Source organism: Erinaceus europaeus, chromosome 9 (genome assembly GCF_950295315.1).
Source record: "Erinaceus europaeus chromosome 9, mEriEur2.1, whole genome shotgun sequence".
NCBI classification, from domain to species: domain Eukaryota; kingdom Metazoa; phylum Chordata; class Mammalia; order Eulipotyphla; family Erinaceidae; genus Erinaceus; species Erinaceus europaeus.
In genome coordinates, this window is record NC_080170.1 from 90,289,721 (window position 1) to 90,578,078 (window position 288,358).

General features: G+C 38.8%; 4 protein-coding genes and 1 long non-coding RNA gene across 7 annotated transcripts; 4 read left to right on the forward strand and 1 right to left on the reverse strand.

The window, feature by feature from the left end:
- The first annotated feature begins 7,526 nt into the window (after window positions 1-7,526).
- Window positions 7,527-66,763, forward strand: CCDC80 (coiled-coil domain containing 80). The gene is made up of 8 exons (XM_007516325.3): window positions 7,527-8,439; window positions 8,805-10,690; window positions 21,821-21,977; window positions 45,034-45,170; window positions 47,267-47,415; window positions 54,963-55,066; window positions 57,549-57,629; window positions 66,260-66,763. The coding sequence occupies exons 2-8, from the start codon at window positions 8,816-8,818 to the stop codon at window positions 66,604-66,606; spliced, it is 2,850 nt and encodes a 949-aa protein (XP_007516387.1). The 5' UTR covers window positions 7,527-8,439; window positions 8,805-8,815; the 3' UTR covers window positions 66,607-66,763.
- LOC132540464 (uncharacterized) lies at window positions 37,158-39,010 on the forward strand. The gene is made up of 2 exons (XR_009551659.1): window positions 37,158-38,851; window positions 38,890-39,010. It is a non-coding gene; the product is annotated as an uncharacterized LOC132540464 (long non-coding RNA).
- A 12,324-nt stretch (window positions 66,764-79,087) lies between the features above and the next one.
- Window positions 79,088-101,982, reverse strand: SLC35A5 (solute carrier family 35 member A5). 2 transcript variants are annotated; one of them, XM_007516326.3, is made up of 7 exons: window positions 101,792-101,982; window positions 100,893-101,039; window positions 96,228-96,326; window positions 94,911-95,041; window positions 91,244-91,311; window positions 83,153-83,933; window positions 79,088-80,410 (listed from the first exon to the last, which is right to left on the reverse strand). In XM_007516326.3, the coding sequence occupies exons 2-7, from the start codon at window positions 101,017-101,019 to the stop codon at window positions 80,342-80,344; spliced, it is 1,275 nt and encodes a 424-aa protein (XP_007516388.1). In that variant the 5' UTR covers window positions 101,020-101,039; window positions 101,792-101,982; the 3' UTR covers window positions 79,088-80,341. The 2 variants fall into 2 exon arrangements, with proteins under 2 accessions (XP_007516388.1, XP_060054356.1); XM_060198373.1 differs by lacking the exon at window positions 101,792-101,982 and adding an exon at window positions 101,570-101,778.
- Window positions 101,983-102,159: 177 nt separating this feature from the next.
- ATG3 (autophagy related 3) lies at window positions 102,160-136,270 on the forward strand. 2 transcript variants are annotated; one of them, XM_016185266.2, is made up of 13 exons: window positions 102,160-102,203; window positions 102,538-102,654; window positions 105,447-105,488; window positions 112,350-112,399; window positions 114,646-114,716; window positions 116,520-116,627; window positions 122,132-122,181; window positions 125,029-125,110; window positions 127,319-127,353; window positions 128,086-128,241; window positions 129,356-129,483; window positions 133,268-133,336; window positions 136,007-136,270. In XM_016185266.2, exons 2-13 carry the CDS (start codon window positions 102,583-102,585, stop codon window positions 136,086-136,088), a joined length of 945 nt encoding a protein of 314 aa, XP_016040752.1. In that variant the 5' UTR covers window positions 102,160-102,203; window positions 102,538-102,582; the 3' UTR covers window positions 136,089-136,270. The 2 variants fall into 2 exon arrangements, with proteins under 2 accessions (XP_016040752.1, XP_060054359.1); XM_060198376.1 differs by having other exon boundaries at window positions 102,166-102,186.
- Window positions 136,271-206,574: 70,304 nt separating this feature from the next.
- Window positions 206,575-243,217, forward strand: BTLA (B and T lymphocyte associated). The gene is made up of 6 exons (XM_060198377.1): window positions 206,575-206,735; window positions 224,870-225,184; window positions 234,757-234,792; window positions 236,137-236,316; window positions 237,777-237,820; window positions 239,769-243,217. Exons 1-6 carry the CDS (start codon window positions 206,666-206,668, stop codon window positions 240,042-240,044), a joined length of 921 nt encoding a protein of 306 aa, XP_060054360.1. The 5' UTR covers window positions 206,575-206,665; the 3' UTR covers window positions 240,045-243,217.
- Window positions 243,218-288,358: the final 45,141 nt, after the last annotated feature.

A 288,358-nucleotide genomic window follows, 5' to 3' on the forward strand; every position in this document is an offset into this window, starting at 1 on the left:
TCAAAACAACTCTATCTTGGTATATTGTAGATATGATAGCTTCATTACTCATTGAAACATAAGGAAAATTCTTATCTTATGCCATTTTATACCACTTTTAAAATTTCCTTTAAAATTTTCTCCAGTTGTTAAATCATGCAAGAAACTTACTTCTTTTGTAGTTATCAGAATTACACCAGTTGATCGCCTATCTTATTCAATAAACTTGCCGCCTAAGGACTTCAGACTATGATTAATACTCAATTTTAACATCAAAGGTAGAAAAATTGACTGAATTAAAAATATGACAGATTCTTTTACATGTACTTTGACAAGGTTACCCTTTGATAATGTAGTAATGTAATAAAAAGTTAGTTACTTGGGGCTGGGTGGTGGCGCACCTGGTTGAGTGCACATGCTACAGTGTACAAGGACCCAGGTTTGAGCCACTGTTCCCCACCTGCAGGGGGAAAGCTTCACAAGTTGTGAAGCAGGGCTGCAGGTGTCTCTCTGTCTCTCTGCTCCTCTGTTACCCCCTTCCCTCTCCATTTCCGGCTGTCTCTATCTAATAAAGTTTTTGTTTTAATTTTTTTTAAAGTTAGTTACTTCATCTTAAATAGCAATAATATATTTCTCTCTTCATTTGTTACTATCTTTTCCTGTATTTCTTCTTCTTTTTTCTAGAATGTTGATTTCCAGTGAAAAGAACTTACTTTTCATGAAAACAGAGACTTCTGCCAGTTGCATTGGATTTAGCTTCATATCCACCTGTGGTCTTTCCTTAGTATGTTTTTCTCTTTATCCTTTAAATTGCCTTCCAGATTCGTGCTCCAGTCCCAGACCTCCTTGCAGTCCAGACTTCTGTACCAACTACCCCGCTCAATTTCTGCATCTCAGTGTCTTAACAGAACTTTTAAATAAAACATTCTCTTTCCTCCCAAACTAATGCTATCTTCAAAAGCTCTATCTTCAAAAGCAATCCTGAAATATTATGCATTTTCTACTATCAAACACCCTCTACACTACTCTCTGGGTAAAGCCTGCTCCAAGAAACAAAAGTTTCTGACAGGAATGGACTCAATGTTCTGAGGAGAAAGTTGAAAGTTCTACTGTGGAGGATATAATTAACTAAAAATATATACATAATAATAATAAAGTTCTTTTTTTCTACTGTGCTATGAGTTTCTAAGGTGAAGAGATCACCTGGTCTGGTTCTCTTTAGTCCCTGTCATAAAGTCTATACTCTTGGCAAACATACAAGGCAAAGGGTAAGAGATGGGAGAAAGAAATTAGATAACCACTTTCTCTTCAGTTGTATCTAAGGGCATGAAAAGCAGCATTTTCCGTTCAGACCTGACTGATAGAAAGTTCTGTATGGGAGCCAGGTGGTGGTGTACCTGGTTGAATGTACTTATTACAATGCAGCAGAAACCTCCTGAAGGGGAGAGGATGGGATACGGAGTTCTGGTGATGGGAACTGTGTGGAGTCGTACCCGTCTTATCCTATGGTTTTGTCAGTGTTTCATATATAAATAAAGAAAGTTTTGTATGCATTAAATGGCCAATGGTTAAAACTCTAAAGCCAGTATTGTCCATTCCTTATCAATCAACAACTCACCTCCTAAGTAGCATATTATTATGCCTACAATTTTATTCCTTTTGCACAGAATAACAGCCAAAGATCAGAACTTCAAATCATTGGAGTTAAATGTTTGAAATGAACCATTAGACTATTCCCATAGTTCTTTAACAACATTCTTCAACTGACTCTTAAGTAAAAGTTTAACACTCCCCCCCACCATTTGTGTCCTTTTTTATTTTTTTTACTTTTATTAATGACTTACTATTGATTTATAAAATTATAAGATAATAGGGGTATAATTCTGCAATATTCTTACCACCAGACTTCTGTATCCCCATTCCCTCCACTGGAGGCTACAATAGTTCAATAGTACAATAGTTCCTAAGGTTTCAGATATGAATTGACTAATATTTCTATAATTATCTAATATTTCTATAATTATCTATCTCTATGTAGACCTCCCCTTTTTTTCTATGTTCCTGCCTTCTTTTCCTTTTTATGTCACACCTACACACCTATTACTACTACTGAATGTCTTTCCTTTTTTCTTCTTACTTCTTTGAGTCCTGATGAAGTTGGAGTTTAGAGCCCTCTGGTCATCTTTCCCTATCATTTCTCTGGGCCAAAATTCTTTTTGGGGTGCAATGGTGGAAGTTTGGGCCTCTGTAACTATTCCTCCTTTGGCCATGGACATTGTCAGGTCAATCCATAGCCCCAGCCTATTTCTATTTTTCCCTACTAGGGCAGGGTTCTAGAGAGGAAGGATCACATTGGTGAGACCATCTACCCAGGAAGTTCAGGAACCATAGTAGCATCTGCAACTTGGTGGCTGAAAGGCAGAAAGATATAAAGCAGGACAAAATGTTTAATGAACAGGAACCAAAAGTGCCCATGAGAATAGGAATCTGAGGGTAAAAAGAAGCTAGGAAGTCTATTTTAGGTATGTTTTTTAAGTGCCTATGACTTTCATAGCTTTTGCTTGAGTTTGATAGCTAGCATTGAGGTGGACAAGCATTTTGAAAATTTTATACTTCTTATATAATTTTCTAGCTGAGAAAAAGAAAACTTCAAGTCCCCCCCCCCCCAAAAAAAAAACAACAAAACTCTAAAGTAGCTGCCAGCAAAGTGGCTCAGTAGGTAGAGTGCAGAACTCCCATGTGCAGGGCTTGCAGATTCAATCCCCAGCACTGCATTTGCTGGAACAGTGCTCTGGTCGCTTTGTCTCTCACCCTCGCTTATCAAAGAAGTATATAGTTGTTTTTTGTTGTTGTTTTTTTTTTCCCTCCAGGGTTATTGCTGGGCTCGGTGCCTGCACCATGAATCCACCGCTCCTGGAGGCAACTTTTCCCCCTTTTTGTTGCCCTAGTTGTTGCAGCCTCGTTGCGGTTATTATTGCCATTGTTGACGTTGTTTTGTTGTTGGATAGGACAGAGAGAAATGGAGAGAGGAGGGGAAGACAGAGAGAGAGGGGAGAGAAAGATAGACACCTGCAGACCTGCTTCACCGCCCGTGAAGCGACTCCCCTGCAGGTGGGGGGGGGGGGGGGCTCCAACCGGGATCCTTATGCCGGTCCCTGCTCTTAGCGCCACGTGCGCTTAACCCACTGAGCCACCGCCCCACTCCATTTTTTTTTTTTAAGAAAGGATAAATTAACAAAACCATAGGGTAGGAGGGGTACAACTCCACACAATTCCCACCACCCAATCTCCATATCCCATTCCCTCCCTGATAGCTTTCCCATTCTCTATCCCTCTGGGAGCATGGACCCAGGGTCTTTGTGGGTTGCAGAAGGTGGAAGGTCTGGCTTCTGTAATTGCTTCCCCACTGAACATGGGCGTTGACTGGTCGGTCCATACTCCCAGTCTGCCTCTCTCTTTCCCTAGTAGGGTGGGTCTCTGGGGAAGCGGAGCTCCAGGACACATTGGTGGGGTCTTCAGTCCAGGGAAGCCTGGCCGGCATCCTGATGGCATCTGGCACCTGGTGGCTGAAAAGAGAGTTAACAAGTATATAGTTTTTTTAAGGAAATGTAAAAGAAACTCTAAAGTCATTTATGATAAATTAAAAGAAATTATTCTCCCCAAAAGCTTTGGTCACTACCCTGACAGGGAACTTTTATTATATTTATTTTTAAAGTATGTACAATTTATGCCTTCAATTTTGGATTAGACATGATGATTTCAGTGCGGTCTTTTGGGGATTAGTCTTTCTCAGAGCATCTTGGGGCTTCAAGAGCAGCCTGCATTGGTAAACATTACTAGTTTTCCACTCAGCCTTACTATTTGTTATTCCCACTATTATTGTATTACTATTGGTGTATTTTTGTAGTTCTTTCAGTAGGTGTTTGGTGTATCTAGATGAGCCTTCATTGGGTGCTTAGATGTTAATAATTGCTAGATCTTCTTGGTTGATTGATCCTCTGATCATTATGTAATGGTCTTGCCTATCTCTTATTACTTTATTTAATTTAAAGTCTCTTGTGTCAGAGATGAGAATGGCTATTCCTGCCCTTTTTTTTTTTTTTTTTTTGTGGTCCATTAGCCTGTGTGATAGTTTTCCATCCTTTCACTTTAAGTCTGTGTTTGTCTTGTTGGGTCAGGTGGGATTCTTGCAAGCAGCATATGGTTGGGTTGTGTTTTCTGACCCTCCCACTCTGTGCCTTTTACTGGGTGAATTTAAGCCATGGACATTTATTGAACTGTTTTTGATTCCATTAGTTTTCACACAGTTTGAGGGAGAGGGTAGTTCTTCATTTGGGAGAATGAACATTTGATTAAGGTCTCAAATGTTAAGAAAAGCATGTAGCAGTATCCTCATTGTGCATTCTGTCTACCACTGTGGTATGAAAAAATAAAGATGCCCATACTATGTTTCTGCTGGGGAGAACTGGCTATCATAAAGCAGAAGTGGTCTTCCTCCAAGACCACAATGAAATGCTTGTGCCTGCCCCCACTTTTTTTTTTTCACATTTCCTTTTGAGAAAATGATTAGACTCAGGTACTACAACAATGTCTGAATCCAGTTCAGTAAAATCCACTGAGTATTTCTCTGAGCAAGGAAATCAGCTACCTGAGAGAAAGCATGGTTTCTGTGCCTGATAAAGCCTGGTGCCTTGAGACTAGATTCCAAATTATTGAAGACTTTGGGCTGGGGATAACTCAGTACATCCCCTGTGGGTTGCCTTCCATTAAATAACTACCCCATCCAGGGTCTCTAGAGTAATTCTGTTTTACACATTTTTTCCTTCCTCCAAATTATCATGTGACTGATCAGGTTATTTGGTATCAGTGAATTTTCAAATTAGCACTTGTAAAATTGACTTTTAAATTATTGCCTTCTCTTACTTAATATCAACCTCTCTTTCAAATCTTTTTCTTTCCTTACTGCTAGTGTCAAATGGTTAATGCTGTTTTCTTAAATTGCAGAAAAGATAGAAAAGTCTAAGGGGAGGTGGCTCTTTTTGATACAGGGGTCCTAAATTATGGATTAAAAACATTCATTACAAATCATTACGGTTTCTCTCCAGACGGGCGGATGCTAACTTGCTTCCTCCTTGCTCTTCTCGGGTATGTGCTTCCTTGGGGGTCTTTTCTGAGGTGCCAGAGTAGGCTTTGGGCATTGAGGCTGAAAAATACTGACCAAGCATGGGGAAATCGTCTGTTTCTGTTTGTGTGCTAACCTACTACAACTACCAAGCTTACGTGAAAGATTTGATAGATTTGAGCTCTTCTATGTGTGTTTGGGGCGCCATCTAGTGTCTGAATTTCACAGAAGGGAAGAAAGCAGGAGTTCAACAGCTCAGGTGTTTTAAGTTTGGCCTCTGTTGTGGGTCACCTCCCACTAATTAAAGTATTTGAGCTTTATCTGCACAGGTGATGAATATTGAGCACATGGTTAGGAGGTTAGTGAAAGCTATGGGGAATTCAGGAGAAAAGATAAAAATAATTTAAAGTTTTATTAAGAAAGACAAAAATACTGTTACATAATTATTCCAGAATCTAGGAAATATATGCATCCCTTGTATTGAATATGGGAAACACAAAGAAGGAATTAAAAGAAAGAAAGGAGGATTCAAAGGAAAGAAAAAAATGTTTGTTCATTTATAAAACAAAAATCATCACACCTATCTCCTAATGATACTGTGACAGTTAAGGGGGAAAATATGAAAATGTCAAGCCTTAAGCCTTAAATGAAAATTTTCATGAGTGTTAGCTGCTATTAGTAAGGATGAAAGAAAAGGAAGACAGAGAAGAGAAGGAAGAAGGACTTTTATGGGACTAAGTGAAACACGTTATGATGAAAAAGGATATAATATTAGAATTTCCCAGCTTAGTACAAAGCATTGGAGCAATTTAATAGGTAAATTCCATGAAAGTAGAAGTCTTCCCTCACTATGGTGGACAATCTCTGTCTGAAGCTCCCTCTGCTACTGTGTTCACAAATGTCTTGACTTCCCTTAGACTTAAACTTGCTAGTCAAGAGCCCTTCACTCAATCCTCTACACGTTTCCAACTTGTTGTTCTCAACTTATCTGAGGGAAAGGCAAATGGCCAGTCGTGACATGGCTGATCAGAAGTAGCAAGTAGGGACCTAGCATTATATGATAAGAAAATCCATTAGCACGGCCTAGTTTGTAAGGAATGTTCTGAGAACCCAAACTCACCACTGTTTGTGATAGCGAATACCAAATGAATGTTCCTAAAGAGTCTAGAAGAAATATTCGCAAAAATCGAACCATCTTCCTTCCCCACAAAAAGTTGACTCCCTGTGGCAGATCCAAGAAGTAGACACACAGAGCTCTTGCAGTCTCCCCCTCTCTGAAGCATGATATGACTATTTCATCCTTTTGTACTTTTGAATTATTTATTTATCATTATTATTATTATAGCACTGGGCCTTCATGAATGTCCAAATCCATTGTTCCCAAGTCAAAAAATTTTAAAAATACTTTTTTGCAGACAAAGAAGGAAAAAAAGAAATAGAAAGACATACACATCACAACACTGCTCCAGCCTCCATGAAGTTCTTTTTTTAAAAATCTTTTTTTATCTTTATTTATTGGATAAATACAGACAGAAATTGAGAGGAAAGAGGATGGTAGGATAGGACAGAGACAGAGAGAGACACCTGCAGCCCAGCTTCCCCACTTGCAAAGCTTTCCCTTGCAGGTGGGGACCGGGGACTCAAACCTAGGTCCTTGAGCACTGTAGCATGTATGTTCAACCAGGTGCACCACCACCCAAACCCCTCCATGAAGTTCTGTGATGACCCCATGTGATGTTGCCATGTGGTGATAGGGCTGGGACCTGAGTCCTCTAGCATGGTAGGGCATGAGATCTAGAGGGTATTGGCATAGCTATTACTAAGGGCAAGTTAAAATGTTCCAGGCAGTTTGAACTTCTGGAGAAATAAATGATGCATCTCTCTCTCTCTCTCTCCCACCTCCCATTCTCTCCTCTCTCCCCTCTCTCTTTATCTCTCTCTCTCCCATCTTCTCTCTCTCTCCCCTCTCTCTCTTTGAAGAATGACTTAGCTGTGATTTCTAGTTAGAGTCCAACACTGGAAATCACAGTATCCTTTCCCTGATGTAATGGTTGACGGCCACACTCTCAAGAAAGCGGCAGCCATTCCCTGCATTTCTAACCTTTTACCAGCTTCCTTCCATGCCAAGGAGAAACTAGGAACAAGAGCACAGTAATATGATCCCCAATTAGCATAAAATAAAAACACCCCAGTCATGTTTTCCATGGGCTTTTCCAAGCTCAAATTGAATGCATGAATCAGAGAGACAGAGATAAAAATACAGCCACGAAACTGTTAAGTATGCATACTGTCTCTGAATGAAAAGCCAAATACCTGACCCAATGAGGATCTGTCTCTAGGAAAACCAAGAGAGCTGATGTAGAAACTTGAGATGATTTTCTTTCTCAAGGGCAGCGTGAGTGAGTACAGATCAGAAAGGAAAGTATCCCGATTAGTCAGAGTGGAAGGGGTTAAATTCTCAGCCATCCTATTCTAAAGTGATTTATGATGACGTGTAGTGTTTCAAAAACTCTCCCCAACCCCAAAAAACAGCACTCTCCCTCCCCACTGGGTCTTTTCTCAACATACTGAAATGGGAAGGAGGCGGTGTTTCGCTGATCTGTTAAATTCTTAGTGAAGTTTCCTTGATTTCCAGTGGTCGCTGTTGTTGGGAGTTTGGTTTGGATCAAAACTGAGGTTGTCCTGGCATTTCTGGGACTGAATCCAGGCAAGAGGAAGAAGAAAAAGAAGGAGATGGAAAAGAGAAGCAAACAAGGTGGGGAGTAATAAAGGGAAGAGAGAAACACAGGAAAAGAGAAAAGGTTCTTTTTCAACATCACATTCCTGTGTTTTCCCTTAGCCTGGAAAACATATTAATCCCAGTGCTTTTAGGCTCGGAGACAAAGGGACTGAGTCAGACTGTGGGAGAAAGGGTGATAAGAAGAATCTTGGAAGTCTAAAAAGAGAAAGAGTGAGGTTCTTAAATAGCTGGGGCTCCACTTAAGGGACATTCTGTGTCAGCACAGGGGCTGGCAAATGCAGACAGACAAGACCTAGTAGAAGCTACAGGCAAATGGAGATGCAAAGACGGAAAAGGACGAGCTAGCTCCTTTCACCTCAGTTTACTTGTCAAGAAGGTAAAAATTCACAGCCAGAAGGAAAAAGAAGTCACTGAACCCTCAGGTCTGGGCAGGCTGTGGCTACTGGGGTGCAGTTTTGGGAGCTGAAGGTGCAGTGCACCCCATTTGGACTGTTTAGCCTCCAGAAGGAGAAAGAGGGTGCTTCTAGGAAATCTGTCCTGGGACCACGCTTCAGATCGCTTTTTAAACCCTCTGCATTCCAGCTCCATGAGCCACAATGTAAGTGTGTAATCTTCTCTGTCTTTGGTGGGTTTGTGTTTCTTTGTTGCTTGTTTGAAGACACGAAATGTTGTTGTCATGATTAATATGTTCTTGTGCCTTCTCTCTGGGGCACCAGGAATTCAGCTGAAACAGTACATGCATGCTTAATGTAACTGTCTCTGCTAAGTACTGACAAATTATAGGGACTTAAAAAGAGGGTCTCCTGCTATTTTCCATTCCCTGACCTCCCTCCTTCTTCCTTAAACACTCCTCCCCACTTCCCCTGGGCCAAGGTAGGGAAAGGGAAAATGCCCAGCTCTGTTTGTAATTAAATTATTTTCTTTGCACCCCCGCTTCCCCCTTGACCCTGCCGTATCCCAAAGAGGATTGCACAATGACATGGAGAATGAGGCTGAGTTTTGCCATACTGCTGGCAATGTGTTTGGTGTGTGGATCTCAACCCCAGCCCCTGGCCAGGAATAAAGGGAGTCACCGAGGTCCGAAAGCCTTGCAAAAGCCAGATCGCTTTCTGAGGCACACGGGGAGATCTCCAGGAAGTGAGAGAACTCTGTTGGAAGAAGCAAACCTTCACCCTCTCCAGAGAAGTGTCGTACCCGTGTTGAGATTAGCTCGAGCAACTGCACTGCCATCTCACAAGGGCATCAATGGGGTCCCAGTCAGACCTGAGCCGAGACCCACAGCCCGGAGGCCACCCCGTGAGATGGTTCGAGATGAGGGGGCTTCAGCTCGGTCGAGAATGTTGCGCTTCCCCTCCGGGTCCAGCTCGCCCAACATCCTGGCCAGCTTTGCAGGCAAGAACCGAGTGTGGGTTATCTCAGCCCCTCACGCCTCGGAAGGCTACTACCGCCTCATGATGAGCCTCCTGAAGGACGACGTGTACTGCGAGCTGGCGGAGAGGCACATCCAGCAGATCGTGCTGTTCCACCAGGCAGGCGAAGAGGGCGGCAAGGTGCGGAGGATCACCAGCGAGGGCCGGGTCCTGGAGCAGCCCCTGGACCCCAGCCTCATCCCCAAGCTGATGAGTTTCTTGAAGTTGGAGAAAGGCAAGTTCAGCATGGTGCTGCTGAAGAAGACGCTGCAGGTGGAGGAGCGCTACCCTTATCCAGTCAGGCTGGAGGCCATGTACGAGATCATCGACCAGGGCCCCATCCGTAAGATAGAGAAGATTCGGCAGAAGGGGTTTGTACAGAAATGTAAGGCATCTGGGGTAGAAGGCCAGGTGATGGAGGAGGGAGACGGCGGCGGGGGGGCAGGAAGGCCAGGCCTGAGCAGTGAGAAGCGGAAAGAAGATGCCAGGAGAGCCCAAGTCCCACCAACCCGAGACAGTCGGGTGAAGGTGGTGAGAAAACCCGCCACCACCATGGCTGCGTCTCCCCCACCTCCTTCAACCCCGAGGGCCACCACCCTGCCACCTGCTCCAGTCACAACAGTGACAAGGGCCACCTCTCGCATGGTGACGGCAGCTGCAAGGCCCACCACCACCACCACGACCATGCCAACCACCCAGAGGCCCTGGACACCCCGGGTGCACCTCTCCTTAGATGTGCACAGGCCACCAACCACAGCTGAAGCCACCACAGCCAGGGGACCCATGGCCTCTGAGAATCTCTATCCTCCACCCAGGAAAGAGCAACAAAGGGAGAGGCCACAGACCACCCGGAGACCCAGCAAGGCTGCCAGCTCTGAGAGCTTCACAGCTGCCCTTCCCACCATTCTCTCGGAGCCCAGCACCAGGGTTGGCAGTAGCCGTTTCCGGGACAACCGCACAGACAGGCGTGAGAATGGCCACCGGGATCCGAATGTGGTGCCAGGACCTCACAAGCCAGCCAAAGGAAAACCTCCCAAAAAGAAGGCCCAGGACAAAATTATTAACAATGAGTATGAGGACAAGTATGACCTCAGCCGGCCCACTGCCTCTCAGCTGGAGGAGGAGTTGCAGGTGGGGAATATCCCCCCTAAAAAAGCAAAGGAATCTAAAAAGCATGAAAAAATTGAGAAGACTGATAAGGAGAAGAAAAAGAAGGCAAAGAATGAGAAAGCAGACAAGTTACACAAGAGTGAAAAGCCAGTGAAAAAAGAGAAGGCAGAGAAAAAGAACAAGCAAGAAAAAGAGAAAAACAAGAAGAAAAAAGCAGGGAAACCAGAGCAGGATGGTTATTTGAAGCCCACCACAAAACTTTTCACTCAGAGTCCTAAGAAGTCAATGACTGACCTGCTGGGCTACTTTGAAGGCAAACGAAGGCTGCTTGTAAGTAATTTCCTTGACATTGTCTGTGGGTAGAGGCAGGCCAAGTTAACATTTGCTTATTTTATTTTATTTTATTTTATTTTAGCCAGAGCACTGCTTAGATTTAGATCCTCCAGAAAGAAGTCTTTTGCATAAGCATTGCCTCTGTTTATTGGTTTTTAAAATTGCTTTGCTGAAAGGAAGACTGTAGCTAAGTCTGCACCATTGTTGAAAAGATTGAGAAGTGTTTCACAAAAGGGCTGCCAGGTCAACAGTCCCTTTTGGTTTAGATGCTCTGTGAATCTACATCCACGTACACTCAATCCCTAGGGCAAAGTTAATGTCCAGTGTAACCTACACACGATCCAAGGAAGCACCAGTCGTCACTTTCTTCCCGTCAGCACCCACCTCCCATCCTTACTTCTCTGATCCACAAGATCATTCTGAACTCAGCCCCTTTCACTAAGTGCAAAGGTAAAAAAAGAAGAAAGAGTTCCTAAAAGGACATGAATTGACTCTTGTCACAACTTAGGAAAACTGTTCCTGCATGAGCTTGGGAACTAAAGGTACATATTGGGGGAAAATGTAAAGGTGGTCCCATCCCCCCTCAAATTAGGTCTTTATCAGCTGTTAGAAGTTGCCTGAGTGGGAAGTAAGACTAGAGTGAAGAAGGGTCAGACAGGGTGATCTTCAAGAATGCCTTTTAGACCAGATAACTAAATTTTTCTCCCATTAAAAATTACATCTCCCATCAATAACCAAATCCGTTAAAGGTGAAAAGGACAAAGTGTGGAGAATTGGACTAGATGCTCCAATTTCCAATATTCTATAGAGAAACATATGAATCTGGAGTCTAGATACCAGTTTCTCCTGAACATTATAAAGTGAACGTATGTGTCACGTGTGTGGGGTGGGTGTGGAGTATGTGGGTGTGATATCTGGGTATATACTATGTCTAAGTGTCATGTACATGTGGGTGTTTGTGGTGTGTGTGGCGTATGAGTATTGTGTTGTGTGTGGTTTGTGCGGTATGTATGTGGTTGTTTTGAGGTGATATATATATATATATATATATATATATATATATATACATATATATTTGTGTATGAAAATGGAGACAAGCAGTTTTTGCTTCATTTTGCCTGCGTTTTTCTTTTTTCCTCACTGGGGGCATTAATGGTTTACAATTCTTAGTAAAATACAGTAGTTGATACATGTGTAACATTTCACATTTTTTCCACATAACACTCTAATCACCCCCCAGCCCCACCTAGGTCCTCCTCCACCATCATGTTCCAGGACTTGAACATCCCCCCACCACCGGAGTCCTTTACTTTGGTGCAATACATCATTGCTTGTGTTTCTTTCTTTCTTATTTATTAAATCTTCTATTTACTTATAGGATAAGAGAAATAAAGAAAAAGAAAGAGAAAAAAAAACACAGAGCATCACTCTGGCACATGAGCCAGCATCTTGATGTGGGACCTCAGGCTTGAGAATCCAATACTCTATCCACTGTCCTACAGCCCAGGTCACTTTTTTTTTTTTTTTATTTAAGAAAGGCTTAATTAACAAAACCATAGGGTAGGAGGGGTACAACTCCACACAATTCCCACCGCCCAATCTCCATATCCCACCCCCTCCCCTGATAGCTTTCCTATTCTCTATCCCTCTGGAAGCATGGACCCAGGGTCATTGAGGGTTGCAGAAGGTGGAAGGTCTGGCTTCTGTAATTGCTTCCCCGCTGAACATGGGCGTTGACTGGTCGGTCCATACTCCCAGTCTGCCTCTCTCTTTCCCTAGTAGGGTGGGGCTCTGGGGAGTCCCAGGTCACTTTTTCTTGTGTTTCTAAGGGCCACAAATTTTGAGTCAGCCCCAGATCCACTAAAGTAGCTCTCTCTCCTTTGGCTATTATTTTCTGCATCCAAAGAATGAAAGAGGAAAGTTTTAGAGAGGAACAAATTTCATTCTAAATAGAAGAATAGTTTCTCAAGGCATCACGAAGATCTCTAGTTTTCCAGTTTGGCCTAAATTTGAATTCATGGTCTGGGTAGAATGTATTTGTTTATCACAAATGAGAAAAATCATGAGAGAGGGTAGTTTCAGTAGTTTGAGAAAGGATCCTGATAGTTAGTAAAAACAAATATTTTTCACATGTGACATAAAAGAGAGAGAAAGAGATGCTAGGGCATCACTTTGATAAATGTAGTGCTAGCAATCAAAATGAGAGCCTCAAGCATCAGTTAAATGCTCTGCTAATAGATCGAATCTCAGACCACAAAAATTTATTTATTTATTTACTTATGTGAAAGAGAGAGAACCAGAACATCCCTGTGGAATATGTATTCCCAGGGATTGAACTCTGGACCTTAAATTTGAGAGTCTAACACTATACCTCCTGCACTACCTCCTAAGCTTCAAAAGTTTAAATGTCTATTTGAAGTGTTATTCAGAGCAGACTCCCTTGTGGTGCTTAACACAGGTGAGACAGCACCAAAATTCTTAGTTGTTCTATTTACAATGTATCTATCTATTAGAAGAAGACCAAAATTGTAGCTAACCCTGCAGATTTATATGCACATTTGAATGCTCATGTGTGCTTGTGTAACTTTTTATATATTTTTCATGCTGTTAAAAATCTTTAACCAGGCGTCCAGGCAGTGGCACACCTGATTAAGCACTCACATTAAAGTATACAAAGACGCAGGTTCAAGCCTCTGGTCCCTGCCTGCAGGGGGGAGCTTCACAGGTCATGAAGAAGGCCTGCAGGTGTTTCTCTGCCTCAGTGCAATAATAAATCAATGAAAATATTAAAAAAATAAACCTAACCAAAACCTTAATGCAACTATGTAAAATTAGGTTAGCAGAGGATAGATTGTTGGATAGAGTAGTTCAATAGATGGCTGGTTATTCCCATAGTGCAATTAGTAGAAATGTTCTAATCAGAATGAAAAGAATCACTAATGTCAAAATAGAACTCTTTGCGATACCTGAATGTTTACTGAGGAACTTCACAGAGACAAACTACTCTGGGGTGTGAGAAAGTGTTAGCGACATGCTTAACAACTCTGCTTGAGTACTGGTGACTTTGTCCAGGGAGCAAAAACTATCACCCAGCCTTGACCAGTCAGTCAACAGAAAGGGAAGAATGTTCTTCATGGTTAGGTTTTAACTAGGGGGCAATAATCATGGTAACTTTTCAGAACTGTAGTTGTGTATCTATCTTGGAAATGTGTTCATTGTTTATGAATCAAGAGAAGGGACTTGGGTAGGGGTAGATAGCATGATGGCTATGCAAAGAGACTTTCATGATTGAGGCTTCAAAGTCCCATGTTCAATCCCCCGCACCACCGTAAGCCAGAGTGGTGCAGTGCTCTAGTAAAATAATAAAAATAGATAAATAAGAAGAAGAAAAAGAAAGGCTTGTTTATGAGCTGCATCCCTGATATTAGTCATGGTTTTAATTTTCCCTTCTCCTCCTTTCAACTCCTTTAGTCAGAGATTTGAGAGCCCACCTGGGTCTTTTCTGCTTTTAACAGTATCCCTGATGACAAATTTATAGTAAATGAAACTCAAATGACAACTTCTGCTGATGGCATGTGAGGCAAAACAAACCAGCTGGAAGTGCCTGTGGCAGTGTTGCTCTTTAGGGTTGGCAAGAGATCCATGCTTACTATGAAAAACTACCAACGAAGGCATTTCAGTCTAGCAATCCCTTATGTACCCACCTGATAATCATATCAGAGGTGCATTTTCTGAAGAGCTAATGATGCCTAAAATAAGAACGGGTTAAAAAAAAGAGACAGTGAAATAATATGATACAATATCAAAAGATGGAGAGAAAACAATCTGTCTCACTGCACACAGAGGGGACATCCCCAGTGTTTATGGGTAGAAAACCTTTTTTTTTTTTTTTTTGCCTCCAAGGTTATTGCTGGGCCTCGGTACCTGCACTACAAATCCACTGCTCCTGGAGGCCATTTCTTCCATTTTTTGCTGCCCTTATTGTTATTGTTGCCATTGCTGTTATTGTATAGGACAGAGAGAAATTTAGAGAGGAGGGGAAGACAGAAAGGGGGAGAAAAAGATAGACACCTGCAGACCTGCTTCACCACTTGTGAAGCAACACCCCTGCAGGTGGGGAGCCCGGGGCTTGAACCAAGATTCTTACCTCAGTCCTTGCGTTTTGCAGCATGTGCACTTAACTCACTGCGCTACTGCCTGGCCCCCGAAAACCTTTTTCTTTTTTTCCACACTGTTTTCCTGCCCAATATAATTGATGCTATTCAGGAAGTTCAGTGATTTGATTAATATTCATTAAGGCTGTTCAAGTATAGCTGATAACATAAACTTCCAGCTGACCTCCACCTAGGACATTGTGTTCAAACGAAATAAGTTTGCTTACCAAGAAATTGTGAAGACCTTTCAGTTCATCTTTTCAGCTTTTCAGTAATGTGGTGTACAAGTACAATTTATCTTAAAAGCACCAGTGCTTTGCGTGCTTTTTAAAAAATCAGTCTTTAGATGTGAAAATGCCACATAACTGCTATTTCAGCCAGCTATGTAGAGAAACACTGACACTAATGTTACAGATTGTAGTTTGATGAACAGTAGAGTCCTTCAGAAGAACTGTAGATGAAACGAGGTGTCTTTTTTTTTTTTTTTTTTTTTAAATCAGAGCACTGCTCAGCTCTGCCTTATGGTGGTATGGGGATTGAACCTGGGACTTTGGAGCCTCAGACATGAACGTCTTTTTGCATAACCATTATGCTATCTCCCTCACCCGAGGTGTCCTATACTTAGGTCAAGGTACTTTGTTGAGACTGTGTGATTTAATTTTTTTTATTTTTATTTGATAGGACAGACAGAAATTAAGAGGGGAAGGGGACACACACACACATACACACACACTCACACATGATTTAATTTTTTTTTAGTTTTTTTTATTAATTTTATTTTTATTTATTTATTTATTTTTATATTTATTCCCTTTTGTTGTCCTTGTTTTATTGTTGTAGTTATTGTTGTTGTTGTTGTTGGATAGGACAGAGAGAAATGGAGAGAAGGGGAAGACAGAGAGGAGGAGAGAAAGATAGACACCTGCAGACCTGCTTCACCGCCTGTGAAGCGACTCCCCTGCAGGTGGGAAGCCGGGGTTTGAACCGGGATCCTTATGCCGGTTCTTGTGCTTTGCGCCACCTGCGCTTAACCCGCTGCGCTACAGCCCAACTCCCATGATTTAATTTTTATAGCAATTCTTGAAGGATGGATTTTTAAATTTTCTCTACAGGTGAGGAGACTGAAACTCAGACAAAACTGAGATGTTTCTCAAGACTGCAGTTACTATGTGGCAGTCAGAGTTAGAACACAGGACTGCTGATTTGAAAGCTTGTGCTTGCTTTCTTCCCCCACCCCACCCCCCTCATTTTGCCTCCCCATGGGCATAAGCTATAAAGTGAAGGAGAAACTGAGAAAGGATCCTATCAGCTAGTAAAAGAAATGCTTTAAATTCATTTCTGACCTTGAGTTACCCAGATAGATGTCATGATTTATCAACATTTTACATTATGAACAAATGTAGAGTTTCTGCTTTTATAAACTAGCTAGTTCTTTGACCTCAATCTCTGGTTTTCCTGGCAGTTAGATGAAAATAATTGGTTGAGTCCCAGCTAACCTAGTCTCTCAGACTGCTTGATGTCAGATTAAGTTGGCAATGGTGAGAATAGATAGTTTTTTTTATCAACAAAGCATTGGACTATTAAGAATGCAAGTAATAAGTCATCATTATGCCCCTGAGAGCTAACTACATGTCAACTAACAAGCAGTCTCATAAGACTGAATTACTTAGATTCAAATTAAAGTTTAAACATTCTTTGGTGACCAGATCTCTGAATCAAGTAGATTAAACTTCTAACCTTGCCTCAAAATGTGGGGATTGGGAACACCAATTAACTTATTTGAGTTAACTCCAGGAAGTGATGTACAGCTCACTTTACTCAGACTACCAGCTTGATTGTGATTTCACAGAATCCTGCAAAAATCTGGTGTTTAAGACTAAAATTATATTCAGGACAATTTAAAACTTAAAATAGCTTTCCCTAGGATCTTCCTATTCCTGTCTGATTCCTTTATTTAGGCAAACTAACTTCTGTATGTCAACACAGCAGAACAGAAACAAAAAAAGAACTACAATCAATTTGTATTTAATATGTATTTATTTTAATGAGAGAATACAGAGAGAAAGATAACACAGAGAGAGACTACAACACTGCTCACCTCTAGTTTATTGTGATTCTGGGGATTGAATCTGGACTTTCAGAGTTTCGGGCATGAAAGTCTTTGCACAATCATTATGCTATCTCCCCAGCCCTACAATCCACTTTTAACTTATATGTCTTGATGTGTTGTTATCAAGCTGGAAAGAGGTCAAGTGCCAAACAATTATGTATATTGAGAAATTCTAGGATGACTTTTTCAAGGAAGATGGAATGGTTACTATTTTGGCAATGTGTGCACTCAACATGTGCACCACCACTTGCCCCCTCAATGGTTACTATTTTAAACACTGAAGTACTACTGCCAAACTAGGTGTAACAAATATGCATGTTTTTGTCTAAGTACAAACAACCCGTGTGTCCACTACTCTCTCTGTTTCTCTTACATGCACACACACACACACACACACACACACACACACACACACACACACACACACATTCTTTTCTCAAATCTTGCTACTTTATGAAGTTGGCAAGGATGTTACCTTATGACAAAGAATCGACAGTAGAGGCTCATAAAGGTTATTTGTCTGAGACTGTAAAATAACTGAGATTACAGTAGGACTAAATGTAAATCTCCAAATCACTCTCCCTTCATGCTTTTAACTTTAGAATTTAGACTAGTCTGGTTACAAGGTGAAGAGATCATGGAAAGGACAAATCAGCAGAAAGTGGCAGGAGAGCCTGAGACCAGGCTGTGGATGGTCCAGGCTAGGAAATGAGTCATGCAAAATAAATGTCACTTCATGGGTGGGTTAAAACATCCTGGAGAAAAGGTCTTGAGGGAAAAATAAATTTCAAAACTATCTATTTATTTAAACTCAACTCCCTCTAGTTTTCTGTGACCTGGAGCTATTGTGTTCAGAGACCCACGGAAGAAGCTTCCAGGGAAGAGAAAATAAGAATCTATGTTATTATAGAAATTCTAAAATTCTCAACTATACACAAGAAGGGAAGAAGACCTGAGGGAGCATTAAAGACTCTTGAAATCCTGTAGCATGATCTGTCCACAGATCTCAAGCATTCATGGAAATCATGAGATGGACTCTACATATAGATTCAAAGTTAGAGAACAGAGAATTATTAGTCATCTAGCATCTGGGGAGCTGTGTTCTGTGGCTTTCTTTGCATATATTCCAAATATGTGTTTATCTTTAGTTTAGAATAGGAACTCCAGAGTCATCAGCAGTACACCTTTTCCTTAGCTTTGTTTTGATTATATCTGTGCTTCAAGCATACTCATTTTATCTGTTCCAAACTGGTGTGCTTATGAGCAAAGGCTAGTCAGAAAGAGAAACCTAAATCACACCATCTGAAAATAAAACCCCAAGATTTGTTCAGCCACCAAAGCCTGAAGAAATGTTTTCAAAAGTCATGTAACTAATGAAAAGTTAATAAAAACCAAAATATCATCATCATCCTTTTTATAGCCACCTTGCATCTTTTTTTTAAATACTATGAATTAATGAATATACTTAGGGAAATTCTGTTATTTATCCTCTTGGAAAAATGTATTTCTAAAACAAACATTTCTCACCTACCCTGTACTTCTGAACAGGCATATAAATGCAAAATTAAAAAATAAACTAAAGTATTTCTATTTTAATTGCAACCTATGAATGAAAAGCTTTATCCCAGGAAACCTTTGTTAATGTTCTACTAAAGGTTATTGAATACATTTTTGGTTTCTGGGAGGGAGAGTATTTTGTCAAGCATAGGGAATTTCTTAGAAGGGAAAGTTGCAGGCAGGGATAAACAAGTCTCTGACAGAAAAACCACAGGATCAAACTGAAACCATATGTATCAATCACTTCCATAAAGTTATTTTTCAGAGTTTAACAGCATGGTGCTTCCCCCCTCTAAAACATGCTAAGCTAATAACAACAAACTTTAGAAATATCTTTTAAGGTTAAATGAGTACATAGAAGGTGATTGATAAATCTGAATGTGGTCAAGTGCAAGAAAAAGTCTGTGAAAAAAATGGTACAGAAACTAGTCTCTGAGTACCACAATGAGTTAGTAGAGTGAACAGACCATACTTGTATACACTGGCATAGTGGACTACCATGGGTCAAAGAGATCAGCAAAAGCCGGGTTATCTTCAAAACAAAACATCTGTTCAGGAAAAATCTAGCAACACTGAAGAAGTGTCAGGAAAGGACAACAGAAATAATCAAGGGAGTGGAAAAAGCTTTTATATTAAGCTAGATAAAAACAGTAAGACAGCTTTAAAAGAGGTTTTTTAAGAGGTTCCATAAACAAAAGGAGTTATCTAGGGGGAGGAAACTAATCACTGTTTATCTGCAGACAGACCTGATCATCCAAGATAGGGTTTCTACTGAAGTCCAAGCAGGGAGCAGCACCCTAAGTGCCTGAAGCTTACTCTCCCCAGAAGCAGCAGAGCTAACTGACTTGGAGCTGAAGCAATTACAGAAGCCAGACTTTCCACCTTCTGCATCTCACAGTGACCCTGGGTCCATAATCCCAGAGGGTTAAAGAATAGGAAAGCCATCAAGGGAGGGGATGGAAAACAGAGTTCTGGTAGTGGAAATTATGTGAAGTTGTACCCCTATTATCGTATGGTTTTGTCAATGTTTCTTTTTTATAAATAAAAAAAATGTTTTTTTTAAGATCTTATTGGCTGCATGTCACTCTCGCTCCCTGAAACCTGGACTTACTATACCTTGCAACACTTAGAGCACTAGCAAAGTGCTAGTCCACACAAAGCAGTTGATAAATTTTAAACACTTAAAAAAGGGGGGCTGTGGGGGTATGTACTGCTGTTTTTCAGTTAGAAGTCTCTACTTCAGTAGTTTGTGAACATCTAAATTTCTAGAACACCGCTGCCTGTTTTATTCTTCAAATATGACATTTTTTTTTCTTTCATTAAGAATGCCTTTTGTTGAGCTGAAATACAGTTTGAGAAGAAAGACAAATTGGAGTTAGTTCTATTCCCTGCCATTTTCTATAATGACAGCAACAAAATAACCTGTGGTTGTTAATCTGTGTATAGAACATTCCAAGTTCATGTGAAAAAATGAAAAAAAAAATAATCCAGTGAAACTCTAACTTCTTACTACTCAGTTTTAAGGACTACCAGTTGACATTCCGAAACATCTTTAACATAATGCCTGAAATCTTCTTCAGAATGACATGAGTGGAGGTAGGGGTGAAATTTAGTTACTATAAATTGATAGCTGTTGGCAGTGGGAGGTGGGTACAAGAGTATTTTTAACCCTATCCTTTCACTCTTTTTTATGTTGAAACTTTTCATAACAAAAAGAAAGTAAGTAAATATTTTTTTTAAATAGAGTTAGCCTCAATTCATCCAAAGTAATGGAGTACATGTTTTCCCAAGTGACTGATTACTAAGACATCCTTTCTATTGCTCTTTCCCAAGTCAGAGGCCTTAAAGTGAAGGAGGAATACACAAGACTCAAATATGTATATTAGAAGTGAATTATAGAGAAAGCTAAATTGAAAGAGAAAAATCCATCTTACTAGAGGACTCTAATATCAAAAGTGTTTCACCACAACCTCTGTGTTGGTTCAGTATGGCAACTGATACATTCTTTGTGAGAAAATAAGCCAAAAAACTATCATAAAAACTTTCTTCTGGGTTGGGGAGACAGCACAATAGTTTTTTCAAAAGATTATTATGCCAGGGAGGGGGGCGTGGGGGGAGAGTGCAGGGGGCGAAGTGAAGATAGTACTAAGTGCATGGACACACGCAAGGATACGGGTTTGAGCCCCCAGCTCCCCACCTGCAAACAGTAAAGCCTATCTGCCGGTGTCTCTCTTCCTCTCCCCCTCTCTATCTATGTCACCTCTTTTCTCAATTTCTCTCTGTCCTATCCAATAAAATGAAAACGGTGGTCACCTGGAGCAGTGGATTCAAAGTACTGGCATTGAGTCCCAGCAATAACCCTGGAGGCAAAAATAAATAAATAAATGAGAAACTTTTAAAAGAAATTGGCAAGTTGACTGATTCTCAACTTACAATGCCTTCCCCCCAAACAAACAAACAAAAAAAACAACAGACTTTCAAGCCCGAGGTTCTGAATTCTCAGGCTCAATCCCCAAGCTGTTGAACAGTGCTGTGAACTTTCATTCTGTGTCTCCTTATTTCTTTTTCTTTTTGTCCTCTTTCTTTTCTTTCTTCCTTTCTTTTTTTTTTTTTTGCCTCCACTGTTATCACTGGGGCTTGAAGCCAGCACTACGAATCTTTGCTTCTGGTGGCCATTTTTGCCATCTTATTGGATAGTACAGAGAGAAATTGAGAGGGGAGGGGAAAGTAGAAAGGGAGAAAGAAAAATAGAGACTCATACAAACCTGCTTCACCGCTTGTGAAGCAACCCCCTTGCAGGTGGGGAGCCAAGGCTCAAAGTGGGATCCTTGCACAGGACCTTGTGCTTAGTAGTATGTGTGCTTAACACTGTATGTATTTTGTTTAATTTTGTCTCATTAGAAAATTAAACAAAATACATTTTTAAAACATTCTTTCATGTTGCCTAGTGAAAATTCTAAGACACAGACTATTTACAGTACCCTAAACCTGGTTGTGAAATGCTCTCACTCCTGTGGAACATGAATTAATAATAGTTTCACTGAATTCATAAATGATTTTGCAATTAGTTGGGATAGTGAAGATCAAAATAGGGGGAGGGAACAAACGAAAAGGGAACACAAGCCTTTTCAAATTCTTTCCTTCCCTCTTACTAGCAGAGCAGTTTGATGATTTAGTCTAGTTGCCGGTCACTGCCAATCTCCTATTTCCAGTGTCTTCAGATTTTGCCTTAATGTAACATTATCACTATGTATGAATGAGTAATTATTAACAAATTAACATTTGTTCTCCTTTGCCCATCTCCAGTTAATCACTGCTCCTAAGGCTGAGAACAACATGTATGTGCAACAGCGAGATGAATATCTAGAAAGTTTCTGCAAGATGGCCACCAGAAAACTTTCTGTGATCACCATTTTCGGCCCTGTCAACAACAGCACCATGAAAATCGACCACTTCCAACTAGGTTCTCTTAAACTTCTAAATTATGTTATTGTTGTTCTTATATCTAAGGTGGGGCAAATTTTGTGCGAGCAGTCAATGTGGAAGCCAATGGAAACTTCACGTGTACAGAAGTGTTTTGTTGTGGTGGCGATAGTAACAGTGGCCACTTTACCTACCTGCTTGCATAACCATCCCTGATAGTTCTGGCTTTAGATTTTGTTTTGGCACTTTTAATTAAAACTATGTAAGCCTTCTGAGATTTGAAAGTCAGTGAGGAGAGAATGAGAGAGAAAGATGGGGGGTAGAGTGGTGAGGGGAGGGGGTGGGGGTAAAACATTGGGAGGAGAACTGAAAAGGTTTCAGACACTTGATTCTGAATCCTGAATCTTCTTGCCTGTGGGTAATGCTATTTGATGTTTTTGTAGTCTGTATGTTGCCGGCAACTCACTCACAGGTAGGAATCTGCAAGATACTTTGAAGTACTTTACTCTGGCAAGGCTGTGGAGGGAATTAACTAGAGTTGAGAGAAGCTGTCAAGCTAAATGAAAAGTTACAGAAAATAGGAGCAAAGTACACCCAGGTCCTTTTGGAGAGTAGGCGAACTTGGCTGAAAGTGCAATTTTCACATTTTTTCATATTAATGATGCATGTGAGACTCATGAGATACACAGCTGAGCACTGCACAGCAGAGACTTAGCTCATTGGAGGTCTCATGGGACTATTGCAAAACTTACTGTATATCTCTTAGTCAGAAGCTCCAAACCTAAGCCACTCCATTCCACTCTGTCTCGTGTGTGTGTGTGTGTGTGTGTGTGTGTGTGTGTGTGTGTGTGTGTGTGTGTGTGTAACTTTCTTTGGGGGGTTGGAAAAATAGCTCACTTGAACAGTGTGCTGCTTTGCCATCTGGACAACCCGGGCTTGAGCCTGGCCCCTGAGACATTGGAGGAAAATTTGGTGCTGAAATTTCTTTCTCTGTCTCTTTATCTCTCTCTCTACCTAAAAGCTGAGCCCAGATCAGTGAAGCCCTAACAGTGGGACAAAAATCCTTTCCTCATATACTTTTTCCTTCTAACTGCAATGAAAATCCTTCATATTTCAGCATTTATATATTCTGCATATTTTTATAAAATATATTTCATCTGAACAAATTTAAAAAGTACATCTTCTCACTACATTAGCACTTTATCTCAGTATATATGTCACATCAACCCATAGACTTTTCTGTTATGTGGCTTTGGAAAATTGAACATTTGTCAGTTATAATTAAGTTACAATAATACCAGTTTGACTTGAATATGGCCTAGTTTCTAAATTGTACTTTTTTATTGTAGTAAAATCACTTAGAATGGAGTGTGTCCACTGAACACATTTTTTTCCCAGAGAGAAATTTAGAGGAGTGAGGAAGGTAGAAAGGGAGAGAGAAAGGTAGACACCCATAAACCTGCTTCACTGGTCGTGAAGTGTCCCTATTGCAAGTGGGAAGCAGGGACTGGAACACCATTCTTTCACATAGTACTATGTACACTTAACTGGGTGTACCACTGCCCAGCCCCTAATATATTTTTAAGTATATGGTATAGTATTTTGAGTTACTGATATAGTGCTGTGTAGCAGATCAGTAGGACTGATTCAGACATAAAGTTTCAATTGTACACTCTGCTTTTATTACTTCACATTTCTCTGAGATAGCTCCAAAAGAAAATAAGTAGCTTCCTTTCCAGTGTTCTTCCATACACCTTTGTGACTCTGATTGAATTGTGCTTCTGGAACCATAAAAGCTATACATTTAGCCAAGGTATTGGTCTCTACATTTTGTGTATGTTTGGAGGGAGAACAACAGCAAAATGTCCTTAACAAAATCAGCAATAAGTGTAGCAAAAAAGACAAAAAGATGTCAAACCTGGTTTAAATTTACAGTAGCAAATTATCTGTTGTGTGGTGCCAGGCTAGCACGGGGGTGCTTCTTCTAGGGAGTGTACTCTCTGGGTTGGAGAGAACATGACTGGAGCCAGCCTGGGCTGCTACTCACTCAGTGACACAAGAGAGATGACCCAGGAACAGAGTTGGTGGTGGCAAGGTGATTCAATTCTTCATTGATCAGAGAGCCAAGGTTTTAAAAAGTTGGACACGGAAGTGGCAAGTTAGAAACAGATATGGCTTGACAATACCATACATGGTTAGGAAAGGGGCAGAGAAAGGCAAAATGGGCTGGGAAAAGTAGGAACTTCCTTAGCAACTGTTACGAGGGTTTCAACTGGTAGGATTAATATACCCTGCAGGCAGGGAGGGTCTTAAGGGTAGAAAGAAGATAGATCAAAGGAAGGGAATGGGTGGGGAAATAGGGAAGATCTTTCAAGCAAAACAATGATTATGTAGATAATAAGGGAGCAGGCCATAGTATCAGGAATGCAGGGTGCTTTGTGAGGCAGGGAGTCTGATGAGACGAGGCAAATCTTGGGGAGTCATGTCCCTCCTCAATTGACCTCTCAGTAGAGAGAGAGAGACTGACAGGATGGACATGCCCCTCAGGTCAAAACCTGCCAAGCTCAACCACATCCTCACAATTTCCCTACAGTGTGGCCTTAAGCAAGTCATATTCAAAGTCTCAGTAAGATACTTATACCTATTTCACAGTTTGTGGTGAGGATGTATTAAATTAATTTATGTGAGGGACCAACGGACCTTGCAGTGGCACACCAAGTTGAATACACACATTCCAATGCCCAAGGACAACCTGAGTTCGTGCCCCAGTCTCCACCTGTGGAGGGGAATCTACCATATTGGTAAAGCAGGGCTACAGATGTCTCTCTTTCTCTCCCTGTCTAGACCCCTCTCTCCTTTCAATTTCTCTATTTTCTATCAAGTAAAAAGAAGATGGGGGAGGAAGAACAGAAAAGAGATAATTTATGTGAATACCTGGCAGGTACTGCCATTGGGATAGCCATCACCATAATTTATTCTGGAACCATGAGTCATCAACAGTGTCCTGAGCTCCTGTAATGGAAAGAAAGCACTTTGATTGTCTTCTGTTAACTACAGAGTGCAGACAGCCAACTCTCACAGCAATTTTTCAGGTTGTATTCCATTTCTGATTATAAAGCTGAATTTAAGTTTAATGCAGATATCTAGAGAAGAAATTGGTATTCAATCCAGAACTGAACTAGTTCTGACTGATTTTGAAATTCCTCTCGCACCAGGTGTTCCTAGTGTCAAATGTGCTACATATCAACTCTTCTAAAAAGAATTCTCATTCCTTGTTTCAGAGGAGTTTGGAAAAATCATTATATCTTCTCTTTTAGCCTTCATAGGGCCATAGCTGTTATAAGTATCTGGTGCTCCCTTGGCAACTTTTTATCATTAATCCTGCTGTTTTTCTTAGACATCTGGATTGAATATGAGCTACAGAGACTGAAATGTTCTTTTCTGCCTTATTGGAAATCAAGTATTGTGAATTGTATGCTTGCCTCATACTGAATGGCACCTTGGACATGGCCTGGAGGATCTTTTTTTTTTTTTTTTTAGAACCTGAACTTTATTTATTTATTTTTTTTTAATTTTTTTTTTATTAAAGAAAGGATTAATTAACAAAACCATAGGGTAGGAGGGGTACAACTCCACACAATTCCCACCGCCCAATCTCCATATCCCACCCCCTCCCCCGATAGCTTTCCCATTCTCTATCCCTCTGGGAGCATGGACCCAGGGTCATTGAGGGTTGCAGAAGGTAGAAGGTCTGGCTTCTGTAATTGCTTCCTCGCTGAACATGGGCGTTGACTGGTCGGTCCATACTCCCAGTCTGCCTCTCTCTTTCCCTAGTAGGATGGGTCTCTGGGGAAGCTGAGCTCCAGGACACATTGGTGGTGTCTTCAATCCAGGGAAGTCTGGCCAGCATCCTGATGACACCTGGAACCTGGTGACTGAAAAGAGAGTTAACATACAAAGCCAAACAAATTGTTGAGCAATCATGGACCCAAAGCTTGGAAAAGTGGAGAGGAAGTATTAGGGAGGTACTCACTGCAAACTCTAGTATACTTCTGCTTTCTTACTTTGGTGCCATACTCCAAACTCAGTCAATTTCTGCTTTGCGTTTCTACTTTTTTTTTTTTACATGCATAACATTCCCTAGATTCCCATTTAGCAATACAACCCCCACTATTTCATTCATCATTTTTCATGGACCTGTATTCTCCCCACCCACCCACCCACCCCAGAGTCTTTTACTTTGGTGTAATACTCCAATTCCATTTCAGGTTCGACTTGTGTTTTCTTTTCTAATCTTGTTTTTCAACTTCGGCCTGAGAGTGAGATCATCCCATATTCATCCTTCTGTTTCTGACTTATTTCACTCAACATGATTTTTTCAAGGTCCATCCAAGATCGGCTGAAAATGGTGAAGTCACCATTTTTTACAGCTGAGTAGTATTCCATTGTGTATATATACGACAACTTGCTCAGCCACTCATCTGTTGTTGGACACCTGGGTTGTTTCCAGGTTTTGGCTATTACAAATTGTGCTGCCAAGAACATATGTGTACACAGATCTTTTTGGATGGATGTGTTGGGTTCCTTAGGATATATCTCCAGGAGGGGAATTGCAGGGTCATAGGGTAGGTCCATTTCTAGCCTTCTGAGAGTTCTCCAGACTGTTCTCCACAGAGGTTGGACCAATTGACATTCCCACCAGCAGTGCAGGAGGGTTCCTTTGACCCCACACCCTCTCCAGCATTTGCTGCTGTTACCTTTTCTGATGTGTGACATTCTCACAGGAGTGAAGTGATATCTCATTGTTGTCTTGATTTGCATTTCTCTGACAATCAGAGACTTGGAGCATTTTTTCATGTGTTTCTCGGCCTTTTGGAACTCTTCTGTGGTGAATATTCTGTCCAATTCCTCCCCCCATTTTTGGATGGGGTTATTTGTTGTCTTGTTGTTGAGTCTGGTAAGCTCTTTATATATGTTGGTTATTAAACTCTTATCTGATGTATGGCATGTAAAGATCTTCTCCCATTCTGTGAGGGGTCTCTTGATTTGGGTAGTGGTTTCTTTTGCTATGAAGAAACTTTTTAATTTGATGTAGTCCCATAGGTTTATACTTGCCTTAGTCTTCCTTGTAATTGGATTCGTTTCATTGAAAATGTCTTTAAAATTTATGCGGAAAAAAGTTCTGCCAATATTTTCCTCTAAGTATCTGATAGTTTCTGGTCTAACATCCAAGTCCTTGATCCACTTGGAATTTACTTTTGTATTTGGTGAAATACAGTGATTCAGCTTCATTCTTCTGCATGTTTCAACCCATTGTTTCCAACACCATTTGTTGAAGAGACTCTGCTTCCCCCATATAATAGTCTGGGCCCCTTTGTCAAAGATTAGATGTCCATAGGTGTGGGGCCTCATTTCTGGGCTCTCAATTCTATTCCACTGGTCAGTGTGTCTGTTCATGTTCCAGTACCAAGCAGTTTTGATGACAATGGCCCTATAATATAGTTTGAGATCTGGCAGTGTGATGCCTCCGGTTCTGTTCTTTTTTCTCAAGATTGTTTTGGCAATTCTAGGTCTTTTCTGGTTCCAGATAAACATTTGTAGCATTTGTTCTATTCTCCTAAAAAATGTGCTTGGGATCTTGATGGGGATAGCATTAAATTTGTAGATGGCTCTGGGTAATATATTCATTTTGATGATGTTAATTCTTCCAACCCATGAGCATGGAATATCTTTCCACTTCTTTGTGTCTTTTTCAATTTCTTTGAATAGTGACTCATAATTTTCAGTATACAAGTCTTTCACTTCTTTGGTTAGGTTTATTCCTAGATATTTTATTGTTTTTGTTGCTATAGAAAAAGGAACTGATTTCTGGATTTCAATTTCTTCTAACTTAGTGTTTGCATAGAGGAATGCCACTGACTTTTGAATGTTAATTTTATAGCCCGACACATTACTGTATTGCCTGATGATTTCCAAAAGCTTCTTGCTAGATTCCTTAGGTTTTTCCATGTATACTATCATGTCATCTGCAAATAAGGAGAGTTTGACTTCTTCTCTTCCAATCTGTATTCCTTTAATTCCTTGCTCCTGCCTGATTGCTATGGCAAGAACTTCCAACACTATGTTGAATAGTAATGGTGATAGTGGGCAGCCCTGTCTAGTACCTGATCTGAGGGGAAATGCTTCCAGTTTTTCACCATTGAGTATGATGTTGGCTGTAGGTTTGCTATATATAGACTCCACTATCTTCAGGAATTTTCCATCTATTCCTATTTTTTGTAGTGTTTTGATCATAAAGGGATGTTGTATTTTGTCAAAGGCTTTCTCTGCATCTATTGATATGACCATGTGGTTTTTGGTCTTGCTTTTGTTGATGTGGTGGATTACATTGATTGATTTACATATATTAAACCAACCTTGCATGCCTGAGATAAACCCCACTTGGTCATGATGAACAATTTTTTTGATATATTGCTGTATCCGGTTGGCTAGAATTTTGTTCAATATTTTCGCATCTATGTTCATCAGAGATATTGGTCTGTAGTTTTCTTTTTTGTTTGTGTCCCTGTCTGCTTTTGGTATCAGGGTGATGTTGGCTTCATAGAAGCTGGAAGGGAGTATTCCAGTGTCTTCAATCTTCTGGAAGACTTTTAAAAGTAGAGGTATTAGTTCTTCTTTGAAAGTTTTGTAGAATTCATTTGTAAAACCATCTGGTCCAGGACTTTTATTTTTGGGAAGATTTTTGATAACTGTTTCAATTTCATTAGCTGTGATGGGCCTGTTCATGTTATCCACTTCCTCTTTACTTAGTTTTGGAAGTTGGTAGGTATCTAGGAAATCATTCATTTCTTCCAGGTTCTCTAACTTGGTGGCATATAGTTGTTCATAGAAGCCTCGCATGATATGTTGAATTTCTGCAGTGTCTGTTGTGATATCTCCTCTTTCATTTACTATCCGATTTATTTGAGTCTTCTCCCTTTTTTGTTTTGTGAGTCTGGCTAAAGGTTTGTCGATTTTGTTTACTCTTTCGAAGAACCAACATTTACTTTCATTGATCTTTTGTATGGTTTTCCTATTCTCAATGTTATTTATTTCTGCCCTAACTTTAGTAATTTCTGTCCTTCTGGTTGCTTTAGGGTTCCTTTGTTGTTCTTCTTCTAGGTCTTTAAGATGTGCAATCAGGCTGTTTATTTGTGCCTTTTCTTGTTTCCTAATGTGTGCTTGTATAGCTATGAACTTCCCTCTTAGGACTGCTTTAGCTGTGTCCCAAATATTTTGATAGCTTGTGTCTTCATTTTCATTGAACTCTCGAAACATTTTGATTTCTTCCTTGATTTCCTCTTTGACCCAGAAGTTGTTAAGAAGTGTACTGTTGAGCTTCCACATTTTGGCACTGTTACTAATCTTTTGTTGATTGTTAAGTGTTAGTTTCATTCCACTGTGGTCTGAGAAGATGCTTGGGATGATTTCAGTGCTCTTGAATAGGCTGATGCTGTCTTTGTGGCCTAACATATGGTCTATCCTTGAGAATGATCCATGTGGATTTGAGTAAAATGTGTATTCCAGTTTCTTGGGATGAATGACTCTGAAAATGTCCAGTAGTTCTAGTTTATCTATCTCTTCATTTAGCTCCCTTATGTCTTTACTGATTTTCTTCCTGGATGATCTGTCAAGTTGAGAGAGTGGGGTGTTGAAGTCCCCTACTATGATTGTGTTACTGTTAATATATTGCTGTAGCTCTTTCAGTAGAAGTTTGATGTATTTAGATGGCTTCTCATTGGGTGCATAGATATTAATAATTGTTAAGTCCTCTTGATTGACTGATCCTCTGAGCATTAAGTAGTGTCCATTCCTATCTTTTTTAATCTTATCTATTTTAAAGTCTATCATGTCAGATATGAAAATAGCTGTTCCTGCCCTTTTTTGTGGGCCATTGGCTTGAATGATAGTTTTCCATCCTTTCACTTTAAGTCTGTGTTTGTCTTGTTGCGTTAGGTGAGTTTCCTGTAGACAACATATTGTTGGGTTGTGTTTTCTGATCCATCTTCCTACTCTGTGTCTTTTAATAGGTGAATTCAGGCCATTCACATTTATTGATATCAAAGATTGAAGATATTTTAACGCCATTCTTGTAGAGTTTTAGAGTGTTTTGATATATGTTCTATTTGTGGTGGTCTGGTTGTTTATAGGAAACCTTTCAGAATTTCTTTCAAGGCAGGCTTGGTGATGGTTGCTTCCTTCAACTGTTGCTTGTCTGAGAAGGTTTTGATGCTTCCATCTAGTCTGAATGACAATCTAGCAGGATATAGTATTCTTGGCTGAAAGCCTTTCTCATTGAGCACTCGATAGATATCTTGCCATTCTCTTCTGGCCTGTAGTGTTTGTATGGAGAAGTCTGCTGCTAATCTTATGGGTTTTCCTTTGTAGGTGACTCTTTGTTTTTCTCTTGCAGCCTTGAGGATCCTTTCTTTATCCTTATTCCTTTCCAATCTAAGTATGACATGTCTTGGTGTCTTTAGGTCTGGGTTAATTCTGTTTGGGACCCTCTGGGCTTCTTGAATCTTTATGTCTTTGGTGTTGTCTAGACTAGAGAAATTTTCAGCTATTATGGCCTGGAGAATGCTTTCTTCCTCCCCTTCTCTTTCTTCCTCTGGTAAGCCAATAATGCGTATATTGTTTCTTTTGAAGTCATCCCATAGGACTCTGTTGTTGTTTTCAGCATCTCTTAATCTCTTTTTGAGATCTCTTACTTCTTTTTTAGTTGTCTCTAATTCATCCTCAATCTTGCTAATTCTGTCTTCAGCCTCATTGATTCTATTCTCTCTGCCCTCTACTGCTTTCTGGAGTTCATCTATTTTGTTGCCCTACTCTGATACTGTTTTAGCTTGTTCAGCTAGTTGCCTTCTTAGCTCAGTGATTTCAGCTTTCAGCTCTCTAATAACCATAAGATTATTAGAATTTTCTTCCATATTCTCATTTGTTGTTCCTGCATTTCTGATTACAATTTTTTCAAATTCTTTACTCACTCCTGTTATTATTTCCTTAGCTAATGTTTGGATGTTGAACTCGTTGTTTTGTGCTTCGCCCTCTGGAGGACTTTTAGCTGGACTCTTGTCCTGGTTCGAGTCTCCATTATTTTTTCTTGTTGTTTTAACCATTTTATATAAGTTAACAGTTTTTTCAATCCCTGAGTTGGAGTTCAGTGGTGTAAAAGCCTTTTTTTTTTTTCCCCTGTAGGCTATGGTAGCCTGAGGGCTTTTAAACTATCAATAGGCTTCTTGGCTTAATCAATGACTCCTGACCAAGAGATAAAGCAGGGTGTGGCAGAGATAATCCAGTGGTTATGCAAAGAGACTTTCACAGCCCTTCAGCTATGCCACGGAGGTATAGGTCTTCTCCTGAGTTTCCCGGTTAGATCTCTGTGCCCTGGTGTCCCTCCCTGTTGCTGCTCCAGATTCTGAGGGTAGTAGCAATGGAGACTCAGAGTTGTACTTGGTGAGTCTCTGGGGAGTCCTTTCCTCCCTTCAGCTGTCCCCTTGTTGGTGGAGCAGACTGGAGGTGGTGTCTCCACTGACAAACTGTCGAACTGTTAGCAGTCACTTAATCTCTCCTTAGGCCCCTCTCTCCTCTCTGTCACCAGCCACGTGTGTTTGTACTCACGGGTGATTTACTGGGTTTCTGTGGTCATTCTAGTCCTGTCTTGTTTCGGTCCGGGTGGTCTCCTTTGGTATTCCTAGTTGATCCAGGAGAGGAGAGGAGAGGAGAGGAGAGAACGCGATCTGCTGCTCGTAGCTCCGCCTCCGGAAGTCGAATCCCCGGATCTTTTTTTTTTTTTGTTCTTCATCTAATTCCTGGAAGGCCTTTCTCTCCCTGTTCATGTTCCATGTTCTCCTTATTATAAGAAAGATTGTAGTATTCTCAGCCAAACCTGGGAATCACCCATGGAAAATTGGCATGCACCATGGTCTCAGTGAACCAAATCCCAGCTTTGACCAATTTTCAACAGAAAATATATCAAATGGCCTTACTTCTCTTAAAAATAAATCATCTTCCAGACTTTTACTGGGCCTTAAAAGCAGTGGCTCACATTCAGCTATAGTGTGGGCTGTACTCATCAGCTGCCACACTTTGCAAAATATATTTGAATCATCGAAGATCAGTCTACAAACATGGAAATTTGGGAGTCGGGCTGTAGCGCAGCGGGTTAAGCGCAGGTGGTGGCGCAAAGCACAAGGACCGGCATGAGGATCCCGGTTCGAACCCCGGCTCCCCACCTGCAGGGGAGTCGCTTCACAGGTGGTGAAGCAGGTCTGCAGGTGTCTATCTTTCTCTCCTCCTCTCTGTCTTCCCCTCCTCTCTCCATTTCTCTCTGTCCTATCCAACAATGATGACAACAACAATAATAACTACAACAACAAAAAAAAAAAGTTAAAAAAAAAAACATGGAAATTTAAAGTTTCAACCATTAGCCTAACAAAAGTCATTTATGTTTGAACCAATTACAATGCAGAATAAACTTATATGGTTTCATTAGTGCATGTTATATGATATGCAAAAATTGAAAGCAGCATAACACATAAAGATATTCTTAGTTATAAGTGGTATTTATAATATTAATCTAGGATAGAGTATTGAGGTCTGTGTTAAGAGAATTGTTTATAGACAAAGTTTGTCAGAGAAGTAGAAGTTTCTGGCTAATGAAAATCCAGGGAAAAATGAAAAAGAAGTGGTTCAGAGGGTGGCACAGTGGATAAAGCATTGGATTCTCAAGCATGAGGTTCTGAGTTCAATCCCTGGCAGCACATGTACCAGAGTGATGTCTGGTTCTTTCTCTCTCTCCTCCTTTCTTTCTCATAAATAAATAAATAAATAAATAAATAATTTTTTTTTAAATGAAAAAGAAGTCAGAGGCAAACATAGCAAATATGTTTCCTTTTTAGTAAAATACAAGGATGAAAGATATTTTGACTTGTGTTTGATCACACATTTTAAGGACTAGAACACACTGGATGTTTTATTAGGCATAGAATGTTCTCTAATAACTTCTTTTGATGGAAGAATAGTTTGAGAGTAATCAAAAGAAAAAGAAGGTGGAAAATTTGATGGACTTGAAAATGTGGTAACAGAGAAAAGTTTTTAATTCCTTTTTTTTATATGAGCAAGAGACTCATAGGAGATTTTTTTTTTTTTAAACAGTGCTTAGCGCCTGTAAGAATTCCACTGTGTTTGGCAGTCACTTTTTTTTTTTCCCACTTTTCTTTCCTTTATTTCTGATCAAGACAGACAGAAGGGGGGGGGAAGGAGAGAAAGAGAGCCACCTGTATAGTGCTACTCCACAGCTTGTAGAACTTCCCCACTGCAGGTGAGCTCCAAAGAACCCAGGTCCTCATGCATGGTAATTTGTGCCACCCCACCTCCTACTCAATAATTAATTAATTAACTCCTACTTAATTAATTAATCAACTAATTAATTAATTAATTTTGCCTCCGAGGTTATCACTGGTGCTCAGTGCCTGCACTATGAATCCACTGCTTCTGAAGGTCATTTTTCCCATTTTGTTGTCTTTGTTCTTGTTGTAATTGTTGTCATTGCTGTTGTTGGATAAGACAAAGAGAAATAAGAGAGGAAGGGAAAACAGAGAGGGAAGAGAAAGATACGGCGACACCCCCCCCCATTGCAGGTGGGGATCTGGGGGCTCCAACCGGCTTCCTTACACAGGTCCTCGCGCTTCACACCACGTGTGCTTAACCTGCTGTGCTACCACCTGGCCCCCTCAGTAGGTGAATTTTAAAATCATTTTTATAATTGAGAAATAATACACCTCAGCCTTAAATATTATTTGTCTTTTATCTTGTGAAAGAGAATTGTTCTTTAGAGACCAGCCTCACAATGCTCAGAATCCATAACACATGCAAATAAAAGGAAAATACTGCAAGAGACTCATAGCCTCTTGGGAGCATTTAAAAAACTGACCCTGTGTCTTTAGTTCTCCTTTTCTCAATGGTGACAATGCCTGGCCAATGCCTTTTGTAGACCCTGCTATTCTGTGCCGGGAGGCAAAGGTATGTGAGTGGTCAGGTATCCAGACACTGGTTGGGGAGTCCTTCTCTGTTGATTGAGTCTTTGATCATCAATCACTCTGTGCCCTAAGGGTCAGAGAGCCTGTTCTCTGGTTTTATTCAGTCACATTCTCCCTCTGCCCCTTACTGCCCTCTAACATCAAATGTATCAGTGTCAAGATCAACCCCAAGACAAACAAGGTATGAAAATTTCCTGAGAAGCCAAATGTGCAAGACAAGTGTTTAAAGAATGTGGTAAATGCTAAGCTCTTCTGGCTGATTGTCAGAGAAGATATTGTAAATATCCAAGAAGGTTGAAAAGTAGGTTGATTTATTAAAAGGACATTGAAAACTCAGTAGATATTTTTGGTAAAGAATAACTCTTTTGTTTCATTTTATGTATATTTTTAGATTTATTCATTTATTTGAAAGAGGGGTAGGGAGAATCACTCTGGCACATGTAGCACCAGGGATTGAATTTAGGACATTTCAAGTCCAGTATCTCATCCATTTTGCTGTCTTCCCACTTGAAATAAGAAGACTTCTACCCACCTTTTTAATTTTATTACCTTTTTAAAATTTATATTTTATTTATTTCTTTTTTTGTTGCCCTTGTTTTTTATTGTTGTTGTAGTTATTGTTGTTGTTGTTATTGATGTCATTGTTACATAGGACAGAGAGAAGGGGAAGGCAGAGGGAGAGAGAGAAAAAAAGACACCTGAAGACCCGCTTCACTGCCTGTGAAGTGACTCCCCTGCAGGTGGGGAGTCTGGGGCTCGAACTAGGATCCTTACACTAGTCCTTGTGCTTCACACCACATGTGCTTAACCCAATGCTTAAAGCCACAAGCCTCAGGCTTGAAAGCCTTTGTGCATATCCACTAGGCTATCTACTAGGACATTATTTAATTTTTTTTTTAAAGAAATGACACATTTAGGGAGCTCCAAATCAAAGCTATGTAAAAAAAAAAGTATAATCTAGCATGTCTGAGATGCATTCCTGAATTTATCACCAAGTTTCTTTCTTTTAGATATTTCTTATGATTGATTGTTGCTTCTTTATGCATGTATACATAGATGCATATACCCACTTCCTTTTGTACAAGAAATAACATATATACTGTTCTGGACTTTGCTTTTCCACTTAGTTATATGGAAATCTTTCCTTGTGAGTATATAGACAACGTCTTTCCTCATTAGAACTTGTGAAATTCTACCTATTTTATTTAAATAGTTTTCTTATTGATGGACACTTGAATTGTTTTTATATTTTGTTATTATAAAAAATTCATACTTAGTAATCTTTATGTATACCTGTGTACTTGGCCATCCTTTGCAATAGACTCTGAGAAGTAGAATTATTAAAATCAAATGGGAAATTAGTGTTGGTAGCTATCACCAGCTTTTGCTTCATGTAGGGTATCACAATATAATACAACTAGCAGTGCATAAGAGTGTCTGTATTCCCATGTCTGCAACTGAGTGTGTAGTCAAACCTTTGGATGTTTTAGCCAATGTAATATGTAAGTGGTATCTTATCATAGTTCTGGTTTGAGTTCCAATTCTTTTTTTCTGTGTGTGTTTGAACATCTCTTCAGACATTTCAGAGGCATTTACATTGTGTTTTTATTATGCTTTGCTCATTTTTCTACTGAGTGTTTGATCTTTTACTTCTCAACTTAGAGATACTTAAAAAAAATTTTTTTTTTCCAGAGCACTGTTCAGCTCTGGATTATGTTAGTGTGGAGGGAATAAACCTGAGACTTAGGAGTCCCAGGCATGAAAAAACCTTTTGCATAACCATTATGCTGCTTCCCCCACTGTAGGTACTTTAAAATAATTCAAATGAAAATTCAGACTTCTAGTTCCAATCCCCTTCCTAAACTACTGACCTAATTTAGGGATAGGGTCCAGAAATATATATATTTATTCTATATTATATTATATTATATTATGCATTTATTTTCCCTTTTGTTGCCCTTGTTTTTTATTGTTGTTGTAGTCATTATTGTTGTTATTATTTATGTCATCATTGTTAGATAGGACAGAGAGAAATGAAGATAGGAGGGGAAGACAGAGATGGGGAGAGAAAGGTAGATACCTGCAGACTTGCTTCACTGCCTGTGAAGTGACTCCCCTGCAGGTGGGGAGCCAGGGGCTCAAACCAGGATCTTTAAGCTGGTCCTTGCACTTCATACTATGTGCACTTAATCTGCTGCGCTACTGCCCGACTCCAGAAATTTATATTTTTAAAGTGTTGTTCAGGTGCTTCTTATTTTTAATTAGGTTTGGTCTAGAGTAGAAGTTTAAGCATTGAATACAGAAAGAAAGCTATAAATAAATATAAGATAGCACCAGATTTTAGAGATTTCAAATACTAGGACAAAGAATTTAAATTCTCTTTAGAATTTAAATTATTTTTTAGAGATTTCAAATACTAGGACAAAGAATTTAAATTCTTTATTTAAAATCTTCCAGCCCAAGAGCTGTTCTTTCTCAGGACCAAGTGATAGCTGTAAATTTGTGATATGGAGTGGTTACTATATTTCTACAGATTCATTTCAACCAATTGCTCATTCCACTATGGGGTGATAAGTGAACCGCCACTTGCTAGACTAAGTGGACCAATTCAAAGTCATTTAGCTAGATCTGCTGCTTCTAATCAAAAGGAAGTAAGTTTCATAGCTGTAGACCTTGGTTACCATTGTGTGTGTGTGTGTGTGTGTGTGTGTGTGTGTGTGTGTGTGTGTGTGTGTGTATAGGGGAGGTAGTTCATCCCTTTGGACACTTTTCTACTTTTTCTAGAAAAGGGACACTTTTCCACATAGAACCAGAGATACAGAGGGAAAGACACTATAGCACCAGCACTGAGGTTTCCCCCAGTGAGTTAGGGCCTGTGTTGGAATCTAAACATTGTCCCAGGAGAGCTATCTCACTGGACATGGACCTGGCCATGGTTATCTTAACCAAATTAATCTACAAGAGAAAGCTGAGCAATCTAGGGATCTTCTAGAGATAAAAACAACTCAATTTTTCTTGGAGGCATATCCTCTAAATTTACTCAAAGCACAGCCTAGAAATTTGGGGCCTGTACTAACTTCTTGACTAGGATATAATATATATATATATATATATATATATATATATATATATATATATATATATATAATATGCCTTATGAATATGCTTTATTTTTGATTCACATTACCCCAGGGCAAGGGTTAATAAGGTATGGCATTGAATGGTGCGATACAGTGAATGCCACTCAAGAGACCAGGATGAATGCTAAAGAAAAATAGAATTCATTGCTTGTGAGTCCCACAAAAGAAATTGCGTCACACCTTGCAGAGGCATTGAAGGAACAGATTTTGATCAGAAACAGGAATGAAATAAGAATATAGACCACTGATTTCACTGGAGTTTTCATGGGCAAAGCAAAGAAAGATAAATAATTTCAGATTGGCTAGTATGAATGTTTTTTTTTTGTTTGTTTTATTTTATCTTATATCTGATAGGACAGAGAAATTGAGAGGGAAGGAGAGGTAGAGACAGAAAGAGAAGGAGAGAAAGAGAGAGAAAGAGACCTGCAATACTGCTTCATCACTCATGAAGCTTTCCCCTTGCAAGTAGGGACTAGAGGCTTGAACCCCAGCCCTTGTGTACAGTAACACTTGTGCTCAGCCAAGTGTGCCACCCACATGTCCCCTTAATGTGAATAATTTAGGTGGACCTTGGTGATAGGTATGTCCTGGTCCCTGGCTCTAGGACATTTAAGATGCAGAGATACGGGGCCAGGTGGTGGCACACCTGGCTAAGCACTCACATAACAGTGTGCAAGGTCCTGGTTTCAAGCACCTGGTCCCCACCTGCAGGGGGAAGGCTTCACAAGTGGTGAAGCAGTGCTGCAGATGTCTCTCTGTCTCCCACACCCCTCTCAATTTCTTTCTGTCTCTATTTAATAATAAAAATAAATAAAAATATAATATGTTATTTAAAAATATGAAAGGATAATATTCTTATGATTCATGGGCCAGATAAGGAAAGTAAAGCTCTGGACTGGTTCATTTGCATTTCAGATATCTGATTCAGACTGAGCCTTTCATTGTTTTCAGAACTGGTTAACCCAAGAAGGGGCAGTCTCTCCTCAGTTAGGTTTCTTAATATATCAAAACATAACATGCAGAAAATAAAATTAGGGAGCAGTGGTGCATTGGGTTAAATGTATATAGTACAAAGTGCTAGGACCAGCACAAGGATCCTTCTTCAAGTTCCTGTCTCCCCTCCTGCAGGCAGTTACCTCACAAGCAGTGAAGCAGGTCTGCAGGTATCTGTCTCTGTATATATCCCCCTCCCCTCTCAATTTCTCTCTGTTCTATTCTATTAAAGAAATAGCTGCCAGGAACAGTGGATTCATAGTGCCAGCACTGAGTCTCAGCAGTATCCATGGAGGCAAGAAAAAAAAGGAAAAATGAGATTAATATAGTTTCAAAACTTCATACATGAAGACCCAAATTCAGAAAATAAATATGTATATGTGATTTAATTTTCAGCTTATTCTTACACTGTATTTCAGAATCACAAGATAATGGGAAATAAAACAAAACTGCCATCTTTCTTCTTGAGAACTCTTTTTTAGCAGAGAATCTCATGATTATCCAGTATATACTAACTACCAGGCTATACAGATATTTTAAAAGAATAAAATTCATCCTATACTGTAGGGCTGCTCATATCTAATGAGAAGAAAGACATGCAAATAAGTGGTATATTGTAAGGTGTTAAGTGTGATGACAGAGAATGTAAATTGGTGGGGCCAGGCGATGGCACACCTGGATAAGTGCTCACAAGGACCCAGGTTCAAGTCCCTGGTCCTTATAGTGTGCAAGGACCCAGGTTCAAGTCCCCGGTCCCAACCTGCAGGGGGATAGTTTCATGAATGGTGAAGCAGGCCTGCAGGTATCTGTCTGTCTCCTTCTCTATGTACCCCTCCCCTCTCAGTTTCTCTCTGTCTCTATCTAATAATAAAATAAAAATAAAAGAATAGAAAATGTAAATTACTAATGATTGTCAAAGAAAGCACGCAGAGGTAAAGATAAGCTACCCAGGAAGTTAGCAATTTGTGTGGACAAGAGCAGAAATGGCATTCCAGAAAGAAAAAGTACACTCTTAGAAACTGAACATAAGCAACTGAATACTAACAGTTGTATCCCTTTCTGAAAATTCCTTTTTTAAATCTGTCTTTCTCTAAGTCATATCCTGTCGGGCTAGTGTGGGGATGCCTCTTCCCGGGCACATACTCTCTGGGTTGGAGAGAACTCACTCAGCAAAGCAAGGGAGCTGATTCATGAATAGAGCTCATGGCGGTGGAGAGGCAATATGATTCTTTATTGATCAGAGAGCCAAGGCTTTTAAAGAGCAGACCTGGAAGTGGCAAGTCGGAAACAGAAATGGCTAGGAAAGGGGCAGAGAAAAGCAAAAGGGGGCTGGGAAGGTAGAAACTTCCTTAGCAACTGTTGCAAGGGTTTTAAAACTGGTAAGATTAACACTACCCTGCAGGCAGGGAGGGTCTTGAGGGTAGAAAGAAGATAGATCAAAGGAATGGAATGGGTGGGGATCTTTCAGGCAAAACAATGATTATGTAGATAAGCCATAGTATCAGGAATTCAGGGTGCTTTGTGAGCCCTGCCTAGCTCAACCGCATCCTCACAATTTCTCGACAATACCCTTTTAAGGGAAGAGTTTGCAATCAATAGCTGATGCAGAAATAAAAAAAAAATGATGCAGGTAATTTAAAATTCTGTCCCTTTTGCCTCAAGGTGAACAACTCTGAAAAGTCAACTCCATTATATAAAAAAAGGAATTTACATGGCTATAAATTCTAAAGTAAATTTAGAGGATTATATCCTGCGCTAAGGCAAATGGCTTGAAGAATGCTTTTTATGATGAGCAAGGGATGCCTTCACACTGTTAATCTTACTTCTAGAAGTTTACCCTGACTTCATATATAAAAATTGTTTTTAGAGATATCTCTTAATCTAGATATTATCATTCTTTAAATACTAATAACAGTGGGCTCTGGTGGTGGTATTCTCGGTTGACTGTACATGTTATAATGTGCAAGGACCCGGATTCAAGTCCCTGGTCCCCATCTGCATGGGGCAAGATCCACGAGTGGTAAAGCAGGGCTACAGGTGTCTTGTTGTCCTCCCTTTCCATTTCAGTTTCTCTCTGTCTCTACCCAGTAAATGAATAAAGAAATATTTTTTTGAAAGAAAGGAAAAGAAACACAGAAGAGTTTAAAAAATACTAGTAACAGTTTATCTGATGACTAGATTAAACCTTAATTCAATATATCAAGATTAGCAGGTATTAGATATTTGCACACAGTAGGTTAATGGAAAGGGCTCTCAAGAACACACTGTACAAAGGGTTAATTTTCAGAGAAAATTTTCATCTACCCATCCCTGTTTTCTTTTTTTTTTTTTTTTGTCTCCAGGGTTATCACTGGGGCTCTGTGCCTGCACTATGAACGCACTACTCCTGGAGACCATTTTTTTCTCTTTTGTTGCCCTTTTTATTTATTGTTGTTGTTGTCATTGCTGTCGTTGTTGTTGGATAGGACAGAGAAATGGAGAGAGGAGGGGAAGGCAGAGAGGGGGAGAGAAAGATAGACACCTGCAGACCTGCTTCACCGCTTATGAAGCAGCCTCCTTACAGGTGGGGAGCTGGGAGCTTGAACCGGGATCTTTATACCAGTTGGTGCGCTTTGCGCCACATACACTTAACCCGCTGCGCTACCGCCCAGAACTCTGTAAATTCTTTATACTTCCGTTTTTTAATTTTGTCATTTCTTCCTGTTAATTTATCTGATGTTAATTTGCTTATTTGTTTAGTTTCAGAAGACCCCAGATAAGTGGGAGAATTTCCTCTGCACCCTGACATTAGATCCATACATCTCAATGATTAATAATAATAATAAGAAGAAGAAGAAGAAAAAAAATATAGTCACAAGCTTGTAAGGTTAAACTGATCTGTACTGGGCTTTAGTAAGATTATTTTTGTGTTTGCAATCAGCTGTAGGTTTTCAAGGAGGTTCTGCTGATTTTAGTTGAACTTGTGCCCATGTTAATGGTCAACAGATTTGTCAGTTGATCTTGAATAATCCTAGCTGTGATGAGACTTAACTAGGCTTACCTTACACTTCAGAAAGCTAGTGAGGGTATATATTCATGACAATGCCAGTGGTAGGAACAATCCAAAATTGCAGGGCCATTTCTAGCCTGCTTGAGTCACTTATGTGAACATCATTTTAAATTGGCTAAAGCAAATCTATAGATCCAATCAGAATCTGAAGAAAGAACAGTTTAATTCATTCATCACAATAGGATGCTGCAGTTACTAGGCAAAAAAATGTGAGCAGAGAAACAGTAAAGATTTGAATCACTTTTGAAAGTTAACTATGCTTACCAAATTCTATCTCAATTGTTCAGTGGTTTTTGCATCTTTAACTGTAGATAGATGACAATGTGCTACTTTTGATTCTAATTAGAACTTGAACCGTGTCCAATTGTTTTTTTTAATCCAGCACCCAGTACAAAATCAGTTCAGGACATGGGTGACAAATATTTTGTTGACAAATAAAAGAAAAATGATCATATGTTGAAAATTAAAAATTAGTAATTGCTAGGTTCAAGATAAAAAAATCTTAAAATGATCACTGTTAAGGACATATAAAGCCAATATTTGTTTATTTATTCATGAGAAAGATAGGAGGAGAGAGAGAAAGAACTAGACATCACTCTGGTACTATACAGCCGGGAACTGAACTCAGGACCTCATGCTTGAGAGTCCAGTGCTTAATCCACTGCGCTATCTCTCAGACCACATAAAACACATTTTAAAATGACTTTCTTATCATTATTAGTGTTAATTTTACTTGTGATTAAAATGTGTTTTTTGTCATAATGTGAAAAACTATATGTATATAATAAACATCTATGAAAGTTTCCACCTCACCTCTTCCTATTTCCCAGAGACCAACATTGCTCTCAGTTATATGTCCTTTAGGACCTTTTCCTATATTTATTCCAGTACGGATATATTTTCTTTTCTTGGTTTCCTTTTTATCAAGGCTAGAGTCGTATTAACACATTTCACAAGTCAGAGATAGGCTAAACAAAAATCAACGAGAACCTAGGAGATATTTTTAATTCATTTATATTTACTTAGTGACAGAGAAAATGCATATTGAAATTATATATATGACATAACTTTTCAGAGAATGCTTATTCTGCAATAGTCTCTCAGCTCCCATGTCTCTGGACCATAAAGAACTGGTGCGATTTAGGGAGGAAAACAGATACTTTCCTTTCTTATTTTTATCTTCTGAGGATAAAGCAAGCTCTTTGTTAATGTACTTTCAATTATTTAAATCAAATAAATTAAAGTAATAGCTAATTTTCAATCAGATTAACCACCCCATTAATCAATAAAATGTAATGGTCTATGTAGTTCCAAGTACGCAAAATCGTAGTGACTTCTTCTTTTAGCGTTTGCCCTTCTTCCGTAGCCAGTCAACAGCGTCAGGTTGAGCCTGATGTAAAGTTTCGAGACCTCCTTTGAATCTGGAGAGGTGGCAGTCGTTGACTATGTGGGTCATAGTCTGTCTGGAGCCGCAGGGGCAGTTCCGGTCATCTCTGGCTCCCCAGCGATGGAACATAACATAGCGGTGCACCGGCCATGGCCTGTTTGATGGCGACTGAGGAGGGCCCAGTCATAATGTGCTAGGTCAAAGCCGGGTTGACGCTTGCAGGGGTCTGTGATGAGGTGTTTGTTCTTTAACTCAGCTGACTGCCAACTCTGTTTCCAAGAGTCTGGAACAGAGAAGTTCAGTGTAGGTGTAGGGGACCAGATTGGGTGACGAGACGCCAAGCGTTGGACAGGGTGGGCGAAGATATCCGCGTATATTGGCAGGTCCGGTCGAGCGTAGACGTGGGAAATGAACTTAAATGATGCCGCATCCCGACGAATATCTGGCGGGGCGATGTTGCTAAGAACTGGCAGCCATGGAACCGGGGTGGAACGGATGGTTCCAGAAATTATCCTCATGGAGGAATATAATTTGGAATCGACCAAGTGGACATGGGTGCTACGGAACCACACTGGGGCACAGTATTCTGCAGTGGAATAGCATAATGCCAGAGATGATGATCATAGTGTGGAAGCGCTCTTGCCCCATGAGGAGCTGGCCAGTCTTGCAATGATGTTATTCCTCGCGCCCACCTTTGCTGCAGATTTTATGAGATGTTTGTGAAATGACAGAGTGTGATCGAGAGTAACGCCAAGATAAACTGGCTGGGCTTCATGCCAGATTCTCGTATCGCCAAGCTGCACATTAAGCTCACGCGAGGCCGAGGCATGGTGTAGATGGAAAACAGATGATACCGTTTTTGCAGAGCTAGGGATTAGTCGCCATTTTTTACAGTAATCAGATATCAGAGACATGTCTTTCGTGAGTGTTTCCTCGAGGATGTCAAACTTGGATGCCTGAGTTGCACAGCAGATGTCATCAGCATAGATGAACTTCCTTGAAGAAGTTTCTGGGAGGTCATTGATGTAAATATTAAATAGCGTAGGAGCCAGAACAGAGCCCTGGGGGAGGCCACTTGAGACAGGTCTCCATCTGCTAGACTTGTCACCCAGATGCACCCAGAATCTTCTGTTTTGGAGAAGAAACGATATAGTGTTGGCCACCCATGGAGGCAGGCATCTTGAGATCTTGACTAGGAGACCATGGTGCCAGACCGTGTCATAGGCTGCTGTGAGATCAACAAAGACAGCACCCGTCTTTAAATTCTTCTGGAATCCATTTTCAATGTAAGTTGAGAGGGCCAGGGCTTGTTCGCAGGTAGATCTTCCTGGGCAGAAACCAGCTTGGGCGGGTGATAGGAATTTCTCTGTAAGAGGAGAAATACGTGACAGAAGCAGCCTCTCAAGGAGAGGCTAATAGTGACGAATACCACAGAACAGTTCATTGTGCTATTAGTTCATTGTGCAGTGCTGATGATAACCAACAGATTCTATTCACTACTGTTTTTGTATTATGTACTTGCTATTTTTTTTTCAACATAGGTAATTGTTTTGCAGATAAAATTTCAATGGGCATAAGGGAAACATTGTAACTTGTATAGGTGGGAAGAATTAAGCAGATGTGTCTTATTTCCAAAATGCTTGCCAGGCACAGAAATTACATACTTCATACTTCCTACTAACCCAGTGAGACCTTTAGGAACTCTTTTAAGTTATAATAATTTACATTAAGAATTAACATTTTAAAGAATACATACCAGCAGATCTAGTAAAATAGCTCACTTGTGTAGTATGCCTACTTTGCCATGCCCATGACACCCAACTTCAACTTCAGGCCCAGCCTCATCCTTTTCTTTTTTTTTTTTTTTTTTGGTGCCAAAATGAATCTGTAACCAGACTTGGACAAAGATTTTAATTTTTTCTCCTAAGAATAACATGATTCACTGAATCTCAAAGTGACTCAATATAACAAAAAGGAGGGTTACAAGTAGATTTTAGGCTTATAAAAATAAGCCAAACTAACTAAAGCAGAAATTTTAAATGGAATAAAACCAAACAAAGTATCTGGGTCTAGCTCCCTGGTGTGTGAGAGTGGTGACTCATGGGAATGAGTTGGCAAGTCTTCCTGTAAGGATGACTTAGTAGCCTTTTTTCTTACTTTGTTCCTTATGATTCACTGGAACCAAGGTGGGCAGAAATGCAAAAGAGTAACTTAGAGAAATAACTTGCAAAATGTGTTTACTTATTCATTTGCTTTTGTATTTATTTGTTCATTCTGTATTTATTTGTTCATTCCATAAACTTTCGTTCAACAAGATGTTATCCAAGTATATGTAACTAATGTTCTATGTAATTCAGGCTAGAGGTCCCAAATGTTCAATCAATCAATCATACCACTGGGTCCTATCTTGCCATATCCAATTTCATTCACATTTCATTTGTCTTAAGATAATGAGAAACCCATGAGAGTGGTGGATGATGAAGACTTGGTAGACCAACATCTTATCAGCGAGCTGAGGAGAGAGTATGGAATGACCTACAATGATTTCTTCATGGTGCTCACAGATGTGGACCTGAGAGTCAAGGTATTGGTTACTTTTGGGGCTGGTGTCCTATTCCTTAGGAAAGTAACTCAAGATTTTGCCAGTGAGTCCATTATATATATGGATAAACATAATTTTTTTTATAAATAGAAAAATTTCAAAATGTCCCAAATATTTCATCTTGTCCTACAGGATTTGTGTGAAGAAATGTGGTCTCTAGGGCAGGGGTAGATAGCATAATGGTTATGCAAACAGACTCTCATGCCTGATGCTCCAAAGTCCTAAATTCGCTCCCCTGAACCAGCATAAGCCAGAGCTGAGCAGTGCTCTGGTAAAAAAAAAAAAAAAAAGAAATGTGGTCTCTGGAAAAGACTGTATTCAGTGTTCTCCCATAGCCTGGATACTTGACTCAGATTAAATTCTTTTCTAACATCAGTAGCATACATTCATTAGACACTTAGTCAGTCATTATTATGTGCAACCATTTTACCCATTTAATTCTGTTACCCATTTAATTCTGGGAATAACAACTAATGAATGTTAAACCTCGGTTTTCATGAAACCCAGGTTTCACACAGGTCTGCTATGGGAGATCTAGAAGGCTACCTCTTGTTTCAATAATAATTAGACAATAGAGTTTTACACCTATTTTCTTCCTGTAATTAATGAAAAATTTCTAAAACGTGAAAAACTGCCATGTAACCACAATAGTTATAACAAAACAGCTAAGTTACTGAGTATTTTCCATAAAGCAGACAACTCAACTGTTTCAATCCTTATCACAAATGTCTACAATAAGTAATAAATCTATTACTTTTATTTTCTCAGAAAAAAAAAATCAGAAAGTCAGGATGATAAGTAACTAGTCTAGTCATCCACTGAGAGCTGGATTTCAGATCCACATGAGCCTAAGAACTCATTGTCTTCTTATTTGGATTTTATTTATTTATTTAATTTTTACTGCCACCAGGGTTATTGCAGAGGCTTGATGCTTACTCAGTGAATCCACTGCTCCTGGTGGTCACTTTTTCCTTTTTTTTTCCCCCCTAAATTTGGTAGAACAGACAGAAATTGAGAAGGTACACGAGACAGAAAGGGAGAGAGACATATGCAGCCTTCCTTCACCATTCATGAATATCCTCCCCTGATGGTGGGGACAAGGAATTTGAACCCAGGTCCTTAAACATTGTGCTGTCAGCTGAGTGTACCATCACCCACCCACAGAACTCACTGTCTTAATGATGATTCTGGTCTACTGAGATATACCAAGTTTACATAAAAAATTACTAAGAAGAAGATTGTTTATGTCTCCAGTGTTGCTAATTCAATTTGCAATATTTGTCTGGATCTGGAGAGAGACTCCTTCATTAATTCATTCCTTACTTGTGTTCTCCCATCTCTAAAGTGGAAGGCTGGACTAGATCATTCCTAATATTTCTACCAGTTTTCACATGCTCTGATACACTCACTGAATTCCCACCAAGGGCACAGACCCAAGCTGTGTTGACATAGCTCTCTTTGCTCAGCCAGTCCCCAAATCCATCTCACGTTGCTATCTTAAGCCCAGGCAGTTATAGTCCCAGAAACTGACTTACTTTCATTATTGGAGTCCAACTTTTCTGAGGACACAGAAGCAAATGCGACCTAGTTTTAAGCGATTTTTTTCAGTCAATAATATTGTCTCTGGGATTCACAAAGTATCTGTGCAGATTCCCAGTGACCACAGGCCTTTATCTTTATAGAAAATTACTTTTATTGCTAAGGTCAGATATCCCAACATGTTTTGTTAATTCCGTGTCTTCATTAGGGATAGTGTTTCTCATTTTCTTTCCAGTTGTATTAATGAGGCATAGGGACATGAACCTGTAATGAAGAAATTATATATCCTTTCCAGTAAGAGGTATGCAGTTAAAAAAAATTGTAAAAGATAAAGGAAAGTTGTTTCATGGGTTAACAAACTCAAAACACCAGCATAGGAATTGTTGCAAGAATGTTTGCAAAACAAAGAACCTTCAAATTTCTGATTTTCTGATCCCCCCTTAACACCCCCACCCCAATCCCTCAGTTCTCTTGTATCCTTTGAACAGAGAGTAGAGGCATGTTTATACATTATGCACTTTCTATTTTTTCTTAAACAGCAATACTATGAGGTGCCTATAGCAATGAAGTCTGTATTCGATTTGGTCGATACTTTCCAGTCCCGAATCAAAGACATGGAAAAGCAGAAGAAGGAAGGCATTGTTTGCAAGGAAGACAAGAAGCAGTCATTAGAGAACTTTCTATCCAGGTACACTATCTTTGAAATTCTTGAAAAGGTATATGGGAATGTGTTCTGAAACGGCTCATGAAAATGCCAACACAAAGCTGCTTCTGTGTGTATACACAGCAAAACATTTCCCTCTGAAAGGCAGAATGCTTCACAGCCCTCTGGTCACAGGTTTAGCCTTGTCCTGTGAGCTAGTGACTTGGGTCATAAGGTTGATTGAGGTGAACTCCATACTTAAATACTGATTTGGAAGTGACTTAATACAGCCTTTTTCTCTCCTCCTCCTCCTTTTTTTTTTTTTTTTTTTGTTTGTTTGTTTGAAGCAAAGAATACAGAATTCTGTGAGGGTTAATTTTATTTAGTTAGTAAATTTAGAAGGCTTTGCTATAGCATTTACATGTTTATGTACTTAGCCTTTGCCAGTTCCAAACAGGGTTCAGAAGACTGGGCTTGATATTTTGATTCCTTCCAACTCTGAAGTAAACAACAAAAACCCTACTAGATTTCAGGAGTAGAAATCCTCTTGACTCAACTCCCCCGTTGGTTCCTCAGAGAATGTGCTTTATTAAAAAAAAACTATGGCAGGGAAATTTCAGAATATACACAAGGAAGAGTACAAAACAAAAATAAAAACAGTTCAGTTCCTCTTTGAATGCTACCCAATGTTCAAGCAAAATTCTGCAGGGCTTTGGAGGTGATAAGAGATGTAAAGTTGCAGAAGTTTCACACACAACAAAACCGTAGTTATTTTAGTATAAACATTATCCAAACATTACCATGTGTCTGAGGGGATCAATAAATACAGCAAGCATTTGTTTGAAAGTGTAGTGTTAATTGTGAAGCACTGGGTAAAACTGCCTTACTTGTGTCCATAACAGCACATTCTCCATATGTGAGAAAGTCAATAGTTAGTAAATAATCTGAATTCCTCTAGATGCAGGAGGCTGAGGGTTGCTAAGAGATAGTATAATGTGTAAAGAGCATAAATTTACCCTTTTTTTTTTCCATACTGAAATTTGGAGGTCTACAGCTTACTGTGTTGATCTTATACTTCTCAATTAATCTGCTGTAAAAACCTCATCCCTGGAGTCGAGTGGTAGCACAGCAGGTTAAGCACAGGTGGTGCCAAGCGCAAGGACTGGCATTAGGATCCCGGTTCAAGCCCCCGGCTCCCCACCTGCAGCGGAGTCGCTTCACAGGTGGTGAAGCAGGTCTACAGGTGTCTATCTTTCTCTCCCCCTCTCAGTCTTCCCCTCCTCTCTCCATTTCTCTCTGTCCTGTCCAACAATAACAATACCAATAACATCAACAATAAAAAAGGGCAACAAAAGGGAATAAAGAAATAAATATTTAAAAAAACAGCCTCATCCCTTGCTGTGTAAACCTGAAAATACATAAATATAACAGTAAACCCAAATTTAGTACTTATCAAAATTTATGATAAATGTTATTTAATAACATATAGCGTCTAGAGGTTTTTAAGTTCTATGAATTCATAGGGCTTAACTTGATTGTCATGGAGTCAATACACTTGCTTTGTATATGATAGGTGTTTAATGTGTGCTTTTTAAAAAACTTATTTGTTTATTTGACAGATTAAGGCAGAGATTAAGAGAGAAAGGGGAGAGAGACAGAGAGACACCTACAGCACTGCTTTACCACTTGTGAAGTTTTTTCTCTGCAGGTGAGGACTAGGGATTTAAACCTAGGTCCTTGTGCATTGTAACATGTGCTCAACCAGGTGCACCATTGCCCAACCCCCAATGTGTACTTGTTGAATGAAAAAAATATCATTTTCTCTGTATATTTTTAATCTAGGTGGCTTTGTAAGCCTAAGGATCACCATTGTTTTGACTTATGGTAACAATAATTAGTCTTACTTATTGTGAATTCATATAAATTGAATAAACACGCACACAAAAAAAACCCCTCATCTTTAAATGAGAATTACAATAGGAAATAACCCTACCTCTATACTATACCATTTTGCAGATGAAACAATTGATGCTGGAAGAGAGTAGGTATCCTTCAACACAGCACTTGTGTCAGTTTTAGGATTCAGTGACATATCCCGGCTTCTCTCTCTCCTTGTTTTGTTTTCTTTTTTTCCCTCAGAGGATTGCTCAGTTCTAATTTAGGGTATTATTGGGGATTGAGCCTGGGATTATTCCTACTTGGGTATAAAAGTCTTTTAGCATAATATTTATGCTATTTCATCACCATGCTTTTTATTAAATATTTTATTTATTTATGAGAAAGGTAAGAGGAGAGAGAGAAAGAACCAGACATCTCTCTGGCACATGTGCTGCCGGGGATCAAACTCACAACCTCATGCTTGAGAGTCCAAAACTTTACCACTACGCCACCTCCCGGGCCACTCATCACCATGTTTTTATGAACCCCATGTTTTTAGCTAATACTTATTTTGAAAATGGGATACATATTTTTAGTTCAAACCCAGAGATTGAAGCAAAAGAATGATATTCCAAAAGGAACAATTTCAAAGCTGAATGGAATGTGATGTTCTTTGTCCAAATTTTCAGTGCAGTACAAGCATCTGGGATGAGAGTGAAAGGTGTATGTTTTTCAAATGATTTAAAATGGCAAAATAACTCACTTGGATACAGCAGCACTTTTCCGTATGTGTGGCCCAAGTTCTAAGAAGTCCAATTCTCATTGCACTGAAGGAAGCTATAATGCTGTTTTTTATCCTCTTTCTGCCTGTCTCTATTTAAAAAAGAAAATTCACATCAGTCTCCACACCATTATTTTGGTCATGGAAGGGTTTTTGAATCCCACTGAGTATTTGACTGTCCAACTATCGAGACCCTGAAACAACTTTTGGGTCAAGAACATTTCACTAGAGGCAAATGATAAGAACTTTTTGCTACCTTTGAAGTGTATTGTGTTTCTTCTCTATATCTTCTTTGTTTTAGGCAGAAAAGATTCTTTTTTAATATATTTATTTGTTATTGGATAGAGACAGAGAGAGAGGGGGTAGAGGGAGAGGGAAGGAAGAGAGAGAGAGAGAGAAAGAGAGAGAGAGAGAGGCCAAGACCTGTGGCACTGCTTCACAGGAAATTTTCCCCCTGCAGGTGGTGACCAGGGGCTTGAACCTGGGTCCCTGTACACTATAGTCCGTGTGCTTAGCCAGGTATGTCACTACCTGGCTCCCAGAAAATATTCTTTATTCTTTATACATATACTTTTTATTTTAATAATTAATGCTAAATATATTCAAATTAAACATTCTAGACCTTAATTCTTTATTAAACTTTTAAGTTAGAATTTTAATTTTCAGTATTCTACTTATACTTAAAAATTTTTAGATATCACTTTTAATCGGCTTTGAATAATGTCTGAACTTGTTTACAAACTCAGTAGTAAATAAACTTTAGTATTATAAACAATCATTTGCTCAAAAGAAGCAAAACCTTTCTGAATCCATGATACATAGGTTTGATAAGTTCATTTTTAAAATGCAGTGAATCCAAGATTTTCTTAGATTCTCAATAATCATATAAATTTAGTATGATGAGATAAATTTAAATATGCACATATAAACCGATTACTTGATTACATATTCTGATTTAAATTTCAAGGTCATTACTTTTAAGTCAAATTCTGGTAAGTCTCATAGTAACTTAAATTCTTTCTGCATAAGTAATACAAACATACTGGTTTGTCAGAAAAGTCATCATATATTTTTGCATAGAAAAACATAGAAACATATGCCATAACTTTTCCAAAAACATATATATATATATATAATTAGTATAATCTTGACAGATTTTTCCTCCTTTGTAATTTATTTTTATTTGATAAGACATAGAAGAATTGAGACAGGAAATGGAGACAGAGAGAAAAAGATAACTGCAGATTTATTTCACTGCTCATGAAGTTCTCCACTGCAGGTAGGGAGCAGGGGTTTGAACACTGGTCTTTGCATATGGTTACCATGTGCTCAAATAGGTGCACCACCACCTCACTTCCAACAGTGTTCTTAATTCAAAGTCTTCTAGTACTAAAAGATTCATACCTATGGCACTCCCTTAATATATTTGGTTGTTCAGCTTCTGAAGCAGACCATCTAGTTCATTGGTATTATTTGTAACCAAGGAACTGGGGCCAGATGTTAAGACTGGCAGCTATGGATAGACTCCCTGGGGAGGGGGGTTATCTTCTCGCTATCTCCAGATAATGTGCTTATTATAATCACTGTGCCATGGGTCTCAAAACTTGAAAGGGAAAGATGATATGTCAACTGTGTTTATGCACAAAGCTCATGTTTCATTCTGGCAGATCACCGATTTGGAAATGACACTTATTTGATTCTCAGATGTGCACATCTTTTCTAATTGAATAGGCATGTGCTAGGTAAGCTATATGGACTCAAATTCATTAATGTTTGAGGAATAGGTTCTTATGGATAGTCAGAATGATGTATAACTATAAACTGAATGTGTCATGGCCAAGTATGACTTGTGGTCACAACTCATGAAATCACTGTGCTGATAAATATCATTGATTTGAAAAACGAAAATGAAATAGCATATTGCTTGAAGGCATAAGTAATAGAGTCCTGAATTTGGTTCCTGGATTCTACATTTACTGTCTGAGTAAACTTAGGCTAATGACCTAGCCTTTTAGGGTTTTGTTTTATCAGTTGCAAAATGGAGATAATAAGTACACCTACTCAACTTAAGATGATTGTGAAAGAGAAATTCAATACTAAAGGTAAGGGGGCTGGAATCTAGCACAGATCAGTAATCAATAAAAGTTGACTATTAGTAGTAATATAATCACTTATTAAACAGCTATCAGAGACATTTTGTCATCAAGGGAGGTAAAAGAGAAGAAGATGCAAGTAAACACATCCAAATTGAAAAGAGTCAAGATGTTGAAAAAATATTCTCTTTTATAATTAACAGTTCTATAAAAAAAAATCAGTAACTGAATGGAAATTTTCCCTTAAGTTTTTTGAGTTGTTGGTAGGTCTGTACAATCTGGTTTAGGCTGACCAGACTCTGAAGCTAGTCTGGTTTTTAGGGATACTAAGGGTATAATTACCTTTCTCTGAAACAGAAGCCCCAGAGGGTAGGCAAATACACATTAATTTGGGAGTGCCAGTTAAGAGAAGCAAACTCGCACACATCTTGTAGAATTTGTTTATTAATTTATTTAATGTTTTTTTCTTAAGATCTTTACTTGTTTACTGGATAGAGACAACCAGAAACTGAGAGGGAAGAGGATGATAGAGAGGAAGAGAGACAGAGAGACACCTGCAGCACTGCTTTAACACTCGCAAAGCTTTCCTGCTGCAGGTGGGCACCGGGGGCTTGAGCCTGGGTCCTTGAGCTTTGTAACATGTGCTCAGCCAGGTGTGCCATCATCCACTCTCCACCCCCACATCTTGTAGAATTTAGAAATTAAAGTAACAGAAACATGGTTCTTGCAAAAAAGAGATGCTGGGCCACATTCACATTCACATTCACATTCACATTTCCTTAGAGTCTGTGGAAGGTATTTCCTCCAGTATCTTAGCTGGTGCCTTAGATGTTATAAGGTCTGTGGAAGCAGGAATCATTACTTGGAAGAAAAAATGACCTTCTCTTAGTTGTGTCTATGTCAGAGAGTTCTCAATCTCACACCTCTCTAACCTGGTCAGCATTCAGTGGTGCATACAGGGTAAACAAGTGAAAATATACCTCTCCCAAAATAGCTTCCTCCTGGATGCCTTGCAGCTCTGTCTGTGTGAGGCCAGGCAGGCTGGCCTTGTGTGGAGTCTGACAGGAGGGCAGCGCTGGTCTGGCAGGCCTCCTAAAGAAGCAGGGAGAGTACAAGAGAAAGTGTTTGTGACCGGCAGCAGTCTCTGTGCCATTTCTCAGGAAACTTGGGGCAGTTACACACTCTCCTCTCCCCTCCTCCATGCTCCATTCATCTTCCTATCCTCAGTGGAAATATTAGTTGTTTTTTTTTTTTTTTCCTTTTGAAGAAAAACAAGCAGAGGAAGTGAATGTAATGTCACAGCAAGCAATTCTTGGCAAGACTAGCTACAGGCATCCATTCAGAGGTTGCGTTTCATCAGCCTATCATTTTCTCTCATTCACCCAAACTGCAATTCCCACAAGAGGCCATTTTGTTTGGGGCTGAAAATTCCCATATTCATTCTGAGGCTAGACGGGGCATGGGGAAGGAAGACATGAATAAAATCAACTGATATCCAGCTCAGTTGAGCGCACTAACATTCAACTGTCACTTTTTCTGAAGACAAAAATAAAACCCTTTATCAACAGAGGGTAGAATTTGAGACAACTGCATTTAACTGTCTCTTGAATGCATACCACTTCTCCTTCAGACTCTCTGAGGGTCCCTGATAGTGACAGCCAAACACCAGCAACTCTGACGGTGGAGGCCTAAGGACTCTAATGGATCAGAATTCAGAGAAATGTGTATTTTGGTACCATTGCTTAGATATACCACTTGGGCAAGCTACTTAACTTGTCTTGGTCTCACATTGTCATCTGTAAAATGATATAATAGGCCAGACCTTCACTGAGCTCTAACAAGGAAAACATTCTGTGATAGTGAAAATGACACACAAGCATAAAGATTAAATAGGTTATCATATAGCATTACGATAGATGAAGGTTTGTTAATGGACAAAATTCTACATCTAGAAAGCTGAAGATTAAAACACTATATCCATGCCATCATGTAGAAACTTGCATTGATGGTTTTAGAGTTTCTTACAATGCTTCTTTGAAGTAGGTGCTAGTTTTGAGTCTAGAGACAAGGAAAAATAGAATCAGGAGAACTGAATGATATGCTCAAGGATACCCAAATATAGCAGTGTCAAAATGTGCACTTAAGTTTTGCAGCCATAAGACAGAGTTATCCCCCCACTACCATATGATTTAGACCTCTATTTGCAGAAGTAAGTTTACTACATATTCTAAAATTTTATGGCTCTAGGTTTGGCCCCTTTCCACATCACAAAGGTCCCCCGTGATTGCTGGTTCCTTCTGATGATACAAGAGGACATTTGAGAATTGGCCTCTGGAAGAACCACTAGTTACATATAAGGCTTTAATTTGCCAAGAAGCTTTTCTTATTCACTGGGATTTTGTCTCCTATTTCTTTGTTTCTGTCATAGTCACCCACTTTTAAACCCAGATTCCTTACTTCCTGCCCATATATGTCTTACTTAACCCCAACAAGCCCTAGGGTTCTATACCAGAATTTGAATTTTTTTTTTCAGGTCTCTTCTAATTTCCCAGTTTCCAGTGCTACAAGCTAACGTATGATTTGGGCCGATCTTTATTATCTCTAAGCAATTACAACTCCCCTGAAGTGACCTCATCAGGCATGGTGACCAGACTCATGCCTGAAGCATCAAGTAGATGCCACAGAGGTTGAAAGAAACGTAGGAATGCAATTTAGTAATGCAATTAAGGAGCTGTGAGATACTATTTGAGGGTCCGTGTTTTTTACTTAGCACAGAGGATACTGACAAACTGTCCCTGCATTCACACACTAGCCTTTAAGGCCTTATGCTTCTTTTCCAGGTTCCGATGGAGGAGGCGGTTGCTTGTGATCTCTGCTCCGAATGATGAAGACTGGGCTTATTCACAGCAGCTCTCTGCCCTCAGTGGTCAGGCATGCAATTTTGGTGAGTGAGAAGTCTCATCATCACTGCTTTCCCATACCACTCTCTCATCCTGGTCAGTCCTGAAATGGAACATGGAAGTTTAGCCTGTCTAAATATCGCCCAGTACAGATCACAGATTCTCAGACACTTACTCATTTATATTGAATATAACATTGCTTTCAGACTGTGGTTTCAGTCAACTGGTGTCTATTTTTTCCCCCAATATTCACCACTCTCGGGCTCTTCTTTAAAGTGTCTTAAGATATCTGTTCCTTTAATTTTTCTTTTTTAAAGTTGTTTCGAGGTCTTAAAACTTAGGTATCATAATTTATTCAGGTAGTACTTACCATTATCAGCATTAGGTATTTCCCTATAAATCGTCACCATTTCTTAATTACAAAGCCATGTTTATGCTAAAGAGAATGTGTAAGTTATGTAAAGCATTAAGAAAGGCTAGGTAAACCTATAAATTATAAATAGATCTCAGTTTTAAAGATGAATTATTTTTTAAAGATTTTATTTATTTATTAATGAGAGAGATAGGAAAGAGAGAAAGCACCAGACATCACTCTAGTACACGTGCTGCCAGGTACCAAACTGAAACTGAAGACCTCATGCTTGAGAATACAGGACTTTATCCACTGTGCCATCTCCCAGACTACAAGATAAATTTATTTATTACATGAGAGACAGAAAAAGGTCAGACTGCCACTTAGTTTTGATATATGCAGTGCCAGGAATAGAACTCAGGGCCTTAGATGGGCAAATCTTGCTCCCTACCTGCTAAGTCGCCTCCTCTGCCACTACATTCTAGTTTTAAGACGTGAAGTCATAACTAAATAACAGTTGGAATTGTGATCAAAAACAAACAAACAAAAAACATAGCTTAAAGGAGAGAAAATTTGTACATTTTAATTTACATTAAATGATAACAATTATAACTTGTTATCAAGTTATAATTGATGACTTTACACCACTATATATAAAATTGGACTTAGCCAGTGATTTAAAGCATATTTTAAATTATTTATAGCTACCAATTGTATGGGGTAAGAAAGAAGATCATAGAGTTAATAACCCCTTATTATAAGAGTAGAAATAAGGTCATAGTTTGTTAAATTTCTTTTTTTTAATTTTTTTAAATTAAAAAATTATTATTGGATAGAGACAGAGAGAAATTGAGAGGGGAGAGGGAGATAGAGATAGATAGGGAGAAAGATCCCCTGTACCACCATAAGCCAGAGCTGAACAGTGCTCTGGTAAAAAAAAAAAATGAGAGGGAGAAAGAAAGACACCTGAAGTCCTGCTTCACCACTCGTGATGCTTTCCTCCTGCAGGTGGGGATTAGGGTCTTGAACCTGGGTCCTTGCGCACTACAACATGAGCACTTAACCAGGTGCGATACTATCTGGCCTCTAGTTTGTTAATTTCCTAGAGAAGTCTTTGCAGTAGTTATTGGGGGATATTTCACTTTTATCCTCTGCACAAAATAGTGTAAGCAAACCAATTTATAATATACAGAAAACTTGAACAAGTAATGTTCTCATTACTTGTTCAATCATTAAATTTATGATCTTCCCTTCTGAAAATCCAACTCAGTATACAGAACAGAATGCTTAGAATGCTTCACTTTTCTGGAAGATCAATGGTCACAAAATTCTTTGGGTGTAAGAAAGGAAGGAACAGCATTTTGCTTGGGTTTCTAGCCCCCCTTAACAACAAAGCTCACTAACTACCATTCTCAGTTTCCACCCCACAGACAACAAGCACCATCAAATAGTCACATTATTTCTGAGTGATTATCCTGACTATACTGATATTTGGACTTAGACCATGAAATCTTGCTATAAGGAATTCTTAGCCTCCTTATTCTCTAAGTTTTGTTCTCCTGATTCCCTGATGTGTGTGCTTCATCTTCAAAAGAATTCCAGGCTACCTATGCATGACATTTTCTCCTTCCCTGAAACTTTAGCTGAGGGTGGGCATGCTACAATTGGAGCCTCTAAATAAGTGCTAAGAACAGGTTTGTAAGCCAACAAACTTTTGTGCAAGGAAACCCAGACTAGTTAGCAATCACAATGAGGGAGCCTGTAATTATTTTCTCTGTGACAAGTCATCCACCTAAACTGCTATAACTTCAGGCAGAACATTTTTTTTCAAAACATTACTCTGTTTAGGCTACCTCAAATATTTTAATGGTCTTACTGCTAATTTTTTGCTTTGCCACATAATCATAGAGTGAGAATTATGGTTTAAAAAGAAGGTTTTATTTCATCATGAATGAAATAATTTTGCTTGGCCTAAAGTCCGTACTTGCTCATTTTCAAGATATTTCTTTTTATGAAAAACTTTAAATTGATTGCATTGCCTAATCAGCTTATCTCCTATAATATTCTTAAATTTAAATATTTGTTTTTTTATGGCTATAACTGGTCTTTGGAAATGAAAGGTGACTTGCTTTGTAGAGTTCTATAGCATCTTCTTTTTTTTTTTTTTCTTTCAGGTCTGCACCATATAACCATTCTGAAGCTTTTAGGTGTTGGAGAGGAAGTTGGAGGAGTTTTAGAATTGTTCTCAATTAATGGTAAAGTTGTTATTTTAAAATCAAATGAGCCACTGTTCACTTCAGTTAAATCATTTGCAGCTGTAGTCTTCACTTATGGCGAAGAAAAGCTCCTGAATTTGGTGTGTGTGTGTGTGTGTGTGTGTGTGTGTATGTCTGTGTGCGCTCATTAGTCAGAAAAGCAGAAAGAAAATTACAAGTAATTAAAAGTTTCAGAAAGTAAACACAGTTCAAAATCAATCTCTTTACATAAGACAAAGTTTTTCTGTCTACCTGGGCCTCACACTTGTGCAATTCCACTGCTTTACCAGCGGATTCTTTTTTGCCTTTCAATCTCAGCCAGAGAAAATCACTTGAATAGTGAAGCCGCTTTGCCATGCAAACACAGGTTCAAATTTGGCTCTCACAACACTGGAGGAAGCTTCATTGTTGTATTCTCTCTCTCTCTCTTTCTCTCTCTCTCTCTCTCTCACACACACACACACACACTTTCTCTCTTTTCTCTCAGTTTCTCTCTCTCTCTCTTTCTCTCTCTCAATCTGCTTCTTTGTCTATCCAGCTATTTATCTGAAAAAGTTATCTCAAAGTGGTGAATCCCTGGTGACAACAGGAAGAGAGAGACAGAGACACAGAGAAAGTGAGACACCATGGCACTGCCGGGATAGCCTGAGGGTACTTCTTCCCGAGCCGGTGCTCTCTGGGTTGGAGAGAACTCAACTGGAGCTGATCTAGGCTGCTGTGTGGGAGAGGGATCAGGAACGCGTGCTGCACCAACTTCCGCAGGAGATACACTCTGGAACTCTCGGAGCCGGAAAGCAATTTCCAAGTGTCTTTAATCAGAAGAGCAGCTGTTTTTATACTCTCCAAGTAGGGTGGAAACAGGATGTGATATAGAGAGGGTGGAGAGAAAAGTGACTGGTGAAAATCAGAGTGTGACAAGGAGGGGGCGGAACAGGCGAGAATCCTATAACTGAACCACCAATGCCCTGGAGTGCTTTATGTAAAAGTGATTTATGTAAATAGACCAAACCTTTGGATCAGTAAATCCCTATATAGGCATATGGATAAGAAGAAGCCAGGGGGAGATGGCAACTACCCAACATCTCCCCCTTTCTTTTTAACTTTTTGCCATAGTATCAGGAGTGTGGGGCACTTTGTGAGGCAGGGAGACTGATAAGAGGCACACCTTTTTTGGGGTTCTACTGTCCCTCCTTGCTCAACCTCTCCGTAGAGAGAGAGACTAACAGGATTGACACACCCCTCAGGCTCAAGCCCTTCCAAGCTCAACCATATCCTCACAATTTCCCAACATCTTCCTCTTACTTAATGGCCATATATAACTGGGTCAATGTCTGTAAAAGGCTTCATCTCTGTCAGGGGAATAGCAGTATAGGGGTGAACGGAAACCTGTTGGGTAGAAAGCAGAATGATAGTGTGTAAGTGTCTTTAAAAAGAACTAGCACAAGACGGAGGGATAAGTAAGAGTAGCAAGAGACAGAGTGAGCCTGATGGGTGGAGGAGTGGGGGCCTGATAAGCCGAGGGGCTAGAGGGGTGATCTGGCATTGCAAAATCCCGAGTCAGCCTGCTACAGTCATTCTTCAAGAAGTCCAGGAGTATAAAAGGAGTGTCCAGCAAGTTCTATAGAAGCATCAGTCCAATGTCAACGGCCAGGAAATAAATGCCACACGTCTATCTTGATGGAGGAGGACGGCCACCGGAACTTTTCTTCTCTGTAGAGAGTGACCTGGAACTGCCAAAACATGATGGGCGAAACAGAAGCAGGAAGAGCAGACACCGATGGTTGAGAGAAAGGCAGTAGGAAAGTCTTGTCCTTCGGAGTCTGTGAATCAGGTTCTCCAGATCGTGTCAGGTCACATCATGGGTTTCTGGGGATGGCTGTAATTGTGGGTGATGTCAGAGGTCAGGGGTCCAAGATGGATTTCTGTGGATTCTATATGAGCAGATGCTTCTTTATGCGAAGGCTTGTCATAGCTGTAGTCAATTACTTATGAAAAAACTTTGTAACAAATTAGAAGTTTACTACAATTGATAACTCAATGATTATAACTGGTTTAGGTATCTTTATAATTTTGTGTAAAGGTCATCTTACGTGACCTCATGTAGCAGTCTTTATATAGCAAAGTTTTCATACCAAGTTTAAGTTACATATATTGATTCTTGACTATTTTTACTAGACTATTTGACTATTGTTACTAGAGTTAACACATTTTAGTGACAATTTTTTTTTTTTGGTACATTTACAATATCAGATTGATGCCAAATTTGTTGTGGATTAATTTCCACAAGATAGCTTACAGGACATTTTTGGGGGCCCTCCAAAAATGTCCTGTATAGAGAATCTGTATTTTAACTTAGGAGATGAAGAATTGTCACATTGAATATTTAGAGTTTTACCTTAAACACTCAGTTACTTAAATGAATTGATTTTACCTCTTCTCGTAAAAATGTAACTTCGAAGTTACAATTTAACTGTTAAGTTAATGTTTACCAAACTTGAAACACGCATATTAAACATATAGTTTATAACACACAGGAGGAGAAAAACTTGTAAATAAGATATATCATTTCAAATGTGAATTTAGAACTACTGTCATAGTTGAACCATCTTTACTCACACAGTTTAAGACTAAACATTTCATATTGGTATCAAGACTTAAAAAAGAAATCAAAAGGGGGAATGAATAATTTATGGACTGTTTCTGGACGTCTCCAGAAACCATGGCTGCATCCAGCCGTTTGATATAAAGTCAGTTAACTTTCAGAGTACTCTGAGCACAATGGGTCATACAAAAATTTTGGTCACTCAATTTTTTTTTTTTTTTCACTCACTCACTCACTCACTCACAAAACACAACTGGCCAGTCATAGCATAAGACATTCATTCGGGGGGGGGAAGTTCTGTGAATCAGATTTTTTTTTTTTTTTGATTCTGCCATGCTGTATTATGGATCCTGGGGTGCATCCTGTAGCCAGTCCTCTTGCAGCCAGTCTTCTTGCAGTGTTTCTTGTTCTTCAGGGATATCAGCACCATCATGTGGGTATTGCCGGACATGGCGGGCAGGAACCCAAACAGGCTTGGAGTAATTTTGTGGAAAAATACATGCGAAACCCCTCCCCATAGTCAACAGGGGGTCAGGTCCTTTCCAAATTTTATCAAGTGGGTCTTTCCATTTGACTTTAATAGCTGGGAGGGTGGGTGGTGTTTGCCAATGAAGAATTATAGGAGGTTGGTTGGAGTTTTTGTAAATATTAAAGAGATTTAATGTAGTTAAGGCTTTTGCCAGCTGGATATTAGGGGGGTACATTTCCCCTTTTTCTTTATTTAATTGAGCCTTAAGAGTTTGATGGGCCCTCTCAACAATGCCTTGTCCCTGTGGATTATACGGAATGCCTGTAGTATGAGTAATGTTCCAGAGGGAACAAAAATCTTTAAATTGTTTGCTGGTAAAAGCAGGTCCATTATCCGTTTTAAGTTGAAGAGGTAAGCCCATTACAGCAAAACAGGAGAGCATATGGCTTATAAGCTTTTTTGAGTTTTCTCCAGTCTGAGCTGTAGCCCACATAAACTTAGAGAAGGTATCAATTGAGACGAACACATATTTTTGTTTGCCAAAGTTAGGTATGTGGGTAACATCAATTTGCCAAAGAGCGTTGGCTTTTAAACCTCGAGGATTAACCCCCAGAGTCTGAATAGCAGGTGTTTTGATTAGACCTGCACAGGAGGAACATGTAGCAAGAATACGTTTTAACTGTGGCAGAGGAATATCAGGAAATCGAGCTCGAAGACCTTTAAGATTAACATGGGTTAGGGAATGAAAGTCAGCAGGATTAGAGACAGAGGCTAGGAGAATTCCTGTGGAGGCAAGGCGGTCAGCTGCAGCATTCCCTTCGGACAGGGGACCAGGAAGAGGGCTGTGGGAACGTAGGTGCTGAACATACAGTGGATGGGTTCGAGAACAGAGCATAGAGGCAATTTGAATTAAAAGAGGAGAAAGTGGGTTGTCATCAATTCTTACATAAGATCGAGCAAGCCATGGAAGTAAGTTAACAGTATACACACTGTCAGAAAAAAGGTTGAAGGATTCTGGTACAGCTTTTAATGCAAGGAAAACAGCATAAAGTTCTTTGTACTGAGGGGAATTATCAGGAAGTTCAGTAAAGAGAGGTTTGGGGTATTTCTGGTCTGGATAATATATAAGGGCAGCAGCTCCCTTTTTTCCACCATCAGTGAACACTGTAGGAGCAGAGGGGATGGGATCTCGAGAGAAAAGTTTAGGTACTAGTAGAGGCAACAGAGGTAAAGAAGCTATCAAATTATTAGAGGGAAAATGATTATCTAATTGTCCTGGAAAACCCATTAAACTTATGGCAAAACGAGAATGGTGGCGTATGAGCCATTCTGTATCAGTGAGAGAAAAGGGAAGAATGATTGAATCTGGTTCCCTTCCTAAGACCTGAACCGATCTGTTTCTTCCTTGGCGAACCATAAATGCTAAGGCATCAATCTCGGTAAGGAGTCTTGGAGCTCCGCCTACTGGCGTATGAAGCCATTCGAGAACGCCATGTTTCTGCCACAATGCCCCCACTACCGTGGGGGTGGAGTTAAAGATTAGAAGATTTACTGGAGAGGAGGGGGAGAATCGAACGAGGTGCATGTCCTGGAGAGCCTGGTTAACTTTTTCCAGAGCCAAGGATGCTTCGGGGGTTAACATACGCTTTGAGGAGGGCTGTTTGTTTCCTTTTAACAGATCGAACAGTGGTTGCAGGCAGCTCGTAGGCAGATAAAGATACTGCCTAAGCCAATTCAAATTTCCAAGAAAACTTTGTAAAGAAGCAAGAGTGAGATTAGAAGGAAAAGTAACACAAGGTTTTAAAGGACGAATCTGCGTTAGGGAAATCTCTGAGCCTAAGAAAGATATTGGAGGGATTAGCTGTATCTTCTCAGGAGCTACATTAAGTCCACTTCTCTTTAAGGCAGGGATTAGAAAATCACGTAGGGCGGAGAGATCTGTATCTAATTCTCCCCATATTAACACGTCATCCATATAATGAAAAACCTTAAGGCCCTTATGAATATATGGAAAAAGGGCAGATTTAACAACCTCTTGACAAATAGTAGGACTATTAGCCATGCCCTGGGGCAGTACCACCCATTCAAATCTATCGGCAGGGCTGGCATTATTAATAGAAGGAACAGAGAAAGCAAAACGTTTACAATCTTGTGGGTGTAAGGGAATAGAGAAAAAACAATCCTGTATATCAATAGCTATGATTGGAATTCCTGTGGGAATTGCGGAAGCAAGAGGCAAACCCCTTTGGGGGGAGCCCCAAACCTGCATGGTTTTATTAACTGCACGAAGATCTTGGAGGAGGCGCCATTTTCCTGAGCGCTTTTTAATTACAAAGACTGGAGTATTCCATGGGCTCCGAGAATGACGAATGTGTCCCAACGATAACTGCTCTTGGACGAGTTTTTTTAAAATTTCTAGCTTCTCCCTAGGCAAAGGCCACTGTTCCACCCAGACAGGCTCATTAGAAAGCCAATCTAAGCGGGGAGTTCTGTTACGAACAGTGGCAGTTAGTATTGGGGGTGCTGGTTGGGTCTAGCAGTCTCACAGGAGTGAGTGTGGTGTCCTGCAGAGGTGTCTGAGGATATCACTACATCTAAAGATTCCAGCAAGTCTCTTCCCAATAAATTGGTGCTTATATCAGCTATTAAAGGCTGAAAGCGTCCGGTAGTCCCTTCTGGATCTTCCCACACAAGGGAATCTCGTGTGCGGAATGCCTGAGTCAATCCTCCAACACCATGTAAGCGTGGTCCTGGGAGGAGTTCCCAACTCTGGGGAACCTCTGCTTGTCTTAATATTGTCTTATCTGCTCCCGTGTCAATCAAACACTTAAAAGGAATATTACCAATCTTTACTGTCATAGTTGGGTGACCCCTTTCTAAAACAGGGGTGGTCCATAAAATCTCAGGCTCTGAATTCGAGCTGTTCTCTTGCTCCAGCCGGTTATTTCTATGCTGGAAGTTCCCACATACCACGGGTTCCTCCTTCTGCTCACCCTCTGTTATTGTTACTTGGCGTGGTGGGTATAGCGACGGATTGGGTCCCAAGCTGGGCTTCTGTTTGTGGAAGAAGGGCACAGCACCAAGCGGGCGACCTGCTTCCTTCCCTCTTGGGGGCGGGGCTAAGGGAAGCCCCATACCTAGTTTAAATCCCTGTTTACATTTGGCAGAGGCGTGCCGTTCCTATGGAACCTTGACCAACAATCTCTCCTCCAGTGAAATCCTTTCTGGCATCTGGGACAAGGCATTCGTGGTCTCTGATTCCCTGTCTGGATGCGGGGTTGCCCTGATTGGAGGCGGGGTTGCCCTGACTGGAGGTGGGGTCGCCCTGACTGGAGGCGGGGTCGCGGTCTATTTTCTGGACATTGGTTACGCCAATGCCCTTGGCGACCGCACTGAAAGCAAGCTCCTTTTTGCTTATGTAAGGTAGCTGCATAGGCCTGTAACATAGGTCCTTGAAAAGAGCTTGATCTGAGATCCTGTGTAGCTAGAATCCAAGTATCTGGGTGTTCATTTTTAAGAGTGATACAGGCCTGTCGAAAATGCGGAAGCATTCCATCCCAGACTATGGATCGCAGTAGGAGAAAACGAGCGTCAGGATTATAAATCTTCCTTTCCAAACTCGACTGGACCCTGGCAATGAATTTAGCGAGGGATTCATCAGGTTCTTGTTGCAGGGAGAGAATGGGGGCTGAGGCTGCTCCCATGGGTGGTGTTAATCGCTCCCATGCTTTTAATGCACACAGGCGTACTTGATCAAAATACCCCGCTGGAAACTTGGCTTCCGCCTGTTGAATCCCTGTTTCTAATTGGCCTGTTCCAAACAATGCATCAAAATTACCCTCTGGCTGATTTTGAATATTTTTCCGCGATTGTTGTAAACATTCATCGTGAAAGAATGCCTCCCATTGCAGGAAGAGGGGGCCTGGGAGCGTAGCACGAGTCACATCTCTCCAATCTTGAGGGGTATTAAGGTTCTGAAGCAGGCCTTGTAAAATGGACCTGGTCCATGGGGCATGGGCACCACTTCATTTCTTATGAAATTTCCATGCTAGTGCCAGGGGCTTGAACACAGGTCCTCCTGCATGCTAAAGTATGCCCTCTACTATGTGAGTTATCTCCCAGTGCCAAGAGGAAATGTTAAATCCTATATACAGTAGAGTGGGGGAGATAACATAATGCTTATGCAAAAGACATTCATGTTTGAGGTTCCAAAGTCCTAGGTTCAGTCCTCTGCACTACTATAAACCAGAGCTGAGCAATGCTCTATAAATAAATAAATAAATAAATAAATAAATAAATAATAAAGCCCTGATACAGTGCCGGACTGAGCAGATACCCACAAAGAGTTAGGATCATCCTCCTTCCTCTTTCACTCTTTTCACTGATCATATGAACATTTATTTATTTATTTATTTAGCCTCTAGGGTAACTGCTGGGGAATCCACTGCTCCTGGAGGCTATTTCCCCCCCCTTTTTTTGCCCTTGTTATTCATTGTTGTTGTTGCTATTATTTTTGTTGTTGCTGTCATTGTTGTTGGACAGGACAGAGAGAAATTGAGAGAGGACTGGAAGACAGAGAGGGGGAAAGATAGACACCTGCAGACCTGCTTTGCTGCTTGTGAAGCAACTCCCCCCGCCCCTGCAGGTGAGGAGCTGGGGGCTTGAACCAGGATCCTTAAGCCGGTCCTTGTGCTTTGCGCCATGTGTACTTAACCTGCTGTGCTACCGCCCAGCCCCAGTGAACTTTTATTTTTATCAGAGTCCAGCTCAGCTTGGTTTATGTTATGTTGGGAATTGAAGCGGGGACCTTTGATGTCTCAAACATGAAAATCTGTTGTTCTATCATTGGTATTCTCTCTCTGGTTTTATACGAATTTAAATATGTTTATCCAGATCTACTTCATTGTTTTTTTCCACCTTCGATAATGAAATAAGCTTTTTGCTAAAAAAGATAATAGTATGAAAAGGTAAACTGTAATGCAAAAATGTAGTGAGCTAATTAAAAGTAAAATTAGACATATAAATAAATTATCGTAGTAACAATGAGGTTGATCTTGCCAGATTAATATTAAAATCAAGGTCCAGGGATAGGTGGTAGCGTGTCTGGTAGTATGCACATACTACAATGTTTAAGGACTTGGATTGATGTACCTGGTGTTCACTTACAGGAGAGCAGGGGCCAGTTTCATAAGTTGTGTGTGGATCAGTGCTACAGGTGTCTCTCTTTTTCGCTCTATTTTCTCCTCCTGTTTCAATACACCTCCGTCTTTATTGAAAATAAATTTATAAAATAAAATGTAAAAAATGAAAATAATAAAATTAAGGGCATGGTTTTATATTTTGTAACAGTTCTATAAGCCATTGCATATGCCAACATTTGACACTAATAATATCTAGAAGAGCAAGAGCATTTAATTTCTAGTAGAAAAAAAACAACAGAAAACCTCTTTGGATTTTGATCAAAGGAGAATAGACACATGGATTCTTCATTTCACAGCAATTTCTTCTCACTTTGATGTTTGCACTCCAACTAACATAGCTTTTCTCCTCCTATTCTAGGAAGTTCTGTTGTTGAGAGAGAAGACATACCAGTCCATTTGGTGAAAGATATACGTAACTATTTTCAAGTGAGCCCAGAATACTTTTCCATGCTTCTAGTTGGAAAGGACGGTAATGTAAAATCCTGGTATCCTTCCCCAATGTGGTCCATGGTGATTGTGTACAATTTGATTGATTCCATGCAACTCCGGAGACAGGAAATGGCCATTCAGCAGTCACTGGGGATGCGTTGCCCAGAAGATGAGTATGCAGGCTATGGTTACCACGGTTACAACCAGGGATATCAGGATGGTTACCAGGATGACTACCGTCATCATGAGAGCTACCACCATGGATACCCTTACTGAACAGAAACATGTAACCTTAGTCCCAGCCAGTCTCCCCTGCAGCTGTTAAGACCACAGGAGGCCAACTACATAAAGGACTTCTTCCACACCGCCTACATTCCTTGCCTTTCTCTACCAGTGTTCCTCCACAATTAAATAAATAGCAAACTTTTGCCTACTCATGACTTATTGAAGCCTTAACATATGAAGAGTTTGAAAGAATTGTTTTTCTGCCTGGAGGGGATCTGATACTGAGTGATAAAACGGAAGATGGAGATTTTCCTTTTTGTACATGATGAGCATGACTTGAAATAATGGAATTGGATAGGTCAATATTTATAACTCTCTTTTACTTTTTAAGTAGTTGCAGGGTGAGAGAGAGAGAGAGAGAGAGAGAGAGAGAGAGAGAGAGTGTGTGTGTGTGTGTGTGTGTGTGTGTGTGTGTGTGTGTATGTGTATGCATATGGGTGTGTGAGTTTTGTGCTGGGGCCTGTGCATGCATGATGTTGCCACCACTGGGTAAACTATCTCATTCCTTTTATGAGAGAGAGGGAGAGAGAGAGAGAGAGAGAGAGAGAGAGAGAGAGGAAGAGAGAAAATCACATCATCTCACCATCCACCCACCATCATGGCATAGAGCTTTTTCCTTTGTGTCATGGTGTTATTATGTGGTACTGGGATTCCAACATGGGAGTTTGTTCATGGGAAGGCATCATATCTAAAGGGTGAGCTATATCTCAGCCTGGTTGCTCATTTTTACTTTTTTCTTTTTAACCAGAGCACTGTTTAGCTCAGACTACTAATAGTGCTAGGGATTGAATCTGAGACCTCAGAAGCTCATGCATGAAAGTTTATTTTGTTAAATACTGTGCTTGTTTACTGGCTACAGATAACTTCTTTTTTAAAAAAAAAAAATCTATTTCCTTTTGTTGCCCTTGTTGTTTTATTGGTGTAGTTATTTTTTATTTTTTTTATTATCTTTATTTATTCGATAGAAACAGCCAGAAATTGAGAGGGAAGGAGGAGACAGAGAGACACCTGCAGCCCTGCTTCACCACTTGCAAAGCTTTCCCCCTGCAGGTGGGGGTCAGGGGCTCGAACCCAGGTCCTTACGCACTGTAACATGTCACTCAACCAGGTGCACCACCACCCGGCCCCTTGTTGTAGTTATTATTGTTGTCATCGTTGTTGCATAGAACAGAGTTATGGAGAGAGGAGGAGAAGACAGAGGCAGGGAGCGAAAGATAGACACCTGCAGACCTGTTTCACCGCCTGTGAAGCGACTCCCCTGTAGGTGAGGAGCCGGGGCTTGAACTGAGATCCTTATGCCTGTCCTTGCTCTTTGTGCCATGTGCGCTTAACCCGCTGTGCTACCGCCCAACTTCCATAGGTAACTTCTTAACTTTTGAAGTCAGTCTACTTTATGTTATATGTTTCTTTCATGAAGTTTAACAGTATAGGAATCCAGTGATATTGTCTATCAAAGCCACGGAAAGCATTAAATTCAACTTAGCTATCACAGCCACTTCTTGCCTTGTTTCTGTGATCCTTAGTTGCTTCTCAGATAGATCAGGGGAGAAGAGTTCTTAAGAATCATTATCAGAATCTGGCGTCCAGAGATCATAATTCTAGGGTTCTAGGAGCAGCCGTGAAACTTCTGAACAACCTTGACTCTTTGCACTTGACTTTGCCTTTATTTGCTAGTGGACCCATTACTATATTAACAACATACAAAAGTGGATTACAGTGAAGGGAATCAAAGTCAGAGTTTCTTTCTATCTAAAAAGGGAAATGTTACTGAGTTTCAGTGGGCAAAAGTACAGAGGGAATGCAAAGTATATATCTGTCTTTGAAAAAGATCATTGAGTTTTTACACATGGCATACCAAATTGCTCTTACTCCCACCCCCTACTCCCCCACCCCCCCCACCCCCCCACCCCCGCCCTGTCTTCTTCCTTTCCTATGCGCTTGTCTGAGGCAGTCAAACCACATTCCTGGGTATTTATCAACCTGACAGTGACAGGATCTACAAATAGGAGACGTTGATTTTTTTTTTTTTGCCACTGTCATTTGTAAACAATTTTCCAAACCTTCTTGGCATTGGTTATTAATTCTAACAACCACACAAATTAATAGCTGCATTATTAGTGCCATAAATATTAGTTATAAACATCCCTGTGCCTATTTGCACAATTTTCTTTTATAATGTAGGAACTTTACTATAAATAATTACAGTAAAAGTTGCACCTGTATTTAAATGACCTAATTGATCCAGTGGACAGGGAAACAGTTTAGCTGGCAGCACACAGGACATGCGTTATACTCCCGGTTTGATTTGCACTATAGTGGTGCACTGATTCCTCTAAATAAATAAATTGCCCCTTTTCCTTAAGGTATCAATTCTGCCACTTAATTAAAAAATCACTTGTTTTGCCCCTTAGACTTCACGGGGAAGACTATTCAAACCTGTTTTGCAAACAACTGAGGTCCAGAAAGTTCAAATGACTTTAGAATACAGTTCTTTCACTGAGTAGACCATGCTCTCACTCTGTCCTCTCCTGCAAGGTAAAGTTTCCCATCTTTCTCTCAGAATAGTCTGGACCAGCCGCTTGAGATATGTGGGTGTGAGACACAGGTCCTGCCTACATGCATTGTTCTTAAATTTTTGCCAAGACAATGCACAGTTTATAACTGCCAATAAAAACTGGCTTCTCTACCCTGTCTCTATAATTCTTCAGAGATAGTTTATAAAAGGCCCAAATAGTGGTCCAAGAGGTGGCGCAGTAGGTAAAGCATTGGACTCACAAACATGAGGTCTTGAGTTTGATCCCTAGCAGTACATGTACCAGAGTGATGTATGGTATCCTCTCTCTCTTCCCTCTTATCTTTCTCATTAATAAATAAATAAATAAATAAATTTATTTATAAAAAGAAAACACTGACAAAACCATAGGATAAGAGGGGTACAACTCCACACAATTCTCACCACCAGAACTCTGTAACCCATCCCCTCCCCTGATAGTTTTCCTATTCTTTAGCCCTCTGGGAGCATGGACCCAATGTCATTGTGGGATGCAGAAGGTGGAAGGTCTGGCTGCTGTAATTGCTTCCCCACTGAACATGGGCGTGGACAGGTCGATCTATATTCCCAGCCTGCCTCTCTCTTTCCCTAGTTGGACGGGGTTCTGGGGAATTGGAGCTCCAGGACACACTGGTGGGGTTGTCTGCCCAGGGAAGTCTGTTTGGCATCATGGTAGCATCTGGAATCTGGTGGCTGAAAAAAGAATTAACATACAAAGCCAAACAAATTGTTGACCAATCATGGATCGTTTTGTAGCTAGCTAGTAGGTATATTTTAGTTGTATTCCAAAGGGCCTGTGGCTATACTAGTTCTTTTTGTTCCCTTTGAGCCTGAAGTCTGATATGTAGGTGGATTCAAGTTATTGTCCAAGTTATTGTTAAATATATATATATATATATATATATATATATATATATATTTAAAAAAAGACCCAAATAGTCTCAATTCCAGGAAATATAGTGAGTTTTATTCCCCAGGGAAAATGAATAAGGATGTTAGAAAAATTACTTACAAAGTAATATAAGGTTCTAGTTCCTACTCCCCAAAAGAGCAGCATTTTCTCATAACCTGAGATTACTTTTCCAAGCACTCTTCTGCTTTCACTGGCACTGGGATAATAGTAGCGTGGTTGAACTCTCCTTCCTCTAATGAATGACTGGAGAAGTCATGGATCACATTGGAAGTCCTGGAGAATAGTCTATAACTTAATAAAGAAACTAAAATATAGATGAAGGTGCTAGTGGTAAATAACCCTAAGTCCTATATTAGAAATGCAAAGTATATCTCGATAAATGAGGGATCTGGACACTCAGGTAACCTGAGTCTATGTCTTCAGGGGGTAAGAGCAGGTACTTAAGAAATGAGGGTAGTATTTTTCTATAAAACATTTTCTTCCAAGTACCTACATCAAAAGCTATGAAACAGTGATCTGGCCTGAGAGCAGTTAAGAGTATACACATATATTGCATGCATGAGATCTCGGGTTTGATCTCTAACACTGCATATGACCTAGCAGTGCTCTGGTCTTTCTTTTACACATACATAAAATTAATATTAAAAAGCATATACAGGGAGGGCAGAGGCAGATAGCATAATGGTTATGCAAACAGACTCTCATGCCTGAGGCTCTAAAGTCCCAGGTTCAGTCCCCTGCACCACCATAAACCAGAGCTGAGCAGTGTTCTGGTAATAAATAAAGTAATAAATAAATAAATTAATTAATTAAAAAAAACATATACAGGGGCTAGGTGGTGGTGCACCTGATTAAGCACACATGTCACCATGCACAAGGACCCAAGTTCAAGTCCTTACTCCTCATCTGGATTCATAGTGTTAATCCTAAGCCCCCGTGATAAACCTGGGGGTAATAAAAATAAATAAACAACAAAAAATAACTGTTGTTAAAATTTCGGAGGCTCTAGCCGGGCGGATTGGCTTCACGGGCGGGTAACAGAGACGCGGAGACAACGGCTGGGCAGGGAAGCTGTATTTCTTTATTCAGGAACAACGATTCATAAACTAAGACAAACTAATCACCAAACAGAACTCGGCTGTCTCTTTGCGGCAGCGCAAGCACTCTCTCTTACTCTTGAACTCAGGAACTCAGGAACTCTGTCACTCTGGAACTCTGGAGGGTTTCCTTGGGGCGGGGCCAAGCGGGCCGAGAAATTAACAGGAATGATCCAATTCTCTTGGCGGGGGAGAACTAGAACCCAATGTAAAGCATACAACAAATAACAAAGCATATACAGGAATGTCAAAATAACTCACTTGGATAATGTGCTGCTTTGCCATCTGCATGATCCAGGTTCAAGCCCAGCCCCTACCCTATTAAAGGGAACTGTGATACTGTGGTCCTTTTCACTCTCTCTAGAAATATATTTTTCTCTCTAAAAAAAAAAAAATCATAGTCTTATAAACCAACTGTGTCTCAATTTTAAAAAAGGAAAGTACCAATTTTTTTTTCTTTTGGAAGATTGTGAAATAGTGGGTATTTAGAAGAAAAACACCCACAGAATTACAGGAATCTGGGAGATTTTGATAAGAATATATCTAGTTGTCAAGGTTGCTAGTTACAATTCCCTTCCATGCATTTTTTTCATATTTATTTATTTATTCCCTTTTGTTGCCCTTGTTTTATTGTTTTTGTTATTGGATAGGGCAGAGAGAAATGGAGAGAGGAAAGGAAGATAGAGGGGAGAGAAAGACACCTGCAGACCTGCTTCACAGCCTGTGAAGAGACTCCCCTACATGTGGGGAGCTGGGGGCTCAAACCGGGATCTGTACACTGGGTCCTTGCGCTTTGCGCTACATGCACTTAACCCGCTGTGCTACAGCCGGACTCCCTCCTTCCATGCATTTCTAAGAATCATGTTTCACTGGAGATTCCAAGGACTTCTAAGTGGTTATTGATTCAGGAGAAAGATCTGGTGCTACAGAGCCAGGTGGCCTCCAGATGCTGAGGAGTTCAAGCCTAGCTGGTCTGTCTGGAGAGCTGTTAACAATGAAGGTCACACCTTCTCAACTTTTAGAGTCTTGAAGATTAAAATAGTTCAAGTCAGGGTGACCAGTAACTGCAGGGGGCCACTGACAGATCATATCAATGTCTAGTAATATATGAAGATTGCAATAACAGAGAAATCTTTTGAAAAGAATCTCTGATCATTTCTTTGTCATCAATTCCTCTCCAGGCAGATTGTCAGCTTATCCTCTTTTCTCCACCGTGGCTGCTCTGTACTTGATTATTTAGATGTGTACATAGTGGAGTGTGGTTCGTGAGTACTCGGGTGTATAATGAGGTGAAACACTATTCTTCTTTAATTCTGAGTTTGTGCAAAGCTCCCAATGGCTGATTTTTTTTTCTTAATTTTTACTTCTGATTAGGAATTAAACAATCCAGGTCAGCATCGTGTTTCCCATTAACATAATGATACTATGTGTTAGAAATACCTGGAGGAAGTCACCTGGCTCCATACTACTTATGGAATACCCCCTCCCCCTACCACCAGGCAAAGACACACATAGACAACCTTTAAGGTTCTTATGATTTCAAGATACAGCTCTCTTACAAGCTTCAGGGAACACTGAAGAAACAAGGTTTACTATTACATAACGTACTTGACATATTAAGGTCACAGGGACTGGGTAAGGGGAGAGGTGAGGGGGAGATATGGAGGGAGAGGAGGAAGGAAAGAAAGAGAATGGCAGGGAAAGAAAAAAGAGGGAAGGAGAGAAAGGGAGAGGGAGAGAGAGAGGAAGAGAGGGGGGATGGAGGTGAAGGAGGAGGCTGAGGGAGAGGGGGAGAAAGAATCTGGGGTTTTTCCCTTATTGTGGTCAATGGTGGAGAGGCTTAGGTTACATGTTTTTTTTTGTTTTTTTTTCCTCCAGGGTTATCTATGGGGCTTGGTGCCTGCACAACGAATCCACTGCTCCTGGAGGTCATTTTTCCCACGTTTGTTGTCCTTGTTATTGTTGTTATAGCTATTGTTGTCTTTGTTGGATAGGACAGAGAGAAATCACGAGAGGAGGGGAAGACAGATGGGGAGAGAAAGATAAGACACCTGCAAAGCTGCTTCACCACTTGTGAAGTGATGCCTTCTTCATGGCGTGTGCACTTAACCCACTGTGCTACCGCCAGGCCCCCCATGGCAAATTTGAAATACAAGAGTGGGAATTAGACAGTGGGAAGGGAAATGTGAGTTCACTCAGGTAGTCAGGTATCTAGGTCACAGAGGCCTTTCTAAAAGGGAAACTTCTTATAGCCAGTTGAGACCATGCTTTTCTTCCTGTAGGGCCCTGTTGTGTGCAACAACTCACCCTGCTTGCTTCTACAGGTTGCCCTAAGGGTCTTTGAAGACAGCCTCCCAATGAATGTTCATTTTATGCCTGACTAACCTGCTCTTCCCAATCTTGGACTCTATCTAGACTTGTATGTGAGGTGCTTTTGGAAAGCCTCAGGGCATGAGGGGAGGAGGGCAAGATCCACACTGGCCAAGTCATCATGGCTATACACAAAGCTGCAGAACAAGGAACATGTAATTGAGGTCCTGAGCAGGACCAAATTCAAGTTCCCTGGTTACCAGAAGATCCATTATCTCCAGGAAGTGGGGCCTTAACAAGTTTAATGTGTATTAATTAGAGGATATGGTGTCTGAGAAGCAACTCATGCCAGATGACTATGGGGTCACATATATCCCTAACCTTGGTGCCATGGACAAGAGGTAGGCCCTGCATTCCTGAGAGCTTCAGAGCTGCCCCCTTTTTAATCATATCCAATAAATCTACATCCCATCCAAAATAAACAAATACATGGGATTCTATAACTGGTGTGGTTTAGTTCTAGGGCACTGTGTAATGGACAATAGAGAGGAGCAATGTCTTTGAAAAGGATGACTCAGCAATCAGAAACTTAAAAGTTGAAACTTTACATTAGGATCAAAAAGCTAATTGTCAAGTATAAGGATTATAAGGGGGGAAAAATGTCAATTTCAATAGCATTTCATGAGTATCAAGAAAAAGAAAGTCACCAGGCTTGAGAAAACTACTTACTCCATTATGTACTCTCTTACATGACCTGTGTGGATCATTTTCCCTCTGGGACTCAATGTTTCTTATCTCCAAATGAGAGAATGGGATTAAGCCAAATTTATAACTCTGTGAAATTTATTTCTCATCTTTCAAGCTTTAAAAAGTATGCTTTAATTTTATTTTACGTATTTATCATGAGAAAAAAAGACAGAGACCAGAGTACTGCTCATCTCTGGCAATAAGGTGATGTCAGGGATTTAACTTGTGGCCTTTGGGGCTTCAGGCCTGCAGGCTATTTTTCTAACAGGAAAAAAAAGTAACAAAAACTGTCTCCCCAGCCTGCTTGGATTTGAAGGAATAAAACATTAAGCTCAGAGACATTTTATTATAGAATGATATTGAGTTATCAGAGAATTCAGACTTCATAGTTTAGAATCCAGTTCCAGATTTTTTGGGGAATGGGGCAATTAGGTGACTTCATTGCATTCTTTCCAGTACAGAGTAGCTGCAGCTGAGACTCAAATAAATGAGATTATTGTCTCTAACATACAAGACTTCATCATTTCCTCAGAGTAGAGCTTCTAGGGATAGCTCGAAGACCCCTCCAACAAAGTATATATGATTGTTATTCAACTCATTTTCTCATTTGGTGACCGCATATATTGTTCTTTAATATCCTGAAGTTTGAAACAGCTGAGCAAGCAGTTGCTGAAGGGAATGCAGAGACCTGAATATTTATATCTTCCTTCTAGAAAGTAAAAAAAAAAAAAAAAAAAAAAAGATTCTCTATTCTTCAGTCCATGGGTTGATACAAGTGCTATAGGGGGCTGGAGGTGGAGAAAGTTGATTGTATTGGTAGTTTTAAATAATTAAAACTAAGTATGGACAAAATTTCCTGTGGTCCACCATTCCTTCATAAGCATCTTTCCTTCTTTCCAAGTTGTTTCCCCCTTTACAAGTCTCCTCTCCCATAATTCAGCCCAACTGACAGATGTCCACAACTGATTAGAGGTGCAACCCTTCCCTAGGATATCTACAATGCCAAAGGAAATTCTTGAAGGGTGGAGGTAGGAAATGGTTTAGCAAAAAGGTTTTTGAAAGACTGAAATCCCTGGAAATAAAGGCCCCTCTCTTTGGTCCAAAATAATGAGTAAATTTCTCTTGCAGCTTCACCACTTCTCTTCTCTTTTCTTTTTTTAAATTCAGTTTGCCCTTTTCTAGTAGATTTGGAGGATAAACAAAGACAAACAAGAAACAACCCAGAACTTAATTTGCAGAAAAAGTGGAGTTGGGAGGGAATTCCTCACTTTTCTGTGAAGAGTCAATGGCTGTATTTTAATTTTGAACTTGGTAAATTTATATGTAATTCTAAATCTGTTTTCAAAAATATAAAATTAATTAGCAACAATGAAACTGATTAGGTATGTAAGTGGAATAGATCTCAGAAGTTACGTTTTCAGACTGGTCATAATTTTGAGCCAACAAAACTTTATCAAGAAAACCTATTAAATACTAAAAAGCAAGTCAAGCTGTACCTAATAAGTCAATAAAAGCATCAAGATAACAACAGGAGGAATATTCATCTCAATTTCTAAGCAAATATATGAAAAGTAGAAAATGACAGATGACTATAAACTTCAGTCACACTATTCTTGACCCAAAACAGATTAAGTTAGAAAATGGAGGTGGGGGGGAGTTGGGTGGTAGTGCAGTGGGTTAAGCACACATGGCGCAAAGAACAAGGACTGGTGTAAGGATCCTGGTTTGAGCCCCCGGCTCCCTACCTGCAAGGGAGTTGCTTCAGTCGGGTGTCTATCTTTTTCTTCCTCTCTCTGTCTTCCCCTCCTCTCTCGGTTTCTCTTTGTCCTATCCAATGACGACATGAATAATTACAACAACAATAAAAAAAAACCAAGGGCAACAAAAGGGAAAATAAATATATTTTAAAAATTAAAAAAAAAAAAGAAAGTGGAGGGGGCAGGCGATAGCACACCAGGTTAAGTGCACATAGTATGAAACTCAAGGACCAGCACAAAGATCCTAATTTGAGCCCCTGGCTCCCCACCTGCAGGGTGGTCACCTCATAAGTATTGAAGCAAGTCTGCAAGTATCTATCTTTCTCTCTTCCTTTCTTTCTTCTTCCCCTCCCCTCTCAGCTTCTCTCTGTCCTACCCAATAAATAGAAAAAAATGGTCACCAGGAGCAGTGGCTTTGTAGTGCATCCACTGAGCCCAGCAGTAACCCTGGAAGCAAAAGAAAAAAAAAAGTTAGAAAATGGTGACAACTATGATGCTGTATTTTAATAAGCCTTTGGGGATTGTCTAAAGTGTACTCATTCTAGGAAATGTTTTCACAAGTAAGAAGCATGCTCATTAACAAACAAGAAAGAAAATAAATGAATTTCAAATAGATAACATGGAAAAAGAACATAAAACAGAAAAACCGTCTAAGACGTAATAAGGTCAAAATTCATGGAAAACTGATATTTTTATTTATAAAAACAAGTCATTCATACTCAAAATTAAAAGTGAGAAAGAAAACAGAAGCACAATTTAAGACATTAAAAGAATTATGAGAGTGATTCATCCCTATGCTTATAAATGGGAGGGTCTAGACGGTTACGTTTTCAGCAGCATGACCAAGAGTGAACCAATAAGGCAAGGAGGAAGATAAGGAGAATGTGCTGAGAAAATACGCACTGCTCAAATACATTCAAGGTCTAGTCAGTGAGTACTTTTGCAACTTAAGAGAACACATACAGCTGACATTTAAAAAAATCACTCCAGAGCACTGAGGCCAGAGAGAATTGGCAGCTTGACCCATATCACATTCGTGTGATAGTTAGGAACATATGTTTATGAAATGCAGCAGAATCAAATGACTGACTAGCAACGCCACCAGGTTGCAGTTATTTTGTTAAAAGACAGGATGGTGCTCAAAGGAAGGAAAATCGCAAGCGATGGTAGAAGCTATCAAGTTTCTTTGGGTATTTATTGCTATTCTATTTGAACAAAACATGTGAATTCAAAATTAAAAGTTCATAAATTAAACTCAGTTGGTGTTTTGTGGCTTCTGTAGGCAATACTTTTGCACATAATATTGGGGAGACAGCCCAACTGTTATTCAAATCATGCTCCTTTCCAGACTGAAGCACAGTGCTCAGGTTTGACCCCTAGCACCGTTATAAACCAGAGCTGAGTAGTACTCAAACAACTGATAAACCTGTATTTCTAATAAACCTGTATTTATTATATGTCTGATAAACCTGTATTTCTAATCTGTAGACTTACTTTGATTTTCATACACAAAATACTAACTCTGTTTATACTTCATATTGTATTTATAGGTATTTACATAAGATTAAAATAGAAAGGTGCATGCTGAGTTCTGGACATGTTTTCCTTTAAAGGAGGGATGCATATTACTCAGCTTAGAAAAATCACCTTTCCCTTTGAGTTAGACTTTACCTATTTTCTGCACTGGAACAGTAATAATTCATGGAAAAACTCAGGGACATAAAAGGTAAAACTACCCAGGAACACCTGGGCTGTATTTTGTCAAACCTGTAGGGTCTATAGCGAAGAGGCAGAATTGCTTGTCATCCCATGTAGTCTAGTCCTGGCCATAAACAGGACTTCTACATGGGGAATAAGAGGGAAAAGGCCTTAGGTATAAAGCAAAGTAATTTTGCCTTGAGTAATTCTCCTCTTGCTTCTTTTTTATTACCTCCAGGCACTGCTGCCTGTGGTCACTTTTTTCCTCTATTTTTATTTGAGAGAGAAATTGAGAGGGGTGGGGGAAGATAATAAGAAAGACACCTGCAGACCTTCTTCACTGCTTGTGAAGCATCTCTCAATGCAGGTGGGGGCCAGGGGCTCAAACCTGGGTCCTTAAGTATTGTAACATGTACATCACCGTATAAATTGCACTTGGTTTTTTAGAATTGGGAATAAGTCTGAATTCTTTTGCTACATGACAACTGTTCTTTCCCCTGGGGCTATACAAGGCACATAAAATGGAAAGATGTGGTTTCTAGACTCTCAGTTTTCAGTTAATCTATTCATTAAAAATCACTGGAGTCTACAAAATGCCCCAACAAATTGACATCAGAATTTCACATTCTAGTGTTATTGCTCACTAGCTCTCTTATTATCAAGACAAGTAAATCTTACTCCGGGCAACATGTGCTTTCTGAAAAGGAGGGTGAAGAATATATATATATATATATTCACTATGAACTCGTGAAATCTGCTACTACTAAGCATCTTCTGTAGGTAATATTTTTGCAAATAATATTGCTGTCCTATGTTTTATAAGTCATACTTTCTTTTTTAAAATATTTTATTCATCCCTTTTGTTGCCCTTGTTGTTTTATTATTATTATTATTATTTTGTTGTTGTTGTTTTATTATTGTAGTTATTATTGATGTTGTTGTTGTTGGATAGGACAGAGAGAAATGGAGAGAGGAGAGGAAGACAGAGAGGGGGAAAGAAACAGACACCTGCAGACCTTCTTCACCCTTGTGAAGTGACTCCCCTGCAGGTGGGAAGGGGGGGGGGTGTTGAACCAGGATTCTTATACGGGTCCTTGCACTTTACGCCAAGTGTGCTTAACCCGCTGCACTACCACCCGACTCCCTATAAGTCATACTTTCTACAGTCTTCCTACACATGATTCTCTGTGTTTAAAATAAATTAGCATAATGCAAATCTCCTGTTTCATATAGCTAATTGTAATATTTCTTCAGAGAAGAGTCTTTCTATTTTTAGAAGTCAAAATCTACTGAAAGGTAACATTTTAAAAGTTGTTTAGGTTTTTGCCCAACTCCATATTTCAAAATTAAAAGTACTTTGCATCCCACCTACATGACAGAGTGATATAAACACAAGATCTAGGTTTACCAGTTATTTTATTTTTAAATTTCCACCAACTCTTACCAGTCATATTATTTTATATTTATCTGTATAAAGTTTAGGGAAAAGAAAAAATGTATAATGTATATAAAACAGTGTAATACTTTGTAAACACACAGACTAGCTAAAGTTGACACTCTATCACCAAGTTTTATGACCTTGGGCAAGTCACTTAGGTTTTCTTATTTTTTACTTATTACCTGGATTTCTACCTTACAGAGCCAACTGGCTCCATGTAAAAATACTCAGAAAAATATCATGCACTTGATAAGGGATGCATTATTACTATAAAGTGCTTTATAAGTGCCTTTCTCTTTTTAGACTAATACTATTCAGCAAATGTCATCTGCCTGGAAAAAAAGACCTTTTTTTAGATCACTTTATTGGTGAAATGCTAATTTACAAGACTTGCGTTGAAAACTAACCCTTTCAAAAGAAACTTTTAGGCATCTTTCTTACAGTTTGATATAATTCTGAATCCAGTGTCTCAACTCTTATGGAAATGGCAGGATACAAAGATATATGAATGGAAATAACTGTGGTGGCATAGAACTAACCTTCAGCTAAATTCAAGTTTATTTTTGTAAAAAAAAATTCTACAAATCAAGTTTCCCATACATTTCTAAAAATTAAAATTCTGATGTATTATGTTTTTGAATCTTTTTTCTTGCAAAGTATGTTACATTCAGATCAGTGTTGTAGACAGATATTAAGGTCCATCAATAAAATATTTTAGAGTCATGGTATAAAATGAGTATCTCCAGGGCCTCAAAATTTAAGGGACAAGGCAGATGATATTTATAATGATTAAAAAGGGGGAAACTTGGGCATGTATAGCAGAACTACTAATTCATAATTATGAATATCTGGTCAAATGATCTCTATTTGCCCATTTATAAGCTATAGCCAGCATGATTATAACAAGCTTTATGGAAGCTTAGAGAAAAAGGAAAACAACATGCAAATACATTTTTCTATCATCAAATACACTGACATAAAATGAAGTTTCCATACTTCTACTCCTATGTTGACTACTTAAAACACTTTAACCTTGGGGCATTGTGCAGTCTTGGAGATATGCAAAAACAAAAAACAAAACAAAAACAACAACAACAACAACAACCAAAACCTATGCTTTATCAATGTCCTTGTTTTATCAAGTGAAAAATTCACATATAATTGCCTAAAATGTGAAAATAAAGTTTGTGAGAGCTGACAACTATTTCGGCACCATTAGAAAGTATCTTCATCTGATTCAATATCACTCTTTGGTTTAGTAAGTCTCTCCAGTTCCTCTCCATCCTAAAAGAAAATATGAAATCAGTAATTAATTAGAAATATGGTATTTTTATGATTACTAAAGGGACACTTTACAAACTATCAATATGGGCTTCATTTTATTTAACTATAAATGGAGTACAGTCAAATGAAAATAAATATTTAAGGATCTGTATACTTAATTTTAGTGAAAGGCAAAATATTTATGCAATCTGAAGCAAAATCAAGAGTAACATTTAATTTTAGATGTATAATGAGATAAAAATTGCACTTCAATACTTAACTTTCAGTTAATAGAAAAAGAAAGGAGCAAGGATGACAGAAGACCTAGTGGGGGTTATATTGTTATGTGGAAAACTGAGACATGTAATGTACAAACTATTGTATTTACTGTCAAATGTAAAACATTAATCCCCCAATAAAGAAATTAAAAAATTAAAAAAAGTTGAATGTAAAACATTAATCCCCCAATAATTAAAAAGTTTTAAAAAAAGACTAAAGAAAAAGAAAGGAGCACCCTCTGTTGGTCTGAATGGAAAATAACTACAGATTGGAGAAATAAGTATCAACTAGGTTTTGTCATCTAATTTAATTTTCTTTTATCTAAAAAGTAAGTCAAATAGTGCTATCACATTGTTGGAAAGAGAATACAGTTCTTCTGAATCTATAATGCATGAGATCAGGGAATGTGGGACCAATCTTCTAATTTTTTTCGCCTCAAGAGTCTGTTCTGCTATCAATTCAGAAGCAGTACTTGAGGAAGCTTTGCCCTGACCGCTAGTAAGAGATTAATTTCTCCAAATAGTGAAATTTTCACTGGAAAAAATAGGTCATAACTTGTGTGTCTAAGTAAATTTTAAATGTAAATCTAGATAGAAGAGTCTATTTCATCTTTTACTTACAAACCTAACTCGTTGTAAGAGCTTCCAAAAGGTCACTATCAATTTGCTAAAAATATGAGTAGCAGACACTCCTAAACTAACAAGCAACTGACAGAATAACTGCAAAATATTTTTATTGTGTTCTTATATTTTATTAGTGATTTACAAGATCATAAGATAATAAGAGATTTCTATACTACTTCCACCACCAAAGTTCTGTGTCTTCACCTCCCTCCAGCAGTAGCCTCCACAGCTCTTTCAAGGCCATAGATACGGTTTGACTACTTTTCAAGTTCATGTGTTTCAATTCTCTATAGTCCATATATGAGTGAAATCATCCAGCAGTTATCCCACACTTCCTTACTTATTCACTGAGCATAATCACTGCTAGTGCCATCCATTTTGTTCCAAAGGACACAATATTATTTAATAAGTATTTTTTCCCAAAAATATTTTTCTCTTACTTAGAAAAATATGGTCATAGCAATGCTTTAGGTTTTGTTTGTTTTTTAGCGGTGATAATCCAAATCTGCCTTTCTGGAACACTGGTTTGCAGTAACCATAGGGAAAAAATGAAGGAGTTGGGGGCCAGGCGGTGGTACACCTAATTACATGCACACATTACAGTGCACGAGGACGCAGCCTCAAACCCCTGGTCGCCTGGGGGAAAGCTTTACGAGTGGTGAAGCAGTGCTGCAGGTGGCTGTCTCTCTCTCTCCCCTCTCAATTTCTGTCTCTATTCAATAATAAAATTAAAATATATATATTTTTGCAATGAAGAAGTTAAACTTTCTATTAAAGTTAACAAGACTTGCTATTTTTCAGAGTCATTTAGATGATCAACTTTTCTTATAAATGAGACTTATTTCCTTAACTATTGTGGAATGGAAAGAGTAGTAAACTAGGAGTCAGACGTCAGGGGTTTAATACCAGTTTTTTTTCACTTAATTTTCTGTAAACCATCTAGTCTTTTAAATACTTTATTTTTAAGGTTTTCTTAAAAATATTTATTTATTCCCTTTTGTTGTCCATGTTTTATTGTTGTAGTTATTATTGTTACTGATGTCATCATTGTTGGATTGGACAGAGAGAAATGGAGAAAGAAAGGGAAGAGAGAGGGGGGAGAGAAAGATAAGACACCTGCAGACCTGCTTCACTGCTTGTGAAGCGACTCTCCTGCAGGTGGGGAGCCGGGGGCTAGAACCGGGATCCTTATGCTGGTCCTTAACCCATTGCGCTACCACCCTACTCCCTTAAGATTTTTCTTTTTTATATATAGAGGCAGACATAAATCAAGAGGGAACTGGAGGAGAGAGAGAGAGAGACAAAGACAGACCTGGAGCACTGCTTCACCATTGTGAAGTTTTCCCTCCCTTCTAGTGCTTGAACTAGGTTTCTTGCACATTACTAACATGTGTGCTTTACCAGATGCCCCACTGCCTGGCTCCATCACCTAGTCCTTTCAAGAATGTTCATTCAGGGAGTGGTGTGAACTACACCCCTATGATCTTATAACTTTGTAAATCACTATAAAACTAATAAAAATAAATAAATAAATAAATAAATAAGTAAACAGAAAGAAAAGAGTTCAGATATGCAGACAGAAAAAAAGTTCATTTGTAAAACTAGGGAGACTGGATCAAATAATTTGTGGGGTTTCTTTCTACTGTGACTCTAATACATTTTATAATACAAGTAAAACAAATCCATGAGACTATGTGTTTTAACTTTATCCCTGGAACCATTATCATGAGTCTTTCTATATATACAGGATCCAATATTTGCTGGCTTTTAAATCAAAGAGACATATCCTTTGAAAAATCAATATATCTCTTTCTTAGAATTCAAGCACAATAGGCAAAAAGCAATATCCTCATAAACTTACCCCACTGGAGCGCTCCCAAAGATTGCCACTCAGATCTCGGATCCTTTCCTGCCTTGGTGCATATTCTAGATCGTGAGGCTTGCTAGCATTATAAATAAAAATGGAGAGAAGAACTGATGGAGCTTCTAAGAAAAACTCCAGAGAGGGTCTGAAGTCAAATACCAGAACAGACACTGTTGTGATGATGACAGTAGTGATCTGAGCCATCAAGACATGGAACATATTATCCAGGAACTTCAAAATGAAAGCCACGGAGAGACCCTGGAAGGCAGTTACAAATATAAGGGCTATGGAAAATGCATTGTGGCCATAAAAAAATCCACAGTTCTTAATCTGATAACGGTTACTGCTCTGAAGGCCCAGGGTGAGTCCATTAAAAAGAATGCCAAAGAAATAGAGCTTGCTATTCTGTATGAAGATGCTTTCAGTAAGCTGGTTCCCTTCCTTCAATATCTTTTCATTGTAGATGTTGGCCATTGAAGAAATAAAGCACTGAACTATAATAAGAACGTGGCCCAAGCCAAGACGAATATGACTAAAAACCCTGGCTGTGGAATTCCACTTAGCTTCAGAAAATGTCCACTCCTTTGTTGTGCAATTATGTTTGCTAGGGCACTTGCTTCTGAAAAGAAGGCAGGAATTAGATGGGCTGAAGAAAGCATCATGATGGAATCCATGTCCTGCCACATTGTGCTGTGAAGTTTCAGTCCCAGCAGTGAGGGCCACAATAGACAAAAATAGAATTAGAAGGGAAGCCCACTGTATCCAGTTTAGATGCCTCCTGTTCAGAGATGAAAAACAAGATTTTACTGGTTTTTTTTTCCTCCTTCTCCCATTATCAGCTATTTCACTGAAAACTTAAGACACTGCTTTGCTAGCATTCCTAGTATTTCAAGTTCAGAGAAGACTTGCTGGTGTCTCTGCATATTAGACTTGTCATTTGCTCATTTTCATATTACAGCTATTACTTATGGTTATTAGTCATTTCTACTTATTTTAGGTTTACCTAATCCTCCTTTCTGGTCCCCTAGAGCTGATGCATTGGCAGAATGACTTTTTATCTTGCTGGAATGTAAGTTATACCAGAGACTCTCATTCTGGTTTCGATGAACCAGAAATGTGGTGAGCTTTTCAGTCCTTTAAGTATGCTAAATATTCTCCTCCCCACCCCCCCAGAGTTATTGCTGGGTCTTGGTGCCTGCACTATGAATCCACTGCTCCTGGAGGCTGTTTTTTCCCTTTTGTTGCCCTTGTTGTTTATCATTGTTGTAGTTATTACTATTGCCATTGCTGTCGTTGTTGTTGAACAGGGCAGAGAGAATTCGAGAGAGGAGGAGAAGACAGAGAGGGGGAGATGTGGGCTCTCGCTCCGGGTCCTCTGCCTCCCTGGCCACTGGTGGTGAAGGTCACAGAGGCCACCTGGGAGTCCTGGGGTGGCTCCACGTGTTGAGGGGTGATGTGTGTGGAGAGACAAGTGGACAGTCAGCTCCAGGAGAGCCTCAGAGAGTCATCTCGTTTATTGAGAGAGAAAGCAAGCAAATATTCCCATTGTCCAGGGGGAAGGTTGAGGTAATCATTAACCCAAACACTGCATCTTGACCTACAAACTATTTGATCACAAGTGGAAAGTTACCATACAAGGCTTGATCATGAGTTTACAATGCATATATCTCTGGGGGTAAATTACAGGCACTTTAGGGCAGGGGAGAAGGGAGCAGTTGAGTAACAGGATGTTAACGGCAGGCAGTTTTCAAGTTTGGTCATACACAATGTACAGTAATTTATGGCCTTTGTTGTAAGGGGGAAGAGGGGCATGTGCAGAAAGACGCCCACGTCCAGGGATCCATCCATCATTAGTTCATGAGGTCGGGGGTACCTGCCATTTTCTCAACCCAGAGGGGAGAGAGCTTGGGGTCTACCCCCTCAGATTCTCATGGAAACAATGGCCTGGACATTCTGGACAGTGCACCCCCACTTCCCAACAGGGAGAGAAAGGTAGACACCTGCAGACTTGCTTCACCGCCTGTGAAACAATCCCCTTGCAGGTGGTGGGAGCCAGGGGCTGGAACCAGTGGCTGGAACCGGGATCCTTACACTTCCATCCATGGGCTTCGCGCCAACCCACTGCGCTACCACCCAGCCCTCGCCAAATATTCTGTATAAGTAAATTCCTGGCCCTCCTTCTGCTTCAGGAGACCCTTTAAAGCCTTGTCAAAATTTAAAGATATTCATCATGCAAAAATTTCAAGAAGCTAGTTCCCAGATCCATGGCCTAATCATAAAGCATCCATCATACATATAGTAAACATGTTTTGTTTTTTTTTATGTCGAAGATATGTATTTTTAGGGTTGTAGTTTACAAAGTCCAGGTGGTAGCACAGTGGGCTAAACACAAGGACCATCGTAAGGATCCCGGTTTGAGCCCCCGGCTCCCCACCAATAGGTCAGTTGCTTCACAAGTGGTGAAGCAGGTCTGCAGATGACTATCTTTCTCTCCCCCTCCTCTCTCGATTTCTCTGTCCTATCCAATAACAATGACAAGCAGCAGCAACAACAATAATAAAACAATGATAAACAACAGGGAAAAAACAGTCTTCAGGAGCAGTGGATTCGTAGTGCAGGCACCGAGCCCCAGCAATAACCCTGGAGGCAAAAACCCCCAAACAAACAAAAAAAACCCACTGCTCTAATTTTTTAAAACTTAATTTGTCTAATAATAAACAAGTGAGTTATAGAGGTCATGTACTATTGTTTCATTTTGCTGATTCTTTCATTTTAACAGAAACATGAGTCAGTTACTATGTACCAAGCACCACAGGGAGTAGGATTTGATTTTCATCCCCAAGTAATCTATATTTTAATATAGCATGAAATTAATTGATGGTAATATAATATATGGACTGACTGGTGTTCATTAAGGAAAGACCACTTGACTATAAGGCCATCAGTATTGTTTCAAAGAGGAAAAGACACTTGAGTTGAAAGAGGAAACATCAATTGAAGTTCACTGTCTGAAAAGGGCTGGTGATATATTCAGGCAGTGAAAAGAATCTATACAAAGAAAACAGGTACGCTGACTAAAGAGAAAGAGGTTGGGGCAGACAGGTAGTCTTCATGGTAGAATAAAAAATTTAAGTTTGAAGATTAGATGAAGAGGGACATAAAAAAAAAAAGAATAACATAAGCAAAGGTGGAAGTGTAAATCAACAGGTGAGAACTACAAGCTTTAAGAATGCTGGGGAGTCGGGTGGTAGCGCAGGGGTTAGGTGCAGGTGGCACAAACCACAAGGACCGGAGTTAAGGATCTCGGTTCGAGTCCCCAGCTCCCCACCTGCAGGGGAGTCACTTCACAAGCGGTGAAGCAGGTCTGCAGGTGTCTATCTTTCTCTTCCCCTCTTTGTCTTCCCCTCCTCTCTCCATTTCTCTCTGTCCTATTCAACCACGACGACATCAATTACAACAATAAAACAAGGGCAACAAAAGGGAGTGAATAAACAAAATATAAAAAAAATTTTAAAAAAAAGAATGTTTATATAGGGGTTTGCATTGTTATGTGGAAAACTGAGAAACGTTATGCATGTACAAACTATCATATTTACTACTGAATGTAAAACATTAATCCTCCAATAAAGAAATTTTTAAAAAGAACGTTTATATAATTGGAAAGCTTACTGAACATTTATTATGCACCTACAATTCCTTTTTTCTTTTTTAGCCAGAGCACACTACTCAATTCTGGCTTATGGTAGTGCTGGGGATTGAACCTGAGACCTTTGATGTGGTGTCTAAAGAACTTAAATCTAAAGAAATACAACCTTAGACAAAACAATATATACTACAATTACTCATTTAAGATAATGCACTAAGATAAAAATGATCAAGGATTTAGGAGAAATTATAGATTTTTCAACAAAGAAAATAAAAGAAACTGCTTTTTTCCACCTTACTAGAGCACTACTCAGCTCTGGCTTATAGTGGTGCTGGTGATTGGACCTGATACATAGACCTAAGGCATGAGAATCTGTTTGTATAACTATTGTGGTATGTCCTCCACCCAGAATCTGTTATTACAAATAATAATTTATGTTGCATGAAGTTTGTTCCTCATAGTTTAGTCAGTGCAACTTAGAAGCTTATCTAATTGGGGCCGGGTGGTAGCACACCTGGTTGAGCATACAAGTTACAGTGCACAAGCACCCAGGTTTGAGCCCCCAAGCCCCATCTGCAGGGGGAAAGCTTCACAAGTGGTGAAGCAATGCTGCAGGTGTGTTTCTGTCTCTCATCCTCTCTATCCCTCCCTTCCCTCTCGACTTCTGACTGTCTCTATCCAATAAATAAAAAAATAAAAAAAATAAAAAAGAGAAGTAAAAAAAAAAAAAGAAGCATATCTCATTAACTGTTGGCTACACTGGTCAAATGTTCAGATTAGTGCTCCAGGCTGAATTCTTTAGACCTGAAGGTTTCATAGGAAGTTATATGCACTGTCCATATGTAATACATATTAAGATGTTGCATATCTTAAGTTCAATTGTTTTTAAGTATGAATTTTCCAAGGACAGAGACAGATGTTAATTCTATGGACGATGGAGTGGTGCTTTAGTGCCTTTCCCTCTCCCTCCTAGTCTCCGAAAAATATAAAATAAAAACTAGGTCAGGGAGATGAACTGTAGAGTGCATCCATCAGGCTTGAATCAACACTGACACTCCTAAAAAGGACATTTTATAAAAGTGATTTCCCCAGCGGGTTAAGCGCAGGTGGCACAAAGCACAAGGACCAGTGTAAGGATCCAGGTTTGAGCCCCTGGCTCCCTACTTGCAGGGGGTTCACTTCACAGGTGGTGAAGCAGATCTGCGGGTGTCTTTCTTTCCCCGTCTTCCCCTCCTCTCTCCATTTCTCTCTGTCCTAGCCAACAACAACAACATCAACAACAATTAAAAAAAATTAACAAGGGCAACAAGAGGGAAAATAAATAATAATTTTTTTTTAAAGTGATTTCCCACTTTGAATTTTCCTAGTAACAATTGGCTCAAACTGTGTCAGATAAAAGCATCTCTACAATATTTGGTGCTAGTAAACCAGGCATGCTTGAAAATAAGTGAAGAAGACTGATATACTTGTTTTTCACAAAACCATACATGATATGTTTCCTAAGTAACACAGAATGATCATGAAAAGATTTATAATGAGAAATAAAAAAAAAATAGGTAGGCGAATGATTTTGGAAAAAAATACCTGATCTGCTGAATGGTATTGTCACTTTTCTGCTAGTTTGTAGCACAAACTTTATTTTACTTGCAATATACCCCTCATATTTTAAAATGCAGTTTTTACAACTTTCCCCACAGTTTCTGTTTATGAATCAGAAAATTAACAAGTATACTAGGTAAAACTATATGCTGGTCTTGTGTTTCTTTGACTCCTAAAACTCAGTGTTTCAAATGGTATTAAGAAACCCTAAATGGGGAGTTGGGCGGTGGTGTAGTGGGTTAAGCGCAGGTGGCACAAAGCGCAGCAACCGGCGTAAGGATCCCGGTTCGAGCCCCCGGCTCCCCACCTGCAGGGGAGTCGCTTCACGGGCAGTGAAGCAGGTCTGCAGGTGTCTATCTTTCTCTCCCCCTCTCTCTGTCTTCCCCTCCTCTCTCCATCTCTCTCTGTCCTATCCAACAACAAAGCAACGTCAACAATGGCAATAATAACCACAACGAGGCTGCAACAAAAAGGGGAAAAAATGGCCTCTAGGAGCAGTGGATTCATGGTGCAGGCACCGAGCCCAGCAATAACCCTGGAGGAAAAAAATAAATAAAGAAACCCTAAATGTACCTAAAATATTTTATTATTATAGTTCAACTCTAATACCATTTTGTGGGTTGATGAAATTAAGATACATCATAGAAACTAAATTAGTGCATATGGAAGAGTGATTTTTTTTAACTTTAATATAAATTACTCCCAAGAATTTAAAACAGATAGTAGCAAACAAGCAGACGTATGTCTAAGAATCAATATAACTGCTCTGGATATTAAGAGGAGGTAAGTAAGGGGCTAGGAAGCTATTATAGTGTTAATGAAAATACTTTTTGTTTTTTATTGCCACCAGTATTCTGTTGAGGTTCAGTTTCTGCTTACAAATTCACCACTTCTGGCAGCTTTCCCCCACGTCTTCTTTTTTGTTTTAATTAGACAGGACAGAGAAGTTGAGTGGAGGAGGAGATAGGGAAGGGTGCAGTGGGGATTCACGGCATTTATTCCACCACTTATGAATCTTTCCCCTGCAGGTAGGGATCAAGGGGTCCAAAGTGGGTCCTTTGCAGATGGTAATATATGTGCTCAATTGGATGCCTCACTGCCAGGCCCCATGAAAAAGACTTTTACGACTGAGGTTCCAAGGTCCCAGGTTCAATCTCAAGCACCATCAAAAAATCAAAGCCGAGGTAGAGACTTTCCAAGTGGCCATTCATCTTGGCCTCGCAGTGAAGGCTCTGGAGTCATGATAAAGAAACAACTAGGGACTCAGCTAGAGCCAATGGCAAATTTCAAGTCAGGCAATACGTACTTTATAACTTCTTAGGTAAAGGCAGTTTTAAATTTTGGCATAATGTTATATAACATATACACCATGTATACACATGCTAATTTCACAAGAAAATTATTTTACTTGAAAAAGGCTCTGCCTAAGACATCTGCTTTTAAAAAATATTTATTTATTTATTCCCTTTTGTTGCCCTTGTTTTTTATTGTTGTAGCTACTATTGCTGTTGTTAATGATGTCACCGTTGTTGGATAGGGTAGATAGAAATGGAAAGAGAAGGGGAAGACAGAGAGGGGGAGAGAAAGATAGATAGCTTCAGACCTACTTCACAGCCTGTGAAGCGACCCCTGCAGGTGGGGAGCCGGGGCTTGAACCCAGATCCTTACTCGGGTCCTTGCGCTTTGCACCACCTGTGCTTAACCCACTGCGCTTTTTAATGTATCCAAGTTGACATAATTTCCCAGGAGCTAACTTTTTAATCCTACAAGATCAGTTTCACGTTTATTTTTTAAAGAGTTTGAAATGTTTTTTGGCATAGCATTCTTGAACTTGCTCTGAATTATTTTCATAATTCACAGATAAATTACAAAAGTAAATTTCCATGTACTCGAGCATTTCAGCTGAAAGAACAGACTATGACACAGCACATCAAGAAACAAGAAAATAAAAGGGAGAAGTGAACGTAAGACAGAAACAACAATAACAAAAAATAGTGTCTGCAAATTCAAGTTAACTTTATTTTTATCATCATTATCATCATCAACAACAAAGAACACTAGAGTTAAAGTTGCCAGCTGCTATATCAATCCCCAACCTTAGAAAATTCAGGTCTTAGCTTTGTAGTGGAGTAGAGTCTATTGGTCATCCTGGAGAAAGAATTTTTGAAAGGATTTCAAAAAGTTTAAAATTTACTTACTTTTAAAATATTTTATTTTTCTATTGACTAGAAAGAGAAATAATTCAAGAGTAGGAGGAGGACTGAGAAGAAGACAGAAAAAGAGATGCCTGCCACCACTGCTTCACTGCTTGTGAAGCTTCCTCCAAAAGATGGGGAAAGGAGTTGAACTCAGGTCCTTGTGTAAGATTTATAATTAATAATTATAATTATGACTACTCTTTATACAAATCATCAGTGAGTTAGACCTTAAGTCATGCACCTATCTCAAGTTGTTTAATGATACGCCACTCAAACTTCAAATAACACACATATTAACAGCCTAGAGAACCTTTTCATTCCCTACTAGTACACAGCAATCTCCGGGAAATAAAGGCTCATAAATTCTTAGTTGAAAATTTGAAACCAAAAACCAAAGAACTAATTATAACCCAGCCAGTTATTTTTTTATTTTGAGTTGCTAAGGAAAAAATAATTCACATGCTGAATCTGAGGGTTCTGATAGTCTAGAACTGGGGCTGCTATTTAGATGAGTTAAGCAATATGTCTGAACAAAGTCAATCAGGAATAACTGGATTCAGAGGGTTTAGTGCTCTGGGTATATCATCTGAAACAAGATTACGCCCTTTTATAGTAGGTTATATGCTCTCACAGCAAGTTACTTACTTCAAAATTATCCTGAATAGAAGAGCTGTTGTTATAATGCTAAAATTTGAGAAGATAACAGCCATGGCCTAGAAAAAGAGAAGATAGAGTTACAATCCAAACAAAGTACTGACTTCAGAAATTTCCCAGCTTGGAGGTTCACCTACTTAAAAAAAAAAAAAAAGGCTTTTTTTTTTTTTTTTTGGTTAAAAGCCAGAAGGGTTATTAGGGCAGCTATTTCACTACAGGACTGAATTGCATTTTTATTGCTTGTTAAGTATATGTAGATATGATCAATTTATTATACTACTTTGACAATGTGTTGAAATTCAGCAAGTGCCTATGTAAATCATCTATGTGCAAAGATCTGGAAATACTTATAAACTCTTAAGGTATTTAATACTAGAAATAATATATCTAAGATTCATAAATACATTGTGAAGCATAATTTATTTAAACTCTCAAAGGGGCTTGTGGATTTTTTTTAATTCTGTTTCTCTAAGTAGAGAGAAGGCATGTTCTGACAGGTTCATTTACATTTAGAAAATAGAGGTATATATTTTTAATATCTTTATGTTCTAAGAACTGAATCAACTTTCCTAGTAAAACTGAACTAACTCAACGCCAAACTCACATTTGATTTGTCTTCTGCACTTATTCCCATTATTATAGACACTTAGATACATTAGTCAGATCTTATCAAGTTTTTTCTTTGTGAATTTAGTCATGATTCACACGAGAACATTAATTTTAAAATGTATTTTGGTTCAGAAAGTAGGAACTTTCTTTATTGTTCTTTATAGTTGAATCTGATAATTTTAATAATGAAAAAAGAAAAGATATTTCTATTAATTTCATTCACTCTGTCTTTGTAGCTGCCACTCTAAGTTGAATAAGCTCCAAAGAGTATCAATTCTCTTATATAACCATCAAATATGTCTAGTATTCAACGGAATTAAATCAGAACAAATCCAATAAAAACTAGCAAAATTCCAAGAATGAAACATTGTTGTTTCTCTATTGAAATTCAGTGGGAACTACTATTTCAAGATTTTCTCAATATTCTCTGCAGAATAGGGGGCTGGGGGATCTGTATCTTCTGCTGGAGGAAGATGGCGCTTTGGTGGCTAGTGGGGTATGCTAACATACTTTGGGAAGATATGAAATTACACTCCTGAGACAACAACTATCTTGTGAAACAACACCCCCCCAAAAAAAAAATTATCATGAACCCTTAGGAGAAGAATGAGAGGAAACAAGGATATTAAGTAACTGGTATAAGCGAGAAAGTGGTAGCCATGAACATTCACAATAGTGATTGTGTAAATACACCTCACCAAACAGCCAGGCAGGTTTTATGAAACTGGAAACCCTTTACTTTCAACAGAATAAATAAAACATCACAGCTCTTTGTTTCCAAACTTCCATGTACCTGTACTGAATTCTTTACAACTAGACTTGGACCTTGCTAGCAAAATATGCACATATTTGACATTGTAATCACTGTGGTTGTACATAACCAGGAAGCATGAGCAAAGCAGTAAGCTGGAAGGAGAAAAAGGAAGTTGTAATCTTGTTTTAGCTTAGCTTGGGGGATGTAGGAAAGACAGAAACTTAAAAGATGATATGTTGGAAACAAATAAAATACTATAAAATATGTACTTATTAATGTGAATTAATTGTGTTATTGGGCAGAGAGATTCTGAGACCTGAAAAAACAAAGTAGGAGCAAGAATTTCGAAGAAAGCAATTTTAGACATTAGGATCACAGTGGATCACATGGCCATGGGCCCTGACTTTGGTCTGTTCTGACATCATTACCCAGTTTTACAAACCAACAAATGAAACTTAAAGCAGTTGGACTTTGTTTAGTTACATGGCTTCTAACTAGTGGAAAGGAATCAAATCTTTCTAACACAAAGTTTCACTCATCTCTCCCTATTATCCTACTTTAAAACTGATTTGCCAATATTTTAGGGGTCTCACATAGGAAGCACTAGTGCCAACAGAAATGTAATTTATACTAAAAAATGTTTGGACTTCTTTTTATTATCTTTATTTATTTATTGGATAGACAGCCAGAAACTGAGAGGGAAAGGGGGGAATAGGGAGAAAGAAAGACACCTGCAGCCTGCTTCACCACTTGCAAAGCTCTCCCCCTGCAGGTGGGGTCTAGGTCTTTGCATATTGTATCAGGTGCGCTCAACCAGGTGCGCCAGTACCTGGCCCCTGAACTTCTTTTAAAGAAATTTAAAACAAAACTTGGCAACAATAACAATAGAAAACATCATTTTATAAAATATGGGAAAACATACATGTACTAAATCAAGAAATATGTAAAAGCAGAGAAACAAGACCTCATCAAGACAGTTAATAAGGATGGAAAACATCAAGAGAAATGAGATATTCTTAGTATTACCAGTTACAACTAGTACTTACAATTAATTAGATGGATATGATCTCTCTCCCAACAGAACTTCCTGGTTAAATAATATGACTAAGAAAAAGGAAATCATAGAAATAGAATACATGTAAACTATATTAGAGCATATATAAGAAAGACCAGGAGAAATGACTACTAAACTGAGTATATAATTTTCCTAGATAGTCATGAAAGTCTCCTTGGAAAGTCCTAGATGTTGAAGTTAGCATTAGAGGCAGGAGGTCGGAGCACAGCTCAGAAAAGATAGGCCAGACTGGGAGTATGGACCGACCAGTCAACACCCATGTTCAGCGGGGAAGCAATTACAGAAGCCAGACCTTCTACCTTCTGCAACCCATAATGATCCTGGGTCCATGCTCCCAGAGGGCTAGAGAATGGGAAAGCTATCAGGGGAGGGGGTGGGTCATGGAGATTGGGTGGTGGGAATTGTGTGGAGTTGTACCCCTCCTACCTTATGTTTTTGTTCATTAATCCTTTCTTAAATAAAAAAAAAAAAAAAAAAAAAAAAAAGATAGGCCATTTAAGTTTCACTAAGAGGGATGGCTGCAAATACAAATCTATTTTACAGGAAACTACCCTCCCGCTTCCCAAATAGCCAACATAAGTTTGATATAGTATTCTTCCACCCCTCCCTTTTTTTTTTTTTGATTACTTGTTTATTTATTTAAACTAGAGCAATGCTCAGCTCTAGCTTATGGTAATTCTGGAGACTGAACCTGGGAACTTTGGTACCACAGGCAAGAGAGTTTCTTATATAAATAAACCATCGCGCCATTTCCTCTGTTAAGCATTCTCCTTTTTCTTTTTTCCTGTTGTGCTACATGATCACACTGCGTCCAGGTCTAGATTTTTTTTGTTTTCTTTCTATCAGAGAGAGAGAGGGATAGAGACAGAGAGAGGAGGAGAGATACCACAGTACTGCTCCAGATCCAGGGAACATACTCTGAAGGTGCAGCCCATGGTGGTTCCCAAGCTTACACCTAGGTCCTTGTGCACAAGGTATGTTCAACTGAGTTCAATTCCAGGTGAGCTAGATCCCAGCCCTAATACAGTGATCTTCAACACTGAAAGAATCTGCCAAGTAGATTGGTAATTCAGTATTCAGAGGATTCTGAAAACATTTCACACAGGCTAGTAAAGAGAATAAGAAACTGACAATGTCAATGAAAATAATTAAAGATTCTTGATTCTGATATTCTAACTCTGTATTTATCCAATGAGATTTCCTTTGTCATATTTACTTACAGGCTGAAGGTAGGAAAGAACATAGAAGACAATCAAATTATCCAGGAAATAAAGAAAGGCAGGAATGGACCACTTCATAAAATTAGAAAATTCTTTCCCAGAAGTACATTTCAAGCTTCTGCTTTGATGATCTTCAAAAGAAAGAAATACAGTCATAAGTAAATGATCCTAGAGAAGACTCCTACATTTTTAGAGACAATACACTGTGCTTAGTTATAGATACAATTCTTTCAAAGAGACTTTATCAGCTTGCTTCCATAAGTAACTATTATTAGGCTGAGGAAATCAAAGACAAATTGGGAGTTTTGTCTTTAATTCTTCATCATGCCTCTTCACTGATAACCAGCAATACCCTTAAGAATACTGATTCTCCTAATTCCTGTAAAACCTGACATAGAAGTATCATTGAAGACAATCTGAAATATAATTATGGTTTCTTTTAATACTTTAAGAGCCTAAGGAGTAGAGATTGAGCCACAAGTACAAGTGGAAAACCCCAGCATATATGCTGTGATATTTTCTCTTTGGGGGTTAAGGGGAAAAAATACAAGATGGAAAAAACAAATATATATACATGGAAGTAGTGAAATTAACATTTATTAATAGGATCATAACCTCTATGAGTTATTATTCCACAGTCAGCAGCAATACCACTCTTGGCATATAGCCAAAGGATATGGAAGCACGAATCTAAAAGGATATATGCACCCCTATGTTCACAGTTGCACAATTTACAATAATCAAAATATGGAAGCAATGTAAAATGACAGATGACTGGGTAAGAGTTTTGGGATATATATTTAATGGAACACTGCTCCTCCGCAAAAAAAAAAAAAAAAAAAAAAAGCACAGTGGGTTAGGTGCATGTGGCGCAAAGTGCAAGGACCAGCATAAGGATCCTGCTTTGAGCCCCCGGCTCCCCACCTGCAGGGGAGTCGCTTCACAAGCGGTGAAGCAGGTCTGCAGGTGTCTATCTTTCTCTCTCCCTCTATGTCTTCCCCTCCTCTCTCCATTTCTCTCTGTCCTATCCAATAACAATGACATTAGTAACAACAACAATAACAACTACAACAATGAAACAAGGGCAACAAAAAGGAATAAATATTAATAAAAAATTAAGAAAAACAAAAGGAAACTATTACTTGGAACAAAATGGATATGGAAGTGATTATGTTAAGTAAAAAATAAAAAGGTAAAGGACAACTACTAGATAGTTTTGCTCATGTATGGTATAATAGATGATTAAAACAAATGAATTTACAAAAAGAATGGTAGTCAAACTGTCTCTTGGGCTTTGTGAGAATTGTGGTGACTCACCTTTCTTTATAACCCAAAATGAAATGAGTACACAGAAAACCAACTTCACCAGCTCTGAGCATACATTCACAGTAGTTGGAAGGTAATCATATTTATTCTCTGAAATGCAATAAAAGTTTTTTTAAAAAAAATATAAATTTCATTCAACATAATGCTTATGCACATTTAACTTACAGTTGTTTTAAACCCGAGAATGGATTTTTAAAAATTTTCATTGTATTAAACATAACCTAGGAGGCTTTGTTCTTTTGGATTTTGGTAAACATTCTAGTCTTGCTTTTGTGGTATTGTATTTAGAGTGACTAATTGCACTATTCTATATTTCTCTACTAATTTTTCTAAGACTTATTTATTATGAGATAATGACAGAACAGGGTGAAAGACAGTGAGACCAGGGCACTACTCAGCTCTGATATACGGTGATGCTGCTGACTGCACCCGAGGCCTCATGCACACATGAGGCTGGTGCTCTAACAGGCTGAGATATCTTCCAGGCCCTGGGTTTTAAAATTGTTATCAGTCCACCATGTATATCAGCTATTCCCTACCCTACCCGGCATTTTATTCTCCTTGATCTTTATAAACTGACCTCTCACATTTTCATACAGGTTGCTGATGAATATAATGAGGAGACCCAAGACAAAGAAAGCTCTGGGCATGGCACTAGAAAGCACTCTGCAGACTGATAAAAAATTAATACACAGAGTCTGACTCATAGTTCTGAATTAACCTAGCTGAATTATTACCCTGCTCACTCTTCCTTTCGTGTCACCTGCCTTGCTAAGAACAAATTATATTCAGTCTATAATATTCCCTTAACTCAGTTTTCTCATTTCATGTGATGCGCACATGTAGAAAATAGTTTTTGTTTCATACTCAGGTATAAAAATGCATTGGGGTTAAAAGAAAAGTTACTTAAAGCGAGAAGCAACTAGCCTAGGGCTCTGAATAACATCTGGGCTGAGAGGAAATACTCAGATACATCCAAACCCAAATTGAGAGGCTATGTCTAACTTCCAGATCAATTAGGAAATGAGGTGTGTTTAGCATGCATTTGTTATGACCTCTGTCATTTTTGAATGCTTGCCAACAACTTACTTTATAATTCGCCCAGGACAAACATCAACTTTACTAGGTCTTATTTTGAGGAATTCACTACCTCTCACCAACCCTACCCCCTATTTTGACATTTAGTTGTTTCCCTTGGCCATTGAATTAAAATGAAAACTGGCCAAATATAGAGGAAAAAATGCCAGTCTGACATTCTTTCTACTCAGAGAACCTTTTCTTCTCTGTGATTTCCTCTGACCTCCTCAATCTAAGCATAATCAATTCTCTGTTCATAAGGTAGGGGTAGATAGCATATTGGTTATGCAAACAGACTCTCATGTCTGAGGCTCCAAAGTCCCAGGTTCAATCCCCTGCACCAGCATAAGCCAGAGCCGAGCAGTGCTCTGGTAAAAAAAATAAAATAAAATAAACAAACAAAAAAATACATTCTCAGTTCATCTCTGATCCTGAGAAAGGATTATGACTGTACAATCACTGGCTCTCCCCTTTAACATCCCTTTTCTTCAGGAGTTTTGTGCCAATAAAACTTCATCTAACTTCAGCCTATTTTTCCCCCCACTTCTTGCCAGGTATTTACAACTCTGAGCCAAATTTCAGATAAAGACAGAGGGAAATAAAAATCATAGAACTGAAGCTTCCTCTAGTGCAGTGGGGTTGGGTTGGCACTTGGGTTGTGTGCATAACAGGTGTACTATGCAGGGGAGCTATCTTGTAAGGCCCAGTATATCTTCATTGTCTTTCTAATGACTATTTCATTACTCTTGGTATGATAAATATGCTCAAAATTCTTATGGAAAACTCTTATGGATACTATCTTATTTAGCCACCATTCTTTCTGTCTCTTCCTAAAACAGTGTCAATATCTCCCATTTAATCACTTTTTTCATTTAGGTCTTATATCTAAATAACTTGATTTTCATCTACCACTTATTCAAATGTCACGGTCTCTGAGATCACCTAATAACTTCTAATTAATAGTTCAAGAGGACATGTTTTATTCATTTTAGGATGTCTCAATTTTCTCAGATTTCTTCCAATCTGTTCCTTCATCTCTGAGCCACGTAATTTAGTTCTTTCATCTCTCTTCATGTCCTTCTGAGTGTCAGTATGCCTGCTAAATGCTGACTTTCCTTGGAACTCTGTGACTATTATTTCCTCCACCTACTGACCCTGAGTGAGCTGGCTCTTTGCAACTAGGTTTTTAGGTGCTAATTTAATATTAAAGTCTCAAAATCTGTTATCTGGAACGTCAATTTAATGCTCACTGAACACCTCCATAAAAATAACTGCAAGGATGGGCATAAGGATCCCAGTTCCAGGCCTTGGCTCCCCACCTGTAGGGGGGGTCGCTTCACAAGAGGTGAAGCAGGTCTGCAGATGTCTATCTTTCTTTTCCCATCTCTATCTTCCCCTCCACTCTCAATTTCTCTGTCCTATCCAACAATGACAGCAATAACAACAATAATAACTATAGCAAGATAAAACAAGGGTAACAAAAGGGAAAAAATGGTCTCCAGGAGCAGTGGATTCGTAGTGCAAGCACCAAGTCCCAGTGATATCCCTGGAGGCAATAAATAAATAAATAAATAAATAACTCCCTTTGAGCTGGGGAAGACAGTGCCAGTGGCAGTGCAACAGATTGTCAGGTCTGAGGCTCGAAGGCTCCAGGTTCAATGCAGTACCACCACAGGCCAACACTAAGCAGTACTTAGGGGTAAAAAAAAGAGAATCTATTTCAGGTGGGGGAGACAGCACAATGGTTATGCAAACAGACTCTCATGCCTGAGGCTCCAAAGTCCCAGGTTCAATCCCCTGTACCACCATAAATAAGCTAGAGCTGAGCAGTGCTTTGGTGTTTCTCTCTGCAGCTCTCTCAAAAATATTTAAAAAATATATTATAGACCAATATTCCTTCCTCCACATTTTTAAACTTTGTGCTCATCAATTCTGAACTGCAAGCTCTTAGAAGATATTCTGCCTTTATGTCTATTCATTTTATTTTATTTTATTTATTTACTTTTTCCCTCCAGGGTTATTGCTGGGCTCGATGCCTGCACCATGAATCCACCGCTCCTGGAGGCTATTTTCCCCCCATTTGTTGCCCTTGTTGTTGTAGCCTCCTTGTGGTTATTATTATTGCCATTGTTGATGTTGTTCGTTGTTGGGTAGGACAGAGAGAAATGGAGAGAGGAGGGGAAGACAGAGAGGAGGAGAGAAAGATAGACACCTGCAGACCTGCTTCACCGCCTGTGAAGCGACTCCCCTGCAGGTGGGGAGCCGGGGCTCGAACCAGGATCCTTATGCCGGTCCTTGCGCTCTGCGCCACCATGCGCTTAACCCACAGCGCCACCGCCCGACCCCCTATGTCTATTCATTATAACAGGAAAGGACCTTTTTTTTTTTTTTTTAATACTTCTTCCTACCTTTGTCTTTTTGTGGAACAACTGTTAGTTAACGTGATTCCTTTTGACTACATTATCATCCTCTCCCTGGTGGACTATATCTCTTTCTAAACTACCATCTCTGGTATAGTGTAGCATTTATTATACTGCATTTTATTTTTAATAAAGACTTATTAATTACTGAGAGAGAACCAGGACATCACTCTGACATACGAGGTGCTGGAGAGTGACCTCTGGACCATGGGCTTGCAAGTCCAATGCTCTATTGTTATGTCGTTTGCCAGGCTGCAATACACTTTATATTTTTCACGATGCATTTACATGCATGTTTCCTTTAATAAACTGAGTTTTCCAAGAGCAACATATATATATATGTATATATATATATATATACATATATATATATAAAATGCACAATGAATCCTGTTACTAATAATAATACCACAGTATTTGGTAGATAAATGTTAGAGTTTACATATACATCATATCATGATTTTAAGGTATCTTTTTTTTTTTTAATGAGGTTCTTCATATAGCTTTGTAGTATTCAAGTTATTTGTTTAAATGCAATTCTTTTGCACTTAAAATTATTTCATGAGGACTGTGGGGGTGGAGGGGGTGTTAACACAGAACAAGCAGAACAGATTTTCAGGCTGAGGCTGTAAAGGGTTACTGGTTTAACGCCCCCCCCCCACATACACTCCCACCCCCACCACCATATGCCAGAGATGAGCATTGCACTGAGAAATAAAACAAAATATTTAAAAATCAATTTTCTTCTTGAGCATGTAATCATCAAAACTGGTATCTGTACTGTCCCATTGCACTTAAATTGAGTACTTGACATATACCAAGTAACCAAACATATAAATCCTCACGTCAAAACACACTCTAATCATACATACTACTACAGGCCGAACAACATCTGCTTACTGAAGGAGTAAGTCACATGGTCTCTGTTCTGTAAAGGGCTAGATCAAACCCAGTTCTTGACACATACCGACTATGCATCAAATTTTTCTCTCCCTACGGAATGAAAGTCTATAAAGACTCAAGTTTAAACATGCTTCATCAGCCACATCAAGCAAAGTACCTGAAAGAACATTATACTCATTTTACACACGAGGGCATCAAAGATAGCAGAAATATGTGATTATATAGCCGTACTTGCTTAAGGTAAGTCTTGACTTACCTTCATTGGCTGAGTATTTTACCAGTAGGATGCGACTTGAACTTAAAGCTATGAATATGGTCCCTAGTAGGAATGTATACATTGTTGAAAAGGAGCAAAACAGAGGACCACCGTACTTGTTTTCCATTGCACTGTTCTTTTAATTGCCTTAAAGAGAAAAATGCTTTCATCACCATCTCTACTGGCAGATTAAGTATACTGTAAATTATTTTGATTTGTAATAGAAAAGCATTCTTTTCGACATCTTGCTGCGACTCCCATCAAAACCAAGAAAACTGAGGAGTATTTGGAAAGCTATGGAAAAGTAAATGAGAAAGTCGAAATTTGAGGAGGGAACTCTAGGCAGAAAAGGCAGAGGAACGACATGCCGACAAAGGCAAGGAGTGAGTGACACACTGGGGCGATGGACAAGCAATTCTTAAGCTTTCACTTTTATTGGCAACTTTGATCTCTAAGAAGAGACTTCAAATTTTTCCTCCCCTCAATAGCTCTCCTTTGGGAGGAAAAAAAAAAAAAGTTGGCTGAGAAATATTTCATTACAGAAATGACCAAAATGGGAATATCTGAAACACCTGCTGTTGAATGTTAATGATCCAGTAGTTGCAAATCAAAGGGATTTTAGAAATCAGATTCTATGGTCTTCTTTTGATATACTGAGGCCGGGGTAAGTAACTTGCCCGAAGTCTACCAGCGAAGAGCAGGTGGACAGATGCCAGACGGACTTAAAATGCCAACACCCACAGCTCCACTGGGCGCAAGTTCACAGAGGTCGGAGACACTTCCCCCCGAAGGTTTCCCTTCACTCATGCCTTCTACACATGCGCAGTAAGGAGGACTCGCAGCACGCGCGCCCACTGCCTTTAGGCACGCGCGATCCTTTGCCTGCGGGGCGCGGTTACCTCGGCTCCTCCGGTGAACTTCTACTGGAAGAGCGCACATAGTAGAGTCAAGGCAGTAGCTTTTCAGCTCCGCAGTAGTATCTGTAGCTTTTAGGGTCCATAAGTGGGCCTGGGTCTGGGAGGGAAAGAAAAGCGAAAAAGGTCCTACGCCCAAGCCTCTTAATTCCGGAACCAATTACACCCCACCTCCCCGCCAAGGAGAGAACGGATCTGGTATCCATTGCGCAGGCGCGCTCAGCCTCACGCTTCCGGAGGGAGGGGAGAGGCGGTCTGGTCCCGCCCCGCTCCCGGCCTTTCTCGCGTCACGTGTTGAGAGAGTCCTGTGTCACGTGAGGCCGGGGTGGTGCCTGGGCTACGGCGAGAGAGTGAGGAAAGGAAGGGGAAGCCGGAAAGCGGTGCGAGTGAAGCTGAGGTGTGGGGGTGGAGGGGGAGAAGATAGCTCGCGAGGCGGACGCGGGGAGCGTGTGCGTCCGCTTCTCTCGCCAACTTTCTTCCTGGCTGGCCGGCTGCCTCGCCCCGCGGCCAGGTGGCAGCTGGGCCGGGCAGGCGGCGGCGCGCTGAGGCGCGGAGGGCGCGCGCCCTGGCTGCGCGCGCGGCGCCGGCCGCCCCTCCTCCTCCCTCCCTCCCTCCCCCCTCGTCCCGTCCGTCCCGTCGCGGCCCGTCCCCTCGGGTGTCGCTGGCCGGCTGTCTCTGCCCGTCAGCGGCTGTAGGGCTATCTGCTGACTTTTCGGCCCCTGTCCCGGCAGCCCTTCCCATCCCGCCGCGGGGCCGGTGCTTAGTCCGGCCCCAGGATGCAGAATGTGATTAACACGGTGAAGGGAAAGGCACTGGAAGTGGCTGAGTACCTGACCCCGGTCCTCAAGGTAAGCCGGACAGGGCTGGCCGGCAGCCTCGGCACAAGCTCAGCGGCCCGGGCCCGGGACCGGACGCCAGCGGGACCGACCCCCTGCACCCGCCGCACCCCTGTTCCCTGTGGTCGGGTGGGACTCGGGGACCCCTGCAGCCCGCGCTCTTCTCCGGAGCTGTCGGGCGACGGTGACGCGCAGGTGCCGTCCTCTGCAGCTCCACTAGCCAGAGCTCGGTGTGTTTAGACACCCCCCACCCCACCTCTTGAACTTTTTGAAGCAAGGATCTTCTTATCTTCCAATAATAATAATAATAATAACGGAATCGATTTTGGGGGGTTACTGAACGGACATATGTCACCTTTTCCACGTTTCCTAGAAAGTCGCTTCGAAGTCTTTTGATCTAAGCTGTTAGCGAGTTTCAGCTTGTTAAACTGCAGAGGAGCAGAGCGATATTGGCAACGACACCTCTGTCAGTACCACTGGACCCAACTAAAAAGCAAAACCTCTCTTCCCAGGTTCAGAAAGTAGCCAGAATAAAATAAAATAAAATAAAACCAGAAGATGTGAATCTTGGATGCCAGTGATACTAGAGAGTGGCTTGTCCCTCTTGCATATGTAATTTTTACACGGGCAAGAATCAAGCATTTAAGAATTGTGGCACGTCAACTGCGAAAGCAGTAACTGACTGGCTGTTTTCTTCACAGAGATGTTTATTTTTTTTTTAATCTTTATTGGATAGAGACAGCCAGAAATCTAGAGGGAAGGGGGTTGATAGAGACACCTGCAGCCCTGCTTACCACTCGCAAAACTTTCCCCCTGCAGGTGGGGGCTGGGGTCACAGATGAATTTTGGCAAGTGAATTCAGCATTTTATTTTAGGACGCTTGTAGAATTAACTTGTAACATTTCTTTTTTCTTTCTGAAGAGTGAACAGAGGTCATGAATGAATGAATGCCAGATTCTTGCTGAGCAGTGTTAATTTAGTGGTATCTATGGTATTTTATGTATTTAGTAATAAGGAAAGCAGAATGAGGACCTTTTTCTCGATACCCCCCCCCCCAAACTAACTGTCGGTTAACGGAGAAAATCCTTATAATATTTCTACTTGACTTTGGAAGGCAAGGAGAAAAAAAGCTAAATCCATTGGAAACAATGTCTTCTCCCAGCAAATATAAATATATATTTATATAACATATATTTATCCATAATATATAGTGTATATAACTATAACTATATATATATATATATAGTTGTCTTAAAGTCCTTACAGAGGACTTTAAGCTTAGCAGAGTATTTCACTGACTGCTCTTTGGCTTGCTCACTTTTGCTTAAGCCAGCCTTACCTCCCCTCCACAATGCGCACTTTTGTCCGGTATTTTACACGCTTACCTCGAAATGCTGCCCCCCCACCCAACTTAACGGCAGCCCTGGGCCTCTGCCCAGTAGTTAATTTTATTCTGCTACTGTTTTCAATAGGCATCTCTCATTTTGCTCTCACCAGTTTCATCTCTACCTGAATTTTCTTTGCCCGATTTGAATTTAATCTTAGGATAAGGATGAATTTGGTCTATTCTGTTACTCTGTGACTTTATTTCCTGCCCGTGGTCACATTGCTTTAAATGGTGTCTAGCAGATAGAAGTTATTTGGTAAGTAGTTGTTGCGTGACTATTCATAAATTAATCTTGTAATTTTTCGTTGATTACTATAAAAATCTTACATGTAATTTAAAATACAGAAAAATTTAGTAACAACCTTGCTTTTAAAAATCATGTGTCAGGGCTGGGCGGTGGCGCAGTGGGTTAAGCTCCCGTGGCGTGAAGCGCAAGGACTAGCCTAAGAGATCTGGGTTCGAGCCCCCGGCTTCCCACCTGCAGGGGAGTCGCTTCACAGGCAGTGAAGCAGGTCTGCAGGTGTCTATCTTTCTCTCCCCCTCTCTGCCTTCCCATCCTCTCTCCGTTTCTCTCTGTCCTATTCAACAATAACAAGGAGGATAAACAACACGGGAAACAAAAAGGGAAAAAAAAAATAGCCTCCAGGAGCAGTGGATTCGTAGTGCAGGCATTGAGCCCTAGAGATAACCCTGGAGGAAAATAAATAGAAAAAAAAAAAAAAACGTGTCATGGAGCCAGGTAGTGGCGCACCTGGTTAAGCGCTCACACTACAGTGCGCCAGGACTCAGGTTCAAGCCCCTGGTCTCCACCTGCCGGGGGAAAGCTTCACCAGTGGTGAAGCAGGGCTATAGGTGTCTCTCTGTCTCTCTATCCCTCTCAATTGCTTTCTGTCTCTATCCAATAATAAGTAAAACTATTTAAAATAAAAGCCACGTTATTGGTAAAAATTAGAGTAATGGGAAAACATTGAATGATTTTTGACTTCTCATTACCTTGGTAGAGATTAGAATAATGGAAAAGCACTACATAATTTTTGACTTCTTGATTTGGTTTTGTTATTACTTAAGTAAGACATTTACTGAATTAAAAGATACCTGAGTAAGAAACTGTCTTTTCAAAAATAAAGATATTTGGTCATTTCACAAGGTCATAGTAAGATTTAATGTTTATATACAATTTTAAATGCTTTTCTAAAAAGTGCTGTTTGCTTATAGTACTGATTAAATTGTACTGTAATTTTCATACAAGTTTCCACTACTAGGCTTATAATATTCCTTGAAGTCCTGTAATAGTACAGAGTTCTTTTTTTTTTAGTGTACTGTGTCGCTGAGAAGCATTTCAGGCAAATAATTGCTCTATAAACATTTCCTAGTTTGAAAATTATAGTGTAATACTGTTTTTTTCCCGTTCCTTTAGGAATCAAAGTTTAAGGAAACAGGTGTTATCACTCCAGAAGAGGTGCGTGTTGAAGATAGTCTAAAGAAAAAATCTAGAACGTTAGTCTTTCTTTGAGTAACATAAGATTGTTGGACTGTATTTGCAATTTTATAGTGATTTCTACTTTCCGTAGACTAGATGTAACTTCCTTCTCAACTTGCTACTTCTCATATTTCTCTTATAGTTCCCCTTTATTTATAAATGAGGGTTGGGGGAGTGGGCAGTAGCACCATGAGTTAAGCGCAAAGCGCAAGGACCTGTGTAAGGATCTGGGTTCCAGCCCTAGGCTTCACACCTGCAGGAGGTGTCATTTCACAAGCCTTGAAGCTGTCTTTCTCTGTCTTTCCCTCCTCTCTTGGTTTCTCTGTCTTATCCATCAACAATAATAACAACAATGACAAGCAACAAGGGCAACAAAAGGGGGAAAAATAGCCTCTAGGCACCAAGCCCCAGTGGTAATCCTGGAGGCAAAAAAAAAAAAAAAAAAAAAAAAGAGGGTGAGCACGGGAATGGGAAGAGTTCACTTATCTTTTGGTCATATTTATGTTATATGAACTGTGCAGTGGGTTCTTATGTTTGTATATCACATCTGTAATGAAGTGTGATTTCATAGCTTTTTTTTTTTTTGAAGCACGGCTCTGTTTGGATATTAAAGTTTTGCATAATATTCAATGCATATAATTATAACATATATAGTTATATGCTTCATACAGACTTATTCCTCAACATTACCTACTTTTTCTACTGACCAAGTAATATTAGATCTGCTTTTTGCTGAAACTAATGACTGTCTTATAAACCAGTGTGCTTTATTGAACTTTTAACATAATTATATGTTTTGAGGAATCATTTTAGTTGTCTGCCAACTGTAAATAATGAAAAGATTCTCTTTTCTTTAGGTAGTTTATTTTGTTGTACTTAAGAGGAGTAAATACTGCTCTAAAAAAATCATTTAGCTTCCAGTTTTATGAATAGGTATGGTTACATCAGACTTATTTACAGTCTTAATAAATGACAAAGAATTTAAGATTGACCTTTAGCTCTTATTAAAGTACCACATAGTGGCAGTAGAATTTTAATTGTTTTGAAAGAAACATTTTCAAATGAGCCAGGTTATAAAATCAGACTGTTACTCTATGTTCTCAGATTTTGTAGAATGAGGAGTTTGCACTGGACATTCTCTAATGGATCCATTGTATCATAGGCATCATGAATTGCATACGTAGGGCCTCACACATGCATGATTTCACCACTCCCTAGCCTCTTTTCTTCATCCAGATGGGGATGTGGGGGTGGTGTGATGTGTGGTGTGATCACCACCCCTGTAGTTGTGGGGCTTGAAGCTAGATCATGCAGTTAGCAAGGCATGTACCCCACCCAGTGAGTTATCTCATGACCCAATACATTGAATTCTTGAATGCCAGTGAGAACTTTGTCTTTCGTTTTTAATCCAGTGTCAGGCTGCCTCCCTGCTATATGCTGTATGCGGGATAGCTCTGATTGGTCTTCTTGGCCTGTTACTCTATATTACCAAAGAGAGAGCAAGCACCATTCTCTTGTCCTTGACATCCCCCTCCCCACCCTCTGTGCTATCTCTAGTTGTCCTTTGTGGTGCTGGGGATTGAACCCAGGGATACCTGCGTGGTAGGGCATGCACATTAAACACTTGGTCATCTTCCAGGCCCTACTGTTTGATCTTAAGGATATTATTAACTTTCTTGCCAAACAAAAGTATAATTTAGGCATGGCTGCTGAAACTAAGTACCTGAAATTCAGAGAGGAGATAAAACTAAGCTGTTCTAGTTCTCTGATTTATCTCCTGCGTGAAGTTAGCTAATTCAAAAATAGACCATTAGAATTAAGAGATGGAAGTTTTTCACCATTACATAGAATATAGCTAACTTTTAAAGCAGCTACTAATCTTAGGGCAAATAACTATTAGATGAACTTTTATTGTTAAGTGATTTCTGATTTTTTTTTTGTTTGTTTAATACAGAGCAAAACTAATTCAACTGTGTACCAGTTACATAATATCAAATTGGGCTAGAGCACTACTACAAGATTGAATTAGAGTAGAATGAGAAGGCATGATTTGCTTTTAATACATGTTGAGTTGCTTTGTTTGTTCATTAGTTTTCCATTGCTGTTTTGGGGTTTTGGGCTGTCAGCCTTCAGCTGCCTTCTTGTTGTCATTGAGTAATGTGGATGGGTACTGTCTTAAAAAAAAAGAGAGAGAGAGAGGTGCAGGTATTTAACATAGGACTGTCTGACTAAAATCTGTTAATATTACATGGAAGGTAGCTCATCAGAATGTTCATGTCGATTCCTTCTAAGTGGAGTCATTCAGTATTATGTAATACTTAATCACTGAAAGTAACTACTTAAATTTAGAAATCTGAGTCCATATCTTATATTTATATTTTTATTTGAACACATGAAATATGTAACAGTGGCTAATGAGGGCAGATGTACATATGTACTAATTGTCAGAACTAATTCTTTGTTCTTTTATAACTCTCCTTACCTCCCAGTGTTTTTCAGTTTTTTAAATAGCACCAGAAGTTTCATGGAGTAATCTCCAGGCATATGATTACTTTAAAAGAAAAAGTCTTTGTTTTACCTGTATTTTCCTAAATTAGCATTCTTGTTTGATGATCACTTTGTTCCTTATAACTACAGAGTTAAATGTAGCATTTGGTTGCAGCAAGGGTTAAAAAAACCTAGAGGGCATGGCGGCTGGCTGGGGAGAGAAAATTGTTTTCTTTTCCACTTGTCTCTTTACCTCTAACCAATGTAAATAATGAAAAGTTGTATGTGTGTATTTTTCTGTTTGAGACTAGAAGAAAAGTATTATGTGTAAAGTTGTCATTGAGAGTGTGTTTAAAGTCTTAACTTTTTAATATATCTTCTTTTTTTATATTTATTTTCCCTTTTTGTTGCCCTTGTTTTTCATTGTTGTTGTAGTTATTGTTGTTGATGTCGTCGTTGTTAGATAAGACAGAGAGAAATGGAGAGAGGAGGGGAAGACAGAGGGAGAGAAAAAGACACCTGCAGACCTGCTTCACCACCTGTGAAGCGACTCCCCTACAGGTGGGGAGCCGGGGGCTCAAACTGGGATCCTTACACCAGTTCTTGTGCTTTGCACCACGTGCGCTTAACCTGCTGCACTGCCGCCCGACTCCCCTTAATATATTTCTTAAAGGAAAATATTTCCAGAGTTCTTTATTTATACCATTTCACTTTCATTTCTGAATAGTAGACATACATACTTTTATTAGAAAAACATGAGAATATTAAAGATATAATTTTGCTGACAAATCCATTAATAGTATATATTTTAAAGTTAGAACTTTTGTTTTTTTAATTTATTTCTTTATTGGGGAATTAATTTTTTACATTCAACAGTAAATACAATAGTTTGTACATGCATAACATTCCCCAGTTTTGGGAGTCGGGCTGTAGCACAGCGGGTTAAGCGCAGGTGGCGCAAAGCACAAGGACCGGCATAAGAATCCCGGTTTGAGCCCCGGCTCCCCACCTGCAGGGGAGTCGCTTCACAGGCGGTGAAGCAACTCTGCACGTGTCTTTCTCTCCTCCTCTCTGTCTTCCCCTCCTCTCTCCATTTCTCTCTGTCCTATCCAACAATGACAACAACAATAATAACTACAACAATAAAATAACAAGGGCAACAAAGGGAATAGATAAATAAAATAAATATTTAAAAAAAAACATTTCCCAGTTTAAAGTTAGAACTTTTATGAAATAGATTAGGAAAATTCTAAGTACATATTGCTTTGTTTGAGACATTAAAACTAGTGCTTACTAGACTGACTTACCTCTATCTCTATCTGTTTCTTTTTTCTTTTTTTTTTTAATTTATTTTTTATTTAAGAAAGGATAAATTAACAAAACCATAGGGTAGAAGGTGTACAACTCCACACAATTCCCACCACCCAATCTCCATATCCCACCCCCTCCCCCTATTAGCTTTCCCATTCTCTATCCCTCTGGAGCATGGACCCAGGGTCATTGTGGGTTGCAGAAGGTGGAAGGTCTGGCTTCTGTAATTGCTTCCCCGCTGAACATGGGCATTGACTGGTCGGTCCATACTCCCAGTCTGCCTCTCTCTCTCCCTAGTAGGGTGGGTCTCTGGGGAAGCAGAGCTCCAGGACACATTGGTGGGGTGTTCAGTCCAGGGAAGCCTGGCCGGCATCCTGATGACATCTGGAACCTGGTGACTGAAAAGAGAGTTAACATACGAAGCCAAACAAATTGTTGAGCAATCATGGACCCAAAGCTTGGAATAGTGGAGAGGAAATGTTGGGGGGATACTCACTGCAAACTCTAGTGTACTTCTGCTTTCAGGTATATATTTTGCAGTAGTTTACGGATACGTGTGAACATCTGCTCTCTCTCACAGAACCTGGTGTATATCTAGGTTTTGGGACTTTGTTAGAAAGTGAACTACCTGAGATGGAATTAGAGTATACTATGAAAGGAAAGGTCTCACCTGAGTAATGAAGCTGAAGGGTTGTCATTCCACACGTGAAGTCTCTGGACACAGTCTGAGCTGAAGCATGTTGAGGTGGCAATCGTTGCGTTGATTAGGTTGCGAACGGCTGATGCAATATTATTTGATATCGATTGGGAGAGGCATGCGGGAAAGTGAGCCCTATCCTAAGGTTCTAGGACTGGTGGAAATATAGTGGAGATATGAGGTTCCTGTTATCTTAGGATTCAAAAAGACAATGGATAATTGTTATCATCACATTATTTGGTAATTGGGTTAACTTTGAAAAATCCTTTTGTTAGGGTTTGCTGTACAGTACCCAGTATCTTGTAAATAGCTGCGCCACTGGTTGCCTCTTCTATCTCTGTTTCTATCTTCTTGCCACCAGGGTTATCACGGGCTGGTACCCACATGACAAATCTACCGCTCCTGGTGACCTTTACCCTTCTCTTCTCTCTTCTCCTCCCTCCCCCCCTTTTAAAAAATTTTTTTTTATGTTTATTTATTTTCTCTTTTGTTGCCAATGTTGTTTTTCATTGTTGTTGTAGTTATTACTGTTGTTGTTATTGATGTCATTGTTATTGGATAGGACAGAGAGAAATGGAGAGAGGAGCGGAGACAGAGAGGGAAAGAAAGACAACTGCAGACCTGCTTCACCGCCTGTGAAGCGACTCTCCTGCAGGTGGGGAGCTGGGGGCTCGAACTGGGATCCTTACACCTGGTCTTTGTGCTTTGCGCCTGGTGAGCTTAACCACTGCACTACCGCCCGACTCCCTACTTCCTCCCCTTTTCCTTCTCTTTTTCTCCTCATTTTCCTTCTTCTTTGAATAGACACAGATAGAAATTATGAGGGAAAGGGGAAGGTAGAGAGGGAGAGACACCTGCAGCACTCCTGAAGCTTCTCCCCTACAGGTGAGGATGGTGGGGTTGAAGTGAGTACATTACCCTGTGTGACGTGTGTGCACTCTACTGGGCGGACCACCACCCATCCCCACTGGACTTGTTTTTTACTTTCAATAATAGGCAATATTCCTGTCTTATAGTGAGATTGATGTATAAGTGGAGAATTTTAAAAGGTTAAGTATTTCTTCTTCCATTTTCTTTTTTTAGTTTCTGGAAACAAGACTTACATGATGGTCAATGTGCCTAGAAAGAGGATTCAGTTTCTACTCCACTGTCTTGTTGGTTTCCAAACCAACAAAAGCTTCAAGCTTTTTTCATTACTGATCTAAAATTTTCACTCTTGTGATTCATTTCGGAACAAAAACTTTTTGAAAATTGACTTCACTATTTTTTTTTAATTTCTACTTTATCCTCTTATTTTATCCATCCTATTCTTTTAGATAGGGGCAGAGAAGAAGGCAGGGAGAGAAAGGGAAACACACACGCATATGCACACGCACAGCAGGGAGAGAAAGGGAAACACTACACACACACACATATACACACACATACACACACATACACACACATACACACACATACACACACACACACACACACACACACACACACACACACACCCCTACCCACCCACTGAAGCCATCTTCAGTTCAGTGGGGGGCCAGGCTGGAACCTCAGTCATGCACTTGGTAAAGCAACTACAGTTTTTTTAAAAGAAAGAAATTTGTGCATTGTGATATAGTAAACTATTCTTACTCATAGAACTATATCTATTTGGTAAGTTCTGATAGATTTTCAACCATTAGCAGGAATATCTACATTTTATTTATCATAAAATGGTTTTGGGCATTTTAAATAAAACACTATTGTTATATTTATTCATTTTGTGATATGTATGCTTTTAGTATTATTTAAGTCAGTGATAAAACTGAATTAAAAGTCATTTATTTCTTCCAGAGTTAATTTGACTGTTTTAGTGGGTATTAAATGGGGTATTATTTGGGGGCTGGAGAGGGAGAGAGAACTTACAGGGAAGGTATAGCATATGGCTTGCCTTACAATGTTTGTGAGCCCAGGTTTGAGTCTCACCATTACAAGGGGGTGTTGTGCCATCCGAGGAAGTTCTGGTGTTGTGGTGTCTCTGTTCTCTCTTCTTAATCATCATCATCATCATCATCTTTCTCTCCCCTCTCTTCTCTCTCTCGATGAAAATATGAGCTGGAGTGGTGAAATTGTATGTTTATGAGGCTTTGACTGCTTAAAAAAATAAAAGAATTTTACAGCTTTAACATTAATGAAACATAAATCTTCAGACCAGTAGGACAAGTTTGGTGCTGTTTGCATCCTAATTGATTATTTAGTATCAAGTTTCCACAGCATGATCACTTTGGTACATTTTTTTTTTGATACTTTATATTGTGATGTTCAATTTTGCCCCCTTTTTCATGTTCCTTTTAAATCTTGAATAGTTTGTGGCAGCTGGAGATCACTTAGTCCACCACTGTCCAACATGGCAATGGTAAGTAATCTTGGGTGAAGAATAGAAAAACTGAAGGTATAATTTTCATAATTATGACAATTTGCATAGTAGGTTAGTGGGTGCCATTTCAAATGACCAATTTGGAAGACCATAGGTTTTCCTACTATGCTAAATGTAAAGGGAGAAAGATCTTACTTTACTATGCTCTTGTAAGAGATGGCTATGTTTATGAGATAGATGTTTTATACTTCCTTTGCTAATAATGCCTTTATACTGTCTAGGTCTGATCTTGTTATATAACTTTTGAAAAATTCAGTGCTTGAGAGGTTTATACATTTCATCAGCTCAGATTTTTTAATCAAAAACTAGTCAATGAGAGTATTTTTATGACGTAAGTGCAAGAATTTTGCAGAATTTTGGGTTCTTTAGTTGTAACACCTTGTATTAAGGTTCTTTTTTTATGAACTAGCTCAAAAGTGAAGTTCTCAGTGCTGATTAAGGTTTTAATTGAAAGTCTGCCTGTTCATTAACTTTTTTTTAATTATAAGAGTAATTTAGACATCTTAAGAATTATATAGCATTTATTTTAAGCATTCTGAGTAATAAAAATGTTTCAGAACAGTTTCCTGTCTACTTTCAAGTGTTTACGGCAAATGCCAGCTAATAGTAGTAGAAAAAGTGTTCTTTAATAAAAAAGTTTTTTGTTTTTTTTTTTTAAATTCCCTTAGCTGTAGTTTATGCTTGGGGGATTGAACTTGGGACCTTGCAGCCTTGGGCAGGGGAGTCTGTTTGCATAACCATTATGCTATTTCCTTGGCCCAGAAAAAGTATTCTTAATGCTAGCATAAATATTTTGTTTGAAATTACTTTTATTTTTTAAGTCTAAGTAGTTCAGCTTGTTATATCATCCCCCTCTCACAGTTTTTCAGTTGCAGTTGAGAGGTACAAAATTTGAGTAGAGGTTCTAGAATTAGCAAGGTTTTAACTGATAATGGCTTCCTTAGTATATAAAGAACTTTAAATAATTCAACTATTTTGAACCAGAGTTGAAACTCTATTTCTTTCTTTCTTTTTTTTTTTGAACAGTGACTTTTAATTTGTATTTATTTATTTTGTATAGAGGCAGAGAGAAATTGAAAGGGGAAGGGGAAATAGGAAGAGAAAGAGACAGAGACACACCCACAGCATTGGTTCACCACTCATGAAATGTTCCCCTTGCAGATGGGGATCACGGGCTTGAACCTCGGTCCTTGTGTAAGAGTAATTTAGACATTTTAGTAATTTAGGCATGCTCAACCAAGTGTGCTACCACTTGACCCCTGAACCCTATTTTATCTATCATATTCTCTCTTATTTTTATATTTAACACATATCCAAAATAACTTGCTTCTGATTTTTATCAGTTGCTCTTTCAGATGATTATTATTATGTACCAAGTGAAGCCAAACTGTCAGGTCTATTTATTTTTATTTTTGTTCCATATTTAAAATTTAGTTTCTGTCATAGAAATGCTCTAATTTAGTAATGGTGATTAACTTTTTTCTCTTTTTCAAATTGCCCTTTAAAACTCTTGTTAGGTTCAGGTTTATACTTTACATATGTGTTCATATTTCAATTCATAAGGTCATATGAAGTATAAAACTTTGTTTTTTTTTTAAAAATAATTAGTTTAGAATTTCAACCATTGTGCTAGACAGACATTTTCTTTACATGATTACTTTATCATGGCCCTTTACTTTCTGATTAGTTTAAGCTATATGATTTCTATGATCTATACTTTTGTTAATGGAGTCCGTATACATAATAAATAGACTCTTAGTGGATGGTAGTTTATAGCTTTACTTTATGAATTGTAATGCTATAAATGTTAGGTTTGTGTTACCATTTCATTTTAGCTTAGAATTTAGTTATATCTTGTTCAAATGTTTTTATTCTGGCTAAACTGCTACTGCGAATATAACCATTCATTAAAAATTAAAAATAATTATTATTGACTTAACATTGCTTTACAAAAGTAAAAGATTTCAGGGGTATAGTTTCACAGTTACATACATGTAGGTACAATTTACCTTGTATTCTTGGATTCTTGGTACATTTCACTTAATAGTGTTATGCTTTCCCATGCCCTCACATATATTTCTTAATGGCATCCTTACTATAAAGCAATCCTTAATGACACCTGTACTGTTACTACTACGAAACAGTAGTATAGATTGTATAGTTTGAATTTTACATAGGTAGCATTAGCTCTTTGTCTTTTGAAATATATTTTTATATTTTAAAAGGGCTGCAGGGGAAGAATTAAAGGTGAAGGCATACCTACCACCTGGCAAACAATTTCTGGTCACGAAAAATGGTAAGAATCATTTTGTATATAATGTATATATAGAGGGGGGGGGAGTGTGTGTGTGTCTATGTCTGTGTTTTAAATAATAAAACCTTTATGATATGGAAGAAAAGAAACCTAGATAAAGTTTGACATCTAATTTGATTTTTCAGATTGACATAATATAATCTTTTAGCTATTGATTTCAGTCTTAAAAATTTCTCAGGGAGCCAGGCATTGGCACACCTAGTAGAGCATACATACTACCTTTTGTACGGATCCGGGTTCAAGCCCTTGATGCACAGTGTGGGAAGCTTCTTCACAAGCAAAACAGTGCTGTAGGTCTCTCTCTTGCTCCTTCTCTATCTTCTTTCCTTCTCAGTTCTCTCTGTCTCAGTGAAAAAAGAAAAAGAAAACATTGTCCTGTAGGAGTAATGGATTCATTCATTGTGCAGGTATTGGATTCTAGTGACAACTCTGGTGACACATTCTTTTTTTTTATTGCAAATGACTTAATGCTACCTTTGACAACTAAAAATTCACCTAAAGATTTTATACTCCTTTATGCTACTGATTGATTGCCTATACATATAAAATATTTCTTTTTATGAAATATTATGGGGTTAATTTGAAAACATCAAAATATTCCAGTACCTCCTTACTATATAATAATACATTAATTTCTATTTTAAATTACCCATTATAAGAAAGGGAAAAATACATGCATCACTTTTTTCTTCCTACAGAAAGTCAGGAGATTGAAAAGTTTATTGATCCTACATAATATTTTTCTATTATGATTATCAGTTTTAGGCTCATATAAATAATACCTGTTGGTAGACATATTTTATAAAATACTTTTTATAAAAGATTGCATATATAATTAGAGCCAGGCAATGACACACCAGTTAAGTGCACATAGTACTAGTCAAAGGACCTGTGCAAGGATCCTGGTTCAAACCCCTGCTCCCCATCTGCAGCATTGGCACTTGATAAGCAGTGAAGCTGGTCTGTAGATGTCTGTTTTTCTCTGTCCCTCTCTCTGTCTTTCCCTCGCCTCTCAAATTTTCTGTCCTATCCAATAAAATAAAATAAAAGGAAAAAATAGCTGCCAAGAGTGGTGGACTCATAATGCCAGCACAAAGCCCCAGTGACTAGAGGCAAAAAAAGAGATTGAAATAAACAGTGGAATGAATTTTACACTGCTTTATCCATTATGAATATGAATTAATTCATTTTGAAAGTCACTTTTGTATTCTCCCACCTCAGTAAGTGGTGCTTCTGTCTCCTGAAAGTAGAAGCATTAAAATAAGATATTATTAATTAACCTGAGGTTGAATGTCCTCTTATATTTTAACCTGTTATGTTCTTCAGACCATTATAGGAAATATATAGGATCCAGTAGAGTCTACTTTTCTTCTGAGATTTGTATATTTTTTATTGTAATTGGGGTTTCATTGCTAAAGGATGTCTTTTTCAAATGGAAAGAGGGAGAGTAAGAACAACACCACAAAGCTAAAGCTTTCCCTAGCAGAGTAGGGACAGAGGTGGGGGACAGGCTTGAATACCCCTGGGTGGTCGTCATGGCAGAGCAGGCAGCCTCCCCAGGTGAGCTCTCTCACCAGCTCTGAGAAAGCTTTCTAGGAAAGACAAATGTAGTCAAATAACTGTACGTCTGTGAGTTGAGACTTAACTTTTCAATCATTTTCTTTAGAAATAAAATACAATATATTCACTTAATTCTTGGTGGTAGTTGTACCATATAGTATAATTAACTTTTCTAATGGATTTGTAGAAAGCAGAGTATGTGCTAATAACTATTTGCATTTTTAGTGCCATGTTATAAGCGATGCAAACAGATGGAATATTCAGATGAATTGGAAGCTATCATTGAGGAAGATGATGGTGATGGAGGGTGGGTAGATACTTATCATAACACAGGTAAGAGCAGACTAGAATAGTATTCTTTTATTGTAAATCATTTTATACTCTTTTACATTATTTTATAACATCCTTGATTAACTCTACCTCCAACACCCCCCCCCAAAAAAAAAAAAAAAAAAAAATCCAGAGACTACATAAGGCACAGTTTTGTCCCAGTAGACTTTTATCTGAAAAGCAAGAACACATGTTGGGGATGGGGATAAAAAGAAAATATGCCTTTGGAGTATGCCAATTTTCTGCTGTTACTTCAGAAACAATTTAGAAATGTCAGTATTTTCTTTATTTCTTTTTTTTAAAAAGCCACGTAGAAATACTGAATATGCCTACTCCGCTGCTGCTGTTACTTCAGAAACAATTTAGAAATGTCAGTATTTTCTTTATTTCTTTTTTTTTAAAAAGCCACGTAGAAATACTGAATATGCCTACTCCGCTGTATGCTGCAATTCCTTGTGTATCATTCCATTGCTGGATGGCAAGCTGTACAGGAGCTATGCTGTCTTCATCTTTATTTCACTCAAAGACATGGTATTTAAAATACCTAGTACTTGTTTGTTGAATGACTATTAGATCAGCCACAAAGATGGGAGTCGGGTAGTAATGCAGCAGGTTAATATGGCGCTAAGAGCAAAGACTGGTGTAAGGATCTCGGTTTGAGCCCCCGGCTCCCCACCTGCAGGGGAGTCACTTCACAGGCAGTGAAGCAGGTCTGCAGGTGTCTGTCTTTTTCTCCCCCTCTGTCTTCCCCTCCTCTCTCCATTTCTCTGTATGGTGACATCAATAACAACAATAAAAAACAACAAGGGCAACAAAAGGAAAAATAAATAAATATAAAATTAAAAAAAAAAAAGCTGGGAGTCAGGCAGTAGCATAGCCGGTTAAGGGCAGGCCACACAGAGGGCATGGGTCAGCCTAAGGACCTGGTTCAAGCTCCTGGCTCCCCATTTGCAGGGGTGTTGCTTCACAAACAGTGAAGCTAGTCTGCAGGTGTCTATCTTTCTCTCCCCCTCTCTGTCTTCCCCTCCTCTCTCTATTTCTCTTTGTCCTATCCAACAACAAGGACATCAATAATAACTACAACAATAAAACAACAGGGGTAACAAGAGGGAATAAATAAATATTTTTAAAAAAGAAGCCATAAAGATGGAGATTCATAGTTAAATTCTCAATAGCTATCATACTTTTTTTTGATACTAAAGTTGTTCAGTAGTTCTTTGTTAAATTGACTCAAGCCTTTAACAAATGCATGTTTGTGTATATTATTTGGAACTCTGAATATGATTTCTTATCCAAGTTCTAACATATTTTACTGTTATATTTACATGACAGTATAAATGTATATTATATATTGTTGTAGCTAAACTACCATTTTTATCTAGTTTAAATGTGGATACATTGAGTTTGTTAACATACTATAAACAGGTTTTCTCTTATGTCCTAGAAATTAAAATGCATATCAAAAACTGCAGTGGAGCAAGGTTTCTCAACCTCAGCACTAATAATGTTTGGGCCTGACTAATTCTTTCTCATAGCATTCATTTTTTGTGCATTGCAGAATGACTAACACAGAACTCTTGAGTTCAAGCCACTTGATGATTGTAGCATTTTGGCTGTAATATGAAAAATGTCTCATATGTTCCCAAATATTCTATTGGTTAAGAATCACTGACTTCATTTGATAAACACTTTAAGGGACAGAGAACTCAAATAGTAATTTTTCTTGGAGACAAAATATCTTGTTAGTCCAACTTCTTGGGAAAAAAAAAATGAGAGAGACTATCATCTGTTTCTTTATAGTGATAACAGGCACAGATTTAGAAACTTGGGCTTTTTTTTTTCTTTATTAAGGTAATATTTGTTTGCAAAAGTGTGTTTTAGGAGAATATGCCTGTTCAAATTATATTACATCTCTTCTACCACTAGAGAGTCAGCATCCCTTTACCACAGACTTTTGTTCCTCCATTTTTTTCTTCTTCTCTTTGGTAATCTCAGATATGTAGTCAGAGATTAAGGGTTTATGTGAGATTATCTGGCATTTGCCTTTTATTTCATTTAGCTTGATATCACCTACTTCCATTCATGTTGTAGCAGAAAGTCAAGATATTATTTTTTATAACTAGTATTCTATTGTCTATGTATGACATAATTTTCCTCATCCTTTCTTCTGTCACTGAACTTTTGGGTTGTTTCCAAATCAGTTATATTGTAAGCAGCACCTCAGTGAACATAGGTAGGTAATGCATATTTCTATCCTTTCAAATTAGTATTGACGTGTTTGCTGGATCATTTGACAAGTCTGTTACTCATACTTTGAAAAGAATTTATGTTTTCTACAGAGGCTGGCCAGTTTACATTCTCATCAGCATTGTATGAGTCTCTTTTCCTCCACATCCTTACTAACATTTGTTTCTAGTCTTTTTGAAGTAGATCATTCTTAAAGGCATGAGATGGTATCTCAGTGTTGTCCTGAATCACATTTCTGTAGTAATTAGTAATGTTCAGCTTTTTTTTCTTTTTAACAAAGCATATTCTTACATGTTTTAAATTAAATCCACACACATATCATTTTCCCAATAAATTACCTGCCAAACAACACAAAGCAAATAGCATGAAAATTACTTTACTACAGAGCTTAATACTTAATAACATTTTGAAGATTTCTAAGACATCATGCCACATGACTCATACCTTACACTTACCACATGTTCTGGACTCCTTTTTTCTGCCTTTGATATTATCAATATAATTCTATGAAGTAACAATCTCAGAAACACTCTAATTCCTAAGTTTTGAGCTCATAATTCACTCTAGTCTCCATATATGATTTTTTTTTTAATTGGGGGGTTAGTGGTTTACAGTGTAGTTTTAACACATAGGCATATCCTCTCATTTCTTCTTGATTTGTGTCTAGGCTATACACCAGGATCCCAGTGTTCCTCTTCCTGTCCCTATCCCTTCATTCCCATAGTGCTTTGCTTTGGTGCAACACAGCATACCCAGTCCAAGTTTCACCTTATGTTTTTCCCTGATTGTCCTTTATTCTTTAGTTCTACATGTAAGTAAGAGATCACTCAGTATTGGTCACTCTCAGGCTTGTCTCACTCAACAAGATATCTTTGTTCTGACCAGTGGAAGAGGAGATAGTACAATAGTCATGCAAAAAACTTTCATGCCCGAGGGTACAGAGTTCTAGGTTCAATCCCTGGCACTACCATGAGCTAGAGCAAACGCTAGAAGAAGAAGAAGTGCTGCTTAAAAAAAAAAAAAAAAAAAAAGTTGGGAGTCAGGTGGTAGCACAGCGGGATAAGCACACACCGTGCGAAGCGCAGGGTCCAGCATAAGGATCCCGGTTCGAGCCCCCAGCTCCCCACCTGCAGGGGAGTCACTTCACAGACGGTGAAGCAGGTCTGCAGGTATCTGTCTTTCTCTCCCCCTCTGTCTTCCCCTCCTCTCTTCCCTATCTAACAGCGATGACAATAATAGCTACAACAACAATAAAAACAAGGGCAACAAAAGGGAAAATAAATAAAATTAAAAAAAAAAAGAAAAATTGAAAAAAAAGTCCTGTCAAGTTCTGATCAGACTATTGTAAAATAGATGACCTCATTATTTCTAACTTCTGTGTGTACTTCATGTGTATATGTACCACAATTTGCTTATGTCGGGCATCTGAGTTGCTTCCAAATTTGGGCTTTTAGAAATTGTGATGCTTTAAACATAGGTGTGCCTAGGTCTTTTTGGATAGGGTTTTTTGTTTCCCCCTTATTAAATCCCAGGAGAGGCATTGCTGAGTTATATGGTAGGTCTATTTCTAGTATTCTGATGAATTTCTGACTTTTCCTTAGGAGTTGCATTCCCATCAACAATGTAGGAAAGTCCCTTTCCCCCTAAAGCCTCTCCAACAGTTTCTGTCTTTCTTAATATGTGACATTCTCAAAGGTGCAAAGTATTAACTCATTGTTTTTATTTGCATTTCCCTGACCATCAGTGACTTTTGCTTTATTCTGCCTATATCTTGAGTGGGGTGGTTTATCTTTCTGCTGTTGAGTTTGTTGAAGTTTTTTGTTTTGGTGAGCTTTTTTTTTTTTCCTCTTTAATGTATTTTAGCTATTCTCTATCCAGTGTGTGGCAAATAAAAAATTTCTCCCACTCCTTGGGGCATCTCTCTGTTATGGAGGTGGATCCCTTTCCTATGCAAAAGCTTTTCAGTTTGCTGTGATCCCCTCACTGGTCTTTTTTTTTTTTTTTGGTGAAGATGTTATAAAAATTTATGTGGAAAAGAGTTCTGCCTATGTTTTCCTCAAAGAATTTGATGGTTTCTAGTCTAACTTTTAAACTTTGACCCATTTTAAATTTACATATATATATATATACATATATATATATATATGACATATAAAGGATATATGATAGAGAATAATTGAGAAGGAAGAGGGAAATAGATACTTGCAGCACTGCTTCACTACTGATGAAGTTTTACCCACTGTAGGTGGTGATCTGGGGCTAGAACACAGGTCCTTGTGCATATGGTCCCATACGCTTTGCTAGCAACATACCACCTGGACTCATGATCAGCTTTTTCTCGTGCTTGCTGGCCATCTTGTATGTTGAGTGTCTGATAGATGCATAGATGCATACAAGGATGGATGGATGGATAGAGTAGAGAAAGCATTGAGTTAAAAGTCATCACATGTAGATTAGAATCTCATTTTCTCCACTTTAAGACTCAAATATGTTACTTCTCTGTAGACTATTCATTGGGAAAAATTATTAGTGTATGTAATGATTACATAAGGTGTGGCTACAAGAAGATAGAAGTATGTTATTACTACTTCTGATGTCCTGGATTACTAAAGCAGGTAGCATATTAATGTACTATTAACTATATCAGAATGATTATAATTGTATCTGTACCATGCTGAAAAAAATTTTTTATTTAGGGGTTGGGGGGTGGGGCACCTGGTTGAGTGCACAGTACAGTGCTCAAGGACCCAGGTTTGAACCCCCGGCCCCCAGCTGCAGGGGGAAAAAATTGCAAGTGGTGAAGCAGTTGCAATTCTCTCTCTCTCTCTATCTCTCTCTTTCTGCCTCTCCTTCTATGCCACCTCCTTCCTTCTTGATTTCTGGCTGATAAAGATAACAAAATTTAAAAAATGTTTTATTTATATGTAAATAAAATGTAAGACTGAATCTTACAGTCTCTTAATCTGTTCATTTCAAGAGAATTGATAATGTATCTTGACAGGATTTATGCCAGGAAAGTAAGTATAAGAAATTATTGAAGAGTGGTAGAGTAAGGGGGTAACTCTGACAGATTTGACAGATGCCTTTTGGATTATTATGAGTTACTTTTCAAAATTTCTGTTAATTAATATCACCTCCTCCTTTGAGAAAAACTATGAGAATTCATTTAAAATATTTTCATATTGCCTGAATCAGTTAAGTGGAGGATGTTTACAAGTATTACTACAAATAGTTACTATTTTCTGCTGAATTTTAAACAGGTATTACAGGAGTAACTGAAGCAGTAAAGGAAATTACACTGGAAAGCAAGGTACTGGTTAATTAGCTAAATTCTTTTAAATTTAATGATCTAGTTATTTGCAACCCTCCCCCACACACGTGTCAACATATCAACACACTACTGTTTCCCAGTTGTGTGTTTTTTATTTTCCTTAAAAGATTGTATAGTTAAGTTTTTTTTTCTTTTATGACTGATTGATGATTACTGGTTCTCGTGTACAGGTAAGAGTTCTAAGCTAGTTTTTTAAAAAATGGCTTTTTATTTTTAAGTGCTAAATTTTCTGTAATTAGAAGTTTTTAAGTTTTTCTTTTCCTTGTTCATACTAATAGTATATTGAATTTTTTTTAAGTTTTTACTTATTTAGGAAAGAAATTGAAAAGGGAGAGGGAGATAGAGAGTGAAAGAAACAGACACCTGCAGCCCTACTTTACTACTCAAGAAGCTTTCTCCTTGCAGGTGGTGACCAGGGGCTTGAATCCAGGTCCTTGCACACTGTAATGTGTGTACTTAACCTCATGCACAACTGTCTGACCCCTTATTTAAATTTTTTTATTTAAATATTGTTATAAGCAGTTTGCTTATAACCTTTGTAGTGTCTTAATTTTCTACTAATTTTAATAGCCTTTTATTGATTTTGAATTCAAGTGTAAACTTTAGTATTTCCCGAAATCACACATTTTGAATGAATAGAAACTAAATATTATATTTCTTTGGTTGACTTATTCTGGAGGGAAGGTAAAAATGGGGTGATTTGCTTTCTTTATTACATTAGCTTTTCAAAATTATTTTGTTAGTAGTCCTATTTCAAAGAATTGACTATTTGGACAGAAAATCGTTTTCCTTTTGTCTTATGAAACATTTTTAGTAACATGCTGTTAGATACGATTTTATTTACAATTTGGTAAATTCCTCCTGGGGTCTTTTTTGTCAGTAGGGTCTCTTGAGATCCATTAGTACGATGTAACACAAAGGGAAACTAAATTTTCTAATTTATTTTCCTTTCTTTAAAAAAATATATATATATTTATTATTGGATAGAGACAGATATTGAAAGGGGAGAAGGGCTAGATAGAGGAGAGAGACAGAATGACACCTGTAGCACTGCTTCACCACTAGTGAAGTTTTCCTCTTTCAGGGGGGACCAGGAGCTTGAACCTGGGTCCTTGCACACTGTAATGTGTGAGCTTAACCAAGTGTACCACCACCTAAGTTTTTGTTGTTTTTTTTTCATTGTACAATTTTATGCTAGCTTTAGGAGCTGGGGATGGAAGTTTCACTAAGGTTCATCCTTGTGAAATTTTTTTTGAAGAATTTGACCAACTATAAATCAAAATCAGACCATTTTTACTTTATTAGTGTACATGTTTCAAACTTTGATAATACTAAATAGCCGTGTAGTGTGAATGAACAGTACTTTTTTTAAAGTTTCATGGAAGTATTTGGGGGCCCCTTTCTCTTTTGTTAGTAATTTATTTATAAAATAAAAAATATCAACAAGACCATAGAATAAGAGGGGTACAGTTCTACACAATTCCCACCGCCAGAGTTCTATATCCCATTCCTCTCTTGAAAACTCTCCTCTAGGAACAGTACTTTTTATAGACTTACAGTATTCAGTAATTTTTAGCATATAGAAAAATAGTTAATAAGGCACTTGGATAATATGCTTAACATATTTATGTCCTACCAAAGAATAAATAGTCAGCCTTCTATATCTATTGATTCAGCCAGCAGTGGATCAAAAATATATTGTGTTGTTAGAGCTAAGTGGTTGCTCCGAGAATGAACATGTAGACTTTGTTCATTGTCATTCTGTAAATATTAGTGTAACAGCTACTTATGTAGCCTTTCTATTTGATGTTGCAAATAATCTAGAGAGGACTATAGGTGACAGGGTATGTGGGTGAGTTTTGAGAACCTGTCCCCTTTGAATACTGATGGACAGCTACACTTAGAATATATCTTTACTGTCATTTCTGTTTAATATAGAATTTATTTTTAAATAATTTAGTATGTAGACTATTTGACATTTATATAAAGTTAGAAATATTTGTTAGTTTCTATTTATGCTATATCCTGTATGCACATTGCCAGTGTTTTTAAGATTTCTCTTCATCTGATAAATTTGTCAGATACTGACTTATTTATTAACAGTAATCCTCTGGTTTCACATTTGAGTTCTAATAATGATATATTTGATAAAAATTTCTAATGATAAGTAAGTTCTCTAAAATTCTAAAATACTACTTTGACTTTAGACTTAGAATATTAATTTGTAAAAATGATAATTACATATTGGGCTTGTATTTGGTTAACCTTATTTTTATTGTAGTGATAGTATACTTAAGAAATTAAACTTTTATAATAAAGCATAGTAAGTATAAAGTTTGATAACTTATATCCTTTACCTAATTTGGTCAGGGAATTATTAATAAATTAGAATAGCATGATTTGAGAACCCGTCTTCCTCAGGTAGTTAGAAATTTAATTTGCACATATATTGTGGTTATAAATGGATACCCTTTTTTCCTATAAGTTATTTGTGCAAATTAACATAAATGAGCATTTTTTAAAAATAGTGAGTTATGGCTACTGTGTTTTTAACTTTAGCTGGCTATTTTAGAGGATTCTTGGTACTCTGCTACTTGTTTGTTTGTTTTAAATTTCATATATTATTTTTATTTATTTATTTATTTTACCAGAGCTCTACTCAGCTCTGGCTTTAGGTGGTGTCAGGGTTTGAACCTGGAACCTTAAAACTTCAGATATGAGACTCTTTCACATAATCATTATGCTGTAATTCTGCTGGCATATTGATGCTAAGTGTTTGAACTATTAAACAAATTTTAGTAACTTTAAGTAAAATTAATTTCAAAGGACAGTATAAAACTCCAAGATCATTCAGCATCATGTGAGGAGGAGGATGAGGAAGATGAAGGAGAAGCTGCAGATATGGAAGGTATTTATATTCTAGATTTGCTTTAATCACACTAATATATTGACTTTGAGTTGTTTATAATTCACATAAATTATGTAACTCTGCCTAACTTAGCACCAACTTACATGCCTATAGGCCCAGAGGTCACAGGTTCAATGCCTGACACTTTAGGACAGAGCTGAGTAGTGCTTTGGTCCTTTCTCCTCTCTCATAATGTTTGTTTGTTTGTTTGTTTGTTTTTAAATATATTTATTGTATAAAGACTGAGAGAGAAGAGGAGATAGAGAAAGAGAGAGACAGAGAAACACCTGCAGTCCTGCTTCACCACTCATGAAGCTTTCCCCCTGCAGGTAGGGACCAGGGGCTTGAACCTGCTCTCTTGTGCACTGCAATGTGTGCATTTTAACCAGGTATGCCACTGCCTGGCCTTCTCTCATAATGTTTTACTTACTTACTTACTTATTTACTTAGATTATGTTCCACTGAGCTTTAAGGTTTAACATTTGACATTCCAGAGATGATTTTAATAGCCTAAATTGGATTGAATTTAATCAGTTCAGAATTTATCTTGATATTAGATGCTTCTACTGTATTAACTTTGTAATTAAAAAATATTTCATTGGGAGCCGGGTGGTGGTGCAGTGGGTTAAGCACACATGGTGGAAAGCGCACTGACCAACATCAGGACCCAGGTTCGAGCCCCCAGCTCGCCACCTGCAGGGGAGTCACTTCACAAGTTGTGAGGCAGGTCTGCAGGTGTCTGTCTTTCTCTCCCCCTCTGTCTTCTCTCCTCTCTCCATTTCTCTCTGTCCTATCCAACAACAGTGACAGCAATAACAATAATGATGACAACAATAAACAAAGGCAACAAAAGGGAAAAATAATAAAGTTTCTTTAAAAATACTTTATTGATTTGTTTAAATAGAGAGGAATTGAGGGGGGATAGAGAGAGATATATATATACTGTTTCACCTCTCATAAAGCTTTCCCCCTGCAGGTAGGGATCAGGGTTCAGGGTTTTGAACCCAGATTTTTGTGCACTGTTTTGCATGTGCCACTGCCCAGCTCCCAATATTGTGATCCCCCCACCCCCCACCCATGTGCAGTACTGAGCACAGGTCTAAGATACAGTTTCTTAATATAATTCCTAGACTATCTCAGAACAGAACAAAGTTTGGTCATGTATTTGCCTTTTTTGTTTGTTTCTCCAATTAATAACATCTTAGTACAAAAACCAATAGATAATAATAGTATAAAAAGCTAATAATTGTTTTTCACATTCTGACTTATTTTGCTTAGCAGAGGACATCTTACGAAGTTATACAAATCAGATATACTGTGGAGTCATTCAGAAATGTATAGGATCATTATTCCGAGTGTTAGTACTAATAGACTAGCATAAACCAAACTTTAACTTTCTTTGGCTCTGTCAGGTAAAGCTGCTTGGAAGTATAGAATCACCTACTTGGTATTGTTCTATATTGTCAATTAAAAATCATGCCAGGAAATAATTCGTCTGGTAGAGTATACAAACCTTGTATGTGTTTGTTACCTTAGGTCTGACCCCTGGCACCATTTGGCAGCACTGTGGATGGTATCATGGGCGCTCCATGATGGTGGAGCAGTGCTCTTGTATGTCTCCCTCTCCTTCTAAAATAATGAACATACTGTCCTGGGGAGATCACTCCGTTGTGATATTGCTCAGGTGTGAAGTCTTCGTTCCTTTGCAGCATACTGAAAGGAAAAAAAAGCAAGGCAGAGTGGCTAGGGAGGTGACTCAGAAGGTAGAGTACTTTCCTTCTGCATATAGGAGAGCAATAAAGACAAAGTGAGTAGAACTTCTATGAATAGTAGAATGGATGTGTGACATCCTGAGTTTGATCTCTAGCTCTACATTAAAAAAGAAAAAGTTTTTGAATAATACTCTTAAAAATGTATAGTTTATATATACCAGGTGGTGGTGTACCAGGTAGAACACACACCATGCATAACACCTCGGTTTAAGTCCCTGGTCCCCACTGGTAGGGGCCACAGTTCTGAGCAGAAGAGCAGTGCTATAGTTGCCTGTCTTTCTCTGTCTCTTTCTTCCTCCTTTGGCTCCTCTCTCTTCTATATCCCATCCTCTATCAAAAGCCAAGCAAAAAAAAAAAAAAAAAAACCATATATATATATATATATAATTTAATGAGTTTTCTTGAACTTGATCATCTTTTGTTTTTTTTGCAACAGAATATGAAGAAAGTGGATTGTTGGAAACAGATGAGGTTTGTAAATTGAATTTTCTTTCATTTTCAATGTTAACATGGGAGCTTTTTTTGGTACAATTTTTTATTGCCTTTTTTTATTTATTGGATAGAAACAGTCAGAAATTTAGAGGGAAGGGGGTGATAGGGAGGGAGACAGAAAGACACATGCAACACTAATTTAGCACTTGGAAAGCTTTTTTTCTCCCTGCATGTGGGGGCCAGGGTCTCAAACCTGGGTCCCAGTACATTGTAACATGTGTGCTCAACCAGATGTGCCCAGTCACCAGGAGTTGGTATTTTTTTTTTTTAATTTTATTTTTAAGAAAGGATTAATGAACAAAAACATAAGGTAGGAGGGGTACAACTCCACACAATTCCCACCACCCAATCTCCACAACCCACCCCCTCCCCTGATAGCTTTCCCATTCTCTAGCCCTCTGGGAGCATGGACCCAGGGTTGTTGAGGGTTGCAGAAAGTAGAAGGTCTGGCTTCTGTAATTGCTTCCCCGCTGAACATGGGTGTTGACTGGTCGGTCCATAAGGAGTTGGTATTTTTATATCTTAACCTTTCAAGCAAATTTTTATTTTTATGTTGGTTATGGCATGTAACACATAGCTTTTGTTTTTTTAGCTTTTAGTTTTGATTTATGTTTGCTTATGAAATAGGAAGGTAGGGTGGGAAGATAATGTTTCCTAACATGTTATGTTTGTATTGATTTTAAAGATAGTAAATGTTCCTCTTATTGACAGGCTACCCTTGACACAAGGAAAATAGTAGAATCTTGTAAAGCCAAAGCTGATACTGGAGGTGAAGATTCTATTTTACAAACCAGAACTTATGACCTTTATATCACTTACGATAAATATTACCAGACACCACGACTATGGTTGTTTGGCTATGATGAGGTAAAACATTTATATATTTTAATGTAAATATTTTAAATTGTTGGCATTGGTCCATTAGCCTCATAGGTATATATTACGGTCTTTCAATTGCAGGAATTATTAGCTTCACAATTTTGTAATAATAGTTTTTTTGGGAGGAAAGGAACTATGAATTACTAAGCGTGACAAAAACTGCTAAGAATTTAGAAGTCACATTACATAATTGTTACTTTGCCATAAACTTGGTTTGTATTAAGCTTTAATTTTTCTTTAGGGAGTGCGGGGAGGCTGAGAGAGAGTTCACTCAGTAGAGCAGGTGTCTTATCATACACAAGGACAGAGGTTTGATCCTTGATTTCACATGGTTATCCCACATACTAGGGGAAGCTCCAGAGAGTGGAGTGGTGGTATGGTATTTCTCTTTCCCTCCTCCCTGCAACCCATCTTCTCTCCCCCCTTATCTGAATTTTCTTTCAAAAGAATGAAAAAGTTGGCCCAGAAACAGTGAAATTAGGCCTCAGTGCTACCAATAAGTTGTTCTACCATATATTATGTACATATGCGTATATATGTATGTATATATCCATATATACACACAGAATGATTGTGCTACTTGTAACATGAATTTTTATTTAATTATCTAGCTAATTAAAAATTACCTGAAATAAAATGTGCCTATAGGGGGCCAGGTGATGGCACACCAGGTTAAGGGCACATAGTACAAAGTGCAAGGACCTGCTCAAGGATCCTGGTTTCCTGGTTCAAGGCCCCGGGCTTCCCACCTGCAGTGGGGGCTGCTTCACAAGGGGTGAATCAGGTCTGCAGGTGTCTTGTCTTTCCTCTCTGTCTTCCCCTCCCCTCTCAGTTTCTCTCTGGAGGCCTAAAAAACTGCCCTTTTTGGGAATATTTTTATTGCATTAGGAAGTGGCTGATGTTACACTGTCTCACATACAGACCTCCCTCTCTCTTTTCTGGTGTAACTGAATTATAAACCTTTTTCAAAATAATCCAGTAGTTTTGTATATTGCAGAATTTTAAATTACAATTCATGGTGACATAGTAATAAGTAAAGCACTATAAGATTAGGCCTCAAAGTTTTTATGCAGTAATTTTAAAAACCTTCTTATGGTTTCAGCAACGGCAGCCTTTAACAGTTGAGCACATGTATGAAGATATCAGTCAAGATCATGTGAAGAAAACAGTGACCATTGAAAATCACCCTCATCTCCCACCACCTCCTATGTGTTCAGTTCACCCATGCAGGTAGAGTGTGCATGTGTATTTGATAAGTGTAATGCTTGGAAAATCATAGTGATAATGCCCTGAAAAATTATATAGTAAGCAAATAAAATTATCCTTTGTCTTCCTTAGAAATGTTCTTATCTTTGAGGCTAAAGAGAGAGCTCACCAGATAGTGCTCTGGTGTCTCTCTCCTTGATCTCTCAGTCTGAAAGAAAAAATGACCTGGGAGTGGTGAAATTGCACATGTTTAAGGGAGAAAAGCCCTGGTTCTACAGGAAAATGAAAAATGTTTTTGTGCATAAGAAAGGAAAAAATATTTTAAAATTTTCAGTGCACTTATAGACCTTTCTGATTTCATTCTCCCACTGCCCCCTTTTAGCTTAAGAATAGTTGTGGAATATCCTTTTTTTAGATTGAAAAAATAATCATTAACTAGACATGGCTTAATCTATTGATAAGTATCTTTCTATGATTGTGGAAGATAAAGTTAACTGTTTGCTTTTTCTAGGTAACCTGCTCTTCTCCCTTTGTTGATTATAAAAGGATAGATGTATGCAATACTTCTATTCTTTATGCTTCTGTTAAGAGACTTTCAGACTGGCCAAATCAAGTGTGTTTTCCAATTTGAATTTGTATTTTTGTGGGGCCAAATATGTGAGGCTGTATATATGAGCAAGATTTGTTCAGAATTTTCTTTAGAATAAAAGATATTACATGCAATAAAAGATATTACATGCAATTTAGTTGGGTTAGTTGTGGATTTTATTTTTATTTTTCATTTCTTTCTGTTGACACCAAGTTATAGCTGGGGGCTCAGTGGCTGCATGACAGATGCACTGCTCCTGGTGGCAATCCTCCCACCCCATCCTTTTCTCTCTTTCTCTCTCCCCCCTTCTTTTTATTTGATAGGACAGAGCAAAATTGAAAGGGGATGGTGAGATAAAAGGAGAGACATTTGTATACTTGCTTTACTGCTTGTGAAGCTTCCTCCCCTGCAGGTGGGTTTTGGGGGTTAAAACCTGGATTCTTGAGCATGGTAATGTATGTGCTTAGCCAGGTGTGCCACCTCCCAACCGCCTCTTTGGATTAGTTGTTAATGACTACTTTCACAAAACATCTAGAAATTCTAGTAAGAAATTTCGTCAGATGAAAACGGTTACCTTACTGGACTACTAAATGCAACATTCAAGTTTTTCAAAGTCCTTTCACTGGCCAGAGTAGTAGAACACCAGCTTTGCGTGCCTGAGTCCTTAGATGTCCCAGGTCCAACCTCAGTACTACCATACCACAGCTGAGCAGTACTCTAGTCTCTCTCTTTTTGTTATTTGTATACACTGTTTACCTCATAAAAATAAATAAATATATATATATTTTTTTTTTTTTAATTTTTTATTTAAGAAAGGATTAGTGAACAAAAGCATAAGGTAGGAGGGGTACAACTCCACACAATTCCCAACACCCAATCCCCATAACCCACCCCCTCCCCTGATAGCTTTCCCATTCTCTATCCCTCTGGGAGCATGGACTCAGGGTCGTTGAGGGATGCAGAAGGTAGAAGGTCTGGCTTCTGTAATTGCTTCCCCGCTGAACATGGGCGTTGACTGGTCGGTCCATACCCCCAGTCTGCCTCTCTCTTTCCCTAGTAGGGTGTGACTCTGGGGAAGCTGAGCTCCAGGACACATTGGTGGGGTCTTCAATCCAGGGAAGCCTAGCCAGCATCCTGGTGGCATCTGGAACCTGGTGATTGAAAAGAGAGTTAACATATGAAGCCAAACAATTTGTTGAGCAATCATGGATCCCAAGCTTGGAATAGTGGAGAGGAAGTATTAGGGAGGTACTCACTGCAAACTCTAGTGTAGTCCTGCTTTCAGGTATATATTTTGCAGTAGTTTATGGATACGTGTGCACATAAGCTCTCTCTCACAGAAACTGGTGTATATCTAGGTTATGGGACTTTGTTGGAAAGTGAACTACCTGAGATGAAATTAGAGTGTACTATTAAAGGAAAGGTCTCACCCGAGTAATGAAGCTGAAGGGTTGTCATTCCACACGTGAAGTCTCTGGATACATTCTGAGGTGAAGCATGTTGAGGTAGCAATCGTTGCTTTGGTTAGGTTGTGATCGGCAGATGCAATGTTATTTGGTTTGGATTGGGAGATGCATACGGGAAAGTGGGCCCTATCCAAGGGTTCCAGGACTGGGGGAAGTAGGGGCTCTATAGTGAAGATGTGAGGTTCCTGCTGTCTTAGGGTTCAAAAAGACAATCGATAGTTAATATTATCATCACATTATTTGTTAATTGGGTTAACTTTGAAAAGTCCCTTTGTTATGGTTTGCTGGACAAGTCTTCACATTTCCTTTTTTTGCAACCTCATTACTCCCAGATTTTATCTCATAGGAAGCCTCGGTTATTTTACCAAGCTTATTTCTGTCAAAGGGTATTATTTTTAGCTGCAAAAAATAATTCAGAAATCATTAGTTTCAGCTTTGAATTATTTACAAGGTTTTAATTTAAGAACTAAGAGCCGTTATGCTGATTCCTTATTTATTTATTTGCTTATTTATTTATATTGCCACCAGGGTTATTGCTGGGGCTTGATGCCTGCACGACGAATCTGCTACTTCTGGTGGCCATTCCCTGCCACCCTTTTTTTTCTGTTTTATTTGATAGGATAGAGAGAAATTGAGGAGGGGCGTGTTTAGAGATAGACAGGATGAGAGAAAGATGGACACCTGCAGACCTGCTTTACTCCTCATGAAGTTGGGGAGTGGTAGCTTGAACCTGAGTTTTTGCTCATAGTATTACATACCCTCAACCTACCCTCTGATTACCTTTATATTTGCGGTTTTAGGATTCAAATGCTTATCAAACTGAAATATGCCTCTTTCTGAGTTGTAAATTTTACTCAGCAAGGGTGGAAATAAAGTAATTTAACTGATAATGTTAAGTATTTTAGTAATTGATTATATATTGAAGTAGGAGGTAAACACCTATATTGAAGTAGGAGATAAATACCATAAACAAGCCAGAGGCCTAGACTTCAAGGACATTTTAGGCCTTTTGTGGACTACAACTTAAATTCAAATTAATGCTTTCCTCTCACATTTTAAGTTGAGTACGTGTAGTCATGGAAGTCACAATTGAAGTGACTTTATTGAAGTTATAAATGAAAGATTCTTTCTTCCTTACATTGTCCCTTTTTCAGTTTATGTGTCCAGGTAACTTTTGGTAATCATTCTTTTTCATAGCTTAAGAGGAGCACTAGTTGAGAGTGAAAAGATTTGTGGCTAGAACAAGAACATCAAATGCTTTTCTTTGTTTAAAACCAAAAAAATTATTTTTAAATAGAATAAAATAAATTTTACAATGTCCATTAATACATGGAATTAATTATGTCAACTTGCTAATGCACATCAGTTAACTTTTCCTTAACTCAATTTTGACTTGTTCTGAGCTAAACAATTTTTCCTTGTCTGATTTTTCTTGTTTCTGAGAGCAGCTTAGTCATCGCTCTTTATTTGTCCCCTGGCATGATATCTTTTTCTGTGACCTTCTGCCCTCTGTAGGAAAGCTCAATAGTGACACTGGGATTAACATATCTTCTCAAAAATTGTCTCCTTCTCCACTACAACTGTATTCATGATTCAGGAGTTTTATTTGTTGGAAATTCAGCTACAATATAACAATTATTTGTGAAGTTAATCCATTGATAAAGCTGATAGCTCTGAAAACAAAGTATCTGTTGGTTTTCTTGTTTTGATTAAATCTATTGCTGATAAGATTTTTGTTTGTTCTTGTTTCTAGGCATGCTGAGGTGATGAAGAAAATTATCGAGACCGTTGCAGAAGGTGGGGGAGAACTTGGTGTTCATATGTATCCTTATCTTTGCATATGATTAGTGGAAAGTAGTTCTTAATGGTCCTCCTTTTGGGGGGAAATTTAGTTGACTTACTAACATAGTTCACTATAAATTGTCTTAGACCATCACATTTTAAATTACTGGTGAAATTTTTTTATGTAGAAATGTTATATTATGGTAGGTAGCACATGTCCTTGTGTATATGTACAAGTTAGCTTTACCCAGTTGCAGAGCCTCAGATCAATATGCATTTCTGGGCAACAACCCATGAATAATTTTGTACATCTCAGATATAAGGGCTCAAAGTGTATGAACACATAAAAATTCCTCTTAATGGAAAAGAAACTCAATAGATTTAGTTTATTCATGAAGGACAATTTTAATTTAGAGGATAAAAACCCGAGTATCTTTCTTAAGTGTATTTTCAACATGTTACCAAAAATGTCCTTTCCCATCAGTTAAAAGAAAAGTTAAGTGATTACCAGTGAAAAGTCTCTCTGAAGGAAATAATACAACTTTAGCAAGTAGATTAATTTAAAAGTAAAGTCTATGAAGTGTATCTTTTTTAAAATATTTATTTATTATTCCCTTTTGTTGCTCTTGTTGTTTTATTGTTGTTGTTACGATTGGTGTTGTCGTTGGATAGGACAGAGAGAAATGCAGAGAGGAGCGGAAGACAGAGAGAAAGATAAAACACCTGCAGACCTGCTTCACCGCCTGTGAAGTGACTCCCCTACAGGTGGGGAGCCAGGGGCTCGAACCAGGATCCTTATGCTTTGTGCCACGTGCACTTAACCTCCCGAAGTGTATCTTAAATATTCTTAAAACACCGTATTTTCATTCCAAACAAGAGCAGCCTCCTTGTTTGTATGTGTTTTTTACTTTTTGGTTCATTTATTTTAGATAGAGTCAGGTAGATGGAATCAAACAGACCACTGTACTGAAAACTTCCTTCTTTCAGAGGAACTTTGAGCGCTGATTGATAAGCTAAGAGCTTTTTATCCAAGTAGGTATAATCTTGAACTCTATTGAACATAATGCATTCACATTGGTAATAAATCATAATAATGTCATTGATTCCCCACAATAAAAATCAAGCTCTAGGGGAGTCAGGCAGTAGCGCAGTAGGTTAAGCGCACGTGGCGCAAAGCTCAAGGACCAGTGTAGGATCCTGGTTCAAGCTCCCTGCTCCCCACCTGCAGGTGGTCGCTTCACAGGCGGTGAAGCAGGTCTGCAGGTGTCTATCTTTTTCTCTCCCTCTCTGTCCTCCTCTCCTCCCTCCATTTCTCTCTGTCCTATCCAATAATGACTACAACAATAAAACAACAAGGGCAACAAAAGGGAATAAACATTTAAAAAAATATCAAGCTCTAGTGTTTCTAAGTGCAGTGAACATAGATAAGAATCCAGGATTCATTAAAGACAGCATAACATTGTTTGACAGTTATTTATCAGTCAGAATTGGTTCTTTTGCTGGAGGATTTCTAATCAATTCTTTATGTACTCTTCCCCCCCCCCTTTTTTTTTTTTTTTTTGCTTCCTGGGTTGTTACTGAGGCTCAGTGCCTGCATGGCAAATCCACCACTCAACAGTGGACATTTTTTTCCTTTTTTAACCAGAGCACTGCTCAGCTCTGGGTTATGGTGGTACTAGAGATTGAACCATTATGCTATCTCCCCAGCCCTCTTTCTTTACATTTCATTGGATAGGAAAAAGAGAAAGAGAGAGGGGAGGAAAGTAAAGTGAAAGATAGGCACCTGAAGACCTGTAGCTGGGGAGTAGAGGTTTGAACCTGGAAACTTGTGCATGGTCTGCCACTACCCAGCCTCCTGTTTTAGTACTTGTTTTTTGTTTATTGGGGGGATTAATGGTTGACAGTCAACACTGAAATACAGTAGTTTGTACATGTATAACATTTTTTGGTTTTTCACATAACAATCTAACCCCCTAGATACTCCTCTGCCATCATGTTCTAAGACCTGGGCCTCCCCACCCCCACCCAGTCTTTTACACTGGTTTGATATACTTCAGTACTTTATTATATTATTTATTCTGTCCCATTTCTTTTTTTTTATATTTATTTATTATTTATTCTCTTTTGTTGCCCTTGTTGTAGTTATGATTGATGTCATTGTTGTTAGATAGGACAGAGAGAAATGCAGAGGAGGGGAAGACAGGGGGAAAGATAGACACCTGCAGACCTGCTTCACCACCTGTGAAGCAACTCCCCTGCAGGTGGGGAGCGGGGGCCTCGAACCAGGATCCTCATGCCACTCCTTCAGCTTTGCGCCACCTGCGCTTAACCTGCTGCGCTACTGCCTGACTCCCTTCTGTCCCATTTCTAATGCCCTCTAGTAAACTTCCAGATAATGAGACCATTTTATGTTATTTAAACATGGGTGACCTTGTTTTTATTTTTATATAACAATAACTGGACTTTCAAACACTCAGACTTATTAAGCATTTTCACTTAATAGGAATGTTGAATCATTTAAAGTTACAGAGACTCAAAAAATTTATAGATTCTTCATGTTGAATAGTTATGTGAGTTTTTTTATGTACTTGATTATTATGTTTCATATATTTTTATTATAAATTATTGCTTAATAAGATAGATCAAGACAATGTTAGCCTAAATCATAGAACGGTTTACCAATTTATTTTCCTTAGCTAGAGACTTTCAGGTATCTTCTAATTTTCTTGAAATTTGTACAAGCTGTCATTCCAACAATAGAATATGACTACACAAGACATTTCACAATGTAATGAAGCAGGCAGAAAAATTATATAATTATTGCTTCTGATTTTTAAAGAATTAACCCCTAGATGTGACTATTCACTATGTTCACCAATATTGTATAATTTCTCTAATAAAGGGACTTATTATGCATTAAACAAAAAGTTCCATTACCAACTTTATTTGTTTAATAAAAATAAGTATAAAGAGACTTTTCTGGGTTTTTTTTAGTCAAAAGGTTATAATTTTTCTGAATAACAACTCTTTAAAGATGTATCCCTAGAATGATACTGTCTTTGTGCCTCTCATTTGTGAGGAACCTATTAAATGTGTGATAGTATGAGAGCTAAGACTACAGAGTACTACAGACTAGACTTACCTTCATGATTTCTTTTTCCTCTTTGTGCTTTTTGTTTTCCTATTACCCTTTTCCTCTCTCCTGTCTACTAATAGTTAATATTTATAAAGAAAACTGTGCCTGGGAGTTTTCCGAGTGTACTGTTAGCTTTGTGGGTTTTTGTTTGTTTTACAGAGTTCAGGAGTATTTCTATTGTGATTGCCTGATTGGTATAATATTAGAATTAAAGTGATTCCTATATTATGAGTTTAAAGGTGCTAATGTAAGGTTTCAGAAAGATTCCTCCTCTTGGGCACAAGCTAAGAGCCAAGGAGTAGTAAACAGGTTCTTTGATGACTCCTTTTATATTTTTCTCATACTTCCAGCCTTTTATTGTCTCATGTCCCTGTTCTTTCGGTTATGCATGTAATCCATTGGCTAACCCTGCCTCTAGGGAAACCTACTTGTTTTTGCTTTTCTTCCTTTCCCAGATCATTCAAAAATATTCTCCTTTAGTTCTCTTTTAATTCCTTCCACATTTTTGCTGTCAGATCATTGTATTATAAGGAGATATCCATAATGAAGAGAATGATTTGCTATTAAAGTGATATTGAAAATGGTATAATACATAGTTATAAACATGGTGTTATCTAATACACTTCAGGTATCCTACTTTTTTTATGAAACTACCAAGTAATTTGCCTTCAGTAATTATTGAAGGATTAAAAAATCTCAATGATAACCAATAGTATTACATTGTCAACATTTCCCCCATCTGAAATTATTTATATAACAGTCATTTATCTCAGTCACCACTAGGTGGCGTGGTTTGATGGTCTTAGTTTTAGAGAGAATTCCCCAACTGCTATCTCTGTATGAGTTCCTAAAATATAAAACAAAACTGAAACAGATATGTGACTATACTATAGATTTGTGAGTAAGTATAGATTTTTAGTACTCATTAAGAACTCCTGAATGATAGGATTATGCCACATGACCCAATGAGTAGAATGCATGCCTTCCATTCAGGAGATCCTGGTTCACAATGTGTGAGGACAACAAAGACAAAAACTTCATGGTTAGTGGAGCAATGCTTTGGTTTCTCACTTGAAGAAAAGGGAAGGGAGAACAGTGGTTTGTTTTGATGAGCCAGGAATTAAGTTTATTTTAGTGAACTTGAAATTCAGCTTATGAAGAATAGCCTTGCAAATTCTGGCATTCAGTTCACTTTTTGAAAAAATTATAGTTTCACTGGTAATTTATGTTTAAGCTTATATTTTGAAGTAATCACAATGGCTATATAAAATATTAACATTAGAAAAGGCTGTTCTAATTTCTTTGTCTTTCATAAATTTTAGAATAAATTTGTCTATATAAAAACTTGCTGGAATTTAAAGTCTATCAAATAAGAATTTACAATTTTTAAATATTCTTCAAATCTGTGAATATGATACATATACACATATACATTTAGATTTATTTTTTTCTTTTCATCCAACACATATTGTGTTAAATTTATACTGATGGGGTCCCCAGGTGGTGGCGCACCTGGTTAAGCACACACATTACAGTGCTCATGGACCCAGGTTCAAGCCCCTAGTCCCGACCTGCAGAGGAAAAGCTGCATGAGTGGTGAGTCAGGGTTGCAAGTATCTCTTATCTCTTTCCCTCTCTATCTCCCCACCCCTCTAAAGTTCTCTGTCTCTATGTAATCAATCAGTAAATAAAATATTAAAAACATTACACTGATGTACTCTTTAGGGGGTTCCTTACTTTCAAATTGCAGCTGTGTATTGCTTATAAATGGGATACAATTTGACTTTTATGTCACTGATCTTCTATTCTGCAGTCTTGTTAAATTCCTTTTCAATTCTTGTAATTTATTACTTATTTTAGATGTTCTACATAAACAGTTATATCATCTGCAATTACAGACTTTTGATTTAAACGTGTCATATTTTTCTTGCCTCACTGAACTGGATCAGGCTTCTACTACTGTATTGAGTAGGAGCAAGAAGCAGCATCTTTGCCTAGTCCTGATCTTTGGGTGAAAGCATTGTTTTCCAACCCCCAAAGTAGAATTGATCCCTTCCTTCCTTCCACATATTTATTTGTTTTGGATAGCGATAGAAATTGAGAGATAAGAAGTAGAAAAAGAGGGTGGTGGGAAGAGGCACCTGTAGCACTGTTCCTCCATTCGTGGAGCTTTTCCCCAACAGCAGGGGGAGACCTGGGGCTTATCCCCAGGTCCTTGCACACTGTAACATATGATTTGAGTTTTTTGGGGGGCAGGGAGAGGCCATACTTGGTCTAACACGTGTAGTTCCACTACTCCCAACAGATTGCATCAGATAGAAGAGACAGCACTACCGAGGCTTCCCCAAACATAGACACCACCTCCAAATAAACACACATGGTCACAGATGCGTTGCCTACTTACTAGGGAAATAAAATGAAACCTCACCTTTAAGATTGACATAGAAAAAAGTCAAAACCAAAAAAGGCTGGTGAGGTTATAGGTGAAAAACTGACATGCTGTTAGTGAAAATGTAAGTTGGTACAGCCTCTGAAAAAACATTGGTTTGGAGGGTCCGTAATGAAACTTCAAAATATTGAATACATTATTCAATAATTTCACCTAAGCATTTACTGAAAATTAGAAAATGATTTTGAAAGAATATATGTATCTCTGTGTTCTTAGGAAAACTATTTACAGTAGTCAAAGCAGGGAACCAACCAAATGCCTATTGATGAATCACTGGATAAAGAAGTTGTGGATGTCTAGATATTTCAGTGGAATATTACTCAGCTAGTAGAAGTGACGAAATGCCTTTTGCAATAACAGAACTTGAGGCAATAATGGTAGGTGGATTAAGTCAGAAAGTGAAATAGGTAGTTTCACATATACATGGAGTTTAAGTAGTCAAAGTAAACAGGCTAACCAAAAAAATAATTCTTGGCCTCTGAAAAATAACAGTTAACTAGAGGGAAAGCAATGTGCGTAGGAGGAATGGACAGAGAATTTGAATAGACATGGCACTAGAACTGGTGGGTACAAAATGACAGAGCTGTGAAACTACAGATGCTAACATGATGTCAACTGGACTTCCCTGGGCAGACGACCTCAACAATGTGTCCTGGAGCCACGATTTCCCAGAGCCCCTGCCCCACAAGGGAAAGAGAGAGATAGACTGGGAGTATGGATCGATCTGTCAATGCCCATGTTCAGCAGGGAAGCAATTACTGAAGCCAGACCTTCCACCTTCTGCACCCCGTAATGACCCTGGGGTCCATACTCCCAGAGGGATAAAGAATAGGAAAGCTATCAGGGGAGGGGATGGGATTACGGAGTTCTGGTAGTGGGAATTGTGTGGAGTTGTACCCCTCTTATCCTATGTTTTTTGTCAGTGTTTCCTTTTTATAAATAAAAATAAAAAGAAACTACTGAAAATGAACAATATTGTAAACTAATTTCTCTCTGTCCTATCTAATAAAAAGGAAAGGAGGGGGAAGAGAAAACGGGGACAGGGGGGACATATACACACCGAGAGTGGTGGATTCATAGTACTGGCACCTAGCCCCAACAATAACCCTGGTGGCAATTAAAAAAACTGTGTCTTGTAGCAGAATTCAGTCTGTTTAAGCGCATTTGTTTCATAAGTAAGTCTGTTGTGAAGCTCCAATATGGAGAAACTCATGCCAGTAATTTAGATTTAAAAGAGCACTTTAGTTCTTGCAATGAAAATCCTGTGTGCCTCACCTGTGAAAGTGGCCTAGACAAATGACAGATGTTGATGATGCTGTAGAGTAAAAGGAACTCTGTTATACTTGGTGGGAATGCAAATTGGCGCAGTCTCTTTGGAAAACCGTATGGAGAGTCCTGAAACAAAGTGAAAATACCTTGTTATCCAGCAATACTACTCGTGCTTTTATTCAAGGACATGAAAACACTAAATTGAAGGGACCTCTGTTCATGCCTGCATTATTCACGATAGTCAGAGTGGAAGCAAACCTAAAGGTCCATAGACAGATGATGGGATAAAGAAGTTATTGGAGGGCTGGGGAGATAGCAGTAGTTATGCCAAGAACCTTCCATATCTGAGGTTTTGGGGTCCCAAGTTCAATTCCCATCACCACCATAAGCCAGAGCTAAGCAGTGCTCTGGTTAAAAAAAATAAAAATAAAAGGAATATTACTTTGCAATGAAAAATGATATTGTTTATTGTGTTCTTGGTGATAAACATAGGTGGAACTGTAGAACTGGAAGTGAATGTGCTTAGCTAATGAGGTGAAACCAAATGGTTTTACTTATGGAATCTAGAGGTCTGAAGCATGAACTTGCAAATATAAGCCAACCGTTAATAGACAAAATGGTGGTTTGGAAGAGGATTACCTACAAAATCTAAAACTGACAGGGAGCTCTTTAGCTTATACAGGGAAGCCTTACAAATGAAAAGAACCCATGGTATTGGTCTGTTGCTGCATAATTGGGTATTCTAAAATGCAGTCAGTGCTTGTTCTGTAATAAATACATCTCTCAAAATGTCTGTGCGTCAGGATCCTAGGAAGTTGCACATTAGTCATGATTGCAGATCATGACTAGGCTTCACTAGAACTTGCAGATTCCCTTGTGAAATAACTTACTCATGTCAATAACTTATTCTCAGGTAATTGGTAACTACTGTTGGCTTTCTCCACTAGGTTCCTTGAGATTTGGTAAAACATGACATCAGACTTCTCCCAGAGTAAGTCATCTATAAGAACAGACATATTTCCTATAGTTTTGATGATCTGATCTCATAATACATGTTGGAGTTCCTCGGGGGGAATGAGCCAGCCCAGCTCCCACTTCTGTGTCTGGCCTGTTGACCACCAGGAGACAGACAGACAGCGGGGATCCTAGGGCTAGCAGAGGCAGGAGTTCACTAAAGGGGTCTTCTAGCGTCCTGTGGTGGTGGACAATACACAAACTTCAAGTTTATAAAGGGGTAGCTGTGCAGCGGAAGTAAACAGCTGGCCAATGAGGTCAATATCTCTATAAGGGAAAGGAGAGCAAGGCAATGAGAAGGTATGGATGGTGATGCAGGAACAGGGAAATAGAAATTTAAGGAAGGCGAAGCCCACCAGAGGGAGGAGGGGTGGGGTGACACGGTGAGGCTGATAGGAAGGTTGGAATTCCCCCACATATGCTGGCCACATCTCACTCTGCCACAGGGCTGGCATGCCAAGGGGAGTCTGATAGACGAGCTTGGGGGGGGGGGGTGTCAACCATCCCTGCCCAAACCACACATCAGACTCACAAACACACATGCTATAATTTTCTCAGTATCCTTTTGGTTGTATAATAAACCCTATTCATTGTGGGAGAGAACTACACAAAGGCATGGGTGCCATGGGGGTATCTTGTAGGGTCGTTACCACAGCCAGAATTGTAATTTAATTTTAAAAGATGCTTCTAATCATGGCTTGATCTTTGTGGTATCCAACCCCCAGGAATCATTCAGGAGCCCACCTAGAATTGCATCCATAGAACAAAAGATGTTCCTATTTCAGGAATTACAGTGGTGTTAGGTGCCCTATGGCAGAAATGCTCAAAGACCAAATATTTCCTAGTGCTCTTTTCACATAGGAAATTGCCAGGGGTTTAGAAGCAATTCACGTAGCAGGCATGGGAGTGAAGGGTTGGCAGTGGGAAAGCAATATGTAGTTATTCACAGTAGACATAGGAGGATTATAATTGCTATAATGCAAGTGCTGGCAGCCATTGGAAGGTATCTGGGTATTTATCATTGATTGGGTTATAAGAAATCAGGGAGTAGATAACACGAAGTACTGATTAGCAGATCATAGAACTCCCAGATCTCAAACTGTATTATAGGGCCATTGTCATCAAAACTGCTTGGTACTGGAACATGAACAGACACACTGACCAGTGGAATAGAATTGAGAGCCCAGAAATGAGGCCCCACACGTATGGACATCTAATCTTTGACAAAGGGGCCCAGACTATTACGTGGGGAAAGCAGAGTCTCTTCAACAAATGGTGTTGGAAACAATGGGTTGAAACATGCAGAAGAATGAAACTGAATCACTGTATTTCACCAAATACAAAAGTAAATTCCAAGTGGATCAAGGACTTGGATGTTAGACCAGAAACTATCAGATACTTAGAGGAAAATATTGGCAGAACTTTTTTCCGCATAAATTTTAAAGACATTTTCAATGAAACGAATCCAATTACAAGGAAGACTAAGGCAAGTATAAACCTATGGGACTACATCAAATTAAAAAGCTTCTTCACAGCAAAAGAAACCACTACCCAAACCAAGAGACCCTTCACAGAATGGGAGAAGATCTTTACATGCCATACATCAGATAAAAGTTTAATAACCAACATATATAAAGAGCTTGCCAGACTCAACAACAAGACAACAAATAACCCCATCCAAAAATGGGGGGAGGACTTGGACAGAATATTCACCACAGAAGAGATCCAAAAGGCCAAGAAACACATGAAAAAATGCTCCAAGTCTCTGATTGTCAGAGAAATGCAAATCAAGACAACAATGAGATACCACTTCACTCCTGTGAGAATGTCATACATCAGAAAAGGTAACAGCAGCAAATGCTGGAGAGGGTGTGTGGTCAAAGGAACCCTCCTGCACTGCTGGTGGGAATGTCAATTGGTCCAACCTCTGTGGAGAACAGTCTGGAGAACTCTCAGAAGGCTAGAAATGGACCTACCCTATGACCCTGCAATTTCCCTCCTGGGGATATATCCTAAGGAACCCAACACATCCATCCAAAAAGATCTGTGTACACATATGTTCTTGGCAGCACAATTTGTAATAGCCAAAACCTGGAAGCAACCCAGGTGTCCAACAACAGATGAGTGGCTGAGCAAGTTGTGGTCTATATACACAATGGAATGCTACACAGCTGTAAAAAATGGTGACTTCACCGTTTTCAGCCGATCTTGGATGGACCTTGAAAAAATCATGTTGAGTGAAATAAGTCAGAAACAGAAGGATGAATATGGGATGATCTCACTCTCAGGCCGAAGTTGAAAAACAAGATTAGAAAAGAAAACACAAGTCGAACCTGAAATGGAATTGGAGTATTACACCAAATAAAAGACTCTGGGGTAGGTGGGTGGTTGGGGAAAATACAGGTCCATGAAAGATGATGAATGACATAGTGGGGGTTGTATTGTTAAATGGGAATCTGGGGAATGTTATGCATGTACAAACTATTGTATTTACTGTTGAATGTAAAACATTAATTCCCCAATAAATAAATTATTTTTAAAAAAAAGGAACTTCTAGTTCTGAGGCCGCAGATATCACACTCATCCAGCAGAGGGCAGTAGAATAGAACAAAATCAAAGTACTTCAGCAAAATTAATTTTCTCTTGAATTTTCTTATTGTAATGGGGGTCAGGGACAGATCATGTTACTGAACCTCCTCGTGTTTAAATCCCATTACCTCATTTACTGAAAAACAATTATGCATATACAGTCATTCAATACTTTAATTGCTAACATCTTTTCTGTACTTTATATCTAACTTTCTATAATAATAGCATTGGATTAAATATTTTGAAGGTAATTGATCAAGTTATACTGTGTTTATTATGGGCCAGGGGAGACTAGAAAAACATTCAAAATCCTCAAAGATAGAAACTGCCAAATAATAGTAGTATGTCTTGCAAGTCTTTTAAGATTCCATATACAAGTGATAACATGTAGTATTAGTTCTGTCTGACTTAGTCTACCAGAGGAACACCCTACAGTTTTATCCAAATTGTTTACATAACATTATTTCTTTTGTGTTTAGTCTGAATAATATTATATTATGCATGTGAAAAATGAAAAAAAGTCACATTTTCTTTACCCTTTAAAGTATATGGGTTCTTTTTATATATTATCACAAATAATGTTGCAATAAGCATATGAGTACAACTATCTCATGAAATACTGACTCTATATCATTTCTATTTTTAATTTCTTTAGTAAAATCCATGTAGTTTTTGTAGTACCTATACCAGTTTACATTCCCTCCTGGTAGTGTTATTGGGTTCCTTTTTTTTTTTTATAACTCTACCCCTATTTGTCTCATCTTATACTTCAAATAGTAACCATCAATGATAAAATGTTTAAGGTAATATCTCATTGTAGTTTTGCTTTACTATTCTATGATGATTAGTCTGATTGAGCACATTCTCATTTAGCCATTTCGACATCTTCCTCGAAAAATATTGAAGTCTTTTACCCCTTTTTATTTTATTATTTTTTAATTTATAAAAAGGAAACACTGACAAAACCATAGGATAAGAGGGGTACAATTCCCACCACCAGAGCTCAATATCCCATCCCCTCCCCTGATAGCTTCCCTATTCTTTATCCCTCTGGGAGTATGGACCCAAGGTCATTATGGGATACAGAAGGTGGAAGATCTGGCTTCTGTAATTGCTTCCCCCACAGAACATGGGCATTGGCAGGTCGATCCATATACTCCCAGCCTGTCTCTCTCTTTCCCTTGTGGGGCGGGGCTCTGGGGAATCAGGGCTCCAGGACATATTGGTGGGGTTGTCTGCCCAGTGAAGTCTGGTTGGCATCATGCTAGCATCTGGAACCTGGTGGCTGAAAAGAGAGTTAACATACAAAGCCAAACAAATTACTGACTAATCATGAAACTAAAGGCTGGAATAGTTCAAATGAGGAGTTGGAGATCATCATTTTATAGATAGCTAGTAGGCCTATTTTAGTTATATTCCAAAGGGCCCATAACTATACTAGGTTTTTTTTTGTGTTTTTTTTTTTTTTTCCCTGAGCCTGAAACCTGATATGCAGGTGGATCCAAGTTATTATCTGTGGAGATGATGTCATGGCTAGAAAAAGGACCAAAAAGCTGGATCAGGGAAGAGAGTAGCTCCCAAATATGGGAAAGCTGTATAAATATTGTTGACTGTAAACCCTATTGATTTGATGTGATCTGGGGCCCATATTCAGCTTAGAAACCTATCTCTGACCTCTGCATCCCTATCTGTGCTCACGTTCTAAGGTCAGAGATAGGCTCCTAAGCTGAATATGAATCCTCCCTTCAGAGGATGGAAACATTCTCTACCATTGTTGATCCAAGTTGAGGGCAAGGTCCTATGGGGATTGACAAAGGGGTCGATTGTGTTGTTCTTGATAGAGATGACTGGTAACATTGAGGAGAGGGATTTATTCGAGGTCTAGGCCCATCATGTCTCTTTGGGAATCTCAGGACTCCCTGACTAGGACCCCAGGTGATGGGGTGTTTTGCCCCATTTTAATGGGAAATACTTGGGTTTTGTTCATGTTTTGCTATGGAGCTGTGAGTCCTTTTTGCTTTTTAAATATTCCTTATTTGGTAAGGAATTATAATACTTTCCCCTGTTACATAGGCTGCCTTTCATTTTGTTGATAGTTTCCTTTGCTATGAAAGAATTTGAGAGAGATTTCTTCTTTATCTGAAGTTTGAGGTTGCAGGTGTATCACAGACTAGTGGGAGGTCTGACAGTGCACAGATGGATTGTTTCTCTGTGTTTTACCCTAAGTGTCCCATTACTGCAATGGCTGGTTTCAACTGCCTGAAATTGCCATGCGGTTTATAGTTTCTGCTTTCCTCTTTCTTTTCTTTCTTTATTTTTTTATTCTTCATTATTATAAAGTTTTGGACACAGTGTTATAATTGGTGGCAAGGGGAAGACAGCAATAGAGATAGCTGAACCATGAAGGTGGGAGGGGCAGGACTGTAGTGAACAGCAACAGTGGAGATGCTCCTGGCTACTGGTGGGCATACTGAATGATAGCAATGGAGGCAGGTGGGCAGCAACAGGCAGAATGGACGGAGGCCCAGGCAGAGGAGAATGGCGGCAACAAAAGCAGTCAGCTGGGCTTGGTGGGTGACAGTGCTGAGAGCTTATTGGGGTGGGGGTGGGGGGTTTGCTGTGGGACATGGTCCTGACTAGGTGGTGTTGAATTGAGTAGGGAACAAATCTTTACTTGTAATGTCAATGTCTATGTCCTTGACACCTGAATTCTAGGCTTTCTTGCTCTTGCTTGTGCTCAAAGTTTGTTTTTATGCTGGATTTTCCATGTATATTGTTTTTTGTTGTGCTGGTGATGGCAAAAGGAAACAGAGCCTGCTAGTCCACAGCCATCTTGGCCAGAATTCTAAGCACTTATTATTCTTTCCTTTCCTTGTGTATTCTTGATTCCTGTGTTGAAAATAAGCCACGATGGTTGAAGTTATTTCTTGACTCTCATTTGTTCTGTTTTATTTTTGGAGTGGTATATGTTTTCTTGATTTCTGTCACTTTAATTCAGGTTGAAATTAGGAATTGTGATATTTCAACTTTCTTCCTTTTCAAGACTGTTTTGGTTATTCTGGCTTTTTATGGTAACGCATGAATTTTAAGATTTTCTGGTTCAGGTTCTGTGAAAAATGTCTTTGGAGTTTTAACAGATTGCTTCAGATCTCCAGATTGTTTTTGGATAGTATGTATATTTTAACAGTGTTCTTCCAATCCACAAATACAAAGATATCTTCCTATTTATTTATGACTGCCTCAATTTCTTCTATCAATTTTTTATAGTTATCAATGTACCCATCTTTTACCTACCTCGTTAAATTTTCTATTGGTTTGATGCTATGGTAAATGACTTTGTTTTCTTAATTTCTTTTTCAAATAGTTCACAGTTATGTAAAAATACAATTGATTTTGCATCCTGTTACTTTAGTAAATACGCTTGTTATTAGTGTGTTTTTTTCTGGTAGAATCTTTAGTTTCTCTATGTGATAACATGGTATCTGCAAACAGACAATTTACCATCATCCTTTCAGATTTTCTTTTTTTTTAATTTTTAAACAATTTTTTAATCTTTATTTGCTGAGTAGAGACAGTCAGAAATTGAGAGGGAAGGGGGTGATAGGGAGAGAGACAGAGAGACACCTGCATCCCTGCTTCACCACTTGTGAAGCTTTCTCCCTGCAAGTGGGGGCCAGGGGCTCGAACCTGGGTCCTTGCGCACTTTAACACGTGCACTCAACCAGGTGCGCCACAACCTGGCCCCTGATTTTCATGTTTTTATTTCCTTTTCTTGATTAATGTTTCTGGCTAAAATTTCATGTATGATGGAAAATAATAAGAATGGACAGTATCATTTTGTTCCAGATTTTAGGGGGAATGTTTTGAGTTGTACCATTCAGAGTATCTGTATTGGACTTGATTATATTGAGGCATATTCCATCTGTACTTAATTTATTAAGAGTTTTTGTCATAAATTAAGTACAGATGGAGTGATGAATTTTGTTTAGTGATTTTTCTGAAAGTTTCATTATTTTTGTATTACATTTGCATAAGATATTTGTTGGTTTACATATATTGAAACATCTTTGCATCTGAGGAATAAATTCCACTGGATTTTGGTAGATTAATTACTCCTTTGTTTTTTAAATATTTTATTTATTTGTTAATGAAAAACATAGGAGGAGAGAGAGAAAGAATCAGACGTTACTCTGTACATGTGCTACTGGGAATTGAACTCAGGACCTTATGTTTGAGAGTCCAATACTTTATCTACTGTACCACCTCCCAGACCACAGATTATTCCTTTAAAGTGTCAATTTACTAGTATTTTGTTACGGAATTTAATACCTCTGCTTATCATAAATATTGGCCTATAACAAGGGCAACAAAAGGGAATAAAAAATATTGGCCTGTAGTTTTTTTGGTTTTTTTTGAAGAGTCTTTGTCTGACTTTGATATCATGATACTGGTTTTAAAATCTTCCCTTCAGTTTTTAGAAGGCTTTGAAAAGGATTTATGTTAATTCTTTAAATATCTTATAGGGAGCCAGGTGGTGGCACAACCAGTTAAGTGAACATAGTACTTTTTGCAAGGACCCAGGTTTGAGCCCCTGCTACCCTACAGCAGAGATTCCTCACAAGTGGTGAAGCAGGTCTTATAGGAGTCTCTTTCTCTCTCTCCCTCTCTGTCTTCTCCTTCCCTCTCATTTTCTTTCTGTCCTATCGAATAAAATAGAAAAAAAAAAAACCTTCTAAAAATAACTTAAAGATTAATTAGAGCTCATCAGTTAAACCAGCTAATCTGAGGCATTTCAGAGATTTTTGAGTATTGATTCAATTGCCAGACTTGTAAGTGATTTTTTTTTAATTTCCTTTTTTTTTATGGTTGCCCTAGTTTTTATTGTTGTTATGTAAGTGATTTCTTAATACTTAATTATTTTTCATATTTCAGTTTTGGTAAGGTATATATATATTCATTTATTATTTGACTTATGATTAATTATTCATAGTGATTTCTTATGATCTGTAGTGTTTCTGTAGTGTCAGTTGTGATTTCTTATTTTGAATCTTTTCTTTTTTTCTTAGCCTAGCTAAAATGTTTTCAGAATCATCATTTAAGAAAAGCTGTTGGTAGGGCACTAGTTCAATCGCACAAGGACTGGCACAAGGATGCCCATTAGAGCCCCCGGCTCCCTACCTACAAGAGAGTCACTTGAGCAGTGAAGCAGGTCTGCAAGGTGTCTTTCTTTTCCCCCTCACTGAATGTGCCAGGGTGATGCTATGGTTTTCACTCTTTCATTAATTAGTAAATTAATCTTTAAAATAAAAAACAGCTATTATTCATAACTTTTATTTGATATTTTTCTCATATGATTTTTGCTATTTCCTTCCTTCTGTTAAATTTCCTAGTTCCTCTTTTTTCTAGGTAGTAGAAATATCACTGGGTGGCCTAGTTGTGATTTTTTTTCTTTTAAAATGTCAACTTACATCATTATAAGCTTCTTTCTTATTATTGTCTCATCTGTATCACTGACTTGGTTTTTGTATATTGTGTTTTCATTTTGTTCAACTGAGATTTTTAAAAAAAAATTTTTTCTTTTGATTTCCTGCATTTCTCAAAATAGGGGAGCTTAGAGAAAGGTCAGCTAAATTGTCAGATTCACAGGGTTAATGAGTATGACAGAGATAATTCTTTAATTTTTAAAAATATTGTATTAGTTATGAATTTATTTTTAAATATAATTCCCTTTTGTTGCCCTTGTTTTATTGTTGTAGTTATTATTGCTGTTGTTACTGATGTCGTTGTTGTTGGATAGAACAGAGAAATGGAGAGAGGAGAGGAAGACAGAGGGGGGAGAAAAAGATAGACACCTGCAGACCTGCTTCACTGCTTGTAAAGCGACTCCCCTGAAGGTGGGGAGACAGGGGCTCGATCCATCATATGCGCTTAACCCACTGCGCTACTGTCTGACTTAAAATATATTTCTTTATTGAATGGAGACAGGAAAATCCAGAGAGAAGGGGAGGTAGAGAGGAAGAAAGAAAGACACCAGCAACACTGCTTCACTACTAGTAAAGCTTCCCCCTTGTAGGTGCGGACTAGGGGCTTGAACCCAGGTCCTTGTGCATTGTTAACATGTGCTCTGATCCAGATGCACCACTGCCCAGACCCTATAGAAACAATTCTTTGTGTTTTCAGGGCCAGGTGGTAGTGCAGCGGGTTAAGCACACATGATGTACAATTCTTTGTGTTTTCTAATATTTAGTTTGATGTTATTTCCTTTCTGGATCTGGCAATTTATTTCCCATCTCCTTTGCAATTGAGTGGGATCATGTCACAATGTTTCTCTAAGAGTGTGAAATGGTAGTTGGGGGGGGGGGGGCTGCATAAGTCTTCAGTCTGAGATGAACAGAAAAAGTCTTAAGTTGTTGAATCACTGCTAACAGTGTGTTTTCTGCAGTTGCCTGGAATTAAAACAGCCACTTAAAAAGTGAAGAATAGACTGTTCAAAGTCACTGAGACTTAGGAATTTGTCATTTATCAAGGCCTAATTAATTCTTACTAAATTTGAAGAAGCCAGAATTTGAACCCAGATATGCTGAACTCTGAAAGTCATTTTTTTTTTAAATACTACTTCTGTTTTCCCCCAAACACAGAATTTAGGATATAGAAGTGCAAAGATGGGAGTCGGGCAGTAGCACAGTGGGTTAAGCACTGGTGGCGCAAAGTGCAAAGACTGGCATAAGGATCCAGATCCCCACTTGCAGGGGAGTGACTTCACAAATGGTGAAGCAGGTCTGCAGGTGTCTGTCTTTCCCCTTCTCTATCTTCTCCTCCTCTCTCCATTTCTCTCTCTCTCCTATCCAACGACTACATCAATAACAACAATAACTACAACAAGGGCAGCAAAAGGAAATAAATTAATTAAATTTTAAAAGAAAAAAGTGCAAAGACATCTTTCATTAGTCAGGATGACTATACTGCATATAAGTACTAGGAATCTATGGAGTTGCTTGTTTTTGAGGCTACACAAAGTCAGTCCTCTTATCTGTTCTGATGGTCAAGTTACTGGAAATTTTGATTTCCTGTGAGGTTTCTCTTAGTTTGCAACCACCTTTTCACTGTGTCCTCACATGATCTTTTCTCTGTGGTATGCAAGAGGTGTGGGAGGGATGAAGAAAACCAGGAGAGAGAGAAAAAAAAGAGAATCTATAAAAATTTCAACCTGCATGTGGGAGATAACAATGGTTATGCATTTTCCATAGCAATGGTTGTGCAAAAAAGACTTTCATACCTCTGACTCCAAAGTCACCAGTTCAATCCCCAACATCACCATAAATCAGAGCTGAACAGTGGTCGGGTTTCTGTCTCTATTTCTCTGTCTCTCTGTGCCTCTCTCCCTCTCTCTATATCTCACTTTAAAGTAAAAGTGAAGTATATTAATTTTTTCTGCTCTTTTTAGTTAACCCCTTGTCCTTTTAACTTGATGTAACCTGTATTATCTCAACAGGCCTTGTCTTGTCTCCAAATACAGTCATATTGACGACTTGGACTTCAACAGATGAATTTTGGGGATTAGTGGGGAGAGAGAAAACACAATTTAGTCAAAATAGGCATTTTCTGGATATATGAATCATGACAGGAAATGGATAATCTCTTTATAGGAAACTTGCTAAAGAGACATGAGTAAAGGAAAATGCCACAGTGTTAGTCTAGGCTGTGGAAGGCTTTTGAAGGAAATGAATCATTCTCATTCATTTATTTGAAAACACAATAATTGGGCGTCTACTCTGTGCTTAGTGTTTTGTTTGGCACAAGGAGCATAAAGATGAATAAAAAATACCATTGGCTTATCTCAGGTCAGTTTAGAAAAGTGGAAATGCTCCCACACAGGAATTTGTACAAGGTGACAGTTAGCCTGAAATTCTGAGTGAGTCATGGATCCTGTTATGTAAGCTGGGGTCTGTGGTTCAGAGTTTGTGTTTTTATTTTAGATTTCCTGTGGTTTTTACCTGCCGTGATTAGAGACAATTAGATGGGCTCAGATAGTTTTGCAGATAATCTATCTTCTTGAAGTTTGTCTTTCCTTGACTAAACCTCTGATTTCAGAAAACAATAAATCACCTCAAAATGTTAGAAGACAGGGAATATTTCCAGGAGAAAGGAAAAAAAAAAAAAAAGCAGTTCTCACTTAGGCAAAGGAATATGGTGGTTTAGTAAGATGCTTTCAAAATCAACTAATAGCTAAGCACCACACAATTGAAAAAATTTTTTTCATGCCTTTTATTTGCTTTCTTGTGTTTTTTTTTTCTTTTATCATTTTTATTGTGGGGGTTAGTGGTTTATAGTACAACTGTTGATTTATGGCACAATTTCTCATCTCCCCATGATAGGTGTCTGTAAAACACTCTCACCTCAAACTTGTTTCTTTTATTTTTATTTTTATTTTTTATCTTTATTTATTGGATAGAGACAGCCAGAAATCGAGAGGGTAGGGAAGATAGGGAGAGAGAGAGAGACACCTGCAGCCCTGCTTCACCACTTGCTAAGCTTTCCCTCTGCAGGTGGGGAACGGGGGCTTCAATCCGGGTCCTTGAGCACTGTAACATGTGTGCTCAACCAGGTGCACCACCACCTGGTCTCACCTCAAACCTAAGTTTCTACCATCATACAAATGAGTCCAAGTTTCACTCTGTGTTTTCCTTTTCTGCCCTTGTCTTTTAAGTTCCACCCATAAGTGAGACTATTCAGTTTTCATCCTCTTTTTGGCCTATCATTATTATTATTATTATTATTATTTTATTACTATTTTACCAGAGCAATGTTCAGCTCTGGCTTGTGGTAAGGGGGCTTGAACCTGGGACTTTGGAGCCTCAGGCATGAGAGTCTGTTTGCATAACCATTATGTTATCTACCCTCCGCAGGTCTTTTTGGTTTATTTTACTTAACATGATTCCTTCAAACTTAGCCATGATGAGGCAAAGGAGGTGACATAATTTTCAACAGTTGGATAGTATTCTATTTGCACAATCTGAACATTTTTTTTTTTTTGCCTCCAGGGTTATTGTTGGGCTTGGTGCCTGCACTATGAATCCACTGCTCCTGGAGGCTATTTTTTGTTGCTCTTGTTATTTATCATTGTTGTTATTATTGTTGTTGCTGTCATTGTAGTTGGGTAGGACAGAGAGAAATTGAGAGAAGAGGGGAAGACCGAGAGGGAGAAAGATAGACACCTGCAGACCTGCTTCACCGCTTGTGAAGCCACCCTCCCCTGCAAGTGGGGAGCCAGGAGCTAGAACTGGAATTCCTACACCAGTCCTTGTGCTTCATGCTACCTGTGCTTAACTCGCTGCGCTACCACTCAACCCCCACAACCTGAACTTCTTATTTTTTTCTTTTTTAAAATTTTTTACTTGTAAAAAGGAAAGAATGACTAAACCATAGGATAAGAGGGGTACAACTCCACACAGGTCCCACCACCAGAACTCAGTATCCCATCCCATCCCCTCCCCTGATAGCTTCCCTATTTTTTAACCCTCTGCGAATATGGACTCAAGGTCATTGTGGGATGCAGAAGGTTGAAGGTCTGGCTTCTGTAATTGCTTCCCTGCTGAACATAGGCATTGACAGGTCAATCCATACTCCCAGCCTGCCTTTCTCTTTCCCTAGTGGGGAAGGGCTCTGGGGAAGTGGAGCTTCAGGACATATTGGTGGGGTTGTCTGTCCAGAGAAGTCTGGTCAGCAACATGCTAGCATCTGAAATCTGGTGGCTGAAAAGAGAGTTAACATACAAAGCCAAACAAATTGTTGACCAATCATGGACCTAAAGGCTCGAATAGCGCAGATGTAGAGTTGGGGGATCCTCCATTTTGTAGCTAGACAGTAGGCATATTTTAGTTATATTCCAAAGGGCCTATGGCTATACTAGTTTTTTTGTTTTTTCTTCCTTTTTCTTTTTTCCCCTGAGCCTGAAATCTGATATGCCAGTGGATCCTATTGTCTGGTGAAATGATGTCATAGCTGCAAAAAGGACCAGAAAGCTGGATCAGAGAAGAGAGGTAGCTCCCTAATATGGGAAAGGTATATAAACATTGTTGACTCTAAATCCCATGGATTTGATGTGATCTGGGGCCCATATTCAGCTTAGGAGCCTGTGTGACCTCTGCATCCCTGTAGATCTGAGCTCACATTCTGTGGTCATGAGTAGGAACATTCCAAGCTGCCCCAATATCGACCCATCTTCCTCAGGTGTAGCATAGAGTATGTTGTTCAGCCTCCCTTCAGAGGATGGGGAACATTCTCTACCATTGTTGATCCAAGTTGAGGGTAAGGTCCTATGGGGAACACAAAAGGGTCTATTGTATTGTTCCTGATAGAAATGACCGGTAACAATGGAGAGAGGGATTTATTTGAGTTCTAGGCCCATCATGTCTGTTTGGGAGTCTCAGGACTCCCTGATTAAAGCCCCAGCCAATCTGAAATTCTGAGACAAAATTAGTAGTCTTACTTTACAGAGAGGGAAGTGTAAGTCCAGGTAAGCTAGGTAACTTACTTCTGGCTATATAGAGCACTACCAGGAATGATATTTGACGTTGGTGCCAATTACTCTTAATGCTACCCAGGTGACTTAAAAATTATTTTTAGGGGCCAAGTGGTGGTGCATCTGGATGAAAATACATATTACCATGTACAAGGACCCTGACTCTAGCTGCCCATCTGCAGAGGAAAAACTTCATGAGTGGTAAAGCAGATCTTCAGGTGTCTCCTTTTTTGTCCCTCTCTATTTCTCCCTTCTCAATTTCTCTGTCCTATTAAATAAAAGTAAAACAAACAAACAAACAATAAGTAGGCACTTGGGGGCCAGGTGGTGGTGCACTGGGTTAAGCACACATAGTAAAAAAAAAGTAGGCACTAAGCCCCAGAGACAACCCTGGCGGCAATAAAAAATAAAATTAAGGGAGTCGAGCGGTGGCGCAGTGGGTTAAGCGCACGTGGCGCCAAGCGCAGGGACCGGCCTAAGGATCCCGGTTTGAGCCCCGGGCTCCCCACCTGCAAGGGAGTCGCTTCACGGGCGGTGAAGCAGGTCTGCAGGTGTCTGTCTTTCTATCCCCCTCTCTGTCTTCCCCTCCTCTCTCCATTTTTCTCTGTCCTATCCAACAACAAAGCAACGTCAACAATGGCAATAATAACCGCAATGAGGCTGCAACAACTAGGGCAACAAAAAGGGGAAAAATGGCCTCCAGGAGCGGTGGATTCAGGGTGCAGGCCCCGAGCCCAGCAATAACCCTGGAGGAATAAATAAATAAATAAATAAATAAATAAAATTAAACCTTAAAATTTTTTTCTTTTTTACATTTGATCAAACTGTAAGTACAGAAATGGAAGGTAAGCTTAGGTTTATAGAAATTTTACTTTTCCACAATATCTGAGGACTTATTTTCGAATTACTTTTTGTAGGTTCTATAACAGTATATTGTTTTAGACTCTGGAAAGAAATGAATCTGATATTTTATCAGCTAGGTTGTAAAGAACTGTTCTACAGTATGCCATCTCTTCACAGGGCATTTTTCAGGGCAAAAGTTGTCACTTTAATCTATTCTGTACTCATGGGGCAGCGTGAACACTGGAAGACATGTAAAGATAACCGAAACTCTCAGTCTGACTGATTGGAAAGACTAATTTTTGTAATTAAAGAGTAAAGGACTTCGCTTTATGAACTTAAAGTGATACTGATGAGATGAACAAATGCCCCAGTATCCCTCTTCATAGACATTCCTTCTCCTTCCCTCACCAAGATCAGCTTCTCCTAAGGATCTACCATTGGTTTCCCTTATTTTCTTTTTTTCCCTTTCTGGACTGACCTTTTATTTTTAGAATTGCTTTTATACACCTGTCACACAAGACTTTATGTCCTCATCAGCGTCACTTTAAGTTTATAAAGAGAAGTCCTTTACTCTTTAATTACGGATATTTCCAATCAGACTCAGAGCTTCAGTTTTCTTTGCTTCCTTTGGGTTTCTCAAATCCCTAACCATTCCTCATTATTAACATTCATCAAAATCCATTTTCATTTAGTCTTCAGAATAATTCTGGCACCTTTCTCTTCCCACTGCCACCTTGGAAGGCCAGCTCTTTTTTTTTTTTTTTTCTGAATATATTTATTTATTTATTATTGCATAGAGACAGAGAGAAATTGAGACGGAAGGGGGAGAGGGAGAGATAGACACCTGCAGCCCTATTTCACCACTCATAAAGCTTTCCACCTGCAGGTGGGGACCAGGGGCTTGAACTTGGGTCCTTGTGCACTGTAATCTGAGTGCTTAACTCAGTGCGCCACCGCCTGAGGGCAGCTCTTGTTTAATGACGCCCATGGCAGCTTCACTGGCTTTCCTGTTTCCCACTTAAAATTCTTCAGTGACCCTCTCTCTTAATATTCGTATTTACATGTATACTCATATCTGAGGCTTGCAAGGGTGCTTTTTTGTAAGAGTCCAAACCATTGTTTGGATGGTAAAAAAACTGTCCTATTTGTGGTATCTAGCTTTGTCTCATCCTCCCCCCCACCCCACACACACAAATCTTGATCATATACCACCTTCTGTTTGAGGCTTCCCTAATTTCCTCCTGCTTTTCAAGTTGTTTCCTACAATTTCCTGTGTTGCATTCCTGTGCAAACTGTTTCCTTAGGCTAGCATTTCCTGTACCTCCTGTCTGCCACTGGCTCTTTAGAAATCAACTCAGACCATACTTTTCTTTCTCATTGTTAGAAACAGTACTTCTGCCCACTGAACTGTGGAATCTTGGTTATGCCTCCAACCTGACACTTATTTCATTCTATGATATTTTGCATTACAATGATTTGTTCCTGTGAAAAATCTTTCCTAGATTATCTGTTTCCTGGATTATCCACTGAGCCAGTACGCCATATTTCACGTAATTGGTATGTTGAAGAAATATATCATATGGATCATAATGAAAATGACTTTACTATATCATTTTTTTGTCATTGCCAGGCTTTTTCAGATAGAGACAGAAAGAAAAAGAGATAGATAGATAGATAGATAACCACAGCACTATAGCTTTTCCCAGTGCTGTGGGAGGTTAGGAACTCGAACTCAGTTCACAGGCATGGCAGTGCAGAGCAAGTGAATTAGCTTGCTGGTTCAATAAAAATATTTTTCTCTTCCATAAATCCTTCAAGTGTATTCAGTAGTAATCTCCCTATAACTCTGGAAAAAGGCTTCAGTAGTCAGACAGAAAGCCTGTCCTTTCATGAGTTGCCGGTTTTCCTGGGAAATCATAAACCTATATTCACTATGCCCAATACAATAGAGAAGACAAAACATGGGACAAACACAGACTTAAAGTGAAAGGATGGAAAACTATCATACAGGCTAACAGACCACAAAAGAAGGCAGGAAGAGCCATTCTCATCCCTGACACCATAGACTTTAAATTAAATAAATGAGTAAAAGATAGGCAAGGCCATTACATAACAATTAGAGGAACAATTGGATCAACCTTCCCGTGGTGCATCCCATGAGTACCCATTCATTGGGGAAACTGACGATCCTTCCTAGCCAACTGAATCCACATGGATCCCAGTCACTTTCAAAGCCAGCAGCAAGCAGCTCCTGACAGCTTTCAAGCTGTTGGTCCTGCTTTTCGAGTCCTCCAACTTAATGTTGAGGGGCTGTCCTTTGCCAAACGCGTTCTTTAGAGGAACAATCAACCAAGAAGATTTAACAATTATTAACATCTATGCACCCAATGAGGGCCCATCTAAATACACCAAACACCTACTGATAGAACTACAAAAATACATCAGTAGTAATAGAACCATAGTGGGAGACTTTAACACCCCACTCACACTTAGATCAACAAAGCAGAGAATCAACAAAGAAACAAAAAAATTAAATGAAGAGATGGACAGATTAGACCTCCTGGGCATTTTCAGAGTCCTTCACCCCCAAAAAACTGGAGTACACATTCTTTTCAAATCCACACAGCACATCCTCAAGGATAAACCACATGTGAGGCCACAAAGATAGTATCAACAAATTCAAGAGCATTGAAATCATACACAAGTATCTTCTCAGACCACAGTGAAGTTAACATTTAACATTAACAGAAAATTACTAAAAGTCACAGAATTTGGAAACTCAACAACATAATGTTTAAGAAACATTGGGTGAGAGAGACACTCAAGCAAAAAATTCAAATGTTCCTGGGAACAAATGAAAATGAAGATGCAAGCTATCAAAAGAAAGTAAGTAGTGGTCTTTGAAGTTTGAAGTAATACAATTAATTATTCCTCCTTTAACATTTTGGCAAAACTAACTGCAAACCAGCAAGTGTTTAGGTCAAATTCTGTACAAAGTTATAATAAGGCAAAAGCACAAAAAGCAGACTAACTTCCCTGTAAACAATGTAAGCATGCCAGAAAGACATGTTCAAAGAAGACACTGAAAAAGTACTAAAAGTACTTAACAAATGGATTGAAAGAGTTGCATGGCCGAGATCAGAAAAACTCAAAATTAAGAGGCAAGTAAAAAAATAATTATAAATTTTAAAAAGAAACTTATTTCATAAAGACTGAACAAGAAGAAACACAAACAGAATTGTGTGCAACAGATAATGCCTTTAGAAAGGTGGCAATGAGACAAGTTTTTTAAATTCAGAAATGTGTAGATAAAAATTATTTAAGGGAAAAGTTGTGGGGGTAAATAGCATAATGGTTATGCAAAGAGACTCTAGTGCCTAAGGCTCCAAAGTCCCAGGTTCAATCCCCACCACCACCATAAGCCAGAGCTGAGCAGTGCTCTGGTAAAAAAAAAAAATAAAGTAAAAAAAATATATAAGGGGAAAAAAAATAAGGGAAAAGTAACAAATGTTGAAAGTAGTCAACAAAGATAAAATATATGGTAATAACCATTTCTGATAAAGAAAATCAGAGATGAAAAAATAACACTAAAAGGTGTCATTTAAAATTATTGTGAGGCCTCCACCCCAAAAAACTGGAATACACCTTCTTTTCAAATCCACATAACACATACTCAAGGATAGACCACATGTTAGGCCACAAAGACAGCATCAATAAATTCAAGAGCATTGAAATCATCCCAAGTATCTTCTCAGACCACAGTGGAGTAAAACTAACATTTAACAACAAACGGAAAATTATTAAAAGACATAGAATTTGGAAACTAAACAACATGCTCCTTAAGAACCACTGGGTCAGAGACTCACTCAAACAGGAAATTCAAATGTTCCTGGAAACTAATGAAAATGAAGACACAACCTATCAAAATATTTGGGACACAGCTAAAGCAGTACTGAGAGGGAAACTTATAGCCATACAATCACATATTAAACACCAAGAAGAAGCCCAAATGAACGACCTTACTGCACACCTCAAGGACTTAGAGGAAGAGGAACAAAGGAACCCTAAAGCAACCAGAAGGACAGAAATCACTAAAGTTCGAGCAGAAATAAACAACATCGAAAATAAAAGAAACATACAAAAGATCAATGAAGCCAAATGTTGGTTCTTTGAAAGATTAAACAAAATTGACAAACCCCTAGCCAGACTCACCAAACAAAAAAGAGAGAAGACTCAAATTAATAGAATTGTAAACGATGCAGGAGATATCACAACTGACACCACAGAAATGCAGAGAATCCTGCGAAATTTCTATAAAGAACTATATGCCACCAAGCTAGAGAATCTGGAAGAAATGGAACAATTCCTAGAAACCTATACACTTCCAAAACTGAACCAAGAAGAACTACAAAATCTAAATGCACCAATCACAGACAAAGAAATTGAAACCGTTACTAAGAATCTCCCCAACAACAAAAGTCCTGGACCAGATGGCTTCACAAACGAATTCTACAAAACTTTCAGGAAACAGTTAATACCCATACTTCTTAAGCTATTCCATAAGATTGAAGAAACAGGAATACTCCCTTCCACCTTTTATGAAGCCAACATCACCCTGATACCAAAAGCTGATAGGGACAGAACAAAAAAGGAAAACTACAGACCAATATCTCTGATGAACATAGATGCCAAAATATTAAACAAGATCTTGGCCAACCGGATACAGCAACGCATCAAAAAGATTGTTCATCATGACCAAGTGGGATTCATCCCAGGAATGCAAGGCTGGTTCAACATCCGTAAGTCAATCAATGTCATTCACCACATCAATAAAAGCAAAGCCAAAAACCACATGATTATCTCAATAGATGCAGAGAAAGCCTTTGACAAAATCCAACACCCATTCATGCTCAAAACTCTACAAAAAATGAAAATAGATGGGAAATTCCTCTAGATAGTGGAGTCTATATATAGCAAACCTACAGCCAACATCATACTCAATGGACAGAAGCTGAAAGCATTCCCCCTCAGATCGGGGACTAGACAGGGCTGTCCACTGTCACTGTTACTCTTCAACATAGTATTGGAAGTTCTTGCCATAGCAATCAGGCAAGAGAAAGAAATCAAAGGGATACAGATTGGAAGGGAAGAAGTCAAGCTCTCACTATTTGCAGATGATATGATAGTATACATAGAAAGACCTAAAGAATCCAGTAGAAAATTACTGGAAGTTATTAGGCAATATAGCAAGGTATCAGGCTACAAAATCAATGTACAAAAATCAGTGGCATTTCTTTATGCAAACACTAAATCTGAAGAAGACATCCAGAAATCACTCCCATTTACTGTTTCAGCAAAATCAATCAAATACCTAGAAATAAAGTTGACCAAAGAAGTGAAAGACTTGTATACTGAAAACTATGAGTCGCTACTCAAGGAGATAGAAACTGATATCAAGAAATGGAAAGATATCCCATGCTCATGGATTGGAAGAATAAATATCATCAAAATGAATATTCTCCCCAGAGCCATATACAAATTTAATGCAATACCCATCAAAGTTCCACCAAGCTTCTTTAAGAGAATAGAACAAACACTACTATCATTTATCTGGAACCTGAAAACACCTAGAATTGCCAAAACCATCTTAAGGAAAAGACACAGAAATGGAAGCATCACACTCCCAGACCTTAAACAATATTATAAAGCCATCATCATCAAAACAGCATGGTACTGGAACAAAAATAGGCACACAGACCAGTGGAACAGAATTGAAATCCCAAAAGTAAATCCCAACACCTATGGGCATCTAATCTTTGATAAGGGGGCCCAAAGGATTAAATGGAAAAAGGAGGCTCTCTTCAATAAATGGTGCTGGGAAAACTGGGTTGAAACATGCAGAAGAATGAAATTGAACCATTTTATCTCAACAGAAACAAAAATCAACTCCAAATGGATCAAAGACCTAGATGTCAGACCAGAAACAATCAAATACTTAGAGGAAAACATTGGTAAAACACTTTCCCACCTACACCTCAAGGACATCTTTGATGAATCAAACCCAATTGCAAGGAAGACTAAAGCAGAAACAAACCAATAGGACTACATCAAATTGAAAAGCTTCTGCACATTCAAAGAAACTATTAAACAAACAGACCCCTCACAGATTGGGAGAAGATCTTCACATGCCAGACATCAGACAAGAAACTAATCACCAAAATATATAAAGAGCTCAGCAAACTTAGCACCAAAAAAGCAAATGACCCCATCCAAAAATGGGCAGAGGAAATGAACAAAACATTCACCACAGAGGAGATCCAAAAGGCTAACAAACATATGAAAAACTGCTCTAGGTCACTGATTGTCAGAGAAATGCAAATTAAGACAACACTAAGATACCACCTCACTCCTGTAAGAATGGCATACATCAAAAAGGACAGCAGCAACAAATGCTGGAGAGGATGTGGGGACAGAGGAACCCTTTTACATTGCTGGTGGGAATGTAAATTGGTACAGCCTCTGTGGAGAGCAGTCTGGAAAACTCTCAGAAGGCTAGACATGGACCTTCCATATGACCCAGTAATTCTTCTCCTGGGGTTATACCCCAAGGACTCCATAACACCCAACCAAAAAGAGGTGTGTACTCCTATGTTTATAGCAGCACAATTCATAATAGCTAAAACCTGGAAGCTACCCAGGTGCCCAACAACAGATGAGTGGCTGAGAAAGCTGTGGTACATATACACAATGGAATACTATACAGCTATCAAGAACAATGAACCCACCTTCTCTGACCCATCTTGGACAGAGCTAGAAGGAATTATGTTAAGTGAACTAAGTCAGAAAGATAAAGATGAGTATGGGATGATCCCACTCATCAACAGAAGCTGACTAAGAAGATCTGAAAGGGAAACTAAAAGCAGGACCTGATCAAATTGTAAGTAGGGCACCAAAGTAAAAACCCAGTGGTGAGGGGTAGACATGTAGCTTCTTGGGCCAGTGGGGGGTGGGAGTGGGCGGGAGGGATGGGTCACAGTCCTTTGGTGGTGGGAATGGTGTTTATGTACACTCCTAGCAAAATGTAGACATATAAATCAGTAGTTAATTAATATGAGGGGGAAATCAATTGTATGTCTCAAAGTTTCTCAAAAGACAAACTGAATCTTTTTAATATATAGGCTATGCATTTGATATGCGGAGTCTCTCAAAAGCCTAGACCAAGTAGATTAGAAGCTTCCAATAGCACAGCTATATACAAAATACTGGATACTGTACAGCAAACCATAACAAAAGGACTTTTCAAAGTTAACCCAATTAACAAATAATGTGATGATAATATTAACTATTGATTGTCTTTTTGAACCCTAAGACAGCAGGAACCTCACATCTTCACTATAGAGCCCCTACTTCCCCCAGTCCTGGAACCCTTGGATAGGGCCCACTTTCCCGTATGCCTCTCCCAATCCAAACCAAATAATATTGCATCCACCGATCACAACCTAACCAAAGCAACGATTGCCACCTCAACATGCTTCACCTCAGAGTGTATCCAGAGATTTCACGTGTGGAATGACAACCCTTCAGCTTCATTACTCGGGTGAGACCTTTCCGTTTATAGTACACTCTAATTTCATCTCAGGTAGTTCACTTTCTAACAAAGTCCCATAACCTAGATATACACCAGTTTCTGTGAGAGAGAGCTTATGTGCACACGTATCCATAAACTACTGCAAAATATATACCTGAAAGCAGAAGTACACTAGAGTTGGCAGTGAGTGCCTCCCTAACACTTCCTCTCCACTATTCCAAGCTTGGGATCCATGATTGCTCAACAAATTGTTTGACTTCATATGTTAACTCTCTTTTCAATCACCAGGTTCCAGATGCCACCAGGATGCTGGCTAGGCTTCCCTGGATTGAAGACCCCACCAATGTGTCCTGGAGCTCAGCTTCCCCAGAGACACACCTTACTAGGGAAAGAGAGAGGCAGACTGGGAGTATGGACTGACCAGTCAACGCCCATGTTCAGTGGGGAAGCAATTACAGAAGCCAGACCTTCTACCTTCTGCAACCCTCAACGACCCTGGGTCCATGCTCCCAGAGGGCTAGAGAATGGGAAAGCTATCATGGGAGGGGGTGGGTTATGGGGATTGGGTGGTGGGAATTGTGTGGAGTTGTACCCCTCCTACCTTATATTTTTGTTCATTAATCCTTTCTTAAATAAAAAATTTAAAATATATATATATAAATAAAATAAAATAAAATTATTGTGAGGATCTTGACATCAAAGAAGTATTTGGAGACTTGCGTGGCAGTCTGCTCTGGGTTCCCCACCTCACCAGCCACTGGGCGATGGAGGGTCAGAGCGCCCCCCCCCAGGGGTCGGGGGCAGCTCAGCATGTCAAGGGCAACATGCACAGGGAGACAAGCAGTCAGCCCTGGGAAAAGCCTTGGAGAGCAATTTGTTTATTTGATAGAGAAAGCAAGTACATATACCTATTTCCCAGGTAGAATGTCAAGGTAATCATTATCCCAAGCACAGAGCAACACAATGCATAGCTGCATTTTTGACCTATAAACTATTTGATCACAAATGAAGAATTACCATACAAGGTTTGATCACAAGCTTCACAATGCATTTTTCCCCAGGGGTAAATTACAGGCACCTCAGGGTAAGTTACAGGCACTTCAGAGGAAGGGGGAGCAGGAGGGGGAAGTTGAGCAAGAACATATGTGGTGGCTTCCAAGTTAGGCCAAACACAGTGTACAGTAATTCATGGCCTTTATTTTAAGGGGAGAGGAGAGGCATCTGCAGAAAGGTAGCCCCCATTCCAGAGAAGCCATCCATCATTAGTTCAAGAGGTCAGGTGTTGAACCTGCCCTCCTCTCGACCTGAAGGGAGAGTTGGGGGTCAACCCGCTTGGACCTAATGGAAACAATGACCTGGACTTCCTGGGACAGTGGGCCCCACTCTCCAACAGAGATTCAACCCCCTGGGCATGGGACATGAAACAAGAGTAAATAAATGAGATCACATGAAACTAAAAAGCTTCTGCACATTGAAATCAAACTACCCACCAATAACCAGGCAACACAGTAATGTGTACACTACACATTTGACAAGCGACTGGTATCAAACATTTGTATGGAATTGGTACAGATCTACAAAAGAAGCAAAAATATCCCAATTAAAAAAAAAGGGAGGGCAAAGAACTAAGTCAACATTTTTCTAAATAAGAGATACACATGAGCCACAGACAAATGAAGAAATGCTCCATTTCCCTTATCATTAGAGAAATGCAAATTAAGACTATATTTCTTCTTCTAGCGTTTGCCCTTCTTCCGTAGCCAGTCAACAGCGTCAGGTCGAGCCTGATGTAAAGTTTCGAGACCTCCTTTGAATTTGGAGAGGTGGCAGTCGTTGACTATGTGGGTCATAGTCTGTCTGTAGACACAGGGGCAGTTCGGGTTGTCTCTGGCTCCCCAGCGATGGAACACAGCGGCGCACTGGCCATGGCCTGTTCGATAGCGATTGAGGAGGGCCCAATCATAACGTGCTAGGTCAAAGCCGGGTTGACGCTTGCAGGGGTCTGTGATGAGGTGTTTGTTCTTTACCTCAGCTGACTGCCAACTCTGTTTCCAAGAGACTGGAACAGAGAAGTTCAGTGTAGGCGTAGGGGACCAGATTGGGTGACGAGACGTCCAGCGTTGAACAGGGTGGGCGAAGATATCCGTGTATATTGGCAGGTCCGGTCGAGCATAGACGTGGGAAATGAACTTAGATGATGCCGCATCCCGATGAATATCTGGCGGGACGATGTTGCTGAGAACTGGCAGCCATGGAACTGGGGTGGAACGGATGGTTCCAGAAATTATCCTCATGGAGGAATATAATTTGGAATCGACCAAGTGGACATGGGGGCTATGGAACCATACTGGGGCACAGTATTCTGCAGTGGAATAGCATAATGCCAGACATGATGATCGTAGTGTGGAAGCGCTCATGCCCCATGAGGAGCTGGCCAGTCTTGCAATGATGTGATTCCTCACGCCCACCTTTGCTGCAGTTTTTATGAGATGTTTGTGAAATGACAGAGTGCGATCGAGAGTAACGCCAAGATAGACTGGCTGGGCTTCATGCCGGATTCTCGTATTCCCAAGCTGCACATTAAGCTCACGCAAAGCCGAGGCATGGTGTAGATGGAAAACAGATGATACTGTTTTTGCAGTGCTAGGGATTAGTTGCCATTTTTTACAGTAATCAGATATCAGAGACATGTCTTTCGTGAGTGTTTCCTTGAGGATGTCGAACTTGGATGCCTGAGTTGCACAGCAGATGTCATTGGCGTAGATGAACTTCCTTGAAGAAGTTTCTGGGAGGTCATTGATGTAAATATTAAATAGCGTAGGAGCCAGAACAGAGCCCTGGGAGAGGCCACTTGAGACAAGTCTCCATCTGCTAGACTTGTCACCCAGATGCACCCGGAATCTTCTGTTTTGGAGAAGAAACGCTATAGTGTTGGCCACCCATGGAGGCAGGCATCTTGAGATCTTGACCAGGAGACCACGGTGCCAGACCGTGTCATAGGCTGCTGTGAGATCAACAAAGACAGCACCCATCTTTAAATTCTTCTGGAATCCATTTTCAATGTAAGTTGAGAGGGCCAGGGCTTGTTCACAGGTAGATCTTCCTGGGCAGAAACCAGCTTGGGTGGGTGACAGGAATTTCTCTGTAAGATGAGAAATACGTGACAGAAGCAGCCTCTCAAGGAGTTTGTAACACATGGAAAGGAGAGATATCATCTCACACATGAGAGAATGGCTTGCATCAACAAACCAGGAACTGACAGGTGTTGGGGAGGTTGTGGAGAAAAGGGGACTCTGCCACACTGCTGGTGGGAATTCAAACTGGTACAGCCTCTTTGGAAGACTGTATGGACATTCCTTAAACAAGTAAAAATGGAGTTAGTTTATGATTCAACAATAGCACTCTTAGGCATTTATCCAGGGAAACCCAACCATTACTTAGAAGGAACATAAGCACCCCTATGTTCATAGCTGTATTATTCAAAATAGCCAAAGAATAGAAGAATCCTAAATGCTCATCATCAGATGACTGGCAAAAGAATGTTTCTTAAAAATTATGTTGTTGAGTTTCCAAATTCTGTGACTTTTAGTAATTTTCTGTTAATGTTAACTTCACACTTGTGTATGATTTCAATGCTCTTGAATTTGTTGATACTCTCTTTGTGGCCTCACATGTGGTCTATCCTTGAGGATGTGCTGTGTGGATTTGAAAAGAATGTGTATTCCAGTTTTTTGGGGTGAAGGACTCTGAAAATGCCCAGGAGGTCTAATCTGTCCATCTCTTCATTTAATTTTTTTGTTTCTTTGTTGATTCTCTGCTTTGTTGATCTAAGTGTGAGTGGAGTGTTAAAGTCTCCCACTATGGTTCTATTACTACTGATGTATTTTTGTAGTTCTATCAGTAGGTGTTTGGTGTATTTAGATGGGCCCTCACTGGGTGCATAGATGTTAATAATTGTTAAATATTCTTGGTTGATTGTTCCTCTAATCGTTATGTAATGGCCTTGCCTATCTTTTATTCATTTATTTAATTTAAAGTCTATGGTGTCAGGGATGAGAATGGCTGTTCCTGCCTTCTTTTGTGGTCTGTTAGCATGTATGATAGTTTTCCATCCTTTCACTTTAAGTCTGTGTTTGTCTTATTGGGTTAGGTGGGATTCTTCCAAGCAGCATATGGTTGGATTGTGTTTTCTGATCCATCCTCCCACTCTGTGCCTTTTAATGAGTGAGTTTATACCATTGACATTTACTAATATTATGGATTGTAGTGATTATAATATTAATGTATTGTAGTGCCATTATTCAACAATTTTTTATTTGCTCTGATATATGGCAAGTATTATGAAGATGTTCTTGTTTATAAGAGGTCTTTTAGAACCTCTTTCAGGACAGGCTTGGTGATGGTTGCCTCCTTTAACTGTTGTCTGTATGAAAAGGTTTTGATCCCTCCATCTAGTTTGAATGAAAGTCTAGCAGGATATATTACACTTGGTTGAAACCCTTTTTCATTCAGGGCTCGATAGATATCTTGCCATTCTTTTCTGGCTTTTAGATTTTGAGTGGAGAAATCTGCTGATAATCTTATGGTTTTTCCCTTATATGTGACATTTTGTTTCTCTCTTGTAGCCTTTAGGATCCTTTCTTAATCCTTACTTCTTTTCATTGTAACTATGATGTGTCTTGGTGTCTTCAGGTCTGGGTTGATTCTGTTTGGGACCCTCTGGGCCTCTTGAATCTTAATGTCCTTTCTGTTGTTTAGATCCAGAAAGTTTTCTTCCATTATTTCCTCTAGAATATTTACTTCCCCTTCCTCTCTTTCTTCCTTTCGTAGGTCAATTATATGAATGTTACTTCTTTTAAGATCATTCCATATGTCTCTGTTGTTGTTTTCATTGTCTTTCAATCTCTTTTTGAGCTTTTTTACCTCTTTCTTTGTTTTCTCTAGCTCATCCTCTGTCTGGATAATTCTGTTTTCTGCTTCTGTTAGCCTGATTTCCCTTCCCTCAGCTTCTTTCTTCAGTTCAGTTATAGTATTAGCTTGTTCTGCTAATTGGCCATATAGCTCAGCTATTTCAGCTTTCAGTTCTCTAATTACCTCAAGGTAGTTTGTATTTTCCTTGGGGGTCTCATATGTTGTTTCCCTAATTATGATAGCCCTATTCCCCATAGTTGTCTTCATTTTTGTGATTATTAGGCTTATAACTGCTTGCATACTTTTTCTAATCTATGGTTCCTTCTGACTGATTTAGAGTTTCTTCTGGGCTCCTGTCCTGATCCATTGTGGCAGCAGTTTTATTTGCTCTTGATTTAGCCATTTTCTTTTTATTGATGTGTTTTTTTATTTTTCTTTTCTGTAGTTCTTCAGTTGTGTTTTGAGTACACGTCATGCTATACTAAATACCTTTATACTATATTTATACATACCTTTATACTATATTTATACTAAATACTTTTATGACAAATGCAGTCACCAACCTCAGAAATTACAACAGTAGTAACTAAAGCAAGGATTGATACAGTTCAACCAATACCAGTTAGCCAAACAACACCTCCAGTCCAAGAAAAAATAGCAACCATCTCCCAAACAAAAAGAAAGAGAAAGGAAAAAAGGGGAAACAAGGATAGACAATTATCCTAATCTACTGTCCACTGTAAATTCTAGGGATAGTAAGAGGAGGAAAGGAAGTAGAGAAGAAAGACACACACACAGAGTCCACTCTGAGTCAGATTTCTTCCCCAAAATAATTCACAAATGAGTATCTGTGAGTTCAGAAAGCAAAAGAAGGAGGGAAAAAAAAAGAACAAGAAAAAAAGAGCAATGAAAGGAAAGAGGTTTTTTTTTGTTTAATTAGCTAGTAGGAGGGAAAAAGGAGAGTGGAGGGAAGAGGTAGAGAGAAACAAGTTCCTCTCACAATGGATAGGACACCCAGTCACCTAGCAATGGTAAAAACAACAACAGTTAATTTTGGTCAGCCTGAACAAGGGGTGGGGGGAGGGACACATGTATATAATAATAGTAATAATAAAATAAAGTAAAAAATCCTAGCAGTCAGTCTGCAGCTTGAACTGCTCCGAATTGGCTGCAGGCAGCCTGAGCAAAGTGAGCCAATTGTAAGAAATACCTGAAAACAAAAACAAAAAACCTCCAGGTAGTCTTTCCCAGGCAGGGTTGAGGCTCTGATTGATCAGGTATTTTGTCACTCAAATAAGGCTCCTGCCACTTAAAAAAAAAAAAAAAGAAGAAGAAGAAGAAGAAGGAGAAGGAGAAGGAGAAGGAGAAGGAGAAGGAGAAGGAGAAGAAGTAGAAGAAGAAAAGGAAAAGGCTTGGAATGATGCCCCTGGTGAGCCAGGAATCTTGGTGAAGAAAACAGCTCAGCAGGAAGCCTGCTAGGAGTGGCTGTGCAGCCACTAGGGGTTGTTTCTGGGATGGGGAAGAGGAATGAGCTCAGAAATAATCAAAACATTTCCTTTCTTTGTCTCTCTGGCCTCCATTTTCCAACCCAAGAGTGAGTTATAAGACTCCTCGTTTGTGTCACCCTGAGAACCCTTTATTAGCCCTCCTGCTGATGGCCTAGTATCCTAAGCTATCCAGAGAATCCCAGGTCAAAAGCTGCTGCTTGTTGGAGCTCACGTCAGCTGCTGCTTCCAAGTCACCATCTTGGCTCCGCCCCCTGATACTCTACTTTCTTTTAAATAATAAAGTTTAAATATATTGTGATCTAATGTTTGAACTCTGCTTTCTTCTCCATTCTTTAAGTGAATCTTTTATTCTCATCTTTGCCACCCCTGTCCTATTATTCTCTGATGCCACTCCTAAAAGGTTAACACTTGTGTGGTCTATAGTTCCTACAGCAATCTCCTGTGATTACTTGCCAATGGAGTGGGTTTTACCTGCTATTATTCATTCAGTCCTGTGTGTGCTCCAGAGAGTTCCCTTGACCATTTTGAGATTCAATCTTCTGCTCTGATGTGCTGATACAGCCCTTTGCCTCCTCCCACACAGGAATAATCTGATTCATATTTGTGCGTATTGTACATTGTCCTCCTCTGCTTGTATTTTGTGGTCTGTGAGGCAGTTAGTTATCCAATTTTTTTACCCCCTTGTAAATGTTATTTTTGAGTTTTGGGTTTTGATCCATATTTGCTCTGTTTTGATATGGGAGTTTGGAAAGATTAAAAAATTTTGCTTCTGCCACTCCTGTGTTCCAAAATGAACAGTAATATTTTTTGTTTGTTTGTTTCTATTGTTGTTTTTGTTGTTTTATTGATTTAATAGTGATCGACCAGTCCATTGGATAAGAGGTCTACAGTTCCACACAATTCTCACCACCAGAGTTCCGCATCCCACCCCCTCCATTGGAAGCTTTCCTATCCTTTATTCCTCTGCGAACATGGATGCAGGATTATTATGGGGTGCAGTAGGTAGATAACCTGGCTTCTGTAATTGCTTCTCCACTGGACATGGGCATTGGCAGGTTGATCCATACTACCAGCCCATTTCTATCTTTTTATTGGGAGATTAATGGCTTACATTGAAGTTGTTAGCATATAGATACAAGTTCTCATCTCACCAAGATAGGTGTCTGCAAAACACTCTTATTCACAAAGTAGGTCTGTCATTCTGTACCGGACCTGAAAGCCATCTCTCTCCCAGACTCTCTTTTTGCCTTCCTTCCCCAGAATCCTTTGCTTTGCTGTAATACACCACCAATCCAAGTTTTATTTTGTGTTCCCCCCTTTATTTATTTTTATTTATAAAAAGGAAACACTGATAAAACCGTAGTATAAGAAGGGTACAATTCCACACACCACCAGAACTCCATATCTCCTCCCCTCCCCTGATAGCTTTCCAATTCTTTAACCCTCTTGTAGTACAGACCCAGGGTCATTATGGGTTGTAGACAGTGGAAGGTCTGGCTTCTGTAATTGCTTCCCCACTTAGCATGGGGATTAGCAGGTTGATCCATACTCCCAGCCTATGAACAGTAATCTTAACTTATGTTAGGAATGTAATATTTTCTAAAATGTATTATTTCCTATAATAAATTTCTTGAAAAGAGATTTCCATTATCTAGAGTTGTCTTTTCTTTTTTATGTAAATATGTATGTATATTTCAGAAATGTGTCTGTCTGGTTTTTAAACTGTGTCCCCCCTCCTTTCTATGAATCTTTTCTTATAAACAGATTTTTTATGTAGACCTTATGCTTTTTTATTCTCTCATGTCCTTCCTCTTTCTAAAACAAAATACATAAAATCTCTGTGATTTCCAGTTATTGTCTTACAGCTCAGTGGAACTGTAGCAGATTCTGTCTGAGCTCCACCTTTATGGCTCCTTGCCATTTTGGTGCAAACTGGCTCCTTACAATTGCTAGAACCTGCACTTCTTTGCCTATGGTTTCCCCCTGATCACCATAACTTGCAAGGCTTACTTGAATATGAGTGTAGAAATGCCAGTGCCTCTCTTGGAATCAATACATAAAATTTCTACATCCCCGTCCCCCAAATCAGACTAAGAAATGGCTCATCCAGTTGGGTGAACACCTCACCTAATCTCGCAAATCTATGAATCTGTAATCTTCCGTGGCAAGAGTGTTTTGCAGATATGGTAAAGTCAGTGACCTTGAGATGAAAGGTTATCCTGGGGTATCCAGGAAGAGTCAATCTTATTACATGATTCTTTTAAAGTGGCAGAGAAATTTGAAGATGACTTTGAAACATAGATTTGAACTCACCAGGGAATACAGGTGACCTCTGAGCCACCTCCCCAGCAGCTGTCACCTGATTTTAGTCAAGTACATCTCTCTCTTTTTTCCCCTTGACTTTTTGGCCTCTAGATATGTAAGATAATAAGTTACTTTAAGGTACCAGATTTGTGACCTTTTGCTCTAGGAACCTTAGGAAACTATTAAGTAAACCAGCATACCAATAGATGCTGTAGCATCCGCAGTCCTTGAGTGGGATGACTCTAGAGCATCTGTTTATAGACTTCACAGTGCCTTACCCACAATAGGAACTTGCTAGAAAACAAGCCACTTAACTGACATCCTTCCCCTTCTTACCATGTTGGGAAAACTTCCAGATAAACTATTTGCATTTAAGTCCTGGAAGGGAAGTTTGCTTTATGGGGGCCATACTCCAAAGCAGAACTCATGATGGTTTTGGACGTAGGCCCTTGCTCAGATTTTCTAGGTTTATACTGAAGGAGAAGAAGGTGTGTTTCTTCTTTCTTTCTTTTATTTTCTTTTTTCTTTCTTTCTTTCTTTCTTTCTTTTTTTTTTTTTTTTTTTGCTAGGTTGCCTTTTATCCTTGTGCTGTGTAAAACCCTTTTAAAATTTGATTTAATCTTATTTTCTCATTCTTACTAGTTTCCCTTACAAATGGACTGAAATCTCCAAATTCATCTCACATGTTATGGTCTTGTTTTCTTCTATGTATTTTGTAGGTTAAGATCAAATATCCAAGCCTTTGATCTCTGATTTTATTTTTGTGGATTGTGTCGAATTCACTTTGTATACAGTGATCTGGTTTCTTTTATTTATTCATTCATTCATTCATTTTTATATTTACTCACAACCATTCAGTTTTCCCAATAGACTGTATTGAAGAGGATATCTTTACTGTGTGGCTTTAGCTCTTTTGTCATATATAAATGTCTATATATATGAAGATTTGTATATATAGTCTCTATTCTATTTAACTGGTCTAAATGCCTGTTTTCCTCCCAGTGTCATATTGTTTTAATCAGCAGTCCTTTGTACTATAGTCTGAAGTTAGGGAGTATAGTAGTTTCCGTTTTCTTCTTTTTCTTTTAGAATCACTTTGTGATACCACACACATTTTATGATTTTTTTCTTATTGTTGTTCAGTGTCCTTGAAGAATACTATTGGGAGTTTTCAAATAGATTTGTCTAACTTAATTAGGGACACACAATGAATAAACACTACTGACTTATGTTAGTGCTGGATATTGACCCTGGGACCTTGGTGCTTCAGGCATACTAGCACTGTGCTCTGACACACTGAGCTCCTTTCCTTGACCTACAATTAGAATTTTAATAGGGGTTTCATTGAGTCTGTAAATTGTTTTAAATGAGATGTAAATTTTAATAATAATCTTCCATCCTTTGAATATGAAGCATGCTTCCATTTCTTTATATCTTATTTTTAACAGTGTCATATGATTTTCATTGTAAAAATCTTTAACCTCCTTTATTAGATTTATTAAAGGTGTTTCAATCTTTTTTTGGTGCAATTATAAATGAGACTGCTTGTTTCACCTCCCTTTCCTATGACTCATTGTGTATAAAAATGCAACTGCTTCATATATATATTGATTTTGCTATTGGGTATTTTGCTTTATGTATATTGACTTTTTATTTATTTTTTTTATTTAAGAAAGGATTAATTAACAAAACCATAGGGTAGGAGGGGTACAACTCCACACAATTCCCACCACCCAATCTCCATAACCTACCCCCTCCCCTATTGACTTTTTTTTTCCAGAGCACTGCTCAGCTGTGGCTCCTGGTGGTCGTGGGGATTGAATTCTCAAGCATGAGAGTTTGTTTGTATAACCACTATGCTCCACAAAAAGTTATATATTGATTTTGTATCCTGTCATTTTACCAAGTGCTCCTTGTTTCTAGTAATTTACTTAATTTTATTTATTTGTTTATTGACAAAGTCTTCAGTATTCATTATCCATCGGAGTTCACTGAGGCCTTGAACCTGGCATCTCACACTAGGCTAGTCATCTCATGACTCCAATAAATTAAGCTTTGAATTAATGAATAGGGTTTTAATGATCAGTTTTGCCTCTTATTAATTTGAATTTTACCCATTTTTTTTCACTTGAGGGAATACCATTTACAATACTCTTCATGTTTGAAAAGTATAGTTCACACCTCTTGAGACATGTTAGCAAACTTATCCACCATCAAAATATCAGTCTCCCTCCACAGCTGGTGTTTTGGCAGCTGGGCTCACTCTCAACCTCTTAGAAACCTCATGTCTTCAGTAGTGAACTAGTGGCTTGTTTCATCTTGTTTGTCTCTTCCTTTGTTTTTTTATGTCCCACATGTAAGTGAAATTATTTTATGTTTAACTTTCTCCCTCCAGCATATTTATTTTAGAATTGTATCCTCTCTGGTTCCATCCATACTATAGCAAAGGGCAAATTCATCATTTCTTGTAGATGACTAGTTTTCCATTAAATATATATCATAACTTTCCTATTCACTCATCTATTGTTGATCATATAGCAGATCAGAGAAGAGGAGAGTATGCTGGCTCTTAAACCGTGGCCTCAGTGAACTCTTACAGATAATTTACATTGAATACTACATTGAAAACAAAAACCTACTATAAACAATTGGTACTCAATAAAATGCCACCACATAGTGTAGCAGTGTTAAGTGAATGCAGTGTTAAGCAGGGGGGATTTAAACCAAATGAAACAGAAGGGGTTTTTAAAAGCATAATTAGAAGATACCAACAATTTCCGCTTTCTTTTTAACTAATGGCCATAGTATCAGGATTGTAGGGTGAACAGAAACCTATATCGTACAGGTGTTTTCAAAAGAACTGGCATAAGACATGGAAAACAAAATAGGCGAGCAGCAATAACCAATGTGATGCCAAGGAGAACGTTACTTGCCTCAAAGGGCAAGACCTAGCAGGTGAAAGGGCATTTCTTGCCTCTGGGAGCACTTCATGCCTCTGGGGGCATCTCTTGCCTCAAAGGGCGTTTCCTACCTCTGTGGGCATAACCTAATAAGGAGGGAGAGTTTTCTGCCTCTGGGGAAGAGCCTGCAGGTGAGGGGACATGGTCTATAAAGTCTCAAGGCAATTGGCTGAAGTTAGCCTTTGAGAAACACAGCAGCGTGTACCAGTAAGTCCGATGGAGGTGTCAGTCCAAAGTAGATGGCCATGGAAGAAAATGCCAGGGGATGAAACACTGCACGTCTGTCTCAATGGGGAATGTCGGCCATCAGAATTCTGCTTTTCTGTAGAGAGTGAGCTTTGGAGTCTGTGAATCTGTTTCTTCAGGTCGTGCCAGGTCTCATCATTGGTTTCCGGGGGCGATGTCAGAGAACAGGGGTCCAAATGGATTTCCAGAAATTTTCATTTGAGTAGATGCTTTTTCATGTGAAGACTTGACAGCTGAAATTCACTTACTTGTCAAACAAAACTTGTAGAAGATTAGAAGTTTACTATAATTGATAACTCCATTATAATTGGAAGTCCTTTCTAGTATGAATTCAAAGTTGTTGAAACAGTTTAAACTCAATAAAATGTGGAAAGGTAAACAGAAGAATCATGGTAGAAGCCTCAGGCATGAGTATAATTAACATAATCATTGCACTATCTGCCCCACCCATAACTCACACCATTTCAGGATTAAACGTTTCAGATTTATGCCAAGATGTAAAAAAAAGAAATCAAAGGAGGAAAAAACAATTTTTTGGATTATTTCTGGATGTCTCTAGAAATCATGGCTGCATCTAGCATATTTTTTTTTAAGTCAATGTCAAACAAAAATTCAGTCATTCAAATCACTCTCTTACGAAACAGATCTCACCATGTAGCATCAAGAGTCCCCGGCGGGCGTCCTAGTCCAAAAAGCTCTTCAAAATTCCATTTAGGGTGCTTCTGACTGTTCCTGCTGGATTGCTTCAGGCACCCATTTTTAAAATTGTCTTCCCATCAAAGAAAGAATCCAATCAGGAGAGTAGAACTAACCACGTGTCTCCATTCTTGGGGACTGCCAGGGTACTGGAGAATGCTCCTCAAATTAGAGTAGTCCTTCTCCATGGGAAACATGCGAGAAGAAGTCCAGAAAGTCCCAGTGGAAATCTCCGTGCATATCCCAAGGTCTATGATCACGGTCATAATGAACCAAATTGTGGCCTGGAGCAAAATGTAGTCCTTTTCCTCGGGAAACATGAGAGAGGGAGTCCAGAAAGTCCAAGGAGAAATCTCCGTGCATCTCTCAAGCTCTATGATCCCGGTCATAAGAAACCAAAGTTCCCGGTCAGGGAACCGAAGTGTGGCCCAGAGTAAAATGTTCCAGAGACAGAGAAACTGTATCATAATGAAACAGTAGAGGCTTTGGCAAACCTCTTCATAAGTAGAAAGGCAACCCATGGTGGATGGGTAGCCAAGTTTATCTAGGCGATGGGTGGGTTAGGTCCCACGTTGATGCGGTCCATGTTTCAGGGCTTATTTCAGTCCCTGTTCGGGCGCCATATGTCGGACTGAGCTTCACTGATGGGAGACAGACGACCAGGGACTCATGGTTGAGCTGTACGCAGTATCTCTTTATTCATGCAGGATGCAACACAATCTATACCAAGCTAGACTAAACTAACAACTAACTAAAACGAACAATGTTGTCTTTATATATACTTCCCAAGTAGGGTGTGAACAGGAAGTGATGCAGAGAGGGTGGAGAGAAAAGTGGTGAAAATCAGGGTGTGACAAGGAGAGGATCAGGGTGTGACAAGGAGAGGGGGTGGAGCAGGTGAGAATTCTACCACTAAATCACCAATGCCCTGGAGGGAAGGTGGTGCTTTATGTAAATGTAAAAGTGATTTATGTAAATAGACGGCAGTGGTTATGTAAATAGAATGCAGTGTTAAGCAGGGGGGATTTAAACCAAATGAAACAGAAGGGGTTTTTAAAAGCAGAATTAGAAGATACCAACAACATAGGAGGAACAGGAAGCAAAAGGGAAGTGTCACAGCAATGGAGTGGTAGTATGGTATCTCTCTTATCACTGTCTCTTCCCCCTTTCACCTTCTATTTGTGAAAAAAAAAATAGAAGTACACCAGACAAGGTGGGATCTTGCAGGCAGAAAATTGTTGGGAGTCGGGTGGTAGTGCAACAGGTCAAGCACAGGTGGTGCAAAGCACAAGGACTGGCATAAGGATCATGGTTCGAGACCCCGGTTCCCCACCTGCAGGGGAGTCGCTTCACAAGCGGTGAAGCAGGTCTGCAGGTGTCTATATCTTTCTCTCCCCCTCTCTGAGAGTCTTCCCTTCCTCTCTCCACTTCTCTCTGTCCTATCCAACAACGAAGACATCAATAACAACAACAATAATAACTACAACAATAAGAAAAAACAATGGCAACAAAAGGAAATAGATAAATATTAAAAAAAAAGAAGATTGTGGGTGAACAAAAAAAAAAGGAAGGAAAGAAAGAAATTTCTATTAAAAATTTTATCCAAAGGAATTGGGAAGGTGCTCATCCAAAAACTTGCACTCAGGCGAGGTGTTTATAGAAGCTTTATGTACAGTTGCCAAAAAATTATAGCAACCAATATTCCTTTTAGTAGGTAAATTGGATAAATGGTACTGCATACAGGCAATGTGGTATTATTCATTCCTAATAAGACACTAGCTACCAAGCCATTTGAAGATGCATCTGAACCTTAAGTGTGTATTCACTTTATAAAAGTGAGTAAAGCTGATGTGAGAAAATTGCATAAAATGATTCCAATTATATGATATTTAATAAAGAAAACGAGACTGTGGAGACAGTGATTAACAGACTCTAGGGGGGAGGGAGTGAGAGATGAATAGACAGAGCACAGTGATTTTCAAGGCAGTGAAAAGACCTTGCCTGATTTTATAACAGTAGACATAGCATTACATATCTGTCAAAACCCACAAAAGGCACAACACCGACAGTGAACTCTGGACTTTGTGTGATAATCATCATCAATGTTGTTGCATCTATTCTAACAATTCACTGCTCTGGCACAGGATGTAGATAGTAGGAGAGGCTGTGGGTGTGGGGAGAGGGTAGTTAGTCTGTGATAACTTTGTACTTTCTGCATAATATGCTGTGAACCCTAAAACAGCTCTAAAAACTAAAATGTACTTTTTAAAAAAAACTTCACTTACCCCCAACAGTGGTGACTGTAAATCTGTAACCTTAGAAGAAGGTTCTGACTTTATAGCTTTTCAAACAAGTCATTTAAGAATTCTTTGCCTAAAGCTGAGTAAGGGCAAGAGACTGGCATACTTTAATGATGACTCTTTAGTCACTATAAGGCTACCCCATCAGCTGGGGCCCTGTTTGGGGAGTACTGAAATTCCCAAACAGACGTGATGGGCCTAGACCTAGAATAAATCCATCTCTCCATTGTTACCAGTCATATCTATCAGGAACAATACAATAGACCCCTTTGTGGACCCCCATAGGATCTTGCCCTCAACTTGAATCAACAACTATAGAAAATGTTCCCCATCCTCTGAAGGGAGGCTGGACAACATACTCTATGCTATGCCTGAGGAAGATGGGTCTTGATATTGGGGCATCTTGGAATGTTCCTCATCATGACCACAGAATGTGAGCTCAGATCTACAGGGATGCAGAGGTCACATAGGCTCCTAAGCTGAATATGGGCCCCAGATAGATCAAATTGATGGGGTTTATAGTCATCAATATTTATATAGCTTTCCCATATTTGGAGCTACTCTCTTCCCTGATGCAGCTTTCTGGTCTTTTTTCCAGCCATGACATCATCTCCCCAGACAATAACTTGGATTCACCCGCATATCAGATGTCAGGCTCAGGAGAAAAAAAAAACAAAAAAAAAACTAGTGTAGCCACAGGCCCTTTGAATAGAACTAAAATAGGCCTACTAGCTATCTACAGAACAGAGACCCCCCCAACTCTTCATCTGCATTACTCCAGCCTTTAAGCTTCATGATTATTTTTTTTTATTGATTCAAAGCAACACATTTATTTAAAGCTAGAAGTAGTATTTTTTTTAAATAATTTATTTCTTTATTGGGGAATTAATGTTTTACATTCAACAGTAAATACAATAGTTTGTACATGCATAACATTCCCCAGATTCCCATTTAACAATACAACCCCCAGTATGTCATTCATCACCTTTCATGGACCTGTATTCTCCCCACCCATCCACCCACCCCAGAGACTTTTACTTTGGTGCAATACTCCAATTCATTTCAGGTTCGACTTGTGTTTCTTTTCTAATCTTGTTTTTCAACTTCGGCCTGAGAGAGAGATCATCCCATATTCATCCTTCTATTCATTCATCTGTTTCTGACTTATTTCACTCAACATGATTTTTTCAAGGTCCATCCAAGATCGGCTGAAAACGGTGAAGTCACCATTTTTTACAGCTGAGTAGTATTCCATTGTGTATATAGACCACAACTTGCTCAGCTACTCATCTGTTGTTGGACACCTGGGTTGCTTCCAGGTTTTGGCTATTACAAATTGTGCTGCCAAGAACATATGTGTACACAGATCTTTTTGGATGGATGTGTTGGGTTCCTTAGGATATATCCCCAGTAGGGGAATTGCAGGGTCATAGGGTAGGTCCATTTCTAGCCTTCTGAGAGTTCTCCAGACTGTTCTCCACAGAGGTTGGACCAATTGACATTCCCACCAGCAGTGCAGGAGGGTTCCTTTGACCCCACACCCTCTCCAGCATTTGCTGCTGTTACCTTTTCTGATGTATGACATTCTCACAGGAGTGAAGTGGTATCTCATTGTTGTCTTGATTTGCATTTCTCTGACAATCAGAGACTTGGAGCATTTTTTCATGTGTTTCTCAGCCTTTTGGATCTCTTCTGTGGTGAATATTCTGTCCAAGTCCTCCCCCCATTTTTGGATGGGGTTATTTGTTGTCTTGTTGTTGAGTCTGGCAAGCTCTTTATATATGTTGGTTATTAAACTCTTATCTGATGTATGGCATGTAAAGATCTTCTCCCATTCTGTGAGGGGTCTCTTGGTTTGGGTAGTGGTTTCTTTTGCTGTGAAGAAGCTTTTTAATTTGATGTAGTCCCATAGGTTTATACTTGCCTTAGTCTTCCTTGTAATTGGATTCGTTTCATTGAAAATGTCTTTAAAATCTATGCGGAAAAAAGTTCTGCCAATATTTTCCTCTAAGTATCTAATAGTTTCTGGTCTAACATCCAAGTCCTTGATCCACTTGGAATTTACTTTTGTATTTGGTGAAATACAGTGATTCAGTTTCATTCTTCTGCATGTTTCAACCTATTGTTTCCAACACCATTTGTTGAAGAGACTCTGCTTTCCCCATGTAATAGTCTGGGCCCCTTTGTCAAAGATTAGATGTCCATAGGTGTGGGGCCTCATTTCTCATTTCAATTCTATTCCACTGGTCAGTGTGTCTGTTCATGTTCCAGTACCAAGCAGTTTTGATGACAATGGCCCTATAATACAGTTTGAGATCTGGGAGTGTGATGCCTCCGGTTCTGTTCTTTTTTCTCAAGATTGTTTTGGCAATTCTAGGTCTTTTCTGGTTCCAGATAAACATTTGTAGCATTTTTTCTATTCTCCTAAAAAATGTGCTTGATCTTGATGGGGATAGCATTACATTTGTAGATGGCTCTGGGTAATATATTCATTTTGATGATGTTAATTCTTCCAACCCATGAACATGGAATATCTTTCCACTTCTTTGTGTCTTTTTCAATTTCTTTGAGTAGCGACTCATAATTTTCAGTATACAAGTCTTTCACTTCTTTGGTTAGGTTTACTCCTAGATATTTTATTGTTTTTGTTGCTATAGAAAAAGGAACTGACTTCTGGATTTCAATTTCTTCTAACTTAGTGTTTGCATAGAGGAATGCCACTGACTTTTGAATGTTAATTTTATAGCCTGACACATTACTGTATTGCCTGATGATTTCCAAAAGCTTCTTGCTGGATTCCGTAGGTTTTTCCATGTATACTATCATGTCATCTGCAAATAAGGAGAGTTTGACTTCTTCTCTTCCAATCTGTATGCCTTTAATTCCTTGCTCCTGCCTGATTGCTATGGCAAGAACTTCCAACACTATGTTGAATAGTAATGGTGATAGTGGGCAGCCCTGTCTAGTACCTGATCTGAGGGGAAATGCTTCCAGTTTTTCACCATTGAGTATGATGTTGGCTGTAGGTTTGCTATATATAGACTCCACTATCTTCAGGAATTTTCCATCTATTCCCATTTTTTGTAGTGTTTTGATCATAAAGGGATGTTGGATTTTGTCAAAGGCTTTCTCTGCATCTATTGATATGACCATGTGGTTTTTGGTCTTGCTTTTGTTGATGTGGTGGATCACATTGATTGATTTACGTATATTAAATCAACCTTGCATGCCTGGGATAAACCCCACTTGGTCATGATGAACAATCTTTTTGATATACTGCTGTATCCAGTTGGCTAGAATTTTGTTCAATATTTTCGCATCTATGTTCATCAGAGATATTGGTCTGTAGTTTTCTTTTTTGGTTGTGTCCCTGTCTGCTTTTGGTATCAGGGTGATGTTGGCTTCATAGAAGCTGGCAGGGAGTATTCCAGTGTCTTCAATCTTCTGGAAGACTTTTAAAAGTAGAGGTATTAGTTCTTCTTTGAAAGTTTTGTAGAATTCATTTGTAAAACCATCTGGTCCAGGACTTTTATTTTTGGGAAGATTTTTGATAACTGTTTCAATTTCATTAGCTGTGATGGGCCTGTTCATGTTCTCCACTTCCTCTTGACTTAGTTTTGGAAGTTGGTAGGTATCTAGGAAACCATTCATTTCTTCCAGGTTCTCTAGCTTGGTGGCATATAGTTGTTCATAGAAGCCTCGCATGATATGTTGAATTTCTGCAGTGTCTGTTGTGATATCTCCTCTTTCATTTACTATCTGATTTATTTGGTTCTTCTCCCTTTTTTGTTTTGTGAGTCTGGCTAAAGGTTTGTCGATTTTGTTTACTCTTTCGAAGAACCAACATTTACTTTCATTGATCTTTTGTATGGTTTTCCTATTCTCAATGTTATTTATTTCTGCCCTAACTTTAGTGATTTCTGTCCTTCTGGTTGCTTTAGGATTCCTTTGTTGTTCTTCTTCTAGGTCTTTAAGATGTGCAATCAGGCTATTTATTTGTGCCTTTTCTTGTTTCCTAATGTGTGCTTGTATAGCTATGAACTTCCCTCTTAGGACTGCTTTAGCTGTGTCCCAAATATTTTGATAGCTTGTGTCTTCATTTTCATTGAACTCTCGAAACATTTTGATTTCTTCCTTGATTTCCTCTTTGACCCAGAAGTTGTTAAGAAGTGTACTGTTGAGCTTCCACATTTTGGCACTGTTACTAATCTTTTGTTGATTGTTAAGTGTTAGTTTCATTCCACTGTGGTCTGAGAAGATGCTTGGGATGATTTCAGTGCTCTTGAATAGGCTGATGCTGTCTTTGTGGCCTAACATATGGTCTATCCTTGAGAATGATCCATGTGGATTTGAGTAAAATGTGTATTCCAGTTTCTTGGGATGAATGACTCTGAAAATGTCCAATAGTTCTAGTTTATCTATCTCTTCATTTAGCTCCCTTATGTCTTTACTGATTTTCTGCCTGGATGATCTGTCAAGTTGAGATAGTGTGGTGTTGAAGTCCCCTACTATGATTGTGTTACTGTTAATATATTGCTGTAGCTCTTTCAGTAGAAGTTTGATGTATTTAGATGGCTTCTCATTGGGTGCATAGATATTAATAATTGTTAAGTCCTCTTGATTGACTGATCCTCTGAGCATTAAGTAGTGTCCATTCCTATCTTTTTTAATCTTATCTATTTTAAAGTCTATCATGTCAGATATGAGAATAGCTGTTCCTGCCATTTTTTGTGGGCCATTGGCTTGTATGATAGTTTTCCATCCTTTCACTTTAAGTCTGTGTTTGTCTTGTTGGGTTAGGTGAGTTTCCTGTAGACAACATATTGTTGGGTTGTGTTTTCTGATCCATCTTCCTACTCTGTGTCTTTTAATAGGTGAATTCAGGCCATTGACATTTATTGATATCAAAGATTGAGGATATTTCAATGCCATTCTTGAAGAGTTTTAGAGTGTTTTGATATATGTCCTATTTGTGGTGGTCTGGTTGTTTATAGGAGACCTTTCAGAACTTCTTTCAGGGCAGGCTTGGTGATGGTTGCTTCCTTCAGCTGTTGCTTGTCTGAGAAGGTTTTGATGCTTCCATCTAGTCTGAATGACAGTCTAGCAGGATATAGTATTCTTGGCTGAAAGCCTTTCTCATTGAGCACTCAATAGATATCTTGCCATTCTCTTCTGGCCTGTAGTGTTTGTATGGAGAAGTCTGCTGCTAATCTTATGGGTTTTCCTTTGTAGGTGACTCTTTGTTTTTCTCTTGCAGCCTTGAGGATCCTTTCTTTATCCTTATTCCTTTCCATTCTAAGTATGACCTGTCTTGGTGTCTTTAAGTCTGGGTTAATTCTGTTTGGGACCCTCTGGGCTTCTTGAATCTTTATGTCTTTGGTGTTGTCTAGACTAGAGAAATTTTCAGCTATTATGGCCTGGAGAATGCTTTCTTCCTCTCCTTCTCTTTCTTCCTCTGGTAAGCCAATAATGCGTATATTGTTTCTTTTGAAGTCATCCCATAGGACTCTGTTGTTGTTTTCAGCAACTCTTAATCTCTTTTTGAGATCTCTTACTTCTTTTTTAGTTGTCTCTAATTCATCCTCAATCTTGCTAATTCTGTTTTCAGCTTCATGGATTCTATTCTCTCTGCCCTCTACTGCTTTCTGGAGTTCATCTATTGTGTTGCCCTGCTCTGATACTGTTTTATCTTGTTCAGCAGTTGCCTTCTTAGCTCAGCGATTTCAGCTTTCAGCTCTCTAATAACCATGAGATAATTAGAATTTTCTTCCATATTCTCATTTGTTGTTCCTGCATTTCTGATTACAATTTTTTCAAATTCTTTACTCACTCCTGTTATTATTTCCTTAGCTAATTTTGGATGTTGAACTCGTTGTTTTGTGCTTCACCCTCTGGAGGACCTTTAGCTGGACTCTTGTCCTGGTTCGAGTCTCCAATATTTTTTCTTGTTGTTTTGACCATTTTATATATTATGTTATGAGTTCCCTTTATCAGTACTTTTCAAATTATTGATCACTATTGCCTGGATTAACTTGTGTCTAAGTAATTTAATTAAAGGGTTTACCATGGTGGAAGTTAACAGTTTTTTCAATCCCTGAGTTGGAGCTCAGTGGTGTAAAAGCCTCTTTTTTTTTCTTCCCTGTAGGCTATGGGAGCCCGAGGGCTTTTAAACTATCAATAGGCTTCTTAGCTTAATCACTGACTCCTGACCAAGAGATAAAGCAGGGTGTGGCAGAGATAATCCAGTGGTTATGCAAAGAGACTTTCACAGCCCCTCAGCTATGCCACCGAGGTATAGGTCTTCTCCTGAGTTTCCCGGTTAGATCTCTCTCCCCTGGTGTCCCTCCCTGTTGCTGCTCCAGATTCTGAGGGTAGTAGCAATGGAGACTCAGAGTTGCACTTGCTGAGTCTCTGGGGAGTCCTTTCCTCCCTTCAGCTGTCCCCTTGTTGTGGAGCAGACTGGAGGTGGTGTCTCCACTGATAAACTGTTGAACTGTTAGCATTCACTTAATGTCTCCTTAGGCCCCTCTCTCCTCTCTGTCACCAGCCACGCGTGTTTGTACTCACGAGTGATTTACTGGGTTCCTGTGGTCATTCTAGTCCTGTCTTGTTTCGGTCCGGGTGGCCTCCTTTGGTATTCCTAGTTGATCCGGGAGAGGACAGGAGAGGAGAGGAGAGGAGAGGAGAGGAGAGGAGAGGAGAGGAGAGGAGAGGAGAGGAGAGAAAGAGATCTGCTGCTCTTAGCTCCGCCTCCGGAAGTCGACTTCTTCATGATTATTTAACAACTTATTTGGCTTTATATGTTAACTTTCTTTTCAGCCACCAAGTTCCAGATGCTAGCATGATGCCAAACAGACTTCCCTGGACAGACAACCCCATCAATGTGTCCTGGAGCTCCAGTGCCCCAGAACCCCACCCCACTAGGGAAAGAGAGAGACAGGCTGGGAGTATGGATCGACCTGTCAATGCCCATGTTTATCGGGGAAGCAATTACAGAAGCCAGACCTTCCACCTTCTGCATCCCACAATGACATTGGGTCCATACTTCCAGAGGGTTAAAGAATAGGAAAGCTATCAGGGGAGGGGAGGGGATATGGAGTTCTGGTGGTGGGAATTGTGTGGAGTTGTACCCCTCTTATCCTATGGTTTTGCCATTGTTTCCTTTTTATTAAAAAACAAAATTATTTGCCTGCAGGCAGTAGTGTAGCGGGTTAAGCACCCACGGCACAAAATGCAAGGACTGGCCTAAGGATCCTGGTTCTAGCCCCCAGCTCCCCACCTGTAGGGAGGTCACTTCATAATCAGTGAAGCAGGTCTGCAGGTGTCTGTCTTCCCCCTCTCTCTCTCAATTTCTCTCTATCCTATCCAACAACAGCAACAATAACAAAGGCAACAAAAATGGGAAAAAATGCCTCCAGGAGCAGTGGATTTAGTGCAGGCCCCAAGCCCTGGTGATAACCTTGGAGGTAAAAAAAAAAAAAAAAGAAGAAAAGAGGAGGAGGAGGAGGAGGAGGAGGAGGAGGAGGAGGAGGAGGAGGAGGAGGAGGAGAAGAAGAAGAAGAAGAAGAAGAAGAAGAAGAAGAAGAAGAAGAAGAAGAAAAGTAGAAGAATAGAAGAAGAGGTAGAAGAAAAGAAGGGGAGTCAGGTGGTAGCATAGTGGGTTAAGCGCATGCGGCGTGAAGCGCAAAGACAGGTGTAAGGATCCTGGCTCAAGCCCCAACTCCCCACCTGCAGGGGAGTCACTTCACAGGCGGTGAAGCGGGTCTGCAGGTGCCTCTATTTCTTTCCCCCTCACTGTCTTCCCTTCCTAGCTCCATTTCTCTCTGTCCTATTCAACAACGACAACATCAGTAACTACAACAATAATAACTACAACAACAATAAAAAAAACAAGGGCAACAAAAGGGAAAATAAATAAATATTGAAGAAGAAGAAGGAGGAGGAGGAGGAGGAGGAGGAGGAGAAGGAGAAGAAGAAGAAGAAGAAGAAAAAGAAAAAGAAGAGGAATACGGAAGCTTCCACTGGAGGGGATGGTGGGACACAGAGCTCTGGTGGTGGGAACTGTGTAGAACTGTACCCCTGTTATCTTAAAATCTTATTAATCATTATTAAACCACTATTAAAAAATTCTTTTTCTGACAAAGGGAGCTATATCACTGATAAAAGATCAGATCAAGATGAGGGGATTATAGTTAGCAAATAAGTTTAAGGGGAGAAAGAAAAACACTGCATGATTTAAGCTATTCATAGTGCATAAAACAAACAACACAGACAAACTATAAATAAAATAAGCTTTCATATTATAGGACAGTTGGGAATGCTGGAGGAAAAGCCTCCACCCCTCTAGATTCTTTTCAAACTGGATTTAAAATCTAAACATCAGAAAAGGAAAACCAGTTCAAATTTTTAATAATATTATATAAAGAAGAAGAAAGTAGAATGTAGGTTTCCATAATGCTGAGAAGCAAGATGTATTTTATACACAAAGTTACACCTTACAGAGTGGGTATAACTGTTATATTCACTGGAATTGACAGAGAGGAAAAAGATCCTTTTGTACAGAAAGGACTATGGCTTGAGGCAGGGAGATAGAGGCCTAGTCAGGAAAATCCAGGGCTTGCCCTGGGCCTGCATTTTTAGCTCAAAATAATCTTCATGCCAAAAAGTGTTTCTTGAAAATAACCAGTTTTGCATGACTTCCTGAGGTCTATTAGTAGCACCTGAAAGATCACATTCAGAGTTGCCAGAAAGAAAGATGAGCAAAAGGTGTCACTTGTATCGTAATGGATGGAATTGGACTCCCATGAGTATTATATACAGATGTTTATTTTGCAATGATGTACATTTGTAGCCGGTAAAATGTCATAATGCAAATAATATTAAGAATTACCCTCTCGCCTAATCTCCTTTCAAATTGTCTTTGGATAGCTATACTTAAAATAAGAGCTGAGGATGGACAGCATAATTTAAAAGCCCTTAAGTCTGAATTAAAAATTCATGACTATCCAAGTTCTTTACTTGTGGTCATTTGTGTGTGAAACTTACTGAGAGGTAATGAAAACCTTTCCTGCTACAACTTTGAGGGAGACTCAAGACTAGATTGTCATAGTCTTAAGACAGGCAAGCAGGAGCTAAGCAGTGATGTGCCTAGTAACATACACTTTACCGTGCACAAGGACCCTGGTTCAGGTCCCTACTCTCAATCTGCAGGGGAGAAGCACTGCCAGTGGTGCTTCAGGTGTTTCTTTTTCTCCTTTCTCTATTCTTCTATGTCTTTATCAGAATAAAGAAAAGGAGGACTAGCTTCTAGGAGCTGCAGAATCATCATATAGGTACTGAGTCCAGCGATTACCCTGGTGGTAAAGAAAGAAAAAGACAAAAATCAGAAAAGGCAAGCCAAATCAAGCAAATGAGGACTAGGAAGAAGAGTCTCATAACTGTTAAGAATACAGAAAGTCACCAGAGTGTATACTGTCTATCTCACCTCAGAGATGGCCTACACTCAGACTATGGAGCATCTGCAGTCACTTAGTCCCTAACTAAATACCTCTCTACTCCTGTTCCTAAGGCAATACCAAGAACTCACCTCAAGCTAGCTGGCAACAGTCTGTAATTTTAAACATCAACACAGCCCATGGACATCAACTTTCTTCCCTTCCCTTCCTTCTTTCCCTCCTTCCTTCCTTCCTTCCTTTCTTCCTTCCTTCCTTCCTTCCTTCCTTCCTTCCTTCCTTCCTTTTTGTTCTTGCTTTTTAAAATTTGTATTGATTTAATTATGATCAACAAGCCCATTGGGTAAGAGATAAGAGATGTACAAATTTGCACAATTCCCATCACCAGAGTTCTGCATCCCATTCCCTCCATTGGAGGCTTTCCTGTTTTTGTTTTTTTTTTTTAATCCCACTGGGAGTATGGACCCAGGATCACTATGAGGTACTTAAGGTGGGAAGTCTGGCTTCTGTAATTGCTTCTCTGTTGGACATGAGCATTGGCAGGTAGATCCATACTCCTAGCCCGTGTCTATCTTTACTTAGTGGGGCAGGGCTCTGGAGAGGTGGTATTCTAAGACACACTGGTGAGGTCATCTGCCTAGGAATTTCAGGTTGGTGTCATTGTAGTATCTGCAACTTGGTGGCTGAAAAGCACTAAGATACAAAACAGAACAAACTGTTTAATAATTAGGAATCTAAAGGTAAGAACAAAGCAGATGAGATTTGGGGACATCAGCTTTCACAAACAGAATGACAGCATACCCCAGAGTCATTCTCTTGATATCTACTTCATCTCCACTCATAAAGGAGCAAGATCAGAGTGGTAGAGGCTATGGTACACCATCCAGATGCCATTCAGTACTGAAGGATTTCTTTCTTTCTTTTTAAAAAATTTAGTAGTTATTTAATATTGATTTACAAAATTACATGTCAACAACGGTGTAATTCCATACTGTTTCCACCACCCATCTAAATCCCCCATCCCTCTATTGCAAGTCACAGCAGTTCTCCTAAGGTTGCAGACATGGGTTAACTATCATCTCTACAACTATCTGTCTACATTTGTACATAATTCCCCCCACTTTTTTTTCCAGGTCCAGTCCTCTCTTCCCCTCTTCCGAGGCACACATAACCCTATTACTACATCCAAATGTCCCTCCATTTTTCCTTCTCTCTCTCTCTGGGTCCTGATGGAACTGGAGTTCAGAGACCTCTTGTCCTCTTCCTCCTACCACTTCGTTCCCACTGCGAGTAGGGATCAAAATAATTTTTGGAGTGCAGAAGGTAGAAGTTCTAGCTTCTGTAATTGCTTCTCTGCTGGACATGGGTGTTGGCAGGCCAATCCATACTCCCAGCAGGTTTCTATCTTTCCCTAGAGAGGCAGAGCTCTGGAGAGGCAAGGTTCCAGGACACATTGGTGAGGTCATCTGTCCTGAGAAGTCAGGATGGAATCATGATAGTATCTGCAACTTGGTGTCTGGAAGGTGGTAGGATATATATGAATTGAGACAAAATAGGAACCAAAGAGTAGGAACAGAGCAGATGAGTTTATGGATCTTAGTGTGGAAGAAAGCTTGGAAGTCCATTTTAGGCGTGTTTCTAGAGGTCCATGGTAGTTTTTGCTTGAGTTTGATAGCTGTCATGATGTTGGATAAAAACATTGTCTGAGAAAGTGGTGTCAGAGTAGAGAGAAGGGTTAGAGAGTAGGATTAAGGTGGAGAGTAGCTCCTATTCTTGAAGATATTCTGTGAATAGAATTAACTATTTCCTCCATCCACCAGGCTCAAGGTCCATATTTGTTTATATTTATATTTGGCACAAGAGCCTGTGCAACCTCTAAGCCCCTATTGGTCTGAACTCGAAGCTCACAGTCACAGCTGGGAACCTTGAAGGCTGCACTCATTTCAGAGACTGGGGCAATCCCTACCATCACTGCTTGAAATACTTAGAGGAAAACGTTGGTAAAACACTTTCCCACCTACGCCTCAAGGACATCTTTGATGAATCAAACCCAATTGCAAGGAAGACTAAAGCAGAAACAAACCAATGGGACTACATCAAATTGAAAAGCTTCTGCACATCCAAAGAAACTATTAAACAAACAGAGAGACCCCTCACAGAATGGGAGAAGATTTTCACATGCCATACATCAGACAAGAAACTAATCACCAAAATATATAAAGAGCTCAGCAAACTTAGCACCAAAAAAGCAAATGACCCCATCCAAAAATGGGCAGAGGATATGAATAAAACATTCACTACAGAGGAGATCCAAAAGACTAACAAACATATGAAAAACTGCTCTAGGTCACTGATTGTCAGAGAAATGCAAATTAAGACAACACTAAGATACCACCTCACTCCTGTAAGAATGGCATACATCAAAAAGGACAGCAGCAACAAATGCTGGAGAGGATGTGGGGACAGAGGAACCCTTTTACATTGCTGGTGGGAATGTAAATTGGTACAGCCTCTGTGGAGAGCAGTCTGGAAAACTCTCAGAAGGCTAGACATGGACCTTCCATATGATCCAGTAATTCCTCTCATGGGTTTATACCCCAAGGACTCCATAACACCCAACCAAAAAGAGGTGTGTACTCCTATGTTCATAGCAGCACAATTCATAATAGCTAAAACCTGGAAGCAACCCAGGTGCCCAACAACAGATGAGTGGCTGAGAAAGCTGTGGTATATATACACAATGGAATACTATGCAGCTATCAAAAACAATGAACCCACCTTCTCTGACCCATCTTGGACAGAGCTAGAAGGAATTATGTTAAGTGAACTAAGTCAGAAAGTTAAAGATGAGTATGGGATGATCCCACTCATCAACAGAAGTTAACTAAGAAGATCTGAAAGGTAAACTAAAATCAGGACCTGATCAAATTGTAAGTAGGGCACCAAAGTAAAAACCCTGTGGTGAGAGGTAGACATGCAGCTTCCTGGGCCAGTGGGGGGTGGGAGTGGGCGGGAGGGATGGGTCACAGTCCTTTGGTGGTGGGAATGGTGTTTATGTACACTCCTAGCCAAATGTAGACATATAAATCAGTAGTTAATTAATATGAGAGGGGGAAATCAATTGTATGTCTCAAAGTTTCTCAAAAGACAAACTGAATCTTTTTAATATATAGGCTATGTATTTGATATGCGGACTCTCTCAAAAGCCTAGACCAAGTAGATTAGAAGCATCCAATAGCACAGCTATATACAAAATACTGGATACTGTACAGCAAACCCTAACAAAAGGACTTTTCAAAGTTAACCCAATTACCAAATAATGTGATGATAACGTTAACTATCGATTGTCTTTTTGAACCCTAAGACAGCAGGAACCTCACATCTCCACTATAGAGCCCCTACTTCCCCCAGTCCTGGAACCCTTGGATAGGACCCATTTTCCCGTATGCCTCTCCCAATCCATACCAAATAATATTGCATCCGCTGATCACAACCTAACCAACGCAACGATTGCCACCTCAACATGCTTCACCTCAGACTGTGTCCAGAGACTTCACGTGTGGAATGACAACCCTTCAGCTTCATTACTCGGGTGAGACCTTTCCTTTTATAGTACACTCTAATTTCATCTCAGGTGGTTCACTTTCTGACAAAGTCCCATAACCTAGATATACACCAATTTCTGTGAGAGAGAGCTTATGTTCACACATTTCCATAAACTACTGCAAAATATATACCTGAAAGCAGAAGTACACTAGAGTTTGCAGTGAGTACCTCCCTAACATTTCCTCTCCACTATTCCAAGCTTTGGGCCCAGGATTGCTCAACAATTTGTTTGGCCTCGTATGTTAACTCTCTTTTCAATCACCAGGTTCCAGATGCCACCAGGATGCTGGCCAGGCTTCCCTGGATTGAAGATCCCATCAATGTGTCCTGGAGCTCAGCTTCCCCAGAGACACACCTTACTAGGGAAAGAGAGAGGCAGACTGGGAGTATGGACTGACCAGTCAACGCCCATGTTCAGCGGGGAAGCAATTACAGAAGCCAGACCTTCTACCTTCTGCAACCCTCAATGACCCTGGGTCCATGCTCCCAGAGGGATAGAGAATGGGAAAGCTATCAGGGGAGGGGGTGGGTTATGGAGATTGGGTGGTGGGAATTGTGTGGAGTTATACCCCTCCTACCTTATGGTTTTGTTAATGAATCCTTTCTTAAATAAAATATAAAAAAAAAAAGTGAGGGCAAGGACCTGGGACCCTCTGCAAGAGGGCTTATGATGATGTGTCTGATGGAAATGACCAGTGGTGGTGGAGAGGGATCCATTAGAGGTCTAGGCCTGAAGGACGTATTTCTCTAGCTTTTGGAAATGTTTCTGTTTGGAAGCCCTCATATGTTAACCATTCCAGGAATTTAATGGTGAGACGTACTTTCACCAAATGATACAGTCTTTGTGACAACATACATGGATTTTTTTTTTTTTTTTTTTTTTTTTTGCCACCAGGGTCATCACTGGGGCTTGGTGTCTGCACTCCCAATCCACTGATCCTGGAGGCCATTTTTTTCCATTTTGTTGCACTTGTTATTGTTGGACAGGACAGAGGGAAATTGAGAACGGAGGCGAGGGCAGAGAGGGGCAGACAAAGATAAACACTTGCAGACCTGCTTTACTGCTTTCCTTAGCACCCCCACTGCAGGTGGGGATCCAGGGCTCAAACTGGAATCCTTACAATCATCCTTGCTCTTGGCACCGTGTATGCTTAACCCACTGGACTACCACACGGCCCTCCATCTAATTCTTAATTTAATTCAAAGTGCAAAGAAGCTTTTGCTACTTAGCAGGGTCCAGGGGGTTGAATTTAAACACATTTTGGATATTGTTATTCTGCCTATCACAGTCACATAGATAACTTGATCAGAAATCCAGAAAGGACAGCCCCCTCCCATTTAAAGTCAAAGAAGTGGCTAGATATAGTCACTTTAAAAAGGCAATTTTTAAAAAAATTTCTTTTTTATTTTTATTTATTCATTCAGTTGCTTTTGCCCCCAGGGTAATTTCTGGGGCTCGGGCCTGCACTACAAATCCACTGCTCCTGGAGACCATTTTTTCCCCTTTGTTGCCCTTGTTGTTTATCGGTGTTGTCGTTACTATTATTGTTGTCGTTGTTGTTGGATAGGACAGAGAAATTGAGAGAGGAGGGGAAGACAGAGAGGGGGAGAGAAAGACACTTGCAGACCTGCTTCACCACCTGTGAAGCAACTGCCCTGCAGGTGGGGAGCCGGGGGCTCGAGCCGGGATCCCTACACCAGTCCTGGTGCTTTGCGCCACCTGCGCTTAGCCCGCTGTGCTACCGCCTGGCTCCCCAAAAGGCAATTTCTACAAAACAACAAACTAATATTAAAATGTAAAAAGCAAAAAAAAACTAAAAATTTTACTAAAAACTAAATTTTACTAAACTAAATTTTACTTAAAATTAAAATTGTCAAACGCTTAATGTGTTCAGTGTATAAAATGTTGCATTAAAAGCGTCGTAAGAAAACTACTGACTACAAATCTTTACCAGCAGTTGATTATGCATGCATAACAATTCACAAATGCTATAACAACCCCAAGTCCATTCATCCACCTCAAGCATAAAAATATAGAATAAATTAAATTTGTTTTATTTTAAAACTATGATGATAACATAAAAATATTACCAGCTTTGGGGCCCGGCGGTAGCGCAGTGGGTTAAGAGCAACATGACACCAAGCGCAAGGACTGGCAAAAGGATCCTGGTTTGAGTCCCTGGCCAAGGGAGCACCTTTCATAGGAGGTGAAGCAGGTCTGCAGGTGTCTATCTTTCTCTTCTCCTCGCTGTCTTCCCCTCCTCTCTCGTCTTCTCTCTGTCCTATCCAACAACAATAATAACAATAGCAATGATAAACAACAAGGGAAACAAAGGAAAAAAATGGTCTCCAGGAGCAGTGGATTAGTGCTGTAGGCACCAAGCTCCAGCCATAACCCTGGAAGCAGAAAAAAAAATTACCAGTGTTAAGGGTATATTATTACTTTAATGGACCTGGATACTGTCATAATTTGCCTCCAGGAAAGTATGCTGATTTCTCTTAGAAGTCATGTAGCACTTGGTATCAAGAGTGCTAAAACTGTAAATAACATCAGTAACTGCATTCTGAGTGCATCATCTAAATGCAGCAGAGGAAAAACAATGCTCATATTTATATGAAAACTGGAAAAACCTAAATGTTTTAAAATAAATAAATAGTGCTCTTGTTATAAACTGGACTATTATCCAGCTGTTTAAATATATATTACTGAGAGTCTTTCTTTCTTTCTTTCTTTCTTTTTTTTTTTTTTTTTGCCTCCTGGGTTATTGCTGGGGCTCAGTGCCTGCACCATGAATCCATGGCTCCTGGAGGCCATTTTTTCCCCTTTTGCTGCCCTTGTTGTGGTTGTTATTGCTATTGTTGATGTTGTTCGTTGTTGGAAAGGACAGAGAGAAATGGAGAGAAGAGGGGAAGATAGATAGGGGGAGAGAAAGATAGACACCTGGAGACCTGCCTCACCGCCTGTGAAGCAACTCCTCTGCAGGTGGGGAGCCGGGGGCTCTAACTGGGATCCTTAGGCTGGTCCTTGCACTTTGTGCCACCTGTGCTTAACCTGCTGTGCTACCGCCCAACTCCCTGAGAATTCACACTTTATCTTGGAGAGATATGAAAGTATACCTCTGTGGCAAAAACAAACTTGTAAAACAACACTTATTTAATAAAGTAATTGGAAAAAAAAGAAAATTCATTAGATTTATGTATGTAAGATTGTTTTCAAGTTATAATCACCATGAACTTTAATTAGAAAAAACAACTCGAGGGTTGGGAGGTAGTGCAGAGGGTTAAGCGCACATGGCACAAAGTGCAAAGACCATCATAAGGATTCAGGTTGGAGGCCCTGGCTCCCCACCTGCAGGGGTGCTGCTTCACAGGTGGTGAAGCAGGTCTGCAGGTGTCTATCTTTCTCTCCCCCTCCTCTCTCCATTTCTCTCTATCATATCCGACAACAACAATAATAACAACAAGGGCAACAAAATGGGAAAATGGCCTCCAGGAGCAGTGGAGCAAATAATAATAATAAATTAAAAAAAAACTCTTAAAACAGTGAATTGTAAAAAATTTGTCTGAGGGGGATTGTGGGAAGATGGCGGCCTGAGAAATCGCTAACAGCGAGTGCTCTGATAGCATCGTCGGCAACGGTAGGATTTTCTGCCTTTAGCAGGCCAGTCAATAAGGGGGGGGCACCAAAGAAGTGATTACAGTTTAATTTGGGTTAACAATTAGAGCAAAGGTGACACGGACTAGCGGGGTGCCAGAATTCCCAGGCGGCGCCAGGCAAGGCGAGTGTGCCGGGCATTGTCCTCCGCCCGCCCGGGAAGGCGGCTCCTCCACCGGTTGCAGAGCGCGAGGGCAGAGGACCCGGAGAGAGCACTTTAGCTCGGGGGCTGCCTCTTGGGAGTCGCCAGGGTCCACCGCGACCCTGAGGGTGGATCCAAAGACTTCTTGAGTATAGCTCTCATTGGATCAAAGGACTTGGAGCTAGTTTTCATTTTTGAGAAATCCTTTAAAAAAGTCTGGAGGGCGGGTTTCCCGGAAGATGGCGGATTGAGAAGCGGCTAGCCTTTGAGCTCCGGACACATCTCGTGTAAACAATAGGATTTTCTGCCTTTAGCAGGCCAGCCAATAAGGGGCCATAACGGTCATACCAAGGATGTGTCTATAACTTAATTTGGGTTAAGAATTAGAGTAGGGGAAAAAATTCTTTTTTCTTCCTTTTAATTTTCAAGCATACATCCTTCCCGCCGCCCCCCCCCCCCCATAAGCAATGCCTGGGACCAGCTACTAGCAGGATACCCCATACCACCAAACAGGGTTTTTTTTTTTTTTTTTTTTTTTTTTTTTTTTTTTTTTAATTCACTGATACACATTTGGGAAGTTCCTCGCACTGCTCTTTAATTACAACTCTTCTTCTTATCTTCTCCTTTTTCTCTCTCTTATCTCTCTCTATCTCTCTCTTTTTTTTTCTTTTCTTTTTTTTTTTTTAATCTTGTCATACACTTCTTTCTTCTTTGCCTTTCTGAATTTGTGAATTACTTTGGGGAAGAAATCTGACCCAGAGTGGACTGTCTATGTGTCTATCTCTGCTCTAGTTCCCTTTACACCCTTGTTACCCTTAGAATATACATTGGATAGTAGATTTACATAACTGTCTATTCTTGCTATCCTCTCTTCCTTTTCTCTTTCTTCACTGGGATTTGGTTACTATTTTTTCACAGACTGGAGAAATTGTTTGGCTAACTGGTAACGATTAAACTCCTTCAATACTTACTTCAGTTGCTACTGTTATTCCGGAGGTTGGTGAGTGCAATTGTCATAAAGGTATTTAGTACAGTGTTACTTGTGCTCAAAACACAACAACTGAGGAACAACAGAGCATTAAAAAAACAAAAGAGAGAGAAACACATAAAAAAAAAAAGGGTAGATTAAAAACAAATAAAACTGCTAACCCAATGAATGAAGACAAGAGCACAGAAGAAACCACAAATCAGTCAGAAGTAACCATAGATAAGAAAAGTATGCAAGCAATAATAAACTTATTAATCACAGAAATGAAAACAACATTGGAGGAAAGAAATGGCAGTATTAGGGAAACAACAGTTGAGACCCCCAAGGAAAATACTGATTATCTTGAGACAATTAGAGAACTGAAAGCTGAAATAGCTGTAATAAAGAAAGAAGCTGAGGCAAGGGAAAGCAGACTAACAGAAGCAGAAAACAGAATTAGTCAGACAGAGGATGAGTTAGAGAAAACTAAGAAAGAGGTGAAAGAGCTTAAAAAGAGATTGAGAGACACTGAAAACAACAACAGAGAAATATGGGATGATCTCAAAAGAAGTAACATTCGTATAATTGGCCTGCCAGAGGAAGAAAGAGAGGAAGGGGAAGCAAACATTCTAGAGGAAATAATACAAGAAAATTTCCCAGACCTGAATAACAGAAAGGATATCAAGGTGCAAGAGGCCCAGAGAGCACCAAACAGAATCAACCCAGACCTGAAAACACCAAGACACATCATAGTCACAATGAGAAGAAGTAAGGATAAAGAAAGGATCCTAAAGGCTGCAAGAGAGAAACAAAAAGTCACATACAGGGGAAAACCCATAAGATTTTCTGCAGATTTCTCAACTCAAACTCTAAAAGCCAGAAGGGAGTGGCAAGATATCTATCGAGCCCTGAATGAAAAAGGGTTTCAACCAAGGATTATATATCCTGCTAGATTTTCATTCAAGCTAGATGGAGGGATCAAAACCTTCTTAGACAAACAACAGTTAAAGGAGGCAACTATCACCAAGCCGGCCCTGAAAGAGGTACTAAAAGACCTCTTATAAACAAGAACATCACTATAATACTTGTAATATATCAGAGTAAACAAATTGTTTTTTAGAACAATGGCACTACAATACATTAAATCCATAATATCAATAAATGTCAATGGCTTAAACTCACCCATTCAAAGGCACAGGGTGGGGGGATGGATCAGAAAACATAACCCAACCATATGCTGCTTGCAAGAATCACATCTGTCACAACAAGATAAACACAGACTTAAAGTGAAAGGATGGAAAACTATCATACAGGCTAACGGTCCACAAAAAAGGGCAGGAACAGCCATTCTCATCTCAGACACGATAGATTTTAAATTAAATAAAGTAATAAAAGATAGGCAAGGACATTACATAATGATTAGAGGATCAATCAGCCAAGAAGACTTAACAATTATTAACATCTATGCACCCAACGAGGGACTATCTAAATACATTAAACACCTATTGAAAGAATTTCAAAAATACATCAATAGTAATACAATAATAGTGGGAGACTTCAATACCCCACTCTCACACTTAGACAGATCAACAAAGCAGAGAACCAATAAAGATACAAGAGAATTGAATGAAGAGATTGACAGACTAGACCTCTTGGACATTTTCAGACTCCTCCACCCCAAAAAACTGGAATACACCTTCTTTTCAAATCCACACAACACATACTCAAGGATAGACCACATGTTAGGCCACAAAGACAGCATCAATAAATTCAAGAGCATTGAAATCATCCCAAGTATCTTCTCAGACCACAGTGGAGTAAAACTAAATTTTAACAACAAACAGAAAATTATTAAAAGACATAGAATTTGGAAACTAAACAACATGCTCCTTAAGAACCACTGGGTCAGAGACTCACTCAAACAGGAAATTCAAATGTTCCTGGAAACTAATGAAAATGAAGACACAACCTATCAAAATATTTGGGACACAGCTAAAGCAGTACTGAGAGGGAAACTTATAGCTATACAATCACATATTAAACACCAAGAAGAAGCCCAAATGAACGAACTTACTACACACCTCAAGGACTTAGAGGAAGAGGAACAAAGGAACCCTAAAGCAACCAGAAGGACAGAAATCACTAAAGTTAGAGCAGAAATAAACAACATCGAAAATAAAAGAACCATACAAAAGATCAATGAAGCCAAATGTTGGTTCTTTGAAAGATTAAACAAAATTGACAAACCCCTAGCCAGACTCACCAAACAAAAAAGAGAGAAGACTCAAATTAATAGAATTGTAAACGATACAGGAGATATCACAACTGACACCACAGAAATCCAGAGAATTCTGAGAAACTTCTATAAAGAACTATATGCCACCAAGCTAGAGAATCTGGAAGAAATGGAACAATTCCTAGAAACCTATGCACTTCCAAAACTGAACCAAGAAGAACTACAAAATCTAAATGCACCAATCACAGACAAAGAAATTGAAACCGTTATTAAGAATCTCCCCAACAACAAAAGTCCTGGACCAGATGGCTTCACAAATGAATTCTACAAAACTTTCAGGAAACAGTTAATACCCATACTTCTTAAGCTATTCCATAAGATTGAAGAAACAGGAATACTCCCTTCCACCTTTTATGAAGCCAACATCACCCTGATACCAAAAGTTGATAGGGACAGAACAAAAAAGGAAAACTACAGACCAATATCTCTGATGAACATAGATGCCAAAATATTAAACAAGATCTTGGCCAACCGGATACAGCAACACATCAAAAAGATTGTTCATCATGACCAAGTGGGATTCATCCCAGGAATGCAAGGCTGGTTCAACATCCGTAAATCAATCAATGTCATTCACCACATCAATAAAAGCAAAGCCAAAAACCACATGATTATCTCAATAGATGCAGAGAAAGCCTTTGACAAAATCCAACACCCATTCATGCTCAAAACTCTACAAAAAATGGGAATAGATGGGAAATTCCTCAAGATAGTGGAGTCTATATATAGCAAACCTACAGCCAACATCATACTCAATGGACAGAAGCTGAAAGCATTCCCCCTCAGATCAGGGACTAGACAGGGCTGCCCACTGTCACCGTTACTCTTCAACATAGTATTGGAAGTTCTTGCCATAGCAATCAGGCAAGAGAAAGAAATCAAAGGGATACAGATTGGAAGGGAAGAAGTCAAGCTCTCACTATTTGCAGATGATATGATAGTATACATAGAAAGACCTAAAGAATCCAGTAGAAAATTACTGGAAGTTGTTAGGCAATATAGCAAGGTATCAGGCTACAAAATCAATGTACAAAAATCAGTGGCATTTCTTTATGCAAACACTAAATCTGAAGAAGACATCCAGAAATCACTCCCATTTACTGTTTCAGCAAAATCAATCAAATACCTAGGAATAAAGTTGACCAAAGAAGTGAAAGACTTGTATACTGAAAACTATGAGTCGCTACTCAAGGAGATAGAAACTGATACCAAGAAATGGAAAGATATCCCATGCTCATGGATTGGAAGAATAAATATCATCAAAATGAACATTCTCCCCAGAGCCATATACAAATTTAATGCAATACCCATCAAAGTTCCACCAAGCTTCTTTAAGAGAATAGAACAAACACTACAATCATTTATCTGGAACCTGAAAACACCTAGAATTGCCAAAACCATCCTAAGGAAAAGAAACAGAAATGGAGGCATCACACTCCCAGACCTTAAACTATATTATAAAGCCATCATCATCAAAACAGCATGGTACTGGAACAAAAATAGGCACACAGACCAGTGGAACAGAATTGAAAGCCCAGAAGTAAATCCCAACACCTATGGGCATCTAATCTTTGATAAGGCGGCCCAAAGGATTAAATGGAAAAAGGAGGCTCTCTTCAATAAATGGTGCTGGGAAAACTGGGTTGAAACATGCAGATGAATGAAATTGAACCACTTTATCTCACCAGAAACAAAAATCAACTCCAAATGGATCAAAGACCTAGATGTCAGACCAGAAACAATCAAATACTTAGAGGAAAACATTGGTAAAACACTTTCCCATCTACACCTCAAGGACATCTTTGATGAATCAAACCCAATTTCAAGGAAGACCAAAGCAGAAACAAACCAATGGGACTACATCAAATTGAAAAGCTTCTGCACATCCAAAGAAACTATTAAACAAACAGAGAGACCCCTCACAGAATGGGAGAAGATCTTCACATGCCAGACATCAGACAAGAAACTAATCACCAAAATATATAAAGAGCTCAGCAAACTTAGCCGCAAAAAAGCAAATGACCCCATCCAAAAATGGGCAGAGGAAATGAACAAAACATTCACCACAGAGGAGATCCAAAAGGCTAACAAACATGAAAAACTGCTCTAGGTCACTGATTGTCAGAGAAATGCAAATTAAGACAACACTAAGATACCACCTCACTCCTGCAAGAATGGCATACATCAAAAAGGACAGCAGCAACAAATGCTGGAGAGGATGTGGGGACAGAGGAACCCTTTTACATTGCTGGTGGGAATGTAAATTGGTACAGCCTCTGTGGAGAGCAGTCTGGAAAACTCTCAGAAGGCTAGACATGGACCTTCCATATGACCCAATAATTCCTCTCCTGGGGTTATACCCCAAGGACTCCATAACACCCAACCAAAAAGAGGTGTGTACTCCTATGTTCATAGCAGCACAATTCATAATAGCTAAAACCTGGAAGCAACCCAGGTGCCCAACAACAGATGAATGGCTGAGAAAGCTGTGGTATATATACACAATGGAATACTATGCAGCTATCAAGAACAATGAACCCACCTTCTCTGACCCATCTTGGACAGAGCTAGAAGGAATTATGTTAAGTGAACTAAGTCAGAAAGTTAAAGATGAGTATGGGATGATCCCACTCATCAACAGAAGCTGACTTAGAAGATCTGAAAGGGAAACTAAAAGCAGGACCGGATCAAATTGTAAGTAGGGCACCAAAGTAAAAACCCAGTGGTGAGGGGTAGACATGTAGCTTCCTGGGCCAGTGGGGGGTGGGAATGGGCGGGAGGGATGGGTCACGGTCCTTTGGTGATGGGAATGGTGTTTATGTACACTCCTAGCAAAATGTAGACATATAAATCAGTAGTTAATTAATATGAGAGGGGGAAATCAATTGTATGTCTCAAAGTTTCTCAAAAGACAAACTGAATCTTTTTAATAGATAGGCTACGTATTTGATATGCGGACTCTCTCAAAAGCCTAGACCAAGTAGATTAGAAGCTTCCAATAGCACAGCTATATACAAGATACTGGGTACTGTACAGCAAACCATAACAAAGGGACTTTTCAAAGTTAACCCAATTAACAAATAATGTGATGATAATATTAACTATTGATTGTCTTTTTGAACCCTAAGACAGCAGGAACCTCACATCTTCACTATAGAGCCCCTACTTCCCCCAGTTCTGGCACCCTTGGATAGGGCTCACTTTCCCGTATGCATCTCCCAATCCATACCAAATAATATTGCATCTGCCGATCACAACCTAACCAAAGCAACGATTGCCATCTCAACATGCTTCACCTCAGAGTGTATCCAGAGACTTCACGTGTGGAATGACAACCCTTCAGCTTCATTACTCGGGTGAGACCTTTCCTTTTATAGTACACTCTAATTTCATCTCAGGTAGTTCACTTTCTAACAAAGTCCCATAATCTAGATATACACCAGTTTCTGTGAGAGAGAGCTTATGTTCACACGTATCCATAAACTACTGCAAAATATATACCTGAAAGCAGAAGTACACTAGAGTTTGCAGTGAGTACCTCCCTAACACTTCCTCTCCACTATTCCAAGCTTGGGATCCATGACTGCTCAACAAATTGTTTGGCCTCATATGTTATCTCTCTTTTCAATCACCAGGTTCCAGATGCCACCAGGATGCTGGCCAGGCTTCCCTGGATTGAAGACCCCACCAATGTGTCCTGGAGCTCTGCTTCCCCAGAGACACACCTTACTAGGGAAAGAGAGAGGCAGACTGGGAGTATGGACCGACCAGTCAATGCCCATGTTCAGCGGGGAAGCAATTACAGGAGCCAGACCTTCTACCTTCTGCAACCCTCAATGACCCTGGGTCCATGCTCCCAGAGGGCTAGAGAATGGGAAAGCTACCATGGGAGGGGGGGGATTATCGGGATTGGGTGGTGGGAATTGTGTGGAGTTGTACCCCTTCTACCTTATGTTTTTGTTCACTAATCCTTTCTTAAATAAAAAATTAAAAAAAAATTTGTCTGAGATAAAGTGTATATGTTTTCTTTCTGGTTTGGGACCATATCCTGGTATCTTTGACTTCTGGCTTATGGTTTTTTCCCTCTCAGACCATTTTAAAGGGGCAATGAGATTTGCTCGGCTGTTACAGGAAGTTTACATTTCACCCTGAGCAGTAGATAGAAGGTTATATAAATGATGCATAAATACTTACTAGGTTATTTATAACCAATGAAAGTTCCAACAAGCTATGTATAGTTGTCCTCTGTTATATTGTAGTACTTGAATGGTATGACTATTCAAATGTCAATAATAAAGACTGATATAAGGAAATTATTGTGCTGGCTGACTGCTTCAAAATTAGGAACAGTGATTCATTCATCTTTATGGATCACACAAATCTGAATCAATGAATACATGATAATTATTGTTTAAGGTCATATACTTAAAACCATTAATATTTGACCTTGAGGGAAAATCATGGGCCAGACAGTGGTGCACCCAGTAAAGCACAAATATTACTAAACTCAAGGACCCAGCTCCAGCTACTGATCTCCACAAGCAAAGGGTATACTTCACAAGCAATGAAGCAGGTCTGCAAGTGTCCTTCTCTCCCTCTCTATCTCACTGTTCTCTCTCAACTTCTCGCTATCCTATCTAATAAAAATTAGAAAGAAGAGAAAGAAAGAAAGAGAGGAAGAAAGAGAGAAAGAAAGAAAGAAAAGAAAGAAAGAGAGAGAGAAAAAAGAAAGTCACTAGTCTTTGGGAGGACTTATAAAATTTATGACCACAAGAGGTCACAAATCTGGATTTCTCATTTGAAATTTCAAATGAACAAATTTAACCAACTTCTGTGATTGCAACTAACTGAACTATTACATGTGGCCTTTAAGAAAATAATCCCACACCAACATAAAATATCTTAAATTTTTCCACTTCTTTATTGTTTCTATTCTATTTAATGCAGACAATAACCACATGAAGAAATTGAAAAATGGAAATTTCCTTTAATTGATATTCAAGTTAGCTTTTAACTCAGAACTTCTCCAGTTAGAGAGGCTATGTACTTAATACTAACAGTGATCTTGTTCCATTGATAATTTTCTATACATTCAAGACAGCTACACATCCCTGTCATCTGCTGAGGAAGTGTTTCCTGTCATTCATTTCCTCCATAGGCCCAGATACATCTCCACTGGTTTAATAACAACAAGAAATCCCCCCACTTTTTATCAGGGGGATTAATTGTCTATAGTTGGTAGTAAAATACAGTAGTTGGTACATGTGTAACATTTCTCATTTTTCCACATAACACTCTAAACTCTCATCTTGGTCCTCGTTCACTATGTTCCATCCATGTTCCAGGACCTGAGTTGTCCCCACCCCCACCTTAGACTCCTTTACTTTGGTGGAATACACCAAGCCCAGTCCAAGTTCTGCTTTAACAAAAAGAATTCTTTAAATGTCAATGGCCTGAATTCACCTATTAAAAGGCACAGAGTAGGATAATGGATCAGAAAACACAACCCAAGAATATGCTGTCTACAGGAAACCCATATAACTCAACAAGACAAACACAGACTCAAAGTGAAGGGATGGAAAACTATCATACAAGCCAATGGCCCACAAAAAGGACAGGAACAGCTATTCTAATATCTGACATGATAGATAGACTTTAAAATAAATAAAATTAAAAAGGGGGTGGAAGTTACTTCATGCTAGGATCAGTCAATCAATAGGACTTAAAAGTTATTAACATCTATGTACCCAAAGGGAAGCCATCTAAATGCATCAAACATCTGCTGAAAGAGTTACAGCAATATATTACCAGCAACACAGTAATAGTAGGGGACTTCAACAACCCACTCATTTCAACTTGACAGATCATCCAGGCAGAAAATCAATGAATGAAGGAGAATCAAAGAAATGAAGGAGCTAAATGAGGAGATAGATAGAACAAGGAATTAAAGGGATACAGATTGGAAGAGAAGAAGCCAAACTCTCCCTATTTACAGATGACATGATAGTATATATAGAAAAACCTAAAGAATCAAGCAAGAAGCTTTTGGAAATCATCAGGCAATACAGTAAGGTGTCAGGCTACAAAATTAACATTCAAGAGTCAGTGTCATTCCTCTATACAAACACTAAGTTAGAAGAAGAAGAAATCCAGAAATCAATTCATTTTACTATAGCAACAAAAACAATGAAGTATCTAGGAGTAAACCTAACCAAAGAAGTGAAAGACGTGTATACTGAAAATTATAAGTCACTACTCAAGTAAATAGAAAAAGACCCAGAGAAGTGGAAAGGGTTGGAAGATGTTCATGGGTTGGAAGAATTATCATAATCAAAATTAATATACTACCCAGAGGCATTTAATGCTATCCCCATCAAGATCCCATCCACATTTTTTAAGACAATAGAACAAATGCTGCACATGCTTATTTGGAACCAAAGACCTAGAATTGCCAAAACAATATTGAGGAGAAAGAACAGAACTGGAGGTATTACACTCCCAGATCTCAAATTGTACTATAGGGCTGTTGTAATAAAAACTGCTTGGTACTTGAACATGAATAGACACACTGACCAGTGGAATAGAATTGAGAGCCCAGAAGTAAGCCCTCACACCTAAGGACATCTAATCTTTGACAAAGGTGCCCAGACTATTAAGTGGGGAAAGCAGAGTCTCTTCAACAAATGGTGTTGGAAAAAATGGGTTGAAACATGCAGAAGAGTGAAATTGAACCACTATATATTTCATCAAATACAAAAGTAAATTCCTTGTGAATCAAAGACTTCAATGTTAGACCAGAAACTATCAGATACTTAGAGGAAAATATTGGCAAAACTCTTTTCTGCGTAAATTTTAAAGACATCTTCAGTGAAATGAATCCAATTATAAAGAAGACTAAGGCAAGTACAAATCTATGGGGCTACATCAAATTAAGAAGCTTCTGCACAGCAAAAGAAACCACTACCCAAACCAAGAGACCCCTTACAGAATGGGAGAAGATCTTTACATATCATACTTCAGATAAGAGTTTAATAACCAAAATATATAAAGAGCTTTCCAAACTCAACAGCAACAAACAAACAAACAAAAACAAATAACCCCATCCAAAAATGGGGAGAGGACATGGACAGAATATTCACCACAGAAGATATCTAAAAGGCCGAGAAACATGAAAAAAATGTTCCACGTCTTTGTTGGTCAGAGAAATGCAAATAAAGACAGCAATGAGATAGCACTTCACTCCTGTGAGAATGTCATACATCAGAAAAAGTAGCAGCAACAAATACTGGAGAGGTTGTGGGGTCAAAGAAACCCTCCTGCACTGCTGGTGGGAATGTAAATTGGTCCAACCTCTGTGGAGAACAGTCTGAATAACTCTCAGAAGGCTAGAAATGGACCTACCCTATGATCCTGCAGTTCCTCTCCTGGGGATTATAACCTAAGGAACCCAACACACCTATCCAAAAAGATTTGTGTATACCTATGTTCGTAGCAGCAAAATTTGTAATAGCCAAAATCTGGAAGCAACCCTGTTGTTAAAATTCCGACGGCTCCTGCCAGGCTAGCTTCACGGGCGGGTAACAGAGACGCGGAGACAACGGCTGGGCAGGGAAGCTGTATTTCTTTATTCAAGAACAACGATTCATAAACTAAGACAAACTAATCACCAAACAGAACTCTGCTGTCTCTTTGCGGCGGCGCAAGCACTCTCTCTTACTCTGTATCTCACGAACTCTGGAACTCTGCAACTCTTCCACTCTGGAACTGTGAAACTCTTCAACTCTGGAACTCAGGAACCCTCTCTCGGGGTTCCTTGGGGCGGGGCCAAGCGGGCCCGTGAAATTAGCAGGACTGATCCAATTCTCTTGGCGGGGGAGAACTAGAACCCAATGTAAAGCATACAACACAACCCAGGTGTCCAACAACTGATAAGTGGCTGAGCAAGTTGTGATATATACACAATAGAATACTACTCAGCTATTAAAAATGGTGACTTCACTGTTTTCAGCTGAACTTGGATGTACCTTGAAAAAAATCATATTAAGTGAAATAAATCAGAAACAGAAGGATGAATATGGGATGATCTCACTCTCAGGCAGAAGTTGAAAAACATGATCAGAAGAGAAAACTGAAGTAGAACCGGAACTGGAGCTGGTGTATTGCACCAAAGTAAAAGACTTGGGGTGGGTGGATGGGGGAGGTACAGGTCCAAGAAGGATGACAGAAAACCTAGTGGGGATTGTATTATTATGTGTTAAACTGAGAAATGTTATATACAACTACTGTATTTACTGTTGAATATAAAACATTAACCCCTCAATAAAGAAATTAAAAAATATATAAAAATTCTTATATTTCCATGACTTGATTATTGAGCAGAAAAGTCTAACGTACTTTAAAGAGAACTTTCATAATCACAGGCTATGAATAGGGAGAAATATGCAATAGCTACTTTTTTTTAAAACTATGAATTTCATGACCTTGAATTGATTAAAATCTCAACCTAAGGACTGCAACAACAGAGATTTTTTTTTTTTAAACAATTTAGTCGTTCATTTTACTGAATCTTAAAAAAACAACCCTCAATGTGGGACAAGAAAGCTGGTAAGCGGAAGGAGAAGTCAAAGACTGAGCTACTTTGCAGATTAGTGCACTTGAAAGTGAACAATTTATGAAGAAGCAAAAACCACAGAACAGGGTACTACGTAATCTTTCTGTTCACTTTGTTTCATAAAACCATTCAGGTTCTGTCTACTGTCCTCTCCCATCTCCTTTTCTTTCTCAATTTATTTCATAGTTCTTTCTGGGATTAAAAAAACTTGTTTCAGCCCTGGAAAACTCACGAGGAAGGGAGAACCTTCCACTTGAGAATTTTCCTCTCTTTGACACATATGGGAAGTAAAGACACTATTTACCATGCATGGAATTGAACAATTGTTTTGGGTTCTCTTCCTAAATCTACAACTGAGCATCTGGAGTATTGATGGTAAGACACCTACTTAATTAATTAATTAATTAATTAATTAATTTTATTACTTAAGGGGCAGGTTGGAGGCAGAAATTTTCCTTGCTGATTTTAGTAGAATGTAGTGTTTATACCAAAAGGACAATGGCAGATGAAACTATATAGTTAGATTTGCCTACAGAAGACAGTATAGGGAACAAAATAAATTAGAATATGCTATTCAAGTTATAGATAAGATGGGGATGCATTCAGGGTGGTATGGCTGAAGACTCAAGTCACCATTAGGATGTTTTTCAAAAATACTGTGATGACAAGATAATGAGGCAATTGTTACTAATAGTTAAGTACAAATTTATTACAACTAGTAGCAGAAATGTTTTTGATGAGATATTGATGGTGGATATATGGCTTGTAGAGTTTTGTAGTGCTCAGCAGGGCAAGATGGATGTCGGATTGCTGGGATTCTATATAGTTACTCAAATAATATTGCTAAATAAACTCTCACAACTTACCTCAGTGGGGAATGTGTTGTGAGAATACCAAATAAGAAAAATCTAAGACATGCAGAATTAGAACAGTTCATTACTGCTTTTGCTACATTGAAAAAGAACAATGGCTCCTGTTATTTAACACAGAAAATGCTTTGGTTCTACTATAGACATAGTAGTTGTTCACTACAGCAAACATTTTGTGAAGGCAAGAAAAACACTTTCTTTGGGTGAGATTCCCTGCCTGAATGTTGTAAAGTGAAAAAAGGCTATGAATAGTTAACACACATTTTTGAGTTTTCTCAGGTATACATCCTGTGTTTTTATCCTCACAAACAAACATCTCCTTATCAGTTTGCATCGTGTTTTAATATCAGAAAGTGTGGTTACTGAAGTGTAGAGTATAATTTTTGTTTTTTTTTTCTAGAACTATGTTGTTTGGACTTTGTCTCTGTGCTGTTGTCTCTGTGATGCCAGGACAGCACACAGTCAGGAACAAAGTGAACATTCCCATCGGTCATCTAAACATTTTCATGTTTGTAAGAGTTTAGTATGATGCAGTTGAGGTGCGCAGATAGCTAACTTTGCCTCCAGAACTTACACATGGCCACAATTAGAGTCAAAGGTTATTAAATAAATTTCTATATCTAGACTATATAAAATGAAGTCACACAGTAAAATTTTTAGTACTATATCATATTGGGATTGAATGATCTTTTGAAAACTTTATTTATTTAATTATCAGAGCACAGCTCAGCTCTGGCTTAAGGTGGTGTTTGGGGGTTATAATTGGGACGTGTGATGTTTTAGGCATCACTGTATTTTTACATAACTATTATGCTATCTCCCTAGCCTCTGGGTAATAATTTTTATTTCTCTTCTCATTGGGTTTATAAAAATGATCTGGAGTGTTAGGATTGGCTCATTTACTGGAGTTACCATTTATTTTTCAACTGTAGTTAAGTTAATTATTCTTTCTTAGCTATGGTTCCTTCATTTGTAGAAGAAATAGAGATGATTATTATACCTAAATTATGGGCCCGTTGCTAAGACTAGAATGGCATTAATATAAATACAGTTCTTTCCATGATTGGCACACATAATTAATGCTTGATTATTTTTAATATTATTTTGCTAATATTATTAATATTATTTTTGCAAGAAATGCCCACAAAATTTAAATAAATGGAGATAAAATTTTATAGTAGGGGCCGGGTGGTGGCACACCTGGTTAAGCATTACATACAGCACACAAGGACCCAGGTTCAAGCCCTTGACCCCCACCTGCAGGGGGAAAGATTCATGATTGTTGAAGCAGGACTGCAAATGTCTCTCTGTCTCTCTTTCTCCTCCTCAACCTCCCCTCCCTTCTCAATTTCCCTCTGTCACTATCAAATAAAGTCTCAAAAATTTATAACATAATCTTAAATCATTAAACTTTAAAAGCTAAAATAAAATAAATAAGTTATACAATATGCTTAACTCAAAATATATTGAGCCAAATTATATGGAAAATAAAATAGAAAGTCTAGGACAAAATGATGGCCAGGTATCATGTATTGTTATTGGTAGCTTATTACTCATGATAAATTAAAGCTACGGGTTAAGATAAGAAATACTTGATGAAATTTATTTTCCATTCCTTAAAGCCACATTAATCCTGAACTTTATTTACTTATTTATTAATTTTTACCAAAGCACTGCTCAGCTCTAGTTTATGGTGGTGCTGGGGATTGAACATGATACCTTAGATGCCTTAGGCATGAAAGTCTTTTTTTTTTTTTTGCATAACTAGTATGCTATCTCCCCAGCCCCATTAATTCTAAACTTTGTATCTTGGGGATTTACTGTGATTTAATTAATCACAATAAATGGTGACTTAAAAATTATACTGGCACAGTTCCAAAGTGTTTAGAGATAATTTTTAAAGATGTTTCCCTTGCACTTCAAAACAATGTTAGATCTGTGTACCTCTTCCCAGGAATGCGAATGCATCTATACTGATATTGAAAATAACTTGGTCCTTCTTTACAATGAAATTATACTTGCTTGACTTGTGTTTCTGTAAGTGTCAGAATTAGAGGATACTCTGTCTCTTGGCATCTGGTCTATGAGTTAGTTCTCTTCTGAGGAAAGTATTAATACCTTTCCTTCTTGCACAGATGGGCTGATCACAACTAAGAGGCAGGTCAGCCTGTCAGTCATCTGTCTCATAGCTGATGAAAAGATCTAGTTGTACCTCCTTCAGTCGCTTGTTCAGTTGAGGATTAACAGAGGAATCTACAGAGAGAGAGGAGAACTGCAATCAATCTGGATACCACTGACTTACTATATAGGATTCAGAATGAAGGCAATAGGAACGAATTTTTTTACTGTTCTCTGAGTTCTCTGAGAGAGAGAAGAGAAGAGAAGAGAAGAGACAGAAAGGGGAGAGACAGAGGAGAGACAACTGCAATACTACTCCACTGCTCATGAAACTTCTTGTGGGATCCAGGGTCATCATGCATGGTGATATGTCTGCTATATTAAGTGTGAGACACCCTCACCTCTATTCCTCCAGTAGGAAATTTTTTATTGGTCACTGTTTATTGTGGTTAAAAAAAATCATATTCTGACCCACTATTAGAGACACATAGTTTGGCTCTTTGGAGAATACAGTGTTGGGGACCAGGTGGTGGTACACCTGGTTAAGTGCACATAGCACTAAGTGAATGGACCCACACAGGGACCTGGGTTTGAGCCCTTGCTCCCCACCTGCAATGAGGATGTTTCACATGTGGTAAAACAGGTCTTCAGGTGTCCATCTTTCTCTCTCCCTCTCTGTTTTCCCCTGCCCACTCAATTTCATTCTTCCCTATAAGATAAAATGAAAAAAAAGAAAGAAAAATGACCATTGGGAGCAGTGGATTTGTAGTGCTTACACAGAGCCCCAGTGATAACCCTGGAGTCAAAAAAGAAAAAAAAAAATACAGTGTTTGGGGTCATATTTCCACCTGTGTTTCCTTTCTCCTTTATTGAGATAGTTCAGTATCTTGTACAGACTGGCATTTTGCCACAAACTAGTCATGTCCTAAGGTCAGAGGAGAAACATTAAGACAGAAAATACTTTGCCTCTATTGTTCCTTGAAGTTCTAGTTTTGTAGCAGAGTCTTTATTGCACTTATTTTTATGATTCTTTTGGCTGTTTGTTCCTATTAAGATATGCACATGTTGTGCCACAGAGAGAGAACTCTGTCTTCTGCCAGATTGCAAGAACTCCTGCCACAAACCATGACTTGCCTGTTATGTAAATGTCTAGGAATGCTGTCAGCAATTGCAGGATTTCCTGAATTAATGAATGAAAATATTTACCCCTTCTTAATGATTACCTTGAGTAGACCTTCCTAACACTCTGAAAATCATTAACTAATTCTTACTTCCTCTAGACCACTTCTAAAACTTAGTAATGAGGTAAAGTATTATTTCTTTTGTTTCACTGGGACTTTCCACCTCCATTTCCATCATTCGTGAGTTTCACCTTTATTTAGAGTTCAGAATCATTGAAAGAAGAATGTTCATAGACATTTGTAATCAGGTCCAAAATTAAACTCAATTTTAATCTTTGTTCCCTGGAGAGGTAGAATTGGAATGACTAATATGGGAGGTTCTACAGCCAACTCTCTAGATTAGTACCCCATTTCTGCCATTATAAATAAATAAATAAATAAATAAATAGTGATTATACTGTTTCTGGTGGTGCCCTTTCTTCAACTAAACAATGAGAAACTGAGGACAATACTTACACTGATCCTATAAGGCTGTTGTATTAACTAAGTAAATTCTGCAGAAACTTGGAATAGTGTCAGATATGTAGTAAGTGCTTTGTAAACTTAGTCCAAAATGTCTTATTTTTTTCATTTAGTCCAAATTTATTTATCCTCATAGTCCCATCAGGATCATTGGAAGGGCCAATACAAATAGCTCTTGGATCATTATCTACTATCCTCTTGAGTATGCTATGTCTGCAGAGTGTATCATATGCAATTTGCTTCACTTTTCTAATGTTCTACTTCCTATTACCTCGAAATAAGTTCAACACCACCCACCTTTCTTGTATCCTCTTAGAGTTATAAACTAATTGCAAGCTCATCTCTGTGGAAGAAATTCTTTGTGTACTTGTACTGGTATCTACACTTGCAGAGACATCATCTTACTATGCTCCGAATCTAAACATGTAATTTGAAGTCCACTCTCATGCAGCCCAACAGAGTATTGCGAGACCATTTCAGCTAGTATTGGGGAAACAGGTTTAGCTGGTAGAGGTAATTTTTCTTTTTCTTTTTCTTGTTATCTGTGTTTACTTTAATCATGACCTAGATATATATTTTAATTTTGATTATTGTTGGGGTTTCACTGATCTTTTATAGATAGAGAAGTAGGTAGAGAAAGGGTGATGGAGAGGTAGAAGGAGAGGGAGAGAGAAAGAGGAGGAGGGGTGGGGGAGGGAGAGGAGGAAGGGGAGAGGGAGAGGGAGAGAGACTATAGCACTGAATCTTCTTTCAGAGCTGTAGTACTCCCATGTGGTGTACAAGGGGCATGAGTTGGCTTTCACACTTGGGTAAGGAGGTTGGTTTCCTCCCTGGCAAGCTATCTAACCAGCATACAGCCTGGAATTTGCATACCTCATGAATATCCCATTATACAGAAGTGATTATAAAGAAGGTTGGGGTATTTGGGATCTAATTGGGTAGGCATGAATAGGTTGTATTCATTTGTTCTGCCTTATTAAAAGAGACTTAGTATTGGGGAAACTAGAAGTTTCTGGCCACAAAGATACTGCTAAGTGTCTTTTAGTGCTTTGAAAATGCCCACGAAACTTGGTGCATTCTCTGTAGTAGGGCATTTTGGGAAGGTGGGAAAATATCTGGGAAAGAAGTAGACATGTAATTTGTTCTTTCTTTCTTTCTTTCTTTCTTTCTTTCTTTATTGGGGGATTAATGTTTTACAGTCAATAGTAAATATATAATAGTTTGTACATGCATAACATTTCTCATTTTTCCACACAACAATACAACCCCCACTAGGTCCTCTGCCATCCTGTTTCAGGACCTGAACTCCCCCCCCCCCATCTCCATAGTCTTTTACTTTGGTGCAATACACCAACTCCAGTCGAAGTTCTGCTTAGTGTTTTTTTTATTCTGATCTTGTTTTTAAACTTCTGCCTGTGAATGAGATCATCCCATATTCATCCTTCTGTTTCTGATTTAGTTCACTTAACATGATTTCTTCAAGCTTCATCCAAGATGGGCTGAAAAGAGTGAAATCACCATTTTTACTCTGAAAATGTCCAGTAGTTCTAGTACATCTATCTTTTAATTCAGCTCCTTTGTTTCTTTGTTGCTTTTCTGTCTGGGATTATCTGTCAAGTTGAGAAAGTGGGGTGTTTAAGTCCCCTACTATTGCTGTGTAGCTGTTAATATATTGCTGTAGCTCTGTAATTTGTTCTTTTAAAATAATACATAGCACACACTATTGTAATTAAAAGTGCATAGCACATAATCACACACCAAAACTATAGTACAACTGGATTTTCCTCATGTTAGGAGAATCTGGGATGGATGTATAACAAGTTATAATGACAGGTACAGTTCACTTGTAGGTAGGTGGCACTGAATGTGAATGTGAGCCAGTAACTATTGAGATGATCTCTCAAACAGGGCAAATTATGTGCTATGTGCTATCTAGCTTGATTATTGGTAAAGCTTTCTGTCCACTCTACTCTTTAATGTCTTAAGGAGAAAAAAAATGGCACTTGGTATGCTTTATAACTATTTGGCAAAGCTATCACAAATATTAAAATGACTGTTAAAAGACAAAACAATTTCAGAATTATCCCAAATAAGATAAGATCAAGATATATATGATTTAAAGTTTAAATTGTTCAGTACACATAGGCTGAAGAACTAGCCTTCAAATTTTCCACTAAGTAGTCATATCACACTATGAGAAATTCCACTCCTAGAAGAAATTGCTTCAAAGTATAGTAGATCAGATTCATATAAAAGCAAACTTAAAGTTACATACCACTGTAAAGAGGTTTTTTATTTTTTTTAAGGAAATTGTATCACAAGATGATTGTTAAATTCTCAATTTTGTGGTCTATTTACTTTTTTAAGTAGTAGAAGTAAATATGTATTCAGAACATGTATTCTTGGTATACCATTCTCTACAGTTCTATTTTGGCAAAAGGAACTTTATATTATGTGAATCCATCTCCCTCCTTCTTTCCTTCTTTTCCTCTTTCCCTCCTTCTCTACCTTCATTTCTCCATTGTTGGTGTGTATATGTGTGCATGTGTGTATATGATGTGTGTGTGTTTAAACAGGGAAAACACACACACACACACACACACACACACACACACACACACACACATATATATATATATATAATCTGAAGACTTTAGTGTAGTCTCCCCACTATGTGTCTAAGGCTTTACTTATTTGTCATCTTTTCATGGGAACTAAACTTATATCCTGGTTGATGTCATAGAAGTTTACTGGTATATCACACCTCTCATATTAATTTTATTTTTCAAAAGTTACTTGTTTACTTTTCCATGCTCAAATCTAATACTGTTTTAAATTGAGATAGCATGTGTCCGTGTCCATTACAGTCACTCTTTTCTTTCAAGGAATGCAACCATTCTGAGCTTTCCATATTTTCTTTTTTATTTTTATTTATTTATTTATTTATTTTATTTTTATTTTTTTAAAAATATTTATTTTATTTATTTATTCCCTTTTGTTGCCCTTGTTGTTTTATTGTTGTAGTTATTATTGTTGTCGTTGTTGGATAGGACAGAGAGAAATGGAGAGAGGAGGGGAAGACAGAGAGGAGGAGAGAAAGATAGACACCTGCAGCCCTGCTTCACCGCCTGTGAAGCGACTCCCCTGCAGGTGGGGAGCCGGGGTTCGAACCGGGATCCCTATGCCGGTCCTTGTGCTCTGCGCCACCTGCGCTTAACCCGCTGCACTACAGCCCAACTCCCGCTTTCCATATTTTCAATAGAGAACAGATAGTAAAACTTGAAAATTTCCTCAAGGGAATAGCTATAATCAAAATATATGATCTTTAAAACTTAGAAATAATTGTATTTTACATAAGGTTCGTAGTCACAAACTTTTTTTTTAAAATAGCAAGTAGGTGTCACAAGTTGCCTTTTCTTTTCAGTTCCTGGTGGTATTTTCATTTGCTGCTATTCTATTCATTTGAGAGGCACTGAATCAGGTGGTGGTCTGTAGCTAACACCTATTTCTGGTTGGCTGACCTAGATATCAGGATGACCATCAAGCGACTTTTGTTAGATTTTTTTTTTGACAAAAATCAAGATTTCCCACAATACATACTTGTATAGTTTTTTTTTTTTTTTAGTGGTTTTAAGTTTACCACTACCAGGTATATTGAGCTGCATATATTCTTCACCTCAAATCCTTTCGTTATACATCTCTCTCTTCTCCTTCTTCCCTTCCTTCCTTCCTCTTTTTCTTTTCCTTGTCATTACTGGAGCTTCATTGCTCCAGCCTTATTTTTTTTTTTTAGATAGAAAGGAAGAATTAGAGATAGAGAGACGCACCACAGTATCAAAATTTTTCTCAGGTTCCCTGGTTTAAACCTTGAAAGCATGTGCATTATCCAGTTAAACTGTTACTAAAGCAGATGATATGATAATACACACACACACACACACACACACACCTAAAGAATACAGCAGGGAACTTCTGGAAATTATTAAGCAATATAGTAAGGTGTTAGGCTACAAAATTAAAATACAAAAGTCAGTGGCATTCCTTTATGCAAACACTAAGAAAAAGAAGAAATTCAGAAATAAGCCCCATTCACTATAGCAGCAAAAACAATAAACTATCTAAGAAAAAAAGTGAATGACTTGTAAACTGAAAATTATGAGTCAATATTCAGGAAATAGAAAAAGATACAAAGAAGTGGAAAGATATCTCATGTTCATGGCTTAGAAGAATTAACAATCAAAACAACTCTTCTTTATTTATTTTTTTTTTAATTTTTTATTTAAGAAAGGATTAGTGAACAAAGGCATAAGGTAGGAGGGGTACAACTCCACACAATTCCCACCACCCAATCCCCATAACCCACCCTCTCCCATGATAAGCCTTCCCATTCTCTAGCCCTCTGGGAGCATGGACCCAGGGTCGTTGAGGGTTGCAGAAGGCAGAGAAATGCAAATTAAGACAACACTAAGATACCACCTCACTCCTGCAAGAATGGCATACATCAAAAAGGACAGCAGCAACAAATGCTGGAGAGGATGTGGGGACAGAGGAACCCTTTTACATTGCTGGTGGGAATGTAAATTGGTACAGCCTCTGTGGAGAGCAGTCTGAAAAACTCTCAGAAGGCTAGACATGGACCTTCCATATGACCCAATAATTCCTCTCCTGGGGTTATACCCCAAGGACTCCATAACACCCAACCAAAAAGAGGTGTGTACTCCTATGTTCATAGCAGCACAATTCATAATAGCTAAAACCTGGAAGCAACCCAGGTGCCCAACAACAGATGAATGGCTGAGAAAGCTGTGGTATATATACACAATGGAATACTATGCAGCTATCAAGAACAATGAACCCACCTTCTCTGACCCATCTTGGACAGAGCTAGAAGGAATTATGTTAAGTGAACTAAGTCAGAAAGTTAAAGATGAGTATGGGATGATCCCACTCATCAACAGAAGCTGACTTAGAAGATCTGAAAGGGAAACTAAAAGCAGGACCTGATGATCCCACTCATCAACAGAAGCTGACTTAGAAGATCTGAAAGGGAAACTAAAAGCAGGACCTGATCAAATTGTAAGTAGGGCACCAAAGTAAAAACCCAGTGGTGAGGGGTAGACATGTAGCTTCCTGGGCCAGTGGGGGGTGGGAGTGGGCGGGAGGGATGGGTCAAAACAACTCTTCTACCCAGAGCCATATACAAATTTAGTGCAATCTCCATCAAAGTCCCACCAATTTTTTTCACTCATCATCATTTAATTTTTATTTTTTAATTTAATTTTTTATTTATAAAAAGGAAATATTGACTAAACCATAGGATAAGAGGAGTACAACTTCACACAATTCCCACCACCAGAACTCTGTATCCCATCCCCTTCCCTGATAGCTTCCCACCAATTTTGTAAGAGAATAGAAAAAAAGCTATAAATTTTTATCTGGAATCAGAAAATACCTAGAATTGTCAAAACAATCAGTGCCATGACACTGACAGAAGCTCTGATACTTTATTGTCTCTCCTACTCTCGGAGGAGAGAGAGAGAGAGAGAGAGAGAGAGAGAGAGGAAAGGAGAGAAAGAAAGAGAGAGAAGTCTGGGAGTAATTAAGTCATATGTATGTGAAGTCCAGGCTTTGCAATATAAAGAAATAAACAATAACAACAACAACAAAAACCTGTCCATGAAATCTGCTTACAAAAATAATGTAACAGTGGCTTTCATAAGAATTTTTAAAAATCGAGAGACTTCCTAAATTTATAGTAACTTAAAAAAAGTATATTATGATTTACTGTCAAATGAAAAACATTAATTCCCCAATAAAGAAAATTTAAAAAAAAAGTATATTATGGAGTCTGGGCAGTGCAGTGGTTAAGGGCATCGAATGAAGTGCAGGGATTGGTGTAAAGATCCTGGTTTGAACCATCAGCTCCCTACCTGGAGCTCGCTTCACAGGCAGTGAAGCAGGTCTGCAAATGTCTATCTTTCTCTCTCCCTCTCTGTCTTCTCCTCTCTCTCTCTCTCTCTCGATTTCTGTCTGTCCTGCCCAACAACAACAATCATAACAACAACAAGGGCAACAAAAATGGAGGGAAAAGAATGGCCTCCAGGAGCAGTGGGTTCGTAGTGCACACACCCAGCTCCAGCAATAACCCTGGAGATAAAAAAAAAAAAGAGAAAAAAAAAAAAGAGTATATTATGTCATATGGAAACCTGGACATGACGGAGGTTTCATCCTTTTCTGTATGATTTTATTTTAATTGTTTTCTACATTATAAACTTTCTAGTATTAGATAAGAAAGCTTCAGAAAAGCAGCAAGGACAGCAACAGCAGACTAACTATTATTATGTAGCTAATATTGATTTCTGGGTTTGCTCTCTTTCAGATGGAGACAGAGAAAAATTGAGAGAGGAGAAGGAGATAGAGAGGGAGAAAGGCAGAGACACCTGTAGCCCTGCTTTACCACTTGTGAAGGTTCCCACCTACAGATGGGGACCAGGGCTTGAACCCACTGCCTGGCCCCTGATTTCTAAACCTCAGTTAAAGGCAGATATGATCTGTCCTTTATTCTTCTTCACAGAATATTCATTTTGTGAGTTGAGTTCAGTTTTTGATGTGATTACACATGATTTTTAAAATGTAGCTAAGCTGTATCAACATGCTTATCACATGGAAAATTTTAAGTGTTCCATTCAACTCAGTGTTTCACTCCTGCACTACAAATGCCAGTTTTAATCTTAAATAGATAAAGATAAAACACTTTATTTTTTTCAAGGAAAAAGTACAGTTGACATGTCTATTTCTTCTTTTGTCAATTGATGTATTTAATGTTTGGTGATACACTTACATTCTTCTCTTTATTTCTCATTCAAGACAGTGTGATAGATGATGCTGGCTACCCCTTTGATAAGAATATGCAGGAACCACAGTGTTGTTTCCATTATCTCATTAAAAATAAATGAAGTGGTCAGAACTAACAACCAGCTCTCTTCTGTACTTCTCCCAAGCAAGTAGTCTTTAAAGAGTGATAGTCCAATAGCTAAATGGAAAGACAACATAATATCATAGAAAGAGGAACCAAAACATGGCTTCGTAATGTATGTAATGCATTGAAGAGGCTGGGAATTGTATACGTGTGTGTGTGTGTGTGTGTGTGTGTGTGTGTGTAGGTAGGTAGGATTGATATTAAGAATTTTCCCATTTTTGGTATCAAATTCTTTCATCATATTTTAAATAAATAGAGAACAAGTTAGAAAGGGTGACTCTTTCAAGTCCACCCAATATGTTAGCATTTAAACAACCATGTTGAAATGAATGTTGTCCCTTCTGGCTTCTCAGTTTTAAAATACTTCTCTTCTGGTCCTTTTTCCAGCCTTGACATTATCTTCACAGACAATAACTTGGATTCACCTGCATATCAGATGTCAGGCTCTGAAAAAAAAAAACAAACTAGTATAGTCATGGACTCTTTGGAATATAACCAAAATAGGCCTACAAAATGGAGACCCCAACTCTTCATCTGCACTCTTCCAGCCTTTAGGTTCAGGATTAGCCAATGATTTGTTTGGCTTTATGCGTTAACACTTTTTTCAGCCACCAGGTTCCAGATGCTAACATGATGCCAACTGGACTTCTCTGGGCAGACAACCCCACCAATGTGTCCTGGAGGCCTGCTTCCCCAGAGCCCAGCCCCCCCCCCCCCCCCAGGGTAAGAGAGAGACAGGTTGGGAGTATGGATCGACCTGTCAACACCTATGTTCATCGGGGAAGCAGTTACAGAAGCCAGACCTTCCACCTTCTGCACCCCATAATGACCCTGGGTCCATACTCCCAGAGGGATAAAGAATAGGAAAGCTATCAGGGGAAGGGATGGGATACAGAGTTCTGGTGGTAGGAATTGTGTGGAGTTGTAACTGTCTTATCCTTTGGTTTTTGTTAGTGTTTCACTTTTATAAATAAAAATAAAAAAAACCACTCTCCTGTATTAAAGGAGGAGGGGGGAGGTTAGGGACTTAGATAAGGGAAGTGATACTATCAACTACTGTGGAGAGAGATTACACCTGGGTGTACAGTGAGGTATGTTAACACGTTCTGAGGAGATGTGAAACTGTACTCAGACAAAATAGTTTTGTAAAACACTACTTCCTTAGTAAAATAAAAAAAAATAAATAATTCTCTTCTATTCACATCTTTCATCTTCAACCAGCTACTAGTTAGTTCTCTAATGTTCTGCTCAAATATAATCTTTCCATTCTTTTCAACCAAAGTGAATCTTTGCACACCCATGCAAAATCTATACAGTGTTATTTCATCTTTGTTTACCATTACAAGGCAATCTCTTTCAAGGGAGGCCTGCCTTATATCTTATTTGTTCCTCTAGGCCATAACAATTTTTTTTTTTTTTTTTTGCTGTAGTGTCTTTCTTTCTTTAATTTTTATTTTAAAAAAGGAAACACTGGGGAGTCGGGCTGTAGCGCAGCGGGTTAAGCGCAGGTGGCGCAAAGCACAAGGACCAGTATAAGGATCACGGTTCAAGCCCTGGCTCCCCACGTGCAGGGGAGTCGCTTCACAGGCAGTGAAGCAGGTCTGCAGGTGTCTATCTTTCTCTCCCCCTCTCTGTCTTCCCCTCCTCTCTCCATTTCTCTCTGTCCTATTCAACAACAATAATGACAACAATAATAACTACAACAATAAAATAACAAGGGCAACAAAAGGGAATAAATAAAATAAATATTTTTAAAAAAAGGAAATACTGACAAGACCATAGGATAAGAGGGGTATAATTCCACATAATTCCCACCACTACCGGAACTCCATATCCTACTCCCTCTCCTGATAGCTTTCCTATCCTTTAGCACTCTGGGAACATGGGCCCAGGGTCATTATGGAGTTCAGAAGATGGAAGGTCTGGCTTCTGTTATTGCTTCCCCGATGAACATGGGCATTGACAGGTCAATCCATACTCCCAGCCTTTCTCTCTTTTTCCCTAAAAGGGTAGGGTTCTGGGGAGGTGTGGCTCCCGAATGATTGGGGTCGTCTGCCCTGGGGGAGTCCGGTTGGCATCACGGTAACATCTGGAACCTGGTGGCTGAAAAAGAGTTAAGATATAAAGCAGAGAAAATTGTTGACTAATCATGACCTTAAATTCAAGAATATTGTGGATGGAGATTTTGGGTCTCTGTTTTGGAAAAAGTTTGTAGGTCTATTTTAGGTATATTCTAAGGGGCCCACGACCCTACTAGTTTTTGCCTGCTTCTGACATCTAATGTGCAGGTGACCTAAGTTATTGTCTGGGGGGATGGTGTCATAGTTGGAAAAAGGACCAACAAGCTGGATCAGGGGAGAGAGTAGCTCCCAAACATAGGAAAAGTATATAAATATTAACAAACTGTAAACCCCATTAATTTGACCTGGGGCCCATGTTCAACACAAGAGCCTCTGTAACCTCTGCATCCCTGTAGGTCTGAACTTATATTCTGTGGTCATGGCTAGGAATATCCCATGCTGTGCCAATTTCAGGACCCAACATGCTTGAGTGATAGGTAGTATACTATCCAACCTCCCTTCGGAGAATGGAACATTCCCTGCCTTTGTTGATGCACATTGAGGGCCAGGTTTGATAGGGGCCTACAAAGGGGTCCATTGTGTTGTTCCTGATGGAGATGACCAGTGACAGTGGTGAGAGGGATCTGTTAGAGGTCTAGGTCCATCATGTCTGTGTGGGAATCTCAGGACTCCCTGACCAGGGCCTCAGGTGATAGGGTGGTCTGGTAGTGACTAAAGAGTCATCATTAAAGTATTCCCATCTTGTGCTCTTATTCAACTTTTGTAGTCCTTACTTTGTCTGACAAAGTTAGTTTTGGAATTGTTGAGGGATGTGCAATAGAAGGTAGGTGAAAAGGGTATCTAGGTCTAAGTAGAAACTATTTCACCAGGTACTTTATGGTGTATTTTTAGGTCTTTTTGCTTGCTTGCTACATTTATTGACTCACTTCAAACTACTGTGCACTTTTGCTTTAAGGTATATTTTCCCCCCCAACTTCTGTATATATGTTCTTATGCCCCATTTCATGGACCCTGGTCTACAAGGTCCTTCTGAGCCTTGCTTTTAGTTTGAGTAAACTTAAAAGAAGATAAGATGGGGGTCGGGCGGCGGCGCAGTGGGTTAAGCGCAGGTGGCGCAAAGCGCAGCGACCGCCGTAAGGATCCCGGTTTGAGCCCCCGGCTCCCCACCTGCAGGGGAGTCACTTCACAGGCGGTGAAGCAGGTCTGCAGGTGTCTATCTTTGTCTCCCCTTCTCTGTCTTCCCCTCCTCTCTCCATTTCTCTCTGTCCTATCCAACAACGAATTGCGTCAACAAGGGCAATAATAATAACCACAACGAAGCTACAACAAGGGCAACAAAAGGGGGAAAAAATGGCCTCCAGGAGCGGTGGATTCATGGTGCAGGCACCGAGCCCAGCAATAACCCCAGAGGAGGAAAAAAAAAAAAAAGAAGATAAGATAACGGTAATGGTAGATACTAAAGAGATATCACAAAAGTAGTTTCATTGTTGCTTAATCCCTGTTGCATCAAATAAATGAGGGTAACACTGTCTACACATTTTCAAACTCCTCAGTTTTCACAACTTTGGCATAGAGATCTAGGCTCCACAATTATTATTGACTTATTCAAATAAACAAAAAGAGAAGCTAGGAGATGGAGGTAGTCTGTTAAAATTAGGGATGTTGAGTCCAATAGACTTTTGGGCACACAGTTTCACTTCAATTTTCTACATCTGGTATGCCCTTTTAGTTTTTGTAAGTCTAGCCACATCCAGGTATTATATTGCTAGGTAGTTCCTTTTAGTAAGTTATCTTGTCCTTTCTCTTCAAGTTTTTGAAAATCTCATCCTTAAAACTTGACTTTCAGTTTGCTTACATTTAAAAAAAATTTTTTTTGGAAGCAATCAAATTTGGAAGTCATAAAGTGAATTTGTTTGAGGTCTCAAATCAGTTACAAGACTTCAGACATTATAGAAATTTTATGCAATTCTCAAAAAATTCTCAGATGTTCTCCTTTGTCTGTTTGCTTTCTGAAAACTCACTCAGATAATTATCCTCAATAGAGGTGATGAGATACAAGCACACTTCTAGAAGAGAAGTTTCTGAGAGTTAGGAAATAGTTACAAATGAGACTTTTCTTGTTGAAAAGGTCAAAGAAATAAAGTGGAAGATTATGCTAAGTACTGCAACATGTTGAACTCAGGACCAAATGTTTTCCCCAGCTCACCATCTGGTTAGTTCTTAGCTTTCTTTGCTTTTTTATTGTTCTAGTTATAGTCTCCATAAGGCTATGCCATTGTAATCTATAGTACTTGTGTCAATTAATAAAATGCTTGAAGATTAATGAAAAGAATTAATAAAGGGATTGGATTTATTTCTGAAAGAGTAGTTCAGGATAGGGTTAAGTTAAAAATAATTATACAGGGGGTCGGGCGGTGGCGCAGTGGGTTAAGCGCATGTGGCGCAAAGCGCAGGGACCTGCGTAAGGATCCTGGTTCGAGCCCCCGGCTCCCCAACTGCAGGGGAGTCGCTTCACAGGCGGTGAAGCAGGTCTGCAGGTGTCTATCTTTGTCTCCCCTTCTCTGTCTTCCCCTCCTCTCTCCATTTCTCTCTGTCCTATCCAACAACGAATTGCGTCAACAAGGGCAATAATAGTAACCACAACGAAGCTACAACAAGGGCAACAAAAAGGGGGAAAAAAATGGCCTCCAGGAGCGGTGGATTCATGGTGCAGGCACCGAGCCCAGCAATAACCCTGGAGGAGGAAAAAATAATAATAATAATTATACAGATATAGAAAAGAAAAATAAATGAGAAAACACTCAACATATTTAGTCTTAATGCTACTAAAAAATTATGACAAAAGGCTCAATTTAATAGAAATTTAGTCTACATTAGTTATCTTGTTTTACCAGAATAACAAGTGAACTCTGTAGAAGTCTGTTTTATTATTTATATAAACTCATAATGTAATTAATGCAAAGAAGTTAATGGTTGCTACAATTTCTTGAGCTTGTCCAAGAGTTAGCAGAGACAGAATAATGTGTACAGTAAATGTATATTCTGAGTAATTGAAGTTCACTCCTAAAAAGTTCAAACATTTTTGACGTAACCATTTCTGATAAAGTTCTTTGTAAAATAGACCAAACTGTTCTTTGTTTAGATAGATTAGACTAAATATAAAGTTTCATTGTTAATTCAATATTGTCATTATGAACATACTCATTATAGTGTTATGTAAAATTATACCCTTGAGATAATTGGATAGTTATAATGGAATTGTAAGAATAATATATTCTAAATCTGAGTTAAAAATAAAAAAAGCGAATTATAACCCAGAATGGTGAAATCATGTATGTGACGCCCTAAATTCACACACACACACACACACACACACACACACACACACACACACACACACACACAATCACACTGCCACATTTTTTTTTTCTTAGAAAATATTCTTTTTCATGTATGTTGGCTCTTAGTTATGTTCCAGGCTTGGGGAGATAGCATAATGGTTATGCAAAAGAACTTTGTTGCCTGGGTCTCTGAGGTTCCAAGTTCAATCCCCATGAACCAGAGCTTAACAGTGCAAAGGTAAAAAAAAAAAAAAAAAAAAAAAAAAACAGATGTTGAGGTTGCTAGGTAGCTAGGTAAATATTTTCATGGTGAATTAAGGCTAACATATTGCTTAGGGAAATGCAGATGATTAAAGAAATTGTTGCACATTTTATATACAGTTGACAATTACTAATTGAAAGTTCATAGAAGACAGATAAATCTATTTTCAGTAGAAGTCCTCCTCACCAAACTAAAAGGCATCATATTTTCTGTACATGTGGCAAGTAGGCAAAACTTCAAAAAGAAGCAGATTACAGTTTTCCTCCCACCTGGGAAGAAAAAAAATCAAGTTATCTAAAAACACCCTATGGTTCCTTCCAACAGTCAACTTGAGCTATATGTCTTCTATATTGGAAAAGTTACAAGACAGCATCGAGATCATTGAAAAACAAAGATAATTGTTAGTTCATGGAGTTGGTGTATTGCACCAAAGTATAAGACTCTGGGGTGGGGGGTGGGGTGGGGGGAGAGTACAGGCCCAAAAAGGATGACAGAGAACCTAGTGGGGGTTGTATTGTTATGTGGAAAACTGAGAAATGTTATGCATGTACAAACTATTGTATTTACTGTCGAATGAAAAACAATCCCCCCAAAAGAATTTTTTTTTTTAAAAAGAAAATTCTTATTTCAAAGATAGTAGATATAGTTATCTATAAACCCTTCTCTTCCACTTATGGAATATATCAGAGCCAGTAATAGAAAGTGTGACTGTTGTTCAAGAAACAACACATAAATAATTAGTGTTTGAGAAACTAAGACTCTTAAGTGTTTAAGTCAGGATTAGCCTAGTCTAACATATAAATTTAAACATTTCTTAGTATGCCAGTTCTCTTGTTTCTAAAATAATGTTCATTATAATTTATTTATTTATCTTTTGCTGTGAGGGTTAAGTGTGTTAAAATACTAATTTTCAAACAGTCCTGAAGTATAGGCAATTGATAATACATTATTATTGTTATTATTATTATTTACTACCTACCAGAACAGCTATAAAAATGAAATGTAATTTTATAATAAAAAAAATATTCATAATATTTTGGCAACTTTTGAGCAGTTGAGAAAACTATTTTTCAACACCTGTTGTTTGCCTATTATGTATCAGATACTCAGGTAGTGAGATTTAGTTACTAGAGTGTTATTAGAATCATGCTTGAGAAATATCTGGTCCTTCCAGAACACGTTTGATTTTAATCCCCCCCTTTTTTCCATCTTTCAGGAGAAAGATCATGTACTGCAATTTATGTTAAGAGAGATTCCAAGTACACAGCCTCAGTAGGTGATACATTTAAACTGGAATGCCCTGTGAAATACTGTACCCACAGACCTAACGTGACCTGGTGCAAGTTTAAAGGAAACAAGTGTTTAAGTCTTGGAGATGAGGGACATTTGAGTTGGGAAGAAAAGGAGAATACTTCAGTTTTTGTTCTGCATTTTGATCAAGTGTTTGCAAGTGACAATGGATCATACCGCTGTTCTGTGAATTTAACAACTGAAGTCATGGAAAGTCATTCAGTAGTCCTTTATGTGAGAGGTGAGTTCTAGACATGAAGATTAGTCAGTTTTTCTTACCATATATCATGGAGGGTGAAGACTGATTATGAAGTGATTGTCTTAGACATTGAGTTCATGTGTAACATCAGAAGGCAATCATATCTCACAGATCATGAGGGGTGTGTGTGTGTGTGTGTGTGTGTGTGTGTGTCAAAGTTTCACTATTGGGATATACTACGAAGGACCTGCTCAAGGATTCCGGTTCTAGCCGCTGGCTCCCCATCCCTGGTTCCTCCATGGCAGGGGTGGGGGTCGCTTCACAAGGAGTGAAGCAAGTTTGCAGATATCTCTCTAGCTTTATCCCCCCCACCTCCTCTCAAAACTTCTATGTCCTACTCAATAAAATGGAAAAAAAATGGCCTCTAGGAGCAGTGAATTTGTAGTGCAGGCATGGAGCCCCAGCGATAACGTCAGAGGAAAGAAAAAATAAGTTGTCATTCTTACCTTTAGAAGGCATATAATTATTTGATAAATCTTAAAGTAAATGACTAAAATATGGGACAAAATTACAAAGTGGACATCAAGGGTCATATACAACTTTCTCCTTTTTTTTTTTTTTCCTTGCTTTCTATCTTTGACTTTACTGATAATAATTCCTGAAATTAGTTTTGAAGTATTCAGACAATTATACACGTGGTAATAGTTCACAGTTTGCACAGAGACTAATAATAATAAAAATAACCTGACTTCATAATGGGCTTTGGAAATATTTATAGCTCTAACTACCTCCTCAGTTCCTCTCCAGACGTCTTCTTATGGGTTCAAAGAGCAGAGGAAGGAAATACTGACTTACACTGGGGGTGTGGGGGTAGGAGTAGGGGTGGGAAACAAGCTAAAAGAAACATGTATAAATAGAGAGGGAGAGGAGAGATTCAAAAAGTATTGGGTTTGTGAAAATCCTATAGCTGTCATCTATATTCAGAAGTGAAAGATGGAAAGATTTCACCCTAATAATAGGAACAAGACAAGTATTTTTTTCTCCATTTCTATTCAAAATTTAACTGAAAGTTATAGTCAGAACAATTAATCAAGAAAATAAATAAAAACATCCAAATTGAAAATGAAGAAGTAAAACTAACTGTATTTCATAGACAATATGGTTATGTCATATAAATATATGTACTCTTTAAATTGCATAGCATTGGGGAGAGCCCCATGGGTGGAAGAATAGTACTGTGATGTCTCTTCTCTTTCTCCAAAATAAAAAGAATGAAAAACTAGGCTAGGAAGAGCCACTCAGACGTGAGACCCAAGTGCTATAACAAAGAAAACTTACATGGTACTGGCATAAATAGAGCTATATAATTCAATGGAATAAAATTGAATGTCTAGGATTAAGCTATACATCCTTGGAGAGCTGATTTTTTATTTTACAAAGTTTCATTCAATGGAAAAAGAATAGATTTTCTTCAATAAATGGTACTGGTAAATTAAATTTTCACAAATAAAACAAAAATTGGACTTCTACTTGAAACTATGTATAAGAGAAAATAAGTAAAATGGATAGTAATGCATTATAGATCTAATACAGTAATATAAGATCTATGTTTCATAAAATTCCAATATGTTAAATTAAATTTTTTACTATATTTATTTATTTATTTATTGGATAGAGACAGCTAGAAATCATGATGGAAGAGGGTGATAGAGAGGAAGAGAGAGACACCCGCAACACTGCTTCACTACTTGCAAAGCTTTCCCCCTGTAGGTGGGGACTAGAGGCTTAATCAGATCCTTGTGCACTGTAATATGTGTGCTCAACCAGATTCACCACCACCTGGGCCCTAAAATTTCAATATTATTTAAAGGAAAATGTAGGGAATAAATCTCAATGATCTTGGATTTGTTAATAACGTCTTAGAAACAATATCAAAAGTTTAAGCGGCAAAAGAAAAACAGGTAAGTTTTACTTCATCAAAGTTAAACATTTTTTGTTCAAGACAGTATCAAGAGAGGAAAACAGGTAAAAAAAAAATTCAATAGCTTATTGGGATAGTGTGCCTAGTGTGCCTCCCTTGTCAATTCACAACCAAGATTTGAGCCAGACCCCCCAGCACACTGAGGAGAGTCCTTTTCGACCTTTGTCTCTCTGTTTCTGTCACTCTCTGTCTGAAAAAGTCAATCCAGAATAGTAAAGCCTTATTAATAATAATAAATAGAAAAAGACAATCCACAGAATATGAGGAAATATTTACAAATCATATAACTGGTAAGGGGCTAGTACCCAAAATATATCATGAATTACTATAACTCAGTAACAAATAAGCCAGTTGAAAAATAGACAAAATAGTCCTCTCTCTAAAGAAGATCTGTATATGGCCTATAGGCACAGAAACAAACAAACAAACAAACAAACAAAAAAGCTCAATGTATTTACAAAAGAAATGCAAATCAAAGCCATAATATGGGATACCACTTCCTACTGACTAAGAGTGTATGACTGGATATAAATATATATGATATTTTTTTAGAGAAAAATAGCACATGGACAAATTGAAACCCTTATAAAGGGGCCATGGGAATGTGAAATGGTGCAGTTGCATTGGAGAACAATCTGGTAGTACCTCGTAAGGTTAAATATAATTCCCATGGACATATAAATTCCATTCCTAGTAAATACCGAACTGTTGTACAACTATATATTCACACAAAAATGTGTGATAATGTTTAAGCAGCCCTCACAATAACATACTGAATGTCCAATTGGCTGATAAATGGATAAAGGATACGTGGATATATTGGATATGGTATATTTATCCAATGGAATAATTTTCAGTCAGGATAAGTAAGCCGTGAAGGACAAACATATACTACAACATAAAAAAGCTTATAAACTTTATGCTAAGAAAAGAAACAAGCCACAGAAGATCACATATTGTGTGACTGTACAGAAGATATCTTGAACAGAAAAATTCCGATATAGAAAATGATGAATGACAGTCAGAGGCTGTCATTGGAAGAAGGGGAGGATAAATATGATTATTTTACTCGGGTAAGGTCTTGTTATAGGCTAATGACAAGCTTCTAAAACCAAGTAGTGATGGTAATTATACAATATAGTGAGTGTCTTAAAGTCACTGAATTGCACACATTGAATAATTTCAGTAATAATTTTATGTTGTATGTACATTACAATGATAAATGGATTTAGATGAAAGAGTCATCTTTTAATTATAAAAAGGTATTTCATATACTGACTTCTAAGGTAATTGCATAAGAGAAATTTTAAAGATGTTCAATATAGCTGTATCATGTTGGAAATCTATATGTAACATTGCACAGTTCCCTCTTATATGGGCACCATTAACTTAAATGCATGCATTTTGTGTTTTTAAATTATTACTTTACACGCACATTTTGGAATCAGGTTCCAAATTCCTTTAAAGTGACCCAAATTAAAAAATCCATTAAAAAAATCCATTTGAATTCCTTTTTTATATTTTTTTTTACATTTTTCTTTTTTCATTAGTGATTTAATAATGATTTACAAAATCACAAGATATAGGAGTACAATTTTGCACTGTTCACACCACCAGAGTACTGGATCCCCAATCCTTCTGATGTAAGCTACAGCAGTTCTCCCAAGGTTGCAGATTTGTATTAGCTATTATTTCTACCACAATCTGTCTAGATTTGTTGTTTTTTTCTAAATTTTTTATTATCTTTATTTCTTTATTGGATGGAGACAGCCAGAAATTGAGAGAGAAGGGGGTGGTAGAGAGGCAGAAATCAGACAGACAACTACAACACTCCTTTACCACTCGCAAAGCTTTTCCCCTTCAGGTGGAGGTCAGGGGCTTGAACCCGGGTCCTTGCACATTGTAACATGTGCACTCAAGAGGTGCGCCATGCCCCAGCCCCAATCTGTCTACATTTTCTTCCTTCCTTCTTTCTTTCTTTCTTTCTTTCTTTCTTTCTTTCTTTCTTTCTTTCTTTCATTCTTTCTTTTTCTTTTTTTTCTTTTTTTGCCTCCAGGGTTATTGCTGGGGCTCGGTGTCTGCACTACGAATCCACTGCTCCTGGAGGCTATTTTTTCCCTTTTGTTGGCATTGTTATTTATCGTTGTTGTTGTTGTTGTTGTTGTCACTGTTGCTGGATAGGACAGAGAGAAATTGAGAGAGGAGGGGAGACAAAAATAGACACCTGCAGACCCGCTTCACCGTCCTTGAGGCGATGCCCCTGCAGGTGGGGAAACAGGGGCTCGAACTGGGATCGTTAACGGTGGTCCTTGCACTTAGCAGCTTAGCATCATGTGCACTTAACCTGCTGCACTACTGCCCCACCCCCTCTTAGTTTTTTTTAAGGCCCCATCTTTTCTTCCTTTCCAAGTCACACATAAATCTATTACTACATCCAAATATCTCTCTTTTTTCCTTCTCTCTCTTCTGTTCCTAATGTAGTTGGAGTTCTGTGCTCTCTGGTCATCTTCCCCCTAGCATTTGTCCCTCACTGGAAGTATGGATCAAAATTATCTTGGGGAGTACATAAGCTGGGAGTTCTGGCTTCTGTAATTGCTTCTCTGCTGGACATGGGTGTTGGCAGGTCAATCCATATCTCCAGTCTGTTTCATTTCTTTGTTTTCTTTCTCCTTCTTGCCCTTCTCCTCCACCTCATCCTCCTACTACTTTTACTTCTTCTTCTCCTTTTCCTCCTTCTTCTCCTTCTTATTCTCCTCCTCTTACTCCTTCTTCTTCTTTTTCTCCTCCTTCTTTCTCTTCTCCTCCTTATTCTTCTCCTCTTCCTCCTTTTGCATGTTCTTTATTAGTGACTTGATAATGATTACCAGGTTTGTAGGATAAGAGTGGTCCAATTCCATACAATTCGTACCAGTATCCTATCCTTTCATTGGAAGTTTCTCAATTCTTTTTCTTTCTGGGAGTAGAGACCAAAATTCTTTATGGGGTTCAGAAGGTGGAAGGTCTGGCTCCATTAAGGTTCTTTTGGGATTGCAAAAGGTGGAAGGCCTGGATACCTTACAGTTATTTTGGGGGTGCTGAAGTTAGGAGTTATGGCTTCTGTAATTGCTTCTCCACTGGACATGGGCATTGGCAGGTGGATCCATACCCCCTGTTTCTGTCTTTCCCTAGTCAGGTGTAGCTCTGGAGAGGTGAGGGTCCAGGACACATTGGCAAGGTTGTCTTCCCAGAGAAGTCAGGATGAGATTATGGTAGCATCTGCAACTTGGTGGGACACAGAACACTGGTGTAGGGAACTGTATGGATTTGTACCCCTATTTTCTTACAAACTTGTTAATCATTATCAAATCACTAATAAAAAATGATTAGGAGACAGTCCATAAGTTGAAAATAAATATGTGCAAAAAGCACACCTAAAAAAATTTTTAAAAAATGTAAAAATAAAAAAAAAATTGTAAGACATTTTTAAAAATCTCTTAAAGGGGTACAGTGCGGAAATTCACAGTAGTCCAGGGTAAGCTGCAACCCAATACCATGAAGCCTAGAAGTCTAGAAGGGCACAACGACCCTGGGTCCATAGTCCCCAGAGAGATTGAGAATGGGAAAGCTATCAGGGGAGGGGATGGGATATGGAGATCGGGTGGTGGGAATTGTGTAGAACTGTACCCCTCTTTTGGAAGCCTCTTCATAAAAAGGAAGGTCTCCCATGGCGGGAGGGTCTCAGAGAAATAAGAAGAGGGAGAAAAGGGACACGAGGCTATAGGGAGCCAAACGGCTATATACTTACCTGCGTCTGGGTGGGTTAAGTCCCTGTTCAGGCACCAGATGTCGGGCTGCATGTGCAGAGGAGAGAGAAGGGATCAGGGCTGAGAGGGAACACAAATCTTTAATCACGGGGGCACCTCAGAGTTGGGTGAGAGCGCAGAGGTTCGGGCCACGTGGAGTTAGCAAAATGACCGCCTCCTGCTATGTACAACAACCCTTCTCTGCGTCCGGTCACCAATGTGAAAAGGGGCAAACAGAGAGGGGAGCAGAAGCAGAAGGGCTTTTATAGGAGAAATTCTGGAAGTGACAAGTCGGGACAAGATTGGCTAGGAAACAAGGCACTCCGGGAATAGCATTTCTCATGGGAATTGACAATACCCTGAGGGGACAACATGGTGGAACAAGGCACTCCGGGACTATAATTTCAACTCTCACAGGAATTGACAATACCCTGAGGGGACAACATGGTGGATGTGACCGCATCTGCACAATTTCCCAACAAGGTGGGGAGTCAGGGGCTTGAACTGGGATCCTTAAGCCAGTCCTTGTGCTTTGCTCCACACGTGTTTAACCCACTGTGCTACTGCCCTACTCCCAACCCTCCTACTTTTCTAATGACTTTAACTCATTGCCCGACCCTCAGTTTGGGTCTTTTCTCTTGTGTTTATAAACCTTTCCACTCTGTAATGTGGTCTATGAATATTTTATTTTATTACTTTTTAAAATTTATTTCTTTATTGGGGAATTAATGTTTACATTCAACAGTAAGTACAATAGTTTGTACATGCATAACATTCCCCAGTTTCCCATTTAACAATACAACCCCCACTATGTCATTTATCATCCTTCATGGACCTGTATTCTCCCCACCCACCCACCCCAGAGTCTTTTACTTGGGTGCAATAAGCCAATTCCATTTCAGGTTCTACTTGTGTTTTCTTTTCTGATCTTGTTTTTCAACTTCTGCCTGAGAGTGAGATCATCCCATATCTATGAATATTTTAGATATTATCCTTTTTCTAAAATGAAACAATTATTATTTTTGTGTGTGGAGCTAGTGCTTCACACATGCACAATTTCACCACTCTGGCCACTTTTTATTCAAACAGAAAAAGAGAAATGAACCACAGCACTAAAGCTTATTCTAGTACCATAGCACCTCTCATGGTTCTGGGCTTTGAATTTGAGGCTATCTTCATATTAAGTACCGCGCCCTAACTGATTGCACCACTGGAGCTCCAGGGGCTATGTTCATGACAAAGCTGCTTCTTTAGCTCTGATAGAGTGAACTGTATGGACTTCTTGTCTTTTATGTTGTTCAGTTTTGATCCATTTTAGCCAGCTAATCTTCCAAATACACATGAATTGCCTGGTAAACTTCTTTCATAATGTCACTCTTTTATTCAGTTCCTTGTAGAACATCCTTAAAGTTACACTATTGGGTTTGTGCTTGATAACCAAGGCCTTGATGACCTCTCAGGACTCATACCCTTAAAATTTTCTGTGTTGCTTCAGGATCCCATGTAGAATCTCTCAATTACAAGCCAGTCTGTCACAATCAAGCCCTGTTCATGTTTTTTGTTTGTTTGTTTGTTTGTTTGTTTTTCTTCTTACCAGAGCACTGATCAGCTCTGGCTGATGGTTGTATAGGAGATTGAACTTGAGACTTCAGAGCTTCAGGCATGAGGATCTCTGTGCATAACCACTATGATATCTACTCCTGCCCAACCACATTTAAAAAAAATATTTATTTATTCCCTTTGTTGCCCTTCTTGTTTTGTCGTTGTGGTTATTATTATTATTGTTGTTGTTGTTGTTGTTTGTTTTTGGATAGAACAGAGAGAAATGGAGAGAGGAGGGGAAGACAGAGGGGGAGAGAAAGATAGACACCTGCAGACCTGCTTCACCGCTTGTGAAGTGACTCCCCTTCAGGTGGGGAGCCCGGGTCTCAAACCGGGATCCTTACTCTGGTCCTTGCTCTTTGTGCCAAGTACCTTAACCCATTGGGCTACCCCCTGACTCACCCAACCACGGTTTTTTCTATGTTGTTGTTGATACTCATGGGGCATGCTGTCATCTGCCTCCACACATCAGAGTTTGTCCCTTTCTGTTCAGTTCCTAATGCTTCATGAAACATTCCGTGTTTATCCTGAGGGAAGTGATTTCTCTTGTTAAGAAATTTGCTATGCCATTTTATATCCATGCCTTTCATTTATCACACATGTGAAAAAGCCTTTTATCTTGTAAGAATTCTCCTGTCCCAGGAAGCAGCAACTGTGGCATAGTTCTCAAAGTCATCTTTGCTTCCTTTACAAAAGGTCGAGTAGGTTATTTAAGGATTTGCTTTGACCTGGGTGTGGATTTTCCTTTCATAAAATGATAGAAATAAGCATATCACAGAAAGGGGCAAAGAAAAATTACTTTCCTTTTTGTACTTTGGAGTACATAATAAACTGAAGAGAAAAATGTACTCTAGAAATTATATTTTTGAGTCATGTTTTTCATGAACAAATTTTAGAAGTATAATTAAAAAAAAAATCTGTCCATGCTCTTCCCTTGTTATATCCTTCTTAAAGTATGTTAAGGATTTTCTTCCCTTTGTAGCTGATTCTTCTTTTACTTTTTATAATCAAGTTAAGAATTGGTTCTTGTAAAAGCAGCACTGTGACAGAGTGGAGGATTTTAATGTTTCATTGTCTTCGAATGAAGGAAATATCTTTGCAAATTAAAGCCCTGGGAGAAAAGTTGGATAGCAGTCGTTAAAACAAATGTTGGCTTGCAGCTTCGTCCACCCTAACTTCCCTTGGTCAATACTAAATAAGGAACTAAACAAAAGCAGGTCATGGGAGACAGGCAGCAGCTAGCAAGTTAAGCGCACGTGGCGCAAAGCGCAAGGATTGGTGTAAGGATCCCGGTTCTAGCCCCCGATGCCCACCTGCAGGGGAGTCGCTTCACTGGCGGTGAAGCAGGTCTACAGGTGTCTGTCTTTCTCTCCCTCTCTGTCTTCCCCTCCTCTTTCCATTTCTCTCTGTCCAACAACAATGACATCAATAACAACAATAATAACCACAACAATAAAACAACAAGGGCAACAAAAGGGATTAATAAAAAAAAAGCAGATGGTCATAATTATCTTAGCAGGAAATGGGGAGATAGTGAGTGGGCAGGAAGTGGGAGCTACAATCTGTGCTTTGGAATGAGTACCACACTTGTCATCAAAATCATCATCTCTTTGTGGTCATTCATATGCAGTGCACCTGTTGAATGTGCATTGTGTTGTTCCAGGTGTCAGAAAGTGTCCTATAGGCTTTATTGTGTGCTTACACTTTAGGAATGGAGAAGAGGCGTCAGAAAACATAGCTCACTTGAACAGTGTGCCTGGTTTGTCATGTGTGTTAGCCAGGTTTAAGACTGCCCCCCCCCCCCACCACTGCAATGAAGGAAGCTTTAGTGCTATGGTCTTTCTCTTCCCTCTTTTTCCCCCAACTGCCTTTCTCTTTCTGACTGAAAAAGTCATTTTGGAGTGGTGAAGTCCTGACTATAAAAAAGGGAGAAAAGAAAACAAAATAAAGATGAAGAGGAAGAGGAAGAGGGAGTAAAAGCAGAATGTTGAAGTTTGTATTACAGTTTCAGTTTTATTTTTGAGTCTCAAAATAATAGACCAGGGTTTGCTCTGTGTCCACAATCTACAGGTAAGGCCCTCCTTATTATGCAAACTTGGAGCTGGATAATTACCTTTTTTTGTTGGTGGTGGTGGTGGGCAGATGCTAATGTCTTCTCAGAAACTAGCTTTGATCTTAGACATATGTGAGTATACAGCTTCATTGTTTTCATAACAATTATAATTATTTATTTTGTCTTTCTATTTCAGAGAGAATTCAAAATAATTCAGAACAGCCTCTAATTAGTAAGTATCAAATTAGAAAATAAAAGTAAGAAAACTAGATTATTTGATGGATAATAAAAACTGGATCTTTATTGAGTCGGTTTGTTTGTACTTGGTTATCTGTTGCAGACACCTTAAGCCTTCTTCCTATCTGTGCTCCTCCCCCAGACATCTGTGTCTGCCACTCTTAGCAAAGACTTGACTGTTCACCCAACCCAAACAACAGCTGCAGCATGAACAATAGAGTTTTTGTTGCCACTCTGAATCACCAAACTCTGCTGTAACAGTTCCTCACTGATTTTACTCCAAACCAAGGAATTGAAGCATATGGGCAAGCAAACCACACATATCATAACAGAACATCTTACTCTGGTATATTTGTTTTTCATACTGTGTTAACAAAGACTCACTCACTGTGTTAACAATAGCTCACTCAGTAGGGTATCTATTTTTCCTGTGGTCCAACTCTGGTTCGACCCCTGTCACTATCCTATTTGTGGGTAGCTTCTGGGCTATGGTAACTTTCCCACTACCTCTGTCTTTCTGTCACTGTCTCTATAAAAGTATTTCACAACCATAACTTAAGTCAGATTTTCTCTACTGATACTTTAGACTGGGTAATTCTTTGCTAAACTGGACAATGGGGGAAGTTGCCTTGTGTAATGCAAGATGTTTAACAGCATTCCTGGTCTCTACCCACTAGATACCATAGTCCTACATTTTGTCAACCCAAAATACTTCCAGACATAGTAGTTCTGCCAGTAATTTAATCCTGAAAAAACAAAAACACATAAGAAGCACTAATCTTGTGACAAATAAGGCATATTTGAAGATATCTAAGGTATGGGGAGAAACAAGAGAGTGTTTAGTATTTAGACATACCAAGAGTTATAAGACAATAAAAAACCACTGTTAAGGGATCTTGAATTTTGTATTAGAACATATTATCTTGAGTTCTTACTGGCCTTCAAGGTCTGTCTTACCTTGGACATGTCTTGTAGCTATAATACTCTTCAAGGCATAGTGCTGGATAAAAGCAATGATATTCTTACTTTTCTTATGTGGTTAATAAGAGAGCTAAAAAAAAAAAGGTAGTTTAATAAAGATCTTGGTGAAGTGCTTACTGATATGTATATTATGTATATTGTTTTACTAGAGATTACCTGTAAAGAAATAAAAGTATTCTTATAAAGTATTTAAGATATATAATATATTTAGTAAGAACAATAGATGCTGGTGAGAGTGCAGAGACTCCAGGTCTTACAGAGTGGCTCCTGGAAGGAAATAGAAGCATGAGTGGAACTCTTAATAATGCTGAGGATGCTGCTGATTCTAGCCTGTCTCTCATTTCTAAACTGTTTTTAGCACTGGCTGACATTTCAGACACAAGTGCCTCAAGACCACCCAGCAAGGAAGAAATAGTCAACAAACAGTGGATCATCATTTGTTTGGCTCCATTGGGAGGACTGCCTCTCCTCATTGTCTGTTTATACTTCTTCTGCTGCCTAAGAAGACACCACGGTGGCTTCCATTTTCCCTTTGCTGGTCAGTACACATGTTTCAGATTCAGTTACTCAAGTAGATATAGCCTCTTCTTGGTTCTTGTGTTCTTTCTCAACATTCTGCAATAAAATATGCTACTTATGTCCTAGAAGACAACGAATACATTCACCATTAAAGCAAAATGGATTAATTCAGGCACCTTCTCTCTAGCCATGTTGAGACATTCTCACCACAGAACAGCAATCCAGAAAGGACCATGGTATGGAGAGTAAGTTGCTGGGCATATCATCTGCTATGTCAAAGTTAGGTTTGTGTGAGAAGAAGCATCGATATACACTATGAGTGCTAAAAGGAAGGTTGGAATAGTCACTGAAAGCTACAGGTCTGGTTTGAATTCATTTGTCTTATCGTTTGTTTTTTTTTTTCAAAGCCATTCTACATGGCAGTCATACACACCCTTGTCTAATAGAAGACCAAACAGCTCCAGAGGAATTTCATATCTATAATTTCTGTTGTCACAAGCATAAGATTGAACAGAATAACTAAGTAATGCATTTAAAACATGTGGGTCAGATTATGATGGGAGAGGTGTGAGGGTTTTTTTCTTGTTTAATTACTTTCAGGTTTTTTAAGAACTCTTTCAACATCATGAACAAACATTTAAACAGTGAGAGAGGGAATTTGTGATGAAGTCTGATCTAGTCTTAATTTGAATCACCCCAGATCTCTTTTTCATTCCTTTTTCCTTTGCCTTCTCCTCCCATCAGTTTCCCACAACAGCGGCCACAAAGTAGTTATAGAAACTAAGCTAAACAGAGCAGCCCTTATATCTGCCACAAGAGAAAGCTTTGTCTGGGGGAAAAGTGTTTCTGGTATTTCATGGTGAGAACTTCTGGAGCACAAAACCTTCGAATTCTGAGACAATTCCTTATCTTCAATTCTCAGAATCTTTCCATAACCTCTCTCCAGGTATCACCACCCTTGAGGTTATTGAAACAACTTCTTTTTCTGAACTTCAGAGAAAAAGTTACGAAGGCACTCTTTGATTCACCACATTTCAAGTAAACTAGGCAGTAGGTACACAGGTTATGTTGGTATGCAGAGAGCAGTTAGTCTGGCAATGAGTATATTTTCAGTGTTTTTAAAAAGATGTGCTAGAGCCTGCACTTTCATCTTGGATATGCCATCAGGCTCTCTGGGGGGGGAGCAAGTGAAGAATGAGTAATCAACATAGCTGGTATGAATTCTCACACACTGAGTTATGTTCTATGCTAGTCATGGCCAATAGCCAAACTTAAATTGACAACATTAGCACTGACATGCAAGTGGTGAGCGTGGCATCTTACCTCTGTTATAGGGAAGGGATTTCAATAAAGCAGTCTGATTTCTGAACTCATGTTCTTTCCAAACTCCTACTTTGCAGGAGATTGAGAGAGATTTTATATTGTTGTTTACTTTTTTTGTTTGTTTCTTATTTCTCTCTCTCTCTCTTTTATTTCCAGGGAAACAAAAGAAACCTGGTTCAGAAGGAAGGGGAATTAACTTGGTATGTTTGATGTATCTATTAAAACAAATGTTATCTGTGTTATGCCTTGCTTATATTTAGGTTTGTAAAGCATTTAATAAGTCAAGATAGCACCACATTCCAGACACTATTCAAAGTGTGATATATATTGATATTTAGAAATATGTTGAGCTTATTTACCATCATTTGTAACAAAGAGATTTTAGGATTAATACATCTCATGTAATTAACCTCCAAATGGATATGGGCAACAGTGTCGGTTCTAATCAGGAAACTCTGAGAATGAGTCACATAACCTTGGCTCTGTTCTGAGCCTTTTATGACTTTTAATCTCTTCACTATTATCCAAAATTAGCTTAAGGTTTTTCTGGAAGAGAATAGGGATCTAGTGAAGAAATTAAATCATATGCAAGCTCGGAAAAAATTATCAGAATTTTTTAATGGATCACACCAGAAAGACAAAGAAGTATTAACACATGTCTAGTTACTGTGCCAAAGTTCCTTGCAATGTGTGTGGGCTCACTAAAAAACAAAACAAAACAAAAACAAAACTCCCAGGGGGCTGGTGGTGGCACACCTAGTTAAGCGAACATAGTACTATGTGCACAGACCTACACAAGGATCAAGGTTCAAGTTCCTGCTCCCCATCTGCCGCGAGGACACCTCACTAGTGATGAAGCAGGTCTACAGGTGCCATTAGGCATAATTGTGTTGGGTGTGGTTCTGTTTCATCAAGTGGAGAATTTTTCTTAAATATTCCTTTCCTTTCGCCTCATGAATAATAATAATGAACAGTATTGTGTTAGTCATATCTGAAGGCAATGGAACTATTTAAATTAATAATAATTTACATAATTTTCTATGTAAGTGATACCTAGATAAGCTAAAATATGCTTATACTTTTGAATGTATAAACTGGATAAAATATTCATGTGTTAAGGTTAAATTCAAAGGCATTTTACTCATGTATATAGTTATATAATGATTTGTTTCAACTTGATGTCTATTACAGAAGTTCAGACTTCACTGAGGTTGTCAAGCAGTAAAAACGATAATCAAGGGAGTCGAGCAGTAGCACAGTGGTTCAGCACAGGTGGCGCAAAGCTCAGGACTGGCGTAAGGATTCCGGTTCAAGCCTCGGGCTCCCCACATGCAGGGGAGTCGCTTCACAGGCGGTGAAGCAGGTCTTCAGGTGTCTGTCTTTCTCTCCCCCTCTCTGTCTTCCCCTCCTCTCTCCATTTCTCTCTGTCCTATCCAACAATGAAGACATCAATAACAACAATAAGAAGTACAACAATAAAACAAGGGCAACAAAAAGTGAAAATTAATAAATAAATATTAAAAAAACAATAATCAAAAAGATACTATGTTGGGTTTTTGAGACTAAAGGTCTCAAAGAATTTATCCAAAACCAACAGCATATTTTTAAAAATGTTGTTTTAATTTAATTTTTATTTGTCTATGTATTTTGTATGGCAACAGAGAGAACTTGACCAAGGAAGGAGGAGATAGAGAGGGAGAGATAGAAACAACTGCAGCACTGTTTCACCACTCATGCTTCCTCCCTGCAGGTGGAGATGGGGCTTGAACCCAGATCCTTTCACACTATAATGTGTGTTCATGAAGTTATTGTGAGATTTTTATGCTTTTTATTATTTCAAGCTGTGTATCTTATCTAAAAGAGGGATTGAAAATGTTCTGTGACCTCAAAAGGGACCATTAATAAGGCATTAAATAACTATTTGGAGCAGCATTGTGATCCTTAGACATTTCATCTTTTAGTCAATGTTCAGAATCTGCTAAAATAAAAGTAAATATAAAGAAAAGTAAATATCAATACCATATGTGGGAAAGAGTAATTTTCTGATAATCCACAATGATTCAAATTAGCCTGCTCTTACAGTTGGTTTGTGGAGTTGTACTTCTGCATCTTTAAACACTACTCAAAGCAATCTTGCTTCTCTTACAGGCTGATGTTTCACAGAACTTTAGAAGTGGACAAATTGAAGTGGACACCAGCCAAATTTCTCAAGCACTGTCACCAGAAATTGGAATTTATGATAATGACTCCCAGTTCAGGGATCAGGAAGAGTCTTGGGCTTATTCTAATCCCTGTCTAGAGGAAAAAAACCATGGTATTGTTTATGCTTCCTTGAACCATTCTGCCATTGCTGTGAACTCAAGAAAGACAATACATGTGAAAGAAACACCTACGGAATATGCAGCTATATGTGTGAGGAGTTAAATCTGGTCCTGATCTCTAGCCAGAGGTCATTATCCAAGGACTGCTCAATTTATCTGCATGTCCACTCCACTGCCTGGGCCCCAAAGAATGTCAAATAATATTCCTCGATGTAAGAAATGTCACTTTATGGAGGGTCTCATGTTGCTTGGGTCTTAAGGATTCACAGTACAAAATGACTAAAATTTGTTGTAAAACTTATTTGGAAGCATTTTATATTAGAAACTTGAACAACCTTTTTTTTTTTTTTCTCAACTGAGGAAGATTAGGAATAGTGCTGTAGTAGAACATTTAAACTTAGCTACATTTAATCCAGTATGAAAACTTAGTATTTTCTTTAGCACTTTCAAAAATACATGTAATCAAGATATTTGTATCACATGCCTCACAGTTCACTATACCATCTTGAAAAGGAAAGAATTTTTTTTTAATTTGACTAAATAATAAATACAGCAATAAGAAAATTTCCTCTGTTAATCCCATATGGAGATTTCTTAAGTGGGAAAGAGAAATAATTTTAGACTTGGTGATAGGATAAAGAATATAAGAAATAAATGGTACAATGAAGATGTGAAATATACCAGCTTGATATAGGGTGGATCCTTCCCATTTCTGAAAAACAAATGCTTTTAGATATATAAATGTGTGTATATACTCTGTTTATATTGCTAGGTAAATATAGATCATAAAGGAGGAATTAATGTAGGATACATTTATAAACAAAATGATGGCTTCGTACTTGGGTCATGTAAACTAATGTATCTGAATGTGACATGAATGAATGAGTATGTTGCTTAATGAATATGCTTGTGAGTATGTGAATAAATGTAAAAACTGGCAGAGGTTGTGGAGGGAAGGGATTCTCCTACATTGCTGGTGGGAATGTAAATTGGTCCAGGCCCTATGGAAAACAGTCTGGAGATTCATCGGAACACTAGAAGTAGACCTACCCTACTACCCAGCAACCCATTTCCTGGGAAGATACTCAGGGAAAATAAAAACACCTATACAAAAAGAGCAGTGCACATCTATGTTCATGGCAGCACAGTGTGTAGTAGCTCAAGCTTAGAATTGACCCCCATACTCAATGATAGATAAGTGGCTAAGCAAGTTGTGGTACATACACAAAATGGAATACTATACAGCTGTTAAAAATAATAAGGATGTCTCCTTTGCAATATCTTGCTCAGAACTTGAAGGTATTATGTTGAGTGAGACAAGCCAGAAAGAGAGAAAGGCCAGTACTGAATCATCTCACTTCTAGGTGGAATTTAATAATAAAAGGAAGTAAGGAAAGATATAAGATGAAACTTATATGGGGAGTATTGCAACAAAGCAAAGGATTCTGGGGAAGGAAGTAAAGGGTTGGAATGAAGGGACATTGGGGTCCTGGTGTGTCTCCTAGATATAAGTCAGGGAGATTTGAGAGGCTATGTCTCTCTGTTAAAGACTATGTTGTAAACTGTTAACCCTCTAATGAAAAAATTTTAAAAAGTCAATGAGAATATATTGTTAGGCGAGTGTGGATTGATTGATACCTTAAACTGCTTCATCTGAGACTTGATAGAAAATTAAAGTCACAACTAATGGAATGAGGAAAATTCTAGGATTTGTTTTTCATTTTTATTGGTAATTTAATATTTATTTATAAAATTACCAGGTAATAGGGTACAATTCCACACCATTCCAACCACAAGAGTTCTATGTCCCCATTCCCTTTACTGGAAAGTGCAGTGGTTCCCCTAAGGTCACAGACATGGGTTGACTATTATTTCTATACACACACACACACGCACACACACACACACACACACACACACACACACACACACACACACACACACACATATATCCCTTTTTTTCTAAGGTCCTGCCTTCTCTTCCTTTCTAAGTCACAGTATACTTTCTACTACTTCAAATGTCCTTTCTTTTTATCCTCTTCTTTTTCAAAGTTTTGTTGTAGATGGTTTTCAGAGTCCCCTAGTCATCTTCCCCTAACATTTCTCCCTCTGGAAATGCGGGTCAAAATTCTTTTGGGGGGAGTCGGGTGGTTCTTCTTCTAGCATTTGCCCTTCTTCCGTAGCCAGTCAACAGCATCAGGTTGAGCCTGATGTAAAGTTTCGAGACCTCCTTTGAATCTGGAGAGGTGGCAGTCGTTGACTATGTGGGTCATAGTCTGTCTGTAGCCGCAGGGGCAATTCGGGTCGTCTCTGGCTCCCCAGTGATGGAACATAGCGGCGCACTGGCCATGGCCTGTTCGATAGCGATTGAGGAGGGCCCGATCATAACGTGCTAGGTCAAAGCCGGGTTGACGCTTGCAGGGGTCTGTGATGAGGTGTTTGTTCTTTACCTCGGCTGACTGCCAGCTCTGTTTCCAAGAGACTGGAACAGAGAAGTTCAGTAGCACGGCAGGTTAAGCGCACGTGGCGCAAAGTGCAAGGACCAGCGTAAGGATCCCGGTTCCAGCCCCCACCACCTCACCTGCAGGAGAGTCCTTTCACAGGAGGTGAAGCAGGTCTGCAGGTGTCTATCTTTCTTCCCCCCTCTCTGTCTTCCCCTCCTCTCTCAAGTTCTTTCTGTCCTATCTAACAATGATGACATCAATAACAACAACAATGATAACTACAACAACAATAAAAATACAAGGGCAATAAAAGGGAAAATAAAAACTAAAAAAAAAAAAAATTAAAAAAAAATTCTTTTTGGGATGCAGAAAGTTTTACCTAGCATTTGAAGGAACTAATTTTAGGCAAGATTTTTTTTTTCATCCAAATTGAATTATGAGCAACTTATGTGTCTGAAAGGTATATTAGAACAGATGCTGTAATGCCTTTAAAATCGAAACAGGAAGTATGCTAGAGAAGATACATGGGTTTTTTTTGAGAAGATAAATTTTTCTGTCCTAACTGATAAATACATAAAGATGAATTATTCCTTAATAATTTTCCTGAGTTTAAGTGAACAAAAATATTCCCATTATGTAAAACATTGTTAGCATGTATTAAGATATTATTGATAATGATTTCTTATCTGTAAATGATTTATAGTTGCAATTTTATCATCTTGCCAAAATGACAAGTCCTTTTTTACTCTTTGATACATACATTTCTGTATCATTTATATGATATTTATCACTTATAAAACATAAACAAAATGTGAAAATTTCAACAATGGTCATGAGTTCTTAATTTGATGTTTCTCTCCAATAAAACTGTAAAAGTTATGGGAATTTATTTGAAATCAATTTGATATTGACTACTGTATCCCAAAATACATGAAATTAAAATAGGTAATGATTCTCAAACCTTATGGCATATTGAAACAACTTGAAGAATTTGCTAACTTATAGGTTACTGGATCCCATTACTAAGAAGTGTTCTATTAGGTACACGTAGTCCATGTTTTGATTTGAAGTTTCTTAATGATACTGATCACATTTCTGTTGCTCTGTCTGTATATCTCCTCATGAGGTGTCTGAGAGGAAAGAGAAAGAATAGATACCACAGCACCAAAATTTACGCTGTTGCTATAGTGCTTCCATTTGGTGGGTTAGGGACTTGAACATGGGCCCCACAGGACAATGCACATATCCTATCTGCTGAGCTGAAATACTTACCATTCTATATTATTGTTTATATTTAATATGCTATAATGAGATCTCTATGACTTATTTAGTGCTTATCATGAGTTTGCAATACCACTAATCTTATCCCTCATCTCCCAATTTAAATTCGATGATTTTTGACTCAGTCAGACTGTGGGTTACTTACAGGTAAGAATATATAACATTACTCATTAGTTTGGCACATATTAGAATTAAATAATGTTTAAGGAACAAAGAGTTGAGTGTGTGAAGTCATTAGCTCATTTGTTACTCAGGGCATGACCCCAGATCAACATTTCCTGGGAGCCCTAAAAAATGTAGACTCTTGGGGGACCGGTGGTAGCACACTGGGTTAAGGCACAAGGACCTGTGCAAGGATCTTGATTTGAGCCCCTGGCTCCCTATATGTAGGTGGGTTGCTTCGCAAGCAGTGAAGCAGGTCTGCAGGTGTCTTTCTCTCCCTCCCTCTGTCTTCCTCTATGCTTTCAGTTTCACTCTGTCCTCTCCAATACAGAGTGGGAAAAAAGGCCACAGAGTAGTGGATTCCTAGTGCTGGCACTGAGCCCCAATGATAACCCTGAAGTCTGAAGGAAAGAAAAGAAAAGAAAAGAAAGTAGACTCTCAGGCTTCACCTACTAAGTAAAAAAATATATACGTTTTTCACAATTCTCTTTCATTTTATTTGTGAAGCTTGTGATCCAGTTAGCCTGTATGAACCTATATCTCCCCAGCGAGAGTCAGGTGTGTGTGGCAGGAAGCCGTAAGACATACTCATTTGGAAAGTTCTATTTTAAGCAGGAACAGGAAGGGCCCCACAACCCCATTTTTACCAGAAAGTAAAAATGGTAAGTGAGAGAGAAAACTTTTCAGTTGTAGAAGAAAACATCTGAATTTGAGAATACAGGAACTGAAAATCAGTCATATCTTCAAAGACAAATTCTGGAGACTGGTCTTTAAAATCAGACCCTACTCTGAAGTTAGTGAAGGTAACCATTCTGTCGGAATTGCCTTATATGTAAATAATCTATGATCACATAATGGGCACCTACTGGTTTGTTCAATTCTGTGGTGACTTGAGAAAGATGTCATTTTTGTCCATCATTGGTTACAATATACAGGAAGAGGTAGAAGTTAAACAACAGTCTTATTGTTGAATTGTATCATGGTCTAAAAAAGGAAAGAAAATAGGTGCTAAGTGTCCTGGAAACAAGCTGTTCATTACCTTGCATGGCAGGATAATAGTTTAATAATATTAGAATCCTTGGTCCTGAAACATCATTTGAGGGGTTTTGAGGGAACTTAATTAGTCACAGACCTCTGTCTCTGTAGGCTCATAGCTATTTAAAAGTAGAAAGAAGGGGGTCGGGCTGTGCGGGTTAAGTGCACATGGTGCGAAGCTCAAGGGCTGGCATAAAGATCCCGGTTTGAGCTCTTGACTCCCCACCTGCATGGGGGTCGCTTCATAAGTATTGAAGCAGGTTAGCAGGTGTTTATCTTTCTCTCGCCCTCTTTATCTTTCCCTCCTCTCTCGATTTCTCTCTGTCCTATCCAACAACGACATCAATAACAATGATAATAATAACCATAACAACAACAAAACAACAATGGCAACAAAAGGGAAAATAATAGCCTCCAGGAGCAGTGGACTCATGGTGTAGGCACCCAGCCCTAGCAATAATGGAGATAAATAAATAAATAAATAAATAAATAAATAAATAAATAAAAGTAGAAAGAAGAAAGAGTTAAGGGAACTATTGATAGGAAAGGGAAATTGGTGAGTCTGCATTGGGTGGAAAAACAAAAAATGTTTACCTCCATCTAAATTTGAAATGATGTTGGGATCCATTTATATAAAGAGTCATATAAAAGAAAAGTAGCCAACTAATTACATGGGTGAGTGGGCAGTGCCAGTTTGCTTGGAATGTCCTGCACTGAGAAAGAATGAGAGTCAGGGTTGGGAAGGAGGAGAGCCTCTTGACTTGAATGTGAGTGCTCCTTCTAAAAGATGAGGTAGTCTGCTTATCTCACCAGTTGGTTCAGCCAGTTCTTTTTCTTTTTTTTTCTTCTCTTTTTTTTTTATTGGGGAATTAATGTTTTACATTCAACAGTAAGTACAATAGTTTGTACATGCATAACATTCCCAAGTTTCCCATATAACAATACAACCTCCACTAGGTACTCTGAATCCTTCTTGGACCTGTATTCTCCCCACCCACCCACCCCAGAGTCTTTTACTTTGGTGCGATATGCCAATTCCATTTCAGGATCTACTTGTGTTTTCTCTTCTGATCTTGTTTTTCAACTTCGGCCTGAGAGTGAGATCATCCCATATTCATCCTTCTGTTTCTGACTTATTTCACTCAACATGATTTTTTCAAGGTCCATCCAAGATCGGCTGAAAACGGTGAAGTCACCATTTTTTACAGCTGAGTAGTATTCCATTGTGTATATATACCACAACTTGCTCATCCACTCATCTGTTGTTGGACACCTGGGTTGCTTCCAGGTTTTGGCTATTACAAATTGTGCTGCCAAGAACATATGTGTACACAGATCTTTTTGGATGGATGTGTTGGGGTCCTTAGGATATATCCCCAGGAGAAGAATTGCAGGATCATAGGGTAGGTCCATTTCTAGCCTTCTGAGAGTTCTCCAGACTGTTCTCAACTGAGGTTGGAGCAATTGACATTCCCACCAGCAGTGTAGGAGGGTTCCGTTGACGCCACACCTTCTCCAGCATTTTTTGCTGTTACCTTTTTTGATGTATGACATTCTCACAGGAGTGAAGTGGTATCTCATTGTTGTCTTTACTTGCATTTCTCTGACAATCAGAGACTTGGAGCATTTTTTCATGTGTTTCTCGGCCTTTTGGATCTCTTCTGTGGTGAATATTCTGTCCATATCCTCCCCCCATTTTTGGATGGGGTTATTTGTTGTCTTGTTGTTGAGTTTAGCAAGCTCTTTATATATGTTGGTTATTAAACTCTTGTCTGATGTATGGCATGTAAAGATCTTCTTCCATTCTGTGAAGGGTCTCTTGGTTTGGGTAGTGGTTTCTTTTGCTGTGAAGAAGCTTTTTAATTTGATGTACTCCCATAGTTTTAGACTTGCGTTAGTCTTCTTTGTAATTTGATTCGTTTCATTGAAGATGTCTTTAAAATTTATGTGGAAAAGAGTTCTGCCAATATTTTCTTCTAAGTATCTGATAGTTTGTGGTCTAACATCCAAGTCCTTGATCCACTTGGAATTTATTTTTGTATTTGGTGAAATACAGTGGTTCAGTTTCATTCTTCTGCATGTTTCAACCTATTGTTTCCAACACCATTTGTTGAAGAGACTGCTTTCCCCATTTAATAGTCTGAGCCCCTTTGTCAAAGATTAGATGTCCATACGTGTCGGGGCTCACTTCTGTGCACTCAATTCTATTCCACTGGTCAGTGTGTCTATTCATGTTGCAGTACCAAGCAGTTTTGATGACAATGGCCCTATAGTACAATTTGAGATCTGGGAGTGTGATGCCTCCGGTTCTGTTCTTTTTTCTCAAGATTGTTTTGGCAATTCTAGGTCTTTTCTGGTTCCAGATAAACATTTGTAGCATTTTTTCTATTCTCCTAAAAAATGTTCTTGGGATCTTGATGGGGATAGCATTAAATTTGTAGATGGCTCTAGGTAATATATTCATTTTGATGATGTTAATTCTACCAACCCATGAACATGGAATATCTTTCCACTTCTTTGTGTCTTTTTCAATTTCCTTGAGTAGTGACATAATTTTCAGTATACAAGTCTTTCACTTCTTTGGTTAGGTTTACTCCTAGATATTTTATTGGCTTTGTTGCTATAGTAAAAGGTATTGATTTCCGGATTTCAATTTCTTCTAGTTTAGTGTTTGCATAGAGGAATGCCACTGACTTTTGAATGTTAATTTTGTAGCCTGACACCTTACTGTATTTCCTGATGATTTCCAAAAGCTTATTGCTTGATTCTTTAGGTTCTTCTATATATACTATCATGTCATCTGCAAATAGGGAGAGTTTGGCTTCTTCTCTTCCAGTCTGTATCCCTTTAATTCCTTGCTCCTGCCTGATTGCTATGGCAAGAACTTCCAACACTATGTTGAATAATAATGGTGATAGTGGGCAGCCCTGTCTAGTACCTGATCTGAGGGGAAATGCTTCCAGTTTTTCACCATTGAGTATGATGTTGGCTGTAGGTTTGCTATATAGAGACTCCACTATCTTCAGGAATTTTCCATCTATTCCCATTTTTTGTAGTGTTTTGATCATAAAGGGATGTTGTATTTTGTCAGAAGCTTTCTCTGCATCTATTGATATGACCATGTGGTTTTTGGTCTTGCTTTTATTGATGTGGTGGATCACATTGATTGGTTTACGTATATTAAACCAACATTGCATGCTTGGGATAAACCCCACTTGGTCATGATGAACAATCTTTTTAATATAATGCTGTATCCTATTGGCTAGAATTTTGTTCAGTATTTTAGCATCTATGTTCATCAAAGATATTGGTCTGTAGTTTTCTTTTTTGGTTGTGTCCCTGTCTGCTTTTGGTATCAGGGTGATGTTAGCTTCATAGAAGCTGGCAGGGAGTATTCCAGTGTCTTCAATCTTCTGGAAGACTTTTAAAAGTAGAGGTATTAACTCTTCTTTAAAGATTTTTTAAATTCATTTGTAAAACCATCTGGTCCAGGACTTTTATTTTTGGGGAGATTTTTGATAACTATTTTCAATTTCATTAGCTGTGATGGGCCTGTTCATATTATCCACTTCCTCTTTACTTAGTTTTGGAAGTTGGTAGGTATCTAGGTATCTTCCAGGTTCTCTAGCTTGGTGGCATATAGTTGTTCATAGAAGCCTCGCATGATATGTTGAATTTCTGCAGTGTCTGTTGTGATATCTCCTCTTTCATTTACTATCTGATTTATTTGGGTTTTCTCCCTTTTTTGTTTTGTGAGTCTGGCTAAAAGTTTGTTGATTTTGTTCACTCTTTCGAAGAACCAACATTTACTTTCGTTGGTCTTTTGTATGGTTTTCTTATTCTCAATGTTATTTATTTCTGCCCTAACTTTAGTGATTTCTGTACTTCTGGTTACTTTAGGGTTCCTTTCTTCTTCTAGGTCTTTAAGATGTGCAATCAGGCTGTTTATTGTGCTTTTTCTTGTTTCCTAATATGTGCTTGTATAGCTATGAACTTCCCTCTCAATACTGCCTTAGCTGTGTCCCAAATATTTTGATAGCTTGTGTCTTTATTTTCATTGAAGTCTTGAAACATTTTGATTTCTTCCTTGATTTCCGCTTTGACCCAGAGGTTAACAAGAAGTGTACTGTTGAGCTTCCACATTTTGGGACTATAACTAAATTTTTGTTGATTGTTAAGTGTTAGTTTAATTCCACTGTGGTCTGAGAAGATGCTTGGGATGATTTCAATGCTCTTGAATTTGCTGATGCTGTCTTTGTGGCCTAACAAATGGTCTGTCCTTGAGAATGACCCATGTGGATTTGAGTAAAATGTTTATTCTAGTTTCTTGGGATGAATGACTCTGAAAATGTCCAATAGTTCTAGTTTATCTATCTCTTCATTTAGCTCCCTTATGTCTTTATTGATTTTATGCCTGGATGATCTGTCAAGTTGAGAGAGTGAGGTGTTGAAGTCCCCTACTATGACTGTGTTGGTGCTAATATATTGCTGTAGCTCTTTCAGTAGACGTTTGATGTATTTAGATGGCTTCTCATTGGGTGCATAGATGTTAATAATTGTTAAGTCCTCTTGATTGACTGATCCTCTGAGCATTAAGTAGTGTCCATTCCTATCTTTTTTAATCTTATGTATTTTAAAGTCTATCATGTCAGATATGAGAATAGCTGTTCCTGCCCTTTTTTGTGGGCCATTGGCTTGTATGATCCTTTCACTTTAAGTCTGTGTTTGTCTTGTTGAGTTAGGTGGGTTTCCTGTAGACAGTATACTGTTGGGTTGTGTTTTCTGATCCATCTCCCTACTCTGTGTCTTTTAACAGGTGAGGTCAGGCCATTGACATTTACTGATATCAAAGATTGAAGATATTTTAACGCCATTCTTGTAGAGTTTTAGAGTGTTCTGATATATGTCCTATTTATGATGGTCTGACTGTTTATAGAAGACCTTTCAGAACTTCTTTCAGGGCAGGCTTGGTGATAGTTGATTCCTTCAACTGTTGCTTGTCTGAGAAGGTTTTGATGCTTCCATCTTGTCTGAATGAAAGTCTAGCAGGATATAGTATTCTTGGTTGAAAGCCTTTCTCATTGAGCACTCAATAGATATCTTGCCATTCTCTTCTGGCCTGTAGTGTTTGCGTGGAGAAGTCTGCTGCTAATATTATGGGTTTTCCTCTGTAGGTGACTCTTTGTTTTTTCTCTTGCAGCCTTCAGGATCCTTTCTTTATCTTTATTTCTTTCCATTCTAAATATGATGTGTCTTGGTGTCTTTAAGTCTGGGTTAATTCTGTTTGGGACCCTCTGGGCTTCTTGAATCTTTATGTCTTTGGTGTTGTCTAGACTAGAGAAATTTACAGCTATTATGGCCTGAAGAATGCTTTCTTCCTCTCACACTCTTTCTTCCTCTGGTAAGCCAATAATGCATATATTGTTTCTTTTGAAGTCATCCCATAGGTCTCTGTTGTTGTTTTCAGCATTTTTTAATCTCTTTTTGAGATCTCTTACTTCTTTTTTAGTTGTCTCTAATTCATCCTCAATCTTGCTAATTCTGTCTTCAGCCTCATTGATTCTATTCTCTCTGCCCTCTACTGTTTTCTGGAGTTCATCTATTTTCTGGTTAGTTTCTCCAATATTTCTTCTTGTTTGTTTACCCATTTTATATATTATGTTATGAGTTCCCTCTCTTAGTACTTTTCAAATTACTGATCACTATTTCCTGGATTGACTTGTGTCTACATAAGGTAATTCTTTCTAATTATTTAAAACAATTTGTTTTATTCATGTGGTTTTTGCACTGTAAAATTATATATAAGGTGTGCATCACTGGAAGTCAGCATGTGTGAAATATATTAATTTCACAACTATAAATGAAGATTTATTCTTCACCATACAATTGGCCACTTCTACCCACTTTGTTCCCCCTTCCCTTCTAGTAATTACTGATTGTTTTATAGTCTAAAAGATTATATTTACATATTCATTTTTTTTTGCCTCCAGGATTATCACTGGGGCTTGGTGCCAGCACTATGAAGCCACTGCTCCTGGAGATTCTTCCCATTTTTTTGCCCTTGTTGTTGTTATTGTTGTTATTGTTGTTATAGCTGTTGTTGGATAGGACAGAAAGAAATGGAGAGAGGGGAGAGAAAGACAGAGAAGGAGAGAGAAAGACATCTGCAGACCCGCTTCACCACTTATGAAGTGACCCCCTGTAGGTGGGGAGCTGGGGCTTGAACAGGGATCCTTATCCCAGTTCTTTAGCATTGTGCTATGTGCACTTGACCTGTTGCGCTACGGCCCAGGCCCCTTTTCCTTTGTTTTCTATACTTGGATTGAGCCCTTGACTCAAATATGTGAATGAAATCTCATGACATTTTTTTTTCTTTAAATATTTTTCTTTATTTATTATTAGATAGAAACAGAGAGAAATTGAGATCAGGGGGAGATAGAGAGAGAGACAGAGAGGCACCTGCAGCTTCATCACTTGTGAGGCTTCCCCCTGCAGCCAGGCACCAGGGACTTGAACCTGGGTCCTTGCACACTGTAATATGTGCACTTAACCAAGTATGCCACCACCTGGCCACTATATTTGTAATTCTTATTTTGGCTTATTTCACTAAGCGTAGTGCTAGGTCGTCCATTTGTTCATGCTGTTGCAAAAGATAGGATTCATCTTTTTTAATAGCTGAGTTTTTTTTTTTCCCCCCACTTACCTATCACTGAACACTTAGGCATTTAGGTTGCTTGCATTTTTTGGCTATTGCAAATCATGTTGAAAAAACATGAGAGTGCATGTGTCTCTTCATTTTGTCAGCTCCTGTTAACTGATAGGTCTATTTAAAAAATGCTAACTTCATGCTAAAAGATTCTACAGGAAGCCACAAAAACCTGCAAATGAGCAATCTCCTTATTTTTCTTTTGTAAAACACACTGCTTATTCTGCACTTTTAGTAATTTCAGTGTCTTTCAGCATCTTAGAAACCTCAGAATTGGTGTTAGTAGACATATATATGTCTCCACAGATATGCATAAACATTCATATACATAGACATATGTATACAAATATAAGAATATATGTACAATATGTTACCAGAAGATACGAGGGGAGAGGGGTGACCAAACCCAATAAAAGGGGCCAATTGTAGGGCCTAGGTGGTGGTACATCTGGTTGAGTACGCACGTTGCCATTCTGGAGGGCCCAGTTTCAAACCCCTGGTTCCCACCTGTGATAACCCTGGTGGCAGTAAGAAACAAACCAACAGGGAGGGAGTAGATAGCATAATGATTATGCAAAGAGATTCTCATGCTTAAAGTTCTGAAGTCCCAGTTTCAGTCCCCTGCACCACTATAAACCAGAACTTATCAGTGCTCTGGAAAAAAAAAGGGGGGGGTGTTGGATAGTGGTGCACCTGGTTAAGCGCATGTATTACCATGCACAAGGACCGAGGCCCCGACTGCAGGGGGAAAGCTTCATGAGTGGTGACATAAAGCTGCAGGTGTCTCTCTGTCTCTCTTCCTCTCAACTTACCCCTTCGCTCTCAATTTCTCTCTGTCTCTATCAAATAAAAAAAGAAAAAGAAAGCAATGAAGGGGTCGAAATTATCTTACTGATTAGTGTAGTATACAAACATGCACACCTGAGACATAATTATATAATGCAATGGTATTGAAATAATCAATTAAAATGTCTTAGTTAAGAATTAAATTTAAACGGTTACCTCTGGTGGTAGAAAAGAATGGTGCAAAATAATCAAGGCTGGAAAAGTGGCTTCACTAAATGTGTACTGTCAGCAAGTTTTAAATTTGGAATCATGAAATAGGGGTGCAATTATGTTGGGAGCAAATAGTTGATTGCTTTATCTTCCTGTTGGATAGATCCTTTGATCATTATGTTTGATTCATCTCTCTTATGATTCACCTCTCTTATTACCTTCACTGCTTGACATTTTACCTTATTTATCTTTTTTTTTTTCTCTTTCTTTCTATCTTATTGCTCCGTCTCTGTTTCGTTCTTCAGATGTATGTTTCCTGGAGACATAAGATGGGAGGATGGGGAGTCAGGCGGTAGTGCAGGGAGTCAAGCGCAGGTGGCGCAAAGCACAAGGGCAGGCGTAAGGATACCGGTTTGAGCCCCTGACTCCCCACATGCAGGGGAGTCGCTTCACAAGTGGTGAAGCAGGTCTGCGAGTGTCTTTCTCTCCTCCTCTCTGTCTTCCCCTCCTCTCTCCATTTCTTTCTGTCCTACCCAACAACAACAGTATCAATAATAACAATAATAACTACAACAATAAAACAACAAGGGCAACAAAAGGGAATAAATAAATAAATAAATAAATAAATAAATATGGGAGGATGTTCCTTCCAGCCACCGTGTGTCTTTACTGGGGAATTCAGACCATTCACATTTAGGGTGATTTAAAAAAATATATATGTGGTTAATTTACAAATATTCTCTAATTTGCCTTTTGGTTGTTTCTTATTTTGGTTGTTTCTTTTTCAACACACTGACTTGTGTGCATAGTTTTCCTTAATACTTATGTCACTTTCTATGTGTCTTGCTCCCTATTTGTGTTGGGACAGAGAAATTTCAATTGTGATGATGTTAGTAGGGTTTGTAGGTGGAACCTTTGGGAGATGATTGGTTCAGGAGGGTGAAACCTTCATGAATGAAATTAATACTTTAGAACAGAGGCTTCCCAGAGATTCCTAGTGAGGATGCCTAGGAAATTGGAATCTGAAAAGAGCCAAACTATGTTGATACCCTCCTTTTGGACTTTCACCCTCCAGTACCACGAAAAAACATAAGTGATTGTTATTTGTAAATCACCCATCTTATGATATTTTCCTATATTTGGAGCAGCCAGGTAAATAGGCCAATTAATAGGATACTTTTTTTTTTCATATTCTAGGCTCCTGGTTCAGTCCTGGGCACTGCATGTACAGGAATATGATGATCTCTTCTCTCTCTCTCTTTTTCTTTCTCTCTCTCTCTCTCAACTCTGGCTCATATTGAATAAATAAACAAATCAATAACCCAGCTAGATTAAGATGAGAATGTTTCATAAAAGAAAACTCTCAGCTGTGTAATGTGTACCTACCTATCTGACAAGAGGAAGTGACAGGGGTCCATTTCTCTCTTTGAAATAGAATCATTTAAAAAAAGAAGTGGAAATGGTCATTTAGAGAAGCTGGGTTTTGTAATCCTGAATAGAAAACAAAATGATTGGGATGGACAGTTTAAGGCTGCTTAGGAACCTCACCAATCCTGTGCTGGGTCTCTTCACATTAGTATCTACCAGAATTTTGAGCCAGTATCCAGTTTATCAGCTTTTTTTTTTTTAATTATTAGTTTTTTTGGACATTCAGTCCCTCAAATATATTTCTGTTTTTAAAAAATAATTTTATTTTGATTTATTTAGATAGAGACAGCCAGAAATTGAGAGGGAAGGGTGGGATAGAAAGAGAGGCAAATAGACACCTGCAGCACTGCTTCACTACTTGTGAAGCTTTGCCTCAACAGGTGGGGATTGGGGACTCGAACCTGGGTCCTTGCGCATTATAACACATGTGCTCAACCAGGTGTGCCACCCCCTGCCTTCTAAAATATATTTCTTTGTCTATTGACAAGAAAGAAAAGAAAAATGGCTGATAAGCTAGGGACTACGGGGAGGTCAGGTATGAGCGTCGTAACACTAATCTTGGCTTATAGTTTCGACACCATAGATTCCTTTTCTATCTGGTTTATTTCTCACTCTGTATAGGTAGAATTTTTCTACATTTGTATATTCCCATAGAGTGATTTGGAGGTCTAGGGTGCAGAAATTCTATCTGGAAAGTACTTTACTGCCTCGTGCTTAATGTAACTAGTGGGGTCTCAGAGAGGTCATGTTGTATTTTTCTCTGTGTTTTTATGCGAAACTGCATGGTGACATTTCTGACAACCCAATATCTCTGAGTAATTTACACTCATATTAAAAGCATTCAGGGATGTTTTAATTATTTGTTGTTTTCTGCATTATGTTCTTTATTTTCTTGGCCACTGATTTTCTTTATTTTGCAGGCAGCTGGAATTATGCTTCCAGTATGTAAGTAGAAGATATAAGTTTTAATCCATTCATAGGTGAGAATGTATTTATTTTACTCTCATATGTTGATAGTATCTTGTTTGGGATATAACAATCTTTGATAACTCTTCAAAAAGGTGGTTCTTCTACTGAGCATGGAAACAAGGGTTTGAAAATGCAGATGCTTTGCATTTCAGGTGACTTTTCATTTTTCTTGACTATATAACCACAGAAATTATTTTTATCCTTGAAACTGTGACTATTAGATGAGGTGTATACAAATGTGTGTATTTCTTAGAAGCTACTATTAATACTGTTATTAATTTCACATGCATCAATCTATTGTTGAGATTCTATTTTTCGAATTTAGGAGAGCTATGACTAATTTTATGTATCAGGTTGATGAGGTCACAGGGTGTCTAGATACTTAGTGAAAAATTATTTAGAGCACTAAGCTGGAGGAGGATTTATGTTGATGGTGGGAATAATGTTCAGACACCTACTGTGGAAGAATGAGAAATTGTACCCACGTGAACTACCTTGTAAATCATTATTTCTCTGATAAAACAATAGAAGTATTTTGGGTATTTCTATGATGGTATACTTGGGTGATATTAACATTCAACAAAATAAAATAAGTAAGATAGTTTGTCCTTTCTTGAGCACATGGTCCTCATTCAGTCAGATTAGGCCTGAATATAACAGAAAGATTATCTCTTAAGAAGGAGAAATTTTTTCCTGCTAGCCTTCAAAGTGCAACTTTTATGTCATAATGTATAATACTTCTCCCACACCACTTGCATGAGCTTCTCACTAGTTCCATAGTAGCATTACTGACTTTTAATCTACTAGTTGCAAATAATGCCTTCACTACTAAAATTAGACTCCATATTTTTCTCCATATAATCTTGCAAACCCTAAATAAATATTCAATATTAATGCTTTCAGCACCAACTGTTTTAGTAGCAGTTGTAACGTGAGATTCCCAGCAATATAATCATCAAAGCTAGTTTCTTTACTACCAAAAACTATCTAACTTCTACATTCTCTAAGTCACATGGGAACAGTACCAAATCCCTCAAATGATAATAAATTATTCAAAATAGACTCTAAAATTAAGCCTAAAGCAACAAGTATTCAAATAGCTATCTTCAATTATAAAGCTTCCAGAAACTTTCCACTATGCATATAAAAAGTTTAACTAGAGAACATAACCACACATTCACATAGCTGGTTTAAGTGAAATATTCAGCTGAACAGAGACATGGTTCACTTATCTATCCAACCAATTTCTTGGAGACTAGCACTCAGATGACAACACTCACCTATCCAAAAGATTTCCTGCTCCTTCACCACAACCTACAGTCAATGACTGCCTGACTATTGATAGTAGATGTGATAAACCAGTCACTTTTGTCAAGTTTATGTGGGAAGGGAAGTTTATGCTCCAGTATGCCCTGATTCCTATAGATTTGGTTAATGGTGTTCAGCACCCAGGGTTGAAGACTTTTCTCTTCTTACATTTGCTTTCTGCTTTGATTGTTTCTTATAGCTTCAGCAAGAGGAGTACTACTTCAATAAATTTTGTGCATACAAGTTTCTTTCTTAACCAAGGGTCCTAATACGGATGATCTAATAATTGGGGGCTATGTTTTATTTGTTTTATGGAGAAACATGCTGAGAAAAACAGCTCAGGGAGGAAATAACTAGTAGATTGCTTATGATTTAAATTTTTTCTTTATTCATGGACTCCCAAGACCAAAAGAAGATAAACAGGAATGATAGCATGGGAACAGGGGAGTGTACTGAAAGACCTGATGGTAAAATTGGAAGGGGGACTTACACACTGGGAAGTGTAACTGGAGAGATTAGTAAATAGTCATCACTTTAATCTGAGTATAAATATAGAAGACATGATGTCATCAATATTATTTCTGTTTCGTTGGCTAAAGTTCATGAAAACAATTGAAATTATCTTAGCTATTCTTTCTAGTATGCATTAAGCAATACAAGATTCTAGGAAGCATTAAGAAATGACTGCTCTGATAAAGAGAATAATTGAGGTAGAAGATTCCAACTAGATCCTGTAACAAATATGTCCTGACTCCAGTGTATAATGCAGTAGTTCCAGGAGGTAAACAGTAGATAATGAAAGAGATGAGAAAAAAAAGTTTCTCTAATTTGACAGTATCTGACATGGCAATGGCGATGGGGAAAGACTAAGACAGAACTGGTGTAACATTTTAAGTATTGTTAATGATTTATTTTCAATCTCAATTTCTAAGTGAAGCAAATAGTAGAATTTATATGGGATGAAAATCATTCTGAATTAACAGTTTTTACTCAGAAATATTTAAATTAGCTAGTTCATCTTCATAATAATAAAAAAAAACAACAGAGGAGATCACCTGGGACCACAACAAGACAAGATCACCTGGGACCACAACAAGACAAGACTTCGGGTACCCACCAAATCACCCGTGAATGCAAACACATGTGGCTCATGGACAGAGAAAAGACTAAGCAGAGATTGAGCGGCTCGTAACAGTTCGGCAGTTGAGGCACCTCCTTCAGACTGATTTTCCAACAAACAGACTGCTGAAGGGAGGAGAGGACTCCCCTAAGACTCACCAAAAGCAACTGTGAGTCTCCATTGCTATGGCCCTCAGAATCTGGAGCAGCAGGGGGGAGGCCCTGTGCTGACATCTGGGAACAGAGAACTGACCAGGAAACTCAAGAGAAGATCTAACTCTGCTGCAACAGTAATGGATCTGTATAATGGGAGCCTTTCCACATTGTTCTCCTGATGAGAACATGGTGAATAATTGTCTCAGAATCTACAGACTATAAATGGGACTTGTTTAGACTCCCGGCTTGGCAGAGAAACTTAATTGAGCCTGGAGCTATGGATCCTTGGGGTGTAAGAGTCTCTTTGCACAACCACTGTATTATCTCTCCTCCATCCTGCTCTATCTCTTAGTCAGGAATGAATGATTAAGCTAAGAAGCCTACTTATAGTTTAAAAGCCCTCAGGCTCCCATAGCCTACAGGGAAGAAAAAGAACAAAAGAGGCTTTAACAGCCAATATGCTCAGGGATTGAAATAATATTGAAACAACTGTCAATTTCCACAACTGTGAACTCTCTAAGTACCTTACTTAGACACAAATCAATCCAGGCAAGAGTGATGAGTAATTTAAAAAGTACCGAGAGAGGGACCACATAACAAATACTATATAGCATGGTTAAACCAACAAGAAGAAAAATTCGAGAAATGAACCAGGACAAGAGTCCCGCTAAAAGCCCCCCAAAGGTTGAACCACAAAATAATGAGGTCAACATCCAAACGCTAGTTAAGGAAATAGTCACAGGAGTGAGTAAAGAGTTTGAAAGAATTGTCATCAGAAATGCAGAAACAACAAATGAGACTATGGAAGAAAAAACTAATTATCTCAAGGTTATTAGAGAGCATTAAAATAAATAAAATTAAAAAGATAGGGATGGACATTGCTTAATACTCAGAGGATCAGTCAACCAACATAGAATTTTTAACATCTATGCAGCCAGTGCAGAAGCCATCTAAATACATCAAACATCTACTGAAAGAGCTAAAGCAATATATTAACAGCAACACAGTAATAGTAAGGGACTTTAACATCCCATTCATTTCAGCTTAACAGATCATTCAGACAGAAAATCAATAAAGAAATGAGGGAGTTAAATAAGGAGATAGAAAAACTAGAACTACTGGACATTTTCAGAGTCATTCACCCCAAGAAACTGAAGCACACATTCTACTCAAGTCTACTGGGACTTGAGTAGAATGTGTGAGAAAGCTCAACTAAAAAAACTGACAGTACACAGCAAATATTTAGGACAAAAGTAACAAAGAAGGCCTAAAGCAACCTGAAAGACTGAAATAACTAAAATTAGGGCAGAAATAAATAATATTGAATATAAGAAAAGCATACAAAAGATTAACAAAAGTAAATGATTGTTCTTTGAAAGAGTGAACAAAATTGACAAACCTTTAGCCAGACTCACAGAAAGAAACAGGGAAGAGACCCAAATAAATCAGATCGTAAACTGAAGCACACACTCTACTCAAGTCCACTGGGACTTGAGTAGAGTGTGTGCTTCAGTTTCTTGGGGTGAATGACTCTGAAAATGTCCAGTAGTAAAAGTCCCAAATATGGAAATTCAATAGTACACTACTTAGCAACTTCTGTGTCAAAGAATAAATTAAGGAATAAATCAAAATGTTTCAAGAGTTCAATGAAAATGAAGACAGGAGTCATCAAAATATTTGAGACATAGCAAAGGCAGTACTGAGAGGGAAGTTCATAGCTGTACAAGCACACTTTAGGAAACGAGAAAAAGCTCAACTAAAAAAATTGACAGTACACAGCAAAGATTTAGGACAAAAGTAACAAAGAAGGCCTAAAGCAACTGGAAAGACTGAAATAACTAAAATTAGGGCAGAAATAAATAATATTGAATATAAGAAATCCATTCTTCTTCTTCTAGCATTTGCCTAAGAAATCCATACAAAAGATTAACAAAAGTAAATGATTGTTATTTGAAAGAGTGAACAAAATCGACAAACCTTTAGCCAGACTCACAAAACAAAACAGGGAAAAGACCCAAATAAATCAGATCGTAAATGAAAGAGAAGATATCACAACAGACACTGCAGGAATTCAACATATTATGCGAGGCTTCTATGAACAACTATATGCCACCAAGCTAGAGAACCTGGAAGAAATGGACCATTTCCTAGATACCTACCAACTTCCAAAATTAAATAAAGAGGAAATAGTTAATATGAACAGACCCATCACAGCTAATGAAATTGAAACAGTTATCAAAAACCTTCCCAAGAATAAAAGTCCTGGACCAGATGGTTTTACAAATGAATTCTACAAAGTCTTTAAAGAAGAGTTAATACCTCTACTTTTTTTTTTTTTAATTTTTTATTTAAGAAAGGATTAGTGAACAAAAGCATAAGGTAGGAGGGGTACAACTCCACACAATTCCCACCACCCAATCCCCATAACCCACCCCCTCCCATGGTAGTTTTCCCATTCTCTATCCCTCTGGGAGCATGGACCCAGGGTCGTTGAGGGTTGCAGAAGGTAGAAGGTCTGGCTTCTGTAATTGCTTCCCCGCTGAACATGGACGTTGACTGGTCGGTCCATACTCCCAGTCTGCCTCTCTCTTTCCCTAGTAGGGTGTGTCTCTGGGGAAGCTGAGCTCCAGGACACATTGGTGGGGTCTTCAATCCAGGGAAGCCTAGCCAGCATCCTGGTGGCATCTGGAACCTGGTGATTGAAAAGAGAGTTAACATATGAAGCCAAACAATTTGTTGAGCAATCATGGATCCCAAGCTTGGAATAGTGGAGAGGAAGTGTTAGGGAGGTACTCACTGCAAACTCTAGTGTAATCCTGCTTTCAGGTATATATTTTGCAGTAATTTATGGATACGTGTGCACATAAGCTCTCTCTCACAGAAACTGGTGTATATCTAGGTTATGGGACTTTGTTAGAAAGTGAACTACCTGAGATGAAATTAGAGTGTACTATTAAAGGAAAGGTCTCACCCGAGTAATGAAGCTGAAGGGTTGTCATTCCACACGTGAAGTCTCTGGATACAGTCTGAGGTGAAGCATGTTGAGATGGCAATCGTTGCTTTGGTTAGGTTGTGATCAGCGGATGCAATATTATTTGGTTTGGATTGGGAGATGCATATGGGAAAGTGGGCCCTATCCAAGGGTTCCAGGACTGGGGGAAGTAGGGGCTCTATAGTGAAGATGTGAGGTTCCTGCTGTCTTAGGGTTCAAAAAGACAATCAATAGTTAATATTATCAATACCTCTACTTTTAAAAGTCTTCCAGAAGATTGAAGACACTGGAATACTCCCTGCCAGCTTCTGTGAAGCTAACATCACTCTGATACCAAAAGCAGACAGGGACACAACCAAAAAAGAAAACTACAGACCAATATCTCTGATGAACATAGATGCGAAAATATTGAACAAAATTCTAGCCAACCAGATACAGCAGTATATTAAAAATATTGTTCTTCATGACGAAGTGGGGTTTATCCCAGGTATACAAGGTTGGTTTAATATACGTAAACCAATCAATGTGATCCGCCACATCAACAAAAGCAAGACCAAAAACCACATGGTCATATCAATAGATGCAGAGAAAGCCTTTGACAAAAATACAACATCCCTTTATGATCAAAACACTACAAAAGTGGGAATAGAGGGGAAATTCCTGAAGCTAGTGGAGTCTCTATATAGCAAACCTACAGCCAACATCATACTCAATGGTGAAAAACTGGAAGCATTTCCCCTCAGATCAGGTACTAGATAGGGCTGCCCACATTCACCATTACTATTCAACATAGTGTTGGAAGTTCTTGCCATAGCAATCAGGCAGGAACAAGGAATTAAAGGGATACAGATTGGAAGAGAAGAAGCCAAACTCTCCCTATTTGCAGATGACATTATAGTATATATAGAAAAACCTAAAGAATCAAGCAATAAGCTTTTGGAAATCATCAGGTAATATAGTAAGGTGACAGGCTACAAAATTAACATTCAAAAGTCAGTGGCATTCCTCTATACAAACACTAAGTTAGAAGAAGATGAAATCCAGAAATCAATCCCTTTTACTATAGCAACAACATCAATAAAATATCTAGGAGTAAGCCTAAACAAAGAAGTGAAAGACTTGTATACTGAAAATTATAAGTCACTGCACAAGGAAATTGAAAAAGACACAAAGAAGTAGAAAGATATTCCATGTTCATGGGTTGGAAGAATTAAAATCATTAAAATTAATATACTATCCAGAGGCATATACAAATTTAATGCTATCACCATCAAGATCCCAACTACATTTTTAGGACAAAGAACAAATGCTACAAATGTTTATCTGGAACAAGAAAAGACCTAGAATTTCCAAAAAAAAATCTTGAGAAGAAAGAACAGAACTGGAGGGAGGCATCACACTCCCAGATCTCAAACTGTATTGTAGGGCCATTGTCATCAAAACTACTTGGTACTGGAACATGAATAGACATACTGACCAGTGGAATAGAATTGAGAGCCCAGAAGTAAGCCCCCACACCTAAGGACATCTAATCTTTGACAAAGGTGCCTAGACTATTAAATGGGGAAAGATGAGTCTCTTCAACAAATGGTACTGGAAAAAAAAAGGGGGGGGGGGTTGAAACATGGAGAAGAATGAAACTGAACCACTATATTTCACCAAATACAAAAGTAAATTCCAAGTGGATCAAGGACTTGGACCAGAAACTATCAGTTAGACCAGAAACTATCAGATACTTAGAAGAAAATATTTGCAGAACTCTTTTCTGCATAAATTTTAAAGACATATTCAATGAAACGAATCCAATTACAAAGAAGACTAAGCCAAGAGTAAACCAATGGGAGTACATCAAATTAAAAAGCTTCTTCACAGAAATAGAAAATACTACCCAAACAAAAAGACTCCTCACAAAATGGGAGATCTTTACAGACATGTCTGAAGCCATACAACAGACAAGAGTCTAGTAACCAAAATATATAAATAGCTTGCCAAACTCAAAAACAAGAAAACAAATGACCACATCCAAAAATGGGGAGAGGACATGGACAGAATATTCACCACAGAAGAGATCCAAAGGACAAGAAACACATGAAAAAATACTCCATGTCTTTGATTGCCATTAATGCCAATAAAGACAACAATAAGATAGCACTTCACTCCTGTGAAAATGTCATACATCAGACAAGGTAGCAGCAAAAAATGCTGGAGAGACTGTGGGGACAAAGGAACCCTCCTGCTCTGCTGGTGGGAATGTAAATTGGTTCAACGCTTGTGGAGAGCAGTCTGGAGAACTCTCAAAAGACTAGAAATGGACCTGCTCTATGATCCTACAATTCCTCTCCTGGGAATATATCCTAAGGAAACCAACACACCTATCCAAAATGATTTGTGTATACGTATGTTCTTAGCAGCACAATTTGTAATAGCTAAAACCTGGAAGCAACCCAGGTGTCCAAGAACAGATGAATGGCTGAGCAAGTTGTGGTATATATACACAATGGGTATTAAAAACGGTGACTTCACCATTTTCAGCTCATCTTGGATGGAGCTTGAAGAAACCATGTTATGTGAAATAAGTCAGAAACAGAAGGATGAATATGGGATGATCTGACAGGCAGATGTTGAAAAATGAGATCCGAAGAGAAAACACAAGTAGAACCTGAACTGGAGTTGGTGTATTACACCAAAGTAAAAGACTCTGTGGTGGGTGGGAGGGGGGAGAGTTCAGGTCCTGAAAAAGGATGACAGAGGATCTAGTGGGGGGGGGGGGTGTTGTTATGTGAAAACTGAGAAATATTATGTGTGTACAAACTACTGTATTTACTGTCAACTGTGAAACATTAATTCCCGAATAAAGAAATTAAAAAGAAAAAACAGACTAAACTAGATAATAATTAAGAAGTCAGAGTACAGCATCCCTGCACCATGGGAATGTCCTCCTTAAACTATACTCAGCAGTATATGGTTATCCATTTATTTATTTATTTATTTATTTTAATTGCCATGAACAGAATGAAAAAACCAAAATAATCTGGGTATACTATTTGAAAACTCAGATAGCAAAGTATACTTTTGAAATACAGGTCTCTTTTTACTTTTTTTTTTTTTAATGATTTTATTGGGGACATTTAATGGTTTGCTTGTTAACATTTGGGTACAATCTCTCATCTCCTATGTATGGTGTTGGCAAAACACCCCCAGGTAGTTACTATTGTGGCTAGTAAATGGGGACAGATAACGTCAATTAAATTCAAGATTGAGCCCTATCTAAAAAGTAAGCAATACTCCTTAAATAATGAGCAATAAATAGTCTCTCACAGATCATGGAAACAATCAAGACTAGTAGAGGCAGTCATGATGGGGAACTCAAGATTGGGCAACAATCACCAAGAAATCTTTGGGGGCCCAATCAACAAATCACCAGAGAGAAATCTGAATTTCAATAAGTTTCTGAGCATTTAGAAATTTCCAAAGAGACTGACCTGCCTAGGTCATTCAGTTCTTATGATGATTGTTCAGATGTTATTAAAAATAACTATAATCATACAATATATGTACATCTAGAACTCAAAAGCTTTATTCAATGAACATTAAAATTGTTCATGTGAAAAATAATGGTTTGCTTGTTATTTAATCTTGGACAAAACTGCCCTCATCATATAAAGACATCAATAGAAAGGCAAGTAATATGGATCTTGTCTTGGTTGATACTAGCGAGACAGTTTATGGTGTGGAAATAGACTAGTAGATTCCATAAAGCAAAAGTGCTGTGTATTCAATTGTATGACAAAGAAGTCTAGCTGGAGGTACCCAACACATATAGATGCAAGTGGAGTTAATGACTTGAGTGGCAATGACTGAGGCTTCTGAGAACCTTCCCAACCCCATTACTATCTGAATTTTATGAATTTTCTTCCAGTTGAGGCAAGAATAGGTTCACTGACCTTGAACACAGGTCACCGGCCAGAGCTCCCAAATTGAGAGACAGATTTCTGTGTGGAGATCAGAAGTGCTGGACATTGGTACAGTTGACAGAACTGGAGGGCCATCTATTAAAAAGAGAGTAAAGCTCCTATCCTTAATTAATAGTTTTGACACTTAAAACCTCTGTGGCTGCAGTCAGTGAGTGGTCTGGTGTATGGTTAGGCAAATGAGACCCAGATGACTTAACATAAAGAGTTTCTCTGTTTGAGAAATTCAGTTCTGGAATTCCCTGTAGAAATTTATAGAGAAAATGTAGTGACTCATAAAGATACCCATAAAAGTACCAGTTGCTTCCTCAAAGGAACTGAAAGAAAAAGTCATAAAGCTTTAGTCATATCCCTAGCTAGAGGCTACCTGGACCTTTAGAGTGAAAAGTTAACAAGGAACACAGGGTATGTATTGATAGCCTTACAGATGACATCCTTTTTCATTTAATGGCTAATGTAATGAGAAACTACTTCCTTGTTTACAAGAAACAAATACTTTGGGGCCTAGAGAGACAACATAATGGTTATGCAAAAGACTTTCATACTTGAGGCTCCAAGGTCCTAGGTTCAAACCCCAGCACCATCATAAGCCAGAGTTGAAGAGTGTTTTGGACTCTCTCTCTCTCTCTCTCTCTCATTAGAATAAAATAAATAAAATACTTAAGAAAGAAAGAAATATCTTGAAATAATTTGAGTATGATTGCTTGAGGGCAAGGGAAATAAAATGCAATTTACTAATGCTAGTAAATTTAACAATAAGATAAAAGTTTTAAATGTGAAAAGCACCGGAATAGACATTTCCCAAATAAGACATTCGAATGGCTAGCAGGAACATGGAAAAATATTCACTATCTCTATCAAGGAAATGCAAATCAACACCACACTGAGTTATCACCTCACACCTGCCAGAATGGATATTATTGGAAAGGTAAGATATAGCACTTGCCAACATGGATATGTAGTAAAGGAAACTGTGCATTGCTGGTGCTAATATAAACAGTATGGAACTTCATAGAACAACATTAAAAAAAACAGTACTATATGAAAAACAAAACAGGGGAGTCGGGCTGTAGCGCAGCGGGTTAAGCGCAGGTGGCGCAAAGCACAAGGACCGGCATAAGGATCCTGGTTCGAACCCCGGCTCCCCACCTGCAGGGGAGTCGCTTCACAGGCGGTGAAGCAGGTCTGCAGGTGTCTATCTTTCTCTCCCCCTCTCGGTCTTCCCCTCCTCTCTCCATTTCTCTCTGTCCTATCCAACAACAACGACAATAACAATAACTACAAAAATAAAACAACAAGGGCAACAAAAGGGAATAAATAAATAAAATAAAATATAAAAAAAAGAAAAAAAAAGAAAAACAAAACAGTACTATATGATCCAGCAATTCTACTAGTGGATGTTTATTTAAAGGAAATGAATTAACTATCTTATATTATGTGCACTTAAGCTGGTGCACCACTGCCCTGCCCCCTCACTATCTTAAAGAAATATCAGCACCCCCATGTTTATAGCAGGGTTGTTGATGACAGTCAAAAACATAGAAATGACATTAAGTAGTTCATCTTTTATTGGAAGTGTTAAGGGAAAGGGTGTTGAAGATAGTTGTAGGTTTATTCTATTAACAGTCTGTCCCACAAGTATGAAGAGAAATAGTGATCATATCTACAATTTTGAATGAGTAGAAGATGGACAAGAAGGGGGTAGAGTTATGGAACTAGGTTAGTATGAGAGAGGAGGGAATGAAGACTGAAACTAAACCAGTGGTGGATAACTTTGAGGTCACCCTCAAAAGTAATTCATGAGTTATTCTATGGGACTTGGTTACTGGATATGCGGGATTAGCATGAACTGACTCACAGGTTCTGGCAAAGGTGAGTGTTGATGTAAATAGAAAGGCAGAGCATTGAGGATGAAGATGATTCATTTGGCAGAATGGTTTCTGGTGTGTATGAGGAAAGCTGAGACCTAATTTCTGATTCCTATACTTATGAAAATGGTAATAAATTCTTAATAGAGTCAACAGGAAGAATCATCTATGAAACATTCTCAGTTAGACTCTTCTTCATAGTTCTCTAATGAGGAAAACTGAATGTAACTTCTCCATCTGCTCCCACTTAGAATCTGTCTGGACACAGATAGCTTTTTCTAGTCTGCTGTACTACTGCTGGTGGTTGTGATGGAGAAGGCCTGTGCGGTTGAAAGGGAGATAGTTTATGTGGGATTGTCAGTTTAAATCTACAGTGAAGTGCTGAGAAAGTCATTGGGGCTACATATTAATAGTTAAGCTACACACTCCAACCCTGCCCTTTACTCCCCCCCCCCCACTGGAAATCGCTTTTACTTAATACATTCTCTCATTCAGAGAATAAACTTGGTTAGTTTTTAAAGTTTGGAGCAGTGGTTTTTTTGAAAGAAGATTCAGCCAACAGAGCTACAAATAAAATAAAAAGGGGAAAGGACTATCTTTGATAAGATATTACATCTAATAAGGATTCAGGAATACCTTGATTATTATCCCCTCCTGTGTCTTATACATTTTAATATATAGTGCTAGTTTCCTGGAGTCTTTTGCTGACAAAGTATTTGCAATAGTTAAGAATTTGCTACTGCTGTCTTTGGGGATATTTATTAGCTTTGCACTGTTACTTCTCTGACAAAATATGTCTTTTAGTCAAGAGAGAGTCACATTTATGCATATCCTAAATTAAGTTAAGAACACTGCAACTGAACTGATGGGTTGGAAAAAAGAAGAAATCCTTAGATAAAGTATAATCACCTCTCACCACTTATTTGAATTTCATAAAGAAATGAAATGCTAGCACAGAGGTGAAATGGCAGCTGACTTTATAAAATCACGTACATAGAAACCGAACAATAACAACAACAACAAAAAAAAATGGACAAAAATAGCTCGATAGTATTTGCCATGAGTGAGACTTGGGTTCCATCCCAGTCCTCACCCATTTAAAGGAAGCTTCCATGCTTGTTGTCTTTCCCTCTCTCATTCTATCTCTCTCTCTTTGTCTACGATGAGATTTGGCACAGAGTGATGAAGCCCTGGTGACAACAAATAGATACATCAAATAAAAGGCAATTTGATGTTTCATGCTGTGATATGGAATTATTTGGTTATCAGGCAGCATCTCTTCACTCTATTGTTAGAGGCCGGTTCCTGGCTTTCTAGTCAAACTGCGGATGGCTTTGATGAAGACTAGCATTGTTGATTTCCTGCCCAGGACTTAAAATAGAGATCTCTTCCTCTCCTTTGATTGATCCATTTTTAGCTTACTGGGGATAAGCATCAGCCAAGGAAGAAATCATGGAGTGAAATATAATCTTTTTACTCCAGATATCCTTGACAATAAGAGTCTGATTCAGGTAGATTGCAACAGGCTCCAAAATCAGTGTCTGATAAGGCCATGGAGGCTATTACATTATCGTTGGCAACCTGACCCTTTTTATGGACTTATAATAGCCTTTTAGTTCTTGAAGCCTCTTTATTTAAATCAAGTTGCCTACATGCCAGGTAGGCAGATCTAGAAATTACTGAGGATGCTTTGTGGAAGCAAGTTGGGCTTAAGACAATTTTCTTTCAGGTGAAGAACTTGGGAATGAGGACAGCAAAATATCTTCACTGAGATCTGGAATATCTGATTCTGGCTAAGACTAAGTTTGATGACATGCACTTTGCTCACTGCATCAGGTGGCTCTCAATCTGGTTCTTAGATCTTCCACACCTGGGTGACACAGCTACCAAGTGTGCTAGTGAGGTTTCCAACTCATTCCCTAGAATCTTAGGGTCTTGAAGGCAGAAAGTTGCATAAAAATAGGTGATAGAGGGAGTCTGGTGGTAGCGCAGCTGGCTAAGCACAGGTGGCACAAAGCACAAAGGACTGGTGTAAAGGATCCTAGAACCAGCTCCGGCTCCCTACCTACAGGGGAGTCACTTCACAAGTGGTGAAGCAGGTCTGCAGGTGTATCTCTCTGTCTTCCCCTCCTCTCTTCAATTCTCTCTGTCCTACCCAACAACAATGACATCAATAACAACAACAATAAAACAACAAAGGCAACAAAAGGGAATATATAAATAAATATTTATTTTTAAAGGTGATAGCTCTGTCAAGTCATTGTTTCTCAGATTAGCATCCCTAATTGCTTCACATTGCATGACTAACCATCAAGGACAGCTTTATCAGTCTATGGATTTGAAACTGAAATTTCTGTGTAGTGAATGGAACTGTTTTCCACCCTAGAGTCAAGGATTATGTCACCATCATTCACAGATAGTTCCATAGAAAAAGAGCCAAAACACAGGGCCTACGAGGAATGTGTTGTTAGGTGCACATTTCTCTAAATCAGCTTTTATATGTAATACATTGAAATGTTGATACTATTGCAAGTCTACTTTTCTAACTTGAAATCCAAAGAGAAAACAATAGGGTTTTCTGTTGGTATCACCAGTACCTAAAACTATTAAAACCATTCCCAGTAGATTTTCAGGGGCATATTATGCATGATCCTGGCGGGAGCCCTCATCTCCCGACCTGCAGAAGGGTCACTTTACAAGCAGTGAAGCAGGTCTGCAGGAGTCTGTCTTCTCTTTCCTCTCTATGTTCCCCTCCCCTCTCAATTTCTCTCTGTCCTATCCAAAAAAATAGCCACAGGAGCAGTGGATTTGTAGTGCAGGCACCGAGTCTCAGCAATAACTCTGGAGGCAAAAAAAGAGATTCTCAAATATATGCCTCCATGGTTATCGCTAGTGCCCACACTACAAATCTACTGCTCCTGGAGGCCATATTCCCCATTTTGTCGCCTTTGTTGTTATTGTTGCCATTGCTGTTGTTGTTGGATAGGACAGAGAGAAGTTGAGAGAGGAAGGGAAGACAGAGAAGGGGAGAGAAAGATAGACACCTGCAGACCTGTTTCACCACTTGTGAAATGACACCCTCACCTCCCCCCTGCAGTTGGGGAGCCAGAGGCTCGATCCAGGATCCATACGCTGGTCCTTGTGCTTTGTGCCATGTACACTTAACCCACTGAGATACCACCCCACCCCTTATTCTAGTAATTTTTTTGGTTGTTATCACTTATTTAGTCTCATGTCTTTTTTTTTCTTTTAATTGATTTATAAAATGGAAATATTGACAAGACCATAGGATAAGAGGGATACACTTCCACAAAATTCCCACCACCGGAACTCTGTCTCCCAACCCCTCTCTTGATAGCTTTCCTGTTCTATAAAACTATCCTTGATAGCTTTCCTATTCCTAAATATTTCCTATTTATGCCTCTGTGAGTATGGACCCAGGATCATTATGGAGTGCAGAAGGTGGAAGGCCTGGCTTCTGTAATTGCTTCTCCACTAAAGATGGGTGTTGGTACTCCCAGCCTATGAACAGTGACCTTAACTCATGTTAGGAATGTAATATTTTCTAAAATGTATTATTTCTTATAATAAATCTCTTGAAAAGAGATTTCCATGATCTAGAGTTGTCTTTCCTTTTTATGTAAATATGCATGTATATTTCAGAAATGTGTCTGTTTGCTTTTTAAACTGCGCCCCCCCTTCCTTTCTATGAATCTTTTCTTATTATAACCAGTTTACTTGGAAATTGGGTTGACTTTGAAAATCCTGTTAGGATTTTCTGTATCATACAAGACCTCACCATAATTTGTGTCCTTTAATGCTATTTACATATAGCTATATCTTATAAAGTGACACCACCAGTTGCTTCTGTTCTCCCTGGTCTAAGATTATAAGTGATTTGATATTTCAAAGATAAGTCATTATTAGAAATATATTAACAATTTATTCTCATGTCTTTTAAGAATACTGCTTTCCTCAGAGGGTCTGCAGAGGGTCTAGCTGGTTGAGTGCGCATGTTAACAGTAACCTGAGTTTGAGCCCTTGCTTCCAACCATCAGGGTGAAGATATACAAATGGTGAAGAGATTTGCAAGTGAATATTTTTTTCTCTCCCTCCCTCTCTCTGTTTCCCTCTCCTCTAAATTCCTCTCTGCCCTATCAAACAAAATAGAAAGAAAAGAAAAAACTGGCTACCAGGTGCGGTGGATTTATTGTACTTGCTACCTAGCTCCAGCAATAACCCTGGTGTCAATTAAAAGCTATATATTTTTCTTGCTATAAGTCCTCAAGAAATTATTTTTTATTTAAATTTTATTGGGGAGGTTTAATGGATTACAGTACATCTGTTTACACATGCATATGATTTCCCCACTCTGCGTAACAGGTGTCTGCTGCATACTTTTATCCCCCCCATCAGGGGCCTGAAACCGTCTCTTACCCCAACCTCCCTATTCTTTTCCTTTCCCAGAGTGCCTTGCTTCATTGCAGTACCCCTCCCCCAGTCCAAGTTTCATTCTGTATTTCCCCTTTAGAACTCTGTCTCCCAAGTTCTACTTACCGGCGAAATTAGCCTGTATTCACCCTTCTTTTCTTGACCTATCCCACACAACAGTTTTTCTTCTGTGTCCAGCAGAGGTGACAGACAAAAAGATTGAGATTTAAGAGTTTCTGTTCTGCTCTCCAGGCCACTCATAGTTGGCCTGTTTCACTTGCCTTGGTCCTGTCATTCTCTCCTTTCTGCCCTCCCTTTTCCTATATGGCCCTTTTGTTGCTTTTGCATGAGTTTCTATTTACATTCTATTACAGATCACCTCATTTGGAGTTAGAGTTTCTTTACTTCTTTCCTTATAGTACTCTTTTCAATAGTTTTTGCAAAACAAGGTTCTTAGGTGGTGAATTCTTCAGTTTCTGTATGCTTGGGAAGCTTTTGATGTCTCCTTCATACTTAAAAGATAATTTGGCAGGAAATAGTACATGTGATTGATAAATATTATCTCTTAATATGGTAAAAATGTCATTCCATCCCCTTGCCTGTGGGGTTGTGTTGTGATAGCCTGATTGTTCTGCCTCTGTATGTCAGCTTCTTTCTTTCCATCACAGCTTGCAATATTTCTTCCTGGTCCATACTTTTGGACCATACAATGTTACTATATTTCTTGTGGTTGTTTGTTTAGGGTTCAGTATCTTTGGCTTCCTTTCAGCTTCTACTGTATCTAGTTTTTGGACATTATCTAGATGTGGGGAGTTTTCTGCAGTAATTCCTCTGAATAGGCTCTTTCCTGCTCTTTTCTTTCTCTTCATCTTCAAGGCCCCCCTAAAACATTCAGATTCTTCTGATGGAGTCTGCTAACTCCCAGAAGATTGCTTCACTTTTTGTGAATCTTTCTTCTTCAACTGCTTTGCTCTCTGAGTGTGTGGAGGTTTTATCTGCTAGTTATTCTATTCTGAAACTGATTTATCCTGGATACAAGACCTCTCGAGTAGGCTCTTGTGTTATCAAGGCTGTCTTTTAGGTCCTGTATTTCTTTTATTTCCTTTTTAAAAATTATTATCTTTATTCATTTATTGGGTAGAGACAGCCAGAAATTGAGATGAGGGGGTAGAGGTTGAGAGAGGGAGAGATACAGAGAGACACCTGTAGCACTGCTTCAACACTTGTGAAGCTTTCCCCTTGCAAGTTGGGACTGGGGCCTTGAACCCAGGTCCTTGTGTACTGTCACATGTGTGCTCAACCAGGTGTGCCATCACCTAGCCCTCCCTGCTCCTGCATTTCTTTTCTGTTTTTTTTTAAATTTTTATTACCTTTATTTATTTATTGAATAGAGATATCCAGAAATCGAGAGGGAAGGGGATCATAGAGGAGATAGAGAGAAAGAAAACTGCAACATTGCTTTACCACTGGCAAAGCTTTCCCTCTCTAGGTGAAGACCGGAAGCTCGAACCTGGGTCCTTGTGCATTGTGACTTGTGCTCAACCAGGTGCACCACCACGGGGCCCCTTCCTGTATTTCTTCTTGGAGCTCTCTGTGAAATTCTTAATTCTCTGATGAATAGGTTTCGAGATTCCTTAATACGAGTTTGTATACTATGGTTGGAGTCCTGAATGGCTTTCATCATTAGCTTTCTGAAATCACATTCAGATATGTTTTCATAATCCTTACGGAGATGAATATTTGTATTTTTTTCCCATGATTTTGTTGGGTGTGGTTTCTGCTGTTCAAAGGGCAAGTGGTTGTGTTTTTGTGATGGTGTGGGAGGAGAGGAGCATCTTCCTTGTTTACTTGGGCTCAGTTGGCGGTAAATGCTCAGTGGGTGGTATGTGATTCCTTATGGTTTCTTATGGCTTCTTTTCCCACTCCTGTTCTAAGTTCTTATCCCTGGCTCAGGATCTTGTTGTGCCTGCCTTTTTCAGACTGTGGTCTCTAATGCCCTGTTGTGCATTCACCCTTGCACTGTTGTCTGGCATACAGAATCTACAAATCAAGATGGTTCCCCTAGTTGTGGCTGCAGCTTGGGAGCTGAGCTGCCTCTGCTTCCACAAAGTGCTGTCTGTTACTTTCCACTTGTCTGTTGGTATGCACCTGAACCTCAGACTTTGTAGGCTGTGCTGTGAGATTCCCGGTGTTATTATTACTATTTTAAAAATAATTTCTGTCTTTTTCTTCTCCCTGGGTGTAATCTTTTGGTTCTGTTACTTTTTGGTCATCCCCCCCCCAAAAAAAAAAAGATTCCCCTCAAGAAATTCTTACACTAGTGTCCTGGAGTTAAATATTCTGAGTTCTTCGAAATATAAAACACTTTTCATCATAATTTGCCATACTCGCCATTCAATTCAACTATAATTTAATTAAGATTCAAAATCCGGGGTCAAAGTTATTTTCTCTTGAAATTCTAGAGGTAATTTGATATGGTAAATTTGTCTTCCATATCACGTATTAGACAAATTATATCAACTGGTTTGCAGATAAATTTTGCTGATATCTTTTTCCCCACCCAATTCCAAATTTTGTTGTGAAAAATTCTTAGAATCCCCCCATAAGCTTTGATATTCTGAAATTACTGGTGATGTGGTTATTTCTTGACTGACTTTCAGTAGGTGTTTTCCACTCAGAAGTTAAGTCTTTTTAATTTTAATGATTTAACTTCTTAGTATTTCTTTAAATATCCTGTCTCCTCCATTTTGCTCTGTTTCTACTTTGTACAACTTTTTTGAGATGCCTCTTGAAATACTGAATCTATTCTCCAACAGTTTAAAGTTTTCTTGTTCACATTCTCTTTCTTTGAATGCTTATTTTAGGGGATCAAGTTGATTGTCTTTTTCAATTTGCTATATCAAGTTTCAGTTGTGTGTACTTCCTTTCATATGGTCTTTGCAGGCTTTTGTTTCAGCATCTATGTTTAAAATTTCTACTATTTATAATTTGTTATTTAAAAAATCATTTTTATATTTTATTCATTCATTCATTTATTTATTGGATAGAGACAGAGGAAAAACTGAGATGGAAGGGAGTGATAGAGAGGTAGAGAGATAAATACCTGCAGTACTGCTTCATGATTTATAAAGCTTCCCTATACCCCTTTTGCAGGTGGGGACCAGGAGCATGAACCCAGGTCTTTGCATATGGTAATGCGTACACTCAACCACTGTGCCACCACCAACCCCCCCTTAGCTGGTTATTTTTATAACTGTAATATTTTGCTCATATATCCTGGGATGCCAAATGTACTTAAAAATGTATCCTTTGCTTCAGTAACCTCATTTCTCATTTATAGGTATTTCTCTTCCTTATCTTTTCTTTCTCACATTTTGGTTTCCCTCAAATATCTTATTTTTCTAAATTATTTACTCTTTTTTGTAGTGAAGATGTGATTTTCACTCTCCGGTTGTATTTATACAGGCTTCCAGGACTCTATTTCACTGGAAGCAGAGGGGATGCATATTAATATGCTGACAGGATAACACTTCAGTATCTCTTCTGCTGAATATGGGTACTCACCATCCCTCTAGGCACTGGACATATACTGCACACTCTAAGTTTCTCTCACTTTTTCCTACTGGAAGTAACCACACCTGTCATATTACGAGCCATCAGGGTAGGGTTGATCAATTTAGCTGCTCCTATTAGTCACAATGTTTATAGTCTCTGGAACTCATAATTCTCTAAGCAGGCATTAATTTGTTGGTACAACTCCCCTCTTTTACACGACAATGCGATTACATTTAAGGCCCAATTGGATCATCCCGGGTAATCTCATCTTAAAATTTTTCATTTAACCAAGTACAGAGACCCTTCTTCCAAACAAGGCTATTTATAGGCTTTAATATAGGCTTTAGTAATTCGTACCTGACAAAGCAGAATCTGACTGAGTTTGGTGTAGGGGACCAAACTGAAAATCTCTGGGTGGAGGGTGAGGATAGATGTTCAGCTCAGCTCATGGGACGGGGGCATATTTCCGACTACAAATACTCATACCTGCCCCCAACCCATATATGCAGTTGGTCCTCCATATCTACAAGTTCCATCCATGATTCCACAGATAGAAAATACATACTCTATAGTTTGTCTGTAATGGTGGTGTCTATATTGAAAATATGTGCATTTTCCTTGCGATTATTCCATGCAACTATTTATATTCTATTTTTATTCCATCATATACTAAAGCTAATGTGAAGATTATCTAAGTTTTGTAGCAGACAATATATATAAGCCACAAAAAGAAGAACAAATACTGTGTGATCACACTTACAGGCAGAACTTTAAAAGCAGGGACAGAAAGGGAAAACATGAAACGAAACTTTTACTGGATTTGGTGCATTGCACCAAAGGAGAGGACTCTTGATTAAGGGGGATGGAGGAGGTGGAGAGGGCTTTGAGGTCCTGGTGCATGATGGTAGAGAAGGATCAAAATAAGGCTGAAAGTGTTTGGCAGGTACTCACCATAGGGGAGACTAGCAATTGTACTCATGTGTCAATTACTATACTACCAACACTCCCAATAAAAGAACACAATAAACTTAAAAATACATAAATATAAAAATGTATTATAAAAAGCATATTCTCTATGTAAAAATGAAAGAAGGCACTCCATAAGCTATATGCAAACACTGCACCATTTTATATTAAGGGTTTTGTATCCTGGTTGCACTTTAATTATTTCCTAAGGGATAATATGAGTGTGGGGGTGTGTCTATATGTTCTATAAATTAAATGACATATGCATATATTTGGAGTTTTTTTTTTTAAATCTTATCAAATTTGATAACCTGTACCCTGAAGGTATTCAATTTATCTATATTAAATAATCAGACTTCGAAAATTTAACATCAACTGACACTACTTGTAATGTATATTAAAATAAATAAAAGTAGATTATTTTTTTTCATTTACCTTGGAAATAATGCATGCCGTGAAAACTCAAAAATTGTTTATTTATTTATTATATATTTATTTATTTATTGCCTTCCCCTACACTGCTTACCCAGAGTCTTTTATTTTGGTGCAATACACCAAACTAATTTTAAGTTCTACTTTGTGTTTCCCCTTTCTGTTCTAACTTCTCAACTTGTGACCATGAGTGACTATAGTAATTAAAAAATAAAAGACTTCAGGGGTGTGGCTTGGCTTAGGTTTAAGACAATCAAAGGTTTATTAATTGTCGACTATTTAGATATAGGAAAGAGGCAAATATCATCTGTGCATTGTGACATGTGCGCCCAACCTGATGCAAAACTACCTGGTCCCTAGGGTTTACTTCTTCCCTTCTCCTTCTACTTCTCCTCCTTCTATTTCTCCTTCTCCTCCTCCTCCTCCTCTTCCTCCTCTTCCTCCTCCTTCTTCTTCTTTTTAAATTTCTTTATTGGGGAATTAATGTTTTACATTCAGCAGTAAACACAATAGTTTGTACATGCATAACATATCTCATTTTTCCGTATAACAATACAGCCCCCACTAGGTCCTCTGTCATCCTTCATGGACCCGTATTCTCAACCCCCTCCCCCCCCACACACACCCCAAAGTCTTTTACTCTGTTGCAATACACCAATTCCAGTTCAGGTTCTACTTGTGTTTCCTCTTCTGATCTTGTTTTTCAACTTCTGAATGGCAGGTCCTTTGTAGTGGAGCAGCACAGACTAGCTCAGGAAGTGAGGGAGCCTGTACAAAGAGAGAGCACTGCCGCAGAGTTGGTTACATGCATTCAGTTTCCTGGGAGAGGAGGGGAAGGAAAACACACAGGAAGAGAGAAAGACTTCCACCCAACATGTGCTTAAATAAATTAGGAGTCACGCACAATCCCTTGTGGGTTTGCATAAATTCATATTATGTTCCTAGGCTGACATCAGCCATATGCTAATTATGTTCATCATCTGTTTGCTAATTACATCTCAAAATCTGTCCTGTGTCGCAAGTGAGATCATCCCATATTCATCCTTCTCTTTCTAACTTCTTTCATTTAACATGACTTCTAGCTCCACCCAAGATGAGATGAAAAAGGTGAATTCATTATTCTTATTAGCTGAGTTAGTATTCTGTTGTGCATATACCACAGCTTTCTTAGCCACTCATCTGTTGTTGGACATTTCTCTTTTAACTATTACAAATTGTGCAGCTATGAATGTAGGCATACACACAACTTTTTGAACAGGTATGTTTGGTTCCTTTGGATATATTGCCAGAAGAGTAATTGCCTGTCCATAGGAAAGGTCCAGTTCTAGCTTTCTGAGAGTTCTTAAAACTGTTCTCCATAGGGAACAATTTACACTCTCCCCAGTAGTGCAGGAGCGTTCCTTTACCCTTAAACCACTTCAGCATTTGTTGTTACCATCCTTTCTGATGTATGGCATTCTCACAAGGGTGAAGTGTTATCTCATTGCTGTCTTTATTTACATTTCTTTGGCAATCAATGACTTGGAGCATTTTTTCATATGTCTGTTGGCCTTTTGCATCTCTTCTTTGGTGAGTATTCCGTTCATAACCTCTCCTCATTTGGGATGGGATCATTTTTTGTTTGTTTTTTGTTGCTGAGTTTAGTGAGCTTTCTATATATTTTGTAATTAGATTTTGTCTGATGTATGGTATATAAAAATATTCTCCCATTCTGGAAGGAGTGTCTTTTTTGGTTTCTTTTGCTGTACAGAAGCTTTTCAATTTGGTGTAGTCTCATTGGCTGATTTTTATTTTGGTCTTCCTTAAAATTGGACATGTGCCATTAAAGATGGCTATAATACTTAGATGAAAAGAATTCTGCCAATATTTTACTCTAACTATTTAATAGTTTTTGCTCTCCCACTTCCCCAGAGCCCTGCCCCACTAGGGAAAGAGAGAAACAGGCTGGGAGAATGAATTGAACTGCCAACACCCATGTTCAGCGGGGAAGCAATTACAGAAGCCAGACCTTCCAACCTTCTGCACCCTATAATGACCCTGGGTCCATACTCCCAGAGAGATAAAGAATAAGAAAGCTATCAGGGGGAGGGGATGTGATATGGAGTTCTGGTGGTGGGAATTGTGTGGAGTTGTACCTCTCTTATCTTATGTTTTTTTCCCAGTGTTTCCTTTTTATAAATAAAAATTAAAAACAATAGTTTCTGCTCTAACATATAAGTCCTTGATCCATTTGGAGTTTACTTTTGTGTGTATGGTGAAATGTAGTTGTTCAGTTTCATTCTTCTGCACATTTCAACCTGATTTTCCCAACAAAATCTGTTGATCTGTTGAAGATACCCTCCTTATTCTATTTAATAGTTTAAGGCTCAAAATCTTAAGACTCACCAACAGTAGCTTAGACAAATTAATACACAGTAGTCTATGACAGAAGATGAAAACAGTAGTTCATACTTTGGCAAATGGAGAGAAAAGAAGGGGGTGGTGGTGGACAATTTATCTTGAAAAGGGTAGGGGCCCAAAGTACACATGAACATTATGCTTTTTCATGAACTTTTGGCAAAGTCCTGAAATACTGTTTTCAACACATGATTTGCTTTGTATTTAAAAACAAATTAATAATCAATGAGTTTGAACATAGCATGTACTTATACATTCACACAGGTGAGTACACACACACACACACACACACACACACACACACACACACACACTTTTAGTAGTTCTTTTACATTCGTTTTTCTGCAAGCCCAACTGAAAACAACTGGATAACAAGCAGCTTGTGAAATTTTAGTCATTAATGATTATTTTTCCTTATACTTTTTCCCCAAATGTTTATAGCTGAGTCTAAGCACTTGCACAATATCATTATTCCTGTCAACTATTTCCCCTTTTTGTTTATTTTTTGATAAAAGATGAAAGACAGTGAAAGTTATAGTGGGAGAAAAAGAGGCACATGTAGCACTGCTCCAACACACATGAAGCTTCTCTACTGCAGGTGGGAACTGGGAACTTGAACCCAGTTCCTGGCACATGTTATTTAGTGTGATAGATTTTCAAAATAAATCAGTGAGTTTTTTTTATCTATAAGATTGTTAAAAATGAAGAGTGTCATGCTTAATACTACATAGGCTACCATACTAGCACAAACTCTATCAAATAGACAAACTTAACACACATTCACTGTAGCAATTACTCAAATGACAACTCCAAGAAAATTCATGGAGCTACTTTGGGGCAAAGACCTCAGCTCTTTTTATCTCAGCATTCCTTGTTTCAAGTTCTAGTATTTTTCGTTTCTATAATAGGCCTTTACAAGATGGCTTGGGTTTTGAAATTAGATGTAGATGAGTGGCTCAATTATTTTTTGTGATAGGACATTATACTATCTTCAAAACAAATGCTGTCTTCGCATTTACCAAGTTGAATTCAAATAATTTACATTTTGTCTTCTCCACACAAGAACCACACTCATTGCGAACCAATATTTCTATATTCATGTCTAGTGACTGTGCTCTTATGCACATGTTCTCATTGGATTATTACAACCATGTTAGTCTGAATTCTGACCTCCAGTAGATGGGTAAACAGAGACTCACAAAAGGCTTGTACAACAACATATTCTGGGAAAAAAAAACCCAGTAGATTATGTGCATAACTCTGTGACAAATCAGATGTAAGATGTATCATCTTCTCTAAGAAGCTGCCAACACATTATCCTTGTCCTTAAAACTCTGGGATGAAGCAGATAGACATGGAGACTTATTTAAAAGTTAAAAGCCAAAGTCCCTCAAGTTTAGAATGAAAACAAGGTAAAAAGAAAACAAATGCAATAAAAAGTTGAATAAAATCAAGCATGATAGATAAAAAATTATATTTAACTTTGTTTTAAGATATACTACTTACATTGTATATTGTGTATATACATATGATTAAGTATACTTCATGGTTAGATTTCTCCAAAACATTTCTCTATTACTTAATAGATTTTTTTCTCTAAATTTCATGCAGAAAAATGCTTTGATTATTGATACACTATCCTAATAGTATCCTTGACTTGCAGTTTCAAGTATCAAGGGAAAATACTACTGAAAGGAATGAAAAAATATTTTCTGATAAACTAAGTTTTGATCATTGTCTTACTTCCATGAGTAGCTGTTTTCACTCTTTTACAGACTATATACAACGTCTAGAGGAGCCAATACTAATCAAGCAGTTGAGGGTCTTGTAAAGAGGATCCTGATGTATGCTGGTGGAAAGAGACTCGTGTTGGGGGAGAGAGCGTCTTAAAGACAACTATCATGACAAGACAAGAGGTTGTACCTATAACTGTACTATAAACTATTATCCTCTTCTCAAAATAAAGTGGAAGAAAAATAAGGTTAAATAGGTAAAAGATCAGTTCTTCTTGCTTATGCTTAAGAACTCAAAAATTAGGGAGTCCAGCGGTAGTGCAGCGAGCTAAGCGCACAAGGCACAAAGCGCAAGGACTGGTGTAAGGATCCCGGTTTAAGCCCCTGGCTCACCACCTGTAGGGGCGTCGTTTCACAGGCGGTGAAGCAGGTGTGCAGATGTCTATCTTTCTGTCCCCTTCTCTGTCTTCCCCTCCTCTCTATTTGTCTCTGTCCTATCAACAATCAATAATAACAATAATAACTACTACTACTACAACAGTAACTACAACAACAATAAAAAACAGCAAGGGCAACAAAAGGGAAAATAAATAAATAAATAAATATAATTTTAAAAAAAAACCAAAAATTGTGCAAGAGAATCTTATGACTAAGTCCACTGTAACCATATACTGACTTGAGCTCAGCTAAATAACTCATTGTCACCTTACTAACGACAGGTTACAAATAATATTTTCTAAGACTTTCGTATCAAGTTTCCCTGTAGTTTAACAAATTAATCCAGTAGAAATTGGAATACCCAGTATGTAAAAAATAGTGTGCTTAGAATGGGTACAAGGAGGTGAACAAAATAGAGACACTCCCTGTAAGAATGTGGTTGTTAAAATGGCCAGAGAGGAAGGCTGCCAGATTTAGCAAATAAAGATAGAAACTACTCAATGAAGTTTGAAATTCAAAAACAAAATAAGTATATCCATTTAGTATTTGGACCATACTAGAATTTTTGTTGCTATTCTTGGATCTAGATTCAAATTTAATTGAGAGTCCTTTATTTTATCTGTCATTCCTAGAGTAAATATTAGGAAAAAGACAGTTATGAAACATAACATTAAGTTCCAAGTCCAGAGAATTGTAGCAAACATGTAATTCTCTAATCAAGGAGAGGTTTGTTTTTGAGGTTTTCCATATATGCTGAGAAAAGGGGATCTTTTCTGCCATTTGGTAAGATAAATAAATGCATGTTATCGTAGAACAGACTCTGTCAAAATGTTGCATTTGTGACACAAATTTTCAATCACACTAAGTTTGACTACATTAAAAAAATTGAATTCATCTTGCAGTCATAAATAAGTTTTTGAGGATGAAGTCTATTACAAATGTCTCTTTACAGTGTTCTTACATGTTAATCATGGAGGATATATGCTTTGTTATCCTGAGAATCCAAGAAAATCTAAATGCTTTCAAGAGGGAGAAAATTGCTGTAGTAGAAATGTAGATTTTGTTCTTTTAGGGGTTGTATCCAGAGATGAAATGTAAAAGCTAAAAGACCATCTGAATTTATTACCAATAGTTTATTCCTCTCATGCTCTAGGCAGAGAGAAAAGGCCAGCTGGGATTAAGAGTTGAGAAGAAACTTGTTCTTCTGTACCTCATACTATGCTTAACCCCCCCCCCCAATACACAACAGGCAATACATTAATATAAGCAAGAACATGAAGAGAAGCAGATGAGTTTTGCAAAACTGGAGAAGAAATGGGAAGAGAGGAAGCACAGATAAGGGAAAGAATATAAAAACTTACACTTGGAAAATGTATCTATTTTCTTCTTTTCAATATTTTAAAAATTATCTTTATTTATTTATTGGATACTGTCAGAAATCGAGAGGGAAGGGGGAAATAGGAAGAGAGACAGAAAGACACCTGCAGCACAGATTCACCACTCATAAAACTTGCCCCTGCATGTGGGGACACAGGCCTTATGCATTATAACATGGGTGCTCAACTAGGTGTGCCACCACCTGGCCCACATCTATTTATTTTTAGATTAGTTAACTTTTTTTGAAAGAAAGAAAGATAGAGAGAGGCAAGAAAGAGAGAATGAAAGAGATCACCAAACTGAAGCTTCCTTCCATGACATGGACATTGAGCTTGAAATTAATTAGCTTTTAAAAAGACATGGATTATATAACATTTCCTTTTATCTCTCCATTTTGATTTTGGAGAAATTATGGGGGATTGGGGGAAGAATTAACCTTGTTTTCCTGGAGGTCTGCTAGAGGGCAAAGACATCAACTTAGAAGCATTTCAAACTTTTAAAGATCAATTTTTAAATGAGTGTGTCATCTATATTTTAGCTTAATGCAAAAATAGAAATTACTGAGTCTGGGTGGTCACACAATCAGTGAAGTGCACAGGTCACCAGGGTTCAAGTCCTTAGTCCCCATCTACAGAGGCCAAACTTTGCAATCAGTGGAGAAGGTTGCAGGTGTCTCTCTTTCTCTCTGCACTGCTATCTCCATCTCTCATCTTATTTTACTCTGTCTCTATCATAATATATTTTTTTAAAAGGACAAAAATGACCACCAGGAGTGGTAGATTCATTGTGAAAGCAATGAACCTCAGCAATAAACTCTGCTAGCAAATAATAATAATAACAACAACTACATTGACTCCTCCATTGAATATTCAATAGCTTATTTCTGTCCTTTTATTTATTTTTTTAATTCCCTCAGTTGTAACCGAACTGTGTCCTGAACACCAGTGTTATATTGATTTGGAAGTGCTTCAAGATTTCTGGGGATTCACAAGAAGATGAAGTTCTCTTATTCCTGTTTATTTCTAGGTAATTTGAATTATTTTCATTCTTTTTCTGGTGTATGGAAACTTCCATGGGAATTTGCGTAGGGTTCTATTTGTTATTGTCCTTGGCTTGAGTGACACCTTTCACTTTCACTGTTACTCTTCACACAAGGGAAATGGTTTTTCTCTTCTTTGATAATGAAAAAAAAAACAAACTTTTAGTCTGTTGTTAGACAGCCTGAATTTTTTTTTTATCATTTTCTCTTATTTTTCTTTTTCCTTCTTTCCTGAGATTTCCCAGGCTTTACCCTACTTTTTTGAATTCTTTTAAGATAACTTATTTTTTCGTTTTTAAATTTTTATGCTATATTATGAAAATGATAGCCTTTCAAATCTTTCTATCAATATCAACTAGCATTGTCTGTTTTTGTTTCCTTCCTCAATAATTTCTTTCTTTTAATACGTTTGTACTACTTTTCTTTTAACTTTACCTTTTTATGTTTCAGACTTTCTCAGATAACTGGCAGAGTCTGAGGACTCTTGGTTTCTCTGGGAACATAGCTTCAAACAATAACTTAAGAAGAAAACAAGGATTCATCATTGTGCAGGTACAGAGCCCTAGTGATAACCATGATGGCAATAAAAAAAAAAGACTGATCCAGGGGACAAGCTTTTTTTTTTTTTTTTTTTTTTAATCAGGGTTATTGCTGGGGCTTTGTTCTTGCATCATGACTTCTCTGTTCCCAGCAACCTTTTCCCTCCCCTTTCTTTCTTTTATTTATTTTTATTTTTTGGATTAGAGAGGAGAGACACCTGCTCCACTGTCCATGAAGCTTCACCTCTGCAGTTGGGGACTGGGGGCTTGAACCCAGGGCTTTGTGCATGGGCTCAGGTGCTCTATCTGTTGTACCACCACTTGACCCTGACACAAAGTTTTGTCTACATTTAAAATTATGCCAAAGAGCATTTAAAAAAAGAGAAAAGGCTCTTAGACAAAAGTTGAAAAACAAGATTAGAAGAGAAAGCACATGCAGAACCTGGACTGGAATTGACATATTACACCAAAGTAAGACACTTTGGGTTGTGTGTGGGGGGAGAATACAGGTCCAAAAAGGATGACAGAGGACCTAGTGGGGGGTTGTATTGTTATATGGAGAACTGGAAAATGTTATGCATGTACAAACTATTGTATTTACTGTCAACTGTAAAACATTAATCACCCAATAAAGAAATTAAAAAAAAAATGAGAACAGTCCTCCAGGGGGAGAAAGTCCAGAGGAAGAGATGAAGCCACTTGCTCACTCCTTCTCTGTCTCCCTTTCCCTCTCAATTTCTCTTTGTCTTTATAAAAAAAAAAAAAAAAGGAAGGAAGGAAAAGACGAGAAAAGAAAAAGGAAAAAAAAAAAGCTGCTAGGAGCAGTGAATTTGTTGTGCAGACACTAAGCCCCCAGCTATAACATTGGTATAAAAAATTATTTATCAAAAAAATCCAAGGACTTTGTTTTTCCTTTAAAAATCAAAGAGATTAGATGTTCCTGGTGAGGGAGGTACTTTTGCACCTGTTTGGGATTAAAATGAGTGTGTCTGGCAGGGGGGCAGGCAGCATAGTGCCTATGCAGAGAGACTCTTCTGTTTGCACTGCTGAAGTCCCAAGCTCAGCCCCAGCAGCACCACCAGCTAGAGCTGGGCTGGGCTATGAAAAATACCTAAAGAAAAAAATGTAAAGCAGATAAAACACCAGGAGGCAGAGCGATGCAGTGGAGAAGGACCTCAACCGGGACAGTAAGCTCCAGAACCTTCCCCTTCCCAAAGCTGCACCAGAATCATCTCCCAGTAGGGCCCATGGCTCTTCAAGGCGGGGGGGGGGGGGGGGGGGGGGGGGGGGGGGCGCGTCCCTAGCATGGCCACTGCCTGCTTTCTTTTCCAGTTGTGTAGGATCATAACCTTTTCACCTCAGCAGTAGGTGCTTCTCTTGTTGCCCTGCACACCTGACTGTCCACCCTGCTTTTCCTCTCAAGTTTACTGGTGTCTGTGCCACAAGACTGTCTGGACTCTGAAAAAAAAAAAAAGCCTGCACTCCATAATGATCCTGGGTCCATGCTCCCAGAGGGACAAAGAATAGGAATGCTTTCAAGGGAGGGGATGGGATACAGAGTTCTGGTAGTGGGAATTATGTGGAGTTTTACCCTTCTTATCCTATGGTCTTGTCAGTATTTCCATTTTGTAAATAAAAATTTAAAAAAAGACTGAGGAAAAGGAGGAGGCAGAGGAGGAAGAGGAGGAGGAGGAGAACTAAGAGGAGGAGGAAGAAGAGGAGAAAGAGAAATTTGGATAGTTCTGTTTCAGGACCCCCAATGCCCTCTTATAAAGGCATTTGCTGTGGAGACAGTGGTAGTCTTAGGTAGTCAGATATAATTTATTTAATTTGATTGTAGAGATATTATGTCATCTTTTAAAAACCTGGGATGTCCATAACTGTGCTTTTTGTGGGTCAGGAAATTGGAAGACTAAGTAATGGGTAATTGGACTGTATTTAGAGTTTTAATCAAATAACCAAATTACTGAGACTCTCCAGTATTCTGCCCCATAATTTATTATGCATTCCACTCTTTTTCGAGGCAACTCATCTGAGATTTTTGGGTCCTAATTCAATTTCTTTTTTTTTTAATTAGGAAGATTAATGTGTTACAGTAAATGCAGTTGTTGATACATGTATAAATTTTCTCAATTTCTGCCCAAACACTTAATTTTTTATGGGGGTAATTTTTTACAGTCAATAATAAAATACAGTAACAAAAATAAAATACAGTAGTTTGTATATGTTTAATATTTCTCAGTTTTCCACATAACAATCCAACCCCTTCTAGGTTTCCTTACATCATGCTCCAGGACCTGAACTTCCAACCCTCATCCCCACCCTAGAGTCCTTTACTTTGGTGCAATCTTCTTCTTCTAGCGTTTGCCTTTCTTCTGTAGCCAGTCAACAGCGTCAGGTTGAAAGCTGTCAGGAGCTGCTTGTTGCTGGCTTTGAAAGTGACTGGGACCCATGTGGATTCAGTTGGCTAGGAAGGATCATCAGTTTCCCCAATGAATGGGTACTCACGGGATGCACCACGAGAAGGTCGATCCAATGCATCCCTTTGGTGCAATACAACAAACCAAGTCCAAGTTCTGCTTTGTGTTTTATTACTTTTCAACTTCTTTTTCTTATTTACTACTGGTGATTTAATAAGGATAGACAATATTATGGGATAAAAGGGGTACAATTCGTGCAATTCCCATCACCAGCATGACATATCCCATTCCTTCCATTGGAAGTTTCCCTATTCTTTATCCCTCTGGGAGTATAGACCAAAGATCTCTAAGAGATACAGGAGGCCAGAGGTCTGGCTTCAGTAATTGTTTCTTTGCTGGACATGAGTGTTGACAGGTTGATCCATACCCCTGGCCTTTCTCTACCTTTCCCTAGTGGGGTATGGCTCTAGGAAGGTAGGGTTCCAAGACACACTGATGAGGTTGTCTGCCCAGGGAAGGCAGGTTGGTATCATGGTAGTATTTTTCAACTTCTGTCTATGAGTGAGACTGTCCCATATTCATCCTTGATTATGATTTATCTCACTTAGCATGACTCCTTCCAGCTCCATCCAAGATGAAGTGAAGAAAACTAAATCACCACTTTTAATAGCTGAGTAGTATTCCATTGTGAATATATACCACAGCTTGCTGTTGTTGGACACCTAGGTTGCTTACAGATTTTGGCTATTACCAATTGTGCTGCTATGAACATAGATGCACACACATCTTTTTGGATGGGTGTTATTGTGACACAGTTTACTGGTCGATGACTGAAAGTTGGATACAACACACTGCCGACGTCAGCCTGGTGACAGAGCATATGATGATGTGCATAAATGCATAATGGACTATGGGTGGATGAATTGTGGGTAAATCTGAATGGATTTAAGTGCAGCCAGCCAGAAGTCCAGCTTCTTTGGCTCCTTCTTCTGCTGCTGCTCAGATGCAGCTTGAGGAGTGTGCTTGAGGTGCCCAACATTGCTGATGCTCCTGGGAACTGAACATGTTTACTCAGCTAGCCAGTAAACTCTAAGACTTCTCTATAGCCATTGTTTATCTTGTGGGGATGAACTTCATGGGCATTATGGGTCTAGTGTATTCTTTTTAAAAACTTATTTACTTATAAAATAGAAACACTGACAAGACCATAGGATAAGAGGGGTATAATTCCCACCACCAGAGTTCCGTATCCCATCCCCTCTCCTGACAGCTTTCCTATTCTTTATCCTTCTGGGAGTATGGACCCAGCGTCATAATGGGGTGCAGAAGGTGGAAGGTCTGGCTTCTGTAATTGCTTCCCTGCTGATCATAGGCGTTGACAGGTCAATCTGTACTCCCAGCCTGCCTCTCTCTTTCCCTAGTGGGACAGGGCTCTGAGGAAGCAAAGCTCCAGGACACACTGGTGGAGTCATCTGTCCAGGGAAGTCCGGTTGGCATCATGATTGCATCTGGAGTCTGGTAGCTGAAAAAATGTTAACATATAAAGCCATACAAATTTTTGATTAATCATGAATATAAAGGCTAGAATATTGTAGGTAAAAATTTGGGGTCTCTGTTTTGGAAATAGCTACTAGGTCTATTTTAGGTACATTCCAAAGGGCCCATGACTTTATTAGTTTTTGCCTGAGCCTGGCATCTTATATGCAGGTGGACCCATGTTATTGTTTAGGGAGATGATTTTATGGCTGGAAAAGGGGCTAGAAATCTGGATCAGGGGAGAGAGTGGCTTCCAAATATGGGAAAAGTGTATAAATATTGACTGTAAACCCCATCGATTTGATCTGGGGCCCATGGCCTAGTGTATTCTTAACACCAGCTGATAATTGCTTATTTTGCAGTAACTAAAATATATTTCATACTACTGTACCTCTGTAATAAAGCTTTGATTGTTTAAACCCACTTCCATCCACCCCACAGCCAAGTCCATTACTTGCGATGTAGCCAAAGTCCTTTTATTTTAAATTACAATAGGGTGTGACTAGTTTCTTAGAATATATCCCCATGAGAGGAATTCTGCCAAAACACTTTCACCTTCTTAGCCATCATACACCAGGACATGAAAGCATACACCCCTATCCCTGACCCCCAAGTTCTTTACTTTGATGTGATACACCAAAAGCAGTACAAGTTCTACTTTGTGTTTTCCCATTCTGCTCTTATTTCTTAACTTGTGTCCATGAGTGATATCACTGCATAGTCATCCTTTTCTTTCTCGCTTATTTCACTTAACATGGTTCCTTCAAACTGCAATATGACTTGAGTCATTTAATATGCCTATAAAACTTGAATATTGACTGTAAACCCCACTGGTGTGAGCTAATCTGGGGCCCATATTTAGTTTAGGAGCCTATGTGACCTCTGCATCCCTATAGATGTGAGCTCACATTCTGTGGTCATGAGTAGGAATGTTTCAAGCTGCCCCTATTTCAGGATGCATCTTCCTTAGGTGGAACATAGAGTATATTTTCCAACCTCCCTTGGGAAGATGGAGCATTCTCTACCATTCTTGATACACGTTGAGGGCAAGGTCCTATGGGGGGCCCACAACGAGGCCTACTGTGTTGTTCTTGCAGTCAACAAAATTTATATACCTTT

Bases quoted from the DNA above. Each gene is read 5' to 3' on its own strand.
- CCDC80 (XM_007516325.3), top strand. From the start codon at position 8,816: ATGACATGGAGAATGAGGCTGAGTTTTGCCATACTGCTGGCAATGTGT. The intron at 47,416-54,962 runs GTACACTATCTT...CTTCTTTTCCAG, and splicing joins TTAGAGAACTTTCTATCCAG to GTTCCGATGGAGGAGGCGGT. The intron at 57,630-66,259 runs GTAAAGTTGTTA...CTCCTATTCTAG, and splicing joins AGAATTGTTCTCAATTAATG to GAAGTTCTGTTGTTGAGAGA.
- SLC35A5 (XM_007516326.3), bottom strand. From the start codon at position 101,019: ATGGAAAACAAGTACGGTGGTCCTCTGTTTTGCTCCTTTTCAACAATG. The intron at 96,327-100,892 runs GTAAGTCAAGAC...ATTGCATTTCAG, and splicing joins AAAATACTCAGCCAATGAAG to AGAATAAATATGATTACCTT. The intron at 80,411-83,152 runs GTAAGTTTATGA...ATTTTCTTTTAG, and splicing joins TTTGGGAGCGCTCCAGTGGG to GATGGAGAGGAACTGGAGAG.
- ATG3 (XM_016185266.2), top strand. From the start codon at position 102,583: ATGCAGAATGTGATTAACACGGTGAAGGGAAAGGCACTGGAAGTGGCT. The intron at 105,489-112,349 runs GTGCGTGTTGAA...AATCTTGAATAG, and splicing joins GTGTTATCACTCCAGAAGAG to TTTGTGGCAGCTGGAGATCA. The intron at 127,354-128,085 runs GTTTGTAAATTG...TCTTATTGACAG, and splicing joins GATTGTTGGAAACAGATGAG to GCTACCCTTGACACAAGGAA.
- BTLA (XM_060198377.1), top strand. From the start codon at position 206,666: ATGCATGGAATTGAACAATTGTTTTGGGTTCTCTTCCTAAATCTACAA. The intron at 206,736-224,869 runs GTAAGACACCTA...TCCATCTTTCAG, and splicing joins GAGCATCTGGAGTATTGATG to GAGAAAGATCATGTACTGCA. The intron at 236,317-237,776 runs GTCAGTACACAT...TTTTATTTCCAG, and splicing joins CTTCCATTTTCCCTTTGCTG to GGAAACAAAAGAAACCTGGT.